This window comes from Mauremys mutica, chromosome 2 (assembly GCF_020497125.1).
Source record: "Mauremys mutica isolate MM-2020 ecotype Southern chromosome 2, ASM2049712v1, whole genome shotgun sequence".
Taxonomy (NCBI): domain Eukaryota; kingdom Metazoa; phylum Chordata; order Testudines; family Geoemydidae; genus Mauremys; species Mauremys mutica.
In genome coordinates, this window is record NC_059073.1 from 280,900,972 (window position 1) to 281,189,329 (window position 288,358).

General features: G+C 45.0%; 2 protein-coding genes across 5 annotated transcripts; one reads left to right on the plus strand and one right to left on the minus strand.

Annotated features, from left to right (window-relative positions):
* Positions 1-3,130: 3,130 nt before the first annotated feature.
* On the minus strand, positions 3,131-10,743 carry C2H9orf152 (chromosome 2 C9orf152 homolog). Its single transcript, XM_045006658.1, has 2 exons — positions 10,271-10,743; positions 3,131-4,443 (listed from the first exon to the last, which is right to left on the minus strand). Exons 1-2 carry the CDS (start codon positions 10,497-10,499, stop codon positions 3,866-3,868), a joined length of 807 nt encoding a protein of 268 aa, XP_044862593.1. The 5' UTR covers positions 10,500-10,743; the 3' UTR covers positions 3,131-3,865.
* A 16,037-nt stretch (positions 10,744-26,780) lies between these two features.
* Positions 26,781-191,127, plus strand: XYLB (xylulokinase). 4 transcript variants are annotated; one of them, XM_045005311.1, is made up of 19 exons: positions 26,781-27,038; positions 33,508-33,590; positions 36,607-36,676; positions 38,069-38,149; positions 39,637-39,723; positions 42,486-42,614; positions 44,475-44,540; positions 46,774-46,846; positions 55,625-55,743; positions 57,012-57,093; positions 58,850-58,890; positions 59,323-59,438; positions 60,271-60,386; positions 63,659-63,732; positions 82,625-82,721; positions 164,579-164,637; positions 171,558-171,645; positions 175,520-175,614; positions 190,054-191,127. In XM_045005311.1, exons 1-19 carry the CDS (start codon positions 26,985-26,987, stop codon positions 190,135-190,137), a joined length of 1,614 nt encoding a protein of 537 aa, XP_044861246.1. In that variant the 5' UTR covers positions 26,781-26,984; the 3' UTR covers positions 190,138-191,127. The 4 variants fall into 4 exon arrangements, with proteins under 4 accessions (XP_044861246.1, XP_044861247.1, XP_044861248.1 ...); XM_045005314.1 differs by lacking the exon at positions 26,781-27,038 and adding an exon at positions 27,297-27,426; XM_045005312.1 differs by lacking the exon at positions 39,637-39,723 and having other exon boundaries at positions 26,795-27,038.
* Positions 191,128-288,358: the final 97,231 nt, after the last annotated feature.

Sequence of the window (288,358 nt, forward strand, 5' to 3'; positions counted from 1 at the left end):
CTGCACTAGGGCACTATGTCATTATAGCTATGACAGTATAGGCTCAGGGTATTTCTATGATACAGCAGCTGTGCTCTGCTGCTGTGGCACCATAGTGCAGATGCTTCCTACATCCTTGGGAGGGTTTTTTCTGGTGGTGGTAATCAATCTCTTCAAGAGGAGCTTGCTAGGTCAACAGAAGAATCCTTCTGTTTCCTAGCCATGTCTACACCGGGATTTAGGTCAAGCTACCTATGGTGCTCAGGGCATGACATTTTTCACAGTCCTGAGTGATGTAGTTAGGTTGATCTAATTTTCAAGTGTGGACCAGGCATCAGAATATCTTCCCCTTTCAGAGAGACCTCAGCTGGTTTGTAGCTACATATGTGCACTGTAGGAAAACCTTAGGCCTTGTCTACACATCAAGTTGTATGCCTTTAGCTATGCTGGTAAAACCTGAGTGTGGACACAGTTATATCAGTATAAAGATATAATGAAAGTATATTGTATCATAGAAATGTAGGCTTGGAAGGGACATTGTGAGGTGATCAAATCCCAGCCCCTGTGCTGAGGCAGGACCAACTATACTTGAACCGTCCCTGGCAGGTGTTTGGCAGTCTGAAGGACAATGTTGTGTTCATAGCAGCCTTTGCAAGACTTGAAGCCCTTCTGGATGGAGCTGATGGCTCCTCCATTCACCGACCAGTCTGTGATCCTAGCCACAAGGCAGCTGGCATACAGTTTGTATATGGTGGAATAGAGAGAGATGGGTCTCCAGTTGCTGAGGTTGTCTCGCTTGCCTTTCTTGTAGAGGAACACCATCATGGACTTCTTCCAGAAGCTGGAAGTATGGCAGAAGTGTTTGCATTTGTTGAAAATGGAAGTTAATACCAGGCAACTGGGGTCTTGTTTTTTCATGAAGCTATAGCAAATACCATCTTTTCCTGGGGCTGCGTATTTGGTCTTTTGTAAATCTGGTCATTACTTCCCACGATGTAAAGTCTTGTTCCAGGTCCCCTGCACAGTCAACCCAGGGTAGAGGATGAAGGCACACTAGACGCATCTTCTGTCGGTGTAGGCTGCATCTATACTCTGGGGTTATGACAGCATACTTATGTGGTTCTGTTCATATGGTGCCATAGTAGTGTAGATACAGGTACAGCAATGGAAGAGGTTTTTCCATCGCTGTAGGACCTCCAGGATCACTGTAAGTCGGTTGGCAAAACTGTATCAGACAGATGTGTGGATTTTTCAACCCTCTGAGAGAAGTAGCTGTGTCAACCTAAGTTTTAAGTGTACACCAGGCCCTAGAAATTAACCCATGATCTCTTCCAACAGCCTGATTCAATAGCTCTAAGGCAGGGGTCGGCAACCGGTGGCTCGCGGCTCGCCAGGGTAAGCACCCTGGCGGGCCGGCCCGGTTTGTTTATCTGCCGCGTCGGCAAGTTCGGCCGATCGCGGCTCCCACTGGCCGCGGTTCGCGGTCCCAGGCCAATGCGGGAGGCAGGAAGCTGCGGCCAGAACATCCCTCGGCTCGCGCCGCTTCCTGCCTCCCGCATTGGCCTGGGACCGCGAACCGCGGCCAGTGGGAGCCGCGATCGGCCGAACTTGCCGACGCGGCAGATAAACAAACCGGGCCGGCCCGCCAGGGTGCTTACCCTGGCGAGCCGCGAGCCACCGGTTGCCGACCCCTGCTCTAAGGTATGAGCCACCAGTTTATCTCAATAGAGTGTTTGCAACTCAAAGAGAATACCTTATTGAGAGGAATACAATTAATATAAAAGCTCTAAGATACATGAACTGTCCATTCAGTTCAAAAGAATATTAAGTACAATATTAAAGTCTCTAGTTGTAATTTGACCCCCCTAAATTGCAAGGAAGTCTACAAAGATTTACATTTAAAAAGAGTAAGTCTTGCTCTACATTTAAAATGTAGGCTGGCATTGCTATGTACTCCTCTCAGAGTGTGCTGTGTCTATATTTTCTGTGCCTTTTAATTATTGCCTAATAAAAATAGATTGTCTTCTATTGATCATTGATTAAAAAATCAAAACATTAAAAAATAATAAATTACTGGAGATTTCCTGGCTTCCATTGTGTGAGGCTGGTTAATTTAGTGCCCAGTCCAACTACCATTGAAGTAATTGGGCATCCCACCTTTGAATTTAATGGAAGCTGGATCAGGCTCTTAAAGCCGAGGGCAAAAACCTCACACAGTTATCAGCGTTTAACATCCGTGTTTACCATCCCTAACTGTAAACTGACTGGAGAACTAGGCCAAAAATCACCCCAAAGCATATTGCGCAGTTAAGATGATCTGTTAAAAGTTTGAAGCAACTAATTCTGCGTAGTGTTCATTAATATTTGTAGACCAGTTTTAATATAAAAGTGGTATAATATTATTACGGTTATTAGGAAACTGTATTTCCTTGAAGTTTGTCTCATAAAGCAGGTGCCCCACTTACTCAGATCTTATTTTAAGACTTGTCTACAGGGGAAGTTGACTAGCAACTGGTATTCCCTTATAGCTATGCCAGTCCCTGTGTGGACACTCTATTCCAGAATCAGTGTGACTTTAGTCTAGAATAATTATGGAATAAAGTCACTTTTATTCCAGAATAGGGTGTTTACATGTGGGATTTATACTGCCATAGCTATAAAAGCTCTAAGATATATGACATTAATATTCTGCTAAATAAGTGCCAATCAATTTCCCTATACAGATAAGTCCTTTAGTAACTTTGGCTGTGTAACAAGTCAAATGGAAAGTTTACATCTCAGGACCAAATCTAATATTGAAGCACATAATAGCCAATTTTGGAAGGTGAAGAATGTTTTTATTACTACCGAATATCAAAGAATGAGAAGTGATACATGGAAAAGATATTCTAGGTTTTCTAGTCCATCCCCTGGTCACTGTAAAATAATTCCCCATAGTGTTCAGTATTTCCTGGGGCTTTGCTCATTCCATCTTGGAATGACCCAAAAAAATGTTTCTCCACCATGACCCTTGGAAGTACATACTGTACATCTGATTTATCTTGTATTTTTATGTTAGCTGGCACCAATTCTTTGATTGAAAACCACATCACAACTTGACTAATTCATCTTACTATGGCGGCAACAACACCACCACAAGGCACAGGTGTGTTTCTAATTCACAGCTGGAAGAAACAATTAACAGCATGTGGGATTTATTATAAGGAAAAGTATTTGGATATTTGCTGTATTTAATGCTATTAAGGACAGCAACAGAAATAGGATCTGATGGTTTTATTCACTGTTTTAGGATACACACAGGAAAATCAATCATAAATAACTTGTGAAAGTAAATGAATAATAAAACCACATGTTAACTAGAATGTATTAATCACCCTTGCTACTGTTGTTCTAAAACCTGCTTCATTTGTTGCTTGTTCAGACAGCTAATCAAATTTTGCAGTACTGAAATCCAATGCTGTTGCTTCATCAGCAATTTTTGTAAATGCTAATCTTTGCTACGGCTTTTTCAAATGATTTGTAATTTCACTATGATAGAATTCTTGTCCCTCAAAAATCAGTAGTTTGGATTTAGAAAAAAAAAGAAATCAATGCAAAATGAGTTAACATTAGTTCCTATATTTGAAGGTACAAAAATGAGTATGGATAATCCTGATGATGCTCTAGGTATAAACATTCTTTATTGACCAATACCCTTTATGACATTGCAACTCATTTAACAGACTTTTGCCTCTATGAACTTCTAAAACACATTGATTGGCCCATGTAAATTCTTACAATATAAAGTACTAACCCTTTAGCTAGTAAATCAAAATTACTTTAAAAATTAGTTCACTGAAATTTTATTTTAAATTTTAACTAAACTTTACACATTACTGAAATTTCTTTATGGTGAGACATATAATCCAAGTCTTCTTGCAGCTTCTGAGATCCTGGGTGTTTTTTTCTGAGGGAATGGATAGTAGCTTAGCTTCCTGGATATGGGTATACATTTTGTGGATGAAATCTGTTGGTGTGTCCAATTTGCTGAAGAGACTGACTTCAAAGAATACTTCTGGCAGATGCCTGAAATGGAATTGCTATTCTCTTCAGTGGGACTGTTTAACATACTTGAATTTCCCAGTTCATTGAGTGATACTGTGGATTGTTCACTTGCAGTTAGTGTTTTTTCATATGGCAGCATGACATTTTCCTTCATACTCAATCTCTCATTGTCAAAGCTAATCTGTTCATTCCTGCAGTGGGCAAGATCACATGGAGCCTTCTGACAATCAGCTTGTAGTAGACGGTGGATTCCCAAGTGTGTACGCCATGGTGAACTGTCTTGTACATTGCCATTGGAAGTTAACTCCAGGGTGACCTTTCTGACAGGAATGTGTTCTTTAAATTCTTTTGGTTTCCTTGTTTTTTTATTAATTAAAACGGCATTGACCATTGATTCCCCAGGAACAGACTGATTCTCACCTGTGAAGATAGATCCGTAGTCACAAAGATGCAAAAGCTCTGTTTGATGATTATGATGTAACTATTCATACAAATTAAAAATACACACTAGTCCATTTGTTGTGGTATGTGCGTTGCTGCCCTCTACCGGATTGAATTGGAACTGCACAACTTTGTCATAGGCTTTATATTACCAACAGTGCATTTATCTACATTAAGAAAAAAATCTATTTTGACCATGAGTTAGCTGACAGGTCATAACTATCACATGGCAAACTTCTAGTGTAGACAAGGCAGTTGTAGTTTTAACATGTCAAGATAAATCGTTTACCCATGCCAGGGGAATTCCCACCTGTCAATTTAGGGCCAAATTCTGGCCACTTTGTGTCATCTGAGTGGCACAAAATGGCTGAAATGGAAAGAATCTGCCATCTTGGTTTTTTTCCCTCTCATCTGTGGATTTCCTTTTTTGCTGTTCCCTGACCCAAAGAAGGGGAGCTGAAAATAAATGTCTTCCACAGTCATCTAATAAAGAAACATTGTTTTAAATCAGGAAGGTGGCAAGAAAGCAGCATTACATATATTGCGGCCTCAAGTTAATGAGACAGAGCCATTTTCTGCCCTGACTTTACTCCTGCACACTATCAAATTTAATGAGATTGCAGAGGGGACAAAGTCAGGGTAGAATCTGACAGCATTTATTTAAAGCAAAATAATGTAGTGTAGCTTCTGAACCAGTTCTCCTCCCATGTCTGTCACTGACTGAGGTGATGGGCCAGTCGTTGAACATCAGTGCCTCAGTTTTCTCATTTATAAAATAGAGAATAATATTTATTAGCTAATCTCATGGAGCGGTGTTGTGAGGATCCATTAATAAATATTTGTAAAGCATTATGTAAGTATTACTGTTAGTAACATACAAGATATAAGAAACAGAATTGCTGCAAAAGCAAAGGCAGTATTAGCATACAGCAATCAAACTGCTAAAAACCAATGGTCTGCTATACATTTAAAATGACTAGAAGTTGATCCCTTAAAAATGTATGGCTCCTACTGACATCTCTACAAGTTCTCATTAAATGTATTTTCAGTTGGTGTATATGTTGTTTAACATAGGAGTTGTGCAGTGTGCTTGTCTTATGTTACTGTAATGATTAGCATTAGGTGTGTCTGCTGAAGTATGGAGTCTGAAGGTTATTAAAATGGAAATTTTGGGGATAGAAGAGTGTAGATTATATTTTGACAGAAAAGCATCCAAACAGTCATTTAAAGTTAATGAGATCACAAGCACTAGATAGTGCAATGAGACCTTTCAGCCTTGGATCTGAAATCAAAGCAGTGGTATTGAAAGAGAATAGGATTGTGTTTTTACAAATATTGTAATTCGTTTTCCTTTGGTGTAACGGTCTTTACAGTGAAATACTCGAAGGTGTGTCAGATACACCTGTTTCACTGGTAATTCTCAAAACAACAACAAAACACTATTTTTTTCAAGATACTTCTCTTAAAAGTTCTTCTCTATGTTCAGAGAGAGGATATAAAGTTTTTTGCTTTGAAGATAGATATGCCATCCCACTTTCCCACATTCAGGATCTGCAGTAATCCATAGAACTCAGTAATGACCTTTTAACAGAACTGTGGAGGTTATGCAGTAAGATATATTAGCAGTTTATTACATACTCTCCAACATTCCACGGTAAGGTCTTTATTTAAATCTTCTTGCACTGAATGGAACTTTTTTTCTATTTAACAAGTGTATATAATGGTTTAATTCCAAGTGTATTTATTGTTTAGGCCTTTTCACTTGCACTTTCATAATAAAGGAACTATGATTGCAGGGTCTTTACATTTTTCAAGGTTTCTGAGTGACACAGGTTAATCAAATTTCACAGGAGCTTTAGAAACTCTCTGAAGAAGCTTTCTATAGGCATATGTTATTGTATGTGACTGTCTCCTATTGTATACTTTGGGTGCCCCCCTAGTCTAATTCCCAGAGTAAGTAATACTTTTTCATTTCCCAGTCTATGATAAATAATGAGTTCATTGGCCTATTTTTCCCCTGAGTGAAGATTTTCAAAGCCTGCCACCTCCTGTTCCTGAATATCAGAAGGAGACTGAAGTGTCATCGTGTGTGTCATGAGAAGGGACAGAAGGAAATCAGATGACTCCCCCACTTACCAACTGAAAATCTGGGAGAACCGATAAATCTAGAAAGTGTTCTAAAAGTCACCAAATCAGGGCTCGGGCAGACAGAGGTGGGAAGTGACCATCCAAAGCCAGGACTCGTCGAAGAATGTCTTGCTGCCAGTCCCCTCCCGATTAAATCAGGACACAAGTTTTGGATGATCACAACTACTTTGTTATCATGGGAGGAGAGGCAGTCTCAAATATAATCATAGAAATAAAATGCTGGAAGAGACCTTGAGAGGTCATCTAGTCCATACCCCATGCTGAGGCAGGACCACGTACACCAAGATAATCCCTGACAGGTGTTTGTCCAACTTGTTCTTAAAAACCTCAAACGATGGGGATTCCACAACCTTCCTTGGTAACCTATTCCACGACTTAATTGCCCTTATAGCTAGAAAGTTTTTCTGAATATCTACCTAAATCTACTTTCCTGCATTGCTTCTTGCCCTCTCTTCAGTGGACATGGAGAACAATTGCTCACAGTCCTCTTTATAACAGCCCTTAACGTATTTGAAGACTATTATCAGGTCTCCCCATAGTCGTCTTTTCCAAAGATTAAACATGCTTAGATTTTTTGGACCTTTCCTCATAGGTCAGGTTTTCTAAACCTTTTATTCTTTTTGTTGCTCTTCTCTGGACTTTCTGCAGTTTGCCCACATCTTTCCTAAAGTGTGTTGCCCAAAACTGGACATAGTAGTCCAGTTGAGACCTCTCCAGCGCTGAGTAGAGTGGACTGTTGGGTCTGTTACAGGAGTGGGTGGATGAGGTTCTGTGGCCTGTGATTTGCAGAGCTTAGGCTAGATGATCACAATGGTCCCTTCTGGCCTTAAGGCCTATGAGACAATTACCTCTCATGTCTTACATACAGGACTCTTGTTAATACACTACAGAATGATATTAACCTTTTTGCAACAGCAATACATCATTGGTTCATATTCAATTTGTGATCCACTATAGCCCCCAGATCCTTTTGAGCAGTCCGACTGCCAAGCCAGTTATTCTCCATTTTGTGGTTCTGCATTTGATTTCTCCTTCCGTTTTAAGTGAAGTACTTCACACTTATCTGTATTGAATTTTATCTTGTTGATTTCAGATCAATTCTCCAATTATTCAAAGTCCTTTTGAATTTTAATCCTGCCCTCCAAAAGGCTAGTAACTTCTCACAACTTGGTGTCATCTGCAAATTTCATAAGCATACTCTCTGCTCCATTATCAAAGTCATTAATGAAAATATTGAATAGTATTGGATCCTGGATAGACCCCTCTGGACCCCTCTAGATATGCCCTCCTGCTTTGACAGAATACCATTAATAACTATTCTCCGAGTGTGGTTTTTCAACCAGTTGTGCACCTACGTGATAGTAATCTCAGCTAGACATTTCCCTAATTTTCTTATGAGCGTGTCGTGGAACAAATTGGCAGGATCCATACAATTTAGGGATTTATTGGTCAACACGAAGACCCTAGGCTGGGATTTTCAAAGTGTCATAAGGGAGTTAAGTGCCCAACTTCCACTGCATCAGAGTGGGAGTTGGGAACCTAAGGGTGAAAATCCCACCCTTAATTGTGAAAAGGTCGACATTTGAAAAAGAATGCAGCCATCTTTCCACACACTGATGGAAATTACTGCTACCTGAGTACTCATAAGTAGTTGGGTATTAATAAGCTCCCCAGTTTGTTAACCTTAAAAACATGGAACCAGATTGTCAGCCCTGCCAAAATCCATGCAGCAAAGGGAATTTAAAGGTGCCTCAAGCAGTAACAGTAACCCTCCTAATGGCCCTATATATATATATATATATATACACATCAAACAAGAAAGCTTAGTGAGGGCGTGTGCCTCTGTACAGTGTCTAGTACCTGATTGGTGCATCTGGAAACTACTGTAACATAAATATTAAATAAAAGTGTAGTACCCTGCTGGACAGTGCTCTTAGACAGAAGAACAGTTACCCAGTGTTACCCTCAGGGATCTCTCAGAGAAAAAGGAACACAGACATCTGTGTAGCCATCCTCTGTAATATAAATGTGCTGCCCTCCCAAAAGTTAATCCATCAACAGTTTCATGTGTCTGAATGATTGTGTTTTGGTGTGCTGGCCAAATTTCAACTCAGATAATTACATTCAATTTATTTGCAGTCTTTCTGGAATTTCATTTGGATACAGTGCATTTCACTTCCTCTCCTAAACTGTTTTGTATTGTTGCTGTGTTCTGTTAAATACTTGAGGTGTTTCACCCCAGATGTAGCTGCATTTCAGTGTTGGATAAACTGGTTCTTCTGTATGTATATACTTTTCCTCTTCATGGGGTTAATTAATATTTATGTTTCAATGCCCTTGAATTAAAGGAGATATAGAACTGCATCTATTACATATTATTATTTAATTACATTATTTACTTTTTCTGCACTTCTACATCCAGCCAGAATCCAGAACTGCCGAAAAATGCGCAGGAAAATGTAAAGTAAGAAATAGGCTAAATTATTTTGACACACACCAAATTTGGTTTGGACACAGGTTTGGGGGTTCTTAGCTTATCAGATTTATTTCACTCACCTCTGAAATAAACACTAAACTCTGTTAAATCACATTAATTTTATTCATGCTGCAACTATTAAACTAAAGAAGTTTAAATGACTTTCTTTACTTTCATGGCTCTTCAGATCAACTTAGAAAGAAAAGAGAAGCAAAGCAATATAATACCTGTAAACAATATTCTAATAAACTTTAAAAAATTTGCTAATATTAGTTATACCAAAATCTGTCTGATGTGGCAGCTAAGTGTCACATGTCATTTGTTTCCCTATGGGCACATATTCAAAATAATATACAGTGAAACCACTTCCACCAGGCACCCCTCTGAAGCTAGCACATTAAAGTTGCGCCCGTTGTTCCCAATATAATTTAGCTCATTTTAAACTAAAGCCTAACTTCTGCTTGACTTTTGCTGCTGCCTTGGTTAGTCTTTTAGGACAGGCTTCATGGAACACGTTAAAACAGGAAGAACAAAAGGTGCAAGACAATATTGTTAGGTTAACCATTTGAAAACATTAAGGAAAGCAGAAATCTGACAAGAGCTATATGCTGCAAACACTATCGTCAATTAATGGTAAGTAATTGGTACCTATGAAAATTAACATTTGCAGTATCAAGAAGTGCATGTAACTTACATAACAATATCTTAAAATACATAAAATCATCTCAAACAAACATTAAAAAGTGTTTCACTGCTTCCTTTTCTAATTTATTTGTTAACTATTAGACCAGAGGTTCTCAAATTGGGGATTGTGAGGTCATTACCTGGTGGGGGTCACGAGCTGTCAGCCTCCACCCCAAATCCCACTTTGCCTCCAGCATTTATAATAGTTTTAAATAAATTAAAAACACTTTTTTAATATATAAGGGGGGGGTGTCACTCAGTGGCTTGCTATGTGGGAGGGGTCACTAGTACAAAAGTTTGAGAACCACTGCATTAGACTACTTTTCAGTGGAATGAACAAAGAAACAAAGACATCAGCCACATGAAAACAGTCCACTTTGTACTTTCCTTGCAAGCTGTGCATAAGCATTCAAAAGTATCTTAAGTTAATGAAGACTTAAAGGAGTTCCCTTGAACCCTCCACATTTCTCAGGTTTGATCTATGAATCTGAAGCATACCTGTTTTAAACACAATAATGTGTGTTTGCAGCTTTTGCTTCTGTTTTATACAGTCATACTGCTCCTCAAGTAAGCTTACGTCCATCTTGGTTGGCTGTGTGTCACCGTCTGAAGCCTGTTGCTCTGGTGTATGAGTCACTAAGAAAATACCACAGATACATTTGTAAGCTTGCACCATCTGTTTCCACAAGGAAGACAAAGTTAAGCAGAAGCAAGAGACATCCTTCATTATGTTTGCAAAGAAGAAAATCAAGTTTGCAACATTTAAAATGTTCCTAAACGAAGCAATAACTTTTTGGTAGGTCTAGCAGCCCCTTGCACTGCCTGGTGCATTCAAAGTTGTAGATTTCAATCAGCTTATTTTCAGATACATTCAGTGTGTACTGAACTTCAGAAAACATTTAACGACAAGATCCGTTCAATTGAATTTAATGTTTACTTAAGGTTGAGCATATGAATCTTTGCCAAAAAACACAGTGAAGTACAAAACACCATTGAACAAAACAGGTGACCAAAGGATTGGATGATATTGGTTTATGTAGTAATCTCAATTTTTAAAGAAACACCATCATGTTGTATCATGAGAGTGGTTCCATTCAGACTTTACATTCAGGATTATTCTATGCAGTTTCCACTTAGCCCTCCCAATCTAATTGTTGCTGCTTTGCCAAATATCTTTAAAAAGTAGGTAAAATTCACCGTGAAGAAACATGTGCACATCAGTCTCCTTTCAGTGTGTGTGCACCTGGACTGTAAACTGTGAACCACCGGGGCTGCATGCCTCAGTAGATAAGGCATAGGCTTGGGAGTCAGGAGTTGGAAATTCTAGAATCTGGTCCTGACACTACCTCATTTAATTTTCCTGCCTTTCAGTTATTCTATGTGTAAAATGGGGGGAAATTTTACCTGCTCTCCTTTGTAAAACATTTTGAGACCTATGGAACTGCCTTCCCAGGGGAGCGGTGGGGGCAAAACACTTAATTGGCTTCAAGACTGAGCTTGATAAGTTTATGGAGGGGATGGTATGATGAGACTGCCTACAGGAGAATGTAGCTGATGTGCGACTGCTAGCAGCAAATATCCGGTAATGGGACACTAGATTGGGAGGGCTGTGAGTTACTACAGAGAATTCTTTTCCAGGTATCTGGCTGGTGGATCTTGCCCACATGCTCAGGGTCTAACTGATTGCCATATTTGGAGTCAGGAAGGAATTTTCCCTTGGGTCAGAAAGAGACACTGGGGTTTTTTCACTTTCCTCTGCAGCACAGGGCCTGGCTCTCTTGCTGGTTTAAACTAGTGTAAATGGTGGATTCTCTGTAACCTGAAGTCTTTAAATCATGATTTGAGGACTTCAGTAAGTCAGCCAGAGGTTGTGGATCTGCTACATGAGTGGGTGGGTGAAGTTCTGTGGCCTGCAATGTGCAGGAGGTCAGACTAGAGTCTAGTCACTAGATGATCATGATGGTCCCTTCTGACCTTAAAGTTTATGAGTCTATCGATGAAATGTGCTAGAAGTGTGAAGTATTAGTAAGGCTTTTGCACAGTTCTCACATGACATTCTTATAAGCAAACTAGGAAAATGTTGTCTAGATTAAATTACTATAAGGTGGGTGCACAATTGATTGAAAGACTATACTGAAAGAGTAATTATCAAAGGTTCACTGTCAAACAGGGAGGACCTATCTAGTGGGGTCCCACATGGGTCCTTCCTTGGGCTGACACTATTCCTAGGGTCCTTCAAAATGACCGTGACACATTAGAGATTTGGTCTGAATTCAACACATGAAATTCAATAAAGATAAGTGCAAAGTACTTCATTCAGGAAGCACAAATACAAAACGAGGAATAATTGGTTAAGTGGTAGTACTGCTGAAAAGGGTGTAGGGTTTATAGTGGATCGCAAATTGAATATGAGCTAGCAATGTGATGCAGTTGCAAAAAAACTAATATTTTACTGTGTATTAACAGGAGTGTTGTACGTAAGACACAGGAGGTAACTGTCCCACTCTACTCAGCACTGGTGAGGCCTCAGCTGGAGTAATGTGTCCAGTACTGGGCAACATGCTTTAGGAAAGATGTGGAGAAATTGCAGAGTCGAGAGAAGAGCAACAAAAATAATAAAAGGTTTAGAAAACCTGACCTATGAGCAGAGGTTAAAAAAACTGGGCATATCTAGTCTTAAGAAAAGATGACTGATTGGGGACACGATAACAGTTCTCAAATATGTCAAGGGCTGTTATAAAGAGGACAGTGATCAATTGTTCTCCATGTCCACTGAAGAGAGGTTAAGAAGCAATGGGCTTAATCTGCAGGAATGTAGATTTAGGTTAGATATTAAGAAAAACTTTCTGACTTAAGCTCTGGGAAAGGCTTCCAAGGGAAGTTGTGGAATACGCATCATTGGAGGTTTTTAAGAATGGGTTGGAGAAACACCTGTCAGGGATGGTCTAGGTTTACTTGGTCCTATCTGAGCACAGGGGTCTGGACTTGATCACTTCTCAAGGTCCCTTCCAGCACTACATTTCTATGATTCTATGTTTTCTGTTCTTATGAGTCTTATAGAAGTTATTTCCTTTGGTATCCCAGCCCTTGCAAAGACCTTCCTGAGCTCATTTACTACTGTAGGTGCGTTCACGGATGACGGTGCACAATGGGATGACTTTGGGATACCATGTGGCTTAGTCTACTATCACCAGTATATAACAGAATCCCAATGCATTCTTCTCAAGGGTCCCAATAAATCCACCCTTACCCATTCGAAGGGTACACCCACCACCGGGAGTGGAATCAGGGGCCTTAGACATCTCTTTGGGTCCTGCCAACTGGCATTCAGGATGCAAGGCATAGAAATTGTGCACTTTTTGGTGGATGCCCAGCCAGAAGAACTTACGGGCCACCCTCTCCAGCATCTTTTCTCTCCCCAAGTGCCTGGCACACAACACCGAATGGGCTAGGTGTAGTAGCCTCTGGCAGAACTTTTTTGGTACCCGCAGTTGGTGCCATTTTTCCTGGGTTTCGGTGTCTCTCATCACTCAGTATAGCCATTCATTGCAGAGCTCGAAGTGGGGCCACTGCTTTGCCTACTGGGTTTCACCCTCTTCCCCCTCCAGGACAGCTACCTGCTCCCAAGCGCAGCTCAGAATCTTTTCCTCCCTTTGTTCCTGCATGAAGTCTTCCTCTAATGGTAGCCAGTCATGGGTTGCTTCCTTGGATGTGCTTGGGCTAGTGGGCTCTTGGGTCAACGTTCCTGGCTGGCCTGAGGGACCCCGCCAGGACCTTTCACCTTGTCCTGTCCCATAAGCCCCCTTGTTTTGGGGTTTGGGTCGACCTCTGCTGGGGGTTCTTTGTTCCACTGCTGCAGGAGTTCTCCAAAGTATCTCCAACCTCGTCCCAATATTATTGGGTAGGGCAGCATTGTCACTAAGCTGACTCAGCAAATCTCAGTGAGGCCCTCTACTTTAAGTTGCAGTTTTGTCATGAGGTAGAGCTGCATATCCCTGTGGATGTGTTAGAGTTAGATAGAGGCCGCTGGCTTGTCAGGGAACTCCACCAGGCTTGTCTGGATGATGGTCTGGCTGCATCCAGAGTCCACCAGGCCCGTCACTGTGATGCCATTGACATGTCCTGGCAGCAGCATATTAGTTGGGCCCGGTTTGGGTGTCTGCCACCCATGCCTACCCATAATTGCGGTTCATAAAGGGCCACTCCTGCCTGAAATGCCCCTCCTGTCCACACTCAGCCTGGAGCTCGCAGCCCCACCCCCTTACCACGCGGCTCTGAGCGGGGCGGAGCTCAGGGGCCCCGCTGGAGCCACGCTGCAGCTGTCCAGGAACGGTCCTGGATGGGCTGAGGCTCCGGGTGAGGGGGGAGCCAGGGGTAAGGGGCCGGGGCCAGAGGGGTTGGCTAAGGGGCAGGGAGTCCCAGGGACAGTCAGGGGACAGGGAGGGGGCAGAGGTTGGGGGGGCGGTCGGGGACAGGGAATGGGGAGGTTGGATTGTGGGCATTCTGGAGGTCTGTCAGGACTCAGCGGGGGGGGGTGGATAGGGGTCAGGGCAGTCAGGGGACAGAGAGCAGGGGTAGGGTCCAGAGGTGGTTGGGGGTGGGGTCTCTGGGGGACGGTGAGGGGACAAGGAGCAGGATGGGTCGGGGATTCTGAGGGGGGGCGGGCAGTCGGGGGGGCAGGAAGTGGGTGGAGGTCGGATGGGGGCAGGGCCAGGCTGTTTGGGAGGCACAGCCTTCCCTACCCTAAAGCTCATTCAGCAGTTTGAGGCTTGCAGAAGAGCCAAGCTGTGAGCTTTTCCATTAGGGCTACCATCCCTTTCACTTCTCAAATGCCAAATTATAGTCTATATTTAATTTCAGTGCCATAGGGAGATTCATGTCAGGGGAGGGTAGCTTCATTTAAAATTAGCCACTGGGGGAGGGATCACAAGAGAAGAGCAATATCCTGCCCAACCCTACCAAGGGAGACCCCCCCCTCCCCTGCATTCCCTGAGGCTTGAGAGAGGTTAATTCAATGGTTCTCAAACTTTTATACTGGTGACCCTTTCACATAGCAAACCTCTGAGTGCGACCCCCCCACCTTATAAATTAAAAACACTTTTTTATATATTTAACACTATTATAAATGTTGGAGGCAAAGCGGGGTTTGAGGTGGAGGCTGACAGCTCCTGACCCCCAGTAAAACCTCGTGACCCCCTGAGGGGTCCTGACCCGTAGTTTGAGAACCCCTGGGTTAATTTAATTTTAGCACCCTGTATCCATTCACATGCTTGTGCTATTTTGAGCATTTCAGTTTTCACAACATAGGCTCATCCCAGATTCTGGAACAAGCTCAAATGCTCAGTTCGTGGAGTATGTACATAGTCTATACTAAAGACAAACCCACAGTAACCGTCTCCAGTTTGTGAGGGACCCCATGGAGCCAGTCTCTAGGAAACAGATAAATGCATGGAGGTTAAGTCCATTAATGGCTATTAGCCAGGATGGGTAAGGAATGGTGTCCCTAGCCTCTGTTTGTCAGAGGCTGGAGATGGATGGTAGGAGAGAGATCACTTGATCATTACCTGTTAGGTTTACTCCCTCTGGGGCACTTGGCATTGGCCATTGTCGGTAGACAGGATACTGGGCTGGATGGACCTTTGGTCTGACCCAGTATGGCTGTTCTTATGTTCTAACCTAAATGAACCCAAAGTTATGGAGACAGATATGAGTCAAGGAAGCCAGCAGAGTATCAGAAACCTGGAAAAAAATCTCTGACTGGATGGGCTCAGGTGTTTGGTTACAAGCTGAGGTGGTTCAAAAGTTTTGGATTTTTTTTAAGCAGAATTTTTTTATTGTTTCTATAAACAATCAAACACAGCAAGCAGCAAATATTTGGCCACACACTTCTGAAACCCCAAACCATATTCAGGTTTTGGCAGACTAATTTCAGCTTTCAATTAAGAAAACCACAACAAATTTTGAAGGAAAGCAGACATTGTCCGTGATTTTTTTCTGCTTTTTAAAAACCCCTAGTTTTCGATCCAGAAAAAGTTTTGATGAAAAATATTTGTCCAACCCTTTTAATGAGCTTTAGTGCCTTTTAGCACTAGCTGATGCTGAGAACCAGTGATACCATGTAAAGAAGTTTTCTCAAAACTGGGTTTGTGCCGAGATGCAGAAGGTTTATTTTTCCCAGGGCTGCCCGTGGGGGGTAGTGCAAGTGGGGCAATTTACGTCGTGCCCCAGAGGGGCCCCCACGAGAATATAGTATTGTATAGCATTGCAATTTTTTTTATGGAAGGGGCCCCCGAAATTGCTTTGCCCCAGGCCCCCTGAATCCTCTGGGCAGCCCTGGGTCAGAGTCTTGCTTCCAGGAGTCCCTGCCCTTGGCATTAGTGAGGATGGACCCTTAGTGAACACATAATTCTCCTTTAGGATCATGGTTTCTGCCAGTGTTGACGGCCAATGGTGCTTTACCCACCCCTTCACCTTGGTTGGGAGACTCTGGGTGAATTGTTCTAGCATGATCATTTCCCCCCATCTGTGTCACATCTGTTTTTCTGGGTCTAACCAGTGCCAACACTGGTTCTTCGATTGTTGGGCCACCACCTGGGGCTGGGTTCCAGGCAGGTACTTTCTTTGCAAAACCTCTGGCAGAACGTCTTGGGGGTTGATATCCAGGTAGTCGAATATGGCTGTTTTTACCTTGGTGAAGTCTAGTGCTTCAGGGGATCCAAGCTCCAATAGGCTGCTTATGCAGGGCCAGTCAAGAATGGGGGTATCAGGGTGGCCCAGTGTTCTGGTGGCCAACATGCTGTGGTGCTCACCCATTCAACGGTGAGCAGGAAGGCTTTGGGGTCGTCTCGGGGGCCCATTTTCGTGAGCCAAATGGGCAGCCCACTTGGGAAGGCGTCTCCTATGGATCTGGGCGCTGTGATGTTGGATGTCCCCTGGGGCTGTAATAGTTTTGCGACCATCTGGATCAGGCGTTCTTGTTGTGCCTGGCCCTGTGCCACCAGCTCCCAAATTAGCTGTTGTTTTTAGGCCACTTGCTGTTGTTGCTGGGCCACAGTCTGTTGCAGTATTTGCCCTTGTTGCTGCTCTTGCTGGGCCACCTGCTGTTGCTGGTTCTCCATCATCCATTCCAGCAGCTCTGAATCCATGGCCTCTTTAGGGTCGTTCAATCGGTTGTCTGATGGTCCTTTTAACAGGACTTGGGCGATGCCTACATTCTCCACCACGTGTCGGGAGAGGTCCAGGTCTAGTCCCAGCAGCACTGCCTGGTGGTCGTTCTCTGTTATGTCACCTAATGGTTAGAGTCAGATGGCCATATCGTCCAATGGCAAGAGTCAATGGCTGCCTCGCCTGGTGGTTAAAGTCAATAGTTGTGTTGTTTAGTGGTTGTATCACACAGTGCTGAGAGTCAATGGCTTCCTTGCCTAGTGGCTAAATGGCTATATAAGCTAATGGTGAGAGTTGATGGCCACTTCACCCAGTGGTGAGAGTCAATGGCCAGGAATAGGAGAACCTGGGCTCTCCCTGCTCCACCAGGTCCTAACCCAGAGCCCAGTGAAACAATAATTCAAAATGTGTGGCCTAGGAGGCATGCGCTCCTACACCTGCTCTCTGGGCCACTTCCTACCCTGGCTTCTGTTCCTCTGTTGGTGTCACTGGTTCGCCTCTGGGTCCCTACTGGAGTCCTCTGTGTACATGTTCCCAAGGGTTGTCCTCTTGCAGTCGCGTCTTGTCAACCTCTGTGACAAAAAGGCTTGGAGCAGCTTGGTGCCTCAGCGGCTTCTCGGCAGGAGCCTGCAACACAAAACTGCTCTCCTGCTCCGTCCAACCAGACTGAGCTGAGCTGCTCCTGTTTGATCTCAGTCTGTACTGTGAGCATGCCCAGCAAGGGTGTCTGGGTGGGGCTTTCTGGACAGAGAGTTGTTTCTTAACCCTTTCTTCACCAGTGTGGGGTTTGTACACCACTTCACATACGTGATGTTGACAATTTGTGTTCCAGCTGTTATCAAGCTTTAATTTTTTGAATCTCAATGTCTACTGTGATTAAATAACTATTGTCTGACCCCCTATTGTCAGTTTCCCCCATAATTTCCCACAGTTGTGAAAATTTAAATTGATAAATATAAAAAATGTTTAAAACCCATAATTTTGCTCAACTGGGAAAATTAAAATAAATAAAAATAGAATAAATGCTTAAAAATAAACATCAATATTATCTCTCAAAAATTATATAAAAAAATCAAAATTCTGCCAAGCCTCATCATTCTCTAGGGATCCTCAGCACACTTGTGACTTGCAGGCCATGCTCCCTGCCTAATCTGCCATACTGTCTATCTTACATTACCAAGAGGATGATAAGACAAAACAGCTGCTGCTCAGGAGCTGTGGATCCTTCCTGTAGGTAAGCTCCCCGCTACTGACACTGGAAGAGAGCATATGATTCATAAGAGTTGTCACGTGGATCCCACCTTTGGTACACTAATTTGGTAATTTACCTCCAAGAATGACTGGTAGATGCTTTGGAGGAAAGTGAGCTCCTCCTCCCATAATGCACTTGGCCAATTTTGCAATGCTGCTCTGCCTTGTGGGAGGAACCGGTGTCCTTCTCCACACCCTCAGGCTCTCTGTTTATACAATGAAGCATGAGATGTGATTGACCGTATAGTTTTAGCTGGCACTAGATACAAACTTTATTAATGGTCATAAAAGTTAGCCAACCCTTTCTAAAATCCAAACACCAGTATTTGACTCTGACCACCTGTGAACGTGTATCGCATAAACAATTGCCTTGTCAGCATCCCTTGAAAGTTAAATTTAGGTTCTACTCTAACAGATGTGCATCTATCTATTAAATAAAAATGCATTTAAAGTATATTATAGTCTATATGAGGCAATAATTTCTGGTAGCAATAACTTTACAGTCTAAATAGAAAAACACAAATAAGGAAGAGAAACAGAGGCATAGTGACTTACTCAAAGTCAGACAGGTCCATAGCTGAACAGGGAATAGAATTCAACTTTCCTGATTTCCAGTCTTGTGTGCTATCCACTGGAACATGCTGCCTCTCTAAAGTAAACTAATGACTAGGGGGTATGATTAAAACTCCAGAGGTAGGAATAGAGATTATTTTTGGAAACACTAATATGCAACTAGAGTGTGATCCATGAAACAAGCTACAGGTCTAACTTAGAGAAGTTAATACAGTAAATTGATTTAATTGCTTTTGATGTTCAGTAAACTGATACAATTAATCCTTTGAAATGGAACACCTGTAGCTTCTGTTCCCACCAAAGTTCAATATGAGCGAGTAACAATAGAAGGATCTGCTTTGTACTCATGCCTTACTTATGTATTAATAGTAAAAAAAAAATTCTGTTTTCTCACTGACATATAGACACTACTGGAATTGCTTATCTTTGGTCAGAAAGGCAGGATACATGCTCCTTTCTGGCATTGTCACCATTTCTGCTTTATAAATCAGCTAGCAGGTAACACTTCTGCGAGGAGAGCAGCTAATACCCTCCTTGTAGGTCTAATTCAGATAATTTCTTTAGACCCACTCCAGATTCCCATCATTGTGTGCTCCCTGAAGCATGCAGGAGGTGGTACTATGGGAGTGATGTGGCTGGGTTTTTTTTTTTTCATCTTAATGCTAGAAACTTACAGGTCTAGGGTTTAGCCCATATATTGCAAGAACCATCTTTTTGTTTTGTGTTTGTACAGCACCTAGCACAGGGATGGGCAAACTTTTTGGTCCAAGGGCCACATCTGGGTATGGAAATTGTATGGCGGGCCATGAATGCTCACAAAATTGGGGGTTGGAGTGCGGGGGTGTGTGTGAGGGCTCCGGCTGCGGGTGCAGGCTCTGGGGTGGAGCTGGGGATGAGGGGTTGAGGGTGCTCCGGGCTGGGACCGAGGGGTTTGGAGGGCAGGAAGGGGATCAGGGCTGGGGCAGGGGTGCAGGCTCTGGGTGGTGTTTACCTCAAGCAGCTCCCAGAAGCAGCGGCTTGTCCCCCCTCCGGCTCCTACACAAAGGCACAGCCAGGCGGCTCTGTGTGCTGCCCTGTCTGCAGGCACCACCCCTGCAGCTCCCATTGGCTGTGGTTCTGGCCAATGAGAGCTGCGGGGGTGGTGCTTGGGGTGGGGGCAGTGTGCGGAGCTCCCTGGCTGCCCCATGCATAGGAGCCGGAGAGGGGACGTGCCGCTGCTTCCGGGAGCCATGTAGAGTAGGGCAAGCCCCTGCCCCTGCCCCCCGGCAGTAGCTCGAGGGCCGGATTAAAATACCTGGAGGGCCGGATATGGCTCCTGGGCCGTAGTTTGCCCACCCCAACCTAGCATAATGGAGTCCTGGTCCAAGGTGCTGTGGTAATATTAATATTATCTATTACTATTTATTATTTGTAACAAGCACAAAAACCATTTCTTTGCACTGCTACACATATCTTTGCACATACTGTAGGTTCTGAGACATTATTGCTTAGTAGAGTATCTGTGTGCAAGCTTGTCTCAATTAACAAACTGTCAAAATGTCTGATCTGAGTGACTATTTGATTATGGATCAAAATCTGAAATGCGATATTCTCTTTAAAGTCTGTTTTACATCACACGGCAGAAGCAATTTTTTATTTCCTGGAGGTAAAAAAAATTGTGGGGTGCTTCAAAATCCAAAGGCAATGGCTTTTGCCAGAGTTAGACATTTACTTTCCTTGACCTTGTTTGCAAAGCCTCTCATCAGCAGGATCTATGTAATTTTATCTTGTAAAAGTAATTTGCTATCTAAAAATCCATTAATGGATTAAATTATTTTTTCTGGAAATCTCTGGGCAATAATTATTGTTGATTTAACAGAAGGGAAAAAACAACAGCATTCCTAATGGTTAATTACAACTGTGTGTGTCACCTGTATCATTATGTTTGTCTACAGATCTGGCACAAAATGATGTTTAGACTCAATGATATGGATGATTGTACAGTGGTGTACATGGTTATTTGCATTGTTTATATGGGTAGTGTTGGAAGTATACCCCACATAGCAGTGGGGTAGCCAGGTTTTAAGTGTAGGGGGAGCACACATAAAAAAGGCGCCCTCCCTTGGCTCCTCCTCTGGCCACGCCCCTGACTCCTCCCGTTCCCCCCCCCAGATTAACCCCGGGGCCGGCTCAGGACTCCTGCGGGCTTCCCGAGGGTGCGAATACCCCCCCGTTCCTGGGAGAGTCTCTCCTGCCCAGCGCACTCTGCAGGTGTCCCCTGCCAGGCTGTGCCGTCCGGCCCCACCCGCGGGGTCCCATCCCCCCCACCCCAGACTCCAGGCTCCTGCACTGCGCCAGGGCCCCCCGTCCAGACAGCACGGCCTGCGCCCCTGCCCTGCGGGCCCGGCCCAGCCCCGGGGAGCCCCTTGCCCGGATCCCCCAGTGCAAGGCACCGGACCCCCGCTGCTCACTTTCCATCCTGCGCCGCCGCCTGTCCCTGGCCTGCTCCCGGCACTCAGTGCACTCCACGTGGGGCTCGCCAGCCAGGCAGCCTTAAAGGCACAGGGGCTCTTTCGCCTCCCCCCACCGCATTAGCAAGGGGCGGGGAGTGCTTGGCCACTGAGCCCTGAGCTGCCGCCGCAGAAGGTGGCTGCGGCGATGTTGGGGCCGCGCTGAGCGTGGGGCACGATGGCCGAGGAACCGGCCCCCTCGCTCCTCCAGCTGTGCTGCCGCCAGCGCTGGCCCGGCAGGCGCCGCTTTTTGAAAACGTGCTGAGGGGAAGCGGCTGCTTCCCCTGAACCCCGCTAGCTACGCTACTGCCACATAGTCTGATTGGGGTGCAGAGACAGGATCCAAATATCTTGCAATTTTTTAATTAGCATTATGACGCAAAATCAAGGTTATTATCATAATTCTCTGCCTTCCTATGATTTTCCTTTTTATACAACCTTGAAAGGTTAAAAACAGACTATTACATCAAAAGATAAACACATGGTAGCGAACTTAAAGGTAAAACACACAAAGAGAAGAAAGAAACAGGATCTCTACTATGGTCTGATTAATTGTACACATTTTGGGTTCCAGAAAATATTGGCACAGTCAATAGTAATTGCTTACTTCCTTTTTCATGAGATATTTGATAAGAGGATGCAGATTTCTGTGGCTTACAAATACATCTTTAACTCTGAGTCCTAGTTAAGGCATGCTCGTTACTAGGGATTTAGCAATGGTTAGAACACAAGGCTGGCCTTCAGGACTCCTGATTCTATTTCAACTGGCCCCACTTGGGGCGTGTGTTTGAGATAATAAAGTTGGATGTCTGTGTATGTTTGTTGTTATGTTTTTAAATGTTTCAAATAAGTAACTTGTTGCCAGCATTCTGTGTGTGACTGGCCACTGCATATAGAATGTAACCACTGAAAATATATATGTAACCACTGAAAATAATATCATAATGTTAAATACTTTAACATGTATCTGCCAGTAGTTTGTTATCTTATAATATGTGTCTTATAAACTGTAAGAACTTATTTTTTGTTCTAAATATATACTTTAGAATAGATTTACTGTATTAGGACATGTGTTAAATAAAAGTTATTTTTGTTTTCAAAGAATTGCTGCCTGTCAGTCCTTTGAGCGGAGGGCTGTATCCATGTCCTCCCAGGGGTAAACATAATTAATCTGTTCTGGGGAGTTTTCCATAGGTTGGAGGGAAACTCCTTTGTAAAATCCTGCCAATTCCTCTAGGGCGGGCCACCCGCTTTCATCTACCAAAACCAGACAAATTACTGATATAGGCAGGCTGTTGTGGGGGGAACCTTGAGTCTGATTTTAGGGGTAACAGGCAGGGCAGCAAACGGAGCAAACAAAGCAAGCTGCCAAATGGCTACTGGAGTGAGCTGCCGGATAGAGGAGCAGCAAGGTGCCCTACATCATTCCCCCAGGGCCGCCCAGAGGGAGGGGGCAAGTGGGGCAATTTGCCCCAGGCCCTGGGCCCAGCAGGGACCCCCACGAGAGTTTTTTGGGGTCCCTGGAGCGGGGTCCTTCACTCGCTCCAGGGGCCCTGGAAAATTCTCGCGGGGCCGGGGCCCCCAGAGCTTCTTCGCTCCCGGTCTTCGCTGGCAGGGGGGTCCTTCCTCTCCGGGGTAGAAGGACCACCCCGCCGCTGAATTACAGCCGAAGCGGGACCCACCGCTGGAGTGCAGCCAGGTTTTCGGCGGTAATTCGGCGGCGGGGAGGGGGGTGTCCTTCCGTTCTGGGACCCGCCGCCGAAGTGCCCCGAAGACCCGCGGTGGGGGCTGCACTTCGGCGGCGGGTCCCGCTTTGGTGGTAATTCGGCGGAGGGGGGTCCCCGCCGTGGGTCTTTGGGGCACTTTGGCGGCGGGTCCCGGAATGGAAGGACCCCCCGCCGCCAACTTACCGCCGAAGCAGGGCCCCCCGCCGCCGAAGACCCCAGGCCCCCGGAATCCTCTGGGTGGCCCTGCATTCCCCCCCCCACCCCCAGTGAACTCACATGACTCTATCTCTGAACTCTTGGTCTTCATTGACCAAGGACAACAATTATGAGTGGGGTGATGTGGAGGGAGAGAGGGCAGGGGTGCCATTTGCGGGGGGCTGGAGTCCCCCCTGAATTTCATACAGGAGAAGTGTGAGCTCCCACGTGCCACCTGGAGCTCTTAAGAGCAAGGCATTAGTGTGAAATGTAAGTTCTGCAGAGGATGTGTGTCCCGGGGGCAGGGAGTCAGTATTTTGTTTACAAACAGAGGCAGGGTGATTAAGATAAGAAAGGGTTGGTGATTAAGTTAAGGATCTGAAAGTCTAGCCTCTAAAACGGGAATTCCTGGGGCAGAGGAATTGTTTTAGAGATAACACAGGGGACTCAGGAAAAAATACAGCCAAGCTCTCAGAGGCAAGGTTACATTCAGAAGAGGGGGAGACTTGGGGGTGTAGGTGAAAAGAAGGGGCCAAAACCAAAGGAAGGGATAGCAGTGGTATAGAAACGTTCCCATTCTCTACCTGCGGTACTTACCAGGCTGTTGTATCTGAGCACCTCACAGGGTCTAACCTATTTTTCTTCACAGCCCCTCTGAAGTAAAGCAGGGCTGTTATCCCCGTTTGTACAGATGGGGCACTGAGACGGACTAAAGGCCAGATTTTCAAAGGTATTTTGGCACCTAGTGGGATTTTCAAAAGTGCCTCAAAGGTTAGGTGCTTTGTAAACCCCACTAGATACCTAAGGCAGCCCCCTCATCCATGGGCGGCAGGTATGTAGAAATTTTGTTGGCGCCCAGAACCCGCCCCTGCCCAAACTCTGGCCCCCCCACCTGCCCAAGGCTCTGGGAGGGAGTTTGGGTGGGGGAGGAAGTCTGGGGTGCAGGTGCTGGGAGTTTGGGGATGGGAGGTGGTGTGGAGGGAGGGGGTTGTGACGGAGCGATACTGGCGGGACCCAACTGAGAGTGCCAAATCAGGACCAATTGCTCAAACAGGGCAGTCACAGCCCTAGGCTGGGGTTTTTCCACCTCTAAGGCAAACCAAACCAGCCAGACAAAGAGGACTTCGGTCTCACCCCACTGGCTAACCACAAGTCACACAAGCAATTTCCTTAAACACTCCAGTTTCCCAGTATCACCACCAGTGCACTCGTCCTGGGGATGAATGGTTATGAAAACCAACACCCCAATAAAAGAAAAAGGTTCCCTCGATCCCAAAGGACCAAGCCCCAGACCCAGGTCAATATACACATCAGATCTTACCCACAAATCACGCTGTTGCCAATCCTTTAGAATCTAAAATCTAAAGGTTTATTTACAAAGGGAAAAAGGTAGAAATGAGAGGTAGAATTGGTTAAATGGAATCAATTACATACAGTAATGGCAAAGTTCTTAGTTCAGGCTTGCAGCAGTGATGGAGTAAGCTGCAGGTTTAAATCAAGTCTCTGGAATACATCCCCGCTGGGATGGGTCTTTCAGTCCCTTGTGTAGAGCTTCAGTTTGTAGCAAAGTCCCTCCAGAGGTCAGAAGCAGGATTGAAGACAAAATGGAGATGATGCATCAGCCTTATATAGACTTTTCCAGGTGTAAGAATCCCTTTGTCCTCACTGTGGAAAATTACAGCAAAAATGGAGTCTGCAGTCACAAGGACAAGTCTCTGCATACTTCGCTGAGTCACAAGGCGTGTCTGCCTTCTCTCCATGGGTCAATTGTGTAGCTGATGGTCCTTAATGGGCCATCAAGCCAGCTATGCAGGGCTAACATCAGCTTGTCTGGGACACTTCCCAGAGGCAGAGCATAATACAAAATACAGACAGTACAGAGCGAATACTTATAACTTCAACTACAAAATGATACACAGACATACAGACAGCATAATCATAACCAGCAACCCAGAACCTGGTCTTAGACACCTTATATGACCCCCTTTACTTAGGATTTGGTGCCACTACAGGGCCTTGGTTGCAACCCATGTTCTATATGGTTCCCATTCATATCAATAACGTCACAGGGGTGCAGGCTCTGGGAGGGAGTTTGGGGGAGGGAGGGGGTGCAGGGGTGGGGCTGAGTTTGGGGTGGGGCTGGGGATGAGGGGTTTGGGGTATGGGAGGGGCTCAGGGTGAGGGTAGGGGTGTAGGAGGTGAGGGCTCTGTCTGGAGCTGGGGATGAGAGGTTTGGGGTGAGAGGGGGCTCAGGGCTATGGCAGAGGGTTGGGGTGTGGGGTGAGGGCTGTGTCGGTGGGGCTTGGGATGAGGGGTTCATGATGCAGGAGGGGGCTCAGGGTTGGGGCAGACGGTTAGGGTGCAGGGGAATGAGGGCTCTGTCTGGGGCTGGGAATGAGGGGTTTGGGTGTGAGAGAGGCTCAGGGTGAGAGTAGGAGTGTGGGGGGTGAGGGCTGTAGCTGGGGCTGGAGATGAGGAGTTTGGGGTGCTGGAGGGGCTCAGGGCTAAGGCAGAGGGTTGGAGTGCAGGGGGGTGAGGGCTCTGGCTGGGGGTATGGGCTCTGGGGTGGGGCAGGGCTGGGGATGAGTTTGGGGTGCAGGCAGGCAGCTCCAGGACAGGGGCCAGAGAGGAGGACGATATGGCAGTTGATATGGGGGGGACTAGGACCCTGCAGCAGCAGTTGCTGCAGGGAGGCAGCATGGAGCTGCATGGAAGAGGCAGGGATGCTCTGCTCCCTCCCGGGCCCAGGAACATGCATGGGGTAGGGGACACTCAGGGAAGGTGCGGGGGGTGATGGCAGGTGGGGCCAGTGGGGAGACCCGTTCCCAAACATTGGTGGAGCTGGGCCTCTGGACTCTGAATATTGCTGGTGTCCAGGCACCACGTGGGTATATAACTCACCGCCCATGCCCCCATCAGTGTCACATGCTGAGGGTGCATTAGTGCAGCCCCTCCCCATGTCACACACTGAGGGAGTCATTAAGGCAAGTCCCCCCCATCAATGTCACATGCTGAGGGGCTGTTAGGGCAGTTCCCCCCATCAGTGTCACACATGCTGAAGGTCCATGAGGGCAGTTCCCGTCCCCACAGTGTCACACACTAAGGGGTCACTGAGGCAGGTTCTCCCCCCCCATCAGTGCCAAATGCTGAGGGGTCATTAGGGCAGGTCCCTCCCCCCCCCCCCGGCAGTGTCACACACTGAGGGGTCATTGAGGCAGGTTCCCCCCCATCAGTGTCACACGCTGAGGGGTCATTGAGGCAGGTTCCCCCCCCCCATCAGTGTCACACGCTGAGGGGTCATTGAGGCAGGTTCCCCCCCGCAGTGTCACACGCTGAGGGGTCATTGAGGCAGGTTCCCCCCCCCGCAGTGTCACACGCTGAGGGGTCATTGAGGCAGGTTCCCCCCCCCGCAGTGTCACACGCTGAGGGGTCATTGAGGAGGGTCCCCCCCCCAGTGCCAAATGTGGAAGGGTCATTGAGGCAGGTTCCCCCTCCCCCCCCCGCGGCAGTGTCACACGCTGAGGGGTCATTGAGGCAGGTTTCCCCCCCCCCCCGCCAAATGCTGAGGGGTTGTTAGGGCAGGTCCCTCCCCCCGATCAGTGTCACAGGCTGAGCGGCCGTTAGGACGGTTCCGCCCCGCGCCTGTTAGGGGCCGGGCTCTGCGTGGGGTGTCCGGGCAGTTCCCCCGCTGAGGGGCTGGGCCGGGCCGAGGGAGGTTGGCTGCCGGTTCGCGCGGCCTCTTCGCCTGGCGACGGGGCAGCCCGCGCGCAGCTAGGGGCCGCCCTCCAGCGCGCAGCCCGCTGCTGCTGCACCATGGCCGCCTCCGCAGCGCCCTGCTACCTGGGATGGGACTTCAGCACCCAGCAGGTACACGGGCGGTTGGCGGCTCCGCTCCCCCGGGGGGAGCAGCCAGGCCCGAGCCCCGGCGGCTGAACAGGGAGGAGCTGCCGCCTGTGCACAACCCACTTCGGTAGTGAGAGGAAGAGGCCGAGCCCAGCCCCCGGTTTCCGCCCCCTTCCCAGCGAGCGCACAGAGTAGCCGCTCGGGAGGCCGCCCGGGCGGGTGGCAGAGCCTGGGGTAGTCCCCAGTCAGCGTAATACCCCCCCCCCCACCGGCCCTCTGCGTGTGGGGAAGGGGGTTAGTCCGGGAGCAACAGTCTGACTAACGTGGTCGCCCACAGGGCTGGGAGGTGGCGAGTGGAAAAAAGCCCCCGCTGCTGTAGTAGTAGTAGGATAAGAGACGTGGGTGGAGGCAGGTGAGGAGGGGGTGGCACAGACCGCGTGCCTGGGCGAAGTGCAGAGTTCATAGCTGAACTGCCGCAAGGTTTGGGCGTGTTTGGAGCCAGGATTTTGATTTGGGGGCTGGGGGTGAGGCAGGCACAAAGTTTGGCTTGGTGTCCACGTTTTTTGCAATGCTGTTGGTAGATGACGTTGGCTCTTGTATCCAATGCTTCCAGGCTAGGTGCCTATGAAACCCGGTGCTTCAGTGGTTTTCTCATCTGTATTTTCCTTGCTTTGTTGTTAGCAATATATTTTTGATAATAAGCAAAATATTGTCACCAATATGTAGTAACAGTAACTAAATAGAAACTGCTGATCTCTGCTGCAAGACAGTAGAAATTCTGACTGGGTTCTTGGCTCACTGGGTTCCTGGAGTTAGAAATCAAAGGTCAATAGTACTAATGTCCAAAATTGGCCCACTGATTTTACATTATCCTGCCCCCCTTCAAACTGAAGAGAGGGAAATAAAGGGAAGACGGTAGAAACTACTAGTTAAATTTCTGTCTGGTCACAGGTGTTTTATGTCTCCTGTGCTTTATTTAATATGTGCAGCAACATGCATACACACTTGAAAGTTGTGCACTTCCTAGCTTCTGTAGGCTGAGGTCATTGCATACACTAGAGGCTCCTTGTATTCCTCCATTCTCTCTGTCCCCCAAACTCTCCGTGTGTCACCTTTCTATGCCCTTCTATTACTCCCACCACTTCCTCCCTCATGACAGAGGTTGTGTCCCCCTCAGGTCCCCCTCCATCATGGTAGTGGTGCCTTGTGTTCCCCCCATTACCTGTTTCTCTTATTTCTGTTAGAATCCAGGCTACAGATAGTTTCCCCATGCAGAAAATTAAGTTTCTGCCTTTGATATGTGGAGGCAGCAGTAGGTGATAGCAGAGAACTTTCTCTTCCTTAGCACTAAGCAGTCTGGGGAGCCTGCATGCCATCCTCAGTGGCAAACCCTCCTCCACAACCAAGCTCCCGTGGATACTTTGGGGGCTGGAGTAAGAGGCCACCAGAGTGAACCCCAAGGATGATGTGCTGGAGGAGGAAATGGAGGAGGAGAAGGATGGGGGACAGGTGACAGAGATCCAATAGCGTGGCAAGCCAGGACTTCTTTTTGACTCCTGAGCAGTCTAGCCACTCTCAGCACTCCAGCTGTGGTGGGTGAGTCTGATGCAGGGGAGGGTACCTCTGGTAAGTACTCATTTTGCTTCAATATTGCATGGACACATATCTTCCTGTACGACTTTTTTAATCAAGCTGGAAGAGGTAGTGAAATAACCAATACAGGTACAGTTGCTATCTGCTTCTCACTCCTCTGTACAGCTAGGCAGAGGGGGCCCTGCAGAACAGTTTGTTTATGCACACCGGGATGTCCCATGAATCCTCCACAAAGATCTCTAGGAAACTTTCCTGGAGGTAATCTGCAATCCTTTGGCAACGGTATCTTGGGAGGGCTGCCTTGTGGAGCTTGGTTGTGGAGGAGGGTTTGGCACTGTGGATGGCATTCAGTTCCTTGTAGAAGTGGCATGTCTGCAGCTTCGCACCAGAACGACTATTTGCCTCCCTTGCCTTCTGGTATGCCTGCTTCAGCTCTTTGGCACTGCTGCATATCCTTATGGTAGCTCTTCTCCTTCATGCATCTGGCATAGATGTCAAATTTCCTATAGTTGGAGCCATAGGCGGCAGGTTTGTATAATTTTTGGTGGGGCCCAAAATGGTGGTGCCCCCCCGCTCCCGCCCTGTAAGCCGATATAAAATGAAGCTACAACGCGTCAGTGCCACAAGATTACAAGGGTCAATTAAAAGTGGAAAGTCAGAAGCAGCACTTGCCTACTTCAATATACAGTATTATATTTTGTTGCATCTGTTGTGATGAAGTGGGAATGTTCTTAATATTTTCTCTGAATACTGTGTGGGTGCCTCAGTTTCCCCTGCAAGATGCCAACTGAAGGTGTTGGGGACAAAGAGATCAGGTGGCCTCCTTGTCCAGAAGAGACACAGAGGCCAGAGGAGGGAGTGTCAGTTTGGAGCTGGCTGGGGAAATTGGGAGAGACCCAGAACTTGGTTCTGGGCTCCCCACCCCCCAAGATGGACCTGACAGAGGGGTTCTGTTTTCTGTACCAACAAGCTCTGTTTAAACTGTGTTCCCGTCATCTAATAAACCTTCTGTTTTACTGTCTGGCTGAGAGTCACATCTGACTGCAGAGTTGGGGTGCAGCAACCTCTGGTTGCCCCAGGACCAGCCTGGGCAGACTCACTTTGGAAAGTGCATGACGTGGAAGGGCATGCTGAATGCTCCGAGGTCAGACCCAGGAAGGTGTAAGCTTCTTGCCCTGGAGACAGTATGCTCCGAGAGAGGAGGCTCCCCCAGAGTCCTGACTGGCTTTGTATGGAGATGTTCCAAAGCATCACAGCATTCCCTTCCACACCGTGCACTTCCCAGAAGTCCGCACAGGCACTGACACTCCCTCCTCCGGCCTTTGTCTCTTTTCCAGGCATTAGGAGGCCACCTGATCTCTCTGTTCTCCAACACCTTCAGTTGGCACCTTGCAGGGGAAACTGATTTGGGAGAAATGAAGTAAAAGCTGCCCAAACCGAGCTTGAGCACTCCTGAATTTTGAGGTGTTCAAATCTGGAAGGCAGGTGCTGGGGGTGGGAGAGGGCTGTGGGCTCCATGGGGGAGCATGGCAGCAACTGTCTGGAGCTGCATGGAGCCAGATACGCTGGTCTGAGTGGCACAGTAAGCGGTTTGGGGGTTGGAGAAGAGGTAGGGAGTTCCGGGGGGCAGTCAAGGGACAAGAAGCAGGGGGAGTTGGATGGGGCAGAGGTTCGAAGGGGCAGTCAGGGGACAGGCAGCAATTGGATAGGCATGGGAGTCTAAGAGGTTTATCAGGGGACAGGTAGGGGGTGCGGTCCTGGGGGGGGAAGTTGGGGGGGTCTCAGGAGGGGGCAGTTGGGGACAAGGAGAAGGGAGGCTTAGATAGGGGCTGAGGTCCCAAGGGGCAGGGGTCTCGGGAGGGGGTAATCGGGGAACAAGGACCAGTGGGGCTTAGATAGGGGGTGGAGGTTCTGGGGGGCAGTTGGGGCAGGGGTCTGGGGAGGGGGCAATCAGCGGACAGAGGCTGGGATTCAAAGGGCTCTGGGCTGCTGGCAGCCGTGGGGATCCCAGAGCCCTTTAAATCCCAGCCCCGGCTGGGAGTCAGAGGACTCTGGGCTGCCTGCAACCGCGGGGAGCCCAGAGCCTTTTAAATCCCAGCCGGGGCCGGGAATCAGAGGGCTCTGGGCTGCCCGCTGCGGTGGGGAGCCCAGAACCCTTTAAATCTCAGCCGCTGCTGGGATTTAAAGGGCTCTGGGGTGCCTGCAACCGCGGGGAGCCCAGAGCCTTTTAAATCCCAGCCGCGGCCGGGAACCAGAGAGCTCTGGGCTGCCCGCCGCGGCGGGGAGCTCAGAGCCTTTTAAATCCCAGCCGCGGCCGGGAATCAGAGGGCTCTGGGCTGCCCGCTGCGGCGGGGAGCCCAGAGCCCTTTAAATCTCAGCCGCGGCTGGGATTTAAAGGGATCAGGGCTGCCTGCAACCGCGGGGAGCCCGCAGCCCTTAAAAACTCAGCCGCGGCAGGGATTTAAAGGGCTCTGGGCTGCCTGCAACCGCGGGGAGCGCAGAGCCTTTTAAATCCCAGCCGCGGCCGGGAATCAGAGGGCTCTGGGCTCCCCGCTGCGGCGGGCAGCCCAGAGCCTTTTAAATCTCAGCTGCGGCTGGGATTTAAAGGGCTCTGGGCTGCCTGCAACCGGGGGGAGCCCAGAGCCCTTTAAATCCCAGCCGCGGCCGGGAATCAGAGGGCTCTGGGCTGTCTGCTGCGGCGGGCAGCCCAGAGCCTTTTAAATCCCAGCCGCCGCCGGGAATCAGAGGGCTCTGGCTGCCTGCTGCGGCGGGCAGCCCAGAGCCTTTTAAATCCCAGCCGCGGCCGGGAATCAGAGGGCTCTGGGCTGCCTGCAACCGCGGGGAGCCCAGAGCCTTTTAAATCCCAGCCGCGGCCGGGAATCAGAGGGCTCTGGGCTCCCCGCCGCGGCGGGCAGCCCAGAGCCTTTTAAATCCCAGCCGCGGCCGGGAATCAGAGGGCTCTGGGCTCCCCGCCGCGGCGGGCAGCCCAGAGCCTTTTAAATCCCAGCCGCGGCCGGGAATCAGAGGGCTCTGGGCTCCCCGCTGTGGCGGGGAGCCCAGAGCCTTTTAAATCTCAGCCGCGGCTGGTATTTACAGGGCTCTGGGCTGCCTGCAACCGCGGGGAGCGCAGAGCCTTTTAAATCTCAGCCGCGGCTGGGATTTAAAGGGCTCTGGGCTGCCTGCAACCGCGGGGGAGCGCAGAGCCTTTTAAATCCCAGCCACGGCTGGGATTTAAAGGGCTCTGGGCTGCCTGCAACCGCGGGGAGCTCAGAGCCTTTTAAATCCCAGCCGCAGCCGGGAATCAGAGGGCTCTGGGCTTCCCGCTGCGGCGGGGAGCCCAGAGCCCTTTAAATCCCAGCCGCCGCCGGGAATCAGAGGGCTCTGGGCTGCCTGCAACCGCGGGGAGCCCAGAGCCTTTTAAATCCCAGCCGCGGCTGGGAATCAGAGGGCTCTGGGCTCCCCGCCGCGGCGGGCAGCCCAGAGCCTTTTAAATCCCAGCCGCGGCCGGGAATCAGAGGGCTCTGGGCTCCCCGCCGCGGCGGGCAGCCCAGAGCCTTTTAAATCCCAGCCGCCGCCGGGAATCAGAGGGCTCTGGGCTCCCCGCCGCGGCGGGCAGCCCAGAGCCTTTTAAATCCCAGCCGCCGCCGGGCATCAGAGGGCTCTGGGCTCCCCGCCGCGGCGGGCAGCCCAGAGCCTTTTAAATCCCAGCCGCCGCCGGGAATCAGAGGGCTCTGGGCTCCCCGCCGCGGCAGGCAGCCCAGAGCCCTCTGATTCTCTGCCGTGGCTGGGATTTAAAAGGCTCTGGGCTGCCGGCAGCGCACAGCAGGGGAGAAACCTAGCTCCAAATATTGCTGGAGCAGAGCCCCTGTCTGTGAATATTCCTGGGGCTAAAGCCTCAGGAGCCCATATAAGTCGGCGCCCATGGTTGGAGCAGAGCTGTAACTGCACAGCCTCCTCTCCCCACAGACCTTGGAGATCCACCACCTCCAGCATACTCCAGGCAGAAGCATGTTTGCTGCATGGAGTCAGCACAGTCCACTGGGCAGTAGCTATGTTAGCTCTCCACCCCGAGTAAACAGGAAGAGCAATTTCAAAACTTCCCAAGGCTTTAAAAGAGGAGGGGTGCATAGCTGTATATCTGGCTGCAGGGCAGCAGAGTTCAAAACAGTGTCCTGAGTGGTCATGGTGGGCATTGTGGGACACCTCCTGGAGGCCACTTAAGTTGACATAAGCAACACAGTGTCTGCACTGACAATGCATCACCCTAACTATGTTAACCTAAGCGCTATGCCTCTTGCTGGGGTGGTTTTATTAGGTCGCCCTAGCCGGGGAGTTGCAGTGGTGGGAGGAGCATTGTAGTGTGTACACCTCCATTGCCTTACATTGACTTAACTTTGTAGTGCAGACAAGGCCTTACATTTTTGTTTTTAAGTGAAATCTGAGATTCTGGAGAGCAAGATAGCACTTCAAAGGAGTGCTGATATGGTGCATGGACGCACACTGGCTGTTTCTGAACCTTGCTGGTATTATACAAATGACAATTGTCCAGAAAAAAAATTCTTCCCATCATTGAGTGGAAAGCTCTTTTTTATGCATGTAGGGCCTAAGCTGTTCACTTCTGCATAATTTAAGCTGTCATTTAAAAAAAGTTTCTCATTTATACAGTTGCTAAGATAAACTTCCAAATGTGAACCAGATATTACTGATGCAGCAGTGCCTTCCTGATTCTTAGGCTATCCAGCTGCAGTGCCTCGCTAGTGCTTATAGTAATTTTGTGTGCCCAACTTGAGACACCTTGAAGGGCTTGGTTTTCAGAAATTGCTGAGAACCCACTCTTTACAAACCATCCTCCTTTTGAAAATGTAGGCCTACATTTTTGTGCACTTTTGATTTCTTTCAGCTTAAAGTTATTGCCATTGATGAGCAGCTGAGAGTCATCTATGAGGATAACATTCATTTTGACAAAGACCTTCCGGAATTTGGGTATGTTTTTGAATTTTATTCAGTTAGTGGAGGGGTTGGCAACCTTTCAGAAGTGGTGTGCCGAGTCTTCATTTATTCACTCTAATTTAAGGTTTTGCGTGCCAGTAATACATTTTAACATTTTTAGAAGCTCTCTTTCTAGAAGTCTATAATATATAACTAAACTATTGTTGTATATCAAGCAAATAAGGTTTTTAAAATGTTTAAGAAGCTTCATTTAAAATTAAATTAAAATGCAGAGCCCCCCCCGGACCAGTGGGCAGGACCTGGGCACTGTGAGTGCCACTGAAAATCAGCTTGTGTGCTGCCTTCGGCACGTGTGCCATAGGTTGCCTACCCTGAGTTAGTGTGATGTTCAGTCCAATGTGGTGTACCTTTGAAGGGCCTTCACTCCAGTTACACCCCATGGATCTACTGAGTGTGGAGGCATGAACAGAATTTCCAGCTTGTCTCAGTGTGTGATATTTGGCAACACTGCAAAGGTGATGTAAACTCTTGTGATGTTTAGTGCTTTTCTTAAAGCCTCAGCTTCTGGAATCCTCTGATTGCAGGAGAATCTCAGCTTTCATTTAAAAAAGAAAGGTTTTAGCTTTCATGGTTGTGGCAAAAAACTTGAAAACATGAAGTGAGTGCATTCTAAAAGACCAGAAACCAAAAAGCAAATACCAAGTACCCCCTAATTTATCATTTTTTAAAAATCTCCTGATTTTTAAGTCAATCTCATGAGTTTTTTGAAAATTGAGAGTTGGAAATATTGCCTTTGTGTTTGGAAAGGGGATGCTATGCCAACACCAAATAAGGTTTGGAAGGGACCTTTGGGAATATGCTGGAGCCAGATCCATTGACCAAAAATGCTCTGAGGGGATGTAGAAGGGCAGTGCGTTTTACTCCAATCTGTGGCCTGGAGTGTATACATTCCATCCTGCAAGTTGCAGATTTTTTGCACAAAACCTGCTTGATCAAATTTTATATGACAAGAAGTGGATTTCACCCATGCTGTGATGTGAAACCATTGATAGTAAACATTAGGAAGTTTAGAAGGTGTTATGACTGACAGACTAAGTTTAATTGGTGCATCAAAAACTCCATGTCCGTTATTTAAGAACGGGATTTAGGTGCTGGATTAGCTGTTTGCATATGCACTTAATCAATTTATATGAGTAAGCTTAATAATCACAAACAACTGCAGTAGGTGTACAGTGTGGCAGACTGACAATATCCTATAATATCGTGAATGAATTCTATTGAATTAAGTTAAACCTTATTGAGTTAATGTTAATAGCTTTGGGGTACATTGTATTAGAATGCAAATTTTTATGTACTATCGTGAGATTGTATGGGACTTCTTTATCAGGAAGACAAGATTAATGCAATATCTGGAGGATATTAGGAACTTCAGAAAGTCTTTTTGGAACAAAACATGTGGATTCCCTAGGAAATTGCTTGGGGAGATGGGAATGCAAATTCACCCTCTGAAGCCAACCTTTTGAAGATATGCCCTGGAGGGAGAGACCCATTGTGTACTAATTACCTGCTTCTGGAAACTCCAGTTCAGAGACCCCTGAACTAAAAGGGAGCTGAACATTGTATGAGTGTGCTTGTTCTCAGCTGAAGCTATGATGAACTTGTAACCAAAAGGACTCTCTTAGGGTGGGTGGGGGTGTTGAAGGACTTATCCTGCCAGAACCCATGTTAGAGTTGGGATGTACTCTGGTAGGCTAATTAGCATGTGTGTAGATAGGTATATCGCCTATTATTATTTATCTACTAGAACTGGAAGGGACCTTGAAAGGTCATTGAGTCCAGCCCCCTGCCTTTACTAGCAGGACCAAGTGCTGATTTTTGCCCCAGATCCTTAAGAGGCCCCTTCAAAGATTGAACTTACAACCTTGGGTTTAGCAGGCCAGTGCTCAAACAACTGAGCTATCCCTTCTCCCAAGTCTTTTATTGTTTTTAATGTTTTCTCTGTAATGCTTTGTACCTTAAGAATAAAGTAGGCCTGCTTAGAAAACGGTGTGTGGCACCTATATCTATAGCAATCACTAAAGAGAAAGCAAGCAGGTTTGTTTAGGCAGAATATTTAGGCTGAGAAATATGCAGTGAAGGCAGGGAACTGTAGGTCAGAAGGGAGAGAGATGGATGTCTCCATCCAAGAGAGGCAACAACTAGGGAGCTGGAAGCCTGAGAGTTGGTGCCTTCACTGAACCACCAAGGGGAGATACAGGTGCAGTTGCCCTGAACTCTGACATAAAGTATCATGCACATGCACATTTTGCACACTAAGGTTTTGTCTACACTACATCATTTACAGTGGTGCAGCTGCACCGATGCAGCTATGCCACTGTAGTGCTTCTGTCAAAATACTCTAAGCTTACAGGAGAGAGCTCTCCCATCGGTTTAATAACTCCTGCTCCACAAGAGGCGGTAGTTATGTCAGTGGGAGAAGCTCTCCCACCAATATAGCACTGTCTACACTGGCACTTAGGTCAGTATAACTTTTGTTGCTCAGGGGTGTGGATTATTCACACCCCTGAGCGATGTAAGATGTATTGAAGTAATTTGTAGTATAGACAAGGGCTCACTTTGGATAGTCTTTGTGTGGGTATTTGGCTTTTAGTGTCAAATTGCCTTGTAGGACACCAGCATGAATATAAAAGACCACGAGTTTACTGCTGCATGAGATCTGTGCAGGTGGACCCTTCCACCTATGCAGAGCCTCAGTGACTTCAGAGTACTGGGCAAATGTAGGAGTCTACCCTCTTAGATCTCACTGCAGGAACAGGGACTTTTTTATTTTTTTTCCCTGTGACTAGTCAAAATATCAAAATGTTAGTTCCAGAGAGCAGGCTGAGTGTTCTAACTTTGTTTTTATCCTTGCTGTGTACTAAATAGTACCGTGTGCTCTTTGATCATAAATGATCATGTGAAAAAACTGCTTGGAGGGGGAAAAATGACCAAATGTGAAAAAAAGACAGGTCCTCCTCCCACCTCAAGAGAAAATATCATCTTTCTGCAGGACTCATTGCGGTGTCCATGTCCACAGTGATAAGCTGACAGTGACTTCACCTGTGTTAATGTGGGTCAAGGTAAGAACATGTTTTAATTTTGGTTGCCTGAGTATATTTGTGTTGTTATATGATTTATCTTCTTAACTCGGGATTATAATTATGAGCAGCAATTAAGATTTCCATTCAAGCTAAGGTGTTTCGTTTGCTTGTTTTCTATTTCTTTTGCATGCAGATCTATCTCTTTGAAATGGAAATTTTCACATCATGAACAAGTGAAGCTGGAGTTCTTAAATTGTTATGCTTTTGTTTCTTCACTCTCCATTGTTTTTATTACTAGATGCATGAAAAATAGTTCTTTCATAACTGATTTTGAACCCATTTCAGCCCAGCTGAACATTGCAGAATATTGCATCTGCTGGATAGAATTTGGCCCATGTTCCTTCTTTTTTTTAATTAGGAAAACATTCGTTGTTTGCTGTCTTTGTTTCATATGGAAAAGGAGCCAGTTTGGCTTTGCTTTGTTTACTTTTTTGTTTGTGCAACATCAGAGTTAATTTCATCCTCTGAGAATAAGATTTATTAGCCAGTTTTTGTTTCCCTCGGCTGGCTGGTTCTGCAGCAGCCGATCATAAAACTTTGTAGTGCAGGCCCTTTATGATAATGGTAGAAAATATTTAGCTTAAAATACTGATGATTTCCTTTTGTATTCTAAAAACATATTCACGATCCAGAGAAAATTACTCATGTAGGTCCAGATTCTGTACCGCGTATTCACATTGAGTAGAATCTTACTATGTAAGTAGTCCTAGTAAGGCATCTTGTCTAGTGAAGTCGTGAGTAAGGGTGGCAAAATCCAGGTCACAGCAATGATTGTGTAAAGGTAGATTAATTTTTGGTCCTAAATTACTTCAGAGTGTCCTTTGAAAAATCTCATGGCAAGAGCAAAAATTTTAGACTTGAGTGTCTAAATCCATATTTAGCCATCTGAATAAATCATCTGAATTTCAGAGGTGCTGAATGACCATAGCTCCCATTGAAATCAGTGGGAGTTGAGGATGCTCAGCATCTTCCAAGATTGGACCTTGCCCCACAAAGAATTCCATAGGTTTTCCAATGTAAGAACAAAATAAATTGTTCCATTTTGCGCCTGTCAACCTCAACAATGTCTCTTTAATATATTGGAACCTGAGGAAGACCAAAAAAAGAGCCAAGATCTAATGATTTATCCTTTGTGATTCAACCTGTTTGAAGAATTTTTTTCTGTAGTTCCCTTTTTTCAAATGGGCTCCTGCTTAATAAAGTAATTTATTCAATTTCTCAACAAATCCCTAGTCATTAGCTAATTTTTCATTATCTATTACTGAACCCTTATCAGTGATGACAGATACTTACAATTTAATTCTGAGGACTGTGAGTATGCATAATTTGGTAGCTCATTACAATCACTCTTGATTCTGTTTGTTCTTGTAGGCTCTGGATATGATCTTGGAGAAGATGAAGTCTTCTGGCTTTAACTTCTCTCATGTGAGAGCTTTTTCTGGGGCTGGACAGGTTAGTTTTTAAAGGGAAAAATCAATCATATTGTATGTCCTCAACAGAGTATTAAGGAATAATGATACTTATTATTTAGTAGTATTACAATAGCATCTAAAAGCCTCAATTAAGATCAAAGTTTCATTGTACCAGACACTGTACAAATACATAATAAGAGACAGATTCTGCCTGAAGAACTTAAAAGCTAATTTAATACAAGATGCAACTGGTATACAACTGGAAGAAGAGAATAGGACAGAGAGGACAAGGATAACAGTATGGTTACATAGACTAGCTGTGTGTTCAACTCGATGGTTTCATGTTTAAATTCTTCACACTTACGGGGCTCTATTAAGGTTTTGCAAACTTGAGCCATGCTTGGAGATGGAGGCAGAGTTTGAGCAGCTATGTCTGCAAGATTATTTCACAGGAACGTAAAGAGAGGGGGGAATGTACGTAGTGAAGAGCTGAACATGCAAAATCTATTCAAGGTGTAGCAAGCATCCCTCTCATCAGAGCTCTTCTTTTGCTGGTTAGTGCACCAGGCATCCTCAGGAATAATAGAAACCAAATGATGGCTGCCTTGTGTGTAAATGTTGCCTCTCGCTTAGGCACTTGTGTAGGGCTTCTCTAATTTAGCCTATATTGCATAATGCCTTTCTTCTGAAGATGTCAAAGCACTTAGACATTCATTCAACAATTAAGCCTCACACCATGCCTGTGAGGTAAGCAAGTCTTAGACCCATTTTGCAGTTGTGTAAAGTGAAGTGCAGAGAGATTAAGGCAGGCATTATCAAAAGTGTCCAATAATTTTTGGTGTCTCCGTTGTCAGTTGCTCAGCTTCAAACTCCTAGGACTGGTTAATCAGAGGTGCTGAACTCTTGCCATTTCATTGACTTCAGTTAAAGATTTGGATGCTCAGAGAATCAGGGGCTGTATGTTTCAAGTTGAATACCCCAAATTAGTGGTGCCTAAGGGACTTGCTCTGGGTTACACAGTGAATTAGAGGCAGACAGAGTACCTTGAATATGATTAAAGAACCCAGGCACTCTGATTCCCACTTCCCTGCTTTAATCAGTAGACAAAGAGTCTAACCCTGTGTGTCGGGCCCAAAATGACAGAAAGTCACTCAGTGGAGCCCTGACTGCACTATATAGATGCCGTTCTATGGTAGAATTCTTGGGTAAGGCAATAGCTGCAACGAGCAATATTATAGTAGTGCCCACTAAATGCTGCTTTAGTTAATAGTCTACATTTTTTGCCAGATAAATTCCCGTATTTGAGGATTTGGTACATACATTGCTAATTCTTGAACTGTAATTAAATGATCTAATTGGCCTGGATGTCTCCAAAAAAGGTAAACTGTTTAATGAATTAATTAATCAATAAATCTGTGTCCCACTTTGGACATGGTTCTCCTCCATTTAATGTTTGAAATCCAGATCGGAATATGTATTTGACATCCTGGGGGCCATCTTTAATTTAAAATTTTTTATCCTCTACAGCAACATGGAAGCGTGTATTGGAAAGAAGGAGCCAGCCAAATTTTAAATAATTTATCACCTGATCCTCCTTTACATCAATTACTAAAGGTAATATGTGCAATGAAGAGCTTTGAAGGGAGAGTGAGCATACACACTCCTTTTTCTGACGCTGAATAGTTGCTTTTTCCTTCCAAAATATTCCCTTTGCCTGTCTTTGTTAGAAGCCACTGCAGTATACATTTTTTTCCCTTTATCCCAGGGAGTTCAGTATTTCATCTTCCCCCGGCATGACAGCATGTGATTTTGTTAAAACATGCAGCACCCAGTGAGCACCACAATGTGCGACAAGGGGTCTGTTTATTGTTTTATAAAGCTTAATATTTTTTAAACATCTTTGCCATTATGGATAATATGTTTAGATCTGATTTCCCAGTCAACTCACAACATTTTATTAGCAAGAAAACTTATGTGAAACAGGATAGACTTATCTCTGAAGGTTCAAACTATGGTCCTAGGAGTTCCTGTGCACAGGGTGACCGCTTGGGGTTGTTTTGTGGTTTGTGGACATAGATTTAAAAAGCCTTCTCCTTTAAAGATATAAGCAAAGTAGAGATCTGTTTGTCTATTGAAGTCCTCTACATTCAAGTTGCATCTTGAAACCAGCCTTTCCCACCTTGAGATCAGAAAGAACTTTTAAACATTTGAAAAAGACATCTGTACAACTGGTCTATTCAAATCTTAAATCTGTATATCCGGATTCCCAAATGAAAATATTGTCTGCAATGAACTTGTGAAGAACTTCTGGGGACTGGGTTAAAATACTGCATAGTGGTGTTCTGAGTGTCACGTGAAGAATTCCCAAAAGACCATACCTAGTCATTGGAGACAACAATGTCAGTACAACCCCAATAAGAACAACAGTAGTTATCCATAGGGATAAATCCTGAAAACTGGAACAAAAGGACTACGCTGTGAGAGAACTGTGCTGAAGTAAAGCAGAGCTCAGGAATGGAATCCTTAGCCCCAGCATCTGCTTCAGGGCCTGGTAACCTGCATAGCTGGCCCATGGCTAGCTACCGCAAGATACATAAAAGAGTGGTAGCTACAGCTTGCTTCTTCTCTCCAACGTGAGGTTTGGCCTGGGGTTTTCACACTGTTTGCAAATCCACTGGCTGTCTCTCCAACATGCTGACTTATATGGATTGTACATGAGTGTAGAGTCTGACAGTGAGGGATCTCCAGTGCAACAATGTGTTATTTCCATGCGCATGTTCTTGGTGTCCTCTAACATGCTCTAAGCCTCTAACTGCCAGATGCTAGTACTGGATGACAGCCTCAGTGGATGGATCATTTGATAATTTCCCTGATCTGTACATTCCCTTTGAAGCATCTGGCATTGGCCACAGGATACTGGGCTAGAATTCTTGGTAGTCCATCGATCCAATGTTGACAAATCTGAGCAAATCATCTATTGTTGGTCTCATGATTTGCCCTCTGATGGCTATACAAGCCAATTCTAGAGGTGCACATTTGGCTGCAGATGGTGCATGGGAAGTTCGCAGTCAGTGGGTTGTGCGATGCTGGTGCTCTGTGACGTCGTTTGCGTGCCTCTTGTAGACACCGGCAGCGGTCTTCCTCAAAGGCGATGCAGGTATTTCTAACTGTTGCACGCCACTGTGTTCTGTCGCTGGCGGCGTCCTCAAGGTCCCTGGGTTTGATATGCTATACTGCAGATTGGCTTTGATGGTGTCCTTGTTACGTTTTCGTGGACGACCTATATGCCGGATGCCCTGGGAGAGCTCACCATACAGAAGCTGGCGGGAGATTCTGTTGGCATCCATGCGGCTGACATGACCGGCCCAACGTAGCTGTGACTTCATGATCATCATTTCGATGCTTGTCATCTGGGCTCTCTTGAGGACCTCGAGATTGGGCCCTTTGTCTTATCAGCGGATCTTCATGATGTTGCGGAGGCAGCACATGTGGAATGCTTCGAGCTGCTTGATGTGACGCCTATATAGTGTCCATGTTTCACACCCATACAAAAGAGATGAAAGAACAGCAGCTCTGTACACAAGCAGTTTTGTTGACACCCGGATGTTGTGGTGGTTTAAAACTTTGACACGCAGGTAGCCAAGTGCCTGGCTTGCTTTGGATATTCGTGCGTTGATCTCATTATCCAGTGATCCATCACTGGATATGACACTACCTAGGTATTTAAAGTTCTCCAATACTTTAAGCTGAGTGCCATCAATGGAGATACTTGGGACAGAAACATTTGATCCAGGTACAGGTTGATGGAGAACTTCTGTCTTTCCGAGGCTGATAGTTAGTCCGAAGAGTTGCGAGGCCTCGTCAAACTTGTTGACAATGTGCTGAAGATCATTTTCAGTGTGAGCCATGAGGGCACAGTCGTCGGCAAAGAGTGCCTCAAGAAGGAGTTTCTGCACTGTCTTAGTCTTTGCATTCAGGCGACAGAGGTCAAAAAGGGAACCATCGTGCCGGTATTTCATATATGTACCTCGATCCAGATCTTTCATTGCATGGTTGAGGACGCATGCAGAGAACAGGTTAAATAAGACAGGAGCGTGAACACATCCTTGTTTCACGCCGTTGGTGATGTTGAAGGGGGCAGATGTGGCTCCATCAGACAATACTTCGCCTGTCATGCTGTCATGAAAAAGGCGTATAATCTGGACAAATCATGAAAAAGGCGTAGAATTACACTTGGTGTAACCCACTAAGTCTGTTCTTATGTTCTATTGTATTTGGGCCTAATACAGGCAGAAATACCTTTTCAGGATTTGGTCATTAGTGTGAAAGTCCCTCCTGGAGTGATAATCTTTATGATGATTTATATTTTTCCCCAGGCTTGTTTTTCTGTCAGTGACAGCCCTGTCTGGATGGATTCGAGTACTACTACTCAGTGCGTATCTCTTGAGAAAGCTGTTGGAGGGGCACAGCACCTAGCTGATATCACTGGTTCACGAGCATGCGAGGTGAGAACTGAAGGAGGAAAGAATGAAAGTTCTTATAGAGTCACTGGTACCTCATTGCGAACTTAGAAAATAATTCTGTCCAAAGCCACTAAGTGTGATATCAGTATGGGGCTGAAACTTATGAAAAGGTAAATTTAGTCTGAATATTGACAAAAACTGTCTGGCAGTGAAATGTATGGGGCTTTGGAATAGCCTCACAAAGGAACGGGTGATGTTCTATTGCTTGGGCGTTGTAAAATTAGACTAGTCAAAGCACTACAAAATCCATTGTATGAAGCAAACTTGCATTGGCAGAAAGAGTGACTGGATGAATTATTACTGTAAGTTACTTCTGTAATTCTGTGGGTCAGATCCTCAGCTGGTGGAGCTATGCTAATTTTCACAAGCTGAGGACTGTCTCTGAGTTTAAATGAGGAAAACGATGCTGGAGCAGATTAATTTCAATTTTTGCTTTCATGCAGATGCCCACAGTAATAAAATATATTTCAGAGTATTTCTAAATTTAATTTTAGTTAAATTAATAAACGTCTCTAAACAAGACATCCAGAGCCCAGCAACACCACTATCCAATCCTACCCAACACCCATCTCTTCATAGGTAAGGGAATAAAAATGGACCTTTCAGGGCTTCATGGAGGCTAACAAACTCAGACTTGTTGTGGACCTGGGGCATAAGTGAGTTCCAAAGGTCCACGACCATAACAGAGAATGCCCCATCACCCCACCCTTTTTATTGCAATGGGGCTTCAGATCAGGCAGCTCCTCCTACCACAGTTGTGACAATATGTCATGGAGTGAGAGGAGTCTTTTAGACCAGTGGTGTACAAACTTTTCCAGTCGTGCCCCCCATTACCATTCACGGAATTTATGTCTCCCCCATTCATCACTTGTAATCCGAAGTAATCCCTTACTTCTGCGCTGCTGCTGGCAGCATCGCTGCCTTCAGAGCTGGGCGGCTGGAGAGTTGTGGCTGCTGGCTGGGGCATTCATGTTGTTTGTGGTGCGGGAGGACTATTCTTTTTTTTATTCCTGGTCCTGTCCCGCCTCCAATACCCACTCTGTTTTTATCCTACTCCTGCTAGTATGGCAGTGGGTCCTCTGGGAACTGCAGGATTCTAGCTTCTTCGCGCCCCCCCAGAGAACCTCTTGCGCGCCCCCCCCAGTTTGCGCACCACTGTTTTAGACAAGTATCATATGTAAATAGCACCTGGTTGTCAGTTTGTTAGTGATGGTAAGTTTATTAAAATATGCTCCTATCCATATGCATAGCTCTTTTTGATTCATTGTTGTGCAGAGTGTATGCTCATTTGAGTTGAAATGAAACTTTAAACAGTGCAAAAATGTTTCTTTTTAACTTATAACAGGCAATGAATTAACTTAAAACAAGTTCAGTATCTTAAGCATTTTTCTTTTATATGATTTAATACATATATGAGAAATAATTATTCCTTAGCCATTAGTTATTTCTGGCTTGAAACACCCTGTCCCCCATTTACCCCACCCATACAGAGTTGTATAAGTTGGGAACCTTTTAAAGCTTTGGAGGCCAATGTTTGCATTTTATTGGGTTCCTCTGTATGTAATCAGTATGATTCATTCCATTGAATTGTCATTTCTGAAACATAAATTATGGATAGTAATGCTTTTTCACAGCCTTTTTCCAAAAGGTGAGCAAAATTCTCATAATGAGACTATGCATTATAGCCTGTTTAGTGCAGATTGCCTGCTGTGCACTGACTTTCATCATGCATCAGGCAAATTAAATATCCAGAGTGCAATGTACTGAACTCATTACACAGAGTTAATGATTATTGACTCCATTTAGTGTTTGTATTCCTAAGCATTTGCATTTCTTTCTCAGCGTTTTACAGGAAACCAGATAGCAAAGATTTACAGCCAGAATCCTGAGGTCTACGCACAAACTGAGGTTGGCTCAACTTCAATCCACTTACTGGAAATCACAGTTGAAAATCTTTTTATTTTTTTTAAGGAAATATAAAAAAGTTTTTGCTAAAAAGAAGTACATTTTGTTTATTGAATTAGTTTTCATAATGCAAAATAACTAATGCTTTTATAAAGTGTGTCTGTTTTTTTTAATTGTCAGTTATTTGGCAGATGAAAATCAAATATCAGATCCTTTTAGAATGATGCATTTAACATTGTGAGTACTTCTGGGTCACAACATTTTGAATTGAAGTTTTTAAAAAGTAGGCCTTAATTTTGCCTGCACAAAATTGTATTTGCACCAGTTTGTGCGGGTATTACCACATTTGCTCACACAAACAAGTGATTATGCACAGTTCATACACCCATAGAACAGCTATTTGCATGCATCAGTGCAATGTTTGCTGATGCAAAACAGATGCCAGGCAGTGTTACCCAGGAAAAACTGGAGATTGAGTTGAGCCCTTTTTAACAAATTGGCCCTTGAAAGTTATTTTGATCTCTAGAATTATAAAATAAATTACAGCAAAGAGTCCTGTGGCACCTTGTAGACTAACAGACGTATTGGAGCATGACCTTTCGTGGGTGAATACCCACTTCGTCGAATGCTTTTACAGATCCAGACTAACACAGCTACCCCTCTGAAAATAAATTACGCATTTCAAACAAAAGTTTCCTTTTTTATTGACATTTCAGAACTCAACAATCACAATATTATTTTAACTGCTCAAGGCTGAAAATCTGATGTTCTGCCTCAAGCAGGGATTGATACTCCATGCTTCAGAGCAAGGTGATAAACCCCTGTAATACATGTAGGCAGTGCTGTACGTGAGGGAAGGTCATACACCCTGAAGCATGAGATCTGTCTGAGACTCCTGATTTGGCATTTATTACTGCACTTGATAAAATTTCCAGGGCTTTTAAAATCCATTACCAATATGGACCAGTTGACTTCCTTCAGCAGTAAGTCTCACAGGTTCACTATATGCTTTATAAAGAAATATTTTCTTTAATATTGTTCTGTCTGTATTTGCATGAATGTCATTGTGACACCCCTTATTCTAGTGTGGGTTGGAGTGGAATGGATGGAAGACAGACTATATATTCTGGTCACAAATTTAAGACCAAATACAGAAGTGAATTAAACTGGGATCTTTGCGATCTGAGCCCTTGATCAGAGTGGGTCTAGAGGCTGAGGACTAGATTGTAACTTTGGCTTCCCAAGTTGTGCTGAAAGGAATGTGGTAGTGCCGTATTACAACTGGAGCTCCCAGGAGGAATTCTGTCTTGGTAAGAAGAATGCTGCTTGAGGATCCTCAGGCAGCACACACTAGCTTGGCAGCTCACTACTTTATAGAGGATGCAGTACGTTCCCTCCACTATGCCAGCCTGTTTTGATGGCTGATTTAGAGAGTTGAGCCAGAACCAACCTTTAACCCAACACTCCTCGTTCTCTTTCAGGCAGTTAGCATCCATTGGGGCACTAGGAAGGGCAGGGCCTGTGTTCCTCAGTCATGTTAGATGCGTCCCTGGGTAGAGCCTCAAAAGAGATAGAGGGTCATGAAAGCCTACCATCCTTATGATTCCATCTACAATCTATCTCTGAGCAGTTATTTTGTGGCATAGTAGCAGGTAGCGTTGCCATGCATAGCTGATGGCTGTCAGAGGGCTAACTGCAGGGGTGGTCTATGTTGCCTGACTTAAGAAGAAGTTGATGGACTCAGGAAGACAAGAGCCCATGTAGGGGTGATGGAAGAGTTTATCAGAAGAGGCAGCAGAAGTTTGTAAGATCTATTCCTTGTTTAACTTTGGTTTCCCTTTGGATTCACTGATGGATGGTGTCGGTATGGTTTCTGTGCTGTCATCCATGCTTTGATTTTTCTGCCTCCCTGTTTTTTTGAATGCAGATTTCATGCATAATGTGCAGTAATTCATGCTAAGGCAGAATACGCTAATGTGTTGTGTATATTTTATTTGTTTCAGAGCTAAAAGCTATTAAAATCTTTTATTATAAGATTCCTTTTTATATGGATGTTTTCTATAAGCCCAGGCAGGAAAATTTTACTGGATAATCCTTGTAGTACTTCTTTTTCTGGCAGACAGTACCCATTGCTGAGATTTTATTAATATTTTGTTTCTTTCATTTTCTCAAACTGCAGTTGCTTTGGCATGAATGTTCATGGGAGTTACTATCTCATGTTATCTTTTTGTTTCAGAGAATCTCTGTGGTTAGTAGCTTTGCAGCATCCCTTTTTCTAAGTGCTTATGCACCCATCGATTATTGTGATGGTAAGTGTTGTGTCTCTTTTGGTGGGGACAGTCTAGCATGGGAGTTCCCTTTGTCTCCCCATCATGAGCAGAAGAGAGGCAAGATGTTTCCCACATGTTCAAATCTTACTGCTCTGATGATGAGCGTATTTGAACTTGTGGCTCTGCTCTGAATTAATTATTCCCATTTTAGTGTTCATCTTAATTCTGTCAGCCCTTTGTCCACACGTGCATACATGCATGTGCATGCACGCGTGCGCGCGCACACACACACACACACACACACACTCTAAAACTCACACTCACTCTCTTTTTCTAACCTCTACTTTCTTACAGAATCCCTCAAAGGTTTTTGCAAAAATGGATTTGTGCACTTTGTTTTTCTGCTTTATGATGTATGAAGGATGTCTGAAATGTCTGTCAAAGTTATAATTTTGCTTTTTGTTGCCTTAGACTTGACATTCCTAATATTTCTATTCTTCCGTCGTTTGGACTGGGTCTCATAACATGTATATGAGCTTTCTCATCTTAATTGGTGGACAAATTTATAACAAAAACATCCTTTCTCTAAAATGTTTATTAGCTGATGTTGTTAAATTGGTGTTAACTAAAGCAAACAAATAAAAGGGTTTTAAATGATCTAAGTAAAAAATCCCTTCCCTTTTCAATTGCTTGATGTCATCACTTTCTTGTGATGACATTGTCTTGGTATTTTTTCAGTCATCAAAGTGAGCCAAGACAGGGTCTTAATTGCTAATTTAAAGAGGAAAAAACCAGCAAAAAATAAATAAATATGAACAAAACAGGCCTTTTGCATCATAACACTGGCAAAAAGGTGACTAGCCCAATTACGTTTTTCTTTGCAGGTTACCTTTAAGTTTCAGTAAGCTTCAGTAATAATTTTTGTAGGTCTGCATCATCTTTCCCAATGGGCCAAATCCTGAAAGATTCTGTGCACCCGTCATTCCCATGATCTTTAGTGCAGGTTATGGATAGTCAGGAAGTGCAACCCATTGACTTTATTGGGAGTTGAGGGTGCTTAGTCCCTCACAAAGCACCTCAGCACTTTGGAGGATCAACCCCGAAATACTGTACTTAAACTGAAGCTGGTCAAAACTCTTTGGGATTTTTTGTGTGTGTGGAAAAAATGACTTTTCAAATGAAAAGAAAATTTTCATTTTGGTTGAAATTTTCCATTTGTTTTTCAATGAAAACTATTTTCAGAGAGAGAAGATAGGTAGGAAAAACAACTTTTTAAGTTTTTGAAATGGAAATATTTTTTGGTTTAGTCAAAAAAACAAAAAAAATTGTGAAAAACTTTGAACAAAATGGGAAATATTTTGTTTCATTTGAATTTTTTCCACAGATAACATATAGCATTCTAACCAGCTCTAACTTACACATATGGTGCCCTTCTAATTTTGTTGCTCCTCTGGACATTTAAGTACCTAGAGTAAATATTCAGTCCTGAGGATATAAAATTTATTAAATTTTTGTGTGAAAAGGATGAGAGAGTGAAGGAAGACATTACAGTGTCAGTCTTTACTAGACTGAAGATCATGTATTTTTTAAGTTACATTTTGTCTTCCATTCCCTTGTCTTCCATTAACATAATGGGAGGTCATTCTAATTCCAGTATTAAAAAATAATTATTATGCTATAGTTATTTTGCTGCTGATTACAAAAGCCTGTTATTTTCTCGTCTTGTACAATTTCCTGCAGTTCACTTGATCTCTTTCCATGGATCCTGTATATTGCATTTGGAAATACATCTCTCAAAATAATCTATTCTTCATTTCTGTAGGTTTAACTTCAGGTCACATAGGCTTTTAAAGACCCTGTCAAGTTACACTAGAGGACTAAACAACTTATGTCTTTAAAGTTGTAGATTACACTAGGAAATGTTACTTACTCCAATTTAAAATGTTTCCTTTTTAAGGCCCAATCTCATAAGGCATGACTCGCTATCCATAAGCAGCAGAACACCCTCGCTTGGTTGATTTAAAAAAAATTAACTACACTGTGGGAAATGAGGAACGATTTCCAAGTATGTTTTGCAGATGTTAAAAGTAAGATACATTTGGGACCTAAAATACTTGAGTGTGTCACCTTGAGGCATTGTTACTTTTTTTTTTTTTATTTTTAAAAACACCTTAAAGAACAGCTACTCAGCTCTTGATATGGAGAGGCTTTTATGTTTTGAAATGTTTTCTAAGTACCTGAGGCACACTGTAGATTAGCATACTTGTTTATGTTCTACCAAAGAAGAACATACTAAATTAAGGCCTTTGTCAAGAGTTGGAGGGATAGCTCAATGGTTTGAGCATTAGCCTGCTAAATCCAGGTTTGTAAACTTAATCCTTGAGGGGGCCATTTAGGGATCTGGGGCAAAAATCTGTCTGGGGATTGGCCCTGCTTTGAGTAGGGGGTTGGACTAGATGACCTCTGAGGTCCCTTCCAACCCTAATAATCTATGATTGATTCCATGAAGAGGAAGCATATTGGCCTAAATTCATCCTGGTGTAGCTCTGTTGGTGCCAATAGTGATATACCAGCTACAAATTTGACTCACGAAGAAGAGAGCTTTGACACAAATACACTAGATGTTATATATATGTTTTACAGTATTGATCACTGGATATTTTTTCACTTTTAGTCCATTAATAAATCCAATTAGGCAATGTCTTTTGGCCCTTTGTAATAGAACTTTGTTTTTTTTCCCCCAGTGTTGAATCATTTAGGCTTTTTTGCATCAGTAATTAACATTTGCTGATCCTGACTGCACTTGGTCATCTTGAACTACCAATTGATGCTTGCAGTAAGATACTGAATCCCTTTCATCCACATATGGATCCTCTTCTCAATCACCATTGAACCATGACCTCCGATATTGAATCCATTTATTGTTGAGTGTGTGTCCATATGAAGTGATAGGTCAAAGATCTGGCTTTGCTTTGTATGGCTTGACTCACCTTGATTTGAACCCTTGGAGTACTGGCAATCTTTAGACTGCAATCTTTAGACTGCCATCTAGATGAATATGTAGGAAGGTATGTGTATTCTACCTGTCTTTTATATGTAAAGATAGATATAAGTAAAATATTAATTTCTTCCTATAGGCTCCAATAGGTTAATAGTTAATTTAAAATATTTTTTACATTTTTTTCAATCAGGTTCTGAATGGGAAGGTAAATTAAATGATCCTTTCACCCTTGAGTAGTATAGAAATATCTGAACATTTATTAGCAATTGGTGGCCCGAGGGAATTGAATTATCATCTTTTCATTGTAGGAGCTCAGAGTGAATTGCAAAGGTTGGTGTTTTGCCCATCTAACTGGCTTTGTGGTGTTGTGAACACTGTGAGAGCATATAATACATATATGAAAGCTATTTGACATTCAATAAATAATGTTATGTCCATACAGAGTGGATTGATTTAAATCAAAACACTTTAAATCACCCACTGTACTTATGATTTAAATCAGCAAGCAGAAAACCTTGTGTTAAATACTCAATTTTAATTGTGTTTTGCATTTATACTTTAGTTATTTACCTAAAGAGAGTGTGATTTTTATTAAAGCATGTTGACTTTTAGTGTGTTAATTTGCAACTATATTTAGCCTTTATAATAAATCTGTTGCTTCTTTTTGCTAACGAGGATACACTATATCTATACAAATTTAACACATTTATTCAGATTCTTAGTTTCTTTTTGTTATTTTAGAAAATGGTGAATGATGCATTTCTTATTTACTAGTTGATTAATTTTTTTATTTGTGATTTGTATCAAGCTTTCATTTGGATGGAAATGCAATTAAATTAAAATGCTCAAAAGCAGCATTTAAATTTTTTATTATTAAATTAAACTACCTTAAATGTGCTGGATGCAAAGTAAAAAATGATGAAAAATTTTATCAGAATATGTTTTATATTCAAAAGTATCTGATTTATTATACAAAGGAAGTATTATCTGTAATGAATTAACTGAACTGATTGTTTCTAGTCACCATGTCCTTCAAGATTTTAGAACCAGTAGATTTAATCCTTTCACACCTAGTTTTTATTTGTTGACTGGAAGGGGAAAACAAACTTTCCTGCTTTTGTCAACTTGCAATTGGTTTCTTAACTTTGAACAAGCTAGTCATTGCACTGAACTAGTTGAATAAATTGATATGAAGAAGATATTCTCTCTGCACCTGCAGAAGAGGCTTCAGCTGTCAAAAGCTGGTTTAGCACTTCAGCAAACTCTGGTTCCACCAGTTCTGTGGTTTGACTTTCTTTGAAACTTGGCAGCAGACCTGTACTGATTAATACTACTTTTTGTATCTAATTTAAATTATTTTAATAGATTATAGTAATTTTAGGCCTTAACCTGGGTTGTCAATTTTCAAATTTAATTTTAAAAAGGTTTACTTTTAAAAAGAAACCTATATATGATTTAAATCAGACATTTGATTTAAATAAATCTCACAATTTGTGTATTTTAAAAATCAATTTTATGCACCCTGTGTCCATAGAACAGGATTAAAGTGGGAGGTTTTAATGCTCTGCCAGTCGCATTTTGCATAGAAAACTGCATACAAACAAATGGTGATAGAGTTTAAAGACTGGAACTGTCATGCCCTTTTACAAAATGGCATAAGAGAAGTCTGATTACATGTGTCTCTAGGTTCAGATAAGGAATTTACCCACAAAATCACCATATGTTTCTTTAAAAACTTTTATTGCTCACTGAATAATTAAACCTTTAGACACTTGGCATTTTACTCTAGGAAGCTAGATGTGTGATAGAGCTTTTCCACAAAACATCCCTCTTTGGCCCTTTTAGGTTTGTCCAGACACTGTGCTATTCCTGCAGAGTCCTTGTGCAAGGACTCCTATTATGCCTAGACCAGGGGTAGACAACCTATGGCACATGTGCCAAAGGTGGCACGCGAGCTGATTTTCAGTAGCACTCACATTGCCCAGTTCCTGGCTACCGGTCCGGGGGGGCTCTGCATTTTAATTTAATTTTAAATGAAGCTTCTTAAACATTTTAAAAAACGTATTTACTTTACATACAACAATAGTTTAGTTATATATTATAGACCTATAGAAAGAGACCTTCTAAAAACGTTAAAATGTATTACTGGCACGCAAAACCTTAAATTAGGGTGAATAAATGAAGACTCAGCACACCACTTGCCGACCCCTGGCCTAAACCGTGTACAGGGGCCTTAAGTGGTGGGAAATGGTCCCTTTAAGACCAATGTGAAAAAGCTGGAATATCCGTGTGTCTGTTTAAATCCTGTTGTTTTTATTGCATTTGGTGGTTGTGGGTGTGATTGACAGCAGGAAAGAGAAATACATCTCTTGTCCATGGGAAGTGTGCTGTGCTGTGTCGAATTCCTGCTGCTGAATCATAGGGCAAATTAACCAGCATATAATTTATTAAGTGTATTTAATTTGCATGAAATGAGGTTGATTGAATTTAATACATTTAATTTCATTTATACATCGTTAATTCAGGTAAGGTGTAATCTAAATTTCCTACTATGTGGCCTGAGTTAGTGTCCCAAAAGTGTATAATACACTCTGTCTATAAAGCTACATTCACTCTTGAAGCCCTGGCACTGTTATGTTTTAACACTGGACCATGTTTTATTTGGTGTAAATATCCCATACATACTCATTGTTGGACCTCTATATACAGGGCCGGTGCACGGATGTTTCGCGCCCTAGGCGAAACTTCCACCTTGCGCCCTCCCCTGTCTTTGAGCCCCCGCTCTGAGCCCCCCACTGTGGCAGCTCCCCCCCTCCGCCCTCAGGCACCCCCCCACCGCAGCAGCTCCCCCCCTGCCCTGAGGCACCCCGCCCGCCCCAGCTCACCCCTGCTCCGCCTCCACCCAGAGCATGCCATCGCTGCTTCTCTTCTCCCGCCTCCCAAGCTTGCGGCACCTAAGCTGATTGGCGCCGCAAGCCTGGGAGGCGGGAGAAGTGAAGCAGCTCACCCCTGCTCCACCTCCTCCCCGAGCACGCCTTGGCTGCTTCACTTCTCCCGCCTCCCAGGCTTGTGTGCCGCCCCCGCCCCCCTTACTTGCTGCGGACGGCCTTCCCAGTGCTTCCCTGCCCCAGCTCCCTCCGCCTAAATGCCGGCGGCGAGCGGTGCGGCCGAAGATCCGGCCGCTGTGGTCGCTGTCGAAGAAAATGCTGCCCCCCGCCTAAATGGTTGCACCGGCCCTGTCTCTATATAACTTTAAGCCACCAAACTGTTTATCTAGCACAAGTCCCACTGTGGCACTTAATCCCTCTGTGAGTGAGTGTGCATGCGCGTGTGTGTGTGAGAGAGAGAGAGTGCTTTTGGAAGAGGAGCTGCAGTGGGGATGGGGTTATTTTTGCACCCTATGAGCACTGTGAAGTGAATGGGGGCTCTTCAGTAGCCTGAAATAGCTTGGAGCAAAAGAGGCTTGTTATAAACAGATAATTAAGGGTTAATGTCTCTTTTACCTGTAAAGGGTTAAGAAGCTCAGTAAACCTGGCTGACACCTGACCAGAGGACCAATAAGGGGACAAAATACTTTCAAATTTTGGTGGAGGGAGTTTTTTGTTTTGTGCTCTTTGTTTTGGGGGTTGTTCGTTCTCGGGACTGAGAGGGACCAGACATCAATCCAGGCTCTCCAAATCTTTCTAAATTAGTCTTATGTTTCAAACTTGTAAGTAGCACAGGCAAGGCGTGTTAGGCTTATGTTTGTTTTCTCAACCTGTAAATGTTCCTTTTTGCTGAGAGGATTTTACCTCTGTTTGCTGTAACTTTGAACCTGAGGCTAGAGGAGGTTTCCTCTGGGCTATATGAATCTAAGTACCCTGTAAGCAATTTCCATCCTGATTTTACAGAGATGATTTTTACCTTTCTTTTTCTTTAATTAAAAGCTTTCTTTTTTAAGAACCTGATTGATTTTTCTTTGTTTTAAGATCCAGGGAATTGGGTCTGGACTCACCAGGAGTTGGTGGGGGAAAGGAGGGGGGAATGGTTAATTTCTCCTTGTTTTAAGATCCAAGGGGTTTGGATCTGTGTTCCCCAGGGAAGGTTTTGGGGGGACAGAAAGTGTGCCAGACACTGATTTCTGGCTGGTGGCAGCGTTACCAGATCTAAGCTAGAAATTAAGCTTAGAAGGGTCCATGCAGGTCCCCACATCTGTACCCTAATGTTCAGAGTGGGGGAGGAAACCTTGACAAGGCTGTTAGGAATTAACCTAGGGTGTGGCATCTAGCTCAGTGCTTGCATATCCAATGGTCTCAAATACTTGTATAGGGGTGCAGAGGGGGCTACCCCATTGTTTAGATTAGGGGCCATGTTGCAGCCTTGTGGTCTGCCAGTTGGTTGAGGGATGGACTACATTTTCTCCTTCCTCCCTCCCCCCCATCCTCCCCTCCCCCAAAAAACCAAGCAACTCCATGGACAGCCTAATCTCACAGTCTCTGTGCCGAGGGTGAGTTTCACTCTCCCTACTTGTGTTGAAGTGTCTAAAGGTCAGTAGCACTGAACAGAATTCTGTTGGTTTCCAATTTCCCAGTCAGTTTGGACAATGACTGAATTTCTGTCGGTGAGATAAACAGGTCCTGGGCTAATTAGATATAAAAGCGTTCTTAGCCCAGGATAACATTATTACTAAGTTAAGAGAATTCACCTGTGGTTATTAAAAGTACAGTGAAATGTCTAATTAAATATATCTTAGAACAGTGCAGGGAATGAGAGTTGATGGTATTCAACATCTCCACAGTTAGTGCTCAGTCGATCATTTAAAAATGTTTGTTCTTCTTAACTAGAGGAGAAGCTGGAGCAGTGTAAATAGAGAGGGGAATGCAATGAGCTATTGAGGTAGCCCGGTCCATTCAGAAGGCCTGATTAATCTAGTGTGCTAACTGCAGGGCTCGGATTTAGAGTCACCTCAACTCTAATCCTGGCTGTGACACTGACTCACTTATGTGGCTTTGGCCAATCATTAGGACCAAATTTTAAAATGTGTCCAGTAATGCACACACTGAACCTGATTTTTAGAGGTGCTGATCACTCACATCTCTCGTTGACTTCAGCTGGACTTGAAGGTATTAAAAAAGTCTGAAAATCATGTCTTAAATGTATAAAACTGGAGACTCAAAACTTGTATCACCCAAAATTAGAGGTTACTTTTTAAAATTTGGGCCATGACCTCTCTGGATCAATTTCCCCATTTGTAAAGAAGGGTGATAATACAAATATAACTTCACAGGCGTCTTAGGAGGATTAGTTACAGCCAGATGATGGCCTAAAACCACAGCCCAACTAGGGTGCAGTGCAAAGGTGCATACCACCATAGTAGGAATTCCTGCAATATTGTGCCTCAGGCACAATTCCCTCGACTGCGGAGGGAATGCAGTTGCTGCATCATCCTTTGATTGGGTGCAGCATATGCTTAATTTTCTGCTGGGGAATGTTGAGGGATTGCAAGGTCTATGTCCATACCCCCCACTTATTTTGGGAGTCTAGCATCACTGGTTGGAGTGCAAGGACTTTGACTATATCCAGTTCCTATGCAGTGGGAAAGATTCCTTGCCCCCTCCCTGTTTCCAAAATGAAAGCTACCACGGAGCTGTGAGTCAGTAACTGTACAGCATCCCTGTGCTCTGCTGAGCTGAGACCATTCCATTTCAGTATTAAATGTCCACTTTTCTGCCTTTAGGCAGGTGAAATTCTCTAATGCAGTATCTTTTGTTTTCTTTTCATAATCTACTTTATGTTCCAAGATCTACATTTCTTGTTTGAATACTGTTGTCTCATAGGTTCTGGAATGAATTTACTGCAGATTTGTGATAAAATATGGTCCACCGCCTGCCTCAATGCTTGTGCGCCTGGATTAGAAGAAAAGCTGGGACCTGTTGTGCCATCCAGCTCAATATTGGTATGTGCAAGTGTAGGATAACTGCTGATGAACATGTCATTGGAAGATTTTGGGGCTATGCTCTGTGTGTAACAGCTGCGGCCCCTCGTGGTGTATGTTTGCACAGAGATGCTCTGCTCTAGGGGTAGTCACCAGAGCTGTTCTGGCTGACTGCTATGTCCAGGAGTGCTGTGGAAGTGCATTCCAGAGCAGCAGTGCTGACATCTTTGAAAGGATGCACAAGCTCTACTTTTGTGGCTGCTAGCTGTCACTTCTTTCATCACTAGATTCCTCTGGTCTTTGCATGCTGGGGATACAAAGACTAAGATTGCAGTGACCCTGTTGGCAGTGCTCAAATGACAGAAATCTCTTTTCTCTCCTTGCACACCCACAAATACTTATTTGACTTTAGAAGAATGAACGATATTTACTGTATTCCTTTTGTCATCAGTCAGTAACACTGAAGAAATAGAGCCTGACATTCAAGCTTCTCAAGTTCAGTACTGTATGGTAGTTATAAAGTTTGTAGGGCTCATGCAATAACTTCAATCAATTATCAGGTTTATTAAAAGCCCCTCAGTTCACCTAGCATATCTTTGTTATATTGCCAAAATGAATCAGGTTGAATACCTTTTGAAATAGATCAATTTGGTCTGATCAGCACCACAAAAAGAGAGATGTGCATGTATGGGAGTGGGGATAGCAGGCACCCAGCCACTATATAAGCACTAGTGAACATGGTTGACCCATCTGGGAGTGTGCTGTGATTCCAGTGCCAAGTGTTGGTCTTCTGATATTGGCAGTGAAAACTGGAGCAATGTTTTAGAAGTCATTGTAAGTGTCCTCTTACTTTTAAGAATAGTCTCCTCTTGCTACTATTTGTTATTGGTGAGATGTAAAAGAATGGAATCCTCGACTCTTGAAATAAAAGGTAATCGATGATGAGCATTCATATCACATTTGATGTAGTGATGCATACTAGCTGTGTATGTGTTTTTGATTGCATATCAATCTGTATTCCTATCTATTTTTGAATATTTATATATATATGTATGTGGGTGTGGAACTTAAGTGTATGTATATTTTGTAAATAACTGGAGAGAGATCTGAAGTCAGAATGCTGCTGTTGTCTTCACCAAGCACTGCACTGCAAAACAAATGTAAATAATTATTGCAGCTACTGTAGAAATACTATAGAATCTTCTAGATATCTGTGTTATAGATGTATTTTGACACTCGGGGTTTAATTTGCACTTTTCAGCTTTCTTCATGTTTTGTTTACTCCCTAGGGCTCAATTTCTCCATATTATATTCAGCGCTACGGGTTTAGTTCAGACTGTAAAGTAGTAGCATTTACCGGGGACAATCCAGGTGAGATAGTAAACAAATATGCTTCCATAATTCTGTGTTTGTGTATTATCATATTCGCTAAATAAATCTCATTAATTCTTAGGTGATCTATATATGGTGAAAGAATATCACACATAGGCACCTTTTTCCAATAGCCTTTGTCACTGATTCTTCTGAGGTACATAGTTTGTATGAGATATATACTGCATATGGACTCCAAATGCATCTCATAATCACAGTGTACCTAAATTGCACCTTAAAAATTTAGGTTTTGGTTTGTCCACACCTGAGAAACTTCCTTTGCCAATGAACGCTTCCATTTTAGCTTGAGAAAAATCTATTGTTTAAAGAGCTTGCATTTTCTCCTCCAAGCCTGAAGGTGGAAACCGAGATCAGAGAGTCCCTCTAACTACTAGAACTTTTTTTCAATCAGTCTGTTAGTCCTGAGTATGAAGAAGATAAAACCTAGTTCAAATAAACATATATTTAAATTAAGATAAACCAATTCCCAAACCTTTAAAAAGAAATCACCTGTTAAAACCTGAAAAAAGGTTTAAAAGTAAAATTCTATAAACAGAAATTTTAAAACCTGAAAAAAGGTTTAAAAGTAAAATTCTATAAACAAACCCTTAAAAAGTAGTGCACGGTTTCACATTAATAGTCCATAACACTAGTACTTGCATTAATGATACTGCAGTGCTTTAGATGGTTATTTGTGCAGAATAAATACCATAGTTTTTTAAAAAGGAATAACACAGTGAAGGAAGACAAACTTTGTCAATACAAGATACAGTGTAAGCTTTACTTGAAAGAGACAGTGGGTGGTCAGGCATCAGAGTGCTTGAAAGTTTGTTTCTATTCTTTTAATCTCCCAATCTCATTAATCTTGTGGGTGCAGAAATTTTAATGATGCCGTTTACTAAAATTCTAATTAAGAGGTAATTGCAGGGGCTTCAAAATTCCCTGGTGTCCAGGATGTGCTAAATTTAGGGATGTTTGTGGAAGTTCTGAAAACTCCTATGGACTAGAGTGTGGAAGCGCCATATCTTGAGATTTTTAAATGATTATTCATCTGTATAACAGTAGTGCTTACATGTCTGAACCAAGATAGAGGCTTCATTATGCTAGGCACTGTACATATGTATAGTAAAAGACAGAGTTATAGTCAAAATGGACAAGTCAGGCAAAAGGGACTGTCATTGGCCCCACTTTATAGATGTGGAACAGAGGGAGATTAAGTGACTTGCCCAGAGTAACACAGGAAGTCTGTTGCAGAGCCAGGAATTGAACCAAGACTGCCTGAATCCCATATGGGTACTTCAGCTACAAGACTATACTTCTCTAAGGTTCAAATCCAGCAAAGGATTTAGGCATGTGGATAGTCCCACTGATGTCAGTAGGACACCTTGTCTGTTTAAGTACTTTACCAAAACAGGGCCTAAGATATTTAAAATTTGAGAGAACAAAACACTAGAAAATATACCTTAGAGAACAATCCCACACTGGGGAAAAGTGGGAGTGCGTGGACTAACAGGTGACATGATAGAATTTTTAATCTCCAACTCCTTTGATTCTAGGATGCCCTATAATGACTAACTTCAGTATTTAGGGTGAACGTCTCCAAAGTGAACAAGGCTTAGTCACCACTTAAGTCCACTTTGAGTTTATGCTTGGGCCTTGCGCTGGCTTTCAGTACAGAATAGAATGTCATCTCTAGTGCAGCATAATTACCTTGCATGCCTAGTTATTAATTGAACTATCTTACGTATGTTTTCAGCATCGCTTGCAGGAATGAAACTTGAAGAAGGGGACATTGCGGTAAGTCAATACACATTCATGAAAAATGTTCACATCACTGTGGTAAAATTAGAGCTACTACAGAGTGTAAAATAGTAACCTGGACAATAACCTTAGGTCCTCAACTAAACCAAAATAGAGAATCTGTTGATTTTCTATGTACTGGAGTCAGACTGATTCTCATTTCAGTTCTTCCTGGAGCTGGATGTAGGATTTTAAGCAAACTCGTGGAATATTTTTAAGATAATGTCCCAAATTTCTAAATTGCTGGATCTCTTTCTATCTCTGGAACATATTTCATTAGGGTGACAACCTGAATCAGTGCTTGCTATAATAAGAATCCAATTCACTTAATGTGTGATTTAAAAACAATTAGCAGTAATAATAAATGGGTTTAATTTAATTTCTATATTGCCTTCCATGTGATAACACTGCAATTATTTTCTTCTCCAGATTAGTCTTGGCACAAGCGACACATTGTTTCTTTGGATTAAAGAACCAACGCCTGCATTAGAAGGTCATATTTTCTGCAATCCTGTTGACTCTCAAGCCTATATGGCACTTTTATGGTAACATCCTTTTATATTATTTTTCTCTTACATTTGGAGTCAACAAGATATTTTTCTTGTTTCCTTTGCAAAATGATAATGAATAAAAATTTCAATATTATGTACAGTATATGACAACATTTGCATCAACATTATGACATCCCCATTATTTAATTTGGAGATCAGGAGCTGCAAAATTGTGAGGAATAAGCTCTGGTGTCAATAGTAGGGATGCGGTTCATTTTTGTATAATTTGAGGCTAGTGAGCATATCTAAAGTTGATTAAACTCTAAGGCAGTGTATTAAATTTAGAGGAATAGAAATCACATGAATGGTAATGGTTTGGGGGCTAGATCCTTGACCCAAAATACGTAACCTTTGCACTAGTAGTACAAAAGGGATTTAAAGGTACCTTAAAGAGGCATCTGGAGATTCCTCTTTCATAGAGGGGAAGAACTACTGTTGTTCTGAGACATGCTGGGTGTGTAGCTGGAACACATCATCCTATGATATTCAGCTGATGGAATGGTCTCTAGGATAGCCCTGTGGCTGCTCTAATTTGCCCAAGGAGATAGTTTGTCCCATAGGCAGCACCAGGGTCAAAGTAGGAGAGAAGGTTTGGAGCCACCTTTGTCTCTCCCACCTCAGTTGCACCGACTTATAGTACTCTGGACTGAGACTTTCAAAGCAGTTTAAGGAATTTAGATATATGTTCCATTAACGTTAGTGAAAGTTGTGTGTATAAATCCTCTAGTGTGTCAAAATCCTCTTTAATAATCTGGGGTGTGTGTGTCCAAATGACTTGGAAAATGCAGTTTTTTAATATATAGTTTGTATTGTTGTTTGTTTTTAGTTTTAAGAATGGCTCTCTAATAAGAGAGAGGATCAGGGATGACTGTGCTTCAGGCTCCTGGGACGAATTCTCCAAAGCCCTAAAATGTACTGTTGTTGGAAACGATGGAAACCTAGGTATGAACCTTAACAAAGTTGTGAACTCTAGAGTTTGCTTGGATGCGATCATTATTTCACAGGTAGTAGAAGTGAAAACTTGGGTGATAATAAAGACCAAAAAAGTCCCAAAATGTACCTAGATATATTATACTTTGTTGGAAGACCAGTTCTCATTTTGGCCTTCATCTTGAGTGGCCACTACCAGCATCTTATTCTGGAAGCTGTCTTGGCAACTGAAAATGGGATAGTACTGTTTCATTACCACACACACAGGACACATTTTGATCTAGAGAATAAGTTAAGCACTTAGTGTACTTTGTGTACATTGTATTTTGTGTCAAACTGTTTCATTACCACACAAGCAGAGGAGACACTTTGATAAAGAAAAGATGAGAGATTTCAATCAGCACTAAGTAGCAGTTGCCCATAATGATTTAAAAGAAATAAAAAATAGAATGAACTATTATGTCATGACAGTAGTAGTCATGAAATGGTGTAAAATAATGAAAATATAAAGATGAAAAAACCCTAAAATAAAATGAAATTTTGAAATTCCAAAATGAAAACCTTTCAGAATTCCCTTTAGCAGGAAATTCTGAAAATATTTCTTTTCATCCAGATTCAGCATGAAAACAAATTTTGAAATGTTGAAATTTCCCACAAAATAGAAATTCCATGTTTCAACCAGCTCTACTAGAGTGTGTCTTTATGTTGTTTAAAACTAGAGCTGTAATAACGAGGAAGATGGAGGGCAATAAAATGTCTAGGGAATGAAAAAGGCTTTCATAAAAATTTTCACTGTTCGCCAAGGGTCATATCTAAAGTTGATTAAACTCAATGGGTGTCCGAGCAGTGAAATAACTAATAACCATAGTATGATGTTGTGACCGGGGTTCTAGTGGGGGCCAGCTATAATCACTCAATTAAGGTGAATTGCAAAGAATGGGGCAGACAATCCCCATAAAGCTAGTGGATATTCCATATTTAGATTTACCAAGCCAGCATAAAACAGATTCTCTATTACCTTACTGGTTACTCAGAAGTTCAAACAACACAGTTCCCTTAAAGTGATCAAGCCTCAGGCCCCCATCCAGGCATCCACATCAAAGATGATGAAAATTTCTGTAAATCTTATCTCATATAAAAGAAAAGATTCTACCAATCCCAAAGTATCGGACACATTACCTACCAGGTTATTGAATATTCAATTTTACCCAAATACATGCTACAGCCAATTCTTATTAACCAAACTAAAGTTTATTAAAAAACAAAAGAGAGAGAGAGAATGATTAAAAGATCAATATAGATACAGACATGAGTTCAATTCATTTAGATGAAGATTCATAGCAGAGATGGTGAGTTTTGTAGTTGCAAAGTGTTCTTTTAGAAATAGTTAATTGATATTTGGACATTGGACTATAATGTTAGTGAGGGCATATTGGCATAACCGGGACCTCAGTCTTGCAATTCAAACTTCCCCTGATGAAGCCTAAGCAGATCTGAGATAACAGAATCAGGACCAAAGGATCTTTTATCCAATTTCATGTCCTTTTTGACAAGTTGGAGTTCAAAAGGTAATTAGGATGACTTTGAAGGAGGTCCATCACCGGTACTTAGCTATATAATTAACATAAGGCAATTTGTTTGTTCCTCCACCATTCACAGATTATTTGCTATACAGCTTAAAGAGAGATAGCCCATGTTTACAATTCATTTAAATGCTAGGATGTTCTCTGAATTATCAGAATACAGCATAGACAGGGACTGTTGATTACATTGTCAACCCTACTCATACATATGTAAATACACAAAAACAAAAACATTATCTCCCCACATGTCTTTTGAGGGTTATTTATTTTGCCGGATGTTTAACCCTTTCTAGCCATGTGTCACAGACATTTTTAATATTGAAATGTTACCTTGTAAGCAAATCAGAGCAAGTGAACAAAGCACTAGTATCAATGTTACCTGATAGTAATGCCTAGTCTACACCTAAAATATTTGGCAGGAGTGTGAAAAAAACCATACCTGTAACCAACGTACCTATGCCGGCCAAAGCCCTCATGTAGCTTATTGCAGCTTGCACTTATTTTGGCAAAAAAAGTTTTTTTGCGGGTATAGTTTAATTTGTTTGGGGAAATCACATAAGTTATACTGGCAACAGAACTCTTTTGCTTGTATAAACTGTGTCTGTGCTTGGAGGGTGTGCTGGTATGGCTATATGGATATAGCTCTACTGGCAAACCCTTTCTAGGGTAGACAAGACATCAGACCTTTTCCCAGTGTGAGTCAGTGTTTCAGTACTCAGTGTTGTATTTAAGTGAATTAAAACTATTTTCCATTATGCAGAAAATCAAAATAATAGTTGAAATAGTTTGTCTATTTATACTTGGTAAAAGATTTATATTTGAGGATATTTTTTTCTCACTCCTGAACTTTTCTGTCCCACATATAAGTGTACTGAGTAGCTCCTAGTGAAGTTGATGAAAGCTGTGTTTGTATGCATTCTAATAAATAAGACAGGGCCTTGTTCCAGTCAGCTGACCATCTAAGATACTCCTTGGACTGTCTCAGCTCTTCTTTCCCCATCCTCATCTTCTTTTCCTTATCTCATTCATTGACAAGGGGCAACAGACCTTTCTCTCAAATTGCTCCTCGCTATCTAGAAAACCCTCTCTGCCTCTCATCCCTGATCTATAACTTCTATTGCTGTCTAATAAAGCCATCAAATCTGACACCAAGAGCTTTCCAGTTTGCCTGTGCTCCTTCTCCTAGCTTCCTATCACTTGTTCCTTTTGTCTCTCCCTTTCCCACTTGCCCTGTATCTACTGATGCTACCTCTAAGATTTACTGTAACCTACACACACTATTTGTATACGTATGTATTTGGTTGGTAATTTCTGTTTATATAGTGAGGCTGAGTTGCTGGGTTGGTCTTTTTTTATTATATGGTTTGTGTTTCTATTGAAGTATTCAAGGTGCCTGGAGTCAGAGATGCTTTTAAAAAACACATTCTTATAAATCAATGAAAATAGAATAAATTAAATAAATGCGTGGACTGGAATTGGTCAGGAAACATTCTGTGATTTTATTTTGTGTATGAAAATTGCTATACAAAATTTAAATTTATTGTGTCATAAATCAAATTACTTTGTCTTGCTTCACTCTGTTACCATTCTGTACTCTTATGGGCATTATATATACTTGTTATTTTTCTATCCATTTGCTGAAACTAATACTTTTTTGTGCCAGAAGAAAACATGACTATCTTTAATTTGCTTTGATTTAAGGTTTCTATTTTGATGTGATAGAGATTACTCCTGAAGCTGTTGGGATTCACAGATTCAACAGAGACAACAACAAGGTAGTAATAACCTATTTAACACATTGTAGTAAATCGTGTTGTGTTCATGACTTAAAGGAGGCTCATCCCATCAAGGCCTGAGAACCTCTTCTGCATCTGTGGTTGTTCCTTCTGGATTTCATATACTGATGTGATCCTTAGAGTGATTTTCTGAAGGCATTTTCTGGCCTGTGTCCCAGGCTTAGAGGTATCCACAGTACTGACTCTGAACCCAGCTAGCTCATTATAATGCCTATTTATTGTGCTCCTGGGTTAGGAGACTTGATGTGCTCTGAAAAGTGCAGTGCAAACCAAATAGTGCTAGATTAACATAGGCTGTTGCCATAACTGAGACTAAAGGCTTGATTTTGTACACTGGCATCCATTTTCTGTGGGCACAAATAAATCACTTGTCTAGGGCAGTATCTACACTACGGGGACTGTTGTGGAACAACTATGGTGCTGTAACTATGCCGGCATAACCTTGTAGTGCAGACACAGTCAACGGAAAAAAAATTTCTGTCACTGTAAGAACACCACATCCCTGAGCAAAGTTAGCTAGGCTGACAGGAGCTATCTGCTGTTGAGATAGCTACGACTACACTGGGGATTAGATTTTCACAACCCTAAGTGCCATAGCTATGTCGACCTAAATTTTAGGTGTAGACCAGGCCAAAATCCCTGATTTGCATACACAGACAGAAGTGCACACATCTTAGTGGCACAAACTATGGGCACAAATAATTGCTTGGTTAAGGATGAACTGAAATTTTGGCCTTTAAAAAGTTACTTTCTTTTGGCCAGCTCCCCCTAAATAGACAAAGTAAAGAACTTTCCCCGCCTCTCTGTCTCGATCCAAATGATCTGAGAGCCATGTGGTGGGCTGTAATGAAACACTGGACCAAATCAAATTGGAATGAAAGTAGAATACATTTTTTTGGGCAATGGATGTTAACTGGCTTATCAGGTCTATCAGTAAAGATGCTAATGAGACTCTAACAATATAACCGGAAATTGTGATTAATCATTGTTGAGTGAATAGAAGTTGGTACAGTCTGTCTCTATAACCTCACCAATCTCTTAAACTCTTACTGATTAAGTGGTTCTCTCTTACTCTTATCCAAATCATAGGCAGTTATTATATTGCATGGGAAAATGCTACAGTTGATAAATAATTATTTGTAAAATGTAGCTTGCCTCAGGTTTGTATCTGGCTGTTTGCTTATTTTAGTTACCTTTCTCATATTGTATATAACTAAAAGAGGAAAAAGAAATTCTTTGAGTGGCCTTTACACATTCCCGTTCTTGGGATATGTTGCCATTGCAGCTCTGATAATAGAATGTTTCATAGCAGGTCTTGTTGGAGTGCTCTCATGTCGTCTTCTGCCCTTCCCCCTTCCCCACCCACTGTTTCTGAATATTCTGAAGGTGAGGCTATAACAGGAGGTATGGTACACTGGCCACCTCAATTCCTTCCATGTGCAGTTGCTGATGGATTGGAACCTTCCAGATCGGACTTGGATCCACTTCTTTAATCAAATAGTGCCATAGTTAGTTAAGAGTACAGTATTTTATTTTATAAAAGTATTTTATTTATTAATATGTTGAGACTCTCTTTAGGTTCTGTGCCTCAGTGCAGTCTCATGGATTCTGTGGTGGATCCAAAGGGAAATCTGACAGGTTTTAAGTGAAATCCTTTTTTCCTGCTGTTTTCCTTGCCTCCAGCACCCGTATGAGGTGTCTAGCATTCTTAGGAGAAGGACGCATTCTTTCTTAGTGCAAAGTATATAGCACATCTACTTCAAGAGCCCATAAGGAGCAGCAAAACTGGCTACCAGTTCTTCTGTTTCAGGAGGACCTAGTGGCCAGACCCTCCGGTGCTAATCAGTTTGGTTCTGTGAGTAAAGTTAGGTGTGCATCCTTTGAGAACTAAGAATCAGCAGCCTGAAGTTCTGCAAAATGAATTATCCTCCAGTGCAGGGAAAAGAGTAAAACTCTTGATATTGAGAGATCCTAAGTTATCACCAAGAGTAGCAGAATGGTACAGGTGTTGGCCTCTGTTAGCAGAACCAGCCCTGTCAAAAGAACCCAGACTCTCCTGGTTTGGGGCAGAATGGTATTGCATGATGCTGCCTCCATTTTTATGTCCAAGCACCATCTGGAATCCCTTTCAGGTTCTTTGGGATTAATTCCAATGTCATTCTCAAATCCTAAAATGAAGTCTAAATTGGAGGCTCCTGGTATATCCTATAAGGGAGGTCATATGAGTGTTACCAATCCAAAAATCATCTCCAGTGCTGAGGAGCCACCTGTGCCAAAGTTAACAATTATAGCCCAATACATGGCTCAGATCCTCAAATAGCCTCAGATCTAGAAGACACTACAAATTACAAGATAAAAGGGAAGCAATAAAGGCACCTGCTCTGCTTTCCCCTATGGGGAAAAGACAAGTGGTTATGGAGCATATCCGGATCTTCCCTGAACTATCTTTTCCCTCTCCTACATCTCCTACAGGCTTGTTGGGAAAATCTTCTTCCCCTTTTTTAGTTTTTAAGTTTGCATAGACCTCTAGTGTCACTGTCTCCAACTACCTCAGATCTGAGGTTGGATGCACCAGTGTGGTGTCAGATAGACAGGTTACTTTCCACTTGGTTCTGTTTTGCTTACAAAACATATATTCTCAATGACCAATACTCACACAGAACACACTCACATCCAGGTGGGTTCCATGATACAGAAGCTGATTCTGAGTACTGCCAAGACTGGCAGTGTCCTCCTTGAGCTGGATGGTCCTATTGACCATCTCCTAGGTATTATGAGGAAGCTGAACATATGTAATCATAAAGGGAGTCATCCCCTCTGAGACCTGTGAGTGGCCCCAAATCTGTCTACATCAGCATGTATAGACAGCAATCTCCAGTGGTGGTCCCAGATACTCTTTCAGAAGAACAACCAACGTAGAGGCCCAGGACACCGATTTAGAGACTGGAGACCAAATCTCTCCAGGTGATAATGTAGGAATAGCATAGCATCTTCACTATCTGAAGATACAATATAGTTCCATGGCTTGGTCTTTAGAAGGGCTTCCAGTTTGAATATACCATTAGTCCTTATAAAAGAGATCTCTCATCTAATTTTTTTATAACTTGGGGGCTCCTTTTAATTCAAAGATCACTCTACCAGTATTGGAAGTACTTTTGAAGCCACCTAAAATAATTTGATTTAATCCAGCTATGAGTCTGGTCATGTTGAAAAGAGCAGCTGCTCTATGAAGGGTTCTTGGCTGTTTCACACTCACCTTGCTCCCAGCTCACTGGTGGTGGCTGCAGCTGTTCAACAAGCAAAAAAGATGGCCCGGTGCATTCTGCTCTGTCTGATAGGGAAGGTGGAAAATTAGACACTTTAGGGAGGAAGATCATCTTCTCATCAACTTTTTGTGTCAGAGTCTTAAACTACCAAGCTCTGATGTGTCAATATCAGTTCTGTCATTGGGAAAGGATGGCTGTTTTTGCTAAGGACCTTCCTCAATAGAAAAGAAAGTTAGTGAAGCTGTTAATTACAGAGACACATTTTGTTGCCAAACAGTCATTAAGAGCTGCATATGATATGTTTCAGGGGCAGTGGCATCTGCCATTACCATAAAGAGACCTATATAGTTCAGGTCTTCTCGTCTACCACCTGAAACTAGTGCATGTGTAGATGATCTCATGATGCCCTAGATCAATGGCCAGATCTCTTGGTGTCTATCAACCCCCAACAAGAAGGTTTAGAGTTCCTGTCTTCACATATGGCTTCTGTTATGCAGGAGGTCAGACTAGATGATCATAGTGGTCCCTTCTGGCCTTAGAATCTGTACCACAGACAGAAGTATCCTTCTTCACTTTTCTTCTTATATTTTACCCAGAGGTACCCTTATCAACAACAGCAGCCTGTTCCTCAGCAACAACAAAGGAGAAAGGAACCACAAGCTTTGTCCCCAGAGAAGGCAGACAGCCTCATCCTCTTCTGCATCATGCCTTAGATCTCAGGTTTGACAGAGGGAGCGAGAGCTACAATCCAATTTCCAATCAACCTCTGATTCTTCCTCTGGAGATAGATATTCCCACTATTTCCATCAATAGAGTGCCATCTCCATGAAAAATGGATCCCAGAGTGCCAAAATGCTATTTGATGCAATTTGACTCCTTCCATCCCTATTAAGGGACTCCTCTCATGAGAACCTAGTAAGAACAGATGTTCTCTCCCTTCTAGAAGAAGGAGCCATCAGGGAGTTGCTGAGAGACTTTAGAGGTGGAGGGGTTTTATTTAAGGTACTTCCAGATCCCAAAATATGATCGCAGACCGAAGCCCATCTTTGACTTCAGAAAATTTAATTCTTCCATCTGGAAGTTCAGATTCCATATGATGGACCTATGCTTTCACAATTCCCTCTTTACCCACCCAAGATTGGTTCAGAACTCTGTCTCAAAGATGCATACTTCCATACATATGTATCACAGACCTTCGCATCTCAAATATTTCCGTTTCATGGTTGGGGAAACAAACCTATCAGAACAAGGTTCTTCCATTTGGCTTTTCTTCCACTGCACAGTCAGAGCAATACAGTTAAGGTGACAGGTATTCACATATATCCCTATTTGGACAATTGGCTAATAAAGGCTTTATCTCAAGAGTTCTTGACCATAAATATGGACCACATGTGTAGCCTTTTAAAGAAGCTGGGACTCAGAATAAATTGGAAAAAAAATCACATTCTTCCCGCACAGAAGATCCCTTTCTTTGGGGCAATCATAGATTCCTAATCTGGAAGAGCCTTCCTCCCAGAAGCAAGATTCCTAGAGGCTGTCTGTTTTATGTGAACAAATGGTGAGGAGCTTGTTCCTCCCAGCTGTGTAAGAAAACTATAACACTATGGGACTGATGTGTCCTTCACAACATTTACTCAATAGCATTACACTTAGCAGGAAAAGACAACAACCTAGCAGATCAACTGAGCAAAAACAGGGAGGAGTTACACAAATAGTCTCTGAAAATGTTATTGCCTGAAGAAAATATTTGTTCCATGGGATCACAATGAGATACATCTGGTCTCAAGGGCAGACAATGCCAAATGCCTGAGAATCTGCTCGACACCAGGAGTAGTTATCTTGTCTGTATCAGATGCATTCCTTTTCAGTTGGGGAACAGGTCTCTTCTACACCTTTCCCTCATTCTACTCAAGAGGCTAGTACAGAAGAGGAGGCAAGATATCATGAGGATAATTCTGATTTCCAGACTTCCTTCACCTCTTCAGAGGAGTGTACTGATCTCTTCCTGTGACCACAGATCTGATATCTCAGCAGGATGGCCAAATCTTGTTTCCAGACCCCCCAGTCCATACACTTGATGGCATGGTGTGACAGAATACACCTTTGTATTCACACCCTGCACGCTATTGTAATGATCTTTGTACAAAGTATCACTTGTAAGGTATCATTTGAAAACTCATAATTTGTTGGTCAGTATTGTCCTGGTAAAATATGTGTGGCAACACTGTATGTGAAGTTACAAGATTCCCTTGTATGATGTTATTAACACATGTTCCAAACCTCACAGCCGAGCCCAGGCAGAAGTTTAGGTCTGTCCTAAACAAAAGAAGGAATGTATGCTTGCCTTAATTTGCATTTAAACAGTAAATAGAGTCATCAAGCAGGGAGGGAAAACAAAGGAAGTTCAAATTGGTGAAAAAAAGCAGCGGGGAGTATCTTTTCACAGAGGCCTGCTCTATACTACAGGGTTAGGTTGACGTAAGCTGCCTTGTGTTGAGCTAGCTGTGGAAGAGTCTTCATTTAAATTTGGCTCCTGACAACATAAGAGCCTCTCTACTCTGAGGGATAGCTCAGTGGTTTGAGCATTGGCCTGCTAAAACCCAGGGTTGTGAGTTCAATCCTTGAGGGGGCCACTTAGGGATCTGGGGCAAAAATTGGTCCTGCTAGTGAAGGCAGGGGGCTGGACTCGATGACCTTTCAAGGTCCCTTCCAGTTCTAGGAGATTGGTATATCTCCAATTATTACCTTTTTATTTAGTACCACCACCTCCATGAGTGGCATAGAGTCACAGTTGGTGTAATTAGGTCGACGAAGTGTCAGTGTAGACACTGTGTTGCTTATATTGACTGTTACTGGCTTTCAGGAGCTGTCTCACAATGCCCCACACTGACAATACAAGTGCTCCTAGTGAAGATGTACACTGCCAACACAAGGAGCCAAGAGTGCACACACACAAGCAATTGAATAATTGTGATGTCTGTATGCCGATGTAGTTAGGTCAATATAATTTAGTAGTGTAGACATGGTCATACACTCTTTTTCTTCTGGGTCTCAACTAGAAATGTTTTTCAAGAGGGGGACTGAAACTATAAAAAAGAGGGACAAACACCCCAAGGCACCCCTCGCTCTCCATGCCCATGGCATTCTCCACACCTGAAAAGACAAAAGAAAGCAGCAGTTGGACTTGGGGAGAGGGGTCCTGATCTGATGAGTTTGGTCAGTAATCTGCTGGAGCATGTGGTGAGAGAGTTTTTCTTGCAACTAAGGTAGTTTCTTAAGTAGATACTAGTACGTGTTTTATCTTTATTTTTCTTGTAATCATTTCTTTTATGCCTCATAGATCATAGGACTGGAAGGGACCTCAGGAGGTCAAGTCCAGTTCCCTGCACTCATGGCAGGACTAAGTATTATCTAGACCATTCCTGACAGTTGTTTGTCTAACCTGCTCTCAAAAATCTCCAGTGATGGAGATTTCACAACCTCTCTAGGCAATTTATTCCAGTGCTGAACCACCCTGACAGGAAGTTTTTCCTAATGTTCAACCTAAACCTCCCTTGCTGCAATTTAAGCCCATTGCTGCTTGTCCTATCCTCAGAGGTTAAGAAGAACAATTTTTCTCCCTCCTCCTTGTAACAACCTTTTATGTACTTGAAAGCTGTTATCATGTCCTGTTATCATGTCTTCTCTTCTCCAGACTAAACAAACCCAATGTTTTTCAATCTTCCCTCATAGGTCATGTTTTCTAGACCTTTAATCATGTTTGTTGCTCTTCTCTGGACTTTCTCCAATTTGACCACATCTTTCCTGAAATGCAGCACCAAGAACTAGACACAGTACTCCAGTTGAGGCCTAATCAGCGCGGAGTAGAGTGGAAGAATTACTTCTCATGTCTTACTCACAATAGTCCTGCTAATACATTATTTATACTCACTTAAAATCTATCTCTTTGTAGTTCATAAACTTGTTTTACTCTTTTATCTAACCCAGTATATTTAAATCGAAGTGTCTGTGACTATTAAGATAATAAGCTGGCATATTATTCCCTTAAAGGAATAATGGATTTAATATATTTGTACTGTCCATGAGAAGGCTGGACAGTACAGGACCTATATTTCTGGGGGAAGATCTGGGACTGAGGGGGTGTTGTGGTCATCCTGCAATATAACCAAGGCTGGTGAGGGGCCAGGGTGTAACTGGCAGGTTGCAATTACACACAGACACTCAGGGTGTGGCTTGCATGCTGGAAGGCTGTTCGTGAGCAGCCCAAATGGGAGCCACTACCAGCAAGGCATTGTAAGGCACCGAAGTTTACAGGGCAGGGTTGACACAGCCCCCACTGGTCTGAATTGTGCCCCAATATGTCACACATGGACTATAGGATTCTAACTGATTGAGATGTCTTGCTCATCAGAAGTGCAGCATTATCTGCTGGAGAATTGCTAATATAGTTCATGGATATCTCATTTGGGACTCCCTGAGGAGGCCTAAACAACTGTGCAGGGCTTACCATTTGATGCAAAGGATCTCTTTAATTAAAAAAAATGGATAAAACATTGCACTCCTTGAAAGACTCTCAATCTATACTTAGTTCTTAGTTCCCAGATTTTAGGAGGAAGCATTCTAATCTTCAGTTTTATTCTAGATGGACATCTGAGCCGATCACTTCTTTGTATTTTTATCATCAGAAACAGTAGGATCAGATGAGAAAGAGGTTGAGGTTCCAAAGAGAGAGCCCACTGTTGCATCGCAGAAGAGCACAGGAACAGAGTTCAGCATTCAATGTGATCCCAAGCAGAGAGAGAGAGCGTGTGTGTGTATGCATATGCGTTTATTCATTCCCAGCATGCTCTTATATACAACATGATAAGCAATCACAATTGCTAATTAATTAATTAAACCCACACAGCCACAGCTGTAACCCATAGGGTAATTATCATCCTACACACCTGTCTGACTTATTATCCTATTTACAATTAGCTGGCCAATGAGAATGAGCCCAAGGCCAGCCCTTCACACACAGTTCCCAACCCAGAAGCCTAAACAATCTCAGCATCTCACATTCTATTCCCACATCTCCCCCCTTTATTCACAATCAAAAAAAGAGGGAAAAGGAAAACAAGATAAAAACATTCGCCAAACATTTCCAACTTATAACAACATAACACCACAATCACAAGCCAAAATTAAAACTTTATAAAGCCAACCCATATAACCATGCAATCCTTAACATATAACCCCAATAACACCAAACAAAAACAAGGTGCAAACTCTACAGGATTCCCCCCTTCCCAATAGAAACATCCCTCAGATGTCAGGTGATCAGACTGACACTGAGGGAGGGGGGGTCCTAGAGAAAATACATAACCACATAAAAATCTTAACAACACAACAACAATTCTGGCCAGAAAACATCACAAAACAAAAACACAAAACATAACTCTTAATAATAATTGCATGGTACACTAAATGCTATGCAACCAACACAAAATTTCTTACAAGCACAGCAAAATTATCTCAAACACATAAATCAGTCACGGAGAATCAAAACAGGAGAAAATCCTGGCATAGCTAACAAGCAGTTCTCCTCCAGGGACTCGGGTTCCGCGGCATCCGGGCACATCTCGTGTGGCTCGTCTGACTCTGCCTGTTGTCACGCTCGAGGACGCAGCCAAGGCCGGACCCGCTTCGTCGATATCCAACCACCGAAAAACTCTCTAGCTCCGCTAGCCTGTACTTTGATCTCTCCAGCAACAAAATAACAAAATTTCAAATCCTTCCTGATTGTGCAGACTGTTGTATTCTGCTGAGACTCAATTAAAGGCAACTCCGCTATCACAGTAACATTCTCTCTGTCGGACGTGATAACACAGTGCACACATTGACACTGCACTCTATTAACCGGCAACACAAAAAACATTCCGGGCGTTGGGCGGCAGAGCTCAGAAAGGGCCGCCTGCACTCCTGCCTCAACCGCAAGAGTTTAGATTTTCAAACAGCAAAGCAACCAGTGCAGCCGCCACCGCCACCGCGGCTCCTCCTCCTCCTCGCCTCCCCCTCACGGGGGAGCAACTCGGACATGAGGGGCCGAGGCCGGGTCTCCTCCGCCGCCTGCCCTGCTCCGCGATGCATATCACCGTTCTTTCTTCCGCTAATACAGCGGTTCCCATGATAGCTGCTCACCTCTAAGTTCGGGTGTGCCTCCCTTTTCAGACGCCCTGCAGCTTGCCGCTCAACACTGAGCTCAGGTGCGCCCCTCTTTTCGGACGTCCTGCGGCTCCCAGCCGCTCGACACTGAACTCATGTGCGTCCTTCTTTTTCGGACGCCCTGCGGCCGCTGCTCAACACTGAGCTCAGGTGCGCCCTTCTTTTCGGACGCCCTGCGGCTCCCAGCCGCTCGACACTGAGACTCAGGTGCGCCTCCTTTTTTCAGGCCACCGATACTATTGCCCGCAGCTTCTCCACCATTTGTTGCATCGCAGAAGAGCACAAGAACAGAGTTCAGCATTCAATGTGATCCCAAGCAGAGAGAGAGAGCGTGTGTGTGTATGCATATGTGTTTATTCATTCCCAGCATGCTCTTATATACAACATGATAAGCAATCACAATTGCTAATTAATTAATTAAACCTACACAGCCACAGCTGTAACCCATAGGGTAATTATCATCCTACACACCTGTCTGACTTATTATCCTATTTACAATTAGCTGGCCAATGAGAATGAGCCCAAGGCCAGCCCTTCACACACAGTTCCCAACCCAGAAGCCTAAACAATCTCAGCATCTCACATTCTATTCCCACAGCCCACCCTCACTATTTGGAAGCCAACTCTCTTAGTTTCAGAAACAGCAATTTTGATGTTTCAGTTGAGGATACCAGACTAGAATTTGCAGAGTTACACCTTCCTCCCTCCTTTTTGTTCCCACCTTTTTTCCCCTAAGGAAGCCTAAACTGCAGTTACATCAGCATTAGGTCATCCAAGAGGGGTATATCCTCCAACTTCATTCCACACCTTCCTGTGGCACCCCATGCTCCATGTCCCTATTCAGGGACCAATCTCATGTGAGTCAAATGTGGCAAGAAATATTCTCTGCTGGAGTTGAGCTCAATAGGGCCAGTGCTGTTAGCTTTCAACAGAAAAGGATTTTATTCCGCTTATTCCAAAAAAGAAAGAGGGTTGGTGGCCCATACTAGAACTGAGACTTCTTAATGCTTATGTAGTGTGCACCAGCTTTTCCATGGTGACTCTTGCATCTATCATACCCCTTCTAGATTCCATGGACTGGTGCAGTACCCTCAACCTGCAAGACACATACTTTCATATGCTGTTATATCCATTGCACAGGAAGTTTCTTCACTTTGTGATATCACTCAGTCACTATCAGTTCAGAGTCCTTCCATTTGGCCTTTTAGCTATACCCTGAGTATTCACAAAATACTTGTCAGTAGTAGCAACAGCTTAGGGTTAGGGTTAGGGACCTGGTGCCGAGCGTCTCCTCAGGCATCATGCCTCGCCCCCCCGGCACTGACATTGCAGTCGGCACTGGCTGAGAAAACCAAGTTGGCACCGACCATGCTGACTAAATCAACGCCACATCTGACAGCACCAACGAGAGTGCCCCCATCGGCGCTGACGGCACTGACATCAGAACTGCCACAGAAATTATTGCAACAGAGAGACTTGGCTATGTCATCAGCACCGCACTACTCCGTACTGAGTGCTCTCCCTTAAGTTATAGAAGAGATCCCCATACTTCTCATGGCGCGGTACATTTGTCCAGTGATGACGATGATGATGTGCAGGAACCATGCACTTTCTCACTGCATCACTCATCACCAAAAGACCGACGACTAACCTGGAGCCAGATGGGTCCTAAATATCCTTATTACCAGCTGGCCCAACCATGGTAATGGACCACCATAGCTGTATACACAGATGGCCTTCCCAATGCAATGGGCACATTGGGTACTCTGGGCAACTTACCAGGGCCCCCAGTCCAGGCCACCCACGGCTCAGAGGTGAGCTGAGGTCTAGTCCCACATCTCCCACCCCGCAACCAACAGAGGCTCAGGATGTTGGGGACAACACAGAAACAGCCACTGATCAGGAAGCGACATCTCCTGCTCACAATTCTTCCTCCTCCCTGGATGAGGCAATCATGCCAATGCCACATACCTCGGTGGATGACTTCAAAACAGTCCCAGGAACTGTTTAAGTGGGTTGCCCAAAGCCAGGACATCCCAATGGAGGAAGTGCAGACAAATCAACACAAGCTGGTACAAATCTTACAACCTTCATTCACTTCCAAAATTGCTCTGCCCATCAATGATGCGATTTTAGAACCAGCAGAGACAGTCGGGCAGACACCAGCCTCAATTCTGCCAACATGCAAAAGGGCAGCTAGAAAGTATTATGTCCCCAGCAAAGGGATGAACTTCCTCTTCTCACATCCGCCTCCCAACTCCTCGATGGTCGACGCTGCTAACCGTGGCAAACAACTACAGTTTCAATCGACCCCACATGATAACGCAGGAGGCTTGACCTCTTTGGATGAAAAATTTACTCCTCAATGACATTACAATTCTGAGTCGCCAACTATTTGGCCTTGCTGGCCAGATACGATTATGATAATTATGGGAAACTCAGCTCATTCACAGCGGAGCTCCCTGAGGAGAAACAATCACAATTCCAGGCCATTGTAAATGAGGGTCAACTCTTAGCTAAAACAGCCCTCCAAGCATCTTTGGACATTGTGGACATGGCAGCCAGAACCATGGCTACGGCCGTAGTCATACGCCGGGCATCCTGGTTGCAATCCTCTGGCATACCTAAAGAACTCCAAAACAAGGTCAAGGACCTACCTTTTGACTGAGAGAAGCTCTTTTTGAACAAGACAGACACGGTGCTCCACTCAGTGAAGGATTCCCAAGCCACCCTTCACACTTTGGGGATCTACACTCCACCTGCGAAGAGATGATACCAACCTTATCAGACAAACAGGGATTCCTCTTCCAACTGACAGCAACAACAGTGACAATACGAGAACTAAAGACATCACCAATGGTCGCAGAGACAAAGAACACCTCAAGCTCAACCGTTGACTTCTCAATCGGCTCTGCCCAAGTCACAATTCTGAAGTTTTGGTCGAGGGTCTGGACGAGCTCCCTCACCAGGCAGTGCTTTCACCTGATCCGTCCCCATGCTTTGGACACCGCCTTCACCCATTCTGCCACATCTGGATGTCAATAACAACGGACCAACGGGTGTTAGAGATCGTACCCCTTTATCTCCCGATCCCCTACATGGCCCCCCTCCCCATCCCTCTTCAGGGACCCTTCTCACAAACACCTGTTATGACAATAAGTCGATCATCTTCTACTACTAGGTGCCATGGAATGAATACCTTCATAATATACGGGGAAGGGGTTCTACTCCCATTACTTCTTGACCCAGAAGAAGAAGGGAGGATGGAGACCTATCTTAGGGGGGAGGGATAGCTCAGTGGTTTGAGCATTGGCCTGCTAAACCCAGGGTTGTGAGTTCAGTCCTTGAGGGGGCCACTTAGGGATCTAGGGCAAAATCAGTACTTGGTCCTGCTAGTGAAGGCAGGGGGCTGGACTCAATGACCTTTTGGGGTCCCTTCCAGTTCTGTGAGATAGGTACATCTCCATATATGTATATTTTTTTGAATCTCAGGAAACTCAACAAGTTCGTATGCAGTAAAAAGTTCAAAATGGTGACCCTGGGCACGATACTTCCAGCACTGCAAAAGGGGGACTAGTTTTCAGCATGCGACCTCCAAGATGCTTATTTTCATATTACTGTGCACCCCACTGACAGGAAATTCCTGCATTTCACAGTAGGACATGAACACTTCCAGTACAGAGCACTACCTTTCGGCCTATCCACTACACCAAGAGTTTTCTTCAAACCCTAGTGTAGTAGCGGCACATCTACGCAAACAGGGAATAATAATTTTCCCTTACCTGGATTATTGCCTTCTCAAAGACCCAACTCAACAAAAAGCACTGGACTCAGTCCAGACAATGATCACACAATTCAGGGATCCAGGGCTACAGATAAATGAATGAAAATCCACTCTAATCCCTATCCAACAACTGGATTTAATTAGGGCACATCTCAATGCCATAGAAACCAAGGCATCCCTGCCCCTGAACAGATTCACAACTCTGACCAACCTTATCTCAGAGCTAAGAGTAAGCCCCCAAATACTGGCTCGTCCTGTCCTGTAACGGCTAGGACACATGGCAGCCACAACATTCATGGTATGACACACAGGACTACATATGCACTAACTACAGGGCTAGCTGAGCTCGGTATACATACCCAGCAAGCACAGCTTGCACAAACGACTTACAGTACCACCCTATGTCCTGAACTCTCTACACTGGTGGATAAGACCAGAAAATGTATGCAAGGGCATCCCGTTCCAACAGGAACCCCCATCAGTAATAATCATGACAGACGCCTCACTGGGGTGCCCCTATGCACCTGCGCATGGTTCAAGCAAATTGTCTCTTGCAGAGACTCAGTTACACATCAGTCTACTAGAACTACGCACGGTCCACAATGCCTGCAGACACTTCCTACTGCACATAAAGAACTAATCTATTCGCATCATGACCGACAACATTGTCTGCATGTTTTACATCAATCAACAAGGGGGCGCTCAATCTCACTCACTGTGCACCGAAGCCATGAAACCGCGGAACTGGTACATACACCACAACATAAACATTTCGACCTCCTACCTTGCTGGCTGTCAGAATGTGATGGTGGACATGCTAAGCGGGTACTTCTCTCGAGACCACAAATGGGAAACGAATGGGAGAGTCTTGCTCTCCATTTTCCGGCAGTGGGGCACTCCTCTCATCGACATGTTTGCATCCCCAATGAACATCAAATGTGCAATGTTCTGCTGAAGAGTGGGTGTGGGATCCTTGTCACTGGGGGACGCCTTTCTCATCACGAGATGCACAACTCATGTACGCTTTCCTACCAATTCCAATGATATCACACATGATACACAAGATACAAACAGACAAGGCCAAGGTTATCCTCATAGTCCTGACATGGCCCAGACAAGCATGGTACCCTTACCTGACGTGCATGGCGATATGTGCCCCTTGAACTCTCCCTCATTGTCCAGACCAGCTGTCTCAGAACAACGGTCACACTCTTCACCTGCATCCGGAGAAACTCCACCTACAAGCGTGGCTTCTACATGATTCCATGAACTAGCCTGCTTGGAACAAGTTAAACATGTTACTAAATAGCAGAAAAGTGACCAAAAGATAATACTTACCTTCAAAAATGGGGGAGATTCTCCTCCTGGTGTCAAGAAAAACACGTGATGGCCTCCACAGCACCACTGCCATTAGTGTTGGAATATCTATTGGAGCAGAAACGATCAGGTTTAGCAACGAACTCGATCAAAGTCCATCTTGGGGCCATTACTGCATTCCATCTTGAGATTGACAGGAACTTGATCTTTGTGCACCCAATTACTTAACACTTCCTCATGGGTCTCCAGAACATTTACTCAGAAGTTTGCGAACCTGGGACCTCAATCTGGTGTTGAAATGCCTCACCAGACCACCATTTGAACCCTTAGCCACCTGTTCCCTGCTGCATTTATCCATGAAAGTGTCCTTTCTGGTCGCCATTACTTCTCCCAGAGGAGTGAATGAGATCATGGCACTCATGGCCGAACCTCCTTACATAATATTCTTCATGCTACCGGTCACGCTATGTCTGCACCCAAAATTCCTATAGAAAGTAATATCAGCCTTCCATATGAACCAACCAGTCCATTTTCCCACATTCTATCTCAGGCCTCACGGCACTCCAATGGAGGTTTTGCATACATTGGACGTTAGGCGGGCGTTAATGTTTTACCTGGAAAGGACCAAACAGTTCTGAAAATCTCCTAGACTTTTTGTTTCTATTATCATGCATTCAAAAGGCTGCGCAATATCCACTCAGTGATTGTCTGACTGGATCTCCATATGCATTCAACAGTGCTGTCATATTCGGAACATGGATCCTCCTACGCACCTCAGAGTGCATTCCACATGATCTGTTTCTACCTCGATTGCGTTCCTCAACAATTTTCCAATAATAGAGATTTGTAGGGCAGCCACTTGGGCCTCTGTCCACACATTCGCTGAGCTCTGTGCACTCACTCAAGACTCCAGAGCTGACACCATAGTTGGCCTAACCGTACTTACCTCTACGACTCGAACTCGAAGGCCCTCCTGCCTTCTGAGGAGCACTGCTCTACAGTCACCTGAAGTGGAGCATCCACAGGGACAGCACTCGAAGAAAAAGAGAAGGTTACTCACGTTGTGCAGTAACTGAGGTTCTTCAAGATGTGTGTCCCTGTGGGTGCTCCACTATCCATCCTTCTCCTCTCACTTTGGAGATTGCTGCTAGGACTCTATGGTAGAGAAGGAACTGGAGGGCTTGGGTTGTGCGCGCGCTAGATGCGGTGCCAACAGCACCACAGGAAACCTGCTGTGCACGCGTGACCCACGCGGACACTACTACCATAAATCTCTGATCGATGGCACCAGCACCTGAAGTGGGGCACCCACAAGGACACACATCTAGAAGAACCTCAGTTTCTGCACAAACTGAGTAACCTCCTCTTCCTGGCCTACTCAGACATCCTTCAGTATGCAAATTCATTCCCAGCTAAATACATGAGCGTTCTGACCAGTCATTCTTCAGTTACATACAGGGCAACGCCCGCACATTCTTAGTTCCAGCCTTGTCTCCCACAAATGTGAGTCTTTTACTGTCCAGCAATCTACAGAACAATGCAAGCTCGTAGAAAGTCCATCATTTCATCAAAGAAAAATGATAATGAACCAGCCTTGTTATCCGAAATGGTGTTTCCCACACACAGTAATCAAAACACATTGGTTAAGATAAAACAAAAGATAAGTTTACTAACTACAGACAGATAGAATTTAAGTGATTACAAGTGATGATGCAAAAAATTCAAGATTGGTTACAAAAGAAAATAAAAGGGTAAAACACAAGCTAGAACCTAACTTAACAAGCCAAATGAACTTAAAAACAAAAGGTTTTGTCTCACCATACGCTGCAGTAAATTTCACTGGGTGGGTCTCCTTTCAGCCTGGGACCCCTCCCCCCAGTTCAGTTCTTTGAGAGTCGTTCATGACATGAGCAGGGATGAAGGAGGAGAGAGATGAAGTGGAGGCCAGTGTGTTTCATTCTTATACCACTCCCCACTCTTTGAGTTTTATCCCCAGCTGGGTGGAAGTGAAGGTTGAACTGTCATTGAGAGGAAATGTAGATTTCTTGTTCACACCTTCCCATTACTGGAGAATGACTGCTTAAGTAAGTGATAGCTCTTTAACACCTGGCTGGGTGTTAGTCTGTTCTTTGTTCTGAAAAACTGGTTTAGGCCTTCTTTTCTTAAACTTTGAGCATGTTACAGCAAGGCTGTACATAATAGAATCTTCTAACTTCACATACAGTGCTGATAACACATATTGTACCAAGACAATAATGTTCAGCAGATCATGAGTTTTCAAATGATACTTCACAAGGCATACTTTGTACAAAATTTATCATAGTCTTGTAAAAGTGGTGAACGTAATAGTATAGACCATCTCTCATGCTTTATCCAGATTAAACATCTCTCCATCTGATGGCATGGAGAGTCTCTGGTTAATGTCAACAGGTATGAAGTGTTCAGCAGAGACGCAGAGAATCCTTTCAGAAAGCAGAAAACCCTCAACTAGAAAATCATATACGGTGGAAGTGTTTTTCCATAGGGATGAGGGCAAGACAATGTGACACTCTTCAATCATCCATTCCAGTAATTCTGGACTATCTGGTTTATCTTTCAGCTTCATTATAATTTACTTGGCAGTGATTTTGGGCCTGTCATCTGCCCTGTTCAGATCTCTTCCATAAGAATCTATTGCAGATGTTTCTGCCAGTAAGAAAGATATAACTTCATGGGATTTGAACCTAATTCTTACCTCTCTAGTGGAACCTCCATTTGAGCCTCTGTCCTCTTGTTCCCTTCATCATTTATCTATTAAAGCTGTATGTTTGGTGGCTATTCTTCTGCGTAAAGAGTAAGTGAAATTCAGGCACTTATGTCACCCCCACACCCATCATGGTTTTACATGCAGACATAGTGACTGAGCCCTCACTCTACATTTATTCCAACAGCGGATTCAGACTTTCATGTTAGTTGATATATTCAGTTTACCTGTATTTTTTCCAACATGTCACTCATCTTCCAGTGAATCTAAACTTCGTACATTGGACGTTAAGAGGAGGCTGCTGTATTATAAGACCATTCAGAAGATCTCTTAGACTATTCATCACATGTGGCAGTACATCTAGAGGTAGACCAGCCTGATCTCTGCTCAAAGCCTGTTTAAATGGATTGTGGACAGTATTAGAATATCATATGATATTAAAAAAATGACTATTTCTAGTTCATGTTACCGTTCAATCCATGAGAGCCTAGGCTATGTTGGTGGCATGTTTCAGTAGAAAACTAATTGTGGAACTCTCTAGAGCAGTCACATGGTTCTCAATGCATATATTTACCAGTCATTACTCTCTGGTGTCAGCATCAGGAGCTAATGCACAAGTTGGGAAAGCAGTTCTGCAATTTTTATTCAGATGAGTTCCTAGCTCCCACCGCTTGGAACCAAATTGTTAGCTAAACACCATGACCGAGATCCTCACACACAGAGACTCAAAGACAAAAAACACAATTACTTACTTATAGTAACTGTCATTCTTTGAGATGTTCTCTGCATGTGGATCCCATGACTCGCCATTCTCCCCACAACTCCCTCCATCCCTGCCACTCAGAGACTCTTAATCTGTATTCTGGGTGGTGAAGGAAATTACGGTAGAATCTATCCTTTATACCCTGGGGACGGAGTCCAAGGGTGTGAAAAACGCATATGTGATCCATAGTGGACAGAACTGATAAAACCGCCAAACTCCTGTGCAGAGGGCACATACACACTATGAGTGAGATCCACATTGACAGAACATCTCAAAGAACAATGGTTACTGTAAGGTAAATAACCATTTTTTACAAGGGAGTAATCTCTCTTTACCACAGTGAATGAATCAGTGAAAAGGATTAGTTTTTGTTTCCTTTTTTTGTAGACAAAAGGACAAATTTAAACTCTTCTGTGTATGACATTACTTAGTAATCTGATTTCTCTAATGTACCCCAGAGAAGATAACGTACTTGAGGCAAATTTCATAAGCAACTGTTGGTGTTGAAGAATAAATGTAGAAGAATTTACAACTGACATTAGAAACACTCCCCATCATGCACTGATTTCAGGATTGAAGGATTTGCCAAGGTTATGGGCTATATTTTGTCTGTCATGAGCTTCTAGAAGTGCTATGTATGTGATTGAAGAATAGGAGCAGAGTTCTGGGTGCAGGCGTCAGGGTGAAGACAAGGATAATTAACTATACATCTGTTTTTTAAAAAAACCAGACCTCAACCTTGTGTTTTTTACTACATAAGATGCATGTTAATTTAATGTATTCCTCTGATACAGGTTCCAGACTTTCCAAAGGAGGTAGAGATACGAGCATTGATCGAAGGACAGTTCATGGCCAAGAGGATTCATGCTGAAAAGCTGGGATATAAAATCAGTAAGTGTGATTAGAAACAAACAAACAAACAAAAAAACAGCAGAGGCAATGGAATCTCAGACCAAGCACTAAAAAAGTGGTTCTGACTGTAATGCAGATGGTAAGGTTGTTATCTTGCCTGACAGGTATTGAAACTGATGTGAGTTTTGACTTAGGCTCTTGTTAAATGCCATTCTTGACTATGCAAAAAGGAGCCTGATTCTAATAGATGCTGATTTAATTGGGGGGTGATGAGAGTCTCTCAGAATCAGGCTGTAGATTATTTCTTGAGGTATCCTGGATATTTCAATGTATTAGGCTTCACTAATAACTTTTAAACTAGAATTTTTGTTAAATGAGAGGAAGGATGGTCTTGTGTCTAAGATACTGGACTTGAGATTAATACATCTGTGTTCAGTTCCTGGTTTTGTCATAAGAATTCCTGTGTGACTTTGAGCAAGTTACTTAGTCTATCCGTGCCTCGGTTCCCCATCTGCAAACTGGAGATAATGATATTTCCTTTCTTTCACCCTTTGTCAGTTTTGTCTATTTAAACTGTAAACTCCTTGGGACAGGAACATTCTCTTACTTTGTTTGTACAGCATTTAGCACAATGAAGCACCAATCGTGGCAAGTATTGTAATGTAAATAGTAAATGGTAAATTTTAGGAAAAGGTAAATACATTAAAAAATCATAGGCTTAAGTTTTTGCCTGTTGTTTTCTGCCATGTTTGTCTTGGAGACGCATGCCTCTTTCAACAGTACTTTATTAATTTAAAACTAAATAATTAAAGTCCACCCCTCAGTTATCCCTTGGTATCAAGTACAGTTGAGAACAGAGTGGCTCAGGATGGCCTGTATTTTTGCTTGGCAGGGTACAGTTAAAGATTTATATAAAAATAAAGGCCACATTTGAGATAGGTGAAGAAGGTAGTGTTAGATCCACATTTAAAAGGGGGACACTGCAGTAGGTGATGGGGATGGGGAGGCATGTCTGATGCCACCAGCTTCAATATTAACATAACAGACTCTCTCCCTAAATTAAGGTGTAAACATAAGTCATCATCACCCCTGTCAGGCAAAAATGGGCCTGTACCATTCTCTAATGGTCAATAGACTTTGGGCTATTTTACACATGTTGGGGAAACATGATGTACCAAGAACACCTGCCTCCAAGCCCTTCCCACCAGATCTGACATTCAAATCTAAGAACTTTTCACAAAAACATCTCGGCTATCTTCCATTGTTTTATTCGGTGCAGTTGTAGCTGTGTTGGTCCCAGGATATTATAGAGACAAGGTGGGTGAGGTAATATCTTTTATTGGACCAACTTCTGTTGGTTGTCTTGTCTCTCTCTCATCAACAGAAGTTGGTCCAATAAAAGATATTACCTCACCCACTTTGTTTCAGTTGATATCAGCTGTTATGAATTTAGATCTGCCCCACCCTTGCCCTTGAACCTTGGATTGCAATCACAGTCCTCCTGCTGAGGCAGACTGGATTGGCCCCTGGTCAGACCCTACAAATGTTGCTCTTCAATTAACTAGAGGGGTAGCTGCTGAGCTACAGAAAGCATCCCCTTTGGCAACACTGAATTGAAAAGCTGGATCTGGGAAAAAAAACCTGGGTCTCCTGCACTGCAGTACTGCTCCTCCATTAGTCTGGCCTTTTTTTGATGATTTAACATCCCATAACTTCTTCTGTTTTAAAGCAGTACTTTAGCTTATTACAACATAACTCCCTCCAGATGAATATACTCCAACATACATGTTATACTGTGTTATCACTTGTGTTGAGGCAGCACCCATATGCCTCAGTCAGGGATCAGGACTCCATTATGCTAGGCACTGTGTCTGTGTCAACCCAAACATTCCAAAATTATAAATCAGGTCCCCAAAAGTAATGAGATTGGGTTAAAAATAATATATATATATATGCTTTTTGTTTATATACCTGTAGGGTCCACTTGGGGCATGTTTTCAAGCTGTTCTCCACAGCCCTGAGGACTAAAACCTTTTTCGAAAAATGAAAGCTGAGATTTTTATGTTAGCATGTGACTCTAGGAACTGGGGCTTCAAGAAAAACATCAAATATCATGAGACTTATGAAAAAATCACAAAATTTAACAATACTGCTTTGTAAATACAATAAAAAAGTTGCTGTGTAGTGGAGACAACACACCTGCTTATTTGTGGAAACATTAAAATACATTGTATTTTAATTGTCCATGTATACCTCATTCTTGAGATGACTATTTATAATATCTGAGTGTGACACTGTCCCTTGAATTGTATCTTCCCAACAGATGCTATGGAACATTTTGATTGTTTTGTTGCATCAAGATAAACTTTCATCTATGTAATAACTAAAAGATGAGTTTAAAAAGAACTGCTTGCCCTTATTGCTAATTTTACGCATTTCCTGCTTTTTCCCTCAGTGCTGTTATTTATTTAAATGTGATGCTCTATTTCTGTAGTGATGGCATTCTCTCAACTTTTTTTTTTGTAAAACAGTTCTGAAATGGGAAAACATACAGTGTGTTTTATGGTACAGATATGATCATAGTACTATAAATATGTTTAGTTCCCCTGCACACAAGATACTCTTTATCTTGTTTGTTTTGGTAGCTGTCAGTTTTTATTCTTGTAGTGATTCTTGATGAGGTATGTTTATCTTTTGGAAGAGGTATATAACTAGAGTCACTTGTGTTCCTTAAATATAGCATCCGATAGCACATTTAGGGCTTGTGTACATGGGGGATTTGCCCAGATTCCAGGAATTGAGTTGATTTACATCCACTGCTGTAGTTGCATAAGTGCAAACTGCAGCTTTCCTTAATCTACACTTTTGCACAGGTGCAGCTACAATGATAATTCCTGCTAATTCCCAGAATTGGGACAAATCCCTCAATTTAAACAAGGCCTTAGGAGGAGATAGGGTTGACATGATCTACCACAATATACACCTCTATATGGTGTTTTGAAATGTATAGGGACCAATTCTCGGTGGTACAAATGAACCAGAAATCTGGCTTAGCTGGCTACCTGAGAATTTCTCCATCAAGCCCCAGAATATGGGAGTCACAAAGAGTATGTAAAACCATTTTTGTATTCCGACCTTCCCTGCCCCTCAGATCCTGTCTCAGGTGCAGCTTGGTTGGACCCAAGAATCTGGGCCGTAATCTTAAATGTAATAGAAGATGGATAAGCCAGAAAGGATAAACCCGAAAACCTTGGAGTTTGAAGGAAACTTGTTTAAGGATATTTCCTGTCTGCTAGAGTTCATGGATGAGTAACATAAACAATATAAACATTGGATAATCTATTATAACTTAATTTCATTTTATGAATTAATTTAGCAACTTTATAGGAAAACTGAAAATCTCTTTTCTTTCTAGAAACTGGTTCTGTAGTAGAAAAAACATAGTGACACTGAGAAATCATAGTTTGTTTATTTAGTTGTGTTTCCAGTTGCACCTATCTAAAACTCTAGGTGCATTTCATACTTAAAAAAAAAAATCTTTGGCAAAAGTCTAATTGCAACAATCTTAAAACAACCTTGTACTTGCCATGTGTATATGTTCATGTGTGCACATGTACAGATTTCTGTATACAATTTGTTTATTTACCAGGAGAGGGCGGTAGATTCCATCTCATGAATTTTTTTTTAACTGAAACCAAGATACATATTTTTTGTCTCAACCCTGTTTTTAAAACTGATAAAGTCACCAGATGATACTTGTGAGAAAAGTTAGACCTTGTATAAATCATGATTTAAAGGCTTTAATGTGTTTGTCATTGTGTTACAGTTGTTTCAATTGTTTTCAATCAGATTTCAAGGGAAATGATTGAGCAACACCCTATATCCTGTTATGATTATTTACTTGATGGGTCGGTAGAGTCTTGCCAACCCGGAACAAACAAATGAAGCTTGCCCTGCTCCTGTTCTTTATATCCTCTAATTCAGTGATCTGCAGAGATAAGGAGAAGGCTTTGTGTTCCTTTTTTTTTCTCTGGGTTTTGACTGTACTAGAAATAGGGTGACCAGACAGCAAATGTGAAAAATCGGGACAGGGGGTTGGGGGCCCGTATAAGGAGCCCGTATAAGAAAAAGACCCAAAAATCGGGACGTCTGGTCACTCTAACTAGAAAAGTCTTCTGTTTTGTCACTTCTCTATTTTTCTGGCCATACCCTCTGAAATTTAATTTCTGCTCAACAATTAGGAGTTCGGAGATCAGATCCTAGACTTGTCTGATGTATAGATTGTGGACCTGTTGTGATAAAGCCCTGCACCTCTTATATGTCCTCTGAAACCAAAACCATGGCACCTTTTATAGTGAAAATTATGTGTATGTAGCCTCCTGACACAGATAATCACAGCTGCTTTAAAAGTGTCAGTAGGTTCAAACTGATCAGGCAATCTGTACTGTACTTGATTACCCTCTTAGAAGGTTATCCTGTTCCCATGGAAGTCAATTATAAAACTTACATTAATATCAATAGAAGCAGGATAAGACTTTTACTTTGGCTGGGGATCTTACATGTTAGGGAGCCCCAATCAAGGTTTTTATCCTGGTTTGGGGGAATCCAGTGTTAGTGACAGTGTCACTAGCTACAAAATAAGTAATCTAGGGAGTGAACCCTATGCCTGCCCCCAGCTGAGTCAAGTATATTTTGGACATTGAAGGAAAACTGTACATGTGGCGGGGAGGGTTGGAGAGTTACTGTGAAGTTGACAGACCCAATCAGTATAATAACTTATGTGTATTTAGAAGTGCCCATCAGTGACTATATAATGGTGTAGCTTTCTGACATTGCGCTAGTGTGATTATTAGTTTAGGTTTTTAGGAGTCTGATTTTCACCATCTGTCATCCAAAGAGTAATGGAGATGGATATAATGTTCTGAGCTTTATATGCTAAAACTTTTATGTTAAAACCCTTTATCTGTATTTATTATATATTACATTGTCCCCTGAATGTGGAAATCCATTGCTTATGTTACCCTACTAACTGTGTGAACAGTACACTTGCATGCTTAAATATTGATGGCTGTGGTAGCAGGCATGCCCACTCTTTTGCTAAGAACATGGTAGGTTTTGTTTTCTAAAGTGCCATGTGTTAATAGTATTTCAAGTGTGTGAAAGTACATTTCTTCTAATTGAGTTAAGATGTTAGCCACATCTTTATAAAAACTGCAATCCCAAAATACTAGTTATAAAAAAAAAATGAGAGTGCGCCAGTCTAGGCTTTTTCTAGGGCAGGGGTCGGCAATCTTTCAGAAGTGGTGTGCCGAGTCTTCGTTTATTGACTGTAATTTAAGGTTTTGCGTGCCAGTACAGGTGTGTCGTATCTTACGCTGGGTTACGTTCCACAGTCAGTGCGTAAAGTGAAAATCGCGTATAGTCAAAATTACATTGAGTGTAATGGCGGGCGGAAATGCCCGCACTACAGGTACACTATTAAAATTATTATTATTATTATTTTTTTGCCGACCACGTAAAGCTGAAATCGCGCATGTTAAATGCGCGTAAGATGCGACAGACCTGTAATACATTTTAACCTTTTTAGAAGGGCTCTTTCTGTGTCTATCATATATAACTAAGCTATTATTGTATGTAATTTAAGAAGCTTCATTTAAAATTAAATTAAAATGCAGAGCCCCCCTGGACTGGTGGCCAGGACCCAGCTAGTGTGAGTGCCACTGACAATCAGCTTGTGTGCTGCCTTCGGCACATGCCACTAGTCCTAGAGGCATTCATCTCACAATCTTTCCCTCAGCCCATAAAACAGAATTCTTGCTAATGGTTCACATGACATGTTTCAGAGTGGTAGCCGTGTTAGTCTGTATCAGCAAAAACGAGGAATCCTTGTGGCATCTTAGAAACTAAAAAATGTATTTGGGCATAAGCTTTCGTGGGCTAAAACCCACTTCAGTGTGAGTTATTGGTAAAACTTTCAGTGACTTCTGTGTTTACCTATAGTTACCATCATTTGTTTTGCTTATAGTAACCAGTATCTAACTTCTACTTGATAAATTATTACAAGCTTTTGGGAAACCTTAATGCCTAAAGGTACTATATTGAAAGCTTATTCTATCAACTTCTTTACATTCATTTCTAAAGAATCTCGCTACTTGAACTGTAATTACGTTACATCTTCCTTCCTAGCTGAAAAAAGGAGCCTTATGAAGGAGCTATTTTGTAGCTGCATACAGATTAAATTGACGTTTTTGCCCTGAAGGATTTAAATTTCTTAAAGAAAATCAATACTAAAATGTTGTGTTGGCTGCTTGCTTGTTTCTTGCTGTTTCTCAGAGTTCTGATGTTGTTTCAGCAGCTTGAGTGCGGGAGGCTCCTGTGTCTGAGGCCTGCTGCTTCATGAAGCAAATGAAAACAGCTTAAAATAATGCAGTGCTCTTAACAGCAACAAAAACCTTTATTTGACTACCACATGTGCAGTGCAAGCTTCCTACAATGCCCCTTGCCAATACACCTCAACCTTTCTCTGTGGGGAGAGGATTATTAGCTCTAGAGGTGAGAGAGGTTAGTTTTACCTTCATATTAATTAAAGGCATGATCCTGTTCCCCCTGAAGTCAATGTCAAAACTCCACAGGGTCCCAGATCCTTAGCCTTTCTGATGAAATTGCCCACAAGAGTCCCAGTTGTGATGTGGGGATCAGCTTTTCAGCATTCCTCATCTTATATCACAAGCACAGATAGCAATGCCTTCTAGTCATGATTGACCAAGGCTTGGATTTGAACCAGTGACCTGGACGTGAAAGGTTTGTTAGCTGAGCCATCTAGTCCACCCAAAGAGCTGCTTTTTCATCTGGCAGAGGGAAGTAACAGAATCAGTTTAATTTTTTTTAAAGCACTTACAGATAAAATGCCTCCAAAGGAAGTGACCTAATGTGTTATAAGGAAGCAGCCTACGTGCACTAGAATTTTTTGCATGCATTGTCTTGATTGGAATTTTGTTGTTGTTATTCTCTTGTTATCATCAGAAAGGAAACACAGCTAAGACAGAAAACCTGAACACTTAAAGCGATTGGAAATTGCATTATCTGCCTTTCTTTTGACAATAGATAAGATGCAGTCATTGTCTGAACAATTGCTTTAATGTTTAGTCAGCATAATGCCAAGTATTTAAATGATGTGATTCTTGTGCCCAGATGATTTTTTATTCTGTTTCGGTGGAGATACTATTCACATAGCCTCCTAAAAAATGGTCAGGCTATCAGTGTATTATGTCTGCTAGGAAGCTGCATGGAATCAGAGAAATTAAAAATGTTAAAAATTTATTAGGTTATCTAATGCATCCTCTATCAGTTAGGGACTGTTTCCTCCAGTATATTTTCTAGTGCTTTTTCCAGTCAAGTTTTAACTGACTCTGGTGAGGTGGCTCCTATTCCTTGTTTTGCAAAGCTATTCCACAGCATAAAATATTTCACTGTTAGGAAGCTTTCCCTGATATCCCTGTATTTTCTTGTCTGGTTTAAATCCATTATTTCTAGTTAAACCTCCTCATATCACTGTAAATACCTCCCCTTTTTTGGTGCTTGTAGCATTCATAAAATACTACAGTTATTATAGTTGTTACTTGGCTAAGCTGTACATATTTTCTACTTTAAACTTTCCTCCTATGTCCCTCCATTTTTCTATTTTGGTTGTTCATAATGTGAAGGAAAAGATTGGACTCCAGTCAGCTCCCCAAGAGATTCTCCTGTTCTTCTAATTGTCACAAACAGGTCAGAGTTAATTCTCCATTTACTTGTCTCAGGTGTCCTGGCTTTTCTTATACACTTGTCATTATATGTCACTTTTCATTTATGGATCTCAAAGTGCTTTACAACTGCATCAGCCCAGGTTTGGCCCAATAGAATGTCTTTCTATAATGACAGGGAATCATACCGCTCCCTCCATGTGCTGTATTTCCTTACGTATAAACTGGAATTTAGATGAATTTGTGGTTTTGTTCCCTGAGATTGGGATGCAGTTTATAGAATCGTAGAATTGTGGGGCTGGAAGGGACCTTGAGAGGTCATCTAGTCCAGCCACCTGTGCTGATGTAGGACCAAGTAAACCTAGACCATCCATGACAGGCGTTAGTCTAACCTGTTCTTAATAACCTCCAGTGATGGGGATTACACAACCTTTTCTGAGAACCTGTTCTAATACTTAACTGTTACACTTAGAAAGTTTTTCCTAATATCTAACCTAAATCTCCCTTGCTGCAGATTAATCTCATTACTACTTGTCCTACTTTCAGTGGACATGGAGAACAACTGATCACATCCTCTTTGTAACAACCCTTAACATATATAAAAGACTATTATCAGGTATCTCCCTGCCCCCGTCTTTTTTCTCAAGACTAACTTTGCCCAGTTCTTTTTAACCTTTCCTCGTAGATCAAGTTTTCTAAGCCTTTTGTTGTTTTTGTGGCTTTCCTATGGATTCCATTGACTTTGTCCACATCTGTCTTAAAGTGTGTTGTCCAGAACTAGACATAGTACTCCAGCTGAGGCCTCCCCAATGCCATGTATAATAGGACAATTATCTCCCATGTCTTACATTCGATACTCATGTAAATCCACCACAGAATGATATTAGCCATTTTCACAACTGCATCACACTGTTGATTCATATTTAACTTGTGATCCACCATAACCCCCAGATCCTTTTCACCAATACCCCTGCCTAGCCAGTTATTCCTCATTTCCTAGTTGTGAATTTAATTTTTAGTTTCTAAGTGTAAGTATTTGCATTTGTTAATAGGGTCCACTCATGGCAAGTGGCGTCTCCTTGTGGCTCCTGTAGGGATCAGCTGTCACCAGGTCTGGTACCCTCTTCTGTCCTCTTGCTCTCTGGGACTCAGCACACTCCATCTTCGTGTCTTGGCCCTTCATCCAGGTCACGATAGTCCTCCCCTTACAGGGGTACCAAATTCCTATTGGATAACTGTCCTAGGCAGTCTTCTGCTCCATTGGCTGGTCTGTGCCACCTCCCCAATGGCTGATAGGGGTACCTGTGCCCACATACTACTCTGGGTTCCAGCTCAGGGACCCAAAAAGAGGTGTAAAAGAATATCTAATTCTAGGAAACTTGGGAGCCCCTACTGAACTTCATACATCTGGTCCTGTCCAAGCAGTTAGTGCATCCATGTAAAAAATTTGGCATCCATGTAAAAAACATTGTGCTTAATAAAATCATTTCAAGAAATTTTGAAGGCTGCAGTTAAGTTGAAGAAGAGAAGAGTGTGTGTGTGTGCGTGCACACATACACACAAGGGGAATATTTCTAATTATTTTATAGTTGGGATAAATCAGTTTTTAGAGGATACATATGGTGCAAATAAACTGATAAATTCATTTGTCAATCTTTAGCTGAGTATGTCACTACATCATGCTTTAGCTCTTCTTCCCATTCTATCTCGATATAGGCTCATCAACTGTGTTGGTTCTTGTAAAATGAAAACTATATTTGGAAGGTGCCTTATTATGTTGGATCAGCTTCTAAATAGAGCCTAGCTGTACAAATCAACTAGCTTTTCCACAAGATATAACTATATATAGTTTTACTTATTTACTTTACAGACACTCCCCGACTTACAGAAGCGTTCCGTTCCGGAACACCTTGTGTAACTCAAATTTTGCGCAAGTCAGAAATGTATACCTGACCATTACGCAAAAAAACCCAAACCAAAAAACCACCTCCTATTTCTAGCTTATGGAATTTTTTCCATAAGTGCGGATTTACGTAAGTCAGGTTTGCGTAACCCGGGGGGCGTCAGTATTGCATTCAGGATAAACTAAAAGAGGAACAATTGCATGGGGATCATAGTGTATTGAAGTCTATCAGAAAACCTGTGTTTCTTACACATGGATATTTGGTGGTGTCTTTCTTTTTATAAATTAATATTAAACATAATTAAAGATTCTAAATAATTAGAACCTGAATCCACAACAGAGCAAGGATCAAGAGCTTTTTTTTTTTTTAAAGCTTAGTATAGATCTGTTGTTGACCAGTGTAGATCCAAATCCTTTAACCAGTCTGGATCTAGCTAGACAGCCACCCATGGATGAGAGCCTGGATTCAGATTTGGCAGTCAAGCATGGTTGTCAAGAAGGGATCAGGTTGCCTAAGATCTAGCAAATGTGAGGATCTGACACCTTCGATTGTTGTCAGTCACTTTTCTAGTGGTTCTGTTACCTCTGTTAGATTGGGTTCATTTTCATGTTTTGTGACTACAGGAATCCATGTTGGTTCCAAAATAGTTTTGTACCCACATGAGCTATAGGTCCATTTTCCCGCTCTTTAATCTTTCCTGGAGTTGTAAACAACTTCCAGTCAGAACTGGTTTTCCTAAGGGGTTTCCCAGGCAAGTGTATAAAAGGCTGACCTGAACATGGCCTCAGGGCTGGCCATCTGAGTGGCATCCAGGGATGGTCACAGGTCTTACCCGCAGACATCTATCCATCCTAATGATAGAAGGGTTAGGGATTTTCATCCAACAGCTTCCTCACCTGTAAAGGGAAGAGAGAGAAGGAGAAGAAACAACACTTAACTTTGTCATCATCCGTTGCTCTTCTCCTGTTCTGCCTCCCATGGTCCCAAAAGAACATCAAGGGACTCCTTGGAGCTCCTCTCCAAAGGCTTGCCATTAGCCAGAGGATCGAGGTCCCAAGCACCTGCCATCGCTTTGATCTGTGAAGAAGGTTTTTATATCTGTTTTATAGGGTTGAGTTTGGGGGTAATCACTGTATTGCGCAATTTTGCTGTTTATTCCCCTTCTTATTTGTCCCACTCTTTGTTATAAACCCTTCAATACACTTTATTTGATTTTTACCTTTACTGATTGACTCCTCATTATTTAGGGTGGGAGGGATCCTCTTTGCAGGAGAAGGGATCCTTCCAGATGACAGACGCTGGACAGGGAGGCCGAACCTAGGGAGACAGAAAGCATAAGGGTCTCTTGTCTTGTTACACATACACGCCTCCTTTATCTTTCAGTCCTTTCCCTTTAACACCACTGATCTGATCTGCCCAGGTAGTGGAATCTGGTACTGCAGTTCCAACACCATAATCTTTGCAGAACTGCTTGCCTTATTGATTCTGTGCTCAGTATAGTAGTGTGAGCAAGGAGGGCCAGTGTGGAGGTCCTTACAACACTTGAAATGGGAAATGCATTACAAGTTTCTGATCAGATCAGATCTGGATGGTGGATAGTATTTTTATGTTGTGCTTCCTGTTTGGCATTTTCATACATTCAGTGCCCTGCTAGTCTGAGAGAGTTTCCCCCTTTCCATTACTCCATCTATGAGACCCTTGCCCTTTATGTGGGGAGAGAAGGACAGTCCACTCTTAGACTCTTCTACTGTCAGAAGTCTTAGAATCCAATTTACTTGGTTCTGGAACTGTCATTTCCCCTGGTTCTGGGTAGGTACTGTTGTAGGTTTCTGTAAGAACTAAGTTGTGTAAGACTGTGGTTCCCAAACTTTTTAGTTCTACGGCTCCCTTACAAATATTTTAAAACTTGGTGGCTCCCCACAACCAAGTACCATTTTTTTTAATGATTCAAGACACTAGATTCAGTTCAGGACACTAGACTCAAGTTGGACACTTGAATTCTTTGTTTGTTAGATTTGAAAACTTGGTCCTTCGCGTATAATTACTTGACAGTTCTCAAGATTTTCTTAAGCAGAGATACTCAGAGTTGGAACGGGAGTCAACTATTTCTGGGAACAGGTTTTGAAACCAGAGACTTATGTTCATGGAGATTCATGTTCAACTCCAGGAAAATGTTAGTCAAAATGGGAATACAATACAGATACATGAATTTAGTAGTAGGTCTTTAATAGCAGTTTGAACTTTTTCACTTTGTTGTTTTAAGAAGTCTGATAACATTGGAAATATCTTGGTAACTCCCCTTTCAGTGTGGCATCTCCAAAGACAAGGCTACTTCATGAATTCCCTGATTTTTTTCTTTCATATCTAGTATATTTGTATTCCTACCTAGAAGTGTTAGGTTCAGTACATTCAATTTGTTGGGTTTCTAAATGTCTCAGTAGTTTCCCTGGCCTCATACTTTAATTTACTAACACTTGCAAACAAAGGACACAATGTGGGCTGTGGACTTTCCCTAGTAATACCAAAACAGGAAAATCTAGACAAAATGTAATTATCATATAGTCTAATTTTCTTCCTTTTCTGTTTGACTTTATTAAAACAATCATTTTCAGCCTAACATTTTCTACATGTAGGCTTAGCACTTCATAAAAATCATTCAATTATAAAGATAAGATGCATCTGTCTCTCCCTCAGTCCTCTGCTCCTGTCTGCTGGTACTGCTGCTGCTACCAGTATTGGGAACTTCTCTCTGCCCTGTACTCCAGGAAGCTTTCAGCTGTGAGATTTCCTGCTGAATGCCTCCCCGAGCAGGAAGTCTCTCTGGTGGAGGCCCCCTGCTGGAGCGGGGGGCACCGAGAGGCACCCATCCCTGGCAGCAGCAACAGAATAATATAAGACACAGGTGATTTTAAAGAATTGTTTAATAGTCTCTTAATTAGAAAAAAAGGGCATATTGATTAAATATTTTTGTCAGATACTTGAGGCTCCTTCATGAACCTTTGTGGCTCCCCCAGGGAGCCATGGTTCACAGGCTGTAAAGCACTGCTCTAACAGAAATTCAGCTGCTCAGGACCAAATTTATGAGAATATATATGAAGATTTGACAGGCCAAGAACTGATGCTTGGATTAGAAGCTCCCTTACAATGTAAGGCTACTGTATCCACCTCAGTTCTATTGATTCTGAGATCTCACTGATCTGAAGATTTCTCTGCTGTGCAACCTCTGTAAGAGAAACAGATTATGGTGTTACAGGATACATCTGATACTTCAGAAAGGACTGCCTATTGACTTCAGACCCTCTTTGTAGCCTGCAAATACAAAGGCAAAAAAAGAGTTGCATGGAATCCTTTTCCTTCATCTTCGGGAAATTAAAAGGTACATTGCTAAGGTTCTGCAGAGAAGATACAGAGTCCTGTATGTCCTATTTAGAGTTAGAGCTGTATGAGGGGCTGTGATAACTACTCTGATATTTCCTAAATATGCTGATGGATTCCTCTCGTGGGAGGAAATTTTATTATAACATTACTGGGCTCCTGGCTACCTATATCCAATTATAACTAGCTTTTGGTTCTAAGCCAGGAAGGAGACTTTTCAGGTCCAGTTCCACCTGTACCATGGAGTACACTGTAAAAGAATGCTAAACTGTATTACACTGTTCAGCCACTAGTTGCCAATGTGTGTAACCATACCTTATTTGAGCATACAACAGATATATCTGGTAGTCATTGAAGGATATAATGAAAGACACATCTGGTGTATCTCTTTGAGAAGGAAGCTCTGTAGCCCATCCATATCTGGTACAGAAGCCTGGCCTGCTAACAGCAGCTCTGCAACCTACCGTGTACATGACATATACAGTGTCTAAGATTGTGTAGTGTGTATCTTCATAAAGCTCATAGGCTCCAATTTAAGCATTGGTCATATTATTCTCTGTACTATATCACTGTGAAGATGCCATTTTCTTTTAGCTTATGGTTACTGAGATACAAGCCTAATGACTATCCCCTTTAAGTTGCATTCTTACAGAACAGGTGGTCCTTCCTACAGCTCCATCCTAACTGTCTAAGATGCTTGGGCTTTCTAGTAGTAGTTGGAAAAAGGTGGAATATCTGTCTGTCCCTGAGTCTCACTTACATTCAGGGAGGCAGGTATCATACTTTGCATATGAAGAGAACGTTCATATTTATATGGGGCCCAAACTTATCTACAAGTTCCCAAAACCCTTGGAGAGACGGAGCTGACAATGGAGGAGTCAGTCCATCATGTAAAATGCACTGTACATGTAAAATGCACTGTTTCACAATTATTACCACCTGACAGGACTTCAGCCTCCTGGAATTGTTGGTCCTTATCCATGACAAGAGCAGCATCCATGGCATACCCTCATGCCATCTTCATCACAGCATGTTGCATATCTGATACTGAAGCTCCATGCAAGCATTTGCAAAAAAATTACCCTCATTAATACCTTTTTAATTTTGGAGTGCAAGAAGTTGAATCGCCTCTATTCACTCTGATGTGGCTTCCAGAGTTGATGTTTCTTTTGGCAGTTCTGCTGTCCATGTTTACTGAGAACCCTTCAGCCCATCTTTCTGGGGATTGTACTGCTCACTAAACTTGCACAAGTGGAAATATGCAGAGCCTGCTTGAAGAAGAAATGAAGGTTACTTTTCTGTAACATGAGTTCTTTGTGATAAGCCTCTGCATATTCATGCTCCCTGCCCACCTTCCCCACTTCCTTAAAGTTCTTAAAGCAGGTTAGGAATGTCCAAATTAGTGGAAAGAACTAAGGGGCTGTTGGGGCCACCCCCACTTTATACCTTCTGAATCCTCTCAGATCTGGGGAAGGGAAGGTTGAGTGGATCTGATGGACATTATTTTCCAAAAGATTCTGGAAGCTCGTCCCCCAGGTGGGAATTTGCAAAGGCTTATCTCAAAGAACTCCAGTTACATGTAAGTAATCTTCTTTTCTCAGAAAGTGGGTTTTTGTTTTGTTTTTCTCTTTTAGACCTCTTTGATTCATAATTAAGGATTTTGAAGTTCCTTCAGCTACAAGTTCTAATGCAAACTCAAACACACTATAAATTACAAACTTCTGCCAAACTATTACTCACAAGAGTAATTATTATTACAAGAGTTTTCCCACTGATTTGACCACTTTCTCATCTGAATGCCAGTGTGTAGGTATGACTGGAAATCCCAGGGGAGCCAGCTGAGGTAACTCAATTAGGGTGAATGGGACAGGCAATCCCCAAAGCTGGTGGATATTCCAGTACTTACCAAGTCAGCACAAAGCAGCTTCTATTATGCCTCACTGATTACTCAGAAGTCAACAACACAGTTCCCTTAAAGTAACCCAGCCTCAGGCCTCCACCTAGACACCCAAGTCAGGTCTGATGAGGATTTCTGAAAATCTTATTCATCGTATACAAAAGGGTTCTACCAATCCCAAAGAATTGGACACATTATCTCCCAGGTTAATGAATATTCCAGACCTTTCCCAAATATACGCTTACAGCCAATTCTTATAAACTAAACTAAAATTTATTAAAAAAGAAAGAGAGAATTGGTTAAAAGAACAGTATACATATAGGCATGAGTCAACCTTGAGATTCCGTTTCATAGCAGAGATGGAGAGCATTGTAGATACAAAGAGTTCGTTCAGAAATAATCCATAGGTTATAGTCCAATATTTATATTCAAGGCAGTCCAGTTAGAACTGGGATCTCAGTCCTTATGGCTTAGGCTTCCCCTGCATGAAACCTCAAGCAGATCTGAGATGACAGGATCAGGACCCAAGGGTCTTTTATACAACTCCAGGCCTTCTTTGACAGGTCAGAGTCCTTAGCAGAACAATATGCAATCAGGGCGACTTTGAAGTAGGTCTATTTCCCAAGCATCACCGCTACTGAGCTACATGAATTAACATAAGGCAATTGCCTGTTTTTCCACCATTCGCCGATGATTTGCTATACATTTCAAAGAGAGATGAATACAGCGATATCCTATGTTTACAGTTCATTTAAATGTTAAGATGTTATTTTGATCTCTGAATTAACAGACTGTAGCATAGACAAGGACTGTTTGATTACATTGTTGACCTCTACCTGTATATACACAAAAACACCAATATTATCTCCCCATATGTTTTTAAGGGTTGAATTTAAGTCATTTATCCTGCAGGATGCTTAACCCTTTCTGGTCATGCGTCACAGTAGGAATGTGTCCTTAATTTCCAAACCCTTGAGTGCTCTTGAAAAATTTACTAGACATCTTCTCCTCAGGGAACTTTATTCACTTCATATAAATGGACTAGAAAATACGATGCACTAAACTGAGATGTGGAGTAAGTGGGTTTAACTCTACTGAGGCAATAGAGTTGTGCCTATTTATACTAGTTCTGAAATTTGGCCCTCACTGGATTGTCAACTAACAGGAGTGGAAACAAGGTCAGAATTGAGGTAGTTTGCAGAACCTTAACTCCAAATATTGTGGCTTTCAAACATTTTAATAGTGTTTTGATAATACTATTCTAAATTAATATATACATATTTACAACCTTAACTTAATTAAGTTCTTTTTATGGGAACATATGTTAATTATCAATCTACCACTACAGTTTGAGATATAGGAAGATATGTCTTGCTTGTTACAGTTTGTGCAATTTGAGTTTCCGATACTTAAGAGCAGTGCCAAGAATGCCTAGGAAACGTGAACTAATGGATAGGGTATCCCTAGCTAGCTCACATTCTTGAATGTGTCTGAATAAGAGCAATTATCTCAATTGAATGCAGTGTTTTAAAAAACAGCTTCATCCATTTTACTGCCACTCTTTGCACTTTTTCCTAAAAAACTCTAATGCATATTAATTAATTGCCCGAAATAATGCCAATAGATCTAACAAGGTTTGTCTAAAGCTTGGCTGCACAGCGAAAACTTCATGTTTGTTTCAGTGGGGAGAGGATAAAAAAGCATTTATTGAAAATATTAAGAAGTCTAATATTAATTTAGATGGACTGTAAAAAAGTCTTTAATGGCTTTTTAAAATTGTTTTATTTTTGCCCTAGATTTTAATTTGAATTAAGTCGTTACTATTGTTCAATTAGTTAAACTCTAACTTAAGAAATGCAAATGAAGTGAACCCAAAATCCAATGTGGATATTGTTTTTATTGATATTCTGTAGGTTAGTGAGGTGGAACAAATTCCAATTATATCTGATCTGTTATTTGCAGTACAAGTTCCTGACTCCTCATTAAATGTAATACATTAGCGTAAATGCTTTGCTCAGTGAGAGAATTAGAGAAAGTACCACTACTAGAAGTCTCTTGCCTCTTCTGTTTTTTAGTCATAATAAAAGTTTGGATTATTAGCACTATGTAATTATGCAGCCTTTGAGACTTTAGGTTTGGAAATTTACCTAGCTGGGATCATCAAAGGAAGATAAATTTGAACTGTAAGGGGAACAATCACAGGAGACTTTGTGAGGTAAGGAGAATTGCCAGAGGCAACTCCATTATGTATATCAGTTTACCTGAATAGATGTCCAATGTGGTCCGTTATGCCAACTTTAAATACTAGTTGGTAATAAAAAGAAATGCCAGTTTGAAGTGATATAAATCTATAGTTGATCAAAACTATAAATAAAGCCTGCACTCTAGTATCAGAAGTGGATTTTTTTACCAAATTGATAGTAATGCCTTAGTTTATATTTTTAAGACTCAGGCCTGGTCTACACTAGGACTTTAATTCGAATTTAGCAGCGTTAATTCGAACTAACCGCTCAACCGTCCACACCAGGAAGCCATTTAATTCGAACTAGAGGGCTCTTTAGTTTGAATTCGGTACTCCACCCCGACAGGTGGAGTAACGCTAAATTCGACATGGCTAGCTCGAATTAGGCTAGGTGTGGATGCAAATCGAACTTAGTAGCTCTGGGAGCTATCCCACAGTGCACCACTCTGTTGACGCTCTGGACAGCAGTCGGAGCTTGGATTCTCTGACCAGCCACACAGGAAATGACCCGGGAAAATTTGAATTCCTTTTCCTGTCTGGGCACTTTGAATCTGACGTCCTGGCTGGACATCGGGGCGAGCTCCGCAGCACCTGCAACGATGCAGAGCTCTCCAGCAGAGGAGTCCGGCCAATCCAAGAATAGAAAGAGGTCCCCAGCATGGACAGACCGGGAAGTCCTGGATCTGATCGGTGTGTGGGGCGAGGAGTCTGTGCTGTCGGAGCTGCGCTCCAGCAAGCGGAATGCAAAGACCTTCGAGAAGGTCTCCAAAGCAATGATAGAGAAAGGATACAGCCGGGATGCAATGCAGTGCCGCGTGAAAATCAAGGACCTGAGACAAGGCTACCAAAAAGTCAGAGCGGCAAACGGACGCTCCGGAGCCCTTCCCCAGACATGCCGCTTCTACGAGGCACTGCATGCCATTCTAGGTGGGTCTGCCACCACTGCCCCACCAGTGACCGTGGACTCAGTGGATGGCATAGTGAACCTGGACAGTTCCTCCTCGATGTTCGCTGATGGGGAAGATGAGGAAGGGTCTGTGGAGGACGGCGCAGGCGACAGCGAACACAATACCGCTTTCCCTGACAGCCAGGATCTCTTCATCACCCTCACAGAGATCCCCTACCAACCCTCCCCGGCCGTTAACCCGGACTCTGAATCAGGGGAAGGATCAGGCGGTAAGTGCTATAAACATGTAAACATTTATTTTTTATAAAACAGGTATAAAAAAATAGAAATACTATATATAAAATTTTCAGTGAAAAACTATATGAAAAGTAGGTCCACACATATAGGGATTGAACAATAATCCTCCAGGGACAATTCAAGAAAGGTCTCATTTAGGTCCTCGAAAAGCCTCCGCAGGAGGTTCCTGGGGAGAGGTGCCTTGTTGGGTGCTCCGTGCAAGCACACTCTTCCGCGCCAGGACATCCTTATGTAGATGGGAATCATCGCCTCCACAAGCATGGCCGCATATGGTCCTGGTCTCTGCAGGGCTTCCCTTAGCATCCGCTCTTTGTGACTCCGAGGGACCCGCCTCAGGGTGATCTCGTTCATGAAATGCTGCATCTAATTAGGGCAATTAGTGTATTGTTACTGTTGTGAATGGTTGACTTTTACTTTGCATAACAATGACCCTCGCTTAACAGCCACGTGTTGTAGGCCACATAGGAAAAGCATACATTGATCTTTCCCGTGCACTGGCGGGAGTGGCTGGAAAAGGGTCAGAGTATATGATTTCCAGATTGCCTTTAGCGGGAGGGCACAGCTATCCATTAACTGATAAGCAGAATGTACTGTAAGGCTTACCAGGACTGTCTGCTAGACGGATTCAGCTGTCTCTCCCCACTTGTCCGCTCTCCTGTGCAATGCCGCAGCCAATGAGAGCGTATTCCGAAATCTCGAACTTGTCCTGAGATCTCGTGAGACTTGTTGCCCTGTATGGTCTTGTTCAGAGAAACTGACTAGACTGTGTTCACTGTTCGCAAACATGTATCTGTTCAAGGAAATCAGTTACTTTTCCCATCACACAGCTTCGGCTCTTTCCCGGACTGCCCCGGCATCCCCCTCGCAGAGGCTGGTGCAGATTAGACGGCGAAAGAAAAAGACTAGGGACGAGATGTTCGCGGAACTGATGGCCTGCTCCAGAGCCGAGGCGGCAGAGCAGAGACAGTGGAGGGAGACCCTATGTCAACAGCATCGCACACACATCAAACGGGAGGACAGGTGGCGGCAGGAAGACCAGCAGGCGACTCAAACGCTGCTTGGGCTAATGAGGGAGCAAACGGACACGCTCCGGCGCCTTGTTGATGTTCTGCAGGACCGCAGGCAGGAGGACAGAGCCCCCCTGCAGTGTATCTGCAACCGCCCTCCCCCGCCAAGAAGTCCTGCCCCCCCCCCACCCAAAAGTACAAGACGGAGGGGCGGTAGGGGCCGTGAGAACTGTCACTGCACCACTGCATAGCGCTAATGTACCACACACCTCTCACGCTATAAATTTGTAGAAGTGCTTCCCTTACAGGCTCACCCAGTCCCAAATCCAAGTTTCATCCCCCCACTGTGTATTAGATTATTAAAAGCTGTTTGCTGTTATTCACTGTTTCGGTCACGTCTTTTGTGTCAGAGGATTTTTTTTGTGTATGGGGGGGGAGGGGATTTATAATTGCATGGTATAGCCTACATTACCAGGGTACAGACTTGGGGCCATGATCAACTGCAGGGCACACACACACTGCAGTCAGTAGGCACCAGGGTCACTCTGTGTGGTGTATGCTGCCCCGGGTCATTCTGTGATGTGTATGCTTGTCCAGGGTCCTAGCGCCTGCCACCCCCTTAATGTTAAGGCACGCTGCCCTTACCATGCACTTCCACCGTAGCAACGAGCCTCTCCGCTGCCCTGAGCCCCAACAAGAGCCCTCATCCACGGACAGATACTCACCCTTCCCCCACACCCCTCACCCCTTCCTACGCCCAAACCCGCAGCCCACTGCCGTCATCCAAACCCCTATCCAAAGAAGGCACCACTCGCCCCTTCCTGCAAACCCACCCCTTCCTGCAATCCCTCCCCTTCATGCACAACCACTTGCAACCGTCCCCCACCCCAGAGACCTATGTAGGAGCAGGAGGATGTCATTCCTCTATGGAACAAGCGGTCTGTACATCAGTGCACACCGTGCCCAGCACAGTATGCGTCCATGTTTCAACACCTGAACAGAAATGCAAAGTAAAACAAAGATTTATTAATAATGAGTGTAACAATTAATTTGCTTTAAAACGTGCTTTGGAAGTGGGGGAAACTTGGAGAACGGGGTATGTAACCGCAGATCGAAATCGACACATACAGACACAGGCCCAGGGTCAGTTTCTCTTGAAAGCAAGTGGAGAGTCATAGGTTACCCTGCTCTCTGAGGAAACTTGCTTTCAAAGCCTCCCGGATACACAGCGCTTCCCCTGGGATATTCTCTCGGCACGGGTGTCTGGCTGAGCGTAAACTGCAGCCAGGCGATTTGCCTCAACCTCCCATCCGGACAAAAAGGTCTCGCCCTTGCTCTCACAGAGATTGTGTAGCACACAGCAAGCAGCAATAACTACGGGGATATTCTTTTCGCTGATGTCCGAGCGAGTGAGTAAGCTCCGCCATCTCCCCTTGAGACGTCCGAAAGCACACTCCACCACCATTCTGCACTTGCTCAGCCGGTAGTTGAAGAGTTCCTTCTCTCTGTCCAAGGCGCCTGTATAGGGCTTCATGAGCCAGGGCATTAGCGGGTAGGCTGGGTCCCCGAGGATCACTATAGGCATCTGCACATCCCCAACCGTTATTTTGTGGTCCGGGAAGAAAGTACCTGCCTGGAGGCGTTTAAACAGACCAGAGTTCCTGAACACACGCGCGTCATGAACCTTGCCCGCCCACCCAACGAAGATGTTGGTAAAACGTCCCCTATGGTCTACCAGTGCTTGCAGCACCATTGAAAAGTAGCCCTTTCGGTTAATGTACTTGCTGGCCTGGTGGGCTGGTGCCAGGATAGGGATGTGAGTCCCATCTATAGCCCCACCGCAGTTTGGGAATCCCATCGCGGCGAAGCCATCTATGATGTCCTGGACGTTTCCGAGAGTCACTACCTTTGAGAGAAGTTGCTCAACGATTGCGTGGGCTACTTCAATCACAGCAACCCCCACGGTAGATTTGCCCACGCCAAAGTGGTTCGCTACTGACCGGTAGCTGTCTGGCGTTGCAAGTTTCCAGAGGGCTATGGCCACTCGCTTCTGCACACTCAGGGCTGTTCGCATCCGGGTGTCCTGGCGCTTCAGGGCAGGGGACAGCAAGTCACAGAGTTCAAGGAAAGTGCCCTTACGCATCCTGAAGTTTCGCAGCCACTGTGATTCATCCCAGACCTGCAGCACTATGCGGTCCCACCAGTCCGTGCTTGTTTCCCGGGCCCAGAATCGCCGTTCCACACCATGAACTTGACCCATTGCCACCATGATCTCCACGGCGCGGCGTACCCTGCTTTGAGAGAGGTCTGCGCCACTCTGTGAATTCCTGTCCTCACCGCGCTGCTGGAGCCTCCTCGCGCGATTTCTCAGCAGCTGACTGTGGAAGAGGTGGACGATAAGGTGCGAGGAGTTGACAACGGCCATAAGTGCAGCGATGATCGCAGCGGGCTCCATGCTCACAGTGCTGTGGCGTCCGCGCTGTAACCGACCAGAGAAGGGCGCAAACAGAGTTCCCGCCGGAGCTTTCAGGGAGGGAGGGCGTGATTGACGGTTCAATGACAACAGTTACCCAAAAGCACCCTCGACACATTTTTCCCCCAGGAGGCATTGGGAGCTCTACCCAGCATTCCAATGGGCAGCGGGGACTGCGGGAACTGTGGGATAGCTTCCCACAGTGCACCGCTTCCAAAGTCGACGCCAGCCCCGTTACTGTGGACTCAGAAATTCGAATTAGTGTATTTACTGTGGATACACAAATTCGACTTCATAAGGTCGAATCCACAAATTCGACTTAAGTAGATTCGAAATAGTCTTGTAGTGTAGACAAGGCCTCAGTCCTGTGAGGTGCTGAGCACCTCCTGCAGTGTGCCAGGTGTTCTAAACTCTGTCTGAAATAAATAGGGGTTGAAAGCACAACAACTCAGAGGATCTGGGCCTTAAGAAGAACATAATAAATGTGCCAATCATGGGTGATACCATTTTGTACCTTGAACAGAATGGTTAGGGGACTCATTTGTACAGAAGTCCCTGTTTCTTTCGGAAGCTAATGTATTTTCTTAAAATACTACCAGAATGTGATAGAAAACAGTTAGGACCAAACAGCTATTAGTTACACAGGGAATAGTCTGTTTATTTTAATGGAGAGGAACAGTGTAACTAAGAGAAGAATGTGGCTCATAGTCTGTGAAAATGGGGACAGAGTAGGTATCCAGATTCCAGAATCTTACAGATAACCCACATGTCACTCAGTCTGTTAGTATTTATATCCACTTTTCATAATATCACTTTGGGGCAAATCTTATGTACTGTACTCAGATAAAATTCCCATTGAAATCAGATCCAGTTGCCTGAGAACATTTTGAGAGAGGTGTGCAGGATTTGGCCTTATGTTGTTAGGATTCATTGATAGCTCTCAACCCGTCTAAGTGTGTGTTTGACAGAGTGCTGGGGAACAGCAGCTGATCCAGCACTCTGATCACTGCAACTTCAATTAGTTGCCTCATGTACACCTGAATATGAGAACTGTGCCAGACGGATAGATTGAGGATATGCTGGAGAGAGTTAAAAGCTAATTACCTCATTAACTCAGAAGGTACAAAGGCACAAGAAGGAAGTGCAAAGGGGGAAGCGAAAAGGTGAAAAGCTATAGGCCAGTAGAGCCAAGGTAGGGGACCCTTCATCCTGTTTTGGCCAGGACAGTCCCCTTTTTAAGCCTTGTCCTGGATGTCCCAATTTTGGGGGCAAATCTGGGCATTTGTCCCATTTGCTCTTGCAGTTGGCAAATGCCCAGTTTTGCTAAAAAAGTGGGGCGTGCCCCCCGAGGTGGGCACAGAGGAACACTGGGTGGGGGAAGTGGTGGTGCTAGGCGGTGGGGCTCAGGCAGTCAGTCCCTGGGCAGCTTGGGTGAGTGGTGATGCCAGGTGAATTGGTCCAGCCCTGTATTGGGGGTAGAGGGCTCGGGTCAGCCCTGCATGGGGTAGGAGGGGCTCGGGTGAGCGGTGATGCCAGGTAGTTTGAGTGGACCCCATGTGGCGGGAAGGAGAGGCAGGGTCGGGCAAGTCCCATGTGGTGTCGCATTTTCTCTTTGAGAAATATGATAACTCTAAGCCAAGGCCACAGGAAGTCTCCCCTCTGCCTGGCTTGGGAGCTTCAGAGCCCCAGCATACTGCTAAAGCTGCTGCACAATCTGTAAAGGCGGTGGGAATGAAAAATGTAAATAAATCACAGCGTGTTTTCCCTGAAGAAGGTCTCCAAATAGTTTGTCTGGAAAGAGGCAGGAGCAGAGCACATCCCTGCCACAGTGTGACAAAGGGACAGATAAAGAGCACAATGAAAAACAGAAGAAGAATCTTGAAATGATGTGGGATCAATTGCTTTAATGTGAACAAACTAGTGTACAACCCCAATTTCACGATTCAGCACTTCAAGTGTCAAAAATTTTCAGTAATAAACAGTGAGATGACATCAATATTATGTGTGAGGGAGGTAAATTTGGGACTGAAGTGAAAGATGCTTGAAAAGTAAATTTACATCTCAGATCTTGATTAACATAGAAATAAGCTTGAGGGCAGGCTAGCAATAAGCTTCAGGGCAGGCTTGGGATAAATATTCCCTTATTACCATGTTTGAAATTGTTTTGCTGCATTTCTTGAAGCATAAGAAGGGCTTTTTCAGATCTTTTGAAGACACACATCCTCTACAAACCCACACACACTGAGAATTGCTCCCTCTTAGGGTTCCTCACATTTGAAGATCATAAAATTAAGTCAATTTTCTAAGATAGGGAACATGCAGTAATCTACTTTCCTTGCCATATGTAGAAAGTAGTGAGTCTCTTGCCCACCATCACGTTCCAGAATACCTTATCCATCAGACATAAGAACATAAGAATGGCCATACTGGGGCAGACCAAAGGTCTATCAAGCCCAGTATCCTGTCCTCTGAAAGTGGCCAATGGCAAATGCCCCAAAGGGAATGAACAAACAGGTTATCATCAAGTGATCCATGCCCTGTCACCCAATCCCAGCTTCTCGCAAACAGAGGCTAGGGACACCGTTCCTGCCCATCCTGGCTAATTGCCATTGATGGACCTATCTTCCATGAATCTATCTAGCTCCCTTTTGAACCCCATTATAGTATTGGCCTTCACAACACCCTCTGGCAAGGAGTTCCAGAGATTCACAGCGGTACCTATTCATTTAATTTGGTGGCCCCTTGTTCTTATATTATGAGAAGGAGTAAACAACACTTCCTTATTTACTTTCTCTATACCACTTATGATTTTATAGACCTCTATCATATCCCCCCTTAATCATCTCTTTTCCAACCTGAAAAGACCCAGTCTTATTAATCTGTCCTCACATGGAAGCCGTTCTATACCCCTAATCATTTTTGTTGCCCTTTTCTGAACCTTTTCCAATTCCAATATATCTTTTTTGAGATGGGGCAATCACATCTGCATGCAGTATTCAAGGTGTGGGCATAGCATGGATTTATATAGAGGCAATATGATATTTTCTATCCCTTTCTTGATGATTTCCAACATTTTGTTTGCTTTTTTGACTGCTGCTGCATATTGAGTGGATGATTTCAGAGAACTATCCATAATGACACCAAGATCTCTTTCTTGAGTGGTAACAGATAATTTAGACTCAATCCTAACTATACATATACAATGATGATGTTTTCCAATGTGCATTACTTTGCATTTATCAACATTAAATTTCGTCTGTCATTTTGTTGCCCAGTCACCCAGTTTTGTGAGATCCTTTTGTAGCTCTTCACAGTCTGCTTGGGACTAAACTATCCTGAGTAGTTTTGTATCATCTGCAAATTTTGCCACCTCACTGTTTACCCCCTTTTCCAGATCATTTATGAATACGTTAAATAGGACTGGGCCAAGGATAGATTCCTGGGGGACACCACTGTTTACCTCTCTCCATTCCGAAAGCTGACCAGTTATTCCTACCCTTTGTTTCCTATCTTAACCAGTTACCAATCCATGAGAGAATCTTTCCTCTTATCCCATGACTGCTTATTTTGCTTAAGAGCCTTTGGTGAGGGACCTTGTCAAAGGCTTTCTGAAAATCTAAATACACTATATCCACTGGATCTCCTTTGTCAGCGTGCTTGTTGACCTCTCAAAGAATTCTAGTAGATTGGTGAGGCATGATTTCCCTTTACAAAAACCATGTTGACTATTTCCCAACAAATTATGTTCATCTATGTGTCTGACAATTTTGTTCTTTACGATAGTTTCAACCAGTTTGCCTGGTACTGAAGTGAGGCTTACTGGCCTGTAATTGCTGGGATCACATCTGGAGCCCTTTTTAAAAATTGGAGTCACATTAGCTATCCTCCAAGTCATCTGGTACAGAAGCTGATTTAAATGATAGGTTACAAACTATAGTTAGTAGTCCTGAAATTTCACATTTGAGTTCCTTCGAAACTATTGGGTGAATACCATCAGGTTCTGGAGACATATTACTGTTTAGTTTATCAATTTGTTCCAAAACCACCTCCAATGACACCTCAATTTGGGACAGTTCCTCAGATCTGCCACCCAAAAAGAATGGCTCAGGTTTGGGAATCTCCCTCACATCCTCAACTGTGAAGACCGATGCAAAGAATTAATTTAGTTTCTCAGCAATGGCCTTATTGTCTTTGAGTGCTCCTTTAGCATCTCGATTGTCCAGTGGCCCAACTGGTTGTTTAGCAGGCTTTCTGCTTCTGATGTATTTTAAAAAAATGTTGCTATTACTTTTGGAGTCTTTGGATAGCTGTTCTTCAAATTCTTTTTTTGGTCTTTCTAATGATATTTTTACACTTCATTTGCCAGAGTTTATGCTCTTTTCTATTTTCCTTATTAGGATTTATCTTCCACTTTTTAAAGGATGCCTTTTTGCCTCTCACTGTTTCTTTTACTTTGTTGTTTAACCACAGTGGCTCTTTTTTTGTTCTCTTACTATGTTTTTTAAATTGGGGTATACATTTAAGTTGAGCCTCTATTATGGTGTCTGTCATGGGGTGGGACTCACCCCTTCAGCACCTCCTGCTGGTTGTGCAGGGAATTAGCATCTCCAGCTCCGGAGTGCCCTCTGCAGGCGGGTATCCCGCTTGCCTCTGAGCCCGAGTCCCTCCTGGACCCCGGTGCCCTTTTCAGGCTGGGGTGCTGCCCCCTGGCAATACTCCCACAAATCTGGGTTTCCTCTCCCTAGGGAACCCCCACCCTCTATCCCCACTTTACCTCAGACTATGGCTACTGCCAGTCTCGATCTTGCCCCTGTTCACTGGGGCAGACTACAGGGTAAATTCCACTCGTCACCAGTGCCTCTGCCTACCCTTGGGCTGCCCCTCTGCAACCCCAGTACCATTTCCAGCCTTTAACAAGGCCTGCAGCCTGGGGGGTTTCCAGGCTGGAGCTCCCCCAGATCCTCTAGCCTTTCCCCAGCCCTGCTCCACTTTAGGTACTCTGTTCAGCTCTCCAGCAGCCAGGCCCTTCTTCCTCAAGAGCCAGAGGGAGAGTCCTCTCGGCTCCTGGCTTCACTAGCTTTTATAGGCCCAGCTGCAGCGGCTTCCCCAGTCAGTGAGCCTTTATCTCGCAGCCCCAGCCCTCTCCCAGGGCTGGCTTCAAGCCCTTTCAGGGCAGGAGTGGGTGACCACCCTGCTACAGTGTCTTAAAAAAAGTTTCCATGCAGCTTGCAGGGATTTTACTTTTGGTACTGTACTATTTAATTTCTGTTTCAATAACCTCCTCATTTTGGTGTAGTTCCCCTTTCTGAAATTAAATGCTACAGTGTTGGACCGCTGTGGAGTTTTCCCCGCCACAGGGATGTTAAATTTAATTATATTATAGTCACTATTACCAAGTGGTCCAGCTATATTCACCTCTTGGACCTGATCCTGTGCTCCACTTAGGACTAAATCAAGAATTGCCTCCCTCTCCTCTTGTGGGTTCCAGGACTAGCTGCTCCAAGAAGCAGTCATTTAAGGTGTCAAGAAACTTTATCTCAGCATCCCTTCCTGTACCCAGTCAATATGGGGATATTGAAATCCCCCATTATTATTATTATTGAGTTTTTTATTTTAATAGCCTCTCTAATCTCCCTGAACATTTCAGAGTCACTAACACCATCCTGGTCAGGTGGTCTGTAATATATCACTACTGCTATATTCTTATTTTTCAAGCATGGAATTGCTATCCATGAAGATTCTGTAGTACAATTTAGTTCATTTAAGATTTTTACTTAAGATATTTTACTTAAGATATTTTTACAATATCTATGTTCCTTAGCCCCTTGCTTACCTTTTGTAATGCTTCCCAGTGCATCCCAGGTATGAAAAACCCATGGGCATTTCTAGGTCTCAGTTCAGTTGCTGTACCACTGTGGTCTTGAAAGCAAATAAAAAAGAAATGCATGTTTATGGAAGAATATCTTTAACTACTCAATAAATAGTTTGGAATTTTTCAAGGAAAACAAGTGGAATTCAAACATAACTTTTAAAATGGGGTTACCTTTGACATAGCTATAATAAAAACGTTTTAAAAAAGGCTGAGGATAGGGGGAGAAACTTATGTTTGATGTTGTGGAGTATGTGTGCCTAATGCAATACATTGAAGAAGGGCTTGGCTACACTTACAAGTTGCAGCGCTGGTGGAGGCTTTCCAGCGCTGCAATTACACCCCGTCCACACTTGCAGGGCACGACCAGCGCTGCAACTCCCTGGTTGCAGCGCTGGCTGGAAACCCATCCGGGTTGGGGTATAAGGAGTGCAGCGCTGGTGATCCAGCGCTGCTCTTCAGGTGTGGACACTCACCAGCGCTGTAATTGTCCTCCAGGGAATAAGGAGTTATCCCAGAATTCCTGTTCAGCCACTCTGCTCATCAGTTTGCACTCTACTGCTCTTGCCTCAGGTGACCCGCCCTTTAAATGCCCCGGGAAATTTAAAAATCTCCTTCCTGTTTGCTGCAGCCAGGTGTGTGTGGAGTGCAATCAGTTAATCTTTACAGGTGACCATGCCTCCACGCGGCAAACGAGCCCCAGCATGGAGCACTGGCGAATTGCAGGACCTCATTAGTGTTTGGGGGGAGGAAGCTGTGCAGTCCCAGCTGCGCTCCAGCCGTAGGAATTACGATATCTTTGAGCAGGTATCAAGGTCCATGCTGGATAGGGGCCATGATCGGGACGCACTACAATGCAGGGTTAAAGTTAAAGAGCTGCGGAGTGCCTATTACAAAGCCCGCGAGGGCAATCGCCGATCCGGAGCTGCCCCCACGACCTGCCGTTTTTACAGGGAGATGGACGCGATACTTGGGGGTGACCCCACTGCCAATCCCAGGACCACGATGGACACTTCTGAGCAGGGTGGGGGACAGGAGGAGGAGGAGGAGGAGGCGGGGGGGGGAGGAAAACACGAGTGAAGCTACTGGGATGGGGGAAGACACCCCAGAGTCCCTGGAGGCATGCAGCCAGGAGCTCTTCTCAAGCCAGGAGGAAAGTACCCAATCGCAGCAGCCAGCAGTTGCAGAAGGACAAGCAGAGCAGCGGGTTACCGGTAAGCGGCTTTTATTTTCTGGGTGGAAATGTTTCTGGAGAGGAAGGGGGGTTAAGGCTGCATGCATGCCAGCCTAGATGTGGAATAGCCCATTGATGTGGTCTATCACGTTGCGGTAATCGGCTGCAGTAATCTCCTCAAAAGTTTCAGCCAGAGCGTGGGCAATATGCCTGCGCAGGTTTATAGGGAGAGCCACTGTGGTCCTTGTCCCAGTCAGGCTAACGCGTCCGCGCCACTGTGCCGCGAGGGGTGGGGGGACCATTGCTGAACACAGGCAAGCTGCATAGGGTCCAGGGCGGAATCCACATTGGTGTAGAAGAGCCTCCCGCGCTTCCCTAGTGACCCGCAGCAGGGAGATATCTTCCAGGATTAACTCCTGTGAAAAATGTTGGGAGACTCTTTAGTGAAGATAGTGATAGAGATAGGGAGATAGTGAAGATCACCCCTGCAGCTGCATCTTCACTCAACCCCTCTATCACTGCAGCTGTTCGGTGCACTTCCCCGAAGCAACCAGCACCCCTCTATCGCTCAAGCCCCACTTCTCCCTCTATGCAGCACCCCTCACTCACCATTTCGTGTCTTCTGTTGTGTTATGTGTGTGGTAAAAGAATGCTAAAGTGAGGACTAAGAACTCCTTCAGTGTGTGGGAATTACTGTCTGGAGATAGTGAAAACAATGCTACCCTGTTAAATGTTGTCATTTCTGCCTTTCTAAAGTGACCTTGACTGCTGGACTGACCAGATGTACCACAGCACAGAAACTGCAGAATTTGAGGAAAAATCCCCGAAAAAGCAAGGAGGACATGCTGAAAACTGTTATTGCTCACTCTGCTAGAGAGAGTAAAAACTTGCAGGAGTGGAGAGAAAAGGAAAGCAGGATCCGCAAGAGAAATGCAGTGGCCAAGAGGAAAAGCACAGAGCAGCTGCTAAGCATCCTGTCGCGCCAAGCGGACTCTATCGAGTCACTCGTTGCCATGCAAGCAGAGCACTACCGTGCTACTCCCCCACCCCCCCCGTCCCAAAGCTTTTTGCCTTGTGCACCAATGTCAGTTCAAACCCCCCTTCCCCAGCATCCAGGTTCTTACCACCACCAGCTGCCTCCAACACCTGTACGTTCACCAACCAGCCCTGATAACTACAACCCTTACCCTCTGCACTCAACCCCCATCACCATGCAGTTTATGCACCCTGAAGTGCAGGATTCATTGCACAGCACTCCAGACAGGACGTATGCAAACTTGTGACTGTGCAGTTCACCAACCCACACCCCTGCCCTCTTGTGTTCATGAAATGTTGTGTGTGTCTGTCTGTCTGTCAAGGAAGTTTTTTTCTTTTCAATAAAACAATTCTTGGCTTTGAAAACAGTCTTTATTATAGCAGATAGTGAAAGATACCTTAGCCCAGTAAAGAAACAGGCACTGCAAACCATTTTAGGGATAATAGAATAACAGTGTAAACAGTGCACTTCACTCCCATGCAAGGCAGCAAACATTACTGTTGGCTTTCAGCCTCAAATTCTTCCCTCAAGGCATCCCTAATCCTTGAAGCCCTGTGCTGGGCCTCTCTATTAGCCCTGCTCTCTGGCTGTGCATATTCAGCCTCCAGGACTTGAACCTCGGTGGTCCATGCCTGACTGAATGTTTCACCCTTCCCTTCACAAATATTATGGAGGGTACAGCAAGCGGATATAACCGCGGGGATGCTGCTTTCCCCCAAGTCTAGCTTCCCATACAAGGATCTCCAGCGCGCTTTTAAACGGCCAAAAGCACACTCCACAGTCATTCGGCACCGGCTCAGCCTGTAGTTGAACCGGTCCTTGCTCCTGTCAAGCTTCCCTGTATAGGGTTTCGTGAGCCAAGGCAGTAACGGGTAAGCGGGGTCTCCAAGGATCACAATGGGCATTTCGACGTCCCCTACTGTGATCTTCCTGTCTGGGAAAAAAGCTCTCAATCTTGTGTCCTTGCGCCGCAGAGTGGGGGCGAGCTCAGCACACAGTCCCATGAAAGTGGCTTTTCTCATACGAAAGTTCTGTAGCCACTGCTCGTCATCCCAGACTTCCATGACGATGTGATCCCACCAGTCAGTGCTTGTTTCCCGAGCCCAAAAGCGGCGTTCAACAGTGCTGAGCATTTCCGTGAATGCCACAAGCACTGTAGTGTCACACGCGGCAGGCAAATCCATATCGATATCATTGTCGGACTCCTCACTGTCACTTTGGAGCTGAAGGAATAGCTCGACTGCCAAACGTGTTGTGCTGGCGACACTCATCAGCACAGTCCTCAGCAGCTCGGGCTCCATTTCCCACAGAAATCGCGATTCACACACAGAGAGTAAAACAGAAAGACACTCACAATGGCGCCAAACGTTGCCGGAAAGACAGAATGCTGGGATGTGAAGCGATGCACCACGGGGCGTTGGCACAGGAAGCGGAATGACCCACACACTTCCTTCCCCTTCCCACAATACTCAGCGCCAAAATGGGACGAGGTGCTATGTGGGATAGCTGCCCACAATGCACCTCTCAATACAGCGCTGGAAAGTGCTGCAAGTGTGGCCACACTGCAGCGCTGGTAGCTGTCAGTGTGGCCACACTCCAGCGCTGGCCCTACACAGCTGCCTGACCGGCGCTGTAACTCCCAGCGCTGCAACTTGTAAGTGTAGCCAAGCCCCAAGTTGTTTCAGTTTGCTGAAATAAAAACATTACCCTTAAAGCTTCTGAGGCCATTGGTGCCTTGGAGAACTGGTCTTTAAAGTAAAACTTATTTTATCTTGGGAGATATTTAACTTACATATCCAGTTTAATAAAAAATAAATTTATGAATTTCTCTCATGTCCTTTCACACCAGATCAGTCTCTACTCCCCCCCTCTCTCTCTGTCATTCTTTTTTAATTTTAAAAACGGGCTTGCTTTATTGCTTAATATAGCATTGCCATTTGATTCAACCAGTGGTGGGAGTGGTTTTTGTGCTTCTTCAAGAGCTCACAGAAGGTTAGAAAAGTAACAAAAGTAAGACAAAGCACATTTATTGCAGGATCGATGGCAACAGAAACTGAAATACTCTGCTTATCTGGAGAAGAGGTATTGCATAGGCAACAGCAGTGAAAGCTGCTTTACCAATATGTCTCAATCCTGACCTTGACGAACCTCCTGTAGAAATGAGCGTGGTTCATTCTCTCTGCCAGTTTAGACCCCATTTCAGCAAAGCTTTTAAGAACATGCTTAACTTTAAGGACATGAGTAGTCCCATTGACTCACTAATGTCAGTGGGATTATTCATATACACCTCTACCTTGATATAACGCTGTCCTTGGGAGCCAAAAAATCTTACTGCGTTATAGGTGAAACCATGTTATATTGAACTTGCTTTGATCCACCAGAGTGCACAGCCCCCCCGGAGCACTGCTTTACTGCGTTATATCCAAATTTGTGTTATATCGGGTGGGGTTATATCGAGGTAGCGGTATACTTCAAGTTATTAAGAACTTTGCTGAATTTGCAATCTTAGTTATTGGCCTTTCTGCTGAGAGTCAGCAAAAATGCTGAGCTGGTAACATAGACACTGTCCACCAATTTTTTTCAGACACCTCACTGGACAGCTATTATTGGATACTAACAATTTTTGGTCACTACTGTCCTGAGCCAAGTTCTTCATACCAATGATCTATTAGTGTATTGCCAAAATTGGGGCTCCATTGTGCCTAGGGTGTGTGGGTGTGTGTGGGTGTGGTCGGTCGGTCGGACGGACGGAGAAGGTCTCTGCCCTGAAGAGCTTACAATATAAATAGCCATGATAGACAAAGGAGGAAGCGGGGAGAGTGAAAACATCTAGAGGTGATAGGCTCTGTATCCCATTACTAAATTCTGTTCCAGCCCATTAGTCCTCATTTTTACTTGCTTAATTCTTTTCACAATCATCTGGTGTCCCCTTGTGATGAGTAGCTTGTGTTGATGAACTGAATGGCAATTTATTGTAAGCTACATGGGGAAAATTACATTTTATGAGCTTTTTATGTCACTTACAGGAGAAAAAAACAGCAACCTAGCCTTAAGCAGATATGTCATTTCCACATCATGCTCTTAGTGAGTGCATGCAGTATTTCTTCAACCTGCAATTTGAAGGTCTTGAAACCTTTTCTCCAATCTTTTCTCTCTTAAAGTGTAACTTTACAGAAGCCTACTTTTATGTTCTCCTCTTGAATATTAACCTATTTCTGTCAGTTGGTGGCTACAAGCCAATCTGAACCCTCAGATGCCATCCCACGTTATTTTGCCTTGTTTGGACAGCTAGACCTAATTACATTAGATAGTCTATCCAGAGTTTTACAGATTAATTTATAGCATGATGCACACACTCAGTGATGGAGATGTAACTAAGGGAGAGAGGGATGATGTGACCTTGTCACTCAAATGGATCTGGAGACATACTTCTCTTTTCCCAGCTGGCTCTGGAGTTGTGCAGAAAGTCAGTAATATGTTTAATTACTTTTGACAAATGAAGAATGCTTTAGTTTTTTAGCTGTATTGCATTATGCCTTTTCATGATAGCAGAAGTGTAGAGTAGTGGCCTGGCCAGCAGCCCTTTGATTAGGATGCTGTGTTATGAGGTCTTGGGTTTCAGGTACAGCTCTCAAATGCAGGGATGCAACTCACATTGATGGATGGTGAGTGAAGGCAGGATTAAGGCCCTTATTCAGAAAAGCACTTAAGCATAAGCTTAGGTCTTACTGAAGTCAATGAGAGTTAAGGACGTGCTTAAGTGCTCTTCTGGAAAGAGTTGTTTTCTCAGCAGTCAAGCAGGTAACTTGCATGCCAAAAAACAACAATGATGCAATTAGTAGATAGTAAAAGTAAAGATTTAATTTGAGACAGCATTTGCACATGAAAAAGGTACAATGTTTTTGTAACATTAGAGTCATGATAATTATAATTAAAGTTGCCAAGACAGTTTCCATTGTCAAATCATAACTTCTCAGAATAGTTGTACTCAGGGATGAAAATTTCCATACTTGAAACCAAATTTGGTGTAAGTGGGTATAATGTCACTGGCTTTATCCATTGCGTGAGGTCCAGAATTGGCCCTTGTTCACTGTGTGAATTAATTTTTTTCTTTACTTGCTCTGGAATAGGAAAGAAGGGGGGAAATTCTGGCCAACATTATTTGAGGGGTGTAACTCAGAAATTATTGAACTTTGAGGGTGAGATTTTCAAGAGTGTTCGGTATTGGCTGAACATTGCTACCACTAAAGTCAATAGTAAAAGTCCCTTTGACTTTAGTGGTAGCAATGTTAGGCTGATGCTGAACATTTCTTAAAATCCCGCCCTGAAACTTCAGAGGTGGTATGAAATAGGTTTTATTGTGAAGTCAGAGATTTGCTAGGATAGAAAAAACTTGGGTTTACAATAAAATTATGACATGGGAAAATGTAGGTGGATCATGAGCCAAGCAATTTCCATTTAACTTGTAGCTGCTGACTTGGGCCTGATTTTGTGAGGTGCTGAGCACCTCTTGCAGGTGCTGACAACTCTGTTCTCCCTATGACTTAATTAGAAATTGAGGGCTCTTGGCACCCTGTAGGATCAGGGACCTAAAGGTAGATTCAATGCATGTGCATGGGATGGTAGTTTAGTTGTATAGTACAGTTCAGTACAGATTACAGGAATGTACAAGATGACGCAGGAGAAGAGTGTAAACTAAGAAGCTTAACAACTTCAGAGCAAGGGGTAGTGAAGCTTTGTAACTGTAGCAAGCTGTTCGCTTAGATCTAGACTAAGGAGCTTAAGGAGCTTATAGTTCCACAAGCCCATTAGCTCCAGAGCAAGGAAACTTACAAGCTGTGCAATAGCTACACTTCAAAGAACTTACAAGCATCATTGAGGAAACCTGCAGAGCTTGTAAGGTGTGCACATCAAATAACTCTGGATTTCTCTCTCTCTAGCATTTGAATGTTTCCTCCTCTTGTTCCCCTGTGAAATAATAAGGGCTATTAAATATGATGCCCACACCCTCCCCTAGTATTAGTGTAACATTCAGTGTCAGACACTCAAAAGTCAGGAGGTTCCAAAAGTTAACTTGACCATATTGCACATATGTATTTTATTCCTCTTTTTCCTTGTTGAACATATAGTTGTTTCTGATATTAATCTATATCATAATACATGTAAGATGTGCAATTTAGCTGTGTTAATGTTTTGGGAGAAATTATAAAAGGTTGAAAAGTCTTTTGTGGTTATAGTGAGGGATAGATAGAGAATTGATCTCAACCAGTTTGCTGTAAATAAAATACCTTTGGGTCCTGTCGGTTGAGCTAAAGGCCTTAGGGCTAGATTGTCATGTCCCTTACTTGCCTACAGAGGGAGTAAGAGGGAATAATACCCATTTACTTCTCTGTGCAGATAGTTACTCTGGCCAGGGTTGGGAGAGCAGGAGCTACTTACTAGATACTCTTCTTGCAAGGAAGTGGTTATAGAAGGGCTGAGTGTGGCATAGCTATACCCTTTCTTGCTTGCTGGCTCTGGGAAGTAAGCTGCCCGAGGGGAAGAGGCGAAGTAAATTACTCCGCCACTGTAAGATAAGAGCAGGGGAGGGACTGAGTCACAATTAGGTCTCCTGGGGCAGCGCTGCTACATGCAACCTCTTACTCAAGGCTGGTTGTAAAATTGCAGTTTCATAGGGCCCAGCCCAGTGCCCATTGAAGTCAATGAGAGTCTTTCCATTGACTTCAACTGGAGTTGAATTAGTATTAGTGAACAAACAGCTGGCTATATTTGTATAATAAAGGAAAAATATGTTATCCAACTTTTCCCCATGACCCTCTTGTCAAATAGCATGAGACAAACTTTCCTTTGTATCCCCCAATGATCTCATCTCCTTTTTTGACCCAAGAACCTAGTCAGAGATTAGATTAATCTCAAAGGTTAAGAGTTCATTGTCATATCAGGGTCAGACGGTATCAGCATTTCCACAAAGTACTGAATTTAATCCAGTGGGTAGCTGCTTGTTGTTAGGGATTCCACTATCATATCTACAATCAGCATGGTGGCCACTTGAGTACAGTGTTTTTGTGACCCTCTGTGTGTGACTGTCCACTTCGTAACTGTTTGGGGTGGATGTTTTATTGGCGTTTTTTATATTGTGTATTCTGATTCAATTATTTATGTGACTGTACAGAACCCAGGTGCCTGGAGATGGGAGAAAGGGGTGGGGGAAATCTTTATACTGTATAGACTGGTTCAGCAAACAGGGATGTGATCTTTTAAGATTTTTTGTCATTGTTTAAACACACTTGCCCTTTCTGAGCTGGGTTAGATTGTAATTATTTTAGGAATCTGCTATTTCATGGTATATGTAACGAGCTTTATTGTGCATGTGTTTTTTCACTGAAAAAAATATGGTTGTGAGTTTTTTGTTCAGTTTTCCCAGGCAGGCTCTTCCTGTGGTTCAGGATGTTAGCAAATCCTACCCTCCACTCCTCCTCCTCACCCAACGATTCAGTTTCAGGGGAAATTCAGCCTGGTTGAAAACAAAGGTAGTAGTACACATTTTTCTTCAGTTGTTAATTGTTCTTGTATCTCTCCTTATCTTACACCCTAAACGCTTTCTGGAAGAACACTTTTGTTTGCAGATTTTAGCCTGTTGACCTGACTACTTGTAGCTTTTAAAGAGCTCACAGCACTTTTGGCAAGAGTCAGGGAGTTAACACTGGTGACCTGGAGCAACTCTAGTTGGGGTAATTACTTTCTCTACCTAAAATCCCCCAATACTTTCAATTGGACATAGTCTTAATCTTCATATCCTGTCCTAATGTGTGTTGCTCTGTTGTATTGCATGCCAGAGGAGACTGATTTCACTTTCAGACTTCTGTTATCATCTTTTGCCTTTACATGGCCACAACTTAAAAAAAAATCACTTGTGGGGCTGACACTTTCAACCCAGAAGTGATATTGTTTTTGTAGATGGGTCAGACTCACCCCTGCGGCGCCTCCTGCTGGTGACTCCAGGAATTAGCTCTTTTCCAGCGCTGGAGTGCCCTCTGCAGGCTGGTGATCCGCCTGTCCTCAGGCCCCCGTGTCCTTCCCTGGACCCAGTGCCCTTTTACATGGGGTGCTGCCCCTGGCAGTAACCCCTTTCTCTCTGGGTCTCCCCTCCTTGGGGAACCCCCACCCTCTATCCCCACCTTGCCTCAGTATTGGCTACTGCCAGTCATTGTCTAGCCCCACACTCTGGGGCAGACTGCAGTATCAGCCTACTCATCACAGGCAAAGGGGTTTGGACCTGCTGCCTTGGCCTACTCCTGGGCTGCCCTCTGCAACCCCCAGTACCCGTTAGTCCTTCACTAGGCCGCAGCCTGGGACTTTCTAGGCTGGAGCTCCCCAGCCTTTTCCCAGCCCTGCTTCACTCAGGTATCTGGTCTAGCTCCCTGCAGCCAGGCCCTTCTTCCTCTAGAAGCAGAGAGAGACTGTCTTTTGCTTTTAGCTTCCCTGGCCTTCTTATAAGGCCCTTGGCTCAGTTTGGGGTGTGGCCCCAGCTGCAGCCACTTCCCCAATCAGCCCAGCCTAGAGCAGCAGCTCTCAAGCCCTGCCAGGCTGCTTTTAAACCCCTTCAGGGAAGGAGCAGAGGTTCACCCTGCTACAGTTTTCTTTATAGTGGGAGGAAAATCCCAGTAGCTATTTCTGTGTTATGGGGAGATTGGAAAAAAAGTCATTTTTTCAGATGAAAAGAAATGCACAGGCTTCATTTTGATTTCACAATGGTTTTATTCCAGTGTAAATGCACTAACTTCTGAATCACACCAGTGAGGTAGGATGGTCTTATGATAATACATTGTCCTGGGACTCTGGAGATTTGGTTTCTGTTCCTGATTCTAATACAGGCTTCCTGGATGAACATTTATCTCTATTGTGCCTCAATTCCTCATCTGTGAAATAGGGACAATAATAGTTCTGTATCTCATAAGAGTGTTCAGAATAAATTCATTGTTTGGGGCCATAAAGAGACCTATAAACACACACCACCAATGTGAGAGAGATCAGATTCAGATCTATTTGGGGGTTCCCCCCACCACACACACACCATACTCAAAATGGCTGAACAAATAACTCAATTTATCATGTGGTTAATATTCTGATGAGGGGTCTCCTAGCTAAGGATCCTATATCCCTCTTCCACAGGGGCCTGACCAAACCCGTTGAAGTCATAAGAACATAAGAACATAAGAAAGGCCGTACCGGGTCAGACCAAAGGTCCATCTAGCCCAGTATCTGTCTACCGACAGTGGCCAATGCCAGGTGCCCCTGAGGGAGTGAACCTAACAGGCAATGATCAAGTGATCTCTCTCCTGCCATCCATCTCCATCCTCTGACGAACAGAGGCTAGGGACACCATTCTTACCCATCCTGGCTAATAGCCATTTATGGACTTAGCCACCATGAATTTATCCAGTCCCCTTTTAAACATTGTTATAGTCCTAGCCTTCACAACCTCCTCAGGTAAGGAGTTCCACAAGTTGACTGTGCGCTGCGTGAAGAAGAATTTCCTTTTATTTGTTTTAAACCTGCTGCCTATTAATTTCATTTGGTGACCCCTAGTTCTTGTATTATGGGAATAAGTAAATAACTTTTCCTTATCCACTTTCTCAACATCACTCATGATTTTATATACCTCTATCATGTCCCCCCTTAGTCTTCTCTTTTCCAAGCTGAAGAGTCCTAGCCTCTTTAATCTTTCCTCATATGGGACCGTCTCTAAACCCCTAATCATTTTAGTTGCTCTTTTCTGAACCTTTTCTAGTGCTAGAATATCTTTTTTGAGGTGAGGAGACCACATCTGTACACAGTATTCGAGATGTGGGCGTACCATGGATTTATATAAGGGCAATAATATATCCTCAGTCTTATTCTCTATCCCCTTTTTAATGATTCCTAACATCCTGTTTGCTTTTTTGACCGCCTCTGCACACTGCGTGGACATCTTCAGAGAACTATCCACGATAACTCCAAGATCTTTTTCCTGACTCGTTGTAGCTAAATTAGCCCCCATCATGTTGTATGTATAGTTGGGGTTATTTTTTCCAATGTGCATTACTTTACATTTATCCACATTAAATTTCATTTGCCATTTTGTTGCCCAATCACTTAGTTTTGTGAGATCTTTTTGAAGTTCTTCACAATCTGCTTTGGTCTTAACTATCTTGAGTAGTTTAGTATCATCTGCAAACTTTGCCACCTCACTGTTTACCCCTTTCTCCAGATCATTTATGAATAAATTGAATAGGATTGGTCCTAGGACTGACCCTTGGGGAACACCACTAGTTACCCCTCTCCATTCTGAGAATTTACCATTAATTCCTACCCTTTGTTCCCTGTCCATTAACCAGTTCTCAATCCATGAAAGGACCTTCCCTTTTATCCCATGACAGCTTAATTTACGTAAGAGCCTTTGGTGAGGGACCTTGTCAAAGGCTTTCTGGAAATCTAAGTACACTATGTCCACCGGATCCCCCTTGTCCACATGTTTGTTGACCCCTTCAAAGAACTCTAATAGATTAGTAAGACACGATTTCCCTTTACAGAAACCATGTTGACTATTGCTCAAGAGTTTATGTTTTTCTATGTGTCTGACAATTTTATTCTTTACTATTGTTTCAACTAATTTGCCCGGTACCGACGTTAGACTTACCGGTCTGTAATTGCCGGGATCACCCTAGAGCCCTTTTTAAATATTGGCGTTACATTAGCTAACTTCCAGTCATTGGGTACCAAAGCCGATTTAAAGGACAGGTTACAAACCTTAGTTAATAGTTCCGCAACTTCACATTTGAGTTCTTTCAGAACTCTTGGGTGAATGCCATCTGGTCCCGGTGACTTGTTAATGTTGAGTTTATCAATTAATTCCAAAACCTCCTCTAGTGATACTTCAATCTGTGACAGTTCCTCAGATTTGTCACCTACAAAAGCCAGCTCAGGTTTGGGAATCTCCCTAACATCCTCAGCCGTGAAGACTGAAGCAAAGAATCCATTTAGTTTCTCCGCAATGACTTTATCATCTTTAAGCGCTCCTTTTGTATTTTCATCGTCAAGGGGCCCCACTGGTTGTTTAGCAGGCTTCCTGCTTCTGATGTACTTAAAAAACATTTTATTACCTTTGGAGTTTTTGGCTAGCCGTTCTTCAAACTCCTCTTTGGCTTTTCTTATTACACTCTTGCACTTAAGTTGGCAGTGTTTGTGCTCCTTTCTATTTGCCTCACTAGGATTTGACTTCCACTTTTTAAAGGAAGTCTTTTTATCTCTCACTGCTTCTTTTACATGGTTGTTAAGCCACGGTGGCTCTTTTTTAGTTCTTTTACTGTTTTTCTTAATTTGGGGTATACATTGAAGTTGGGCCTCTATTATGGTGTCTTTAAAAAGGGCCCACGCGACTTGCAGGGATTTCACTTTAGTCACTGTACCTTTTAACTTTTGTCTAACTAACCCCCTCATTTTTGTATAGTTCCCCCTTTTGAAATTAAAGGCCACAGTGTTGGGCAGTTGAGATGTTCTTCCCACCACAGGGATGTTGAATGCTATTGTATTATGGTCACTATTTCCAAGCGGTCCTGCTATAGTTACCTCTTGGACCAGCTCCTGCGCTCCACTCAGGATTAAATCTAGAGTCGCCTCTCCCCTTGTGGGTTCCCGTACCAGCTGCTCCATGAAGCAGTCATTTAAAGTATCGAGAAATTTTATCTCTGCATTTCTTCCTGAAGTGAAATGTTCCCAGTCAATATGGGGATAATTGAAATCCCCCACTATTATTGGGTTCTTAATTTTGATAGCCTCTCTAATTTCCCTTAGCATTTCATCATCACTATTACTGTCCTGGTCAGGTGGTCGATAATAGATCCCTACTGTTATATTTTTACTAGAGCATGAAATTTCTATCCATAGAGACTCTATGGAACCTGTGGATTCGCTTAAGATTTTTACTTCATTTGAATCTACACTTTCTTTAACATATAGTGCCACTCCTCCCCCTGCACGGCCTGTTCTGTCCTTCCGATATATTTTGTACCCCGGTGGAAAGACTTGCAATCATCTCTCCTACAAAACCCTTTCTGCAGTTGGGGTTAGAACTCCATGGGCTGGGAAGGGGAAGTGTCAGGGAGATGGCATCATTTCTCTCCCTTCAAGTCCATTGGGGTACTCAAGAGTATGATCATGCTGACCTCAGCTTTATTTAAATTGCTTCCTTGATGTATATTCAACCATTCCCAGATGGGTTTGGAGAGCTGCCAGCAGGGAGACCATGGAAGCATGGATCTCAAGGAAACCAGGTTGCCACTGGTGAAGACCTGACAAGGGAACAGTGTGGAAGTCCCACTTCATTATAGCCCTCCAAGGCTATCTTAATGAAGCTCAGGGCATAAGCTATTAGTACGTCCTTTTATCTCCTATGCTTTGCCCACTCTGGAGGAGCAAGAGAGATCCACGTGATCCTCTTCACCTGTTCTGTTCTTCCTCTTCAGGGCCACCAGGATGGAGGCTTTACTTTCCACAGGCAGCATTTTGGGGGCAGCCCTCATCTCCAGTTTCTTCTCTTCTTCCCGGTTTCGTTGTCACTATTCCAGCTATAGCACCACCAAGACATCTCCTGAACACTACTTCCTCAGCACAGCCTCCTGGAGTGACTCCAGTGCACTGTGCAGAGCTCTCAGTTAAAGATTTTTTTTTTTTTACAGATTGCCAAAACTGTTATGAAACTCACTATCCTTTTCAGATAGGTCTAACTCATATCCCCACTTTTATAGGTCCAGATGTTTGGTTAATGCCTATCCAATAAAGTTGCATCCTCAGACCCTGCTCGCCTGATTAGCTGGCTTTCTGTTAAGTACATGAAGTAAGGGAGGGAGATGAATTCCAAGCCTTAATCTGCACCATTAAATTATAAAACCAAAGATGCTAGTTTTTTCTGTTTAACGGTTTGTCCAGTTTGCACTTATATCTAATTAGTCTTACTGTCAGCGTCCCTGGCTAGCTCCTTGGGTTGTATGAGGAAACATTTGTGACAAAGCTCCAAGCCTGTATTGGTGGGTCCCGCGCTTCCTGGCGGATACAGTAGCCTCAGAAGCTCACTAAGGTCCTCAAGATGACCTCCCTCTCCCGGTATGTGGCAGAGGTTACTACTTATTGAGCTATTTTCATCACAGGCCGGTATGGGAGGTGGGAAGGTGGAATACCCACAGTCTTTGTTGCTCTGTAGGTACTGTTTGGTCTCCTGCCCGGACCAAAGTCTGTTTCCCCTTTCAAAGGGATCTCTGTAGACCATGTGGGGAGAAGGGGGAAACCCAGGTCTGGCCTCTACTCCGGGTTCCAGCCCAGGGACCCTAATGGTAGCAGCTGTTATCGGCTTCCCTCCTTCACTGATGCTGCTTTGATTCCCTGGGCCACTTCCCTGTGCTCCCCTTTTCCAAGCTTTACCCTTGCCTCAGGGTTCAGTACTGCTTCCTCTCCTCCAGCTCCTTTCACCTGGGCTCCTCTCCAGAGAACTGGCAAGGAGAGCTTTTAAAGCAGCATAAGTGGGACCTTAATTGGTTCCAGCTGTCTCCATTAGCCTATCAGCCTTAACTGACTCTTTCTCAGTTAATTGAGGTCAGGTACCAGTATTAGCCTAACGACCTTAAATTGGTGTCAGGTGTCTTGATTGGCCTGGAGTAGCCCTTGTTTGGCTATCCAGGGAACAGGGACCTGCTCATTCTGAGGCTGATCTACCTGCCTTCCACTACCCTCTTATAGAGGTCCTTCAGCAGTGGGCGGGCTTTGCCCACCCACTTCCTGGATACCAACAGGACTCCCCTCTTATATCCTTCTGGCCTGAGTCCGTCACACTTTCTAACATCATCTCTCCCAGTACCAGTACCTTTGTTTTCCCTTTTGCGTGTGTGTCTTCATACTTTAGATGGCTTTACAGTATTTTTTAGTGGATTTTTGTAAATTTGCAGAGCTGCAATCAATTTACTTATGAAAAATTAACCAGCCCATGCCTTTGAAAAGTCATTGCATCCTTTATTACCTTCAAATATGATAAGTTAAAGAAAATGATTAGCAAAGGTGTCACTCATTGGACTTACTGTGAAGAAGTGAACCATGTTAAAGCTGTGAAATCAGTCCAGCTCTACAGGGACTAGAGCCAGCTGCACCAATTTTACTACTTTTTCCCTTGCAGATTCAAGAATGATTGCAATAGAGTTTGACAGTTTATTTACAGATTTGCTGTGACTGACAGGTTGCCAGAGGGGAAATAGTTTTTGGTGTAACTAAGACTAAATATCTGACATGTACAAGACTTCAGTTACCTTTCAGGAGACTCATCAACAGTCATATTCTTGAGGAATTGGATGTATTCTTTCACTTAAACTGGACTTAAACATATAGGGTCCAATCTGCCTTTTGCACTGGTATAAAGGTGCAGGGCACAGTGGATGTAAAATGCTACTGTTCTGATTTGGTAGCATTTTGTATTCACTTTGCATTGCTGTAAATGATGACAGAAAGTGCCTGGCAATGGTAAATCAGGCCCAGAGGGTCTGATTCTGATCTTACACCAGTGTAAGACAGAAAGTAACTCCATTGACATCCATGGAGTTGCACCAGTGTGAGTGAAATCAGAATCATTCCCACAACTTGCTTTTACATATAAGCTTGAAGTTTTTTTTTGCATTTTTATCTGGAATTCATGAGACCAAATCCTGCTTCCCCTACTCTTGTGAGCTATCCCGGGGTCTCCAAGGGACCAAGGCAAGTGGGACTTGCCTTTTCTCATGATTGTCTGGGCCAGATTCTGATCTCTTGTTTCAGTGTAAATCTAAAGTAACCATTAACTTGAGTGTATTTGCCCTGGTAAACAGAGATCAGAATGTGCCCAAAATGCAATTCCATGCAAACCAATCATCATGCTATGAAATTAAAAACCTTCAGTAGAGAAATCTCTCTTTCTAGCCACATCCTGTATTATGTATAGTATATTTATTTCTCTTTTAGTATCATACTCTGTATTCCCAGAAATAGTATTAAACATTGTCTCAGAAAAGTATTCTCTGTTCATTAATACTTTAAAAGGCACAGAAGGTTTCAGATATTGAAAAGGTTAATTATACTACAAATAAAATACTTGAATAAATCGTAAGTTTTATAGGTAACAAGGTGGGCATGAAGGTGGAAAGATTTGTCTACCACAAAGAAAAAGCACTTTTTCAGGTTGCTAAATGTGCTACCAACTAGCCAAATGCAATCTGAGTATTCATAAGCAAGGGATGCTGGTGGATTTGCAGGTGACAGAAAGTGTACATCTTAGTGCTTGGTCTCTATCTGTACTTAAGCCAGTCTTACTGTTTGTTTGCCTAGTATCAGAGTTGGATAGGCTGTTTATTTCTTCCCATTTTTTTTGTCTTGAGTGATCATCTACTCTCCAGTGGATTCATTCCAGCACAATTTTGATATAATCAAGTTATCAGTCCAGGAAAAGGGCATAGAACAAAATTTATGGAGAAGCCGAGAATGGGAAAACTGAACAATTTTAAAATCATGACTTCATAGTAAAATAAACACTTATTTTCCCCTCCACCAATATTGGTGTATCAGGCATGAGTCACACAGAGTCCTGGATATAGTGTGTGAATTATTGTGCTAAAAATTTAAGGAATACTGAGCCAGATTAACCCTGGTTGTCAGTTGTTGCAGGGAGCTTGAAACTGCGCCTCCTTACGCCAGCCTGGCCTCTTGCAATGATAAAGGGAATCATATCAATTCAGCTGCCATCCCCCAGGGCAATATTTAAAATATTTTTTAAATATTGCCCTGGGGGATGGCAGCTGAATTGCCTCTTGGGGCTCCACAGGAAACCTGCCAGCAAAGATGTAACAAAATTTGGTATCTTTCATGATGCTCCATAGCAAGCAAAATTTATAATTTAAATGTATTTATAATGAGGAAAATACATTCTGCATTGTTGAGGGATCAACATACAGAATAATACAGACATGGACGTGCAAATCAGAATTCAGTCACCTTGACTTTTGAAGATCAAAGTGGCTTTTGAAATACAATAATGAATTTGGAATCAGGAAAATTGCCTACGGATGAGCTAGCTGAGAGGATGTTAGCAGAGAGAAGGGACAATAATCATTGTGTGGAAAACAGATTGTATTCCCCCAAATAGTACTTAGTGGAAATGCTGATATAGCCTCACCCTGATATGACAATGAACTCTTAACCTTTGAGATTAATCCAATCCCTGACAAGGTTCTGGGGTCAAAGAAGGAGGTGAGGTCATTGGGGGACACAAAGAAAATTGTTTCTCATGTTATTTTACCAAGAGGATCATGGGGGAAAGTTGGTTAACGTATTTTCCCTTTTATCATATGAGAAGTTGAAATGTAGGTATGGTCTGAAAATAGTTTTGTTTTGCTACAGTTCTCCCTATTTTTATCATCTTGTTTTTTAAATAAAAAACAATATGAATCAGACAGTTTAGATAATTTCTTGCAGTCTACCCCAGAGACCAAAAATCCCCTAATCTCTAATAAGAGGTGGTGAAGGGTTTGTGGAACTCTACACTCAGTTGGAGGTTTTGGACGGAAGGGCACTGACAAAGGTGTCCTGTCCTGTCAGCTGTTTCATAACAGGCTGTGGTCAGGTGAACACAAAGGACACAAAGAACCACAGAGAAGACATGAATTGGAGGGGGCGCTAGTGAGAGGATCCAACAAGGATGCACTGAATAAGGCAGATCCTTTGGCTACCAAGGCCATGACTTGCCATTTACAGAGCTGTGCTAAGCTCCTGTTGCAACCCCAATAGAGAAGAAGTTACATGCTGCTGTGTACCGGTATGCCATGTCTCCACCACTGCAGTAGCTAGCATAAACTGTAAGTGCCTCTAACCCACAGTGGGAGAATTTACATACAGAACTGAAGCATATAGATCAGTGGTTCTCAACAAGGGGTATATGTACCTCTGGGGTATGCAGAGGTCTTCCAGAGGGTACATCAACTCATCTGGATATTTGTCTAGTTTGACAACAGGCTCCATAAAAAGCACTAGCGAAGTCAGTACAAACTAAAATTTCATACAGACAAAATGAAAAGTAAGCAATTTTTCAGTAGTATTGTGCTGACACTTTTGCATTTTTATGTCTGATTTTGTAAGCAAGTAGTTTTTAAGTGAGGTGAAACCTGGAGGTATGCAAGACAAATCCGACTCCTGAAAGGGATACAGTAGTCTGGAAAGGTTGAGAACCACTCATATAGATAACCACAAGGTTTTTTTTGCAGTTATTTATTTTCTTATAGCTCTTACTGTAGTAATAATAAACAGTTTGTGCTTACATCTGAAAATTGTAACTGAGCATCACAATAGTACGGTGAAGCAGGTAAGCATAGAATTATAGAAATGTAGGACTGGATGGACCTTGATAGCTCATCTAGTCCAGTCCTCTGCAGTGAGGCAGGACTAAGTATTATCATTGTTGTTCCCTATAAATATGGAAACTGTGGCACAGAAGGGTTAAGTGACTTCCCAGGGCCACACAAGTCAATGGCAAATCCATGAGTAGAATCCAAGAGTGCTGTACCCATACTTTCCTGACGTAACTATTAGATCACACTATATTTTAAATGTACCAAATAGAAAGTAGATAAAATGTGCTTTTTGTTGGACTTCATGTACTTCCAAAATGCTTTGCAGAATAATGAGTTATACATTGGAAGGGAAGACTGTGGACAAATATAGTAGCCACAACACATCTAGCAATCACATGCACACAGCCTGGTCATGAAGACCTGTGTCTAAGAAGGGGAATGTTGGCTAATATACTGTAATTATTCCCTATTCCTTGTGATAGAAATGCCATGAGATCTTAACTTCCATCTTCTCTGCCATCAGAGGTGGGCAAAAGGGGCCTCAGTGTAATGCCTCATCCAGACTACAGCATTCCTGTAGCACCATTCCTGTCTTCTTCAGAGTACTTCATTGCAATTATTCTGAACCCAAGTGATAAACTTTGAGATAAACAACAGGACTGTGAACTGGAGTTACAAATGCTGAGCTTGTGATTCAATGCCTAAAGACAAGAGCATTATTGCACAGAAAAGGTCATTTTTCTAACCCAAGGACAGTTGTATCCTGCCTTCTGCCTTTAAAAACAAATCCGCATTTGTTGCATTTAATCCTTGAATTATTCATCAAGATCAGACACTTTCTTGTTCAGTTCACTTAGTCATTTTCCTCTTGCTTATTCTCAGCAGTTTTGATGAAAATATAACACGGTGCCTGCTTACAAGAGACATTCAGTTTAATAGATGTCTTGATTGGAAAGACATTTCTTTTAGTCCAAGCTAAAATCAGATGCTCATTGTTTGAGTGGACTTTATGTGTGTTATGAGAAGTAGCTAAAATTCAATGTTGCAAGGTCTCTATACTAATCTCTTTTAAAAATTATTTTCCATCAGTTCAGAGCCTTCATTTGGGATAGCCCAGAGTTACCCAAGGGTGAAATCCTGAATTCCTATCTCAGTGAGTCCTTACTCATGCAAAGCTTCCATTGAAGTCAGGGTGTTTTGCCTGCATTGGGATTTGACCCCATTAAATGAAGTACAGTTCCCTGTTGTCCTTTCTTAAACATCTTTCTTCATTAAGTCACAATACTGCAGATGCTCTAGAGGTGGCCCGTTGTTGGTCAGATTATTTTATGACACTGGCTAGTTGCTGAGTGCTATACAAAATAATTCACCTGAAGTGGCACATCTGTTTCACCTTATATTGAAGTAAATGGAGCTGCATGAATGGGTAAGGTGATCAGGATATGGTCCTGTGTGTTCTTTCCACCATGAACTGTATTTTTCCTTTTACTGCTTTCCCCCATAATTTACCTTGTATGCATATCTTAGTGTTTCATACCACAGTGCCTGAGTCATTTTTTTTGAATAATTAAGCAGGTACATGCCCTTGGAAAATCATTGTGTCTTTTATTACTGCTAAATGTGTTAACTGTGAGGAATTAGAAAAGATCTGCATTTTTGTTCACTTATACACAATTAGATATACTGCAAAGTAGAAAACCTGGAATATAACATGCTGTGTACTCTGGGGTGCACCAGACCCAAGAAAAAGGGGAAGGCATGTTAAAGGGGCAGAAACAGGACAGGGAAAGCATTTCCTACTCCTCCTCCTGCTGCATGAGAGGGCAAGTAAGCAGTTTCCTTTTTTGTAAAGATGTTAACCGTGGATTGGTGGAGTCAGTGGCTTATCAGCAACCTTCCAAAGACACCAAATGCGGGGAGCAGGCCAGTTGACTGAAGATGTTGGCTTCTCCAGAAAAACATAAAATTCTTCTTTGAGTGATTGCACATATCCATTCCACTGTAGGTTTGTGCGTGCATTGTACACAGTTGTTGGTTTTTCCCCTCAGGAATACTCATTGGGGCAGCGTAAGTGCCCTCTGGTGTCTTGTGCCACTGCATGCAGGTATAAAGGGCCATGCTATCCCTGCTCCCCCACCAAGTTCCTTCCTACTGCCAGTGCCGGTTGTTGGAACTGTGATCTTTGTATTTGCAACTCTTTCCTCCCTTCATGTGTATATAGTACCTGTCATGTTAGTTTAGTGTAGAGTAGTGTATTTTGTACATAGTTACTGACTAGTGTAAGTTTAGTTTTATTCTTAGTGAATCTTGGTCTCCAGTGCCTGGTTGGGCACAGGTCCAGTACTGGACTCGTGCCACATTCTCTCAGCTTCAAGGCCTTGTGGCAAACCAATGCCAGTGAGTGATCCTCATCCCATGTGCCTTAAATGTCTGAGGGAAGCATGTGTAGGTGACATATGTCACAGTTGTAGAGGGTTCAATTGTTGTTCCAAAAAGGAGAGGGCTAGCAGGCTCAAATACTTACTCATGGAGTTTGCTTGTCACCCTCCATTAGCACCTTCACACTTGGAACGGGTACTGAGCATGTCTGAGTTTGTCAGGAGTGCTCTGCCCATTCTAGCTGACTATAGGCAGACCCTCCTTTCCATACTGAAGAAGAGACTTCATAAGTCCTTGATGCCTTCAAAATCTGCAGGTAAGGCACTGAGTGGAGGCAAAGACACTGAGGGGCAGTCAAAGAAGAGAGACCCCCCTGTACAGCCTGCATGCAAAGAGGGATTAATGACTTTGGAGCTCAGGAAGGACCTGTTGAGACCAATCCCAGGACTGGAGCAGCTCATTGTACCTCAGGGTCAGGAGCCTTTGATGGTGCCATCTACACCTGAAGCATTCAAGATGGCTTGGGAACTATTGATCTTCTTGGTACTGGTTTCACCTGCAGTGCAAGATTCCTGCCCTGTACCAGGATCGGATGTGTTAGATCCTTCCTGCCAGCTCAATCCCCAGTGCACTGTTCAGTACTGCTGGCTGATACTGTTGCTGCATCTTGGTGGCTTCCATCAAGGGGAAAGCCTGTGATGGTCTAACCAGTGCCTCCATCACTAGACTCGCAGTCGGTCTCCCCAGTACCAATGGGGTCATTTCCCCCTGGTCAGAGAAAGCAGACTCATCTTCCTCGTTAGACTCTGAGGTTGGATCCTATGCTTCCAGACTTGAGCAGCCCCAGTAGGATTCCTACCCACTATGGTTTAGATCTCAACCCAAGGACCAATAGCTGGCATATAGTTGGGTCCCACCTCTGTATCAATGTTTCTTACCTTCCCCACCCCATGCTATCAGACATCCCCGCTCCCTTCCAGCCTTCCCATATTGAGTAGGTATTGGGAACATGTTCACCAGGCTCACCACTCCCCCTCTCCTGGGACTGGTACTGCGCAAGGGGAGTTATTTACTAGGGACTCTCCTGTGCAGGAGTTGGACAAGGGACCTCCTCAGCAGCCACTAGCCTCTTCGTGATCAGATGAGGCGGTAATCACCCTTGCAAGATGACTTTAAGGCCTATCAAGACTTACTAAGAAGGGTGGCTACAGCTCTGGATATCCAGCCAGAGGAGGTGCAAGGAAAGTCTCACAGATTGGTGGACATTTTGATCTCTAAGGGGGCTTTCTAGGATCGCTCTCTCTATTAATGAGGCTATCCTAGATCCCATTAAGAGTTTATGGCAGACTCCATTCTCCCTTCCTCTCACCGCTAAAAGGGTGGAAAGGAGATAATACATCCCTTCCCAAGGATATGAACATTTTTACAATCACCTGCCTCTGGGTTCCCTGATGGTGTTTGCTGCAAATGAAAAGGAGACATCAGGCATCAGCTTTGAAAGGGAAAGAAATAAGGAAGCTGGACCTCTTCAGCTGGAAGATGTATTCCACAGGAGGTTTACAACTGAGGCTCTGCTAGGTTGGTACAATTTTAGCCTGTAGGATAATGTCCTACAGTTTAAGGACATTAAACTGTCCTTAGCTTCTGGATGAAGCTAAGGAGGAGTTCGCTGCTCTGATGGATGAAGGCAAATTACCGTAATTGCCAGATCAGCTTTACAAGTAAGCCTAGATGTGGCAGACTCTGAGGCTTAAGCTATGACTTCTATGGTTACTATGCGGCATTCATCTTGGCTGAAGTCATTGGGTCTTCCCCTGGAGGTGCAATAAACCATACAAGACCGCCTATTCAAAGGCCCCTCACTCTTCTCTTAAAAGATGGACAAGAGGATTCATAGCCTTAAGGAGTCAAGGGCAATTCATTGGAAATTTATGCACTGGTGACAAAGAGAAAACCACCTGCAGCAGTCCCAGTGGTTCCACCCTTTCATGCCTCGTAATGTTGAGAAAGAGGGTGTAGCCGTCCCTCCCTACTGGCAGACTGCAAGTAACAGTCTTATGCGGGGGAGAGCTCCAGTCCCCTGGGCAGGATCAAGCACAACAGTTTTTAGCCCCAGCAGCCAGTAATAGTCTATCAGGGAGCCCTGGCCCTGTGGGCAGGGCAGAGCCGCAAACAGTCTTTAGCCCACAGCCACCCGGTTGGGGCAGACAGCTACAAACAGTCTGTAGAGGGGCTCTAGACAGGGCAGGAAACAGTTAGGGGGCTTGTAGGGATGAGCACCAAAGCAGTCTTCCCCTATGGAGGGGAGGCTGCCACCCCAGGGGTAGGGTAGTAGGGGGACATGGACCCACCCGACTCCACCACATCCCAGCCCGGGCCCTAACAGTGGGAGTGCGATCTGCCACTGGGTCAGTGGGGATTCCAGCTGCAATACATTGACTCACACTCCTGCAGCAGAACCGGATTCGAGTCTAGTCCCCCTGGGTTACTTCCTACCACAGTCTGAGTGTAAGATACTGTGGTCCAAAGATCCCCTGTCTCCTCGGGGTATTTGGCCATCGGTAGCTCCAGCAGCTCCCCAAAGTCCTCATTTCCTCCCCTGACAGCAAGTCATTGGTCCACTCTGGGGCTGGGCAAGGCTTTTTCAGAGGTGTCTGCTCCATAGAAGAGATGTCCGCACTCTCCTGTGGCTCAGCAGCAACTGAACTCCAGGGCTCTCCTTTTCTACTTCCTGTCCCGCCCTGGTACTTCTGGTGAGGTGGGCAGAGCAGGTTTGACTCCCCGCACCCAGGGAAGTGTAGTGGTCCCTCACACTCTGGTTCAGAGGGAGGCCATTCAGCCTTACTACAGAAGGGTAGAAGTTTTAAGAGATGGCCTCCACTTCCCCTGTCCTTTAGAGCTGCTGGTTCATCTTGGAGATTGGATCTTCAAAGCAAACATTTTGACTTGTTGGTTGAGAGCAGCCTACCACGTCCCAGAATACCATCTTCCCCTTCCCCTGTTTTTGCCAACCGCCTATTCCACTTCCTAAATGCTTGGTCCTACATCATCACAGACCAGTGGGTTCTAAGCATGTTGGAACTGGGATACACCCTTCACTTTCTGTTCCCCTTCTCCTTCCCCCTCCCCATCCCTCATCAGGGACCACTTTCATCAGAACAGGCTTCTACAGGAGGTCTAGCCTCTCCTTTAATGTGGCAATTTATAAGAGTCACAGAAAATTTCTTAGAATCGTGGTCAATGAATCCCACTACCAATTCACAGTGCTGCCTTTTGTCCTCTCAGCAGTCCCTCATATGTTCACGAAATGCATGGTGGTAGTAGCAGCATTCCTGGGAAGGTTGGGAATCCATGTGTTCCTTACTTGGGTGACTGATTAGTGAAAGGCTGATCCAGGTCTCAGGTACTCTCCAGCATAGCTTCTATCCAGTCAGCCTTTCATGCATTAGGGCTCCTAATAAATACAGAGAAATATATCCTGATTCTGGTTCAAAGAATGGAACTGATTGAGGTGGTCCTTGACTGTATACAGGCCAAGGCGTTCCTGCTGCAGCAGCGCTTCTAAGCAATGCGACTTATTGCACTAGATCTAAAGATACATCCTCTCACTACGTTTAGAAGCTGCCTAAAACTTCTAGGGCAAATGGCGGCATGCACTGATGTGGTCCAACATGACAGACTGCACTTCAGAGAGCTACAGGGTTGGCTCACCTCAGTGTATTCTGTGGCCTGCATCAAATGGACAGGGTGGTTCAGGTACCTGCTTGAGTCTTGTATTCCCTGGACTGGTGGATGGACCCATCAGATGTTTGCATAGGAGTCCCTTTTGCTCCTCCTCACCAGACACTCCCCTTAGTTACGGATGCATTGAATCTAAGTTGGGAAACTTTTAGGTCCCCTTCAGACTCAGGGGCTTTCATCTTGCCAAGATCTAAATTTGCATCATGTAAATATAAGGAATTTGTGGGCTACCTTTTTGACTTGGATGTCATTCTGCATATTGCATTGCGGAATTCATTAGTGCTCAAAGACAACACAACAACCATGTTTTCTAAACAAACATGGGGAAGCCTAGTAAATGAAGTTATGCCAAGAGGCAATTTTGCTTTGGAACTTCTGCGTAGCCAGGTCCATCAACCTGAAAGTGGCTTCCCTTCTAGCCTGGGATCTCTTGACAGATGCTTTCTTTCTGATCTGGTTAAGAGGCCTGATGAATGCCTTCCCTCCAGTTCTTCTCCTGTCCAAAGTGAAGCAAGATTGTGTTCACATTGTGCTAATAGTCCCAGTAAAGCCCCATCAACATTGGTATTCAACTTTACTAGCCCTATCAGTCAGACCTTCTCTGTCACTCCTGAGAGATGTGGACGTGATCTCTCTGGACAATGGCTGTCTCTTCCATCCCAACTTACAGGTCCTCCACCTGACAGTGCGGATGCTTCTTGGCTGACATACTTGGAATGAGATTGCTCTAAAGAAATACAAGAAATTCTCCTAAACAGTAGGAAGCCTTCAAATAGGTCTACTTACCTTGCTAGATGGAAGAGATTCTCAATTTGATCTATGGGCTGGGTGGATGCCTCTTTGCAAGCTTTGATTCCCCATATCTTGGTCTATCTTCTGTTACTGAAACAACAAGGACTAGACCTTAGTTCCATCAGAGTCCACCTGGTAGCTATCTCAGCTTTCCACCCTCCAGTGGATAACTGATTGACCTTTTCAAACCCGGTGTCCATCAGATTTCTAAAGGGTTTGGACAGGTTATACCCACAGATACACAGCCCGATTTCAAAGTGGAGCTTGAATTTAGTTCTAGCAATGTTGATGGTTTCCCCCTGTTTGCTACTAGTGACTTGTTCCCTACTACACCTATATATGAGAGCGGCTTTCTTGGTTGCTCTTACCTCGACTAGGAGAGCAGGAGAAATGTGAGCGTTAGTGTCAGAACCTTCCTATACAATATTTTTCAAGTACCAGGTTTTCCTGTGACGTCATCCAAAGCTTCTGACTAAGGTGGTTTCTGATTTTCACATTAATCAAGACATTTACTTACCAGAGTTAGCTAGATAGCTTTCTTTCATAATAAGTCACATTTCTTCTTCGAGTGATTGCTCCTATGCATTCCAGTTAGGTGTGCGCGCCGTGCGTGCACGGCTCTTCGGAACATTTTTACCCTAGCAACTCCGGCGGGCCGGCTGGGCGCCCCCTGGAGTGGCACCGCTATAGCGCTGGATATATACCCCAGCCGGCCCGTCCGCTCCTCAGTTCCTTCTTCCCGCCCGTGACGGCCGTTGGAACAGTGGAGTGCTCCTTTGACCTCCACATCCCTAGCTTCTCTCGGTTTCTCGTTTTGTATTTAGTATATATAGTCAGTTAAAATAGTTAGTAAAGTTAGTGATTAGGTAGATTATGGGGAATTAGGGGGGTTTAGCCCCTCTTTTCCCGACCGGTGCGGGCTTATGCCCAAGACACCGGGGTTTAAGCCCTGTGTGGCTTGCCAGCGGCACATGCCGATTGGGGACCCTCACGACTCCTGCCTGCATTGCTTAGGAGAGGCCCATCGCGCAGATAAGTGCCCAATTTGTAGATCGTTCAAACCTAGAATGAAAAAGGAGCGGGACATTAGATTGAAGCAGCTCCTAATGGAGTCGGCGCTTACCCCTGCGGTGCCGACACCATCAGCTCCGCAATCGTCTTCGGCACGGAGCGCCCCAGCGGTTCCCGACCGGTCCGGCACCGAGACTCTTAAAAAGAAGCAGCCGGCACCGAGGCCTCGGCACCATTCCTTCTCGCCATCGGGGAAATGAAAGCCGCAGCAGAAGTCTATCAAGGCACCTGCGTCGGGACCGCTTGTCCAGCCAGCGTCGGCTCCCTCGGCACCGACCTCGACAGCGCATAGACCATGCGCGGTACCGTCGACTCCGGCACCGACAGGGCCGTTGAGTCCGGTACCTCCGTGCTCCCCGGTGCAAACCGTGGTCGAGCTGCCTCTCCCGTCTACACCCGAGACTTTCTCGACGGCGAGGGAGCTCATAGAGGCACCGAGCCTCCGGCCCCTGGCATCGCTGGTGCGGGCTGTGCAGTCAGTGGGCAAACCGGCCATCATGAGGCCGCCTTCCCCTGACAGACGGGATAGAAGGCATTCCAGGTCACGCTCCCGGTCCTGATCCCGGAGACGGTCACCTTCACGCCGATCCAGATCCCGGCACCGGTCACCATCCCGGTACCGCTCTCCTTCTTGGCGCCGGTCGCAGTCCCGGTACCGCTCCACATCGCGGTACCGGTCGCACTCCTGGAGATGATCCCGGTCCCGGTCTCCCGACCGTCGGTACCGAAGGAGGTCCAGATCCCGGCACCGCTCCCGTTACCGATCATCACGGAGCCGCTCCCGTCGACGTCGGTCGAGATCGCGGTCGACCTCCCGGTACCCACGTGGTCGATGGTCCCGCTCTCGCTCCAGGCACCGTGACGACCGGCACCGATCCCCGGCACCGTCCATGGGCAGACCGGCGGCATTGACGGCGCAGTCCCTGAGCGCCTCTGCCCCCCCATGGCCTTCCCGCCAACCTTCGGTCGCCTCCCACGAGGGCAGCGGTGGGGATCTCCGGGCCGACCCCCAAGGGCAGGACCACGGTCCACAGCAATGGGGCTTCTGGACCCCCTGGGCCTATCACGAGGCTCAAGGCGTCCCCTCCCTCCAGCGACCCAGGGCCTCCGACCACAGGGTGCTGGATGCCACGGTCAGCAGGCCCCCTCCATCACCGCTGGTTGAGGCTCCACCGCCACCTGTAGTGGCAGAGCATCCCGTGGATGTGGAGGCTTCGCACCCCATGGACGAACCACAGCTACAAGCCATGGGCCAGGGCCAATCCTCGTCTTCCTTGCCGGATGAGGCGGTGGCGGGGTCATCAACATCGGACCCCCCTCCGATTGACTTGCGGGCCCACCAGGACCTCCTTCGACGGGTGGCACAAGCCATTGACATCCCGGTCGCAGAGGTCACTGAAGACGAGGATCCGGTGACCAGGGTGCTTGGAGCTGAGGCCCCGCTGCGAGTGGCCCTGCCCTTTATTCGCATCATCCAAAAGAATGCCACTACGATCTGGCAGTCACCTGCATCCATCCCTCCCACCGCTCGAGGGGTGGAGCGAAAGTACTCCGTCCCCCCCAGAGGGTACGAGTGCCTTTATACGCACCCGACTCCGGACTCACTCGTAGTGCAGTCTGTGAATGACCGGGAGAGGAATGGGCAACCCGCTCCGGCGCCAAAGTCCAAGGACGCGCGGAGGATGGACCTGTTGGGCCGGAAGGTTTATTCGGCTGGTCGCCTCCAGCTACGGATTGCCAATCAGCTGGCTCTCCTTGGCCGCTACACCTACGACACCTTCGTGTCCCTGTCTAAGTTTACAGAGCTGATACCAGCACCCTCCAGGCCGGAATTCTCAGCCCTGCTTAAGGAGGGCAAGAAAGCCTCCCGGTCCTCCCTCCAGGCCTCACTGGACTCCGCAGATTCCGGAGCCAGAACTTTAGCATCGGGAGTGACCATGAGAAGAATCTCCTGGCTGCAGTCTTCCACCTTGCCGCCAGAGATCCAGTACACCCTACAGGACCTGCCCTTCGATACCAAGGACCTCTTCTCGGAGAAGACAGACTCCAGAATACAGACCCTTAAAGATGGCTGTGTCGCCATCCGTACTGTGGGCATGCACACGCCAGCTACCCAGCGGAGGTCCTTCAGGCAACAGCCGTACCGGCCATTTAATCAGGCCAGGTCGCGGCCTGATAATGGGCGCAGAGGCAGACTGAACCGCCGTAGACCATCGGGCAACCGGCATACCCAGTCCCAGGCGCCCTCCAAAGCCCCTCAAGGGCCGAAGCAGGCATTTTGATGGGACGCCCGAGGACGGCCCATCAGTCTCTTCACCGGATCCTTCCCCGTTATTTTGCAACCGTCTTTCCCACTTCCTCCCGGCGTGGTCCCAGATTACAACGGACATCTGGGTGCTACGCACGGTAGAGTCTGGTTACCGCCTTCAGTTTGTTTCGCCCCCTCCCTCCCACCCACCCTCCCCGTCCCTCTTCAGGGACCCCTCTCACGAGCAATTCCTCTCACAAGAGGTCGAGACTCTGCTGAGTTTGGGTGCCATAGAGGAGGTGCCGAGCGACATGCGAGGCCGGGGATTCTATTCCCGATATTTCCTAATCCCCAAAGCGAAAGGAGGTCTACGACCTATACTAGACCTCCGAGAGCTCAACAGATACCTGCTCAAGCTCAAGTTTCGCATGGTAACCCTGGGGACTATCATTCCCTCCCTGGATCCGGGAGACTGGTTTGCCGCCCTCGACATGAAGGACGCGTATTTCCATATCGCGATTTACCCTCCCCATCGACGCTACCTGCGTTTCGTCATCAACAGCACGCACTACCAGTTTACGGTGCTACCCTTCGGCCTCTCCACCGTGCCGAGAGTCTTCACTAAGTGCATGGCAGTGGTTGCCGCAGCCCTCCGCCGTCGTCGTATACATGTCTACCCGTATCTCGATGACTGGCTGGTCCGCGGCCCATCCCGCCAACTGGTGACAAGTCAAGTGTCCACGATCCTAGCCCTGTTTCAGTGCCTGGGCCTTCTGATAAACGCAGAGAAGTCCACTTTAGCTCCATCACAGAGGGTGGAGTTCATCAGAGCGGTCCTGGACTCCAATTTGGCCAGGGCCTGCCTCCCTCGACCTTGGCACCAGACGATGGTCTCCTTCATCCGGGACCTACAATCCTTTCCCACAACAACGGTTCGGTCCTGCCTCCGCCTCCTGGGCCACATGGCGTCATGCACGTTCGTAACCACGTACGCGAGGCTGCGCCTTTGCCCGTTTCAAAGTTGGCTTGCGTCGGTGTACCGTCCGCACCGCGACCCCCTGGACGTGGTAGTCACTGTGACAAACCCAGCCCTCGCTTCGCTCAGCTGGTGGCTGTACCCAGAGGTAGTGTGTGCAGGAGTCCCGTTCCGCCCTCCTCGCCCGTCCGTCACCCTGACCACGGATGCCTCGGCGTTGGGATGGGGGGCACACCTGGGCGACCTACACACCCAGGGTCTCTGGTCGCCCCGAGAGCTCTCCCTACATATCAATGTCAGGGAGCTGCGGGCGATCCGCCTCGCATGTCAAGCTTTCCACGCCCATCTTCAAGGGTGCTGTGTGGCGGTGTTTACGGACAACACGACGGCGATGTTTTATGTCAACAAGCAGGGCAGGGCACGCTCCTCCCTGCTTTGCACGGAAGCGATACTCCTGTGGGACTTCTGCGTGACCCACTCGATTCACCTGGTAGCGTCCTTTCTTCCAGGAGTGCAGAACATGCTGGCCGACTGTCTCAGCAGGTCGTTCCTCTCCCACGAGTGGTCCCTTCGTCCAGATGTGGTGCACACAATTTTCCGAAAGTGGGGGTTTCCCCAGATAGACCTGTTTGCCTCCAAAGAGAACAGGAAGTGCCACCAGTTCTGTTCTTACCAGGGTCGCTCCCGAGGCTCCCTGTCGGACGCATTCCTCTGCTCCTGGACAGATCATCTCCTATATGCCTTCCCTCCGTTCCCACTCGTACATCGGGTGCTACTCAAACTTCGGAGGGACAGGGCCCGCCTCATACTCGTCGCTCCGGCCTGGTCGAGACAGCACTGGTACACTCTGCTGCTCGAGCTCTCCGTACGGGATCCCATTCCCCTCCCGTTGTGGCCGGACCTGATCACGCAGGACTTCGGCAGGCTCCGCCACCCGGACCTACAGTCCCTCCATCTTACAGCTTGGTACCTGAATGGTTAACCCACGCGGAGCGTGGCTGCTCGGCTGTGGTGCAGCAAGTCCTCATGGAAAGCAGGAAGCCTTCCACTCGCTCAACCTATCTCGCGAAATGGAAGCGGTTCGCACTCTGGTGCGATCAGAGAGGCCTTAATCCTTCCCTGGTCCCTATTTCTACGATCCTGGACTACCTCTGGTCCCTTAAGGAGCAAGGACTCGCGGTCTCCTCCTTGAAAGTACACCTAGCCGCCGTGTCCGCCTTTCGACTGGCCGTAGGAGAACGGTCCATCTTTTCCAACCAGATGGTCTCACGCTTCCTTAAGGGTCTGGACCGCTTGTACCCGCCGATACGGCGTCCTACCCTGTCCTGGGATTTGAACCTAGTTCTAGCCCAGCTTATGGGAGCCCCCTTCGAGCCCTTGGCCACGTGCTCCCTGCTATATCTCTCATGGAAAACGGCTTTTCTCGTCGCTATAACCTCAGCGAGACGCGTTTCCGAGCTTCGTGCCCTAACGGTTGGTCCACCGTATACCGTCTTCCATAGAGACAAGGTGCAGCTTCGACCACACCCGGCTTTCCTCCCTAAGGTGGTGTTGGCCTTCCACTTAAACCAGGACATTTTCCTCCCGGTCTTTTTCCCGAAGCCGCACGCCTCAAGTCGTGAACAACAGCTTCACACCCTGGACGTCCGCAGGGCCCTCGCCTTCTACATCGAGCGGACGAAACCCTTCTGACGTTCGCCCCAACTATTCGTGGCGGTTGCTGATCGCATGAAAGGCAAGCCGGTCTCCTCTCAAAGGATTTCCTCCTGGGTGACTGCATGTATCCGGACATGCTACGAGCTTGCTCGAGTGCCAGCTAGCCACCTCACCGCTCACTCTACGAGAGCACAAGCCTCGTCTGCCGCCTTCCTGGCCCATGTCCCCATCCAGGACATCTGTAGAGCGGCCACTTGGTCTTCCGTCCACACCTTCGCTTCCCACTACGCGTTGGTGCAACAATCTAGAGACGATGCAGCCTTCGGCTCAGCAGTCTTACACTCTGCCACGTCTCACTCCGACCCCACCGCCTAGGTAAGGCTTGGGAATCACCTAACTGGAATGCATAGGAGCAATCACTCGAAGAAGAAAAGACAGTTACTCACCGTTGTAACTGTTGTTCTTCGAGATGTGTTGCTCCTATCCATTCCAGACCCGCCCTCCTTCCCCACTGTCGGAGTAGCCGGCAAGAAGGAACTGAGGAGTGGACGGGCCGGCTGGGGTATATATCCAGCGCTATAGCCGCGCCACTCCAGGGGGTGCCCAGCTGGCCCGCCGGAGTTGCTAGGGTAAAAATGTTCCGAAGAGCCGTGCACGCGCGGCGCGCACACCTAACTGGAATGGATAGGAGCAACACATCTCGAAGAACAACAGTTATAACGGTGAGTAACCGTCTTTTCTGTCTAAATGTAACAAAATACACTAATACATCTTCTCTTCTTTAATAGCATATAACAGGGTGTCAGGTCTTCTTAGCTGACTTATCCTGTTAGCATGAGTTGGAACACTGTAGGAAGATGCTGGCCTACACTTTGTGGCAGAGGTAGCTTGTTAACTCAGTCCTGGATATAAGGAGATGAAATCCTCTCTTTGGGAAGAAACAAAGAGGTCTGTGCAGGGAAACAGTAGGAACAATCAGGGTTTGTGTTAAAAGCTCAGACTGGTGTTTATACTTTTGTTGCAGTTTATGTGGATTTTACTCAGAGAAGGTTTGGAGTTCTACCTCTTTCTGTGCATTTTTCAGCTGTTTCAGCAGTTCTCTTTTCTTTTGGCATTTGGAATAGCCTGTGAATTGTCCAGCTGTGTTAATCTTTTACTGTGCCAGGTACAGTGAAGCTAAATACATTAAGTTCTGGGCATCTCAACATGAGAATGATGTAGCAAAAATGGAAGGAATTCATAGCAGAGTAGCAAAAATGATGAAGGCTCTGAAGAGATTACAAGAACAAATATCTAGAACATGGGTTAATAGTGACTAATATTGGAAAGGTGTAATTACCAAGGATTGATAGGAATTATTTAGCATTGTAGAAGGATTTATAACAAGGAGCGAGCGTACCTCTCAGCCTTCAAACACGCTAATGCATATGACACACGTCATCAAAATGTATGACAGATGACTGAAATGTACAACACCTTTTTTTTGATGCACTTTGTGCCATAAAATCTAAATTATGGGTTTTTAAGAATAGAACCTGATTTGTAAAGTTTTGTTTTGTGTTTTTTACTGTGTGAATCAAATACATCAGCTCTGCAACCTGTAAAAGGTTAATTAGAGTGGAATGAGGTAGGGGCAGCTTGTTATAGATTGCAAAATTTGTTTCAACCAGGAAGAGTGCAGATTTCTTGTCTTTTTTTTAAAATTTTTTTTATGGAAATCTTTAAAACTAACATGGCTTCACATGAAGGTCTGTTGATAAACTTAGTGTGAATCTCCAATATTCCTTTGATAGGACAACTGGATGGGCTCAAAAGGAGGCTGAAACAGTTTTAAATACAACATAAAGGATTTGATTGGACTCAGTGAATGAATGGCAGGGTTCCAAAGAACCCTGGGGCAGGGATAGCTCAGTGGTTTGAGCATTGGCCTCCTAAACCCAGGGTTGTGAGTTCAATCCTTCAGGGGGCCATTTAGGGAACTGGGGTAAAAATCTGTCTGGGGATTGGTCCTGCTTTGAGCAGGGGGTTGGACTAGATGACCTCCTGAGGTCCCTTCCAATTTTGTGGGTTCTTTTGTTTATTGCCATCAATTACCAGTGCCTCATGGCGGGCTTAGTCTTACTAGAGTCGAGCCCTTTTGTGACTGTTCTATAAATGCTACAATATGGACCCAAGATATACAAAGTCAGCTTCACTGTCTCCCTTTTCCCCATAAACCCTTGTTTAATTCTGTGTGGTTGAATTTGGTGACATTTATTGCACATTAAAACAAGCAATTTATAACCCTAGTTAAAGCCAAGGTTATTTCAGGCTTGTTCCATGTATGCTTTTCCACTTAGTTCTGTCTAATGTACCTGAATCCACACCTGAAATAAACCCTTGTTGTTATGTCAGTCCTGAGCTTCTGTTGAAAAGAGATTGCTAATTGGAGTGGTTTCATAACATGGAAAGATGTTATTAGAGACTATGTCAATATAAGACAACTTAGATCCAGGATCATTAAAACTGAAAAGCTGTTGTATTATATCTGTACCAGAGGTGCACACAGAGGAAGGTGTCTTTAAGCCACAGTTATTCATGTCTGGCTGTGCACCAATTTGGTCCCCTGTCTTAACTTAGTATAATTTATGGCAGTTCATTAGAATGCTCTGACTGCCAGTGACTCCAAGGTGCCATTATGGTATTTCAGAGGTCACTGAGGTTCAGTCATGCCCACTTTCCTTCTCCCCCAATATAGCTGCAGAGACAGATGGTGATATAACAGCCACCAAGACAGTTCTGTGCCACCAGAGATCCCTCTATATCTGTCTGTGGATAACTATGCAGCATTTAAGGCCACTCTGCAAAAGTGGAAGGGACCAAAGTGGCCTTAACTCTGGGAAGATTTTGGCCCATGGAATTGAGACTTGGAAGGAGGTCACAACAAAGTTGCAATCCTGCTGCTGCTGCAGCTTCTTCTGTTTCTGTTGGGTCAACTTGATCTTGTTAAGCTTTCAGTTAGTCCCTTCTCTTGTTTACAATCAAAACTTTTGGCCCAATCTTCCTCTTGTATTTGCAGATTAAAATACATAGTCCATCAGGATCCCCAAATAAACTATTAAATCTATGGAAACAGCAACCTTTATCACAGGATTACATTGTTAACTACACTACAGTGTATCCCGCATAGCTCTGGTATATCATTTAAAGGCAGTTTGCCTGAGTAGTATAAAATATGCATGATGGGTGAACACAGATGAGTTGTGTTAATGTATTCTAATTTACTTGCTAAAAATGTTTTTAAATCTTAATAGGCTTACACAGAATTTTCTGATGATCAGATGCCATGTCAATGAGCATGGCAGAAAAACACAGATAGGTAGATAGCAAGGATAGACCATTGGGAATTACAGTGTTCTTTATCAACACTGCATTCTTTTTCTGAAATCTTTTCATGGTAGATGTCAGGGCTCGGTCTTAATGGATTAATTTCTTAAGAATCTTTAGACTGTCTACTTAAGCTTAATAAAGAAAAATATAAAGCAATTCACCTATCAGTTTTCTTTTGTTTTGCTAGTTAATTATGCATTATGAAAACATACTAATTATATTTACAATAAATTAATAGTGTGTATGTGTGTTTGTGACATTCTCTGTCTCCTTTTTAAATATGCCATAAATCTTAGATTGTGATTCTGTTTTTCTTCAGGCTATTAGGTTTCTACAGACTGTATTTCATTCCTTAGCACCTACTGTTGCTTGGCAACAGCATCCAATTTACAAGAGCCCAGCCCAGTGAGTGGCTAGCTACCTAAAACTTTCCTGTTAAGATACACTGAGAGCCAGAACAGTTTAATTCTGATGTAGAGCAATTCTTTAAAAAAAAAAAATCATTCTACCTATTAGTTTGTCTATGATTATTTTTCAGTTAAATTAAAAACATCATACCCATCAACGGGTCTTAATTTTACCTGTAATGGGATGGAGGAAGTTCCTGGGGACCACAAGAGACCCTTGTTAAAAATTCACTTTCAAAGAGAAGGGGTGTGTGTGTGCGTGTGTGTGTGTGTGTGTGTGGAACAGTAGTGTCTCGTGGGTCCAACCGAGATCGGAACTCTCCTATACTAGGTGCTGTATGTACACATAGAGGCACAGAGAAGTGAAGTGACTTGCCCATGGTCACATAGCAGGTTAGTGAAGAGTTGAACACTGTGCTATGCTATCAATATATTCCCTACATTCATAGAATCACAGGGTTGGAAGGGACCTCAGGAGGTCATCTAGTCCAACCCCCTGCTCAAAGCAGGACCAAACCCAACTAAATCATCCCAGCCAGGGCTTTGTCAAGCCTGACCTTAAAAACCTCTAAGGAAAGAGATTCCACCACCTCCCTAGGTAACCCATTCCAGTGCTTCACAACCCTCCTAGTGAAAAAAGTTTTTCTTAATATTCAACCTAAACTTCCCCCACTGCAACTTGAGACCATTACTCCTTGTTCTGTCATCTGCCACCACTGAGAACAGTCTAGATCCATCCTCTTTGCAACCCCCTTTCAGGTAGTTGAAAGCAGCTATCAAATCCCCTCTCATTCTTCTCTTCTGCAGACTAAACAATCCCAGTTCCCTCAGCCTCTCCTCATAAATCATGTGCTCCAGCCCCCTAATTATTTTTGTTGCTCTCTGCTGGACTGTTTCCAATTTTTCCACATCCTTCTTGTAGTGTGGGGCCCAAAACTTGACACAGTACTCCAGATGAGGCCTCACCAAAGTTGAACAGAGGGGAATGATCACGTCCCTTGATCTGCTGGCAATGCCCCTACTTATGCAGCCCAAAATGCCATTAGACTTCTTGGCAACCAGGGCACACTGTTGACTCATATCCAGCTTCTCGTCCACTGTAACCCCTTGTAAGGGAGTGGACTCACCCCTATGGTGCCTCCTGCTGGTTGTCCATGGGAATTAGCTCTTCCAGCGTCCGGGAGCACCCCCTGCAGGCTGGTGATCCGCCTCACTGCTGGCCTCCGTGTCCCTCCCAGGACCCCGGTGCCCCTTTCTCTGGGTTGCTGCCCCCCTGGCAGTACCCCCACACTCTGGGTCTCTCCACCTTGCCTCAATGTAAGGATACTGCCAGTCACCATCTAGCCCCACTCCCTGGGGCAGACTGCAGTATACACCACTCACCACAGGCAAGGTTGGGTTGGACCTGCTGCTTCTCTCTATAGCTGGGCTGCCCCTCTGCAGCCCCGGAACTGGTCTTAGGCCCTCAGCTAGGCCCACAGTCTGGGGCTTTCCTAGGCCAGAGCTCCCCAGCTCCTCTAGCCTTCACCCAGCCCTGCTCCACTCCCAGTACCCTGCTGAGCTCCCTAGCAGCCAGGCCCTTCTCTCTCTATAAGCAGAGAGAGAGAGTCCTGAGCTTCTGGCTGCCCTGGCCTTCTTATAAGGCCCGGTTAGTCTGTTTGGGGCGTGGCCCCAGCTGCAGCCACTTCCCCCAGCCAGCCAGGGCTTTGCTCCCTGCCCCAGCCCCAGCCCTCTCCTGGGCTTTTCCAACCCCTTCAGGGCTGGAGTGGGTGCTCACCCTGCTACACCCCAGGTCCTTTTCTGCAGAACTGCTGCCCTAGCCATTCGGTCCCTAGTCTGTAGCAGTGCATGGGATTCTTCCGTCTTAAGTGCAGGACTCATAGATTCATAGTTTCTAGGACTGGAAGGGACCTCGAGAAGTCATCGAGACCAGTCCCCTGCCCTCATGGCAGGACCAAATACTGTCTAGACCATCCTGGATAGACATTTATCTAACCTACTCTTAAATATCTCCAGAGATGGGGAATCCACAACCTCCCTAGGCAGTTTATTCCAGTGTTTAACCACCCTGAAATAATTGTTCAGTCATGTTCAGCAGAAAAAAAACTGTGGCACTCAGGTAACCGTAACTGATTCTATTTCTTGCTATCAGTGGAGTCATAGAATCTCAGGGTTGGAAGGGACCTCAGGAGGTCATCTAGTCCAACCCCCTGCTCAAAGCAGGACCAAACCCAACTAAATCATCCCAGCCAGGGCTTTGTCAAGCCTGACCTTAAAAACCTTTAAGGAAGGAGATTCCACCACCTCCCTAGGTAACCCATTCCAGTTCTTCACCACCCTACTAGTGAAAAAGTTATTCCCTAATATCCAACCTAAACCTCCCCCTCTGCAACTTGAGACCATTACTCCTTGTTCTGTCATCTTCTACCACTGAGAACAGTCTAGATCCATCCTCTTTGGAACCCCCTTTCAGGTAGTTGAAAGCAGCTATCAAATCCCCCCTCATTCTTCTCTTCTGCAGGCTAAACAATCCCAGTTCCCTCAGCCTCTCCTCATAAGTCATGTGTTCCAGCCCCCTAATCATTTTTGTTGCCCTCCGCTGGACTCTCTCCAATTTATCCACATCCTTCTTGTAGTGTGGGGCCCAAAACTTGACACAGTGCTCCAGATGAGGCCTCACCAGTGCTGAATAGAGGGGAATGATCACTTCCCTCGATCTGCTGGAAATGCCCCTACTTATACAACCCAAAATGCCATTAGCCTTCTTGGCAACAAGGGCACACTGTTGACTCATATTCAGCTTTTCGTCCACCGTAACCCCTAGGTCCTTTTCTGCAGAACTGCTGCCCAGCCATTCGGTCCCTAGTCTGTAGCAGTGCATGGGATTCTTCCGTCCTAAGTGCAGGACTCTGCACTTGTCCTTGTTGAACCTCATCATATTTCTTTTGGCCCAATCCTCTAATTTGTCTAGGTCCCTCTGTATCCTAGCCCTACCCTCCAGCGTATCAACCACTCCTCCCAGTTTAGTGTCATCTGCAAACTTGCTAAGGGTGCAGTCCACACCATCCTCCAGATCGTTAATGAAGATATTGAATAAAACCGGCCCCAGCACCGACCCTTGGGGCACCCCACTTGATACCGGCTGCCAACTAGACATGGAACCATTGATCACTACCCGTTGAGCCTGACCATCTAGCCAGTTTTCTATCCACCTTACCGTCCATTCATCCAGCCCATACTTCTTTAACTTGCTGGCAAGAATACTGTGGGAGACTATATCAAAAGCTTTGCTAAAGTCCAGAAATAGCACATCCACTGCTTTCCCCTCATTCACAGAGCCGGTTATCTCATCATAGAAGGCAGTTAGGTTAGTCAGGCATGACTTGCCCTTGGTGAATCCATGCTGACTGTTCCTGATCATTTTCCCCTCCTTTAAGTGGTTCAGAATTGATTCCTTGAGGACCTGTTCCATGATTTTTCCAGGGACTGAGGTGAGACTGACTGGCCTGTAGTTCCCTGGATCTTCCTTCTTCCCTTTTTTAAAGATGGGCACTACATTAGCCTTTTTCCAGTCATCCGGGACCTTCCCCGATCGCCATGATTTTTCAAAGATAATGGCCAATGGCTCTGCAATCTCATCGGCCAACTCCTTTAGCACCCTCGGATGCAGCGCATCCGGCCCCATGGACTTGTGCTCGTCCAGCTTTTCTAAATAGTCCCGAACTACTTCTTTCCCCACAGAGAGCTGGTCACCTCCTCCCCATACCGTGCTGCAGAGTGCAGCTGTCTGGGAGCTGACCTTGTCTGTGAAGACAGAGGCAAAAAAAGCATTGAGTACACTAGCTTTCTCCACATCCTCTGTCACTAGGTTCCCTCCCTCATTCAGCAAGGGGCCCACACTTTCCTTGACTTTCTTCTTGTTGCTAACATATCTGAAGAAACCCTTCTTGTTAGTCCTAACATCTCCGGCTAGCTGCAACTCCAAGTGTGATTTGGCTTTCTTAATTTCACTCCTGCATGTCTGAGCAATACTTTTATACTCCTCCCTGGTTATTTGTCCAATCTTCCACTTCTTGTAAGCTGTTTTTTTGTGTTTAAGACGAGCAAGGATTTCACTGTTGAGCCAAGCTGGTCGCTTGCCATATTTACTTTTCTTCCTACACATCGGGATGGTTTGTTCCTGCAACCTCAATAAGGTTTCTTTAAAATACAGCCAGCTTCCCTCGACTCCTTTCCCCGTCATGTTATTCTCCCAGGGGACCTTGCCCATCAGTTCCCTGAGGGAGTCGAAGTCTGCTTTTCTGAAGTCCAGGGTCTCTGTTCTACTGCTCTCCTTTCTTCCTTGTGTCAGGATCCTGAACTCGACCATCTCATGGTCACTGCCTCCCAGGTTCCCATCCACTATTGCTTCCTCTACTATTTCTTCCCTGTTTGTGAGCAACAGGTCAAGAAGAGCTTTTCCCCTAGTTGGTTCCTCCAGCACTTGCACCAGGAAATTGTCCCCTACACTTTCCAGAAACTTCCTGGATTGCCTGTGCACTGCTGTATTGCTCTCCCAGCAGATATCGGGGTGATTAAAGTCACCCATGAGAACCAGGGCCTGTGATCTAGCAACTTCCGTTAGTTGCTGGAAGAAAGCCTCGTCCACCTCATCCCCCTGGACCGGTGGTCTGTAGCAGACTCCCACCACGACATCACCCTTGTTGTTCATACTTCTAAATTTAATCCAGAGACTCTCAGGTTTTTCTGCAGTTTCATACTGGAGCTCTGAGCAGTCATACTGCTCTCTTACATACAACACAACTCCCCCACCTTTTCTGCCCTGCCTGTCCTTCCTGAACAGTTTATATCCATCCATGACAGTACTCCAATCATGTGAGTTATCCCACCAAGTCTCAGTTATTCAAATTACATCATAATTCCTTGACTGTGCCAGGACTTCTAGTTCTCCCTGCTTGTTCCCCAGGCTTGCATTTGTGTATAGGCACTTAAGATAACTCGCTGATTGTCCCGCTTTCTCGGTCTGAGACAGGAGTCCTCCCCTCTTGCAGTTTCCTGCTTGTGCTTCCTCCCGGAATCCCACTTCCCCACTTACCTCAGGGCTTTGGTCTCCTTCCCCCGGTGAACCTAGTTTAAAGCCCTCCTCACTAGGTTAGCCAGCCTGCTTGCAAAGATGCTCTTCCCTCTCTTCGTGAGGTGGAGCCCGTCTCTGCCTAGCAATCCTTCTTCTTGGAAGACCATCCCATGGTCAAAGAATCCAAACCCTTCTCTCCGACACCATCTGCGTAGCCATTCGTTGATTTCCACGATTCAACGGTCTCTACCCTGGCCTTTTCCTGCCACAGGGAGGATAGACGAGAACACCACTTGCGCCTCAAACTCCTTTATCCTTCTTCCCAAAGCCACGTAGTCTGCAGTGATGCGCTCAAGGTCATTCTTGGCAGTATCATTGGTGCCCACGTGGAGAAGCAGGAAGGGGTATTGATCCGAGGACTTGATGAGTCTCGGCAGTCTCTCCGTCACATCGTGAATCCTAGCGCCTGGCAAGCAGCACACCTCTCGGTTTTCCTGGTCAGGGCGGCAGATAGATGACTCAGTCCCCCTGAGGAGAGAGTCCCTGACCCACCACCACCCTCCTCCTCCTCCTCTTGGGAGTGGTGGTCGTGGAACCCCCATCCCTAGGACGGTGCATCTCATGCCTTCCAATCAGTGGTCTCCTTCTGCTCTGTTCCCTCAGGTGTATCATCCACTCCACTCTCTGCACTAGTACCTGTGGAGAGAACATGAAAACGGTTGCTCACCTGTATCTGTGTTTCTGGTACATGGATGTTTCTGGTACTCTTTCCCCTTCTGGAAGTCACATGCCGCCACTTATCTTCGCTGGCCTTCTGTCCCCGCTGCATAGCCTGCTCTGAATCTTCAGAACATTGTGCCCGCTGAAGCTGATCCTGACGTCTATCCAGGAAATCCTCATTTTCTTTTATGGAACGCAGGGTTGTTATTCGTTTCTCCAGACCTTGAATCTTCTCTTCCAAGATGGAGATCGGCTTGCACTTTGTACAGACGAAGTCGCTTCTATCCTGTGGAAGGAAGACAAACATGGCGCATCCTGTGCAGATCACAACGGCGGATTGCTCAGCATCCATGGTCTCTTCCTTCTAAGAGCTCTCTCCAGGCGAACTCCCAGGCAAACTCCTTCTGTTTTCCTCTCTGCTGTTCGCTGCCCAGCTGGTTCGCAGCTGACTGCCTTTTTATAACAGTCAGGCCCAGCTGGAACAAAGCACTCCCAAATCAAACTGGTCAAACAAGCAATCAAACAATCAAGCACACAGTCAAACTGCCAAACTGCCCCCGCAACAGACACTCAGATACTCACCAGCGCAGTCCCCCTACTGCAGCACTTAGCGTACCTCTGCTCAGAGGGATCCCAGGCAAACTCCTTCTGTTTGCCTCTCTGCTGTTCGCTGCTCAGCTGGTTCGCAGCTGACTGCCTTTTTATAACAGTCAGGCCCAGCTGGAACAAAGCACTCCCAAATCAAATTGGTCAAACAAGCAATCAAACAATCAAGCACACAGTCAAATTGCCAAACTGCCCCCCCAACAGACACTCAGATACTCACCAGCGCACTTGTCCTTGTTGAACCTCATCAGATTTCTTTTGGCCCAATCCTCTAATTTGTCTAGGTCTCTCTGTATCCTATCCTATCCCTACCCTCCAGCGTATCTACCACTCCTCCCAGTTTAGTGTCATCTGCAAACTTGCTGAGGGTGCAGTCCACGCCATCCTCCAGATCATTAATGAAGATATTGAACAAAACCAGCCCCAGAACTGACCCTTGGGGCACTCCACTTGATACCGGCTGCCAACTAGACATGGAACCATTGATCACTACCTGTTGAGCCCGATGATCTAGCCAGCTTTCTATCCACCTTATAGTCCATTCATCCAGCCCATACTTCTTTAACTTGCTGACAAGAATACTGTGGGAGACCGTATCAAAAACTTTGCTAAAGTCAAGGAATAACACATCCACTGCTTTCCCCTCATCCACAGAGCCAGTTATCTCATCACAGAAGGCAATTAGGTTAGCCAGGCATGACTTGCCCTTGGTGAATCCATGCTGATTGTTCCTGATCACTTTCCTCTCCTCTAAGTGCTTCAGAATTGATTCCTTGGGGACCTGTTCCATGATTTTTCCAGGGACTGAGGTGAGGCTGACTGGCCTGTAGTTCCCCGGATCCTCCTCCTTCCCTTTTTTAAAGATGGGCACTACATTAGCTTTTTTCCAGTCATCCGGGCCCTCCCTCGATCACCATGAGTTTTCAAAGATAATGGCCAATGGCTCTGCAATCACATTGTCCAAAAGCAGAGAATGAATGTTTCCAGCTTAATATGTTTGCTTGCCCAGTGGTGCTGCCTCCATCTTTGGTGCTTCATATGGAACTTTTTTGTTTAAATAGGAAAACAAATGAATGGATTCCCTTTTTTACTTAGCTTTGCTTTCTGCAAGCAACTGTTTCTCTTTCAGTCAGTGGCAGTTTGCCTTGGTGAGCTCATCAGGGTTAGGCCCAGGAGGTTATCTTTTTTATATTCTTTCAGATTGCTTACCTCAGAAATATTGAATTAGGAAATTGAGGTTTACAGATAACTATGTAAAATAATTGAGTCCTGTAACATTCTAAGCTTCCCATACTAAAGCCTTGTATTTTGCATCTTGTCCACACATTGGACTGAATCCTGACCACCTCGATCAAATAAAAGTCTGATCACCTGGATCACACCCTTTTTTGTCTTTTCTTTAGGCCTTGGTATATTGATAAGTGTGCCTGTCACAACAACCAAAGACTAGAAATGGGAGAAACACAGAGGCTTTGGTTTGCAGATGTTTGTGCAAATTTGATATAGACTCAAGTAATGAAGTTTAGATTCCAAATTGGATCCCAATTTGAACTTTTCCCAAAGTTTGCAATTGTTCCTGGATTTGTTGTTCCAGTTTCACCTGTAGTGGAGAACCACAATGTTTTGCACTGGAATTAGATCTGAATCTAAATTTCCCTGATGTATGTTCTCTACCTTCACCCTCTAGATCTGGTGTTCAAGCTCAGGCCATTTCCATTGTGAATCTTTTCATTTAGTTTTATGGTTTTAGGAAACTCTGAAGCTGGGTCTGTTTTTTCCCATTTCCTTATGGAATGCCTTCTCCAGGTAGCACAAGCCCTGCAGATTAGCTGTTGTAGAACCTCATAGTTTTGTACTGTAGCCATTAGAGGACAGAAACAGGAGACCTGGGTTCTATTCATGATTCTTCCACTGACTTATTGTGTGACATTGGGCAAAGTCCTTTAACTTCTCTATGCTTCACTTTTCCCAATTTTCCTATCTTCATGCAATGCCTTGAAATTCCTGTAGGAAGATGCTATATGTATGGTGCCAGTATTAATTTTATTTCTCTTGTGAGTTTCACCGGGCTGAATATGCCTCTATATGGGAAAAATAAAATAGATTTTTTTAAAATAATGCAATGTTAAATGTTATAATGTTTTTTTAAAGAAGCAAGTCAGCAGTTTCAAAAACAATAATTGTATATTGGCATGTAGGCAACAAGACTTCTAGAATATTTTGTGTCCCTTGTGTGTGTATATATAAGAATTATAATGATCTGTTCTCAGATTGAAGCATGCATTTCTCATTTTGACAGAATATCTTCATGAAGTCAGGGCTACACTCCAATGCTATTAATGAGAAATTTGTAGTTCCATGTCAATTTGATCATTGACTTCTTAACTGGAAGTACAGTGCATGATCAACTCCCATAGATTTCAATAGGACATGCACAGATTGGGGCATGACACTGTTTATGGCGAAGACATATGTCTACTAGAAACAGGTAGCACACCACCAACTCTAACCACTAATGATTCGTGGTCTGGAAAACATGCTTTACAGTGACAAAAGGAGCTCAATCTATTTAGCTTATCAAAAAGAAGGCTAAGAAGCAAATTAGTCATGGTCTAGATGTATCTATGCAGGGAGAAGATACTTGGTATTAGAATGCTAATTAATCTAGCAGAGACAAAGCGATGGCAAGATCCAGTGGCTGGAAGTTGAAGTCACAACACTCAAACTGGAAAGAAGATGCAATTCTTTAACAGCAAGTGTAATTAACCACTAGCACAGATTATCAAAGTATCTGGTAAGTTCTCCATCACTTTGTGTATTTAAATCAACACTAAATCTCTTGCTAAAATGTATACTGTAGTTCATCCTCAAATTGTTGGGCTAAATGTAGAAATCACTGGATGAAATTCTGAAACTTTTGTTGTTCAGGAAGTTGGACTAGAATGCTAGAAGGTACTAATATTCCTTTCTGGCCAGCTGAGATCCATATTTTTTATCTTTAGCATTGGAATGCAGCCCTGGCTTCATCAAAATATTCTGTCAAATTTGTGCCTCAAACAGAGAAAGATCACAGAGAATGGAAAATTTCTTACTGATAATTTCCTTTCTGCTAGTGGCATCATCCACAATTCTGGACATCTGGGTTGCTCTCCTCCCTCTGCAGCTCACAGAGATGAATCTGTGTTCTGGCACTGTATAGTGGGGCCGTGCCCCCTCTGCTCCTGCTTGCTGCTAGATGAATTATTCCCATGCTGTAAAATTTGCATAACATCACTATTAACAAATATTTCAGAGATGACAAAATAACTCCAATAACTCCTCACTTAAAGTCGTCCTGGTTAACATTGTTTTGTTGTTACTTTGCTGATCAATTAGAGAACGTGCTTGTTTAAAGTTGTGCAATGCTCCCTTATTACGTTGTTTGGCAGCTGCCTGCTTTGTCCACTGCTTGCAGGAAGAGCAGCCCATTGGAGCTACCTGTGGGGGCTTGGAACCAGGGTGGACCAGCAGCCCCCCCGTCAACTTCCCCTATCAGCTCCCCGCTCCCCTAAGTTCCCTGTGCAGCAGCCGCCCAGCAGGCTATCAATTGACAGACTGTTCAGCTGTCCCTCCCCCCCAATGCTGTGTGCTGCTCCTGTCCTCTGCCTTGGAGCTGCTCCCAGGAGCCTCCTGCTTGCTGTGCAAGGGTGGGAAAAGGAGTGCTAATGTTAGGGTGTCCCCCTCCCCTCGCTCCTGCCCCCTGCTTCTATATCCCATCTCCACAGAGCAGGGGGGGACACGACAGGGCTCAGGACGGAGGGAGCTTACTGGCAGCAACTGCTGTCTCAACTTGCTGATCTACTTAAAAAAGCAGTGTACTTAAGATTGGGGTCAGCGTACTTAAAGGGGCAATGCATGTCTCTCTCTCTCTCACGCAGAGTGTGTGTCTCTGTCTGTCTCTCTACCATGCTGTCTCCCCTCCCTCCATTCGTGTTGCCTTGTAGAGTATGAGGCTACATTAACAACAATGTGTTAACCCTTGAGGGCTCAGCCGAGTGCTAGTTCATCATTTAGCAGTAAGGCATTCCCTGGGAAATATCCCACCCTCTTCCACCCTCTGATTCCACCACCTCAACCAAGCTTCACAATCATCATTGCTGTGTACAGTATTAAATTGTTTGTTAAACGTATACAGTGTATATATGTGTGTGTATAAAATAAAATATAGTCTTTTGTCTGGCAAAAAAAAATATTCCCTGGAACCTAACCCTCCGTTTACATTAATTCTTACAGGGAAATTGGATTCACTTAACATCGTTTCGCTTAAAGTAGCATTTTTCAGGAACATAACTACAATGTTAAGCGAGGAGTTACTGTATGTACATTATACCAAGAAAGATGGTCATATGGTAACAATTCCACTTAATATCAGTGCTTTGGCTCAGGAGCCATCCAGGATAGGTATAATTGTGGGAGATGCTGCTAGCAGAAAGGAAATTATCAGTAAGAAATTTCCCATTGTATAGCTCAGCGTCTACCACAATTCTAGATGTGTGGGAAGTAGCAAACAGTGGACAGATATAGGAAAGGTTATAAAAAAAAAATTTGGTAGGAAAGAAGTAACCCTCTTTTTGTGAGCTTGCTCAAAGGTCTGTTATTTCTGGGCCACCTCCAGCAGCACCTTCCTGCCAAAGGAGAAGATAGAAGATCCACCTTGTAGTGCTTAATGAAGAGGTTAACTGTAGACCAAGTGACCGCTTTGCAAATTTTTGAAGTAGATACACTTGTTCATTCCTCCCATGTTTTCTCCAGAGTAGTGTGGTTACCATTTTGAAATAAAAAGAAATAACATTTTAAAATGGCTTTTGACATAGCTTTTCAATTTTCACTTTTTAGTATTGCAGGGATGACAGAATTCTATCCATTTGTCTTTAAACCAGGGTTTAGAATCATTTTGGGCCGATCATTTGTACTAGTTTACCAGATCCAGAACTTGGCTATTCCAGTTAACGCCATCCATGCCCTATTCAGCTAGAGCTAAACTGCAGTGAAACCTGTTTTGCAGCAGTATTTTCTCTTTATTGTGAGTTAAAGCATTCACAATTGAATGGAATGTATGAAGCTGTGCTATACCACAGTCTGGCAGAAATGCTTGTGACTAAGGATCTGACTCTGTAAGCTGCTGAGTACCTTCTGGAGGGGCACAAAGGGGCACTTGGTGCCTTGCGTGTGATCAAGCTTTAATGTACATGACAAGGGGAAGCCTTGAACTATTCACTAAAGAGCATGAGATTAATTTTGCCAACTATGTAATAATAAGAAAGACTAACATGATTTTTGGAGGTGGTGTATGTGGATTTATAAGTAGGAACAATTCTCAAGGGTTTGTTTTGTAAATCAGACAAAATAATAGGAATATAAACTCATGGTTTTTGTTTTTGTTTTCTTTAAATTGCAGATTTTGGGGTTTAATCAGGGAAATAAAGGATGGATTGATTTTTGCCTTTACTTGTAAATCATAAATTGCAGTTATTTGCAATCACATTTGTTGCTGGAATGAGGTGATATTGCACCTTGAATGCTTGTTTCATCATGCTAGTTTATTTAGGGGCCCAGCCATGAATGAGAAGAAAGTTCCAACTCCATAAAACTTTTTAGAATGTGTAGCTACTGCTGAGCTACTTGGTCCAAAGAAAGGAAACTGTCTTCTCCAGAGTTTCAAATGACACTGTGGGTGTGGAATTTGGGGTGCAAACTGAATCTAAGCCTAACTGAAATTTATATTCAGAAATTGAAATTGGTTTTAAACTTAAAAATGTTAGATCAGATTCTGCCCTCTGACTTCATTAAGATCTCATGAGCATAATTTAGGACAGATTTGGACACATTATTATGCCACGATTAAAATAGGACCTGATATCCAAAAACTACTGAAGTCAACAGGAATATTTCCATAGACTTCCATGGTCTTTGAATTAGGCCCACAGTACATATTTGTAATAGTTAATTCAATGATCTGCTCACTGTGACAGATATAATGAACACAGGCCTATCTTGATACTATTGGATTTAATATTATGAATGTTATCTGAATGTTTGAACCAGATTTGAAAGCATGAGCACTTCAAAAACCATTGTATTCAAATGGGCCAGAAAATGTGAGCCTTTAGAATATTCACAGCCTTCTGTATCAATACATGTTGTATGTATTTATATGTATCTGGCTCACTGGTGGATTTCCCGTGGAATCTGGAATCACTAGAAGATAATTAATGCAAAATCCCAAAGCTGGTTATGCAGATACCCAGCCTTTTGGGGAAGAAAGGGCTGTGACTGGGTTTACCTGTTTTCAGGAAGCTGGGAGACAAAGCAAGAGTTCTGTTTTAAAAGGCTGAATTTATCCTGACCGAGAAGCCTTCTATTTGTTTCAATAAAAGGACCTGCCCTTTGGTCCCAAATCTGCTGGAGGGCTAGAAGGACTTCAGCCTGCCAGACTCCCCTGTGTGGAAAATGGGTCACTTCTGGCACATTTAGTATGTGTTTTGACATTTATTTTGTTCTATATTTTTTTCTCGGTATGCTTTTGTCCTTAAATAATTGTACTCTGCTTTGAAAAAGCGGTTTGGGTTACTTTAGTCATTGGTCATAGCCCTTGGACACAAAGCAAAGTGTAGAGGCTAGATGCTTAGTCAGACCTGCTTGGAGAGAATCACAGTGAGTGTAAAGTATCAGGAGGTAGCCGTGTTAGTCTGTATCCACAAAAACAACAAGGAGTCTGGTGGTACCTTAAAGACTAACAGTGAGTGTAAGGGGACTGTGGCCTAAAACCCCAGTCTGCAGAGAGAAGGGACATAGGTCCCTGCCCTTTGAGATGACAGCTAGAGGTTTGAGATCTGCGAGGGCATTCCTTAGGCAGAGTAGGATTCTATTCAAAGTAGATAGATTCAGACAGAACTTGTATAGGAAAGTGTGTGTCACTTCTACCTATTGCACCAGTAAACTGATGTTATCTTTGCTTCTTTCTTCCTTTTTTCTACAGGCATTACTGTTTTAACCAATATTAAAACAAAGCCAATACGTTTCTTACAGCAGATAAGATATGTGTAGCAGATGTGTCCCTTTCTTTTCATAGATCTTACATTACACCTAGCAGTGCTAGCACATACATAGTAGGAGAAAACATTGTGTATCAAAAAGCTACAATTCTGCACATCAGTGTTGTTTGTGTACTGTAGATGGGGCTTTAATTAAAAAGATGTTTAAACCAATTCCATGAACTGTCAAAAGATTTAATCCATGAATTATGTTTGTTACAGTTGTTAGGTTATTTCAGCAGCACTGAATTTAAGTACCTTTTGTGCACTGCCATAAAGGATGGATGGGCAGCCCTTGAGAAGTTCAACCAGTCAGCTGAAAACAGTTGATAATGATGGATGAGTGATGTCTTTGTGCCTCTTTGTACATAAATGATTGGGTGGTTGTTTATTTATAACATGTACCCAATTACATGTATATCATTCACTAAAATACACAGTTTGTACAAATTAAAAAAAGAACAATCCTTAAAATGAATACCAACCCAGACACCCCACCTTTAGAAGAGAGACTGAGAGAAGAGATGAACCATAACCTAAAAGTTATCAAACTCAGGCTTTTTCAGACCCATTCTCTTGAACCCCCCAACTCCACAATGAGCATAACTTGCTGAAACCCAAGAAGGGTAGTCTTTGCCTCTGCACTGTCCATATACAGATCTGCCTCCACAAAAGCAGCCAAGCAGATTTTACTTTGATCCATCTTGCTGTGATATAGATAGACAAGTAGATCAGACTTTGTTGGAGATACCTAGAATTTACCAGGCTGTCAACTACTAGAAACATTCTGATGAGTGCCACATGCTCTCTAAACGTCACTCCATACATAACATTGGTTTAGAGTCTATAGATCAACTATAGACCAAGGAGACCTGAGAGAACTCTTTGAAATAGAGAAGTCCAAGGAAGGTTTGAAAGCTAGAAGCCTCTGTTCGCAAAGCTCCCTGGTCACTTGTGCACTGCTTTATAAAGCCCTGGCCTGTGTGAATGCCCCACCCACTGATTAAGGCTCAGCCAATTACCAAAGGCTTCTAGCTTTCAAACCTTCCTTTGAAGCTCACAGCCTCCAACTGCCAGCCACAGCACACGGTCCTTCAAACAAACAAACAGACTGACAAACACAAGCTCAGTACACAGCAAGTAACCCCCAAACACAAATGGTGGTATGAGCACGGTTTGGACCATCAAATATGAGTGAGACGGCATGGAGGAACTTGTCAAAATTGCCGCGGACCTGGCTTGACTGTTCTAGGAGAGGAAAGGTGCAGTCTAGAGCTTCGCCAGTCAATAAACTGATAACAAGCCCCACTTTGGCCTGATTAGTGGGTTACATCTCAGTGCACATCAGGAAAAACAGATGGCATTGGTTGAGAAACCTGCAGAACTTCTGGTAGTTCCCATCCAACTTCCCTGGCAGCAGGGCCTTCAGGCCTTGTTCTAAAGGTACTGCATCTGGCCGCACTGGGAGTACTGGGGTTGTCGAGATCTGTGAGCAGAGAGGATTTTCTCCAATTGGAGCTGGACACGTTGGCTCTGGAGGCACTGAATTAACTCCAACATCTCAGTAGCAGATGTGACAGAGGTTTTCATCTCAGTTGCTTGACCAAGCATGAAAAGGGCAATCTGCTGAAATGGTCAGAGTTGCCAGGTGAGGCAGAAGCAGATGAAAGCTGGAATAGGGTCTGGCTGGCATGGGAACAGGCATGGGCTGGAGCAGGAGCAAAGGTAGTCTGTTGAAACTACTGGCAGGGGGAATGTTCCTGGCCAGTTAGTGATGAGCAGACTGGAGAAACCGTTTCTCTTAGGAGCCTATATACCTGCCTTGGGATCAAAAGAATGGAACCTCACCTGTGGATTGGCTGAACCCTGCGGGTAATTGATGACTCATTGCATTTGAACAGGCTCAGTCTCAAAGGTAACTCAGTGATGAGTCATGATGGCCACGAGACCCTGAGCCAACACAGAAGAATTGTCTTCTGTATGGACACTGAAGTCACTTAATACAAATCTGGAGAATGCACAAAACAAGCAAGTTGTAGCCCAATGTTTACCTTGGCTAATTAAAATATACAGCAACATATTCCTATATTATTACAGTGATCCAAAGCTGGATGCTTGCATAACAAAAGCATATAAAAGGACAAAGGGCTGGAGTGTGCATGGGTAGAAGTAGTTGAAAGAAGCAATTTACCCAAGAAGTGGTTGTAATTTTCATTTGGACTCCTACTATTTGCCCTTATCACCTTTATGTTCTACATTGTTCATCCCTGACCTTGGTATAGTGGCACCGTGTGATGCATTCCCCATGTGGCTGGAGGCAGAAGCCAGTCTCATTCTTTGAATTGGTAACTGTTGTGCGGCAAAGTGAGGTAAATGTATTTCTGTTTTTCACTTCTGTCTGTTTTGCAGGATGACTTTCAAATGCGGTGCTTTCATCTTGGATGTGATGCCTTTTTGAGAATATCATGCCCACAACAAGGTGTAGCAAAAGAGAAATTCAACTAATAGGCAAACCATAAAGAGTTCAAATTTGTTTCCAGGCACAGTGGTTTATTGGTTATTTTTCACTTGTTTCTGCATTACATTGTTTTGATAATCTTGGCAGGGATCTGTCACTCTATGTAGGTATAATTGAAACTTGTTTCCCCTGAGGAATCACTCTGCCATTTGGTTGATTTGTTTACTGACATTGACAGAGATCTTAATGGTTTTAAAACACAATTTGTGCATCACTGAATATGCACCAAAAAGGAAAATAAGATTAATGTATTGGTAAAGTGAGGTTCTCTTTGCAATGCTTTGGCGGTGTCATAAAGTCTCTACCTGAGCAAGTCACTGTAGGTTCAGAAATTGTATGAGAACCCTATGTAATCTACATCTTCACTTTGTTGTAGTTTTTTATGGTCAGGGATTTGACTACAGATTCTCTAAAAGGTAGAATATAAATAGTTGTTTGTAGCCTCCAGAGCTGTTTGACCACCTTTTCCATTGTGTTTTGTCTTCAGCTCAAGCCAAATTGAGGCTGATATAATAATATAGATGTAATCAGTGAAATATCTCTTTGGGAGGGGTCTTCAGCATTATAGCATTTAACAGTACCAAACACTATAGTAGTTACTATTGATTATTACAAAACATCTACTTCCATAAATTCATGCTGCGCATTACAAACATGGGCCCTACTTCAGCAATGGTATTTAAATATTTGCCTAGCTTCAAGCATATGAATAGTCTTTTTGAAGTCAATGGGACTACTCACAGCATCTGGGCAGGAAATGGTTTTCCTATCCATTGAAAATTTTTAAGGTTTCAAAAATGTTCCCATTCTGCATTGGGATGAAACTAAGACCTTCTGAAATTGTATGTGAAAAGCCATAGAGCATGCCCAGAATAGCCCCATGGGCAGGGCACTCACCTGGAATTGAGTCCCTTCTCTGCCTGTTGAGGGCAAGGGACTTAAATCTGGGTCTCCCACATTCCAGGTGAGTGTCCTGACCATCAGGCTGTCTGAGGTGGGCTAGTCTCTTGTTCTCATTTTGACCAGAAATCCCATCCTAAACCTGAGAGAGCTTTCCAACGATACTTTTGTTGAAACTGACAAAAAAAGTTTTGGTTTAGAGAAATTAGCATTTTTCAATGAAAAACTATTTAATTGTGAAATTTGCAACCACCTCTACTACTAATATGCTTAAGTACTTTGCTGAATTGGGGTTATGGACATAAAGACAGATTCTGTGCTCTGACAAGCATAAAAACAAATGACAAGACTCAGGACAGTGAGTGAATTATTAATGAAGAGAAGGAGGCATTTCTTGAAACGTTGATTCAAAGATGAATAGGATGCTATTTTTAATATCCCAAAAGGTATGGGCTCAGTTCTTCAAGAGATTGTCCACACAGATTCTGCTCTTGGTGCACATGAGCATAAGATTGGATTATTTTCAACAGCCGTGTCTGTTGGGGGCTATGCCTGTGCTTTCAGTGTCCTCTTGCTCTGCATAGCAATGCACATAAAGAACAGGGCAGCCATAATCTTCACTCAGTTCCTTCTTCTCTCCCATGGCTGCAAGGTAGAGCCCTGTAGCTCTTAACCACATTCCACAGCAAGTGAAATGAGACTTCACATGTTGGATGTTGTGAGACCATTATCCTTTTACTTGAATAGGACCAGTCCATTCAGGTGTACACCTGGACTCTTCTCTACATTTGCTGAAAGGGGTACGGGGCAGCCTGTGTCTTCACAGAGACGAAGTGGGTCTTTGACTGTGTCATGAGTTGCTCTGGTTTGGCTAAGAAAGAGCCACCTGGACAGATTAGAATTCATTCCACCGGAGTTCAGGTGACTGGCCTCCACAGCCTGCTTGGGTAGCATCCCCACAGCCGAGATATGTAGATCAGCAATGTGAAGTTTTATCCAGACCTTTAGTACCCATTATTCTTTGGTACAAGCTTTCAGTATAGTTGCTAGTTCAGTTAGGTATCCTACAGTCACTCTTGAAATGGGCCTCTGCTCACCAGCCTCCTAGCACTAGGTTACAGCTTGGTAGTCACCAAGAGTAGAAACTGTGTGGACAATCACTCGAAGAAGAAAGAACAATTATTTACCTTGCAGTAACTGTGATTCTTCCTGATGGGTTGTCCACACAGATTCTGAATCCTACCTTTCATCCCCACTGATCAGTGTCCTGCTGGTGAGGGATTCTTATTAGCAAAGGACCTGAGTCCTGCCCTTTATGCTCTCATCTATGGGAAGTGAGAGGGAACTCAGTGCAGGCATGGCCTGCACGGGAACTGCTGTGTTGCATACATGGGGCACGTGTGCACCAAAAGTGAAATATGTGTGGAGAGTCACAGTTATTGCAAGGTAAGTAACCATTCTTTCCTGTTTTGGGTGAAGGTTCAGAAAGACTATTTTATCAGAATGTGTTAGTACCTCCCTAATTATTATTCTTTGAAACACGTTCTTATCATTCAGGCAGATGGAGTTTGCCACGATTTCGCTGATTAGTGATTATGAACATCACAAAGAGATGTGTTTTGAGAATTTTGCTGATTTTGTAAGTTGTCAGTTTGCACATACATAACTGAGATCCAAACTGAGGCTGACCTCAGATCAAAACTATAGCATAATAGCATCTTTCCTTTGTTACTGTATCCCTCTTCAGTAGAGCTTACTGATTTTGATACCACAATGATATTAGAGTTACATTATTTATATTGTCTTTTTTATCCATGGATTGTAACATGCTTTATAACAGTGGCTAAGCAGCGCTATCCTCAGTTTTACTGCTGGCAAAATTGAGGACGAGGAAGGTTATGGATTTGTCCAGAGTCACACAGTAAGCCACTGGTAAAGTCAGTGATAGAAACCATGTCATCTTATTCCCACTTGCGTGATCTAATTGCTAAATTAAATAGCATATATCTTGATGATACTTATTTTACTGACCTTTCTATTGCCTTGTAGTGCCAAGAACAAGGATTTTGGCCACTGGTGGAGCATCATATAATAAAGAAATCTTACAGGTAAGTGTAGACTGCTGAGTTTGTTAAGAAAATTACATTGCACTGGATATTAACAGCTTTGGCAGTAGAGTTTTATATTGGTGTACTGAGTCTGCCGCCTCTATAGCTGCACATAAGATTGAGAGTATTTGAGATTTTAAGAGTTATTTTTCAAATTTTGAGATATTGCGTGGAGCGTATTAACAAAATTATAATAATTTCTCCCCATGTTTTACAGGTTAATCCAATGCTAATTTCAAATTGAGTTCTCTGAAGAGTATTTACAATTGACTAGTTTTGTGAAAGTATCTGAAATGCTGATGACCTCCAAGTCTCATAACTTAAGTCACATAATTTCAGCAACCAAACCAAAGAGTTGTTAGTAAGAGTGCATTTAAGGTGAGATTTTAAAAAATGTTCAATATTGGACCATTAATTTCAATGAGTTAGGCCAATGCTGAACACCTTTGAAAATCTCAGCCATAATGTCTATGGGCGTGCTGAAGGCTGAAGTCCTCTATTCATCCACAGGACACATACAGCATAGGCAGTATCAGTACAATCTAGTGCATACTGCCTCACCAATGCACCTCAGTCCCATTGTGAAGGGACCACCTCTAGGTGATGAGAAAGTAGTTTAGTCTCCCTGGCCCATTTAGTCATCAACCTCTCTCCTGAGATTGATAAGTGCTAGTTGTGGTAGTAGTATTTGTGACAAGGACAGTTGTCCAGTAGGAACTGGACTGATCTTGCTCATTTATTTCACACCTACCACAGAACAGCTTTGAGACTACAAAGGTCTTTGTGACAAAATGACTCACCAGCCAATGTGCCGCTTTGTGGCTTGGTGCGGCAGCGTTAGGGTTTTCCTCGCTGTCATCTCGGTGACACACCATTGGGGACTGCTGGGTGTCACCTTTGTTTTGTGACTCAGCTCTCTGGCCAGCCCATGGTTTACTCTCACCACTTTCGAGGTAAGTGAGAGTCCTGTCTAAATATAGTCTGGCGGCCTTGTGCCAGGGCTCCAGCCTGACTAGGCCCACTAGATCTTATGGCCCTTGTCTGGGGCTTTCACCAGTCCTTTCGCTGGTGGCCTATAGGACAACCAAGTCCATCCTTCTGTCCTGGGTTTCAGCCTAGGGCCCCTGTAGCAGGCTATTAAGATCTGCTTCTTCAGAACTCCTGCTTCTTCTCTGGGCTTCTACCTACTGCAGTCTGCCTCTAGGCCTTCTTCCCCAACCACTTTCAGGCCTCAGAGGAAAGGTAACAAAGGAAAAGCACAACACAGAAATAGTCCAAACGTGTCCCTGGCCTCCCTCTTTTCAGTGTCCTCAGAGCTATTGCACAGTGTTTTCAGGAAGCCTCTGCTAGCTTCATCCTCCCTTCCTGGGAGCCAGTGAAGAGAGGTCTGTCCATCTCCCAGGGCTGGGACCTTCTGAACTGGGCTCCTGCAAGATTAGCATGCCTCCCAGGGGTGGCGAGGCAAGGCTGTCTGAGCCCAAAGTTGTTGTATAGGCAGTTTTCCCTGATGTGGGGTTTGTACACCCCATCACAGTCTTGGTCATTATGGAATTGATCCAGATTTGAGCTCATGACTTAGAAGTGAAAGACTCCATATTTCCCGAGTCATCCAGAATCCCTTTTCTCAGTTTTGTATGACAATAGGGTTTAAAGTGGATTGGGACAAGAGAAAAAAATTGACACATGTTGCTTGTTGCTGTTATTTCTCTTTGTCTGTTATATCTGCTCTGGTTATTCTAGTCAATAACTTGACATAAGGAAGATTAAAAACTATGGGCCAGATTGATCCGTGCTCGTGTAATTCCACTAAGGCAACACCAGGGTTGAACTTGGGCCAGTACATTTAGTGGGAGTGAAACCTTAGTTTCTAAAGCTATATATACACACAAGAGCCATTTGTAGAGCCTCCTCACTGTTATATCTAGGCAAGGAGCTAGATGTTTTTCACAATACATTTGTACACAGTGAAACAAACTTAGAAAGGGGGAAATAAAGTTACAGAACTTGCAGTTTAAGTATAATAAAACTGCTATTAAAACTTGTTAGAAGTGTCTTAAAATAATATGATCAATATAGTGCCATTCCTTTAATTTAATCACTGGTTAATTAGATCCTTAAAAATTTAATCAAAACCTCAGGAAACAGTGTGTTTTCAAGTTATTGTTATCGCTTTTGGATAATTCATTCTGGGGCTATAGAAAGCTGTCACTTAATAACCTGTATTCACAATCCCTCATTTTGTACATACCAAAGGTAACACTCAGGAATATCTGTTAAGACATAAGAATGACCATACTGGGTCAGACAAGGTGTTCATTTATCCAAGTATCCTGTCTTCTGGCAGTGGCCAATGCCAGATGCTCCAAAGAGAATGAACAGAACTGGGCAATCATCAAGTGATCCATCCCTTGTCATCCAGTCCCACCATCTGGAAGTTAGAGGCCTACGGACAGAGCATGGGATTGCATCCCTGACCATCTTGGCTAATAGCCATTGATGGACCTATCCTCCATGAATTTATCTAATTCTTTTTTGAATTTAGTTACAATTTTGGGCTTCACAACATCCCCTGGCAATGAGTTCCACGTAGGGTGACTAGACAGCAAGTGTGAAAAATCGGGATGGGGTGGGGGTAACAGGCACCTATATAAGAAAAAGCCCCAAATATTGACCCCAAATAGGGACATCTGGTCACCTTCCACGGGTTGACTGTTTGTTTGTTTAAGCGTGCTGCCTATTACTTTCATTGGGTGACCCCTGGTTCTTGTGTTATGTGAAGGAATAAATAACATTTCCTTATTCACTTTCTGCACTCCATTCATGGTTTTATAGACCTTTATCATATCCCCCCTTTGTTGTCTCTTTTACAAACTGAACAGTCCCAGTTTTATAATCTCTCTTCATATGGAAGTTGTTCTATATGCCTAATTATTTCTGTGGCCCTTTTCTGTAACTTTTTTTGCAACTGTTACTCATATTTAGCTTGTGATCCATTATGACCCTTAGATCACTTTCTGCCGTACTCCTTCCTAGGCAGTCATTTCCCATTATTTATGTGTGCAACTGATTGTTCCTTCGTAAGTGGAGTGCTTTGCATTTGCCCTTATTGAGGGACCCCATTCATTATGCCCTTCTAGCATGACTGTGAACCACAGATAACTACTCTCTGAGAACAATTTTACAACCAGTTATGCACCCACCTTATAGTAGCTTCATCTAGATTGCATTTCCGTAGTTTGTTTATGAGAAGGTCATGTGAGACAGTATCAAAAGCCTTACTAAAATCAAGATTCACCACATCTGCCACTTCCCCCCATCCACACAATTTGTTACCCTGTCAAAGAAAGCTATCTGGTTGGTATGACACAATTTGTTCTTGACAAATCCATGCTGACTGTTACTTATCACTTTGTTATCTTCTAGATGTTTGCAAATTGATTTCTTAATTATTTGTTCCATTATCTTTCCAGGTACAGAAGTTAAGCTGATTGGTCTGTAATTCCCTGGGTTGTCCTTATTTCCCTTTTTATAGATTGTCACTATATTTGTCCTTTTCCAGTCTGCTGGAATCTCTCCTGACTTCCATGACTTTTCAAAGATAATCGTGAATGGCTCAGATATCTCCTCAGTCCGCTCCTTGAGTATTCTAGGATGCATTTCATCAGGCGCTGGTGACTTGAAGACATCTAACTTGTCTAAGTAATTTTTAACTTGTTCTTTCCCTATTTTAGCCTCTGATCTACCTCATTTTCACTGGTATTCACTATGTTAGACGTCCAATAACCACCAATCTTCTTGGTGAAAACTGAAATAAAGAAGTCATTAAGCACCTCCTCCATTTCCACATTTTCTGTTATTGTTTTTCCCTCCTCACTAAGTAACAGGCCTACCTTGTCCTTGGTCTTCCTCTTGCTTCTAATGTATTTGTAGAATTTTTTCTTGTTACCTTTTATATCTCTATCTAGTTTGATCTGGGGCAAAAATCTGTCTGGGGATTGGTCCTGCTTTGAGCAGGGAGTTGGACTAGATGACCTCCTGAGGTCCCTTCCAACCCTTATATTCTATGATTCTATGATCTTGTTTTGTGCCTTGACCTTTCTAATTTTGTCCCTGCATACTTGTGTTATTTGTTTATATTCATCCTTTGTAATTTGTCCTAGTTTCCACTTTTTGTAAGACTCTTTTTTATTTTTTTAGATCATTGGAGCTCTCCGGGTTAAGCCAGGGTGGTCTCTTTCCATACTTCCTATCTTTCCTACACAGTGGGATAGTTTACTCTTCTGCCCTTAATAATGTCTCTTCGAAAAACTGCCAACTGTCTTCAGTTGTTTTTCCCTTTAGATTTGCTAGCTCTTCGCAGTCTGCTTTGGACTTAAACGATCTTGAGTAATTTAGTATCATCTGCAAAATTTACCTTCTCGCTGTCTATCCCTTTTTTGCAGATCATTTATGAATATGTTTACCAGCAGTGGTCCCAGTATAGATCCCTGGGGGACACTGCTATTTATCTTTCTCCATTCTGAAAATGGACCATTTATTCCTACCCATTGTTTCCTGTCTTTTAACCAGTTACTGATCTTTGAGAGGCCCTTTTGTCTTATCCTATGACTGCTTACTTTACATAAGAGCCATTGGTGAGAGACCTTGTCAAAGGCTTTTTTTAAAGTCCAAGTACACTATATCCACTAGATTACTCTTGTCCACATGTTTTGACCCCCTTGAAGAATTCTAATAGATTGGTGGGGCATGATTTCCCTTTATAGATGCTGTGTTGACTCTTCCCTGACAAATCATGTTCATCTATGTGTCTAATAATTCTGGTAATTACTATAGTTTCAACCAATTTGCCTAGTACCGAAGTTAGACTTCCTAGCCTGTAGTTGCCAAGATCATCTCTGGAACCTTTTTTAAAAATTGGTGTCACATTAGCTGTCCTCCAGTCATCTGGTACAGAAGCTGATTTAAGTGATAGGTTACACACCACAGTTAGTAGTTCTGAAATTTCATTGTTGAGTTCCATCAGAACTCTTGGGTGAATACCATCTGGTGACTTAAGCCTGCCTAATTATACTTTGACACTTGATTTGCCAGAGTTTATGCTTTAGAATATAGTCCTTAATGTCTACACTAGGGAGTTTTTCCTTTTACATCTTTGACTCTTGATGAATGACTGCATGAAACGTGGTGAAATATTTGTTCTTTATTTTTTACATTGAAAAGTTCTATCTGTTACTTTTGAAGTCACTCACGAGGAAGAAATCACACATTCTAAATGATTTGTTATATATATGAATTTATGAATAAGCTTAAATTCAATCACCAAGCCATGGAATGGATGTCTTGATCAATTTTCCATTTGTCCCCTAAAATAGAGTTTCATGTAATGCTTGATATAGATGAATACTTAGAAATGCTTACTTTACAATGCTACCTGAAGGGACCACAGCACTGGCTTGGTTTAGATTAAAAGTAAAACGAGTTTATTAACAACAGAAGATAGATTACGATTAAGTGAGTTCAAGTAAGGGATAGAGTTAGATATGGGTACAAGCAAATAAAAGTGAAAAACACTTTCTAGTGGCTAAGGCTTAACACAAGCTACAGCCTTTATTCTAGGTAGTTTCCTTACCAGTCTACCTTCCAGCAAGATGTCTGACCACCATTCAGGTCAGGATCTTCCACAAAGTCCAAAGTGCTTGGTTCCTTTATCTCGTTAGATGGAAGATAATTTGGGGCTTTTTGCCCTTCTCTTTTATAGTGCAGTGAACCTTTACAATGGATTCTTCTGAAGGTTATCCTAAAGCAAAGTCCAGTCAAGCTATAAGGAAGGCTACGTAGGGTCTTGTGGGGAAGGAAGCTTCATGCTGGTTTCCTCTGCTGGTGTTTGCTAAAATGCCAATTAATCTATTTTTTGCAATTCCTCCCTGCACCGTGATGCTGAGTGATTATCTCCTCCCCTTGTTGCCTTGATAGTTTTGTTTATCTTTTATGTAAATTGCATTTCCATTGTCTCTTAATGCACTTTGGAAGTACCTTCAAGGTGGCAAAACCACATTACTTTGTCTAGAGTGGGGTAATTTCAGCCCTGCCCAGCAGACACACATTAAGAACATAATTCACAATATGTGTGTAATTTTGAATTTGTCATCTGTGCATACACCACGCAATAATATTAATGATCAGTATGTTATTAGCTTACTATTGATGTCTTACATTATACCTATTTAAATACAGGTTATAACATTAGTGAGTTGGTGTACACTGAACTGGTCTGGCCAGCTGAAACTCACTATGGGATACCACTTAGCCCCCTGTCCTCTTGCACTGGGATACTGTTAGGGTCACACAACTCCTATACCACCCTCCCTGTGACTCCAACACAAGGGCTGTGTTGGGGAGAGAGAGGAGTAGTAGCTGGAATGCTCTGGGCCACCAGACTGCTCTAACCTTGGTCATGTCTGAGCAGAGAATTGGGGAGTTACAGTCGACTCCCTCACTTCTCCTCTCCTTCCTTCTACTTTGCTGAGCATAAACTTGGTGAAGCAGAGAATCTGGCCCTGCATTTCTTGGTTCAGGAGTGAACATATCTGCCCCTTAAAAGTCTTGGGGGATGACTCTGAGAACTTGCTGGAGATATAATGACCACATACTGAACCTTTGTAATAAAGAAATGACAACATTGTAAGAAATGTATCTTTATTTCCCGGCCCCAGTCACCTGACCTGGGTCAGGTTTGCCAAAGGTTAGTACTGTGTCACATGAAAAGAGTCAGTACACATTGACCCCAGAGGTAACTGTTACCTGCACAAACATTTGGCTATCATGTGCAGGAACCATTTGCTTGCCTCAGCAATTATAAGGAATTATTTACTGCCCTGTGTTTCACAGTCATATATAACAAATGCTTTTATACTTCCCAGGTCCTGTCTGATGTGTTTAGCGCACCAGTGTATACTATTGACACCGCCAACTCTGCTTGTTTAGGATGTGCGTACAGAGCAATTCATGGTAAGGCTGTAGAGAAAAGTCCACTGAGCAACCTGAACATTTAATTTTCATGCACCCAATACCCATGGTTAAAGTTCCTGAAAAAAAGTGAGGGGTATATAAAGCATAGGACCAGATCCATAGCCCAGTGACATCAAAGGGAGTATTTCCATTGACATCAGTGGATTTTGGATCATGCCCAGTAAGAATAAAAGTGAATTTTTAGGGTTTCACTCACTCTCACTTCTTGCAGCAGAATTTAGGCTTGGGCTCCCAGTGGCAGATCATCTGCCTAGAGGGGAATGTAGGATACAGCAGCACAAACTGCAGCAACCTCCTCTCAGACAGGAGTGGGACCTGGACAGATGGCAGGTACATCTCTGAAAGTGGATGAGGTTTGCTGGGAAGGATGTGCAGCCTTGATGCGCTGATCCTCCACCAACAGATACCCAGTTGTTAATTAAAGCTCCCCTCTCCTGACTGAACCCACAAAGGAAGGGGAAAGGAGTTGGAGAAAGCCAGCCTAGTAATAAATACTGCCCAAACGGGTGACATTAAAATAAATCTTCTGTGTAAATCTTGGCATTTTTAAATGACAAACCATCTATCAGCATATACAAGCTGTGCTGTGCTCCACATTCAAGCTGTGTACGCTTCATGTTGTGAATGCATAAATCTCTTGTTCAGTCATTTCATTTACTGCAGTACATCACCAGTTGTAATGCAACAGCCAAAGTCCTAAAAGTAAAGGTGTCAATTAATTTGTGTATTGATTCAAAAACTTGTATGTTAATGACAGGTTCTCAGAGGTTTAATGATGTTGAATCCCATCGTTTCCTGGCTGTTTTACTGTTAAACAAGTTCAAAGCTGTGGGCCAAGTCCTTACTCAGGCAAAATTCCCATAGGCCTCAATTAGACATTTTAGCAATGGACAGCCTGTGTCCAGGGTCATGCAGGGTCATTACATTGAAACAGAAGCATGGTGAAGACAGTACAGATCATCACAAAAGCATCCAGGTTTCATTTTCAGAAGCAAATTCTGCCTTCAGCTACATGGTACGCCCACATTGACTGCACTCACAGGTCTGAAGACAAAGCAGAAACTCTGTGCAGCAGAGAACCGGAGTCAGTCATTTTAACACACAAAATATGCTTCCACCACTTTGTTTCCAAAGAAGATGCAATGGTGCCATCAACAAAGCATTTAGGAGAGTGGAAATAGCAGCACCAGACTATCAGTAGGAGTGAAGCATGCTGAGGACATTTTTACACTTTAGGGACCAAATCCCCAAATCCTTCCTCTGTTTTACTCAGAATGTGTCCTATACTTCAAAATTATCCTGAACTTTTCCATTACATGCTGGATTCTCTGCCCTTGACTACAGCTTGAGGTGCACAGCTTCCAGTCAGATTTATGCAGCTATTTCATATGGCCAGAAGATGGGGATTCCCTCTGTCAGTATAGTATTTGAAAGTGTTGCTCAGGTATGCTGCTGCCCAACACCGTCTCCCTCCCCCCCAAGGCATGTTGTGTGTTTTTTCAGTGGCATTTTTTATTGATGCCGTTCAGCTGGCTCACTCCTCTGGCTGAGCAGAGGAATTGTGTAAAAATGAAGACTTGCTAATATAAATGAAATATTGATGACAAGGGCCCCTTAACAACATTATAATTTATATCTACAAATACAGTATTCCATGGTTAGCCTAGGTTGTTTGGCAGTGTAATCAGTTGGTCGGGGCTCGACCCTCCAGCGGGCAGGAGGGGAGCCACACCGACTCACTTCTTATCTCCTGTAAGTCTGCTTGAGTGACAGGGAATAATGTTAGAAGGCCCAGGCCCTCTGGAGCAGGGGCTGGGCAACAGCAGTACAAGTAAGCCCAGGCCCTCTGGAGCAGGGGCTGGGCAACAGCAGTACAAGTAAGCCCAGGCCCTCTGAAGCAGGGGCTGGGCAACAGTAGTACAAAATAGACCCAGGCCCTCTGGAGCAGGGGCTGGGCAACAGTAGTACAAAATAGGCCCAGGCCCTCTGGAGCAGGGGCTGGGCAACAGTAGTACCAGTCAGTACAAAAGAGGCCCAGGCCCTCTGGAGCAGGGGCTGGGCAACAGCAGTACAAGTGAGCCCAGGCCCTCTGGAGCAGGGGCTGGGCAACAGCAGTACAAGTAAGCCCAGGCCCTCTGGAGCAGGGGCTGGGCAACAGCAGTACAAGTCAGTACAAAAGAGGCCCAGGCCCTCTGGAGCAGGGGCTGGGCAACAGCAGTACCAAGTAGGCCCAGGCCCTCTGGAGCAGGGGCTGGGCAACAGCAGTACAAAGTAGGCCCAGGCCCTCTGGAGCAGGGGCTGGGCAACAGCAATACAAAGTAGGCCCAGGCCCTCTGGAGCAGGGGCTGGGCAACAGCAGTACAAGTCAGTACAAAAGAGGCCCAGGCCCTCTGGAGCAGGGGCTGGGCAACAGCAATACAAAGTAGGCCCAGGCCCTCTGGAGCAGGGGCTGGGCAACAGCAGTACAAGTCAGTACAAAAGAGGCCCAGGCCCTCTGGAGCAGGGGCTGGGCAACAACAAACACAGGGCTCAGACCTTCAGGCAGGGCTGAGTAGCAGTTCAAGTTCAGGGACTCAGGTCCTCAGGAGCTGAGCAAACAACCGGTAAGTCCAGACCTTTGGGTCGGGGTGCTGGTGTGAGGGGGAAGACTGCCACCCGTGTGGGGTGGCAGGGGGGACACAGGCCCACCCACTTCACTGTGTCCCAGCCTGGGGCCCTAGCAGCGGCGTGGATCCGCTGCAGTCAGTGGGGATCCTGGCCGCAACACACTGACATCGGCACTTCAGTGCCTGCAGCCTGACAGGGGTCGGCTACCCCCGGGCTACACTCCATTTCCCCCTCAGGGCCTACCTCGTCGGTCGCACTGGGTTCGGGCCAGTCCATCTGCATCGGCTCCTCTGGACCCGGGCTTGGCGGCAGGTCCGGCAGCTCCTCCGGGAAGTCGGGCCAGGGCTGCTCGGGCGGCTCCTCCGGGTAACAGCAGGGCCTGGGGGGCTCCTTGTCGTAGCGGGCGCTAGGCAATCCTGGGGGCTCCTCCCAGTACCAGCTCCGGGGACTCCTCGTCGTAGTGAGCGCGGGGAAGCTCCGGCCAGGCAGGGTAGTTGCCTCGGGCCGAGGAGGGTTCCCAGCCGGGAGCTCCCGCCGGCACGTCTGCTCTCGACGGTGGCTGGCCTCTGACTGAGCTTTGGTGCGCTCCTTTTCTACTTCCTGTCCTGCCCCTTGACTTCCAGGGGGCGGGGACTGGTGGCGGTAGCTCCACCCACTGAGGGGTTGGCAAGGGAGCTCCCTCTGCCGGGCAGGAGGGGAGCCACACCGACTCACTACAGGCAGGAATAACAAAGAATACCTGAAATGCTGTAGCTTACTCTGCAAGGGAGAATGCTGTAGTAGTGGGATTCCCTGTGACTGTTCAGCTGCCTCATATATCATCATAGTTTAATGAATATTTGTAGTACACATTTTCTTGATACAGTTTTCACATCTCATCCCTATCTTTCTAGCTGTGCTTTTTATTTTGGTTACACTTTGTCCTTGATCCTTTCCTTCTGCATATTTTCACTGCTGCTTACTCTATTATTGGTGTCCATAAATGATTACTGATATTGTTGAAACTGCATCTCTGCTGCTATCCCACCATAAGGTACAAATTGAATGACTGACCAAAAACTCAATCTCAGAGTCCCCACTTTCCAGATTAGTGCATTGGAATGTAAGACCTTTGCCATTTATCCTTCACTTTTGAATGCTGACCCAGCGAGGGAGGATCAATATAATGTATTAATCTGCCAGTGAGTCGAGGCACATCCCTCATCTTGTTTTTGAGAATTGATCAGTATTGTGATTCTCTCTGCAGGGCTTGTGGCAGAAACAAGTGTGTCCTGGGTAGAGGTAGTGAAATTAGCACCAGAGCCTAGATTAGTTGTTACACCAACTGCTGGGGCAGACCAGGTGAGTAGCTTTGGAATTTCATCATTTTCAATTTCATTTCATTTTATTTTCTGTATGTTTTAAAAATGGTGGTGGTGATTATTTTTTTGCCAATAAAATGGATGTACTTGTAACTTGGGAGGCACTAGGATTGATTTGGGGAGATCTCTGTTTCTGTAATGATACAATATCTGAGTGATCACTATATTCAGACCCATAAAAGAGTAAATTTCCCCAATCAGATACATGCAGAGAGGAAAAACTGTCACCTTTCAAGGATAGAAAGTGTTATAACTTGGGTTTAATGCCAGTGCTGGTCATTTGGGTTCTGACTGGTAATATTGACAAAATAGTCTTTACTTCAAACAAAGTGCTACCTGGAAAAATGTGAATGAAGTTATTTTCTCTGTTTGGAAAACATCAGAAAAATCCGTGCCTGCCTGATTTTTAATATTGATCAGCAATCATTTATGAAAGGCACACACATCTTTACTGATAACTTCCAGTCGGAACAGCCAAAGGGTCCTAATTAGAAATAATGCTTACTAGAACCAGTTTTCACTACACACACATTCTCTAAAGTTCTACAATTCCCTCAAAACAAGAAACTTGTGTTTTGTGGGGTCACATGGCTAAGCAACCAGTTAGGCAACAGAGCCACATAGTTCATGTAAACCAAGGAAAGAACTTGTCTTGGGACGTCTAATTTTCCATTGAAGGCAATTTGTTCCCATCTGGAGTTCCATAAAACTGGAGCTCTATTGCAGCTTTTTACATATAACTTCATATCATGTAATAAATGAACAGTATAATGCAGCAAGAATCCTGTACAATAGTAACTTAGTTGTAGCTGTCTAGGATCTAAATACCTTCTATCTCCACTAACTTCAACTATGTGCAGATTTCTTCTGCATTAATTTAGTCTGTTGGCGTGTTGCATAAGAAGTTGTATTGACCATGTCACTGTGCCTCGGTGGGTCACAACTGAGAGTGCCATATTCAGGACAAGCTGTTGAGAAATAGGGCAGACTCACACCAAACTGGTGGTTATTCTATCATTAGATTATACCAAGCCATTAACAAAAGTAAACTTCTGTCTCACCACACTGGCTACAAAGAAGTCAGAAATGCAGTCTCCTTAGGCATTCCAGCCCTTATCTCACCTCCCAGACACTGGACGCTATGAGGAGTGTTATTGAAAACCAGTTTAATCACATATAAGGTCCTTCTAATCTCAAGAGATCAGCCACTTAGTGAGGTCAATATATAACTCAAATCTTACCCAATAATCATCATGCTGCTGCCAGTCCTCTAGTAACTAAAATCTAAAGGTTTATTAATTAAAAAAAAGAAGAGTTAAAATGGTGAATAGATCATATACATACAATAGTGGCAATATTCTTATATCTGGTTTGTAGCAGTGATATTACAGACTGCTGGCTTGTAAAGTTTCTCAGGTAACTTCCAAAGTATTGGAAGGTCCTCAGTCCACAGTTCAATATGCTCCTTTTAGTTGTGAATGCACAGTCCAGAGAATCAGAGCAGGAAAGAGGCAAAATGGGTCTTTTATACCCTTGGCCATGGGCCTGGAAATTTTCTATTTCAAACAAAGCTCATAGCCCAGTTTGTAGAAAATTACTGGCACAAGATGGAGTCCAGGTTCACATGAGCATATCTCATGTCCTTACATGGCTTCCTGATTCACAGGTGGTAGCTGAGGGTACGTCCAGACTACCCGCCATATCGGCAGGTAGCGATTGATTTATCGGGGATCGATATATCGCGTCTCGTCAAGACGCGATATATCGATCCCCGAACGCGCTCCCCGTCGACTCTGGAACTCCACCGGAGCGAGCGGCAGTAGCGGAGTCGGCGGGGGAGCCGCGGCCGTCGATCCTTTGCTGTGAGGACGGAAGGTGAGTCAGAATAAGATGTGTCAACTTCAGCTATGGTATTCCCGTAGCTGAAGTTGTGTATCTTACATCAACACCCCCCCAGTGTAGACCAGGCCTGAGGCTGAGGCATCTGTGGGAAGAAATATCTTGGTGGAATGAGTTTTTTCTGTGCCTCATTGTGAGAGTTAAGTGTCTTTAATGGGCCATCAACGCAAAGCTGTTTGGCTTCATTTTAGATTTTACCTGGTGCGTTTTAGCCAGGAATACAGCATATATGTATGATGCCAGTACATAGTCCATATTTATAACTTCAGATAAAAAAAGGATACATACATATAATTGGATAATCATACTTAGCAAATCATAGCTTTTCCATTGACACTTTAGATGACATACTTTGTACAAGATTTGTTGCAGTGGCAATATCAAGGATATGAATGGTCATACTTCAGTCATACAGCATCACACACCATAACTGCAGACATCAAGGCTTTAAAGCTTTTATTTAAACTCTTGGAAACTACCAAAATTACTAGCTTCCAACTAAAAGGGTATTGGAGCACCAGACATCAGCAACAGTAATAATGGAAATGATTATGCTACATAGTGGCATAGTACGTACCAGCATATTATTTAATTATTAACAGAACTGGAAAATCTTAGTGATCAAACAAGTCCTGATCAGAAATATTAAGCCAGTCAATTTAAAATCAGATGATCTGATCTCATTTGCTCAACTTTGTGATACCTGTTTTCCCCTTGTTTTAAAAGATATATAATGATAAAGAGCTGTGTTCTGGTTTTTATAATCAGAGCTGCCCCTCCAGGAGATATAGGAGGGGTGAAGAAACACTCCTCCCCAGTAGCAGTCCACAGTGACATCTGACTCAGCCACAATGTCTCTGGAAGGAGTGAGGGACACGATACCAGTGGGAGATGCGACACCCTTTGAAAGTGTATAATGTGTGCTCCTTGTGCAAAGTTTGTCTCTGCTGACTTCTGTGGATAGGTGAACCACAGGTTCACTTCTTTTGGGCTGTCTAGTGCTCTTCTAGGTGCTGCTTGCAAAGCTGTGCAAGGGAGAGTGGGATCCTGGGTTCCATGCAAGGGTAGGCACCGCCTAGCTCAAAGTATCAATAGTGAATTCTTTTCTCTTTTTTACATTTTACTGGCATACAGTGTCCTGACAACCAAAAGAATAATTGTCTCTGTCTCAGTACTTTTCTCCTCCTGTTAGACTTGGTTATCATTGCACATCGTTTTATTGGTCTTAAATAATATTGAGGCAGTGAATTATTGCTCCAGTTGATACTGAGTTATTAAAGAGATGGTAGCAGCTAAACAACAAACTGAGGAATGACCATTTCTGCACCCCTATTTAGCATGCCAGCTGCATTCTATTAAAAGAAGTTTCTTTCAATTGTAAATTCCACTCAAATTTTTTATCTCCTGTTCTATAATTTTACAATTGATAGTAGATTCCTTGGCTTGTTTCATGGCTGTGAAACCACAGAAAGCCAGAGGGCCTGTCAGTAATACAGTGGGTTAGCATGAACAGTGCAGTGAAAATTCATAATGTGATGAGTCAGTTTGGTTCTGTTTTTTACAGGGCTGCATCTCCCTGTTCATACAATTTCATTCTGTTGAGTTTACTGGCTTTCACTTAAATGACAGTTCTTTTTATAAACTTCAAAGTCATTCTGAGGTTAAGCTCTGTCTTGCTGAGGAGTTCTTGTAGAGCAGCTTTGCTAACCAATGTGAGTTGCCCATATCGTTTTTGGACTGCTAGAGCCAGATCTTGGCAGTGTAGGGAAAGCTGGTCATAGCTCAGGAATCTAGTCTGGTTTCCTTCTTTTGCCAGTAGAAGTTGGAAACAACAAGGTCCAGATCACTGGAGGGAGAAAAGCCTGCTTCTGTCTGCGGTAAAACATTACAGCTTGCTGTATTTGAATCCTGAATGTGAAGGTCTATAAGCACAATAAAATTTCAAGAATCAAAAGTACAATTTTTATCCTAATGTGTTCTTTATTATTGTAGGGTCAGATTTGGCCCAGCGCCCCATGTGGATGTGAAGGATGTGGGGAGGGTGCATGGAGCCACTTTTCTTTTGTGCATCCCATGCAGGGGCTGAGGACCATCACCAGTCCTTGCACTCACTTGAGCAGAAGGGCTGTGTGGTGCTAGCATTGCCAGCTGTCCCAAAGAGGGGGAGGGGCAGGGATGAGCATGGGCCCTCAACTTGCCTATCCCTCAGCAATGGCTTGCAGCCATACTGGGAGTAATAGCTGTGCCCCCCTTCACACTGGGGAACATGATGTGTTCCATTGTTCCTGTTGGGGCAAGGAACTGGGATTGTGCAGGAAGGGCACAATAGAGCTCCGGACACTGAAGTTTCCCCAGTTGCAGCCTGACAGAACCACTAGGCATGATAGAAATAACTGGGAGACCTTATAACAATATGTATATGCTAACTGTCAGTAAGAATCCATTATTACAACATTAAAATGCAGCTCAATTTTAGAAGTCTATTAAAAATGGAGATGCTTGGCTTATTGGCTAATTAAGCAAAAAGGCATGAGAAAGAATATGATTATCTGGAGATAATCACATCTCGTGTTTTTACAAGTCATGTACCTATGCAATGGTATAAGATTTGGTTTAATGCTGTTATGTAGAATTTTGTGTAGGGAAGGTGCAGGGCAGTCCACTTCATTTAAGTGCATAGGTTTTAATTACATCATCTATTTAATTCATAAATTTTGCATTGATATAGTCAGCATTGGCTAATATAATACATGCTAGGTGTGTGACAAGGGGGCTGTTTGTATTGTGACTTTATTAATGTTAGTAGTATTATATTACAGTAGTACCCAGGGACTGGGGCAGGGCTCCACTGCACAAACAATTGATAAGAGGACAGTTCCTGCTCTAGAGAGTTCACAATCTAGGTTTGTAACAGGATGCAACAGACGGATGGGAACGGAGGACAAGATAATACTGATTTGAGCATTTCTTGCATGGAAGGTAGTAGTCTCAGTCTAGGTTATATTGTATTTTGTTTTAATAATTTGTTATCTTTTGTTTTCTTATTTACGTGCTGAGTCCTGGTAAAGTGTGAGATTGGTCAGTAATATAGTAATGACAGTTACATTATAGGCAAGTACAAGCTTCATATTATAATACACATAATTACTTTTTAAAAATATCACTCTTTGATATGTTACTTTCTGAGGGTATTACAAAGAGGGAATTTATGTTCCTGAGCTTTTGTGCATCACTGAGTGTTCTTTATTCCCTGTGGACATCAATTATAAAAATTAATCCATATAATTGCCTCTGGAAAAATACTCCTGAAATCACTTAGGAAGAGTTATCCAAGGTAATGTCAATGGGAACCAGCTACTAGAAACTTTAGAGTAATCTTCTGTATATACAACCATATGTATATACTAGGGCAGATCCTCAGCTGGCTTCAGTGAATTTAAATGATCTGCACCAGTTCTTCTTTGAGTAGATGCAGCTGTGTATTTCATTTAGGTGTGTGCACACCCAGCACACTGGAGCTGGAGAATTTTGCCTAGCAGTACCCTCAGGAGGCAGAGCTTGCACCTCGGGCTCATAGCTCCTCTCCGGGCTGTAGGAGGAACGTTACCCCCAACCCCCTCAGTTCCTTCTTACTGCTTGTGACTGGAGTCAGAGCTCTGTGTGGTTCCTAACCTCACAATCTCTCTCCATCTCTTTAATGACTTTTTCTAGATGTATATAGGTAGTTAGTACCTTTAGTATTAATGTTAGTTAAGATTTAGCATTAGGTAGCTTTAGTTAAGTTTAAACATTGTCTGTAGCATGTGGGAGTGATCCCCAACAACGGCCTCACATGCAGTGCTTGTTGTGCCGAGGCCCATGTAAAAGAGCGGTGTTTGATTTGTAAATCATTCACAAAATGGACTCAGGTGGCTAGGGAATTTTTGCCTAAAGTGGCACCTGTTCTAACAGGCCATGTGGCCTGCTTTGGCACTGAAGCCTATGTCAGAATGGAGGTCGCCGTGGGTTCTGAGAGTGCTGCTGTTTTGTGCACTGGAGTTGGAGATGGAGAAGCCATTCTCTGTTGAGTGCTCGAAAGAAAAGGTCACATAAGACCAATCAAGACACTCCAGGCCTTGTGGACTTTGGTTCCAGCCTTGGGGCACTGGGTTGAGTCCAGTAACAACAAGGGTGATGCTGGCACCGGCTGTATCATATCAGTGGTGCATGAGGTGGCAACTGACCTCCTTTGCCCATCCTAACCTCTTGCTTGGTCCAGGATTTTGCCAGAGCTATGTCGTTTATAGCCCTGTTGGCTGGGTGGGCTGCTGAACCTTTGGGTATGTCAGCACCATGTCCTGATGGTTCCCTTCCACAGTCTGTGGAAGTGAGGCTAGTGCCGGGTGTGGCGCAAGGATTGACTTAGCGCAAGGACTCCTTGGCACTGGGAAACTCCTCAGAACCACTGCACTCAGTGCCACTGATATTGCTGTGGCAGCACTCACTGCCCTCTGCACTATCAGCTATGTCAGTACCGCTGGTGACTTCAGGGTCAACACCGCCCCGGCACTGGAAACAATGGAGGCATGCTCAGTGATGGTGCTACTGTTTCCACCATTTGGTACTAGTCACTCGCTCATTCTGGATGAGGGATGAGTCAGACCAGTTACTAGCACCCTTGGGGCTAGCTCCACCCTTCTCCTCGAAAACCCAAGACTCACTGGTATCAAGGTTGGGATGTTCCTCTTCCTGCAGTCCATTGCCTGGCCCATATCGGGGCTGTTCATGGAGCACCATGGGTACCAGGATCAGCACTCCTCTTGTGGTCAGGATGAGGGACCCTGTCCTGGTGCCTACTGGCCACCAATGCCTTATCTTTATCCCCAGTGGCCTCTATGGGATCTGTGGGAAGCTTCTCGGTCATGGAGGTTGCAATCCTTGTCTTGCTCTAAGGTGAGATCACTGGGCAGGTTGGTGGTAGGGACCATCAATCCACTGCAGGTCCAGTCACCAGTGAGCCTTCCTCTTGCACAACCTCCAAAATTGTCCCATCCAGGTCCATCATCAGCCAGCAGTGGGATTTGGCCCAGACACAATTAACCATCTCTTCTTCATCCCCGTATAATTTGGTGGTGCCCGGCTCTTCCTCTCCTTCAGTGCCTGACCACTTTAAGGGCTACCAGGACCTTTTGCAGTACAGGGCTGCTTCTCTGGGCTATTCAGGCAGCGTTCTTGCAGGAGAATACCAGTATGTTGTTGGATATCTTGCAGCTTTGATATCACCTATTGCGAAGCGTATGAAGAAACACTGCTTTATCCTGGATCAAGGATTTGAGGGCTTTTACTCCCATCTGGCCCCAGATTCCCTAGTCATAACTATGGTGAATGATAGAGCCTGGCTGGTTAGCTATAAGTCCACTCCTAAGGACAAGGACTCTAAAAGGATGGACTTAATAGGTAAGGCTGCGAATCTGTCACGGAGGTTGCGGAAGTCACATATTCTGTGACTTTGTGCAACCTCTGTGACTTCCACAGCTGCAGTGGCCAGTGTGGCTGACCCAAGGGCTGGCTGAGCAGCTGGCCCCAGGGCCAGCTCCCTAGGTGGCCCTTGGGCCAGCCGCACCGGCCACTGCTCAGGTGGCCCCAGGCAGCTGGCCCCAGGGACTGCCTGAGCAGCAGTCCCTGGGGCAGCCCTGGGGACCCCCGGAGCAGCAGCAAGTGGCCGGCCTTGGTGGCTGTCAGAGCAGGGGCCAACCATTAGCCCCTGGGGCTCCCCAGAGCAGTGGTGCCCCGGGGCCCCCAGAGCAGTGGCACCCTAGGAAAATGATTTAATCAGGGGTATTTATAGTAAAAGTCATAGACAGGTCACGGGCCGTTAATTTTTGTTTATTTCCCGTGACCGGTCCATGACATTTACTAAAAATACCAGTGACTAAATCTTAGCCTTATTAATGGGTAGAAAGATCTATACCTCCTCTTTCCTGCAAATGCAGATTGCTAACCAGCAGGCATTGTTGTCTAAACATGACTTTGTGAATTGGATGACTGTCTGACTTGCAGACCAGTTGCCTGAAACCTCCATGGAGGAATTTTGGGTCTTGGTTGCTGAAGGCTGCTTGGTAGCTAAGACATCATTGCAGTCTGCAATGGACATTACAGGCACTTAAGCCAGAGAGATGGCCTCAGATGTGACTATTAGAAGGGTGTCCTGGCTGCAGAATTTGGGCATTGCTCCCAATGTGTCAGGGGCTCAGTGGTTCACATACTTACCAACAGTACCACCGAGATGTATTATGTGAACAGGCATGGGGGAGCACAGTCCAGGGTTCTCTGCCAAAAGGCAATCACGTTCTGCATTGAGGAGAATATCATTCCACTAGCCGATCACTTGCCCAGGGTCCAGAATCATCTCACGGACCATCTTAGTAGGAATTTTCCCCTGAGTCACAAGTGGTCCCTGAAGACAAGATATCCTGTGTATCATCTTTGCAGCTTGGGACAGTCCAACAGTTGTCTTATTTGCTACAAGAGACAATAGGAAATGCTGTCTATTCTGCGCTGAGGGGGCCTGAGTTCAGGCTCCCTGACTGATGCCTTCCATCTCAGCTGGCAGTCAGCTCTTCTGTATGCTTTTCCTCTGATCCCGATCATTCCACAGGTCATCTTCAAGCTAAAAGTGTATCAGGCCAAGCTCATCCTCATTGCCCCGGCATGGCTGAGTTAGTGGTGATTCTCCAACCTTCTTGCGCTGTCAATTTGGCCTCCCATAGCCCTTCCTCTCCATCCTGATCTACTCACACAGAACGATGGACACACCTGGCATCCTGAACTCAGCTCCCTGCATCTCACTGCATGGCTGCTTTCTGGTTGAAAGAGAAGGAAGAATGTTGTTCGGTGGCTGTTCAGCAGGTTCTACTCAATAATAGAAAGCCCTCTACCAGAATGACCGATTGGATGAAATGGAAGCAGTTCTTGCTGTGCTTATTGACCTGTGGAGTTCAACCGATGCTGATTTCTATCCAGGACATCTTGGCGTATTTGCTGCATCTTCAGTCAGGCCTTGCACTTAGCTCTTTGAAGGTCCATTGGCGGCAATCTCAGTGTTTCATCCCTCCATTCATGGAAGATCAGTATTTTCCAGTGCCTTGATTGCAAGATTCTTAAAAGGGCTTCTTTGCCTCCATCCTCTGGACTGAGAGCTGGTTCCTTTGTGGGACATGAACATGATCCTGACAGTCAGAATGAGACCTCCATTTGAGCCTCTGGCATCTTGTACCTTTCACTTTTGTAATAGAAAACTGTGTTCCTGGTGGCAATAACATCCACAAGGAGAGTCTGTGAGTTGCAGGTTTTGATGGCAGACCCTCCTTATCCATAATCTCCAAAGACAAAGTGATTTTATGACTGCACCCAATTTTTTTGTCTATAGTGGTTTCTCAGTTTTCATTTGAACCATTTACTTGTGTTCTTTCCTAAATCACATTAATCTCTGGAGGAGCAGCGTCTCCATATTTTAGATGTGAGACATTGTGTAACCTTCTACCTGGACAGGACTAAACCGTTTCCTGCGTTGCCTTGTCTGTTTGTGTCATATGCAGATGTATGAAGGGATAAGTAGTCTGTTCTCTGGATGGATACCATCCTGTATCAAGACTGCATATGAAATAGCTTCAACCATGCCTCCTTGGAGGGTGCGAACTCATTCTATGAGAGTGCAAGCTTAGTCAATAAGGTTCCTCAGTGACATCTCAATATTGGGCATTTGCAGGGCTGCCACCTGGTTGTTAATACATATGTTTATGAACCATGATGCCATTACTGCATCTTCCAGAGCGAATGCAAACGTTGGTAGTGCAGTCCTGCAATCTTTTGTTTATATAGACTCCAAGCCTCACCTCCTGGGGTGGATACTGCTTGTGAGTCACCTAAGTGGAATACATGGCTGCGTCTACTTGAAGAAGTAGAAATGGTTACTTATTGTCACTGTGGTTCTTCAAGATGCAGCTGTGTATTCCACAACTCACCCTCCGTCCCCTCTGCATTGAAGTCTCATTTCCAGGTGTTCCGTGTGAAGGAACTGTGAGGGGTGTTGAGGTGGCGCTGCCTTGTATAGATGGAGAGGGGCTGTCAAGGTGTCCCCCCCACTCTGAACTTTAGGGTATAGATGTGGGGACCTGCATGAATAACGTCTAAGCTTATTTTTACCAGCTTAGGCAAAACAGTCGCTGCCACCACCAAATGTTTAAAAAAAAAGTTTGAGGGAGAGCCATTTGGGAACTCTGCCTTCCCCCAAATATTTCTCCAGTCCTTATCCCCCCTTTCCTGGCAGGATTTGACTAATTTTCCTCTCCCAAGTCTCTATACCCTTTTTCCTGGGTAGACTCAAGAAAATTCCCTCCACCAAATCCTGGTGAGCCCAGATCCAAAATCCTTGGATCTTAAAACAAGCAAAAATCAATTAGATTCTTAAAAGAAGACTTTGAATTAAAGAAAAAGAGTGAAAGGAATACCTCTGTGAGATTAGAAAGCAAAATGATCTCATAGAGAACTGATTCAAAACACAGAGGATTTCCCTCTGGGCAAAACCTTAAAGTACACAGAAACCCAATTTGATTCTCCCTCTATGTTTGCAAAAGAAATGACAAAGAGAAAAATAAAGAACTCTACCACATTCTTATCTAAATACTCACTAATTTAAACAAGGGTTAGATTGTTGTTTTCTGGATCTCTGACTCTACTTTTTTCTCTCCTCCCTCTTTGAAAGTATCTTATCTTTTTATTGGTCCTTCTGGTCAGGTGTCAGCTAGGTTATGTGAGCTTTTTAACCCTTTAGAGGTAAAAGAGGCATTAACCCTTAACTGTCTGTTTATGACAGGGGCTATGAGAACAAAGTGCCTTTTCCGCCTCCAGTGAGTACTGCTAGGCAAAATTCTCTGGCTCTGGTGCACTGGGCACACACACACCTAAATGGAATACATGTCTGCATCACATCTCAAAGAACCACAGTTACAAAAAGTAACTGTTTCTTACACCGTCTGAAGTTCTGACTCACTGTGTGTGTGTTTGTATATAAAATACCAGTCACTACAGCCTGCAGTAATAGAGGGACATGCTGTGCTACTAGCATTTAAACAGAACTCCCAATGAAGTAAAAAAAAAAAGGGGGGTAAGGAGGACATATATAGTTCATAGACTTCGTGCTGGGCCTCTGCACAGGGGGTGAATTTCGCCCAAGTTGTACAGAAATAAAGTAGGAGGGATGGTCTTGATTTTTCCCACATGCCTGCAGTATATATTACAGTACTCATTCACACTGATGGCTGGGAGACCCGCTGCAGATGCCTGAATTTTGCAAATTAGCAAGTTAAGTGTTCAAGGCCAATAAAATAGTCAAGGACACTGTATCGGTTAATGTGGCTGTTCATTTATTTTGACACTTTTTAATTTAGAGTGATGTATTCACAATAATACTTCATATTGTGCTAGTAAATGTGCAGTAGTATATATTGTAAAAATAATGTCATGTAAGTAATATGAGAACACTAACTTGGAAATACAGCACTCTTAGCAATATAGCGCTCTGCTATTAAATCTTTGCTGAAGAGTCTGGGAAAGCATCCAGGGTTTATCAAGTTTACAGGTTAGCAAAGCAAGAATTAGTGAGGCTTGACTATAGATGTTTCAGTAAATAAAGGATCTATTTTTGTCTGACATTGATGCTCCTAATACAACCCAGGAGTGTTTGCTTGATATTTTGTTTACTCCTCTATATATATTTAAGAAAAATAGGAGCAATAGCTTTTTTCGGGATGTGTAATGGTAATTCCGGTATTGCACAGGTACTGAGAGCACTTTGACTCACAACACACATAAGGCATTCATGTAGTTAGTTAAAATCATATGCTCTGTGATGTGCTATGAGGGATGTTCAGAAAGTTTCTAGGCTGGCAAAGAGAGAGTCATAATTTACATTAATTTGTTTATTTTTCAGTATAGTCCCCTGTGACATCAGTGCACTTGGTCCATAGACATCTGCAGTTTGGCTGTGCTTTTCTAATAGAAGTCCTTGTCCTGCATGTCCAGAAACTTCTCAATTTCTGTGATCACCTCATTATCATCATTGCAACTCTTTCCCCAAAGGTCTTCCATCAACTTAGGGAACAGGCAGAAATCTGAGGGAGCCAAATATATTGACTAGGCTGGATGGGGAAGCAGCTGAAAGCCACATTTGGCTGCTTTGGTCACTACAGTCTGGGATGTGTGCGGTGATGCACTGTCCTGGAGAAGCAAAAAGTTTCCTGGAAACATCATCACACTCTCTTCTGATCAGCGCTGAACATTCTGGGCACCGATCTTACTGAAACCTTTCTCATACCCAAGTCTTCACGGTGGCTGGCATGCACTAACCCACTGCAGCTGCCCAATGTCTCAACTGTGTGCCTGACTGTTGATCTTCTGCCATTCATCATCATCCTGTGGACTACATCAACTTTTTCTGGTGTTCTGGCCTATCTAGGGCATCCTGACCTTGGCTCATCCTCAGTGCTGATTCTCTCTTGCTTAAATTCAGCAATTCATCAGCCCAGCTTTTTTACTGTGGCATATGGGCATCATTCCCCAGTGTTGCAACCATGTCCTCTTATGGAGGTACTTGATCACCTATGTGATTTCATTCTTCTCCATTTTTCAAATCTTTGGTGCTTACTCACTTCAACACATCCTTGTAAAAGTTCTGCATGGGGAAAAATGGCTGCTAACAAAGAAACACAAAATATCAGTACTTTGCTCTGTGAAATATATTGGGCCCTACTGTATAATTAAATAGGTCAGGCTAGACACTTTCTGAATGACTCTCATCATAATAGTACTCTGCAGTTTCATGTCCTTTTTGTCCATAGATCTCTTTATCTCCATTTTACAGACAGGAGAAATTGAGGCACAAAGATTAAACAAGTTGCCCAAGGTCATACAGTCAGTCAGCAGTAGAGGTAGGAGTATAACTTAAGTCTCCTGTCTCCTAGTCTGATGCTCTATCACTGGAAGAGAGTGTTTAAAAATATGTTAAAAAACTTATTAGCTACTATGTTTTAAAACACCTATTTTCCTGTACTTGACAGGGCTTCAGTGAAGTGTACAATGTATATTCTCACATACCATAGATATAATGTATACTTACCTTGTATATTCCTTATAGACTTCCACCTGATATTTTTAATTTAGTATAGAAATTTGCTTTAACTGCTGTTAACAGCTTATTAGTGATGGGTAGAATTAATCAAAGCATACTCCTCTGTTGCTGAATTAGTCCAACAATTCAATTTTTAGTCAACAATTCTTGACTAAATTCCAAGAACAAAGAGAGAATCTCAATTTGAAAAAATTATTCAGGGAGAAGGGGACTCAGAAATTGAAGATTTTGAAATGAATGGAAACACAAGGTCAAAACACCATCGCTTTTTTTCCTCGGGTGATAAAATCCTACAAAAACTGTAAATGTGTTCTCTTGTGAGAAGATGTGATCGTGTTGGGAGATTTGATTTTATTCCAGTTGAGTGTGTATTAAACACTAATGCCATGAAGTACTGTACTTTTAACTGATTAAATGACAGTTCTGCTTTTATATACACCTCTACCCCGATATAACGCGACCTGATATAACATGAATTTGGATATAACACGGTAAAGCAGTGCTCCAGGGGGGGAGGAGGGCAGGGCTGCGCACTCCGGCGGATCAAAGCAAGTTCAATATAATGCGGTTTCACCTATAACGCGGTAAGATTTTTTGGCTCCTGAGGACAGCGTTATATCAGGGTAGAGGTGTACTCTCACAAAGCCTGTACTCATGAAGAACTCAGGGTGAAGACATTTAGAGTTTTGTCTGAGTAAGGATTGCAGGCTGGAGTCCTTATTTGGGAAACAGTGAAATTCACTTAAACACTGGGTCTTACTTATTGGTTATTACGGATAAGGGTTTCCAGTTATTGGGCCTGATTTATTATGGCTTTATGGCCCCTTAGTGCCAACAGGCAGGCATAACACCGCCCTGCCGGTGAATAGCATCAGCACAGGGAGCATCTAGGCCAGAGAGGTTGAGGATGATGCAGATATTATTAATACTGAGGGAGATGAGGAAGGCCGGGACAAGAGTTTTGGCTGCGTGGCTAGGAAGACCAGGTTGGGTTTTAGAAATGTTACAGAGAAGGATGTGTGAAATTGTGAGTAAACAGTGATTTTAATAGAGATGACTGCTTACTTCCCCTTGAATAATGAGTTATGCTCATCACAAGAACACTGAACTAACATGTACACATCTTATCACACCACTACAATAGAAACTGTCTGAGATTGTCATAAAATTAGAGCTGTAAAAGAACTGTTAGTAAGGGCTATTAAAAACAGAACGAAGAATAGCAGTGCATGTTCTTGAGGAAATTTCTAAAAGACTCCTAACACTTTGGTTGGGTCTGGTGGTGGTTTGAAATGCAAAAAGTTCTAAAATCCACATTTTAAACATACACTTGTAACTTTCTCTTCCTTTTAGATCTACCAGCCCCTTCTGAAAAGATATGCAGAGCTTGAACAAAAGGTTCTCTACAGTCCAATCTCATCTCATCGGGCTAAATAGCAAGAAAAAATAAAATCTAACACTAGCCCAAGGAATTGACTGCCAGGGTGAAGATCAGAAGAAAGATGTCAGAATTTACTGCAGTTGTTTAAGGCATTCTTTGTATTTTGTGCCGAAAACAAGGTCTAATACATATTAAAAAATTTTTTTTAAAGTGTTACTGGAAAAGTTGCTGAAAGATTGAAATCTTACTTAAATCACTCAAGTGTTTTTTGTGTCCACAGCATCATTTTTTTCTCAGATCCTTTTCAGCTTTGTAATTGGTATTTTGTAATAGCTGGGTAACAATAGTCAGGTTAATTCTATCTTTCTGTTTACCCATGTCTTTCTCTCTGTCTACATGTCTGTCTCTATCTATATGTCTACCATATCTGTCTATCTGTATCGTATCTATTTTATCTGTCATATCCATTTATCTGTCACAACTATCTTTCAATATGTCTCTAATCTGTCTACGTTTTTATACCATGTTATACCATGTTTATTATGGTGCTGCCTTACAGAAATTTCATAAAGTCCACAAAAATCTAAGCACCATTGATTTTGGATTCTCTCTCCTCTTTCCTTAACATATAGGTATTTTATGAAGCTGCTAGATTAATCTAAAACAGAAGGTGGTGTATGAATATCCAGGGAATTATGTTCCTCTGAAAGCAGGTATTAATAATCAAGACAGTACTTTTTAATTTTCCCCTCTTCATTCCCAGTGATGTTCTGTTTCCATTTGTGGAAATGCCTTAGTGAGTATTATCTGCTATTACAAAGTACTGTGTTGGCTGCATTGGATCAAATCCTGCCATAACTTATGTCTGTGCAAGCACACTGAAGGGTTGCCTGGGTGTGACTAAGAGGGCAGTTTGGCCCAGTGTCTGAAATGTGAACTTAATGCTTTTACAGTTTATCTGTAAAGTAACAGCTGTGGCCTCTGAAAGACAGGAGACTTGGCTAAATGTGCTACAGACAATAAAATAAATAAAGGTTCTTCTTCGAGTGATTGCTCCTATGCATTCCAGTTAGGTGTGTGCGCCGCGTGTGCACGGCTCTTCGGAAGATTTTTACCCTAGCAACACTCGGTGGGTCGGCTGGGCGCCCCCTGGAGTGGCGCCGCTATGGCGCAGGATATATACCCCTGCCGACCCATCCGCCCCTCAGTTCCTTCTTCCCGCCCGTGACGGCCGTTGGAACAGTGGAGCGCGGCTTAGCTGACCTCCACTTCCCTAGCTACTCGTAGTTTCTCTCATTTAGTATATAGTTCAGATGTTTATAGTTGTAGTTAACTTTATTTGTTTGTAGTAAAGTATTTATTTTCAGGGGTTCGGGGTTTATCCCCTTCCCCTCACCCGGTGCCGGGTCCGATGCCCGGTCCACAGGGTTCTACACTGCTCGGCCGGCCACAAGCCGATGCCGACAAGAGATCCTCTCCTAAGTGCCTCGAGGAATCTCAACTAGCAGATAAGTGCCGCATTTGTGAGGCCTTTAATCCGAGAACAAAGGGGAGCGGGACTTTCGTCTCAAGCAGCTCCTGAGGGAGGCAGCTCTTGCTCCTCCGCTCTCAGCGCCGAGTGCTGGTTAGTCTTCAAGGAGCGCTCCCTCGGCACCGGATCGCCGGTACCGCCAAGGCCTCCCGGCACTGGCCCTCGCTGGCTCCGACGTCCACTCGGCATGGTTCCCTCTCCTGGAGGATGAAGAGGCACGATATACTTGCTGCATCCGAGCCACCTGCTCCGCAGCCGAGCGCTATGCTCAGTCGGAGCGCCCGGCACCGATGTCGGCCGCGGCACTGACAATATCCGCACCATTAACTCTGGCCAGGCAAGAGCCGTCGAGTCCGGTGCTGGAAGACTCCCCGGTACGAACCGTGGTAGAGCTCGCTGTGAAGCTGCGTCCGAACCGCCTACTCTGCAACCGAGCGCTATGCTCAGTCGGATCACCCGGCACCGATGTCTGCCGCGGCACCGACTATATCCGCACCATTAACTCCGGCCAGGCAAGAGCCGTCGAGTCCGGTGCTGGAAAGCTCCCCGGTACGGACCGTGGTCGAGCTCGCTATGACACTGCGTCCGAGCCGCCTGCTCCGCAGCCGAGCGCTATGCTCAGTCGGATCGCTCGGCACCGATGTCTGCCGCGGCACCGACAGTATCCACACCGTTAACTCCGGACAGGCAAGAGCCGTCGAGTCCGGTGCTGGAAAGCTCCCCGGTACAAACCGTGGTCGAGCTCGCTTTTAAGCTGCGTCCGAGCCGCCTGCTCCGCAGCCTGAGCGCTCTACTACGTCGTACTGCCCGGCACCGGTACCTGCTGCGGCACCGACAGTATCAGCACCGTAGACTCTGGACACGCAAGAGCCGTCGAGTCCAGCACCTGAACGCTCCCCGGTGCGAGCTGTGGTCGAGCGCACTATTCCCTCCACGCTGGAAACATTTCCACAGCGAGGGAGTTGATGGCAAGGGCAGAGCCTGCGCTGCTTTAACCCCCGACACCGCCGGTGTGGGTTATATTGTCTATCGGCGAGCCTGTCTTGCTCACGCCACCCTGCGTTGGTACCGCAGAGCGGCACCGTTCCCGATTGCGGTCCCACAGACGTTCTCGGTCCCGTCACCGATCGAGGTCCTGAAGCCGCTCGCAGTCTCGGCACCGTTCTCTATTTCGGTGCCTTTGGTACTCGCGGCACCGGTCGGCATCCCGTTCACTGGCCCGGTACACTCGGAACCGATCCCGCTCCCGGCACCGCCCCAGGCACCGAGACTCCCGTAGCCATTCCTGAACATCGAGCCTCGCGCTCTCGGTTGACCGCCCGGCACAGATCCGGTGGCAGGTCCCGTTCTCGGTACCGGTATGTCTCCCGGTACCAATCCCCGGGGCCGCGTCGAGCGACGTCAGTTAGAGAAGGAGACTCTACCAAAGGCTCTTCAGCTCCTTCAGGGCCATCCAGCCACGCATCAGTGTTGCCACGTGCGGACACTTCATATGCGCAGTACTCTGTTTTCCGATGTGCCCTCCACAGTCTTCCAGGAGACCTATCAGTGGTCCTTCTAGTCACCTTGGGCGTACTACCACGCCAGAGGCATACCGGTGCTCCCATCTCGCTCCGTTCCGGCGGAGCTCTGGGTGCCAGAGGTGACAATTAGCCGTCCCCCTCCGACCGGTACGGAGCAAGCCCCGGTTCAGCCACCGGGCTCCCAGATCCCACCGGGTCAGGAGGTCTTCCAGGAGCGCGAGCCCACACAGGACCCGCTTGTCCCTGGCCTTTCTTCTACCTCCTCCCCAGATGAGGAGGGGGCAGAAACATACTGCTCGGGCCCTCCTCTGATCGGAACGCAAGTGCATGGTATCATCCAGGGGGTACGAGTACCTATAGGTGCATCTACCCCCCCCTGCTCCCTTGTCGTCCAGTCCCGCAAGGGGATGGAACGCCATGGCCAGCAGGCACCAGCCTCTAAAGCCAAGGAGGCTAGCCGAAGGGTCTTACTGGGCCGTAAGATGTACTCGGCGGGAGCCCTGCAACTTTGTGTAGCAAACTATCAAGCCCTGCTTAGCCGCTACTATGGGTGGCGGTGGGCAAATTTACAGAGTCGGTTCTTCAGAACTCCCGTCAAGAGTTCGATGCCCTCCTGGAACAAAGGAAGTCGCTAGCGAGAGCTTCCCTCCAGGCCTCGTTGGATGCAGCTGACTCCGCTGCCACGACTCTGGCCTCGGGTGTTGCCACGAGGCGCTTTTCATGGCTCCAGTTATCGAGCCTTCCCTCGCAGCTGCTGCACACTATACAGAACTTGCCCTTCAATGGCAAAGGCCTGTTCTCTGGGGCGGGGGGAAACAAAACTGGCCCTAGGCTGCAAAGCCTAAAGGGCAACAGGGTCACTTTCCGCTCTCTCTCGGCATGCACACGCCGGTGCTTCAGTGCCGACCCTTCCGTCCCCAGCCTGACCGCTCTTACCCTGCGCCTAGACAAAGCCAGGACTTTGCCAGCAGGCGTCGCTTACGCGGTCGTAGGCGTCAATCAGGACCCCAAAGGAGCCAAAATTAGGGTCCGTCTAATTGCCAATGGGGCAAAAGCCTACCCATCCTCGTCCCTCTTAGGGACTCCTCTCATGAGCGATTCCTCTTGTAAGAGATGCGGACGCTCCTCTTCATCGGAGCTATACAGGAGGTACCTAAGGACGAAACCTAATCCCCTAGGCGAAGGGAGGTCTCAGACCTATCCTAGATCTGCGGGACTCAACAAGTTCACGATGCAGATAAGTTCCGCATGGTACCCATGGGGACCGTCATCCCATCCTTGGATCCCGGAGACTGGTATGCCGCCCTCGATATGAAGGGCGCATATTTTCACATCGCCATTTCTCCTCCACAGAGAAAGTACCCCCGGTTTCGGGCCTACTGTCGTTTCCAGAGGGACCACCGAGCCCAAGTTACCAGTCATGTGGGCATCGACACGGACCTATTCCTGTGTCTAGGCCTGATGATCAATAGAAAAATCCACTCTGATTCCCACACAGGGAATAGAATTCATTGGGGCCATCCTGGACTCCAGTCTCGCCAGAGCCTGCTTACCTCCGCCTCGGTTGCAGGCGATGGTAACATTTGTACAAGGTCTACGGACCTTCCCGACAACTTTGGCTCGCACTTGCCTAGGTTCCTGAGTCACATGGCTGTCTCCACGTTTGTTTCCAAACATGCCAGGCTTCGCTTCCGTCCACTTCAATCGTGGCTCACCTTGGTGTACCACCCGGGCAGAGATAGCATTCTCATGGTCGTCTCGTTCCCCCTGAGCATCCTAGGCTCCCTCGACCGGGAGTCAGCGCCCTCCCTGGTGTATCCAGGGATGCTGTTCCATTCACTCCTCAGGGTCCCTCATGACAGACACCCCATCTCTCGGCTGGGTGCTCACCTGGGTCAGTTTCACACTCACGGCCTTCGGTCGGCTCAAGAGCTGGCCTTCCACATCAATGTCCGAAAGCTGAGAGCAGTCTGCCTTGTATACCACGCATTTCAGCTGGCGGATCGCCTCAGCAGATCCTTCCTGTCTCACAAGTGGTCGTTTCCTCTGGACATTTCCATTCCGTTTTTCGGAAGTGGGACTTTCCCTGCATAGCCCTCTTCGCTCTCGCGAGAACGAAAAGAGAGAGAAGTTCTTTTCATTCCAAGGCCTCTCCCCGGGCTCGATCTTGGAGGTGTTTTCTGATGCCGTGGATGAGCCATCGGCTGTACGCTTTCCACCGTTCCCGCTGGTTCACAAGGTCCTGCCAAAACTCCGCAGGGACAGAGCGCACCTGATCATGATCGCTCCAGCGTAACCCAGGCAGCACTGGTACACCAGGTTGCTACCCCTGTCGGTAGCCAACCCTATTTCCCTGCCTCTTTGCCCAGACCCCATAACGCGGGATCACGGCGAGCTTCACCACCCAGACTTGTAATCCCTGCACCTCACAGCATAGTTGCTGCGTGGCTAAACCGATCCCAGTTGCATTGTTCTGCCTCGGTTCTACAGGATTCTCCTGGGTGGTAGGAAATCTTCCACTCGGTTAACGTATCTGGCAGAGTGGAAGCGTTTCTCCTGCTGCTGCGAAACGCACAATGTTTCTCCTGCCAAGGTCCCGATCCAGTCCGTCTTGGACTACCTCTGGTCTCTCAAACAGCAGCACCTGGCGCGGTCCTCATTAAGGGCACTCTTGGCAGCCATCTCTCCCTTCCACCCAGTGGAGAGTGGCCGCTCCGTATTCTTACACCTTGTGGTTTCTAGGTTCCTCAAGGGCTTGGAGCGTTATACCCCCCCAGTTGGCCCCCGCCAAAACCTGGGTCTTCGACCTGGTTCTAACCAGTTTTATGATTGCCCATTCGAGCCACTGACGACATACTTGCTGACATACCTGTCCTGGAAGACAGTTTTTCCTTGTGGCCTTTCCATAGGCCAGACGAGTCTCCGAGCTTCAGGCGCTCACGATGGACCCACGGTATACTGTGTCTCTCAAGGACAAGGGCAGTTGTGACCACGTCCGGCCTTCCTCCCTAAAGGTGGTGTCAGCCTCTCATATCATCCAGGATATCTTCCTTCCGGTCTTCTTTCTGAAGCCTCACTTATAGCAAGGAGAGCAACAATTGCCCTCCCTAGACGTCCATAGGGCATCCGCAATCTATGTTGAGTGGGCAAAGCCCTTTCGTAACGCCCCAAATCTTCGTCGTGCTGGTGTGCCGGACGAGGGGCATGCCTGTCTCCTCCTAGAGGATTTCGTCTTCAATGACATCGTGCATCCGCACCTCCTGGGGTTTGGCCCATGTTCCATAGAGCCACCTTTCTTCACATTCCACCAGGGCTCAGGCTTCTCTGCTGCCTTCCTGGCTCACGTACCCTTTCAGGGGATGTGTAGTGCAACTACCTGGCCCTCGGTCCACACCTTTGCCTCATTGGCCCAAGAGTCCAGAGATGATGCAGCCTTTGGCTCAGCAGTTTTGCATCCTGCAACATCTAACTCCGACCCCACCGCCTACGTAAGGCTTGGGAATCACCTAACTGCAATGCATAGGAGCAATCACTCGAAGAAGAAAAGACGGTTACTCACCGTTGTAACTGTTGTTCTTCGAGATGTGTTGCTCCTATCCATTCCAGACCCGCCCTCCTTCCCCACTGTCGGAGTAGCCGGCAAGAAGGAACTGAGGGGCGGATGGGTCGGCAGGGGTATATATCCTGCGCCATAGCGGCGCCACTCCAGGGGGCGCCCAGCCGACCCACCGAGTGTTGCTAGGGTAAAAATCTTCTGAAGAGCCGTGCACGCGCGGCGCGCACACCTAACTGGAATGGATAGGAGCAACACATCTCGAAGAACAACAGTTACAACGGTGAGTAACCGTCTTATCTGTTGGAAATGAGCCTTCTTGTAGAAAGTGCCTATATGTGCTTACAGTGTGTTACATCCGGGGATGTCCAAACTATGTCTAGCTGAGTGCTATATAGTCTGCTTATTAAAGATCTGAAAGCCAGATCTAATTTACAGAAAATGGGGCAAATTGGAGCTTCTCATATCTTTGATATGGGGATTCATCCTATGGGTAGGGAATACAGGTCTTGATCGGAATCATTTCACCTTTCTGTACCTCATCATACCTATCTTTAAAATGGGCCTAATTCCAGTAGATATTTATAAAAGCTGATTAATGTTTGTAGAAGCTCTTTGAGATCCTTGGAGGAAGTACATTCTTATTAGGCGCTATTACTGGAAGTCCATTTGTATCCAATTGGAGCATCATGTAATGGTACCTGCAGACTCTTGGGACAGCACCTATGTATCTGTTAGGATTCCCTTTGAGACCTTTACCACTCAGCTTATCATAAGAACCCAAGAACTTCTATACTGGGTCAGACCAAGGGTCCATCTAGCCCAGTATCTTGTCTTCCAAAAGTGACCAATGCCACATACTTCAGAGGGAATGAACAGAACTGGGCAATCATCAAGTGATCTATCCCCTGTCATCCACTCCCAACTTCTGGCAGTCATAAGCTAGGGACACTCATAGTATAGGGTTGCATCGCTGACCATCTTGTCTAATAGTCATTGATGGACCTATCCTCCAGAACACCTTGTCCAGTTCGGGGAGAACACTTCATCCAGTTCCCTGGGGTCCAAAAAACTCAGTTTGACTCCAGCTTGTCACTCAGGTTCCTTATTAGGCATGCAACAGCTCTTTGCCCATGCCGACTAGGCCCAGACACAGGGGGTTTAGGTACCGGGTGATACCACAATTCCAATTCATGTCCCGCACCATACAGTTTATATACATCTTGCCTAGCTACTAATCTCTGTACTTCTTGCATGTAAAAACCAATTGCTTTGCAGATTGCGTACAGACCAATTGCTTTGGAGATTGTGTAAGGCAAGCTTATCAGTTCAGAGTGTTTCTGCCTATTTAGTTTACTATAAACATACCCACAATAATTAGTTTAGTTAATTTCTGCCTCCTTATTGTATATAAACATTGTCACAACAGTTAATTGTTTCAGCAGTTACTTGTTCAGACTTTGTGTTAGGGAGTGCTCCCCACATTAGCCCTGCAAGACCTGAACTGGGCCAGCTGGACCCAGTCAGCTAAATTTGGCTGCAAATGGGGGGGGTGGGAGGGGAGCTTTAGGCTGATGAACCTAATTAGAGAGAGAAGCTCATCTGTGAGGGACAGGTGAAAAAAAGACTGGAGAAATTGGAAGTGGGGGTGGGGCAGAGGGTAGGGAGAAGTTTGCAGTCATTCCATGGAAGGGGGGTGTTGCGGAGATGAGTAAAGAGACTGGCAAACCCAGAGGAGTGGTGAGAGCTAGGAGATATGGAGGTGGCTCAGGGAAAAGCAGCAAGTCATGAAGGGGATTCTGTGGTTCCAGGAGCAAGAGAGGGGCTGCAGAGGAGAAACAGAGTGTAACCCACTGGAAGGAATGTCAGCCTGCCTGAGCTAATCTCCAGAACTGCCAGGAGGAGGCGCTTCCAGCGGTGAATGGACTCCATGACAGGCTTGTTCAGCAGTTACTTGTTCAGGCATGTTTTATCTTAACTTGGGCCTCCCTGTGTCAGCTAAGCCTGCTGTGTAGTATAGAGCAGGGTAGGTGCAGGCTGCCTTGTAGTTCCCTAGGCTGAACTTGACCTGTGAGGTACATTTATCACCTCTGTACTGTGTTGTGTTTGACAGTAGAGTTTCCAAGTGGAACCTTTGCTAAAGCGGAGGGAGAGTTCCCCCTGCTCACTGGCTTTGGGGATTATTGTTTCCTTTGTGCCCACTGCTCACCGTTATGAGTGTTTGAGCAGGAGTTGGAGGGATTGCTCAAGACTCCTAGTCAGAGAGTGAGGATCAACAGTGCAGCTCAACCTCTACCCTACCCTCCCAGTTCCTATCTCCCACATACTTGATTCAACCAGCATTTCCCATTTTGATGACACCCATGAAAATTTCTGGGTCACATTGCTCCAGCACTGCCTTATCTGAACTATGACACTTCCACCTCCAATATTTTTATATCAAACCCAATAAACTTAGCTGAGAGAATCTTCTCAAATAGGAAGATCTACTGGTTTGTGTTTATCAGAGAAAAGCACAAGTCAGAGCATTGGATCTGAACCTCTGTATCCTTTTGAGGTCATGTGTTTGTACAGTGCAAAGCAACTGTAATATATACATATTACAAACAAACAACTATTAAAAGAGCATTAAGGTTGCAAAATCAAGCACTCCAGAGTTGGGAAATGCCCGAACTCAGGCTCCCTGTGCAACCTTCATTCATCCCCTTTGTGCATATGTGTTATAAACAGTCTGCAGTTACATCATCACATACTATTTTTTCCACAGGATCCCTGCCTCATTCAGTGCATGGGAGGGACTTGGTCTGGGGATGAATTAAGGTTGTATAGGGAAGAAACTGTAATCTGTAGGACCTCTGCTGCTTTTGTTGCAGAAGTGTAGGGAATGAGACAGGAGACTGAAGGAAGAGAAAGGTTAAGGCAGTTGAATTGAATTCTCTCCCTGCCTATGCCACTGTGTCCCTTTATGATGCTAGGCATGCCACTTAAACCAGGCTCCATTATGTGACATTATATTGACACCCTGTGGGCCATCAGAGTTGGAATCTTTAGCTCCACTGCACAGACCTCTGTTCTTGAACTAATGGAGTAGCTGTTAACAGCAGTAGGTTGTCATCCTCTATGTGGACCAGCACTAGAGGGGAATGAGACACTTGTCTGGTATATTAACTGACATTTGCTGGTAGCAAAGGAAGGGTAGGACTCAGGAATTTTGTGTTCCATTCCAGGCTGTGGTGGGGTTTGTGCTCTTGTGTGTAGATTCTTCTAAAGGGTAATAATTGGAGATATACCAATCTCCTAGAACTGGAAGGGACCTTGAAAGGTCATTGAGTCCAGCCCCCTGCCTTCACTAGCAGGACCAATTTTTGCCCCAGATCCCTAAGTGGCCTCCTCAAGGATTGAACTCAGAACCCTGGGTTTAGCAGGCCAGTGCTCAAACCACTGAGCTATCCCTCCCTCCCCCAAGCGTGATCCCTTCGGCCCAGTCCTGTGTCTTTCCCACTCTGCCCCTCCCAGTCCTATTTTCTTCACCTAGTTCAGTCTCCACTCTTCAGGCTTCTCCTTCCAGTCACGGCAAGTCCTAGTCTCATCCCTCAGGGCTCCCTGTCTCCCCACCCTGTCTCTTTGCACTGCCAGTCCCAGCTCCTCATCTGATCTCTTTCTTTCCCTTCCCCACCCTGGCCTCCAGTCATCTTCCCCTCACTCCCTAGCCCCACTGGCTCTCAGTCCCAATTGCCCTCTCCGGTCTCCTCATGCAATCAGTCCCCACCTCCTGGCTCTTTACCTAGCCTGTGCTAGTTCTCCTCCTCATGACCCAGCTCCTCATTAGATTGATGTCCCCTCCCACCCTCATCTTCCCCACATCCCACTGTTTCTCAGTCACAATCTCCTTACCCAGCCAGTCCCTGTCCCCTCATCCAATCTTAATCTCTCCCCCAGCTACTGGCCCATTGGGGGCCCTAAGCAAAAATACCCCCCCTCAAACACAATAATAATTAATAGGGGGCCCCCTTAAAAGCAATTACTTAGTCTGCTTATGCCTAGTGCCGGCTCTGACTGGCTTCCAATCCCCCCTGTTTCCCTCCCTCACTATGTCCCAGTCTCCTTGCCCAGACCGTCACATCGTCCTCTGTCTCCTAGGCCCAATCTTCTTACCGTCTCAGTTCCAGTCTCCACCCCTGGCTCCCAGACCCAGTCTCCTTGTCCAGGCAGTCTCAGTATCTCCCCTCCCCAAAGACTCCTTGTCCTAATCTACTCCCCTACCCCTTGCAAGTCCAACTCTTCATTTGACTCAGTCAGCTTCCTCCACACTGCCTGGGCCCAGCAGGGTTATCACTGAAAGTATTCTAGAGAGTGTCTCTGCACTGTGTTCAGGTGCCTGGACCTGGGTCCAGCATGGCCCACAGAGGCCCAGAGATGCAACTGCAGTGAAAGTCCTGTTCAATCCCAGACTGGAGCATGCCCAGTGTGGACAGAATATTCTGGGAATGTAGCTGCTAGAATATAAGATGTTTCTACTGAGCATGTGCAACTGTAATTTTTCAAAGGCTTATAACTTGGCCAAATTTGGATGGGTTTTTATTGCTACTTGTGGGGCAAGAGAGACATCCCCAACACAAAGGCCCATCCCCTTTCCAAATTTAAAGTCCCTGCTCCAAAGCATGGGGGCATTAGCACACTTCAAAGAAAAGGTGAGAAGAATTTTTTAATGGGGAAAAACATTTTTCCCTAGCCTTTTCCTTGGAAATGGCCAAACCATCTTGGTGACATTTTCCAAAAACGTGTGGCCTGAAAGTGATGGGGTGCCTGCTCTAAGGGGTTCCATAGAGCCCTAGGGAGGCTGTGCAGGAGACAGCCAATCAGAGAAGGGCTGAAGGGAGCAGTCAATCAGGCCCATATAAAAAGGGAACTGCAGGGCAGAGGAGGGCAGTTCTCTGCTGGGAGCCCAGGGAGGAAGGACTATGTTGCTGGAGGGCTAAGAGAACTGCCAGCACCCTGGACAGAGCAGTGCTGCGAGCAGGGACTGGGGAGCCAGAGACAATCCTGGCTGGCTGCTGGGGTTTGCAGGCTGAGGCCCTAAGGCAAGGGTAAAGAGGATGCTGGGGCCACAAGGAAATGGCCAGACAATTCGCTGCAGTTGGCACTAAGGGAAGTGGCTGAATTGTGGACTGCAGGTCCCCCACAAAGGGGGAGCACAGTGTTTGGCCTGGCCAGAGGGCTGTGTTGCTGAAGAGGACGCTGTGGTCCTTGGAGAGATGTGGGTCCTAGAGCAGGAGTGACGGCGGCGAGGCACCACCTGAAGCAGGTGCCCCAACACACAGGGCTAATCCCCAAGACAGCCAGCAGGAGGCACCAGAATGGTGAGTGAACCCTGTTACACTGAGGCAGACACCGGCATGGAAAATTTCAGCCCGAGTGGTTAAAGTTTAGCAAGGTTAGCAGCAACTGAAAACAGGATGTTATAAGTAAGGCCCTGTGCAAATCATGATTTCACACACTGCACAGGAGTTGTGAAATTAGTCCAATACTGTGATGTTTGCAATAGTGGGGAGGTGGAAGTAGGAATGTCTGCTTCTGCTTCCTCACTGTTGGGGAAAAAAATCACAGTATTGGGCTAATTCTACTGCTTTTGGGGGTGAGGACGTCTCACCTCATGGCACCAACCCTCTGGCCCAGGCTGCTGCCACTGCGGCTTCCTGTCCAGCCAACTGGCAGGGAGAGGGGGGCAGTGCTAACAATGTGCTGTAGTTAGGAGGCCCAGCCCCCCCACAGCAGGCCCAGAGGAGACATCGCAGGAACTGAGATGAGGATCTGTGGCTTGGAGCATGAGCATGTGTGAGAGGGGCCCTGCCCTGGTGGGGGAATTGGGGTGTGTGTGTGAAGGGATTAGGGTAGGGGGATGGAGCCCAGCAAACCCCAATTTTCCTGCAGGGCCATCGGGGAGCCACTGTGGGGCAGTCCAGGCCTTGGCTCCTAATTGCTGCGTGTTGTCAGCAGCAACCCCCTCTCCTCACAGGAAGCAGCAGCAGCCTGGCTGACAGTGAGATGCATCCCTCTTGTCTCCTTGCCCCGCCCTCTCCCTGGGACAGGACCGGCCTGCTACATACCTAGTCCCCTGTGAGATACGAGCAGCCAACTAACCCCCCACAAGCAGCCATGGCCTCAGCAGGGAGGCGTGAGCTGAGATGCCTGGTTTCACCTCCCAGCTATTGGAAAAAAATTGAGTAATTGGGCGGGGGTGGGGTCTTTGTGGCTGTGTCTATCCTGTGAAATTCCAATGCCTGGGCTCTGGCTGTGATGTGGTTTTGTTTTTTGTTTAGTTTTTTAAAACACCCTGAGATTTATATAGGGCCTAACTTAAAAAGGGAAGTGTCAGGCAAGTTTAATAAAAGGTGGTGTTACCAATCGCACCTATAATTAAATAATTGTGATCCAGATCCTTGCAGTGGACCAAACAGTTAAATTGAACACATTGTACTTTGGACCCAGAACTGGAACCCTTCCAAACATTGTGCTTCAAAGCCATTTCTAATATCTAAGGCCATATGTGATTCAGGAAAGCACTTATGCACATGCTTAAATCCATCTATCATAGGGCATGCCTGCCTGTAGTGCCCTCTGCTGAGCTGGTGTGGTGCTGCAGGCACTCCCTGCCTCTGTTTCCCTTTTCTCAGGGCCCTTTAAGAACTCCACTCTGTCCAAACCGATGCAAGACATAATATCTTTGCTGGGGCTCTACTCTATTAAATTCAAAATACACTTGAACTAACTCTCCCTCTGGTTCAGAGGTTGCACATCCCTCATCCTTGGGGCCTATGGGTCTCAATCCTGGGAGCTGCTCTCCCTTGGGAGAGCTTCTCTCTACATGAGCACCCCCAGAAAGTGAGCCCTGGAAGCCTTTTAGGCCCTGGTGCTCGTTATCCAATTAACTGCCCAGATGGCTCCTTAAAGTAGCTCTTCACAAGTGTCATTGGCTTGGACTCCCCTTAGAAGGTCCAGCAACCCCATGACACTATCCATATTATGACATTTCTTTAGCATGTATTTATCTTTGAGCATGTATTTACATCCCATTTTGTTCAGCACATGCCTAAATGAATTCAGGATGTTTTCCTGACTTGGGCCCCATATTAGCTAAATTTCAATACAAGAATATTACTAGAAGATGACACAAGCGACTGACTTTCGTGTAAAGAGCAGCTTCCATGAAATGTCCACTGTGCATTATAATGGAATGTTTGTTCTATTCATTTGAATGGGCTGCTGCTGAGTGAGGACTCTACTATCATTTTTGTGTTTAAATACTTTATCTGTGAAACTGAACACTGCCATTTTTGTTCATGATTGGACCAGTTAGAACTGTTCTTGATATTAACAAGCTCAGGATTACATGTTCATGTTTCTAAAAGAGGTTTTTTTTTTAGCAATTGCTTTAAAAAGTGGCATCATAAATACACGTTTATCTTTGTGCATTGCTTCCTCTCTTTTTATGTGCTCATTAGTCTGTGTCCCCAAGTACAATGCTATAACATGTACCACTTATCATAGCAAAAGCCCTCCACCTTTAACAGCCATTTTGTTATCCAACAGAACGGCAGAAGAATTAAAACTATTAATTGCACATGAGAGGAAGCAATGCCTTGTGGTTAAAACACAGAACTTAGAATCAGGAATCCTTGGTTTTGTCCCCAGCTTTACCTCAGACATGCTGTGTCACATGGGGGAAGTCACTCAACTACCTTGTGCCTCCTTTTCTGTGTGTGTGGGGAATACTTGCTTTATCTCACGCTGATATTGTGAGGTTCAATTCATTTACGAGATGGTGCTTTGAGGTTCTGTCATGGAAAGAGCGGTGGAACTGCAAAGTATTAGTATGTTTGGAATTCAGAAGTGTATGTAGAACATTTCTTATATGTTAATAACTCAAAGTCGGTAATGAAAGGGAACATTTTGTGCATTATCCCTTTGGGTGAGTGAGAAACCTGGCATTTGATGTATGTCACCTGGGATAAAAAGCCTGGTTGTACCAATCCTGGCTCCAACATGCGTGTGTATGTCTGCCATTCTGTGTTTGTTTCAAATTGTCATTTTCCCTGAGGGGACTGTTGCATTGTCAGGGTGCTGCAGGAGGCCTTACGCAACCCTGAGAAAAGAGAGGAACATGTAAGGCTATGAAGGCCTGCAGGTTGAGCACCACTGAATTATAGTATTGCTGTGATGATGGGTTTATTAGGGGTGACCTCTAAGGGTTGGTGTCTGGTGTATACGAATTTATAGACAAGCTCTTTTTTTCCAACTCACCAAAGTCACAACTATTCACTGACTAGTGTCAGATAGAATAAGACTCAGTAAATCAAGAAAGTCCTTTAAAGAAATGCTGTTGTAAGACTCAGTCCGCCCTTTTGTTTTCTCTTTCCCAGGCATACAGGCTAGTCTGGCAAGGACTCGCAGGTCTCATATGTACACGTCCCTTCCCAAAAACCCAGGGATGCAGGAATGTGGGACCCTTTTCTCCAAATGTAATGTGTCTTGCATTTGAATTTCCAACCAGATTTCCTATTTCACATTGTTCAGGCTCCTTGTTTATCACAGTGGATTTGTCCAGATTAGGAAAGAGGTCAGCGTTAGTTAACACACTAGCTAATCCCAGCTGACCCACAATCTTTCCCTTAGTTTAGCTGCAGGTTGACACCTTTTACCTGGATTTAGTCAGTTGAGGTTGACCCTAGGCTCCCTCGCTACAGTAACTTTGACTAGCTTAAATAGAGGCAAAATGTTAATCTTCATCTAAACTGAGAAACGTTCAGGGTTAGCTATTATATTGACTAACCCCAATCAATCCACAACCTTTTTATTAATCTAGACAAACCCAATGAGACTGCACGGAAGACTGATCCCAGCCATCGGAACAGCAGTGAAGCTTGCTAGCTGTGGGGAACTGGTTTGCTGCTGTTTGACTTGCATTACTTCTCATTCCCATGCCAAAGACATTCTAGGTCGGAGCCTGATGGGTCATGGAGTACAAGGAAAGATCCAGGCTGCAGCCATGCCCTTTAATGGAGTGGCCCCTAACTGTAGTCTCAATCCACCTGCGAAAGGTGCGACTCTCCAATAAACTGATCAGATGAAAAAAGCACTTTGTGTTAGAAGTGGAAAAGAACAAGAAAAGATGTTTGGTTTTTCTGAAAGGATCAGTTTCAAAGCAGTAGAGCTCTGACTGAATGAATAACACACTGAAAACATCTACTTTCTGTCCATGGTTTAAGAAGTAGTTGACCCAAATACCGCCTTTTTTGATCCCTGTGGAATCCTTTTTACATTTCATTTTTAGTTGTGACAAATTCAACAGTAACACAATGCAGGATATGCGTCTAAAGCAGCAGAAAAGCCAAAAGAGCACTTCACGCACGTGCTTTGCCTTATTTCCATTTGTGCTCCAGATGGCTGGGGAATGGAAGCAATGTATAACATTTTAAAGATTCAAAATACAAATAAAGAAGCAAGTCAGTAAAGTCTCAGAATAATGATACTATATAAACAAAGAGACCCATAGACAATGGGCCTGATTTTGCACAGCCTGGCCCCTAGCATAGTGATTTACACCTGTGTAAAGTGGGGAAGCTAGCTAGGGACTGTAAATACATGTAAACAACACTACAGCCTGTGGCCTGCTGGAAGGATACAATAAAACATGGTGGTGGTGAAGGAGACCTGGAGTGGTTGTGGTCTGTGATTAAAGCCTGAGAGAATTCTCAAGGGACCAATCTGTGACAAGGAGCATAGGAAGTTTGGCCTAAGTGAACAGGGAGTGAGGGTCAGAAGACTGCAGCTCCATTTCCTGCTCTGCCACAGATTTCCTGTGACCTTAGGCAAGTCTCTTAACCTACCTTGTGTCTCAGGTCCCCGTCTGTAAAATGAGGTAAGACCTACTGCCATCTTGGGATCATAGAATCTCAGGGTTGGAAGGGACCTCAGGAGGTCATCTAGTCCAACCCCCTGCTCAAAGCAGGACCAAACGCAACTAAATCATCCCAGCCAGGGCTTTGTCAAGCCTGACCTTAAAAACCTCTAAGGAAGGAGATTCCACCACGTCCCTAGGTAACTCATTCCAGTTCTTCACCACCCTACTAGTGAAAAAGTTTTTCCTAATATCCAACCTAAACCTCCCCCTCTGCAACTTGAGACCATTACTCCTTGTTCTGTCATCTTCTACCACTGAGAACAGTCTAGATCCATCCTCTTTGGAACCCCCTTTCAGGTAGTTGAAAGCAGCTATCAAATCCCCCCTCATTCTTCTCTTCTGCAGACTAAACAATCCCAGTTCCCTCAGCCTCTCCTCATAAGTCATGTGCTCCAGCCCCCTAATCATTTTTGTTGCCCTCCGCTGGACTCTCTCCAATTTATCCACATCCTTCTTGTAGTGTGGGGCCCAAAACTGGACACAGTACTCCAAATGAGGCCTCACCAGTGCTGAGTACAGGGGAATGATCACATCCCTTGATCTGCTGGAAATGCCCCTACTTATACAACCCAAAATGCCATTAGCCTTCTTGGCAACAAGGGCACACTGTTGACTCATATTCAGCTTTTCGTCCACCGTAACCCTTAGGTCCTTTTCTGCAGAACTGCTGCCCAGCCATTCGGTCCCTAGTCTGTAGCAGTGCATGGGATTCTTCCGTCCTAAGTGCAGGACTCTGCACTTGTCCTTGTTGAACCTCATCATATTTCTTTTGGCCCAATCCTCTAATTTGTCTAGGTCCCTCTGTATCCTAGCCCTACCCTCCAGCGTATCAACCACTCCTCCCAGTTTAGTGTCATCTGCAAACTTGCTAAGGGTGCAGTCCACACCATCCTCCAGATCGTTAATGAAGATATTGAATAAAACCGGCCCCAGCACCGACCCTTGGGGCACTCCATTTGATACCGGCTGCCAACTAGACATGGAACCATTGATCCATGACCCGTTGAGCCCGACCATCTAGCCAGTTTTCTATCCACCTTACCGTCCATTCATCCAGCCCATACTTCTTTAACTTGCTGGCAAGAATACTGTGGGAGACTGTATCAAAAGCTTTGCTAAAGTCCAGAAATAGTACATCCACTGCTTTCCCCTCATCCACAGAGCCGGTTATCTCGTCATAGAAGGCAATTAGGTTAGTCAGGCATGACTTGCCGTTGGTGAATCCATGCTGACTGTTCCTGATCACTTTCCCCTCCTTTAAGTGGTTCAGGATTGATTCCTTGAGGACCTGTTCCATGATTTTTCCAGGGACTGAGGTGAGACTGACTGGTCTGTAGTTCCCTGGATCTTCCTTCTTCCCTTTTTTAAAGATGGGCACTACATTAGCTTTTTTCCAGTCATCCGGGACCTTCCCCGATCGCCATGATTTTTCAAAGATAATGGCCAATGGCTCTGCAATCTCATCGGCCAACTCCTTTAGCACCCTCGGATGCAGCGCATCCGGCCCCATGGACTTGTGCTCGTCCAGCTTTCCTAAATAGCCCCGAACTACTTCTTTCTCCACAGAGAGCTGGTCACCTCCTCCCCATACCGTGCTGCAGAGTGCAGCTGTCTGGAAGCTGACCTTGTCTGTGAAGACAAGAGGCAAAAAAAGCATTGAGTACACTAGCTTTCTCCACATCCTCTGTCACTAGGTTCCCTTCCTCATTCAGCAAGGGGCCCACACTTTCCTTGACTTTCTTCCTGTTGCTAACATACCTAAAGAAACCCTTCTTGTTACTCCTAACATCTCCGGCTAGCTGCAACTCCAAGTGTGATTTGGCCTTCTTGATTTCACACCTGCATGCCTGAACAATACTTTTATACTCCTCCCTGGTTATTTGTCCAATCTTCCACTTCTTGTAAGCTGTTCTTTTGTGTTTAAGACGAGCAAGGATTTCACTGTTAAGCCAAGCTGGTCGCCTGCCATATTTACTTTTCTTCCTACAGATCGGGATGGTTTGTTCCTGCAACCACAATAAGGTTTCTTTGAAATACAGCCAGCTTTCCTCGACTCCTTTCCCCGTCATGTTATTCTCCCAGGGGACCTTGCCCATCAGTTCCCTGAGGGAGTCGAAGTCTGCTTTTCTGAAGTCCAGGGTCTCTGTTCTACTGCTTTCCCTTTTTCCTTGTGTCAGGATCCTGAACTCGACCATCTCATGGTCACTGCCTCCCAGGTTCCCATCCACTATTGCTTCCTCTACTATTTCTTCCCTGTTTGTGAGCAGCAGGTCAAGAAGAGCTTTTCCCCTAGTTGGTTCCTCCAGCACTTGCACCAGGAAATTGTCCCCTACACTTTCCAGAAACTTCCTAGATTGTCTGTGCACTGCTGTATTGCTCTCCCAGCAGATATCGGGGTGATTAAAGTCACCCATGAGAACCAGGGCCTGTGATCTAGCAACTTCTGTTAGTTGCTGGAAGAAAGCCTCGTCCACCTCATCCCCCTGGTCTGGTGGTCTGTAGCAGACTCCCACCACGACATTACCCTTGTTGTTCATACTTCTAAATTTAATCCAGAGACACTCAGGTTTTTCTGCAGTTTCATACTGGAGCTCTGAGCAGTCATACTGCTCTCTTACGTACAACGCAACTCCCCCACCTTTTCTGCCCTGCCTGTCCTTCCTGAACAGTTTCTATCCATCCATGACAGTACTCCAATCATGTGAGTTATCCCACCAAGTCTCTGTTGGGATGTTGTTGGGATGGGGGGGGTTGTGAGGATACAATCCTTTAATGATTGTGAGGTACTCAGATACTCTGGTTATGAGAACCATGTAAGTACTGAGAGAGAGAACTGAACCTACAGCTCATGAGTCTACTGCTCTTGTGGTTAAGGCTTTCTTCTTGTGATGAGCTGTATGTGGTTCTAGAGACTGTGGCCAAGTACCTTTGGTTTGCAGCATGATTTTTACAACAAGGTTATAACATGGTTCTTAGAAATCCTCATCCACACTAGTCAAACAAACTGTGTTAGAGACAAACTAGCAGCACCATTGTTTATAGACACTGTTTTGTCCAGTTTCTTACTATACTGTGTAAAGGACCAAAGTTTCTTATCAGACCCTCCCGGACTCCCTTCTTGATTATATTATTTTGGGAAAGGATCTAGTCCGACACAGTGTGATCAGTGGAAAGTTTTCAATAGTCTCTGCAAGGTTATGCAATACAAACATCTGTGCATCAGACCTTCTGGTCCCGTCGTCTGCAACCAAGATTAATTTACCCCACAGCAATTTTTCTTCACTAGGACCCTACAAAAGGAAGTGAAGTTTAATTAGCATTTTGGAGTGGGCAGCCGTGAAGTTAATGATATTCAATAAAGAAAAATTGTTTTAACCTTATTTGCACTTTTCAATTTACTTATTAGAGGCCATCTGTTAAATTTTAAGCAAGTGCACTGGGGAGCTAAACTCTCAGATTGCCAAATAAGGTCTTAACTGGATAGGCAGTAGGAAAAAAACATGATGCCTGCACAAGGAAAAATATTAACTGGTCATTTAAGGCAACAAGAAGCAAATGGTAATGCCACAGGACCATTCTTCTATTGTTTATCTGGGGCTTGATCTTGCAAGGTGTTGAGCCGTCCTGTGATGTGTCACTTGCCCTCAGCGTCCACTGACTTTAAGAGGAGCCGAGAGCACTCAGCATCTTGCAGGACTGAGCCTGTAGCACTCATGAGTGGGGTTCCTAGGCTCTATAATACACAGAAATATCAATGATGATGAGAATAACAGGTGTGCTTTGCAGTCAAATATAAAGACAAAGGTCAACATCTTCAAACCTGGGTGCCAGAAGTTAACTATTCAGCCCCTGTCCTGCCAACACGTATCCGAGTAATCCCATTGGACTCAGTAGTGCTTCCCAGACATAAAGCCACTCAGGTGCAGAAGTGTGTGAAGGATCAGAACCTTTGGCATCCAAAGCTCTGATCCTGCAAACACCTATTTGCTTACAGACACACACATGCTCATATGGTCCATTCCCGTTGCAGTCAGCTGCACTCAGGTTAAGTGCACATGTGTAAGGGGTTGCAGGAGTGCGGCCCAATTAGTGTCCTGTCCTTACCTTTCACAGGTGCTGAGCCCCAACAGCTCCCACTGACTTGGTTGATCCTGCCAGTAGCATATGCTTGTCTCGAAGATCAATCCGTGCATGTCTAAGTACACACGGCCGGTACAGTGAAACTGTGAATGGCTCATTAAATCAGTTATGGTTCCTTTGGTCGCTCCAAAATTGGGGGAGGTTTAGCTTGGATATTTGGAAAAAACTTTTTCACTAGGAGGGTGGTAAAGCACTGGAATGGGTTACGGGGGGGGTGTGTGGAATCTCCATCCTTAGAGGTTTTTAAGGCCTGGCTTGACAAAGCCCAGGCTGGGATGATTTAGTTGGGAATTGGTCCTGCTTTGAGCAGGGGGTTGGATTAGATGACCTCCTGAGGTTCCTTCCAACCCTGATATTCTATGACTTCAAATTAGTGCTGCAGGTTTTCCTGCTCTAGATGCTATGGGCTATTGTAGCATAAATGACCAAGCCAAAAGATAAAATACTTGAAGCAGAACTACAAAACACTGAAAATAGAAAAAAAAAACAACAAACCAGCCATCTGTACACAATGTCTCTTGTAAGCACTGAAGCAGAGGGCAATAAGAAAGCTCTTATAAGACTTTTTGTGTCATTATGGGCTTAAAATGCCATTTTGCATTCAGGTTTGGGGGGGAGGGAGAAATACTTGAGGTGACTTTTGTTTTAAGATTATTTTGAATTTATAACTCAGCTGGCTAAAATGTCTTTCATCAAAGTACAAAAGTTTCTTGCTGTAATTAATGGCAAGTGATACCTAGTGCAATAAAACCCCATCATTTCAGTGTTCTTATAAGACTATTTATGACTGGATATTGAAACTGATAATGATTCTGCCATTTGGCCTCATAATTTATTATTCCCAGGAGAGACTAGCATTATTAAGGATTCACCATCCATTTTACAGAAAGAGTGCTGAATTCAGCTTTTTGTGTGAGTTAATGACAGTGTTTGGTGCTATCTGAAAAATACACATGATGAGGAGCGCAGACTTCATGGAGGGGCTAGCAGAGAGAGGGTTAATCAATGCTCTCTCCTGGGAAAGGAAAGACCAGGGCCACATGCCCTAAGTAGAGGCACCATCAGTGTTGCAGGACAGGGTGGCCTGTGGTAAATCAAGTCACGCCAGAATGGTACGAGAGGGCAGTACCCTGAGTGTAGGGGTTGGCTGGCATTAAGAACCCTTTGGAAAGCAAGGATAATACTTCCTGGAAGTCCAGGCCACATTCTGACTCACTGAAGTAAGTAAATCTTTCCACTGACTTCAGCGGGTTTTGGATCAGGCCCTGTATACTCATTTCAGCTTTTGGGTGCAAAAAGCCTTTTTTACAAATGATCTCAGTTAGAGAGCAGGTTGAAGGATATCTTGTGAACTTAGGGCTAGATTCTGATCTCTCACCACTGCAGACCTGTAGTATCTCCACTAAAGTCAGTGGAGTCACACTAGAATAAAACATTTTGAGGTCAGAATTGGGACCAATATTTAATCTCCTGACTATCAGTAGTTCTGACTTTTGACTGGGCTCTGAGAAAGGCCAGGTACCTCAGTCAGTCAGACCCCTAGATACACAGGTAAGGATCCCCAAGGCCTACAGTTCATTGGCATGTACCCATGTATTATCCATTTGCTGTAGAATAAGCAATTGCAGGTAAAAAACTGCTTTTCCATCCATAGTCCTAGCAACAGACTAATGAGATTCCTGCTGCTTTGCAGACATGTTGGAGTAAATCCTTCTTTGAGTTACACCCATATGACCGTGTGGAAGCTGAGACACAGAATTTGGCCCATTTTCTTTCCTTTTAAAGAGCTGAGTGATATTCTTCCCTCCCCCCTCCACCCCCATTTATTATAATCACCATGTCAAAAGGGAACTTGCTCATTTATTGGAGGTTATCTGTGTCAAGGGAAGTTATATTTCCATCACTACCTAGGGGCCCATCAGCAGATGAAGACTGAGAGCAGTGACTCAGAATGACTTTGAAGCAACACCCAGCAGCTCTGAAGATGAGAACATAACTTCAGCTGACGTTTAAAATAATCCAATGCACAAATAAAACCGTTCCACTAAATTATACATCTTTTTCCTGTTGGCTGTTTTGAACGGAAGGGGGCACGGTTGGGGGAGGAATGCTTTTTTGCACATCTGTTGTTTTTTTCCTTTCTGGTCACTGAGTGACAGACCCACTGATGTACCATAGTCGCTCAATTATGCTGTTGCAGTTTTCTTATACTGAAAAGAGCTACGACATTCAAAATGATTGAGGGCCTCTATTCAGCAAAACAGTTAAGCTGGTGGTTCTCATTAAATGGGATTTAAGCATAGGCTTAAAGTTAAGCCTGTGCTTAATTGCTTTGCTGAAGAGAGATGGGCTTAAGCATATGTTTAAAATTAAGCATGGGCTTCTGTGCTTTTCTGGATCAGAGCCTGAATTCATTGGTGATTAGATAACAAATTAGTAAAAGCACATCCTAAATATAAATTTTTTTAAAACTTTGCCTGTTACCAATAAAATTTTAAAATAAATGATTTAATTTTAAAGTTTACTTTTTATTACTTTTATGCTACCAGGGCCAGAGTTACACCTCACGTGCTCCTAGGCCCAGCATCTTCAGCGCTCCCCCTGCCTACAGCTGACCTTCATGTTGCACACAGTTTTAGAGAGGTATGGTGCCGGTGCCCCTAGAACGCCAGTGCCGCTAGAACACTGGTGCTGTTAGGCATGTGCCTACTTTGCCTGATTGGAAATCTGGCCCTGGCTGATGTTTGGTTGCTTTTTATTTTTTCCTGCTGAAAAGCTTGGGCAATGAGCAACAGAAGAGTTTCAGCTCTGGGGTTCTGGACAGTTTGGGGTGATAATTTTAGCTGCACATTTGTTATAGAGAAAAATTAAGAAGGAGTGGAGGGAGAATAGGAAAGGGCTTCAGGGACTCTGTTCTGAGTTTGTACAGAGCCTAGCACAAGGGGGTCCAGGTCCTTAACTTAGGTGCCAATAATGTGCGCAGACCCCTTTTTCAGCAGTATCCTGACAAGAGCTGCTTATGTGATGATCTGGATGGTAAATAAAAGATTACTGCAATTATGTGCTCACTCAGAAAAACTCCAATTTTGCACCCACAAGGAAAGCTGGAAGCTGCATGCAGAAAACCCTGTCTGCAATTCAGGTGTTTAGATATTCACTCCCCAAAGGGCATGAGCCATTTCCCCTAACTGGCATAGCTGGGGTGTTTATTTGTAAACACAGTATTCAAGGCACAAATTGATTGGCCATTTCCAAAAATGTTAGCCCAAGAAATTCAGTGTATCCGTTTTCTGTATTTGAAAGTATAAATTGCATGTCATATTGAACTTCAAGTCTCTAGGATTCGCGAGCTATTTTTGTGAAGAGTAATCTGTCACTTCGATGGTCTCATCCTAGTCCCTCGTGGACATGTATATACATCACGAAATGACCACACAATTTACTACGACAAGCAGTCTCTTTTTAAAGGTCACAAATGGGTTCCATTGGCTGATCTGTGCGGGGAAGGGGAAGCTTGCATAGCACCTGCTTACATCATCGTGGGTCTAGCTAGTCCTCTGTGCTCCTCTCTTTCATCAGCACTGACTTGAGGCAACAAGTGAATCTGTGTAATTAAGTGCCTCTCATTTCATACACCTGGAAAATGTCATGGCCTCTTGTATTTATTTAAGGATGGTGAACTTACTTGCTAGATGGGTTTTATAAAGAGAATGAAGTTCTAACCAGAACTGGAAAATGGACATGAGTAGTGGTTTACATTACTGACACCTTTTCTTTTCACCGAAAGTTTCTGTCAGATGAAGAAAGCTGCAGCAACACCTTCAGAAGGAAGCTAATTGGGGACACCAGAAGGGATGAGGAGATAAATTGAAAGTAGATTCCCTAAAGAAGTCACACACAATGACCTTTTATTTTAGACTAAGATGACAAGAAAGAACACAATTGAAATCATCATGAAAGAGCACAGCATGTCTTTGTGTGACAGTCTGCTTTTAACTGAACACAAAATGGCTGCCTCACTCTGCAAACAGCAGAGTCCTCAGGGATTTAAAGATTCGGGAAACAAAGGAATAACCATTAGAGGGGAGATTTTCAAAAGCAAATGACAGCTAGATGCCTAATTCCCTTAGGTGTCTAACTCCCATTGGTGGCTTTGTTAACTTCCCCTGTATTGGTAAAAACATGGCTTCCAATGGGAATTTTTATTCTTTGCTTTCTTGTGCTAGAGCCTGTTCTTTGTTGTTCCTTATAAAGGCTAGAGGCACATACCATGTGAACACCTTAACTGCACTAGAGCAGCAAGTAAGAGGCTGGGAGAAGGGGCTAGTCATTAGAGCAGGGGACTGGTAGTCAGGTCTCCAAGATTTTATTTCTGCCTCTACCACAGTCTGACCTTGAGTAAGTCTCTGTGCCTCAGTTTACCCCTATTTGAAACAGGGACATAATCTTCCTTCCTTAGCCCACAGCCATGTTGTGAGGCTCGGAGGGAAAGGCACACTCGGAGTGCAGGTGTTCTGATTTCCTTTTGTTCAGTGCGGCACAGTGCTTCCTTGCTCTCAATGATAATGTGAACTGTCATCCTGAGAAATCCATGGGAGCCTATTTACCATTCTCTGAGCGGAGCTGCACCGATGACACAGCATACATTATCCCAAAGTTCAGTGGAGTTCGATGAAAGTGATTAAGAAGGAAAAAAAAGTTGTTTTTCTTTTAACAGATTGAGAGCCAAGTAATAAAAGGAGAGAGATTCTTTTACAGCTGTGATTCTGATTTCTCTGAAGGGCAGTGTTCATCCAGCTCTGATGAGAAAGGCACGGTAGTAAATTTCCCACAGGGGCTTGGGCAATACCAGCAGAGAATTTTGGCCCCGTGTTGTTTTTTTCTCCTCCTACTGCTGCTGGGACCCCTGTCATTTGCTATATGCAGTGTATTTGCCAGGGAGCAAGATCCCTGAAAGAGGGGAACACAAATACTGAAGGGGATGTGACCCTCTGTTCTCAGACCAAGAGTCCAACACAATACTGGGCTCTGAATGATTTACTTTTGAAAATAAAATGTTGTATATTAAAATTGTCAAAGAGAACCCAGTCTCCATCTCACCCAGACCAGTTTTAAAGCTAGAGCTTTAAATTTCTATTTTTAGATGGAGGAAAAAGTAAGGAGAGGAGGTTTTGGAATTAATTGATAAACTCAACATTAACAAGTTACTGGGACCAGATGGCATTCACCCAAGAGTTCTGAAAGAACTCAAATGTGAAGTTGTGGAACTATTAACAAAGGTTTGTAACCTGTTGTAGGGAGCCAGGGTGGCTTCCCTCCAAGCCTGAGGGTAAAGAGCCACTCTCTCAACCTGAGTGGGCGGGGCCAGGCCAAGCTTGCTCCACCCCCCGGAAGGGGAGGGGTGGAACAGGAAGTACAAAGGGCGGGGCCCTTAGCTCAGTCAGGGCAGCACCAGGGAGGGAGGCAGATGCAGATGCAGACTGCATGCTGCTCCCTTTGGACCTTGCTGCCACCCCAGGGGAGGCCCTGGACCAAGGGAAACCTGAGCTGGAGGAAGGACTGGGCCTACCAGGACTGCCTGCCGCCGAGTACCCCGAGGAACTGGAAGAGCCTGCGCCGGGGGGAGAGCTTGAGCTGCCAGCAGCGGTCTACCCGGATGAACTGGAGGGACCAGGGGGACGCGTAATCGGGTAGGAAGTAGCCCAGGGACTGAATGACATGGCGGTGAGTCTATGTTGCGGACAGACCCCCGCTAACCCAGTGGCGGGACCCTCGTCTCGCCCCCGCCAGGGCCCTGGGCTGGAACGCAGTGGTATAGGGTGGGCCTGCGTTCCCCTACCCGGCCAGTCAGCCGCAGGAACCGGGTCCCGACAGCGCTATAGACCCTCGCCGGCGCTCTCCTGCCTGAGGGGCGCGCCCCAGGCTCTCGCCGGCGCTCTCCTGCCTGAGGGGCGCGCCCCAGGCTCTCGCCGGCGCTCTCCTGCCTGAGGGGCGCGCCCCAGGCTCTCGCCGGCGCTCCCCCTGCCACTGGTTCTCCCGAGACCAGGGTGGGGCTCAAGCCGACCAGGGAAAGAGTAGCTCACCATCGCCCCTAGTGGCGGTAAGCTAGGCGACGCAGTTTACACCTGTCCTTTAAATCAGCTTCGGTACCCAATGACTGGAAGTTAGCTAATGTAACGCCAATATTTTAAAAGGGCTCTAGAGGTGATCCCGGCAATTACAGACCGGTAAGTCTAACGTTGGTACCGGGCAAATTAGTCGAAACAATAGTTAAGAATAAAATTGTCAGACACATAGAAAAACATAAACTGTTGAGCAATAGTCAACATGGTTTCTGTAAAGGGAAATTGTGTCTTACTAATCTATTAGAGTTCTTTGAAGGGGTCAACAAACATGTGGACAAGGGGGATCCAGTGGACATAATGTACTTAGATTTCCAGAAAGCCTTTGACAAGGTCCCTCACCAAAGGCTCTTACGTAAATTAAGCTGTCTTGGGATAAAAGGGAAGGTCGTTTCATGGATTGAGAACTGGTTAAAAGACAGGGAACAAAGGGTAGGAATTAATGGTAAATTCTCAGAATGGAGAGGGGTAACTAGTGGTGTTCCCCAAGGGTCAGTCCTCGGACCAATCCTATTCAATTTATTCATAAATGATCTGGAGAAAGGGGTAAACATTGAGGTGGCAAAGTTTGCAGATGATACTAAACTACTCAAAATAGTTAAGACCAAAGCAGATTGTGAAGAACTTCAAAAAGATCTCACAAAACTAAGTGATTGGGCAACAAAATGGCAAATGAAATTTAATGTGGATAAATGTAAAGTAATGCACATTGGAAAAAATAACCCCAACTATACATACAATATGATGGGGGCTAATTTAGCTACAACGAGTCAGGAAAAAGATCGTGGAGTCATCGTGGATAGTTCTCTGAAGATGTCCACGCAGTGTGCAGAGGCGGTCAAAAAAGCAAACAGGATGTTAGGAATCATTAAAAAGGGGATAGAGAATAAGACTGAGAATATATTATTGCCCTTATATAAATCCATGGTACGCCCACATCTTGAATACTGTGTACAGATGTGGTCTCCTCACCTCAAAAAAGATATTCTAGCACTAGAAAAGGTTCAGAAAAGGGCAACTAAAATGATTAGGGGTTTGGAGAGGGTCCCATATGAGGAAAGATTAAAGAGGCTAGGACTTTTCAGCTTGGAAAAGAGGAGACTAAGGGGGGATAGGATAGAGGTATATAAAATCATGAGTGATGTTGGGAAAGCTGATAAGGAAAAGTTATTTACTTATTCCCATAATACAAGAACTAGGGGTCACCAAATGAAATTAATAGTCAGCAGGTTTAAAACAAATAAAAGGAAGTTCTTCTTCACGCAGCACACAGTCAACTTGTGGAACTCCTTACCTGAGGAGGTTGTGAAGGCTAGGACTATAACAGTGTTTAAAAGAGAACTGGATAAATTCATGGTGGCGAAGTCCATAAATGGCTATTAGCTAGGATGAGTAAAGAATGGTGTCCCTAGCCTCTGTTTGTCAGAGGATGGAGATGGATGGCAGGAGAGAGATCACTTGATCATTACCTGTTAGGTTCACTCCCTCTGGGGCACCTGGCATTGGCCACTGTCGGTAGACAGATACTGGGCTAGATGGACCTTTGGTCTGACCCGGTACAGCTGTTCTTATGTTCTTATGTTATGTTCTTAAGGAGATAGAGACTAAATTGACTAAATTTTCACTCTTTTTCTCCTTCCTCCAGCTCCCCGTCTGTCAAACAGAGATGCCGATGCTGCTTTTCTCCAGCCTTTTGTTGGTCTTCTGCATTTACATTATAAGCTCTTCAGAGCAGGGACTTCACTGTTCGTACACAGCCTCTTATAGCGAGGCCTCAACTTTGTGGGGGCATGAAGGCCCTGCTAGAATTCAAATATTAATAAAGGGTGCCTATGTAACCTGCTGATGAGTGTGTTATAGAAACCCTCTGGGCCTCATCTATGGAGGCTACGAGTCCGAAGGCAGCTTGGCTCTTTAACTCAAGCTGTAGCTTTTAACTCTGGAAGTCCCCAGTTCAGTCCCCAGTGTGCCCACCAAGATGGTGGCCATCGTGCATTCTAACTCGGCTAATAACGTCAGATTACTTGCTGTCAGAGCAGACAGCAATATCACCAAAGCTCAATATTGAAACTAGCCTCAGCCCTGCCATTGCTCACCTTGCACCGGCACCTAACCACCTCTGGTTTCTTTTTTCCTCAATATAAACGTCACTGCATGCGACAGAGAATAACCTGCTGCTTCTAGGCAGCAGCACCAGGAGCGTTGGCATTTGTTTAGTCTTCACTGTGTATGATCCCCAAAGTTACTGTGCTTTTTTCAAGGTGCTCATGGTCCCTCCATGCCTCCCTGTGTGTCTGCTGAACTCTGGGCCTGGCATGTGGTATGATCTCATGATAAAAACATCTGACAAGCTCAGGATGACTTGTTGCTGCTCACACTAATGGATCTGATGTGTTGATAGAGGAGGTGGGGGTTAAAGTGGGTTAAAGGGAGATAGAACCTGGGGGCATGTAAAGCCTACCAGCTTGTAGCTGTATAGTAACATATAATCAGATGAGATACAATGAAGGGGACAGGACAGAGGGATGCTTCCCAGCTTGTGCCACTAGAGGGTGCCCAATTGCTTTGTTCCAAGGATTCTTTTCTTCCCTTCAGCACGCAGCACCTGCTGTTCTCCTTTCTCTGCAGGGCTCACATCCGTGTTTGTAGGGATCTGCTCTGTACATCTTGATCATTCATTCTGCTCTCCTCTGAATAGTTCATTATGTGTGCTGCATTACTGTTTAATCACCCTCTGCTAATTGGTCTTCGGCAGGGCAGTGAATGCCCAGAAGTCCATGACACATCTCCCCTAAGAACTCCTCCTTGCAGCAGAGATGTGCTTTGTTTTCTTAGCCAAAGCAGAAATCAGTAGGAAAATTCTACGTCTAGGAAAGTGCCCCTCCAGCCCAGACTTTGCGCTCGGAGAAGCGTTGATGGACTTCAAATAGAGCGGCCGCCTGGTCGGAAGTAGGGATGGGCTGGTGATGTGAGGGGCCTTGGCGTGTGTGTGGTGGAAGGGGAAGAAATGCTGGAGGATGCTGTGAGTTACTGAGATAACTGCACCGCCCTCTGGGATCAGGCCCCTAGCAGTCATCTGGCTTTTGGGGGAATTGTATGATTCTCCCACTCCGACTGGGCCCTTGCTGAAGTCCCCCGTGTATCAGTTTTGATTAACTCAGCAGGGCTGACTTTAATCCAGCACCTGCAAGTCTGTTCCCTCTTGGAGCAATGGCAGTGGTACCCAGTAACCAAACAGCCCTTTTAAAGCAAAGTATTATTTGTTAGAAGAAAACAGGTCTTAAAACAATAAACCAGTCTGTACGCATGTCTGGCTTCCTAGGTGTCTAGACATCTTCTCCATGGTGAGCCTGGGAGCGCTAACCTTCATAGAGCCCTCCTCCCTCCATGAGACCTCTAGGGTCTGGCTGGCGGAGTCTGTTCCCTCAGCTCCCAAACCAGTTCTCTTCCCCTGCTTTAGGGATAGTCCCCTTTAAAAGCCGCTTGGTCCTTTTGATCACCCTGCTTCCCCAAGAATAAGTCACTTTTAACTGTTTTGAGCCCTGTGATTGGTTAGTTCTTCGAGTAGATGCAGTTGGGTATTCCACTTAGGTGTGCATGTGCCCAGTGCACTGGAGCCGAAGCAATTTGACTAGCAGTACCCGTAGAGTGGCAGCATTCAGGCCTCGTGGTCGTAGCCCCTCCCCTGGCTATATGAGGTGGCACTGCCCCAACCTTCACCCCGAACACATGGAAATGAGACTTCAGTGCAGAGGGGACGGAGGGTGGGTCGTGGAATACTCGTCTCAGTCACGTCTCAAAGAACCACAGTTATAGTAAATCACTGTTTCTTTTTCTTTGCGTAGATGCAGCTGTGTATTCCACTTAGGTGACTCATAGGCAGGACCCACCCCAGGAAGCGGGGCTCTCAGTCTACCTAAACAAGGACTGCAGGACCATTCTACCGAAGTTTGCATCCACCCTGGAAGGTGTGGTTATGGTGTCATGGTTTGTGAACGTACATGTCAATGACCACGTAGCAGCCCTGCAAATGTCTAGTATGGAAACGTCACTAAAGAATGCTGTGGCCATAGCTTGCGCTCTCGTAGAATGAGCTCGTCCTCTCTGACAAGGTGTAGCAGAAGCTGCTTCGTATGCAGTCTTGATGCAGGATGTTATCCAGTTGGCGATCGGCTGCGAAGAGACCACTTAACCTTTCCTGTGATCCGCATATGACACAAACAAATGAGGAGAAGCACAAAATGATTTAGTCCTGCCCAGATTAAAAGGCTGGACATTGCCTGACATCGAATGTATGGAGATGCTGTTTCTCCAGAGATGAATGTGGCTTGAGAAAGCACACAGGTAAATATACCGCCTGGTTCAAATGAACCTGAGAAACCTCTTTAGACAAAAATTTTGAATGCAGTCATAAAATCACGCTGTCTTTGGAGAACGGTGTTTAAGGAGGCTCTGCCATCGGAGCTTGCAACGCACTCACTCTCCTTGTGCATGTTATCGCTACGAGGAAGGCAGTTTTTTGTGACACAAAAGCAGAAAGGGACAAGATGCCAAGGGCTTGAACAGAGGTCCCATTAAGGCTTCTAGGACTGAGTTAAGGTCTCACAGAGAAACCAGCTCTTTGACCATAGGGTGCAGATGAGGGAGCCTTTCTAAGAATCTTGCTACCATGGCATTGGAGAAAACTGATCTTCCCTGAATGGGTGGTTGTAATGTTGATATCGCTGCCAGATGCACTTTTGATGAACTAAACACAAGCCCCAACGATTGCAGGTACAGCAGGTAGTGCAAAATGTCCTGGTTAGAGACCAGCGTTGGTTGGATTCTGGGGGCTGATGACCACACCGAAAATTGCTTGTATTTTGCTGAATAGAGGACCTGAAGGTTGATGACTGCTAGCCTAGTGGGGGAAGGAGACCTTACAATGTGTGAGGGAGCTTGGAGATGAGGGAATATAGGAGAGGGGATCATTTAACTAGTGAATAAAGATCTAAAAAATCAAAACCAACCCCCCCCTTCCCCAAGCAGGGATTTTACCCCACAGAGGGAGAAGTGCCAGAGACTCCATGCAGCTCACTAGGGACTATGCTATTGATTTTATGGGGAAGGTACTCAGATACTATGATGACACACAGCAGTATAAAATGCTAAGACAAAGAGAGAGATCTACATGATGGTAAAACAAATACTAACTGACTCCAAGAGCAATAGCAGGGTTAAAACGTCCTTGATGGGGGGGGGAAATATTGCTTGAAGCTTTGCTTCAGGCTATAGCGACTATATTCTACAGGTGCAGGAACTATTTTTATGTTTGGCCAATATGTTACTGTTACTGTCCTTGCACCAGACCTTAGTGTGTATATTATCTCTCTCCCCTTGCAAGGTAAATTCTAGATAGCGTAGGAGCAATGCTAAGCACAGTCAAAAATGTAAATAGAACTTTGATAAAGCCCCATATGCTGCTCCATTGGAAGTCAATGAATTTACACTATAGATACATTTGGCCCAGTGTTTTCAAGTTATTTGCCTACCTGGGTAACTAAATGGGCATTTTCCTTGGCCAACGTGACAAACCAATGGGAAGAGACCCTTATCCTCCTATTCCATCCTGTCTATTAATTCATAGATTCCAAGGTCAGAGGGGACCATTGTGATCATCTAGTCTTATCTCCTGTATAACACAGGCCAGAGAACTTCCCCAAAATAATTCCTAATGTAGATCTTTTACAACAACATCCAATCTTGATTTTAAAAATTCCAGTGATGAAGAATCCAGCATGACCCTTGGTACATTGTTACAATGATTGGTTACTCTGTGTTAAAAATTTACAGCTTATTTCCAGTCTGAATTTGTCTAGTTTCAACCCCCAGCCCATGGATCATGTCATACCTTTCTCTGCTAGATTGAAGAGCCCATTGTCAAACATTTGTTACCCATGCAGGTACTTATAGACTGTAATTAAGTCAGGCTTTAACCTTCCCTTTGTTAGGCTAAATAGACTCAGTCTATTATTATAAGGTGTGTCTTCTAATTGTTAATCATTCTCATGGCTCTTCTTTGAACCCTCTCCATTTTTTCGACATCCTTCTTGAATTGCAGACCCCAGAACTGGACACAGTATTCCAATTGCAGTCACGCCAGTGCCAAATACAAGGGTAAAATATCCTCTCTGCTCCTACTTGAGATTATGCTGTTTATGCATCCAAGTTTCACATTAGCTCTTTTGGCCACAGCATCGCATTGGGAGCTCATGTTCAGCTGATTATCCCCTGTGACCCCAAATCTTTTTCAGAGTCACTGCTTCCCAGGGTAGAGTTCTCCCATCCCATAGAAATGGCTACATTCTTTGTTCCTAAGTGTAAACATTTACATTTAGCCATATTCAAACACACGTTTGCTTGAACCCAGCTTACCAAGCAATCCAGTTTGCTCTCTATCAGTGACCTGTCCTCTTCATTATTTACCAGTCCTCCAATTTTTGTGTCATCTGCAAACTTTATCAGTGATGATTTTATGTTTTCCATCCAAGTCATTAATAAAAAAGCATAGGGTCAAGAACTGATCTTTGCGGGACCCCGTTAAAAACACACCCACCCTGCTGTGGTTGAGCTCCTGGCCGTGGCCCCAGCTGCAGCTCCGTTCCTGGCCCCAGCGGGCTGTGGACAGATTACGTTCCGGAAGGCAGGGACGTAGCCATGTGTGCACCTTGTTGGGATGTGGCCCACCCACTTAGCATCCAGGCCCACCCAAATCTGAGCCGGGGTATAGTGCTGCCAGAGCGGCCCAGAGCATCCCTCGGGCACCTGAAATGCAGGATGGAGCTATGTGCCCTTCAGAAAGCTACACTCCGGCAGCTCTGCCTTGCCATTTTATGAGCCTCCCCATCCGCGTGCCCGGCTTGGCAGGTGAAGCCTTGTGTCTGGGGGCATGAGGGCTAGAAAGAGGGTGTGGCATTGGGGGAGAAGCTGCGCTAGCAGGTGCTGAGGGGCTGCCCAATGGCCAGCAGCCGCTCTCCTCACAGCTCATCGCCTGAACAGCTCGAGGAGGTCTCTTTGCAGTGCATCCTCTCCTGGGAGCACTTTGCTAGACAACTCAGTACAGCGTCTGGGCTAGTAGCACGCACGGGCAAGGCCCTGTTCATGTCCCTGCAGTGCAGCTGGAGCCGACCCCACACAGGGGCCATATGGCCTGCAGGAGACTCAAGCCCCTGGCTGAAGAGCAGCAGCCATGCCCCGCAACAAAGCAATGGCTCCCTCTCTTCCCCTACCGCAGAGTCATGGCGCAGCCGAGGGGATCAGCACTCCCGGCCCCAGCCAGGCTGCACAGCCCGCGTGGATAGCACAATCTGTCATTGCCCATCCACTCGAAAGCCAGGGCCCACCCAAATTTCCATTCCTAGCTACGCTGCTGCTGGAAGGCATGAGAAACAGGCTGGCAAAAGGGGGCAATCCCCGGGACCGAAGGTTTCCAGCCATGGAGAACAAAGTAGAGTGCGGTTTAAATCCAAGCACTCCTCTGCCGTGGTACTGCAGAAGCTGGCACCGTTTACTCCGGCAACCACGCAGGTACCATCAAATTCAGAGCCAGAAGGGGCATCCTCTTCCTCCTTCCCAGACAAGGAAGTATCAGGGGGGCATGTCTCCCCCCTCAGATGAATATAAGGGTCAGCACGAATTGTTAAAGAGGGTAGCCTTCAATCTGGGAGTTCAGATGGAGATAGTAAAAGAGACCTCCCACAGCCTGGTAGACATTCTATCTACTGCAGGTCCTTACAGAGAGGCCTGGCCTCTCAATGAGGCCATTATGGACCCAGTTAAGAGTCTGTGGTAGACCCCCCATTTCCTTTCCCTCCACTTCAAAAAGGGCTGGATGAAAATACTATGTATCTGCCCAAGGTTATGCGTTCCTCTACACCAACCCCCCGGCGTCTCATGTAGTGTTTGCTGCACATGAGAGAGAAAGGCAAGAACAACAGGGCACAGACCTGAAATCAGAGCACTCAGAAAAGCAACACCTGTTTGGTAGGAAAGTTTATTCTATTGCGGGGTTACAACTCAGGATTGCAAACCAGCAGGTGCTACTAGGCAGGTATGGTTTCAGTTTATGGGACTCCATGCAAAAATTCAGACTTGTTGCCACAAGAGGCTAGGCAGGAGTTCTCCTCACTATGGGACAAGGGAAAATTGGTGGCGAGGGCCTCTTTACGGACTGCTGTGGGTGCGGCTGACTCTGCTGCCAGGTCCCTGGGTGTTGCAGCGATTATGGGTAGGAGTTCCTGGTTACAGTCCTCGAGGCAGCCGCAGGAGCTCCAACAGACTGTTCAGGACCTGCCCTTTGAGGGATCCTTGCTCTTTTCAGAGCAGAGGGATGCAAAACTCCATGGCCTAAAGCAGCGGTTCCCAAACTTGTTCCGTTGCTTGTGCAGGGGACGTGCTGGCTGCCGCTTCCAGCAGCTCCCATTGGCCTGGAGCAGTGAACCGTGGCCACTGGGAGCCGTGATCGGCCGAACCTGCAGATGCGGCAGGTAAACAAACCGGCCTGGCCCTCCGGGGCTTTCCCTGCACAAGTTTGGGAACCACTGGCCTAAAGGACTCAAGGGTGACACTAAAGTCCCTTGGATTGCACACCACAGCCCTTTCCAGGAAACACTACAGGCTGCAACAACTCCTCCGGTACTCTGCCCTGACTACCAGTCAGCACCTGCGACCACTCCCTGCTACCTACAGATGAATGCCTGCCCCACCCAGACATCCAGGGGGTTCTCAACAGGCATTTTGGTGGCTGTACCAGTTCCCATGATGCCAGACCCTGTTCTTCCTTTATTTGCAAACCGCCTTTCCCATTTCCTCAGTGCTTGGTCTTGTATCACCACAGACCATTGGATGTTGAGCACTGTAGAAGTGGGAGACACCCTTCAGTTCATTTCTACCCCTCCTTTCCATCCACCCTCCCTCCCTCCCCTTCCCTCTTCAGGGACCCCTCATGTAAAACTTCTGCACCAGGATGTTCAATCTCTCCTTCAGCTGGGAACCATAGAAGAGGTTCTGCGGACATTAAGGGGAAAGGGTTTCCACTCCCATTATTTCCTAATTCTGAAGGCCAAGAGAGGTCTCAGGCCTATTTTAGACCTCCGCCAACTCAACAACTATCTCAAAAAGATAAAGTTCTGCATGGTCACCCTGGCATCCATTATTCCCACTCTGGACCCCGGAGACTGGTACGCTGCCCTTGACTTAAGAGATGCTTACTTCCATGTATCAATATACCAAGGGCACAGAAGGTGCCTCAGATTTGTAGTGAATCATTCATGCTATTAATTCACAGTGCTCCTGTTAGGCCTGTCTGCAGCTCCTCAGATGTTCACAGAATGTCTGGGGTCATAGTGGCAGCATTCCTAAGGACATTGGGGTCTACCCTTATCTGGATGACTGGCTAATCAATGGCTGGACCAGAGCTCAGGTGGTGACCAGCATTTGACTTGAGGCCCTAGGCCTTCTAATCAACACAGACAAGTCTACCCTGTGTCCAGTACACCGGTGCTAGCAGGCGCATGGCAGCAGAAGGCGCTTGAACCACGCTGACCGATACTACTGAGGGAAAAATTCCTGGTGATTGTGCGTGGGGCATGTGCACACCAAGAATGGGATGGACACGTTCAATACATGAAGACTGACAGTTACGAAAGGTTAGTAACCATTTTATGCAGGAGAAGAAGTAAGCCCCTCCACAGCTCATCTCCAAGGTATGTATGCTGGTTCCTGGAGCCATAGGCGCCAAGTTTCTAATCTGCTAGGGGGTGCTCCGCCCAGCTCCATCCAGGCCCTTCCCCCAATGCCGCACCCCTGCCCTGCTTCTTCCCTTCCCCTACCACACCTGCCAGGCCTCTTCCTGCCAAGTTCTGCCCCCTCCCCCAAGCGTGCTGCACCCTCCCTCCTCCCCTCTCCCTCCCTCCCAGTGCCTCCCAAGGCCACAAAACAGCTGTTCGCGGCGGGCGGGAGGTGCGGGAAGGGAGAGGGGAGATGCTGATCAGCACTGGGGGGAGAGGGAGGTGCTGATAGGGGGCTGCTGGTGGGTGCTAAGCACCCACCATTTTTGGAGCATCCCTGGAGTCAGCGCCTATGCCTAGAGCACTCCTTGAAGGTGGGGAGTATGAGTAAGTGTGAGGGAGAGCTAGAAGAAGAACCCAGTATGGTTGGTTCTAAATCCTTTAATTTTAACTTGATACACACCCTTGGAGTCAAATCTTCCTAGTCAGCAAGACGAAGGGGAACCAGAGAAGTGGATTTTTTCTCCCAAAGGCTGCCAAAAATGTCCATCTTCATCTTCTTAAAACAGCCATTCACTGTCTAACCCAGTAGAGCCCTGATGTGGTTATGGCCTGTAAGCGCTACTGCAATACTGGTAATATGTGATGATAATTAGTTAACGCTCCTCTTTTCAGTTCAGTCTAATGGGGCAGGATTCTGTTACCCTCATTCATTCTGAGTAGACCTGTGATAGGGCCTTCATGGCTGGGCAGCCCCATGGCTAGATCGTTGGTTGGGGGCGGGGCTGAAGTGGGACCTGACCTCTCCTTTTCCCTCAGGTCCGGGCCCAGGGTCCTGTCGCTCACCCCTAAACAGGGGAGATGGACCCTTCTCCCAGCCATGAGGAGGGGTTCAGGACCTGTTTTCTTGGGCTGCTCCCTATGCCAGTCCCTTTCGTTTGGGGCATGGCCCCACTAGCCCAGTTGGGGCTTGTCTGCAGGTTCCCCTTGGCAGGGGGAGACTTACTTGCCTCCAGTGGCTGCCTTGGCAGGCAGGTTACTGGTCTGTGTCTGCAGGCAGGCATACAGAGAGCTCCTGCCTCTTCGCCAGTCAGCCCCTGACTGAGCCAGGCTCCTTTCTTTTCTACCCCCTCCAGGCCTGGCATTGGCTGCAGGTATAACTGGGCGGTGCTAGCTGAGCCCATAGGCTTTTCTTTAACCCCTGCTGTGCCCAGCTGCAGTCTCTCTGCTCCTTCACAAAACCCCACGGCTCCAGCAGTCTGATTCATTTCAGTGGGGCGACTTGGGAAGGAAGGAATGACTAAGGGTAACAGAATCCAGGTCAGAAAGAGTTTAACATCATTTTCTAGCAGGGAAGGGAAAATTCAGGGCCTGATTCTCCTCTCTCTTCCACTGGTGTAAACCAGGAGTCAGTGGAGTTACACCAGGGTCAGAAAGATGCAAGTGAGAGGAGAGTTGGGGCCAATGGACTAGTCAAGGGGCAATGGAAACTATTTCCCCTTTCTGTACAAAGATCCCTGGGCCTGGAACGTGCGCCGGCGGCTCAGCTCTCTCCTCAAGCGCTCTTTGCACCTCTGGTTTATTTTAGTTTGCTTTGGGCAAGCTGCCAATCCCACTGGTGGGGCCATGAGACTGAATGTCAAGATCGTTTCCTCCCGCCCCCACCCCCACAAAGGAAATCTCACCAGCTGAAACAAATGCTACTTTTCTTTTTCATCCCGTGTCTCAGCGCTAATCCTAGAGACGTTTGGACACTTGACAAATTGAGGTTTAAACCTGGGAGAGGGGAGAGGGGTTTTTATTATTACTGGTGTTTCATAAAAACATTTCCTTTGTTACTGAATGGTGATGGCTTCCGAGGTTAAAATGGTAAGGCACACAAATGCCCAGGGGCTACCGGTGACTCTCTCTTCACATCTCTTTCTGCAAAGCACAAACTGATGTGCGACCAAGATCTTGAAATAAGTTATTCTTATTGTGACTCTTGTTTATAACCCCAGATTCATTGTTTGCAATTTCATTCAGTGGGATCCAATCAATAGCTGACAATAAAATATTATTTCAAGTGATGTAGGCATTCCATGAGGCTTTGATTGATTGCTTTAATTTCTGCCTTCCTCGGTGTTTTTACTAAGCCCTGTCTTGATTTCTTTCACTCTGCCTATTTCTCTTCAGCGCCAGTTGTTAAATAAAGTGACATATTTATTATGTCAGATTTATTTGACAGATTACAGGGTGACATATTTTATATGAATGTTTATTGTGTGTGGGTGTATATATATGTGTGTGTGTGTGTGTGTGTGTTTGTGTATATATATAAGGTGGTGTGACTTAATTTTGCTGAGATGAGTTTGGGCACATCCCTGAGTGTATCAGCCTGACCATCCATATGAGTGTTGATTAGGACATTTCTACCACTCCATACCATTGTGTGCTCCCTGTAAAACGCATCTTGTACAGAAAATCTATTTTGAAATGGTTCTCAGAACAATTTCTTGTATTCTTCCACCTATCAAGCCTGGTGATTAGTTATTATGAATCCAATTGCTGGAGGCTCATACAGAGAGAAATTAAAACTGAGGGTCAAGATCTTCAGCTGATGTAAATCAGCATATTTGAAGTTATACCTGTTGAGGTTTTGGCCCAATACACCTTCAAAAGTGTGATCTCAAGGAGCTTTTCTCCATGGAGATGTGTCATGGCTGTAAAGTCGGCTACCTTAGGAGCATCTAGGACGACTGAACTCATTGGAAACATGGGCATCTGCTTTCAAATGGCATAAATCTTCTCATTTCCAGTTCTGCTTCGGTGGAAGATATTGGACCTTAAAACCTACCACTGGTGCAGGAATGAACATTGCCTGTCTCACGCCTCATGCAGCGTATTTGGGGGCTGGGAATTCTACAGCTGTTGTAAAGAGGGCAGGTTGTAGCGATCTACAATTGACTTTTTTTGTGGCAGGTTAATTTTTTTTAAAATGACAGTTGTTTGGAGTCGCTCAGTGGGCTGGGGTGTTCGATTCAGGGTTTGGCTGTGCTGCAGTCATGGGTAGGGTTGCCAACTTTCTAATCGCACAAAACTGAACGCCCCGCCCCTGCCCCGAGGCTTTGCGCCTGCTCACTCCATCCCCCTCCCTCTGTCGCTTGCTCTCCCCCACCCTCACTCACTTTCACTGGGGAGGTGCAGAGGGTTGGGGTACAGGAGGGGGCTCAGGCTCCAGCTGGGGGTGCAGACTCTGGGGTGGGACCTAGGCTGAGGGGTTTTGGGTGCAGGAGGAGGCTCAGGGCTGAGACAGGGGGTTGAGCTGCAGGAGGGGGTGTGAGGTGCAGGTTCCAGCTGGGCAGTGCTTACCTCAGGTGGCTCCTGCAAGCAGCTGGCATGTCCGGCTCCTAGGTGGAGGGGCCAGGAGGTTCTGTGTGCTGCCCACTTCCACAGGTGACATCCCCACAGCCCACATTGGCTGCGGTTAGTGGGCAGTGGGAGCTGTGGAGCCAGTGCTCAGGGCTGGGGCAGCGAGCGGAGCCCCCGTGGCCGCCCCTGCGCCTTGGAGCCAGACATGCCGGCTGCTTCTGGGAGCTGTACAGAGCCAGGGCAGGCAGGGAGCCTGCCTTAACCCTGCTGTGCTGCCAACCGGACTTTTAGCGGCCTGGTCAGGAGTGCTGACCCAAGCCACCAGGGTCCTTTTTGACTGGGCGTTCCGGTTGAAAACTGGATGCCTGGCAACCCTACTAATGGTAACAGTGTGGTAACAGCTGAAGTGGGCTCTAGCCCATGAAAGCTTATGCCCAAATACATTTGTTAGTCTCTAAGGTGGCACAAGGACTCCTCGTTGTTTTAGCTGAAGTAGGCGTACTCGAGCTAGCTGCAATCTAGCTCAGTCCCAGAGCAGTGAAGTTGTGGCAGCGCTCCCTTCAGCGCAGGCTGTACAAGCCTGCCCAGAGCCCTGGGTAATTTACCTGAGTGGCTAGCTCATGCTTAAATGCATGCTCCTGTGGCTTCACCGCTCTGAGCCCCGCTCCATTAAAGCTCCATTAAAGCTAGCTCAGGATGTCTACTCAAGCTGCCATCATGCCCCATGACTGCAGAAAAGACATACCCTTTGTCCCTCAGCAGGGAAGGGGCTAATGCCTGCTAGACTGCGAAGCGTACTGAAAATGGATAACCTTCCTGTATATTTCTGAATCTGTCCAAAATGTTTGCAGGAGTGGGGTTGAAGCTCAGCTGCCTCCCTTTCTACAGACACAGCTCATTGTCTCCAAAGATAGGTGGTTGTTTTTTATCTCATAAATCCTATTATCCAGAATATGATTAGCATGCTGGTTTGAGTTATAAATCACCTTCATTTAAAATGCACCGTTGCTACAAGTTGAGATTTGGAAGTACAATCATTCAAATGCTGCTTGCGATATTTTCACTCTAGTAACCTTGGTGATGCTGCAAACACCTTTCCTATTTGCTGCACGCATTTTTGGAGTCACGATCGTAAAGCACAGACTGGGAGGGGATGAGTTTTGTGCCTCTTTTGGGGGTCATTTCTGTGGAAAAATTCAGCCGTAGGAGGAAGCAGAACCCTTGGCAGAGAGTCATTCTCTGTTATTCTCTTTCTGTTTTATGTTGTTTTACTGCGGATGTTTCCAGCCCTACAGTATTTAACCCCCAAAATATAAATCAAAATCATACAACATAAATATTTATCAGCAAAAGAAAAACACTGCACAGGAGACACACTCAGGAAGTGAAAAGCCAAATATCGCACATAGAGACAAAACAGTGTGTTACATTGTCATTCCACGCTATGATCTGGTGCATGGAAGTCACAAAAGCCAGTGGCCTCAACTCCATTTCAGCTTGGTGCGGAAAAATAAGTACACTAACGTCTTTTCCATTCCCTTCTTTGTGTTACCACCATCCCTGTCTGAGCTCACATCACTCTCCTAACAGACACATGTTGCTTGTGGCTAGTGGAAGACAACACAAAATTCCAAGGCCTGCTGTTGGCAGAGATCATCGGTGTGTCACTCAGACAAGGCACACACCCAGCAGCCCTTGAACACACCGTGGTTCAATCTATGCTTCCTGGAAACAGTCTCACCGGCTTCTGCCCAGTCTCCAAGTTCTCCTTCCTGAATATGATCACTGGCAGGAGGCAGCACCTCCCCTACTACAACATGCTCATAAGAACGTAAGAACGACCATACTGGGTCAGACCAAAGGTCCATGTAGCCCAGTATCTGTCTTCCGACAGTGGCCAATGCCAGGTGCCCCAGAGGGAATGAACAGAACAGGTAACCATCAAGTGATCCATCCCTTGTCACCCATTCCCAGCTTCTGGCAAACAGAGGCTAGGGACACCATCCCTGTCCATTCTGGCTAATAGCCATTGATGGACCTATCCTCCATGAACTTATCTAGTTCTTGTTTGAACCCTGTTATAGTCTTGGCCTTCACAACATCCTCTGGCAAGGAGTTCCACAGATTGACTGTGTGTTGTGTGAAAAAATACTTCCTTTTTGTTTGTTTTAAACTGCTGCCTATTAATTTCATTTGGTGACCCCTAGTTCCTGTGTTATGGGAAGGAGTAAATAATACTTCTATATTTACTTTCTCCACACCAGTCCTGATTTTATAGACCTCTATCATATCCCCCCTTAGTCATCTCTTTTCCAAGCTGAAACATCCCAGTCTTATTAATCTTTCCACATATGGAAGCCATTCCATACCCCTAATCTTTTTGTTGCCCTTTTCTGAACCTTTTCCAATTCCAATATATCTTTTTTGAGATGGGGCGACCACATCTGCACACAGTATTAAAGATGTGGGCATACCATGGATTTATATAGTGGCAATATGATATTTTCTGTCTTATCTATTCCTTTCTTAATGATTCCCAACATTCTGTTCACTTTTTTGACTGCTGCTGCACATTGAGTGGATATTTTCAGAGAACTACCCACAATGACTCCAGGATCTCTTTCTTGAATGATAACAGGTAATTTAGACCCCATCATTTTATATGTATAGTTGGGATTATGTTTTCCAGTGTGCATTACTTTGCATTTATCAACATTGAATTTCAGCTGCCATTTTGTTGCCCAGTCACCCAGTTTTGTGAGATCCTTTTGTAGCTCTTCACAGTCTGCTTGGGACTTAACTATCTTGAGTAGTTTTGTATCTGTTGTGTATTTGGTTGTCATGGGTTTTGTTACTATGGCAACTGAGTTAGACTATTATTTCAGGCTGAGTGAGCTCTCTGTGTCTGTAAATAAAATTGCTCTCTTGATAACACTGGCGACGAGGGTGGGATCCTGGTGCTGCTCCAGTAACAGAAGGAAGTAGAAGTCAAGGTAAAGACCAAACAAAGAAAAAAAGCTGCTTGTTTGCACTGACTGTGAAAGTGAAACTAAAAATCATGGCTACTCTGACCAGGCACCTGGAGCCTTTTGATGAGAATACAGAGCAGTGGCATGTGTATACTGAGCGTTTTGAGCTTTTTGGTATTGCAAATGACATTACAGAAGCGAAGAAGGTGCCAATATTCTTAACTGTTGTAGGGGCTAAAACCTACTCTCTGCTACGCAGCTTACTACACCCTGTTAAGCCTGAGACTAAATCTTACAGTGACATTGTGGAAATCCTGGGGTCTTATTTCTCCCCAAAACCACTGGTAATTGCTGAAAGATATAGGTTCCACAAAAGAGACCAAAAGGAAGATGAAACAGTTGTACAATTTGTAGCCATTTTAAAAAAAGCTAGCAGAACACTGTGAATTTAAAGAGAGGTTAAATGATGCCCTGCGTGACAGGTTAGTGTGTGGCCTCTGCAGTGAAGCTATACGGAAGCGCCTACTGACAGAGGCTCAGCTTACATTACAGAAGGCTGTTGATATTGCTGTCTCCATGGAACTGGCTACAAGGGAGGCACAATACATCGGTGCACCCCTAGGGTGCAAAAAGTGTCACAAGAACCGACCCACAAAACTGTGCAGAGTCAAGAATGTTACCGCTGTGGTAAGCCAGGACACCAGGCATCAGAATGCTGGTGTAAGGACCTGGTGTGTCGACACTGTGGCAAAAAGGGACACATTGAGTGTGCCTGTAAACAAAAGAAAAAGAGGCCTGTGGTCTGGCCGACAAAAAGAGGAACCTTGCATACCCTAGAGCAGACCCAGGATGATCAAGGTGACACCGCCTCACAAGAGGAAGTGCCACTGCATGTTTTGTCTTTGGCAGCGGGCTCACATGAATACTGGGTAACCCCCTTATTGGAGGGCAAACCTATATGCATGGAACTAGACACCGGTGCAGCTGTCTCGCTGGTTCCTGAGACTGTGTATAAGGAAAAGCTACAGCATCTTCCGCTTAAGGCAACAAAAACTGTTCTGAAGACGTATACAGGTGAAGCTGTGCCCATGTTGGGCACTATTGATGTTAAGGTGGAGCTCAATGGACGGGCGGCTAAATTGCCACTGTTTGTGGTGAGAGGTAACTACCCAGCCTTAATGGGTAGGTCTTGGCTTGGGAAGATTCAGCTGAACTGGGCAGAAGTGCACCGGATGACTAAAGAAGAAACCAGTCTAACCCCTATACTAAGGAAACATGCTGCTGTTTTTGGAGATGATTTGGGAAGTATGAAGGGAATCACTGTGACATTGAACATTAAACCTGGCAGTCCACCAAAATATCTGAAAGCCCGAACTGTGCCATATGCCATCAGGCCAAAAGTTGAAGCAGACCTGGAGCGCCTGGTCACCAATGGAGTCCTAATACCAGTTACCCATAGCTCATGGGCCACTCCTATCGTTCCAATAGTGAAGAAAGATGGCTCTCTCCGGATTTGCGGTGATTTTAAAGTCACTGTCAACCCAGTGTTGTGTGCAGAGCAATACCCGCTTCCCCGCATCGATGACTTCTTCGCAGGCCTGGCTGGGGGACAAAAGTTCAGTAAGATTGATCTGAGTCAAGCATATTTACAGATGCACGTCGATGAAAAGTCCCAAGAGCTGTTGACTATTGTGACTCATAAGGGGCTTTATCGATACTGTCGCCTACCCTTCGGAATCACATCGGCTCCCGCCCTGTTCCAGAGGGCTATGGACCAGATCTTGTGTGGCTTGTCAGGAGTTCAGTGCTATCTGGATGATATCCTGGTCACTGGAAGAAATGAAGAGGATCACTTAAAGAATTTAGAGGCTACCCTACAAAGACTGGAAGAGTATGGCCTACGAGTTCGCAAAGACAAGTGTGAATTCTTCAAGCCCTCTGTTGAATATTTGGGACACATCATCGATTCTGCAGGTCTTCATAAGGCCCCTGCAAAAGTTAAAGCTATTGTGGAGGCTCCCCTACCTCGAAATGTAAGCCAGCTGCGCTCATTTCTAGGACTACTGAACTATTATGGAAAGTTCATCTCACAGTTAGCCACACTGCTAAAACCACTTCATGAGCTCCTTGGGCAGAACAAGGCCTGGAAGTGGACTGAAGCCTGTGATGTTGCATTTAACAAAGCTAAGGATGCATTGTTAAATTCTGAAGTTCTAACGCACTTTGATCCATCCTTACCCCTGCAATTGGCCTGCGATGCTTCCCCTTATGGAGTGGGAGCGGTCGTGTCACACATTATGCCTTCGGGAGAAGAAAGACCTATTGCTTTTGCTTCACGCACTCTAAGCAAAGCAGGAACTAACTATGCCCAAATCGAACGTGAGGCATTAGGAATTGTTTTTGGAATTAGGAAGTTTCATCAGTACCTGTTTGGGCGAAAGTTTACTCTTCTTACAGACCATCGACCTCTGACATCAATTTTTGGACCCTACACAGGCATTCCCCCATTAGCTGCTAGTCGTATGCAACGTTGGGCATTGATACTTTCTGCACACACATATGAAATCAAATATCGGAAATCCACTCTGCACGGCAATGCAGATGGCCTCTCAAGGTTGCCTTTACCGGTCAAACATCAAGATAGTGCCCAAAAGGAAATCTTCTACTTTGAACAGGTAGAGAATACACCCATCACTGCTACTCAGATAAAGAAGGCAACTCGCGTTGACCCAGTATTATCCCAAGTTATGGACCTGGTGATGCATGGAAAATCTCGACAAACCTCTCCGGTCTCACCCGACCTTGTTCCCTACATGTCCAGGCGGACGGAGTTATCGGTCCAATCTGGTTGTTTGTTGTGGGGGAGGCGTGTCATTATTCCACCACCCCTGAGATCACAGATGTTAGAACAGCTACATTCCGGTCACTGTGGAATAGTGCGCATGAAGGAAATTGCACGAAGCTATTTTTGGTGGCCTAGATTGGACAGTGCTATTGAAGAGAAGGCAAAAGCTTGTATGTCATGTCAGGGTGTAAGAAATGCACCCCAGTTGGCACCCCTACACCCATGGGACTGGCCTGAAAACCCGTGGCAATGTATTCACGTTGACTTTGCTGGCTCCCTTGAAGGAAGCATGTTCTTGGTGGCAGTAGATGCCCATTCTAAATGGCCAGAAGTCTCTATAATGCAGTCCACTACTGCAGAGAGTACTATTCAAAAACTACAAGGACTCTTTAGTCGTTTTGGTCTGCCAGAACAACTTGTGAGCGACAACGGACCGCAGTTCGTCTCTCAGGAGTTTCAAAATTTTATGAAGGCAAATGGGATACACCACATCACGTCAGCACCATATCATCCGTCCACCAACGGATTAGCTGAAAGATTTGTGCAGACAATGAAAAACGCTTTGAAATCAGCAAAGGGACAACACTCCATTCAAAAGCGTCTGGATACCTTCTTACTTTCCTATAGAAACACACCTCATGCTACGACCCAGGCTTCCCCAGCCTTTCTAATGATGGGACGACAGCTGCGCACTTGCTTTGATCTGCTGAAACCACCTGAACCCAGACAAACTGTGCAACATCAGCAGCAATATCAAGTCATCAGATGGGCACCCAGAGCAAAAGACCGAACCTTTAGCCCAGGACAGCCAGTTTTGGCTCGGAATTATACTTCTAGAGCTAAATGGGTCCCGGCCACAGTCATCACTCAAACAGGACCTGTTTCCTATACAGTCCGGACTGCAGAGAATCTTACCTGGCGGCGACATGTAGATCAGCTGTTGCCAGGTCATGCCAGTCTTCAGGACGCATCTGCAGTTGAGGGGTCTGACTTCACCCCTCCTGGTGAGACACCGAATCATGAGTCACCTGTTCCTGACTGTTCTCCTCCATTACCGCCGGCAGCTGAGATACCCCTTTGCCCAGCACGAGCTGATACCACCTCCTCACCTATTCGTGCTGCGGACCCTGAGCCCCTAGTACTTTCGGGTGCAACAACACCAGAAGTTCGCCGTAATCCACCTAGAGACAGAAGGCCTCCTCATCGGCTGGATCTTTAGTTAGGGCGAACCCACGGTTATGGGGCAAAATAATCCCCAGGGTTTAGCCGGGAATGGAGGCAGTCTACCCTCCTTCTCTAGTTTAGTGTGTGTTTTATTTTGGGGATGTTCTTATTAGGGGGGGAGGAATATGTTGTGTATTTGGTTGTCATGGGTTTTGTTACTATGGCAACTGAGTTAGACTATTAAGGGATAGCTCAGCCGGTTTCAACCGGCTGAGTGAGCTCTCTGTGTCTGTAAATATGGTAAAATGGAGGTTTTAGTTAGCTGTCTGCTCTCTGGCCTCAAGTGATTGCTTCCTACACCGGCTGCCCCAAGGATATAACAGTATCATCTGCAAATTTTGCCAACTCACTGTTTACCTCTTTTTCCAGATCATTTATGAGTATGTTGAATAGGACTGGTCCCAGTACAGACCCCTGGGGGACACCACTATTTACCTCTCTCTGTTCTGAAAAATAACCATTTATTCCTACCCTTTGTTTCCTATCTTTTATCCAGTTACCAGTTCATGAGAGGACCTTCCCTCTTATCCTATGACAGCTTACTTTGCTTAAGAGCCTTTGGTGAGGGACCTTGTCAAAGGCTTTCTGAAAATCTATGTACACTATATCCACTGGATTCCCCTTATCCAAATCCTTGTTGACCCCCTCAAAGAATTCTAGTAGATTGGTGAGGCATGATTTCTCTTTAAAAAAGCCATATTGACTTTTCCCCAACAAATTATGTTCATCTATATCTTGTAATTGCCGGAATCACATCTGGAGCCCTTTTTAAAAATTGGTTTTACATTAGCTATGCGCCAGTCATTTGGTACAGAAACTGATTTAAATGATAGGTTACAAACTACTGTTAGTAGTTCTGCAGTTTCACATTTTGAGTTCCTTCAGAACTCTTGGGTGAATACCGTCTGGTCCTGGTGACTATTATAGTTTATCAATTATTTAGTTTATCAATTTGTTCCTAAACCTCCTCCAATGACACCTCAATCTGGGACAGTTCCTCAGATTTGTCACCTAAAAAGAATGTCTGGGAATCTTCCTCATATCCTCAGCCATGAAGACCGATGTAAATTCATTTAGTTTCTCTGCAATGGCCTTATCATCCTTGAATGCTCCTTTAGCATCTCTATCATCCAGTGGCCCCACTGGTTGTTTAGCAGTGCTTCTGCTTCTGATGTAGTTAAAAAATTTTTGCTATTACTTGTTGAGTCTTTGGCTAGCTGTTCTTCAAATTCTTTTTGGCTTTCCTAATTATAGTTTTACACTTCATTTGCCAGAGTTTATGCTCCTTTCTATTTTCCTCACTAGGATTTAACTTCCACTTTTTAAAGGATGCCTTTTTGTCTCTCACTGCCTCTTTTACTTTGTTGTTTAGCCACTGTGGTACTTTTTTGGTTCTCTTACTATGTTTTTTAATTTGGGGTATACATTTAAGTTTACCCTCTATTATGGTGTCTTTATAAAGTTTCCATGCAGCTTGCAGGGATTTCACTTCTGGCGCTGTACCTTTTAATTTCTGTGTAAGTAACTAATTTTTATGTGGTCCCCCTTTCTGAAATTAAATGCTGCAGTGTTGGGCTGCTGTGTTTTCCCTGCTACAGGGATGTTAAATTTAATTATATTATGGTCACTATTACCAAGCAGTCCAGCTATATTAATCTCTTGGACCAGATCCTGTGCTCCACTTAGGACTAAATCAAGAATTGCCTCCCTCTCCTCTTGTGGGTTCCAGGACTAGCTGCTCCAAGAAGCAGTCATTTAAGGTGTCAAGAAACTATCTCTGCATCCCATCCCTCAGTGACGTGTACCCAGTCAATATGGGGATAGTTGAAATCCCCCATTATTATTGAGATTTTTAGTTTATAGCCTCTCTAATCTCCCTAAGCATTTCACTGTCACTATTGCTGTCCTGGTCAGTAATATAGCCCTACTACTATATTCTTATTATTCAAGCATGGAATTACTATCCATAGAGATTCTATGGTACAGTTTGGATCATTTAAGACTTTTACTTCATTTGATTCTACGCCTTCTTTCACATATAGTGCCACTCCCCTACAAGGATGACCTGTTCTGTCCTTCCAATATATTTTGTATCCTGGTATTACTGTGCCCCATTGATTATCCTCATTCCACCAAGTTTCTGTGATGCCTGTTATATCAATATCCTCATTTAATACGAGGAACTCTAGTTCACCCATCTTATTATTTAGACTTCTAGCATTTGTATATAAGCACTTCAAAAACTTGTCACTTTTTAGCTGTCTGCCATTACATGATGTAACTGAATGGGACTCTTTTTCATTTGACTGTTTCTCATCTGGTCCTACCTATTTTTTATCATGTTCCATCCTCTCCTCTTTACTAGGACATAGAGAATCTCCATTAATAGATCCTCCCCTAAGGGATGTTTCTGTCCGAACCACATGTTCCTCCGCACATGTTGGTTTTCCCCCAGCCCTTAGTTTAAAAACTGCTCCAGGACCTTTTTAATTTTAAATGCCAGCAGTCTGGTTCCATTTTGGTTTAGGTGGAGCCCATCCTTCCTGTATTGGTTCCCCCTTTCCCAAAAGTTTCCTCAGTTCCTAATAAATCTAACCCCCTCCTCATCCACACATTGAGATCTTGCAGTTCTGCCTAACTGGCCCTGCGTGTGGAACTGGAAGCATTTCAGAGAATGCTACCATGGAGGTCCTGGACTTCAATTTCTTACCTAGCAGCCTAAATTTGGCCTCCAGGACCTCTCTCTTATCCTTCCCTATATCACTGGTACCTACATGTACCAAAACCACCAGCTCCTCCCCAGCACTACACATACATCTCTCTAGATGTCTCGAGAGATCTGCAACTTTCTCACCAGGCAGGCAAGTCACCATATGGTTCTCCTGGTCATCGCAAACCCAGCTATCTATGTTTCTAATGACTGAATCCCCTATAACTATGACCTGTCTCTTCCTAATAACTAGACCTCCCCACTCCCCGGAGAGGTATCCTCAGTACGAGAGGATACCAGAACATCATCTGGAAGGAGGGTCCCAATTATGGGATTGTTTCTCTCTGCTCCAGTTGGATGTTCTCCTTCCCTGAGACTTTCATCCTCCTCAACAGCGTAGAGGCTGTCAGACTGGGAGTGGGTCCATTCTACTGTGTCCCGGAAAGTCTCATCTATGTACCTCTGTCTCCTGTAGTTCCTCCAGTTCAGCCACTCTGGTCTCCAAAGCCCATACACGGTCTCTGAGGGCCAGAAGCTCCTTGTACAGAATGCACAGATACGACACCTGCCCATAGGGCAGGTAATCATACATGCTGCATTGTGTGCAATAAACTGGATAGCCCCCACTCTGTTGCTGGGCTTCTGCCTGCATTTTTACTCCTGCATCTTGTTCCTTTGTTGATGTTTTGTTTTATCAGGGGGAGTTTGGGGCTTTAAGTTTGAAGAATGTTAAGTGTATCTAGCCCCCCCACCCACACACACACACTCTCCCTCTAAACTCCCTCACTCCTGTTTACTAGCTCTTCCAATCTGCTCCAGCCATGATGGAGGATGTCCATGCCAGTGCTGCTTTGATCTGTCAAAGCAGTGGATTACAGGTTGCTGCTGCTTCATTTGTGGGACCGAATGTGACAGGCTGCAGTTTAATGCTGGATGCATTAAACTGATTTCACTACCTCCTAGCCGACTGATTGCAGAGGATGGTGCTGGACCAGCTATTCAAAACAGATGTTTAATTAATCCAGGTAAGACAAATTACCCTAATGGACAAAGAAAACCTCCCTAGATATCGGCAGTATTTACCCTCTGATTGTCACGGTGGCCTGAAACTATGCCAGACTCTTTGCTACACATGGATTTTCAAGCAGAAGCAGCTACCAGAATGCCTTCTTCCACCTTCATCTGGCCAAGAGTCTACTCTTCTTGCTGTCAGATGTGGGCCTAGGGCTGCTCCTTGAAGTTGGAACTTTGCTGCCTTGAGACTGATTATTGCAATTTGCTCTACTTTGGCCTAACCCGTATTTTTGGAGGATTAGAACAGTGATGGTGCACAAGGCTGCATCCTAAACTGCAGCTTTCTTTTTCCACCCCAGCTGCCAGAGGTAGCCTACAACTCTGCCGCCTCTCCCAAAGAGCTCAGCTGGAGGGGAAGGGGATGTGCATCCGAGGTTACAGCCTCATGTGACATCCCTCTTGAGGTCTTCTAAAATCTTGTCAAAGTCCTCCAGCAAACCAAGGGGGGAGTGGGGAGCTGATATTTCTGATATTCAAAATAAGCAGATGAAAGAGAAGATGGTGATGAGGCTTGAAGACACCCCCCTCCAAAAATGTGTATATATACAATTTGCTTTTGATGGACATACAGATGATGGAGTAAATCACATACAACTACTTTGTACTCAGATGGATTTCAGCCTTGAATTTATTTACAAAAGAATGTGAGTTAAAACTAAATCTCACCACATCCAGTTCACAGGATCATCTCCTCTTTGGGTCTGCCTACACCAAAGTAAAAATCACCCTCTAATGTAGATGGCGTGAAGTATTTTAAGCAGACCTGCATAAATGGGGACAAAAGGTGCTATTAGTAAAAGTTCAGTTTGGTGAAATCCCCGATTAGTCCCCAGGAGACAGATCAAGGGCCAGATTCTCATCTGGTGTAAATTGGCACATCTCTATTGAAGTCAGTGAAGCTATGCTGATTTAGATCAGTTGAGAATTTGGGTCTAATTGTCTAACATTTTGTTAACCATAGAAAGTGACTACGGACCAAAGACTCCTGAGTTCAAATTGTGGTCCCTCTGAGTCCATCTTACCTTTTCTCTGCCTCCGTTTCCCAATAACACGGGGATAATAGTATTAGTGCTTCTACTACATGAAACGTTGCAAGGATTAGTTGATGGATGTGAAGTGGGGAAGAAGGAACATAGGAACAGTTCGGTTTCACAGTGCTAACTGTCTGCTGTAACCCAAGTTCAAGGAAACACCTAGATACTTCGGATGTGCACTACGACTTTGTTGTGCACCCTCTTTACCTAGAGATTTTCTTAACAAAATATCTAGCCTAGGAACTCTTTTGGCTTGGTTAGTCAAGATGAACACTAAAGCACTATCAGTGACCAGGAGGGTAGATCGTATATCATGCTTCCTGCCATGCACGAGGGCTCTTTGTATTATTGTATTGTTTCGCTTAGCCTTGGCCATTGTTCAGGTTCTATAGCAGAGTCAAATGTTAATCAGTCCTTTGTAACGCAAGGTTTTTATGGTACGATTTAGGGTTTTTTTCTTTTCTTGCAAAAATGAAAGAACCTGCACGATACTTTACATCAGCACTTCAGGGCTTTCCCACACATACTGGGAGCTCCTCTTTGTTCAGCCTGTTTTCAGAGGAATTAATACCATCGCTTCTTCCGTCCTGTATATCTGGGGGTATTTTTGCTTTGGCTAGTTGATTTGTATGTGACCTGCAATGTATGTCCTCTGCAGTGTTTGGCTTTTTGTGTGTGTATGTTTAGGCTGAGATTTTCCAAAGTGGTTATTGACTTTGGATGCCCAACGTAAGACACCATGAGAGGAGCTGATTTCAGAGAGTGAGTGCATAGCATTTTCTGAAAGATGGGCCTTGAAGTTGTATGAGCCCTCATGAATGGAGGCACCCAAACCAATTGGCACTTCTGAAAGTCCTGGCCATGATGTTCCTGGATTGAGTGCCCTGGAGAATGCAGCACTTTCCTTATCCAGAGGGTTGGTACAGCATGAGAAGCCGGGGAGCGAGCTTCCTGTCATTGCCTTGCTGACAGGAGCGAAAGTGGGCTTGGAATGCTGAGAACACAGTTCAGTGTCCATGGATCTTGTTCAGTCCTGGGACCCTTTGCAGGGATTGCTGGGAAAGGTGCCCGTGAAAGGAGACATGGCTCTTCTGGGTCTTAGTGCCCATGCTTGCTATTATGCACCTGTCTGGCTTTACACACCTCGCTCTCCTTTTTTCTAGAGATGGGCTTGAGCCCAAAAGTTGAGATCTTGAACCACACTTTCCCTAAACCTGGGTGTGCTGGAGCTTGCTGGTTTGTGTGTGGTGGGGGTGGGAGGAGATGGATGAGGTCGAGGGCTTGAGTTCATCCCATGTGTAGCTATGTTTGGATCTGGAGTCTGAACTATACTATTCTCTAGCTAAACCAGGATGTTTGCCTCCAGGTGTTTTATCCAGACTCATCCCTATGTTATTTAAATTTATTTTAAATTCCTCTCTCTTCAAAAGCTAGAGCTCCCCAATAGCACACCAGGCAACGTCCCGCTGACAGCAGGATTCTAGCTAAGTCTTAGTAGAATAGACTGGGGCAAAGGAAACCAGGTGGGTTGCCTAATTTTTTGTTGTTTATGTGCATTTATGAGCTGCCCATCACTGTGGTATCTTGGCTCCACAGAATTCAAGACCCTGTGACTGAGGAATCATTAGTGGGATATTCATATCATGAAAGCAACCCAAATCATGACATTTTTCAGGAAAATAGGGTGGAGGGGAGGCTTCTGCACACTCTTTGAAAAGTAACCAGGGTGCTGCTTAGCTGGTCTGCATGTTGCATTAGCCCTCAAGGTGGGTGTAATTGTTGTGGGATTTCTTAGTTCTTTGTATCTTTCACAGAAAGTTTAGTTTGTTTGCTCAGTTGTTTTGTTTGATTGTCTGGTAACAGCTGGTAAAGGTGCCGAAGGTACCTGTCAGTGAGTAACTACTGGTGTACAGTTAATTAGTTGAGCTGATCAGAGATGTTTAATTGTTGTCGGAAAATAAACATACAGTAGCCCAGATCAGTGTCTGGCTGATCAGAGTAAGGCTTCTGAGAGAAGTCAGCCAAAGTCAATTCACCGGACCATGGGACTGCCCCAAAGCTTACAGTGTTGTAGCGGTATTGGTCCCAGGATACTGGAGAGACGAGGTGGGAGACCTCACCCACCTTGTCTCTCCAAACATTTACGAACATTGAAGGAATAAAAGGTACAGGGCCACACTGGTGGACTTGCACCCACTCATGCCAGCACTGAGTTTAGCTCCAGAGCATTTACGCTACCCAGGGATTAACTGGGAACCCTCCCTTCACCGTCGCTTCTTGTCCCTTTATTGAGACGGATCTAAAATGGAACATTGGTTCCAAAACCAGGACCCTGAATTCTGGGAAGTTCATTTTTGAACTCCACTGTCAGGGCCCATCTCCATTATTATAGCATTTCCCTGAGTCTTTTCCCCCCACCCCATCCCATTTGTACCCCTGATATACTCATGGCATGCTTTGGTAGGTGGTATGTTTTGTCATCTACGTCAGTTTAAGAATACAGGATACAAGGCACTCTGGATCAGTCTTCTGCCCAGCCCACTGAGTCTGGAATCCTACATCTGACACAGAGGCTAAGCCCTGATACTTTAGAGGAAAATGAAAACACCAGCTAAAGAGCCTGGTTATGGTGTATGTAGCCATGTAACTGAAATGAGAGGCAATTCTGTTTCCTTCTGACTGCACCTTTACATGTGAGAGGGGCTTCCTGCCTGCTGTGAGGCAGCTGACATTTTGTTACAGTTCCGATGAAGAAGGTTGCAGATTGAGTCCCCGTTTCTCCCCTCTTTATTTCCCTTAACTTGAAATGAGCAGCATCTAGAGTGACAAATTTGTCTTTTGTTTTTCTTGCATGGTCAGACAGAAGGTTGTGCTTTGTCACTGGTGCATTTGTAACAAACCTTGGTAACAAAAGATGCACAGCTACACCCAGTGCTAGATAGACAATGAGCACAGAACCAGCATCACTCTCTTGGCATGGCATTTGTACCATCTGACGTGACCTGTTGCCAAGGCACTTGGTTTGCTTTGGTTTTTTATAACTGTTAAAAGTGACTGAAGGGCTGGCTGTGCAACCCTGCTGGAGACTGATGCCTTCTATTTATCTGAAGAACAGACATGAGATGGACTACAGTTGGGCAAACGCTCCCACATGCTGACCTGACAATGTGTCTCAGCCCTGGCTTGGTGGGACGACTTCTGAGGTGAGAGAGTAGTTCTGTGTATCTGAGTATTGCTCATTTCTCACATGACCCTGGTCCCGGTTACCCTGACAGCACATGTTAAATTGTAACCATAACCTTCTCAAACAACAATAACATCCCTTCACAAAGCCCTTTAAAAACCATTAGTTAACTAGTCCTCACCCCCACTTTTGGGAGGCTGCAAACTGACTGCTAGCCCTCCCCATTTGACAGATGGGGAAATCAAGGCAGAGAGGTCACAAGATGTGGCCAAGATCCATAAGCATCAGAGCCATGAGTTTCAGGGTCCCAGTCTTCTGCTCTAACCACTAGGACATTCCACTCCTTATTGGTAGCTGTAAAGAAACACCCAGTGCCATACGAAATGCACAAGTAGAATAAGGCACACAGCAGACAAAGCATATATATATATAAGGCCCTAATCTGGCCTGCATTTAAGTCCTCTTAAAGACCTGCTTCTTTCCTGCTGCTTACAGTGAAATCAGTTGCCCTGTGTAAATGTTTCCTATTTGTTTCTGCCCTTCCTTTAACCGGTGTCTACTTGTCTGCCTTCCCTAAGAGTATGTGGTCCTTGGGATGCAGAGACACATCTATTTCCCACCCCACCCCTTCCCTTTTATCACACCAAGATCAGAATGGAGATAGGAACAGTGACACATGAGCCACAGCGTCGCACTATGCTGACTGATGAGCTCACTGGGCTTTGACACAGCCATTTCCCCCCTCCCCCCCACCATCAGCATTAAACTAGAGACAATCAACAGATGTTTCAAATGTGCCATAGTAATGACCTCTTTCATATTCCACTTTAGTTGAGGTCCGCAATTCCCTTCTCAGCTACTCATTTGCATAAAATGTTATTCATGCTCTATAACCGTCAAGGGACTCTCTAACCCAGCAGAAGTGGATATTCATCAACTTCCCTTTGCTAATGAATTGGTATGACACCACAAAGGCGTGTAAGTCTTGCTTTACCAGTGGTGGGGCCTGGAGAAGCAAGTTACTTCATGTCTCTGGAGGAGCCTTTGGAGAATCCTCTGGTAAAGTGGATCCCTGAATGGATTGGTTACCTGGGTGAGGAGGGTTTTATTCTTGGGGTGTATGACTTTACTCTAAGGGTTGAAGAATCCTGACTTGTAGATCAGTGAAATCTGGAATGTCAATGCACAGAGGACCCAGCATAGTAGGCTGAGCTCAGGGTATGTTGCATTGCACAGGGAGGAGAAAAACAGATTTTTCAAAAGTGGCATCTGATTTTGGATGACAAATTTTCAAGTGGCCTCTATTTTTGGGCACCCAACTGGATCCGTAGGGACTGATTACCAGCCGTCTACCTATAACTCCAAGTCAGGGGGAACACAGAGAGCTCAGCATCTCTGAACATGCTGTCACTCTAAAGCTGAGGAGCAAGCAGGACTGTAGGACAGAACCTTCACAAGTGGAAACTGGGAAGATAACAATACTATAAGCATTTATACATCTCTCTGTGGATCGTCAAGTACCATATAGCCACTACATTTCTGGTTCTAGAGAGCCAGGGGCTCGATGCACAGTCTGTCATGTACAGCTTGTACGTGCTAAGTTGCAGCACAGCTACTAGAATATTAGACATGGACTAGCTACAGAGCATCCTTCCCAGAGAGATACACCAGATGTATTCACTGTAAGATCCTTTAATGTGCTGCCAGATATAGCTTAAATAAGGTAGGTTACACACATTGCCACCTAATTGCTGAACAGTATAATGAAGTTTAGTATTGCATTACATCTCCCCTTTTAAGTTTTTTTACATTCCTACCATTTACAAAATTTACACTATTATGCTATATTTGAAGTTCAGTACATATCAGTCTGTTAAGTGTGTTTGAATCATACTGATTTCCTAATTACAGAGCCCACATATGTAACAGCTTGGGTATCCGGCTGTCCATTAGTTGCAACACATGGCTGTGGCCAGTCTGCAATCATTGGGTCTTCTTCTTGATCTGCATCTGCCACCTATAGAATTTGCTCTGTTGATTTTTCTTTCTGAGGAACAAACTGTAGATGTCGACTGTTTCTGTTAAACTCTCCATTGTCAGTCTCAGTCATATATGATCTGGGCACTGAATTCTTTTTCTTTATGACACCTGAAGTTGTCCATCCTATTTCTCCATTCAGTTTGACACAAACACGGTCAGCAGGTTCTCAACCTGGCAGTTCTCTAACTCAGTGATGTCTGCAGGGGCGGCTCTAGCAATTTTGCCACCCCAAGCACGGCGGCACGCCGCGGGGGGCACTCTGGCGGTTGCCGGTCCCGCGGCTCTGGTGGACCTCCTGCAGACGTGCCTGCGGAGGGTCTGCTGGTCCCACGGCTCCGGTGGAGCATCCGCAGGCACGCCTGCGGGAGGTCCACCGGAGCCGCCTGCTGCCCTCCTGGCGACAGGCAGAGCGCCCCACTCGGCATGCCACCCCAAGCACGCGCTTGGCGCGCTGGGGTCTGGAGCTGGCCCTGGATGTCTGTTATACAAGTGTTGTAAGCTTTTTTTTTTGGCCTTTTATCTGATTTGGCTACTCTGTTCACATCTGGCCACTTTGGAGATAGATTCTTTTCCAAAGTCAGAACAGTAGTTCTGAGTTGTCTTCCCATCAGGAATTGTGCTGGACTATATCCAGAAGTTGCTGGTGGTGTCGATTTGTAACTCAGAAGAGCGAGGAATGGATCTTCCTGTGGTAGGATTTTCTTGGTTGTCTGTACAGCTCTCTCAGCCTCTCCATTTGCTTATGGGTAAAGTGGGCTGCTAGGAATATGATCAAAATCATATTTTGTTCTGAATGACTTAAATTCTGCTGCAGTGAACTGTGATCCTTTGTCAGTCACTATTTGTTCTGGACTACCAAAGTGAGCAAAAGTGTACTTCAGTTTCTCGATAACTCTGTGACATCTTGTTATGTCTTTCGAGTACATTATTTCTATATACCTGGAAAATGGTCCACTATGACCAGGTAATGATGTCCTTTGAATTTGCAACTAGACTCTTCCAAGGTCTGTCTGGTAGAGATGTTGTTATTCTGTATGGTTCAGCATTGTCTCATAAGGTTATTTGTACTGGATCTTCTTTCAAAAGTCCAATATCATTAAATCCTCTGAGTTTTCCCTCCTTTCTCACTAGGCTCATCATGGTTGCCTTGCTATAGCTAAGAAGGTTAGCAGTCTTTGATCCTTTGATCACATGCCTGCTGAATGCATAACTTTTGTCTTTGTACATCGTTTTCTGTGGTGAACTGGCCCACATAGTTCTGAGTACCTACAAGGCTAGTCAGAGCTATGTCAGTTGACTTCAGCTCTGGGAGGAGTTGAAGGTGATTGTAAGACCTTTCTGAGATGACTGTGACATCTGCTCCTGAGTCAATTTTAAAGTCAATAGTCCTTTCATGAATATTCAGTTTTGCTCTCCAGGGAGACTCGGTGTCATCACATGTGATAGATCCCAGAAACTATAGCTCTTGATTGTCTGAAATATTAGTCAACTCCCTGACTGTTTTTTGCCACCCCAAGCATGGCAGTCAGGGAGCCTTTGGCAGCATTTCTGCGGGAGGTCCGCCGATCACACAGATTTGGCGGCGGCTCTGCGGGTGATCTGCCAGTCCCACGCCTTTGGCGTACCCACCACCGAATTACCGCTGAAGCCATGGCACTGGCGGATGTCCCGCAGAACTGCTGCCTAAGGCTCCCTGACTACCGCCCTCACAATGACTGGCACCCCCAAGCCTCCCCCCCGCCTTGCCGCCCCAGGCACACACTTGCTGTGCTGGTGCCTGGAGCCACCCCTGAGTAGACTCATCACTCTGGTCTAGGTGCCACATTGAAGGGGATAGAAGGCCATATCAAGCAGGCATGGGTTACCCATGGTGCCATTGTGCATGGAAGTGGAGGGTGCATTTGTTTGTAGTGGTGTGTTCCAGGGGTAGACTCCTGCATGTTCTGTATGGCAGCAGTGGTAGTAAAATCTTAAACAGGGTAATACCAGCTGCTGCTGCTGCTTCCCCTTTGAGCATGGTGTGCATTTAGGGTGACCAGATAGCAAGTGAGAAAAGTCAGGATGGGGGTGGGGAGTAATAGGTGCCTATATAAGAAAAAGCCCCGAATATAAGGACTGTCCCTATTAAATAGGAACATCTGGTCACCTTGTATGCATCAGAACACGAGGGAGGGTGAAAGCTTAGTGCTAGAATGTCCTCCTGCTACTGTGATATTAAACTGCACCAATTCACATTAACATAAAGCTCTTAACTCAGCCTTCAGTGCAGCTTGCAGATCGCCTCTGTGTTCCTAATGCCTGTTCCTTCACATTCCCAAATAGAGCTCACTGTGGTGGGAACTTGGGTTTTAAATCCCTTTATAGCACCTTTCTGAATGGGAAAACTAGATACATTTGAAACTCAGAATATTGCAGCCTGGCTTGTGACTGTTCTTTAGGTGAAGGACAAAGTGACTGGCTGTGCCAGCCTCGTGCCCGCTTCTTTTCAGTGTCTGAAGAGACTCTGCTTCGTGTGTCCCCAAGTGATGGAAAGGCTGGGATGGAAAGTAATTACTGGACAAAGCTGACGAGTTGTAAATAATGTAAGACAATGTACTTGGCTGGGAGGGGGGTCTGCTACTTTGGGTATTGATTAGGAATGAATGTATAACCTTTAAGAATGCAGTACAGAAGCTTGGGGTGATTATGAAGCACTAGATTACTGCTGTCTGTGTGATGAGTTACCTCTGGAGACCAGCAGGGCTGTGGCGGCTGATTACATATGCATTTGGAGAAACCTGGATTTTCCATTTTTTCACACAAATCTCATAAATCAAAACTGACTTCAGCTTGGATTTATGAAAACTGTTTGACTGTCTGTTGTCCTCATTACATCTGTTGCTTACCCAAGTTGGGAACTCGCCAAGGCCGGAGACATACCGTAAGAATTATTCCACCCTCAGCACGTTAATTGTTGCGGTGTCAAGTGCTAGAGTTATTCATCCTATTCCTTCTGTTTCTCTTTCTTTCCCTCTCCTTGAGAAGCGAGAGGTGACATGTTTTATTCTTACTCCTTTGCGTCGCCTGTCTCGCGTGTGGAACTTGGGGCAGTTTGTCGCGTGGTAGCTGAGCCTGTGCTGAAGTTTGGTTGTGGAGGCATTTCTGTCACTGTTAGTGAGATTTGTGGTGTTTGTCCAATCCAGTTCTGTGCCATGCAAATAAGCCTAAATGATGCATTGGAGCTCTGCCTGTTTCAGAACGTTCTTCGGCTGGGGGGGGGAAATGTCAACCTTCTCCTCTCCCCTGCATTTGATGGAATTCAATTAAATTTAAACTATTAACAGAGAAAGCCTAAAAATTCTATTAAAGTGACAGTTTAATAAATCTTCTGAGGTTTAATCTTTCATCTCTGGACTTGAGGGGAGGGGAAGGATGAATTATGACAGCGTTAAGTTTTCCCAGAGCAGTCCCTGTGTGTTAAATTGGCTGTAACTCTCCAAGTGTTAGTGTTCCAGAACATCTCTCTGTTTGTAAAGCAATCTGACCTAATGGGAGTGGGTTTGAAGCATTTAATGTGGGAGACGCACCATTCAGTTTTGGATCTGGATTTGGAATACACCAACGGCTGGGGAGTATGGATTTGGGGTCTTGTTTTGGATCATTACATAGGAAACCATACAATCTGTGCCTGGATCTGGGTAGGGTTCCAAATCATTCCCCTCCCCCTGCCCTCCCTCTTCAACAGAGGAGGTTTGGATACTGAGTTGTGCTTTGGATCCATCACTATTTAATAGGACTGAACAGTTTAGCTCTTGTGTTATTTTTTTGTCTTCCTCTTCCTCTCCATTCACCCGTCTCCATTAATATTGCTGTAGGTAACATCTAGAGCCTCAACCAAGTCCAGGGGTTTCTGGGGCCACGCGGTGCTAGGTGCTGTACAAATATCCTAAATGACAGTCCCTGCTTGCGCGCTCTCTCTCTCTCTCTCTCTCTCTCCCCCCAAAAGTCTTATGTGTCCATTCGCAGGGCTTGTATACATGGAGAATTCGTATGGGGCAAGCTGGAGCGTAAATCTACAGTGCTTTAGCCTGCCATGCACTAGCTGGCCATGCGGACCCCGCTGCTGTACATTAAATGTTCTGTAATGTGTTTTGACTTACTGCTATTTGAAACGTTTGTAAAATAGCAGTAGGTCAAAGCACACTAGAGAACTTTCAATGTGCAAAAGCAGGGTCCGCATGGCCAGCTAGCGCATGGTATGCTGGAGCACGGTATGCTGGAGCACTGTAGATGTACACTCCAGCTTGCTGTGACCTAACGCTGTATAGACATGGCCTCGGTCAGTGGCCAGCTCTGCACCTCCTCTGATTGCTTTTACTGAAGCCTGATTTGCAGCTGGAGTGTATTTGTCGCTGGAATTTTTGTATGATCCTTTTTTTGTTGTCCTCATGCTTGAAATAAGGGGTTGTATAGTGGAGTATGACCTTACAATATATCGGTCTCTCCTCATCTCTGCATTGTGTCTTACAGTCTTATATGGGATTGTCTCTGTGAGTTAGGGAAAGCATCATGCTGTACGTGAGTGGCACAGATCTGAGTGTCTAGCGACAGGTCACCCCTAACAAATCAAAGCTCTGTCTAAAACGAGGGGCTGTTTATACAGCGGAAGGAGAATTTAAAATGCCGGTCAAATTGCTGGGGACATTGAAAATACTGAACCAAATGAGTTTGTTTCACCACTTTTGTACTTCACCAGCTTCTTATTTCCTCGGGGCTGAAGATGGACCAGGCTGCAGATTTAGTCTCTAAGGCCGCCATCCCACCCTGACCACTGTTTTGCATGGGGTTTTGCATGGACACTAGTGCCAAGAGAGGCTGATGCATGTCATATCAGGGCACCAGTCTGGATCTAGACTTCCCCAAAGCCTAGCAGAGTTGGTTCATTCAGGGATTCAGCGTGGGCCTGTATCTGTCTGGCCCTTGGCAATGGGAATGACCAAAGACAGTTACCCTGTGAGTGTGCATGTGTGTGTGTCTATTAATGTACGGAGCTGCAGGTTGAGAACCACAGTGCCCTCCCTCCCACAGACCCCTATGCCCAGTGCCTCCCGCCCAGAGACCCCTCCACAGAATGGGGCAGGAGTGGAGCCCTGAGCAGGGGTGCCGGGCGGCAGCAGGACCCTGGACCTGGTCATGTGGGGCTGGGTGGCAGGGCAGCCAGGCAGCAGCCCGGACCCTGACCCCGTGGGGCCAGCTGGCAGCCCTGATGCCAACCCCAGATCTCAACCATGTGGGGCTGGCCAGCAGCCCTGGACCCCTGCCATGTGGGGCTGGCCAGGGACCCCGACCCCACCATGCTGGGCCAGGCGGCGGCGAGCCTGGACCCTGCCGTAAGGCCTTTAGCACACAGCTGGGCCCAGCTGTGTGCTAATTGGGCTGCAGGCAACCCACAGGTTGAGAACCGCTGGTATAGAGTACCTGATTGGCAGACTTTGCCTTTCCTATACGGATTCAAGTTAAGCATATAATGAATGGAGCTTTGCTGCTGAGCTATCCCTTAAACTAGGATAGCTAGTACTGTACGTTCGGGATCGCTGGCGTCAAACCAGGTGGCTTTATTGAATTGGAATTAGTTTATAATTTCCTAAACCGAGATGCCATTTTGTTGTACTAGAGCCACAGACATAGGGGGAAAACAAATCAGCCGACAGTTTGTACTTCCTGGGCAATACTGATAAGAGAAGACTACTACATCTTGTCCATGGCATGGACTGACACTGGTATCGGGCAATGGAGGAAGGATGGTCTTGCAGGTCAAGGCCCTGTACTGGGACTCAGGAGGTCTGGCTTCAAGTCTTGGCTTGGCCACAGACTTCCTGTGTCATCTTAGGCAAGTTGCTTTGGCTTGGAGACTAGGGTCACTTTACTGTAGTGTTAAGGGGTTTAGTGTAAATCAGAATCTCTCCTTGTCTCTATTCATTATCTATAAAAGGAGGAAATAACACTTCCCTCTCTGTTTTGATTGTAAGCTGCTCAGGACAGGGGCTGTCTGTACTTTGTGTCTGTACAGTGCCTAGCACAATGGGGTCCTGATATAAATTGGATATTGCAATAATAATAATAAGTGTAAGGCTGATTTGCAGAGGCTTTCGGGGGCATTTCAACAGTGCTGGGAGATATTTGCATCTGGAAAATGCTGCCATAAGTGATAGTGGCTTTTATACAGGCATGAATCCCCCTCAGCAATTCTGCTGAACAGTAAGACTACTAATGAGGTAGCCAAGTCAGCTGTTTCCAGAGCTGTCTTCATCATTCTTGCGTGTGAAATTGTACATAACATGGTATTTAAATGTACAGTATATTGCAAATTAATAATTACCATTCTTTCCTCCTTGTAGCAACAGCAATGTATTATTTTCAAATTGTCCTAAAGGCTTAAGCTCAGATAAGTTGAATGGCCCCACTCCAGTAATCACTATGGAATGGAGAAAGCTATTGCCAGGTGAGAAGGAGCGAGAACAGTTTCACTTACTCACAGAGAGAAAGGGGTGAAAAATGAAATAGGTTCATGTGCTTTGGTCAGCCTGGCGACTAATGGTTAATCGAAGGCTGCCTGAGAGTGTGAAGGGTGTGCTGCTTTTGTTTGGGTGAATAAACCATGCATGTTCATGGCATATTAATTAATAATAAATGAACATGCATGAATTATTCATGCTCATAAAAGCAAATTTGCCCAGAAGGCATAACACAAGATAGGTTTTAAGATTTTTTTTTTTATGGGGGAAGGATTAGTATAGGACATAACTGATCAGTGGTAATTTGAATCCAAACACAGTGCGACTACCACAGCCGTGGTCTGGCCAATGCATCTTAGCATACTGAATAGGCGCTTCTGTTTCTACTTATGCTATTTTAGAGACGAGGTGGGTGAGGTAATATTTTTTATTGGGCCTACTTCTATTGGTGAGAGAGACGAAACCATGGAGTTACAACAACTATACTGGTTTAGTCATTCATTTGTCTCCTTGGTAGCCGATCAAGACTTACTTGCTTTGAATCCTATTTGACTCCACTTTCTCCCTCTGAGAAGTGATGGGCCAAAATTATCCCTTAGTGGAACTCCACTGCTGTTATAACAGGGATGGATTTACCCCTGGGTGGTCATTTGACTGGTGGATTTGTTCTCCCAGCATGCTGTGCAGATGTCTCATACACCATTCAAGATGTAAGGTCAGATTCAAGGCCGAGAGCCAGTGTAGGGAATGCTGCCCTTGTGTTTTTTAACTCTATATTATGCTGAACTGCCTAGCAAGGATTGTTTGGTATGTCACATTCAGATGACCCTGAATAAATGCTTTCTCTTGTTATGGTCAAGAATAACACAAAGCGGGCTCTGTGCATCCATGGCATGCAGCCATGCCATCTCAGGCTGTGATCTTTACACAGTTTGTGAGAGTTGATATATGGGATCTGGTTAGTGCTTGGATGGGACTTTTCCAAGTGCTACAAGAAGTACATCTAAGGCACTTATCACTGTGGTGTTTGTGACAGTGGCCACTGGAGTTAGTGAATATTGATCCCCTAGGATAGGGGGATTAGCTTTTGTACCAGTGCCAGGAAATAAAGCTGATTTTCTTACCAGTGCTCTACTCCACCTTTGTGTTACGCTTGTATTACTGTATTAGTTGATCAGTTGGTGGAGCGCATCCTTGGTGATGGTACCAAATCAATTTCCCTGTGTGCCATTAGGGGGTGTTGTGCTGCTGTAATGTGTCATCCTGTGGGTGCGCTGAACGTGGGAAGTAATTGGAGATACTAAGCCATCTCTCATGGTAGCAGGGGTGTTAATCCTGGCCAGATTCTGGTGGAGGTCATTCTGCCTACCTGTGTCGCTCCTTCCCCTCCCATCCTTAACTGTTACTTAGTGTTGCTGTGAGTGCTGTTAATTAGATGCCATATTGGTTGCACCCTAGAGTTGGCTGCCTAGCAGTGGTGAGTGAGGCTTTATTTTTCCTTCTCTGTTTATATGTGTTTAGTAACCTACATAAAGGTGTAGCCAATGTTCCTCCCAGAGCAATCGTGTGTGTGTGTGTGTGTGCGCGCGCGCGCGCGCCTCCATCCAGACACACAATTTCTCTGGGCTGCTCATGTTACCAGAGCTACCGGCCAACTCTCTCTTTGCACACCTGATCCCTGAGAGCCAAATTAAAGCTGCCCCCTGAGTAGTGAACTGTGGGGAAGGACTCTCTGCACTTTTTCTCCCTTCTAGTGCACCTCACGTGGACAGCCATGATTGAGACCAAAGTTTGCATTCTTTGGATGAAAGGTACTAGATAAATGTACCTATAATGTACAATTATATGCTGGAAAACCATTCCCAGAGTAGTTATCAATGGTTCACAGTTGAGCTGGAAGGACATATCAAGCAGGGTCCAGCAGGAATCTGTCCTGGCTCCAGTTCTGTTCAATATCTTCATAAATGATTTGGATAATGGCATAGAAAGTACACTTATAAAATTTGTGGAGAATACCAAGCTGCGGGGGGGGGGGGGGTTGAAAGCACTTTGGAAGACAGAAATAGAACTCAAAATGGACAAACTGGAAAAATGGTCTGAATTAAATAGGATGAAATTCAATAAGGACAAATGCAAAGTACTACACTCAGAAAGGAATAACCAATACACAAATACAAAATGAGAAATGACTTCCTAGGAAGGAGTACTGCAGAAAAGGATCTGGGGAGTCATAGTGGATCACAAACCAAATATGGGTCGACAATGTAATACTGTGGCAAAAAAAAAAAATCATCATTCTGGTATGTATTAGTAGGAGTATGTAAGCAAGACATGAGATGTAATTCTTCCACTCTACTCAGCATTTGTAAGGCATCAGCTGGAGTACTGTGTCCAGTTCTGGGCATCACACTTCAGGAAAGATGTGGACAAATTGGAGAAAGCTTAGAGAAGAGGGGGGAGGGATAGCTCAGTGGTTTGAGCATAGGCCTGCTAAACCCAGGGTTGTGAGTTCAATCCTTAAGGGGGCCATTTAGGGAAATGGGGTAAAAAAATCTGTCTGAGGATTGGTCCTGCTTTGAGCAGCAGGTTGGACTAGATGACCTTCTGAGGTCCCTTCCAACCCTCATCTTCTATGATTCTAAGAGCAACACAAATTATTAAATGTCTAGAAAACATGACCTATGAGGAAAGGTTGAAAAAACTGGTTTTGTTTAGTTTGGAGAAAAGAAGACCGAGGAGAGACATGATAACAGTGTTCAAGTACATAAAAGGTTGTTATAATGAGAAGGGAGATAAATTGTTCTCCTTAACCACGGAGGACATGACAAGAAGCAATGGGCTTAAATTGCAGCAAAGGAGATTTAGGTCAGACATTAGGAAAAACTTCTTAAATGTCAAGGTAGTTCAGCATTGGAACAAATTACCTAGGGAGGTTCTAGAATCTGTCATTGGTGGGTTTTAAAAACAGCTTCAAGAAACACCTGTCAGGGATGGACTAGACTAGATGGACTGGACTAGACGACCTATCGAGGTCCCTTTCAGTCCTACATTTCTACGAATTGTTGGGGAGCTTCTCGTGGCTCATCTCAGGCCCCAGCCAGCTCTCACAAAAGTCAGTGAAAATGTTCCCATTAACATCCGTGAGAGTTGGACCCATGAAACCTGAGGCTGACTGGAACACTGCTGAAGGGGGTCTCAACCGATGCTCAATGACTAGTCAGATAGTAGGATGCAGCGTGGCATGAGAGAAATGTGATCAACATTTCAGAAAAGATTTAGCATCTCCCAATGGGAAAACATCAGTGAACATTACAAATAAAGGTCAGATCTTCAGCAGGTGAAAATCAGTGCAGCTCCATTGATTTCAATAACTCCCATTGACTGTGACAATTTACAACACCCGAGGATCTGGCTCAAAACAGTTACAAGACTCAAATTCCTTTTTCCCTCCCCAGAAAACTCCACCAACTTACTCATCTAATAAACATCTTGACTGTAGTCTGTGCTGTATTTTCCCCAGCAAGGCTGCTCCCTTAGGTAAGCTGCTTCCTCCTGTCTTCATATCACACCATTATTACTTTTTTAGTTTTTGCCTTTGTAGCAATCTCTCACTGTTGATATGTTCCTTCGCCTTGCAGTGTTATCCCTTGTTTTCTGATTCCAGAACAAACACATTTTACAGCTTCAGCCTCTACTTCCATGGCACCACAGATGAATTTTCAGAGAAAAAAGTGTTTCATGTATTATAACTTAAACCAGAGGTGGATTTAATGTATTGGGAACTAAGCCATCAGTCTCCTTTTTTCATGTGGCAGAGGAGTGCAGACATATGGGGGCGATTTGAGTAATTTATATGTTAAAATGTAATAATCTCTACAACCTTTTATCCATCCAAACGCTCTTTCTTTGATCTTTTTATTTTCTAGAAACACCTTGTTCTTTTTTTACCCTTCCATACCTTTAAAATAAAAAAAGCCACTTATAATTCCCCTAGGATTTCCCTAAAAGAAAGAGGAGCAATGCCTGATTTCCACAAAGCCAGCTGATTGGCCCCATCAGTTGAATAACCCCAAATTAACTGCTAGAATATTTGCTGCTTAGGGTGGGGTACTTTGAGGACTGGATTTTACTTAAATACCTGAAATCTGAAACCCTCTTGGTCTTGCAGGATTTAGAAGAAGTCAGCAGTTTTCCTAGTAAACGTTGTTCACTCGATTACAAAGCTCTCTATTTGAGTCAGCCGATAGGTTTTTTTTTGTTGGTATCTATAGAAATCTTTACCTGGAGTCAAAAGATTTAGTGATTTATTCCTCCCTGCTCCTCTCCCAGCCACACACAAGCTCAGTGGGAGTGAGACACCATTTAACAAAATGTACCTTGGCCTTCTGCTTGCCCATCCGCATGAATGCATTACAAACCCTGCCTGTTGGGATTCTGTCCTTGGTGTGTGACAAAAATTGGAGTTTAATTGCAGTAATTTAGTGGGCTGGATTATTGTGGTGAGGGGTACATTATCGCTCTAAGGATAGGGGTGGGGGGAGAAATAGCATTTTGTTAAAAGAAATTGTCTGGTTCATGTGGCACATGGAACATTTCAGAGATGAAAAAACATCCAAAGATGTCTCTTTCTTTTTAGAAAGTTCCATTGCTTCAGCTAGTGATTAGCAGGCCAGTTTCAGGATATCTCATGAGGAGAAAGAAGAGCAGGAGTGTTCAGTTTTCACTTCGTAGTGGGGCAAAGGGTAGACAGCACTGTGTTGTCTAGGTTCTACCTCTCTCTATAAATATACGTTTCTGAGAAGAATCTTATTCACCCAAATGAAAGAATGGATTGAAGATCTAGCAGCAGAACTAATGTTCATGGCCAGCTAGGAGATCTACCATCTTGGGTGACTGAGCAAACACTGCAGTGGTCCCTGGGGGATGGAAATTCTCTCCTTCCTGGGGAAAAAATACCAGGTACTAAAAGGCTCTTTAAATTAGCAGAGAAAAACATAACAAGAAGCAATGGCTGGAAGTTAAAACCAGACAAATTCAAATTAGAAATAAGGCTCAATTTTTTTCACAGTGAGGGTGATCAAGCATTGGAACAAACCACCGAGGGAAGTGGTGGATTCTCCATCTCTTGAATATTCAGATGAAGACTGGGTGCCTTTCTGGAAGAAATTATTTAGCCAAGCACAAGTTAGTGGATTCAAAACAGGGAAAAACAAAATAAATTAGGGCTATTTAACACTGGGGGAGGGGAAGGAGGCAGAGCAAGAGCCAGAGTCTTGGACCCCTCACAGAGAATGCTCTGCCAGCCCCTCTCTCCATTATGATGAGAGGGATTCAGCTCGTGCTCCCCACTGACCGCAGCTGTGGCAGTATGGCGTGAGGAGAGAGACAATCCCTCAGGGACGCCGGTCCCAGGCTATTTAGGGCTTTATAAGTCAAAATCAACACCTACCAATGGGCAGCCAACGCAGATCCTGGCGCACTGGAGTCATGTGATCAGTAAGGGGGCGATTGCTTTCCTTCTGCTCCAGCTTTAGTCGCTGCATTTTAAGATGTGGTCCCATGTGAAGAGCCATCATCACCACCTCAGTCTTGTCTGGGATGAGCTTCAGCCACTTCGCTCTCATCCATGCCCCAATATCAACCAGACCCTGGGTAAGGCTTGGAACCTTATCAGCCAAATCAGACACACAGCTGGGTGTCATCAGTGGAAACACCGAACCTCTTGGCTCCTTATTAACCCTCATAAGGGCCCACATAGATGTTGCCCTGAGGGGATGACACTATGGCAACCTGCGGCACCCCACCCTGGGGAGCTCTTTGGGAAGAGGAGCCCAGTCCCACTACTACCCATTAAGATCTCTGATTGAAAAGAACAAAGCCACTGAACAGTAGCCCCAGCCCCACTCCTACCAGGGTCCCTGAGGCAATAGTTACTAATAATTGGAGTCTGCTACAGCTGCAAGCTAATAGAATTACTCCTTTATCCCAACCTCAGGAGACTCAAACTTTCAGCTCCTCAGGTGCCACTTCAAACCCTGCTGCTGGACCTAGCAGAATGGGTTAAACCGTGAACTCCACAGCACTGTGGCCTGCGTAAGGACAGACGTTAGGAGTTGGCTAAATAATTTCAATCGCAAAGTATAAACTTCCCTTCTCTCCCACCCACAAATCAGAGAAAGTAACAGCAGCTACTGCAACAGCGGAACAGACCTACCATGACACAAAATACGCAAAGGCAAACAAAGGCTCGTCTTGAAACCAAGGGGAGTTTGTCTTATTTTGAGGCTAATAGCAATGACAATAGAAAATATCTCTGACAAGGAGCATTTTCAGCTCTTTATGAAGGTCCTGATTCAGCAAGGCACTGAAGCTTGTCAGTGATTCTAATGACTCCTGTGGGACTTCGCATGTGCTTAAGGAGCTTGTTGAATCGGGGCCTATAAGCATGGTGAGCTAAATGAGAGCTGATTCTACGGCAACGGCTTTCATATATTTTAAGGTCAAAAGGGATCATTGGATCCTTCAGTCTGACCTTCTGTATTGCACGAGCTGTAGAATTTCACCTTCCCCCGATGTGAAGTAACCCTAATTTGGTGACTTCTGGGCATGCTGGAAGGGCTCCCCATCTATAAAACAGGGGTGAATGACACTTATTCCTTGCTACCACCATTTGTTGGTCTCTATTTAGACTGTAAGTCCTTTAGGTGAGTGACTGTCTTTGACTGTGTGTCTGTACAGCACCTAGCACAATGGGCCCTGATCTCAGGGCCTGTGGGTGCTAGCGTAATACACAATAATAACTCCTACGGGGGTGTAAGTACTTGATTCATTTTTTCAGTTTCATACACACCCATATCTGTTACTATCTATCATTGTTCAATATAATAAGTACAAGGTGGGTCTGAGCATATGCTGTCCAATAGGAATAGGTTTCTGTGGGCTGATATCATCAGACAGCACTTTTGCCTCCTGATTGATTGAAGGGCTCCATTTCCACATTAACTTGCAATAAAGTGCTTTCCTGTGCTGACAGGCATTTGTCATGTAAGCCTGTTTATAACTTAATTTACAATAAGATAATGATGATATCTAATATTTATGGAGCGGTCAGTGTGAGTAAATTTTTTGGTAATTTTGTTTTGCTTTCTTCCTCCACCCCACTCTTGAGCCAAATTATCTCCGTGTTCCCTGCAGACCTCACTGCTAATTCCTTTGTTTGCAGTGACAGTTAGTGGAGAAAGAAAGCTGATTAACTGCAGGCTTCCATAGCACTGAGCCTGGCCAAGAAACTAACGGCGGTTGCATGGTGCATTCCTGCCTTTTATTGTAATTTGGATCTGGGGAAGTGTGTGTGTGTGTGTTTACATGAATTAGGAAATGCAAACTTTACTGTACTGCCATTAAAAGCAGTCCTTTGCTTGTAGAACTATTCGGGGTAGCATAATCCACCGCACATTGGTCAGATCTTCCATTGATGGTAGTCTGTTCAGCATGCAGGTGAAAAGGTTTTATTATTGCTGGTAATTTTGGGGGGTGAGTTCAGTCAAGAAACCAAGTTCGTTCTGGTGCCATCTGATGCTCATTAATATTAGTGGTGAATATTTTTACCAGATTATTAATCTCACTGTTATCTTGTATTCCCCACCCAGCTGTTTGTCATCCTCACCTGTTATCAAGTCTTCAAACTGGAAATAAGGTGTAAATTTTTAAGAGGGAGAGTAATTAACCATTGGAACAATTTATCAATGGTTGTGGTGAATTCTCTCTCACTGACTATTTTAAAACCAAGATGGGATGTTTTTGTAAAATCTCAGCTCTAGGAATTATTTTGAAGAAGTTCTATGGCCTGTGTAATATAGGACAGATGTCAGCCTAGATGATCACAATGGTTCCATCCGGCCTTGGAATCTATGAACCTCTCATCTTAGACTGTAAACTCTTTGGCACAGAGACCATCTCTTTGTTATCTGCTTGTACAGTGCCTAGCACTATGGAGGCTTGGGCCTTTAGACACTACCTAAATACTACTACTAATAATTAGTGCTGGCCAGATCTTAATTCCTCTTCTGTGGGTAATTCAGAAATGAAAAAAAAATCCTACAAAAATGGAATTAAAAAAAGTGCAATTTCCCATGCAATGGGAATTCCGAAATTTTGTTTAAAAGAAGTCAAAATAAAAAAGTTGTTTTGAGTTTTAAAAAATGTTTCCAAGGCTCCCCGAGCTGCTCAGAGCCCTGGCAGCTGACCAGGTGAGGAGCTGGGCAGATCAGGGAACCTGAGGCCATGGGAGCTGTAAAGCTTCTGGGCTGCTGAGCAGCTGGGAGTCTAGGAGCTCCAGCTCTGGGGCAGTGCACTTGGCAGGCTGCTCCAGACCTGGGAGGACTGAAAGCACAGGCTCCCCAGCATGGCAGGCTGCCCCGGAGTGGGGAAGCAATGGAGCTGGGAACAATATTCTGATGGGAAATCAAAATTTCCTGGACAAATTGAAATTTTCCCATGGAAAATGGCAATTATGCAGAAAGAGGATTTTTCATTGGAAAATCATTCGGATAGAAAATTCCTGACCAGCTTCACTAACAATACTCTGGTTCTGAATCTTTATGTTATGAAAAATGCTGTGACCAGGTGGGCCATGGGAGAATTTGGTTACTGTATCTGAGGGTTACAGAAAGCTTCTTACTCCCCCAGCAGTTTAGAGACGTTGCATCGATGAAGGATGCTTGATTTCTATTCAAGAGGCACGAGCCCATCATGCAAAATTCAGATCCAGAGCCACACCTCTGCCAAGTTTAGGTTAGTTCAGAGTCTGCTGCTCTGCCTCTGGATCCATGGGCTGGGGAGAGGAGAAGGTTTAACACTGGAGCTGCAGCAAAGAGTCCTGTGGCACCTTATAGACCACGGCTTTGGCTACACTTACACTTCAAAGCGCTGCCGCGGCAGCGCTTTGAAGCGCTAAGTGTAGTCAAAGCGCCAGCGCTGGGAGAGAGCTCTCCCAGCGCTGTCCCTACTCCACCTCCCTGTGGGGAATAACGTACAGTGCTGGGAGCCGCGCTCCCAGCGCTGGGGCTTTGACTACACTGGCGCTTTGCAGCGCCGCAATTTGCAGTGCTGGAGAGGGTGTGTTTTCACACCCTGCTGCAGCGCTGCAAATTTGTAAGTGTAGCGAAGCCCCAACAGACGTATTGGAGCACAAGCTTTCGTGGGTGAATACCCACTTTGTCGGATGTATGTAGTGGAAATTTCCAGAGGCAGGTGTAAATATGCAAGCAAGAATCAGGCTAGAGATAACGAGGTTAGTTCAATCAGGGAGGATGAGGCCCTCTTCTAGCAGTTGAGGTGTGAACACCAAGGGAAGAGAGACTGCTTTTCTAGTTGGCAAGCCATTCACAGTCTTTGTTTAATCCTGAGCTGATGGTGTCAAATTTGCAGATGAACTGGAGCTCAGCAGTTTCTCTCTGGAGTCTGGTCCTGAAGTTTTTTTGCTGCAGGATGTTCTCCTACAGGTTTTTGTATATTGCCATTCCTAATATCTGATTTGTGTCCATTTATCCTTTTATGTAGGGACTGTCCAGTTTGGCCGATGTACATAGCAGAGGTCACCTGCACGTCCACCAATGTAATATACGCCATCATATGCCAGCAATGGCAATATACAAAAACCTGTAGGAGAACACTTCAATCTCCCTGGACACACAATAGCAGATTTAACGGTAGCCATCCTGCAGCAAAAATACTCCCTAATTGAACTAACCTCGTTATCTCTAGCCTGATTCTTGCTTGCATATTTATACCTGCCTCTGGAAATTTCCACTACATGCATCTGATGAAGTGGGTATTCACCCACGAAAGCTCATGCTCCAATACGTCTGTTAGTCTATAAGGTGTCACAGGATTCTTTGCTGCTTTTATAGATCCAGACTAACACGGCTACCCCTCTGATACCTAACACTGGAGTTGTTTCTGGCCTGTCTCAAGCTTTAGCTCTGTTGACACTGGAAAATGAATGTTTACATAGACACAGGTACTGGGGAAATGAGGCTGAGTAGCTGCTCTCCACCTCTTAGCATGTCAGCATAACCAACCTTGTGACTGATGAGCCTGCAGACTGTGGATTTGACCCGGACTGTCTTGGGCATTGCTAAGGTACCTTTCCCCTTGGAGACTAGGTGCTTGGATACTGCTTGTATTGAAGAACCTCAGCAAGAATCAATTTTGATAAAAGCCTTTATGTAAGAATAACTCAACACAGAGACATCCCAGTCATATGGGAAGCCTAATTTCCAAATACGGGCACCTTCTTAGTAGGACACCCAGACTCTGCATTTGGATATTCAGCTCAGCATTTAGGTGCTTCAGTGGCAGATTTGTGCATATATGAGTGAAATTCACCCCTGTGCAGAGGGCTTGCATGAGGCTTATGCATCACTTAAATCCCACTTCATCCTTAAATGGTGCATAAAGCTCTGGTGGCCCTCTCTGGATTGCACCTCTAAGTTACTTCGACTGAAAGCTCTGTGGGGCAGGGACTGTATTGCTCTGTGTTTGTACAGTGCCTAGCACTATGGAGTCTGGTCCTGGTTGGTCCCCATGCACTACCGTAATAAACCTGATTAATAATAGTGAGTGGTGTTGTGAGCATGCCTAGGCAGTATTTGGCTGCCCTGCTTAGGGATCCATGTTGGAAACTGGGCCTGAGATGTTCCATTGGGCATCCCTTGTAAGGTTGACAAGGGACAGCTATTTTGTAAATCTACTGTAAACCATAAAGAAATGACATAAGAAGGGAAAGATGTTGGAGTGCAGCTAACAGGAGAGGGGACAAATTATAAGTGCAATTTGCTCCATTCAAGATTTCATAGGCTATTACTTTTACAATGCGATTAGCTCTGTAATCTAGATGCCAATAGAAGGCTATGGTGATAGATAATCAGAGGCAGGACCACCGCTCTGAGTGTTTGGAAAAAGTTGTAGGTTTTTGGCCACATTTCATGTGACAGCCTTGCTTGCGCTTCAGCTTCTGTTTTGGTACATGCACATAAACCAGCAACGGTGGTTCACTTCACCAGCTTCACCAGCACCTTGCTCGCGTTTCCTTCCACAACTTCAGGAATCCATTACATATTGATGTCTTTGCTCACTGTGCAGCTCATTTGGGGGATGAAATACAGTGGTATCTGTCAGTGGTGGGGAGCGCTAGAGTGGTAAATGAAGGGTTGGGGGAGGGTGGATGCTGCAGGAGCCTTTGTCAGTAGTAAATGTATTCTCCTTTGATGCCAATCCTCTTGGAATAGTTAATGCTGACAAGGAAGCAGCAAAAAGGCTTTTCATGTGAATGCTGACTTTTTCAAAAAAGGGATCCTGGGAGCCATTTAAGTATATTTCCATGGCTGAATCCTTCATGCAAGTTACATTTGTTTTAATGGAAACTGCTGGCCATTTTTACCCTTCAACAGTGGGGGAAATTGCTCACTTTCTTTAATAAAGGACCTAATTCTGAACTGGTTTTCCCTAGCTGTACTCTGCTGCAAGCTCCCTGCTAACATCAGTAGGCATGCTCCTGATTTACACCAGTTCAAGTGAGATCGGAAGTAGGCCTGAAGTCTTTGCAAAAAGTGTTTTGTTTGATTCCCCGCCCGTGGCTGCGTCGCATTGTGAAGGACTGTCAGTCACAGGGCCCACAGTGAAGCAACCACAAGTCAAAGCGCTTCTTCATCACAGTGTTTGGAGCAGTGCAGTAATTCTGGGGATAGTCTTCCTAGCAGAAACAAACATAAACCCCACCAGGGGTACAGGCTGTCTGCACGGGCTTTGTATTTTTCTGGCCAGGAATCTGGAGCCAGATATCCAGATTTGTTTATGCATTTGCAAATGTTTTAAGGCAGGGGAACATCCTCAGTTTATGCAAATAAAAAGCAAGGGCCTGATTTTCAGGCACATTTACTGACTTATGTAGCTGAATATGCTCATTCAAATCCTCAGTTTATATGCATGAATAGTTGTGGCATATGGAAATATAGCCACATGAGCACTATGTGTTCGTGTGTGCAAACATACCATGGTACATATGCAAAATAGATGTGTATTTACATGCATGCAAATGATCTACTGTTGTGATGGGGTGTCCACCCCACACAGGATTAGAAGCAGGGGTGGCTCCAGGCACCAGCGCACCAAGCGCGTGCCTAGGGCGGCAAGCCGTGGGGGGTGGGCTGCCGATCGCCATGAGGGTGGCATTCAGGCCACCTTAGGCGGCATGCCTGCGGGAAATCCGCCGGTCCCGCGACTTCGGCGGCAATTCGGTGGCAGGTATGCCGAAGGCACGGGATCGGCAGACCTCCCGCAGGCATGCTGCCGAATCCATGTTACCAGAGGACCTCCCACAGGAAAGCCGCCGAATGCAGCCTGCCTGCTGTGCTTGGGGTGGCAAAATACATAGAGCCGCCCCTGATTAGAAGGGGGTTAAGAAGGCCCATTAACTCCCCAGGCTGCACCTGGAAGAGAGGCCAGGGAGCGGGAACTAATTGATTGCATGCAGGCTCACCTGTGCAGGAACAGGGGAGCATATGAAGCCAGCAAGCTGGCTCGAGTTTGGCTGTGGCTGGCCCAAGGAAGAGAAGTAGGCTGCAGCTGTTCCCTCACTGGGCGGTGTTGAGGGGCTGGCAAACCCAGAGAGAGGGGAAGCTAGACAACTAGGAAGAAGCCCATGGAAACAGCAGGAAGGGGCAGGGCTGGATTTCTAATTAGGCACAGTAAACACATGCCTTGGGGCACCAGCACTCTAGGGGTGCAAAGTTTCCCAAGTATATGATTTTTTTTCTAGCCCAACTGGGCTATTTTTAACTGTCAGTTGCTGGGATTTTTTAGCGGTTGTGAGCTGTGGTATTTTGGGCTATTTTGCTGCCCTGCTGCTGCTGGCTGCCCTGCTCTGGAGTTCTTGGGAGGGAGCCTCCCCATCTGCCCTGCCCCCTGCTGAGATGCCCCACATGTCACTTGTCTCACACTGTGCCCCCTCCCCTTTGACATTTGCAGCATGCACAGAATTGGGGTACGTCTACACTACCCGCCGGATTGGCGGGTAGTGATCTATCTATTGGGGATTGATTTATTGCGTGTAGTGTAGACGTGATAAATCGATCCCTCATCACTCTCCTGTCGACTGCTTAACTCCAGCTCGGCGAGAGGCAGAAGCAAAGTCGACGAGGGAGGCAGCAGCCGTCGATCCCGCGCCGTGAGGATGCGAAGTGAGTGATTCTAAATTGATCTAAGATACGTCGACTTCAGCTACGCTATTCTCGTAGCTGAAGCTGCGTATCTTAGATCGATCCCCACCCCTAGTGTAGACCAGGCCTTCTTCTTTGAGTGAGGCAGAATTTTTTTTCCTGCAACAGAGGCCGCTGTGATGCCAGAACAGCCTGAGCTGGCTGAAGCTGACTGGTCTGGCAGGTGGCAGCAAACAGCCTGCAGGCGGGTGTATTTTTTCCTCAAGTGAAAAGTCCCAGCAGCCTTCTTGGAGCCAGGTTAGAGGCACAGCGGGCCACACAGGGCTGCTGGGGGGGGTCACAGGGCCGCATGGGGATGCGGGAGTGGGGCTCCAGGCAGGGCTGTATGGGGGGGCACTGAAGATGCTGTGTCCAGGGGTGTGTAAGGTATAAATCCAGCCCTGGCAAGGGGTAGAGACTGGCTGGAACCCAGTGTAGAGGTGCACCTGAGTTCCCCTACCAGCCAACTCGCGGGTCTGGAAGGACTAGAAGGGGAGGACCTTAGTGACCCGGCCATAGGTTCAAGCCATGAAGAGGAGACTGCAGTCCCCAGAGTGAGAGGGGCCATATGGCGAGACAGCACGCGGGAGGACAATGCCGGAGGGGGAGCACAATGCCTGGCAGAGCTAATTCTCAGGATGGCCAGCAGGAGGTGCTGATAGAAGTGAGTGAGCCCCAGGACAACTCTAGTGCCAGTTATCATGATTTTATAGTCATTCTCATGACATTTGGTGTTTTTTCTATAAAGCCCGAGCTCCTGGAGTCATGTGATTAAGTGACTGCCTCTGCTTTCATGTGGGGGGGGAGTATGTTTTTATTCCTTATGGTTACAAAGAGAAATTTGAATCCTAAATGTTCAAAACCAGAAGTCAAATAAACAGAACCCAAAATTATTTTTAAAATCTCATGATTGCAAAGCCCATCTTGTGATTTTTGAGGCCTGACTGTGATTTTTTTGAATGCTTTGGGATGACAATACTAAGCACCTACCATCAGATTAAAAAACAAGGCCTTACATGTTTAGGGCTAAAATAAATCTAAATGAGATGAAACTGAAGTCAGACTGGTTGCCTCGTACTGGTGTCTTTCACTCCCACGTGTGAGGTGTAGATGTAATTTCTTGTTATTGTCTTTTGCTCCACTGGCTCACCAGGGAGAAAGTGATGGAGGGACAATATGCTCAGAGCTGTTGGGAGGAAGTTCCTTGTGTTATTGTGCCTCCACGACCAATGAAGCTGTATTCTTGATGTAACTTGATACTGTTGCCACTTCCTACTTCTTGTCAGAGTTCTCAAATTCTGCTACTTACAAGGAGGGTTTTTTCATAAAAGGCGAGTTGCGTACAAGCTAATGTGCTCCATGTATTCTCCATAACAATGACACTCTGCTGTTCCTCAATGTATAGGATTTTGCTGTGTGTGCTATTCTCCTTCTCCATAATTTAAAAACTCACTATGTGAGTGTGACACCCTGTACCCCATATGCACCACTTGTAGGATCTATTTTGTACAAAGTGTGTCTTGTGAGGCATCATTTGAAAACTCATAATCTGTTGAACATCATTATCCTCTTAAAATGATTGATGACAATCTGTGTAAAGCTATGACATTTTACTCTATATTTGTTACTGAAATATGTTGCAATTGTGGGGAATGCCCACAGGCTAGCTCGTCAGAGACAACAAAGAATGGACCACAGGTGTTAGAATACTATTAATTGCTGAAGAAGGGAAGAGAGTAAACAAAAACTTTTACGTCACCCCCAGACAGCTCAGACTTCACATACACAGAAGGGGTAAACAAGAAATTTACATTTAACCTAAAGGACAGTTTGGAACTCACGTACACCACAGACTAATTGTCTGCACCCCAGTGGGTTGCAGGGGGTAATCCTTAGAGACAAGGAGCATATAAAATAAGGGATACAGGCCTACACATTACCTCTCCTCCCATCTGTACTCATGGCAGCAAGATTACTTGAAAGACTATAGGAGCATGAGTGAACTGTGGGGAGTGGTCCTAGCTGATAGAACGAGTGGGGGCAGGTGTTTGGTTTTGTGTGATTAGGAAGTTGGCAACCCTACCAACAGATCACCATTTAAGTGTAACTCCCTTGGGGATTAGAGCACACGGCCTGTTTAAAACCTGGTCCTAAGGAAAAGGAAGCGCTGGTTGTTCCAGAGCAGAGGGGAGAGCGGGGTGTGTCTGTAGCTTGGAACAAGGACCTACACTGAGCAGGCCTTAATGTAGTGAAGCAGCCAAGAACCAGTCTCAAGCCCGGGAAGGACAGAGCAACCGACTGAGGATGTCTCAGGACAGGAGCTGGGAAGGGCAACATGAGGACAAACAGGAGCCATACCCAGTATCACTGTTGGCCGGAGCTGTAGGGGCCGTGAGTACTGGGGCTTGTGACTTTGCATTGGGAATAAGGGAGGCTGTAGCTAGCTAAGTGGGGAGGTTGTTACTCTGTGTGGGTTTGCAGGGAGTGGCAGAAGAGGGCACCAGAGCAGTTTGTTGGGGGAAGTTTGCTGGCGCTGAAGATGACCAGAACACTTAAGACTCGTTGCTGGACTGAAACTCTGCCCAGGATTCCTGAACTCTGAGGCTAGACACAGTGCTCAGCATCTGCCTTTTCATATTGTGGTACCACTGGCCTGTGGAGCTTGGTGTGGGCTGTAACCCTATTTTACTGCTCCCCACATCTTCTCCCCCTGCTGTTTTCCTCCATTTATCCCTCTCTGAATGAACATTTCCCTTTCCTATAGTCATTGCGCTATTTCAGTGTGTGGGTGTTTTTACTCCAGGGGTTTGGGACAGGTGCCCCTGGGGTGGAAGGAAGTTTCCCTGCTGCGTTTCTGTGCGCGCTGTTTCTTGGACAGAGATGCCTGCAGTGCAGACTCCGTCTTGGCCATGAGGACGCTATAGTTACATAGCCCGGTAGCAACAGCAGCACAGAGGCTGCTTAGTAGGTTCCACAGCCGTGCCCGGTTTGCTTCCTGTCCAGCCCTTGCTCCAGCCTTTGCCTGTGGAGCGCCAGCCCTAGTCCCCTCCTACCTCTGACCTCCCAGCTCCAACAATTGGCTCGTCTCCTGACCACAACTCCGGCTCAGCCCTTGGGTTCCGTTCTGGCTCCTGATTCCAGCCATTGGCTTCTCTCCTGACCACACTTCCCGTTCTGCCATACGGTTCTGCGCTGACCATGAGGTCATACCACCTACACCTTGGTGTGTGACAAAAGGTTCATTTATTTCCTAGTATCAGAGGGGTAGCTGTGTTAGTGTGAATCAAGTATCAGAGGGGTAGCTGTAGGAATGGCAATATACAAAAACCTGTAGGAGAACACTTCAACCTCCCTAGCCATCCTGCAGCAAAAAAGCTTCAGAACCAGACTCCAAAGAGAAACTGCTGAGCTTCAGTTCATCTGCAAATTTGACACCATCAGCTCAGGATTAACAAAGACTGTGAATGGCTAGCCAACTACAGAACCAGTTTCTCCTCCCTTGGTTTTCACACCTCAACTGCTAGAAGAGGGCCTCATCCTCCCTGATTGAACTAACCTCGTTATCTCTAGCCTGATTCTTGCCTGCATATTTATACCTGCCTCTGGAAATTTCCACCACATGCGTCTGACCAAGTGGGTATTCACCCATGAAAGCTCATGGTCCAATACGTCTGTTAGTCTATAAAGTGCCACAGGACTCTCTATTTATTTCCTAGTCTGTTTCACTGCCTCGGATGTATAGTAACTATTCCTTGGCTATTTAGGAAGCTCATTGATGTCACATGCTGCACAACATGGCCACTCTGAACTTTTTGGTAACAGCAGGGCTAGAACTAGGATCCACTTGCTGAAAAAGCCGGCCTCTACCTCTTCAGTGTAAGGAGAATCCCCATTAGCTGTTAGCACTGCAGGACCTAGGATGTACAGTTAGGCAGTTCTGATTTTTATCCAGTAGAGGACAGTAGTGCTCACACACACGTGTGCATACACACATGCGCACAAATCAGTTTTTATTAGTATATATTTAGAATGCAAATAATCATTAAGACACTAACCAAAAGAGGGTTAGAAGAGCCGTATGTGTGTTGTATGCATCTGGTTTGAAATTGCTAAACTCTCAGGAATAGAAGTTTTTAAGGCCCAGCTTGACAAAGCCCTGGCTGGGATGATTTAGTTGGAGTTGGTCCTGCTTTGAGCAGGAGGCTGGACTGAAGTCTCTTCCAACCCTAATCTTCTATGATTCTATGAACTGCAAATTCAAATCGTAGAAGTCAGTTTACCATTATGCTTCCATTGTGGCGAAATTGAGCAGGTCCTATCTGACTTGCATAAAACAGTAAAGATATCATAGTACTTCTGATAAGGGAAATGGCTTTCTCGTTTGTATATTTGCCAGAATTCCTCTGCTCACACTTTTATGCTGCAAGTTGGTTTATTAGCACCTTCCCCTATAGGGGTAGTTGCATTTCATTTGTGCTCTGCCTATAGTTTGCAAAGTGTTTTGGGATCCTTTTGGAGGAAATATTCTGTGGAGATCCGGGAGGTTTTTACTGCCTTGATGTGTAAGTTGATATTGCTGGATTTGGTCCTAGCATTCTCAGTCTGGCGTAAACATTTTCCTAGGCCTTCGCCCACCGCTGCTGGAAACCATCTCACTATCCTGTCAAGCCAGATGTTTAGCAACCAGATTTTCCTAGTAGGAAATTAGTCACCATCAGGTAGCAGGTGGCATTTTCTCCTCTTGCTCTACAGTATAAGCCATAGGGGGATAGAGTATAATCAGCTTCTCATGTCCTCAATTATTTCCAATGGACGGCGGTATGGAAGCTACCAGAAAAGCCTATTACTTGAGAGAAAAGAGGAAATGAGAGTACGAAAAATAAGTATCTGTAATGGATCCAGGCCAGTGGCAGAACATCAACATAACTGCAGCTAAAAGAGACCCTGACTGCTATAAATATGGCCTGGATCAGGTCTCAAACACCGAGGGGTATATAGTCTCCTGAGAGAGAGTGTGTGTGTGTGTGCGTGCATGCCTGCCTGCCTGCCTTCTATTAATGAGCTATATACATGCCTGGAGAGGCGAACATAGCCCTAAGTGTGCAATGTAGGCAACACAGCCACCTCTCCCAGCTGCCATAGCAGAGAAGCCTTTTCTCTGATGGGATTCTGTGCACAGGTTGGGGGGAGGGTGAGGATGGGTATTTTTTACTCTGTTTGTTTTATGTTTCAGTAAAGAGCAGTGAACATGTGAAACTATGCAGAGCCTGAGTCCCCACTGCCTTGTGCCTGGCTGGCAGCTTCTTTTACAGGGGGCTACCCTTCCAATCTGGCAGCCTTTTACTCCTTTGCACAGGAGTAAACGATGATGCAGATGCAAAGCAATGGAGAATAAGGCTCTGGGTGCTCAGCAGCATTATGGGGGTGGCAGGGAGAAGGGGGAGAGATGCTCTCCAGCCACAGAGCGGGCTCATTGGACAGGGTCTGAGAAGTATGCCAGTTCCCATCCACCCATTTAGCAATAGGATTAGTGCTTCTTGCAGATTTCCTTACCATACAACAGCAGCTTGATAACTGTAACTAGCTTTTGGTTCCACTTTACCCTTCTTATTAGCTGGCAGTGCTGTGTGTGAAAAGCAGCATCGCATTTGCTGCATACAGCTTCAAAGGAGAACAAAGCAAAAATAGAAAAGGGCCCTCTACAATGTCACCCATTCTAAGTTATCCCTAATACTCTGGTTTCTTGATTACCAGTTAGACTTTGGGGAGAAAAGTCCAGTGTGCATTTAAAGGTAATTCCATGTAACTGACCCCGCACTGCATTGTGCGTGAGAGAAAGAGAGAGAGAAGATCTAGTGCGGGTGAGAACTGCACAACAACCGAAAGGAAGGATGGGCCAGTGATTAGGACCAAATTGCTAAGGGCAGCATCCTCATCAGGAGCATGTCCGAGTAGGCGGCGGAGGCCACGGAAGGTTTCACAAGGTAACCAAATAAAATAAAGGCAGCAGAGTCCGAGGGCCAGTGGCACCCAGCAGATAGCAACGCTCGTTAAGCCTTTTCCGCATGAGCATGGCTCGCAGGCCACGTGTTCTACAACAACAAATACCAGGCCAGCTCCCCGGCTGCTACAAATGGCAGCACCCTTTGACCCCAGCTGGGGATCTGTCCCAGTGTGAATGGCTAACTGTAGGAACACACGTGCACATTTCCTTGTTAAACAGGAAATAAACCAGATGGGGGTGGGGCTTGAGGGGGGAGGGGCTGGGGTTAGAAGGCAAGAACATTCTGTTTTATTCTTTCCCCTTCCCACCTTTCTTTATGGGGTTAATTTTTTTTCCTCCAGGGGTTTACAAATATTCGCTGAAATGCGCAGGCCAGCTGCCTGCCCGCGGCAGCAGGAAAGCAGGCAGACAAAGCAGATGGGCCCAGCAGGGGTGAGGCAGCACTGTCTTCAATGGGCCGTAGGCATCACTAAAGAGTAAACAGCTCTTCAAAGGGAACCGAGAGCTAACCCCCCAAACCCCACCCTCTCTGAGGTACTCAATCACAGTGCATTAACAAGAGCTCCTGGACAGCGAGGGTAGAGTGAACAATGAGAGGCTGGCGGGCGAGTGGGAAAAGCAATGCCTCCTCCAGCTACTATTTCTTCTAAAAGGGTGTAAAAGTGGCTTGTGGCTAAGTATGTTGTCAGCAAGCTGTATCCTTTGGCACCGCTCATCTCCTTTTGGAAAAATTGTCCTTTCTTTTCCACCATGACAGAAAATTAATACCATCCACACAGCGCGAGAAGTACATTAGAGATACCAGTAATGGGCCTGAGCAGTGCCACAAGAAATTAACCAAGGCGATTCCAAGTTAAAGGTTAAATAATATCCCTAACCTGCCTCCCTCCCCATCAGCCTTTATACCTAGATCTTGCAACACCTGACAGGGAGTAAGCTGGCCTATGGATGTGCAGCGTATTTAGAAATGCAGGCAGGGAGCAATATAGTTTCTGGGCCAGATTCTCCTTCTTTAACACTAGTAGAGCTCTATTGACTTTAATGGCGTTACTCCTGATTTACACTGGGGTAGGTGAGTGGAGAATCCGACTCTTTGGCTCACATTTCAGAACTCAGCATTATCATGTTAACATAAAGGGCCTGATTCTCCTCTCACTTACCCTAGCGTTGCTCCATTGATTTCAGTGGAATTGCTTCTGATTTAAATGAGTGAGAGATGAAGAGCTTTGCTCTTTCATCTAGGTATTGCATTGCGGCCAAGTCGGTTTATAAAACTTTTGAGAGCAGAAAATATCTACAGATCCTCTTCCCTCTCCCCTTCTAAACATCTGAATTTCTCTCCTTTGGCCCCTGCTGCAAAATTGATTGGCCTCATCAGGCCGTGTCTGACACATGAACCATGGAAAATCTTTTCTTCTTTCCAATCCCTGCACTTATTTGGGAGCCTGGCAGTCTGTTAGCAGCATGGGTGGGTGGCCTCCAGCAATGGAGTTTGCCGCCTTCTGGAGCTGCTTTGCTTTCATGCTTTGACGTCCGGTCCCTTTGACGTTGTGTGAATTAATTTTCTTTTTGTAGCTTTGTTTCCTTGGTGCTTTTCTAAAAACAACGGCAACATCACTAGTAATGTGCCCCTTACATGCTTTGTTTCAGAGTACATGGTTTGGTGTCCCAGGCTGCTTTTGAAATGGCTGCTTTTAGATACAGCTGAGTTTCATGCCTGAGAACCAATTGCACATTCCCATCACTCCCTGCATGGAGTGTTAAGAGGAGTACAGCACATACGCATGTTACAGCTCCAAGGCACCAAACGTACAGTAAAGCTCCTTAAGAAAAAAGCTAGTTCTAGGGCATGCAGAATAGCTGGTTGTATATACTGTAGCTCTGTATTTTAGCCATGGTTAATGATGCTTTAGGAAGCACACTAAGAGGGTTCAGTGCTTAGCACACTTGGGCTACTATAGAAGTAACAATGGGCCCATGCACTCCTTGGCTGGATATTCGGGAAACATAGCAAATTTAAATGTCATTTTCTCTTTATCCTTCTCTCTCAGGGGTGAGAGGTTTGTCACCCCATGAAAGAAGCTGGTGATTCAGCCCCCGTACACTGGGAAATGGATGAAACACCCACCACACTGCTGCCCAAAGACCAGCTGAGCAATGATCAGATGACAGGTAACAATGTCCGATCATTGCTATCCAACTGGGCTCTAATCAGTCTGGTGACCTAAGTCAAAATGCTCTGTCCTAGAACTGATGCCTTGAACCAGTGACCATCCCGTTCCCACTCTACAGCTGCCACATTTCTATGCAGTCTTCTTCGTAGTGTTGTGTAAACCTTGAACCTCTTTTTAGACCAGAAATCCCCAGACATCCGTAGTGAGTCCAAGCCAAAACCCACTGAAGTCAATGGCAGGCTTTCCATTGATTCCGGGAGGCCCAAGGAGAGTGTCCCTACAGCTTTAAAAATATCATCAGAGCTTCCTTGATTTGTCTTTTTAAGCAAGACAAAAAAAAAATCTTCAAATCAAATAACAATACAGTGACTTGCATTGTGCGGTTCTGACTTCGCATATTGACAGCATCGCATATTCCTGTTAGGAATTTAAGCTCCCTTCTCTTTTAAACCTCGGAAGGTTAAACACTTGAATGAAAAATGATTCCCCCCTTTAGATACCTATACGTGATGCCTGAACTCCAAATAAAGTAACTCAACTCCAGTTAAGGCTTTTACAGTTTATTCGAGTCACTTGTTTTCTCTCTGGTCTCTTCTTTACTTTTCTGATCATTCACCCCTACGAACAGCTGGTGCTGCTAATGTTCTGCCTCCAGCCATGGAGCGTGCTGTTGCTCCTATATAAGATGGACCTTTCCCCCGCTACTCCCTCTTAAAACTGAATCTTGAACTTAATTACTGATACCAGCACCAGAGCCCGCAAGCAGGAGCCCTGCTGCAGGGCAGTTGCAAAGCAATATTGTAGTGTATGCGTAGCCCTATGCTACATGCAGCTTCCTGCACTGGCAGAGCCTTGACACAGACTTGTACTGGACCTATCAGTTATAGGCAGATTTCCTGGATCTGTGATAAATATTCAGCAGCCCTCCAACTCCCCTAGGGCAACGCTTCATGCTGAGAGGCCATGGTCATGGACAACAAATGCCGGGTGTTCCAGGAATGCCCTCATGCTTTCAGTTCATTGTACTGCGTTCTGTATGTGGTACCACTCCCTCTCAGCTGGTCTGCAAGAGTTTAACCCTCAGGAGTCTGGCAAAGAAATGCTCCTACTCTTAGAAAGGTTCTTCAGCAGCCAAAGTCAGGTCACATTTTTCAAATGCCTCCACTAATTCTGGGTGCCTCGTTGTTGGGGTGTCTGGTTTTAGGTACCTCAGGCCTCATCCTCCTTTCACTTACACCTATGTATCTCCATTCTGATAGCCTGATTCGTCTCTCATTGACACTGGTGTCAATCAGGGCAACTCCAATGAAGTTGATGGAGCCATATCAGTCAGTGATGGTGGAACACTTTTAATAGTGGAGGAGCTGAAAGCCAGCCCCCTTGCCCTTGGCCATGCCCTCGCGCCCAGCTGGGGCCAGGAACAGGGCTGTGTCTCTAGGAGGAGGGCACCCGGACAGGGGTAAGAGGGTAAGGGGGACAAGGCTGGGGCTGGCAGCCAGGACCCTGGGCACGGGACCAGGAGCAGAGCTCCAAATAAAACTTGGGGGTGCTGCAGCCCCCCCTGCACCCCTAGTTTCCTCCCCTATGATATCAGTGTAAACCTGGGTTAAGGGAGAGGAGGAATGGGCCTTCAGCAGCTCTCACGGACCTCAATAGGAGTTATGGGTTCTCAGCACCTCTAAAAATCAGGCTCTCAGAGGCAAAAGTCATCCTAGTGCCGAGATAAGAACACCATACTGGGTCAGACCAATGGTCCATCTAGCCCAGTATCCTGTCTTCTGACAGTGGCCAATGCCAGGTGCCCCAGAGGGAATGAACAGGTAATCATCAAGTGATCCATTTCCTGTTGCCCATTCCCAAGTGGCTTGTGCTTCCTTGGTTCCTGGGTGGGGGAGCTGCGTTAGCCTCCAGAACAGGTTAGGGCAGCCCCAAAGCCATCCTAATTTGCCATAGTCCTTATGGGGCTTGCACCAGTGGGGAATCACTGGGAAACAAGACTTTGCCCATCTGCCACTCACCCCAAATGCACCCTGCGCTGGGGGCTTCTGCTGAGGTGATGCAGAGCTGGCTCCATGGAAGGTGGAAATGCCCCCTGTGACGGTGCTATTCACTGGGGTGAAAGGTGGGGGAGACTTATGTTTGCCATATATGCACTGATTTACAATGATGAATTTGCTGCTATGGCCAATATTTTCAGAAGTAACCAGTGATTGTGGCCCCTCTGTTTTTTGGGAGCCCAATTTGAGAGATTAAAGGGGGCTGATTTCCATAGGGCAGGAGCTCAGCATTTTCTGAAAATCAGGCCCCTGTAGGATGTCTCAACTGGGCACCCAAAATCAGGTGCTAATTTTTGCAATGGGGGACCTCAGCCTTAGTGTCATTACAAAATGGGTGTAATGATACTCTGCCACCTGGCAGGAGTGTTATGAGACTTGCTTCATTAATAATTGGAAAGTGCTTTGAAGTCCTTGGCTGAAGGGACATATATGCAATGAATCCAACGTATGGTTATTATTTCCAAGAGTTGTTTGCCAGCAAATTTCAGGGATTTGAGTTACCAGATGGCAAATAAACTCACTACAATGCATTGACCTCTGGGTTGCTGTCTTATTTGTTAAAGGCATTACTATTCCCCCAGGAACAGTGCTTGCTATGTTTTATGCTGTAAGGATGTAGTTCCTTTCATGTTTATCTTTCATTTGAACATTGTCAGGGGCAGTCCCTCACACTTATGCAATTCATTGTATTCTAGCCATGAGAAAGTTACAAACAGCAGCGGAAACTTTTTCTTTCCAGTGCAGGTAGTAAAATATTTGAACAGGGGGAAAAATGGACCCACTAAACCGCTTCCAGCATTTAGAAGATAAATCAAAGACTAGAGAGGAAGCATGGCTGTGTGGTTAATGCACAGGGTTGGGAGTCAGGAGATGTGGTTTCCATTACTTGCTCTTCCACTGCTCTTCCCATATGACTTTGGACAAGTCACTTGACCTCCATCTGCAGCAGTGGTAGGATATTGTAAAATGCTTTGAGATTTCTGGTTCGAAGGCAAAGCAGTGGATGTTTTATTTGTATTTCGGTAGCACATAAAAGCAAATAGGAGGATCAGGGCCCATTGTGCTAGGTTATATATATATATATATATATATATATATATATATATATATATAATATATATATATATATATATATATATATATATACACACACACACATTCTCTCTCTCTCTCTCTCTCTGAAAAGATGGTCCATGCCCCAGAGAGCACAAAGAAGTATAGGAATTGCCAGTTGCTGGTACCAGACGCTTCAGAGCATAGGCAGATCTGAGAGAACCTGCCTCACATTAGGCCTGATACATATATACATACACATACCTTCTGTACCCTATCCCTTCTGTTCCCCTCCCCCTCTCCTTCCCCTTGCCTTATTCCATCCCCTTCCTGCCTCACCGTGTTTGTACAGAAAACAGGATGGTTCTCAGAATACACAGAAGGGGACGTGACCAGCACTAGGACCCAGGAGGTGGCATCCAGCTGTAGTCATTTAGCTGGAACAGCACCCTCCCTCACCCAGTCAGCTCTGCACTCACAGAAATGGGAGGGAGCAGTGGAATATGCCATTAGCACCCTCACACTTTGCCTCTGTTTGGGGATCAATGCCCCCTGTCCCCCCAAACTATGCCCATGGATGTCCACAACCCCCCTCCCCTACCCAGAGTGATTTGCCTCTCTGCCAGCTGCTCCAGGTGCTGGAAATCATGTGCCCACATTATTGGGGAGGGGTATGTGCTCGCTCTTGCAGCTTCTCTTTGCTCCCTGTCATTTTTTGCAGGAAAGCAAAGAAATCTGCAGGGGACATGAATTCTGTGCATATGCAGTGTTACAGAATTCCCCCAGAAGTAAACCCACATAGCCCACAAACTCAAGTTTTCTTCATCTGATCATCTTTATGTCAGGTGGTATTCTAGTTATGCTATAAATCTGGGTGATTACCTTCTTGTTATTCATGAGTGAGGTATAACTAATGCACAGCAATCACGTGATGCATTTCAATTTGAAGACAGAAAGCCTCTTAATGTACTGTTTCCTTAACGTCCATGTCTTATCTGTATACAGCAAGATGCTGAAGACAAGAGATTACAGCAATTTAACTTTACACTTCATAGTAATACTTTTACTTCTCCAAATGTAGCTGAATGTTGCTAGAGCAATAGTCACAAGTCCAATTCTAGGTCAGATATCTAAGGGTACGTCCATACTACCCACCCGCGTCAGCGGGTAGCGATCAACTTCTCGGAGTTCGATATATCGCGTCTCATCTAGACGCGATATATCGAACTCCGAACGCGCTCCCGTCGACTCCGGAACTCCACCACCGCGAACGGCGGTGGCGGAGTCGACGGTGGAGCCGCGGACTTCGATCCTGCGCCTTGAGGACGGGTAAGTACTTCGAACTAAGGTACTTCGAGTTCAGCTACGCTATTCGCGTAGCTGAACTTGCGTACCTTAGTTCGAACCGCCCCCCCTAATGTAGACCAGGCCTATGTGATGTTTAGTGTCTCTTGTAGTCATGCTATCCAGGCTCTTGAAGTAGTCATTGCACTTCAATGCCTCCTCAGATTTGGGTAGGAATATCTTTGCCTTTTCAACAGATTTAGATGTTATCATTGTCTTTGTCTTTTCATATGATACCTTGAAACCTAACTTCTCTGCTTCCACCTTTCTAGTAATTTTTGCACCTCTTCTTGTGATGATCCAATCAGGTCAATTTCATTGGTGGAGCACCAATAACTAAATTTTCATCCACCAATGGGTACACCACCCTCTAGGTTGCCAACAATAGCTCTTAAGCTTTCTTCAAGATAACAGCTGAAGAGGGTAGGTGATAGCAAGCGGCCCTTTTTGACATCTGCCCTCAAGTCAAACCAACTACTTCATTCACCTTCCTTTGTGCTCTTAGCTTCCTTCCTTGGTCACACAACTTGATGATCTTCTCTGCAATCAAGGTTTCTTCTTTAGGATCTGTTTCTGCAGGAGTTCATTGGTGATCTCTGTAATGGAGCAGGAGATGTTGTCCTATATCTGATCTATGCTTGCTGTACAGAGGTCTGCAGCTTTTGTTCAATTGCCTTCTTGAATTTCACTTGTGTTTCACAGGCTTTAAGAGTGTGGACCTTATAATGGACTCTGAAGGTACTTGCAGGTCATTTCTTGCTTTGCAGTTTGAAGGTTATGTTGGCTATAACTAAGTTTTGATTGGTTCCTATGTTGACCTTCTTGAAGGATCAACTCCTCATCACTCAGAACACCACCTGTTTGACTTCATCATGATCTCAATATGGTTCTTAGTCCGCAAGTCCATTTAGCTGCAAGGCTCCCTTTCATGTCAATGCAGCACAGGTCTGATTTCAGACCAGGGTCATTAGCTATCTGCTTGGGTGGTGGCAAAGATCTCTTTGCCAAGGAAGCCAGTCTTAAGATCCACAGATTCAAGTTTGACAACCTTTCTAGTCCATCTAAGTATTTTACTTTTCAGACGACAGCTCCCTCAGGCCAGTAACAGTTCAATGTTATCTGTATTATAGTATCCCAAGCAGGTTAGAGACCACATTAGGCTACATGCTGTAGAAATCCAGTAAGAAACAGTTCCTGCTCCCAAACAACTTATGGTCAACTAGGCAAAAGGGTGTAAGAAAGAGTGTTGTTATGCCCATGTCTCATGAGAGATAAGTGACTTACCCCCAAGATATCATAGAGAGAGGCTGTGATCAATAGGTATCCTAGAAAAAGGCAACAGAACTCCTAGGCCAGTGCCTTGACCACAGGTCTAGCATTTACCTCTGAGTTCCGATGAGTAGCGTCAAGTCTAAAGCGGGAAAGAAACCACAAATTCCTTCTAGCCATATGGTGAAAAAGGCACTAACTTTCAATTTTTCAAGACAGTATATAGTCTTGTAAGACTGCAGCAAGATTCAATGAGGAATTTGACATTTATATGGAGATCAAGACTATCCAGAGTTGTCATAATTAATGATAAAATTAGGAAGAGATAACAGACTTCATGCTTTACGTCTTAAGCCAGTCTCTAGCTATTTATCAGGACTGGGACATGGACAGGCAGGCCTACTGGTTGGAGCAGCTGGCAATCATGCCTGGTGGTCAGAGCTGGAGTCAGAGACCAGGAACACCACCGAGGGTCAGAGCTGGAACCAGGAGTCAAAGCCAAGGGTTAGGGACCCAGAAGGAGCAGGACTGGAGTAAGTCTGGGAACAAAGCAGGCACCAGAGCAATTGCAGCTGCAGGCATTAAATGTTGAGCAGCTGGCCACCTGCTGGTACTGCTAGGCTTAAGAGCACAGCCGCTGGCTCCCTTCAGCCAATCAGGCGATTCTGTTGTAGTTGATCTGGGCTCATTAGTCTGCCTGAACGCTGAATGAGCTAGTCCCCAGGCTCAGGTGCAGGCCCTCTTGATGCTATTACAGAACAGGATGAGGACTAGTGAAATCAGAGTTCCTTCTCCTAGGCAGGCTGTTTATTAAGGCTGACGATCCACACCTTGCCTGAGCAATCTGGTTTCTTTTAAAGGCAGCAGACATTCCCCTTTCGCACCCCCACTTTTAGTAGAAATACCTCCATTGCACGAAGGCAAATGATGGGGAATTTGGCTGTCTGAGGCAGTTGCTTTCATCAGCCATTTTATAGGAGTTGGTAGCTTGTCCCTAACCGCGCCCCAGCTATAACGCTTTTAGGAGGCAACAGCCCTTTTAGAAGACAAGCTTGGCAGGAACATGTTCTGGTGATTTAGGAACACGTTCTACTGATGGTGGTATCTCAAGAGGTTAAGAGATTTCCTATAGTCCAGATAATGACTCCACTGTTCAGATGCTTCCCTTAAACTCCTTGAGCATAACTGGTGGTGGGTGAGGGGGAGCCAAAGCTGGCAATGATTAGCTTTTAATTTGGCCTTTAATTTGAATCAATTGAAATATCGGAATGACGGCGGTCTATGTGCTTGTGGTAGGAGATGTGAGTGTCTGACAAAGAGTGACCTGATTTTTTTTTCCTCTAGGAAAGCAAGAGGCCTTTCATCATGCCTAATATTAGGCAGGAAGAGGGAAGGAGGAGCATAAATTTCACCTCTGTGGGTGATGGCTTGAAAATGGTGGTCCCTAATGCTAGGAAAGATTGGCTGGAGTCAGGCTAGCAATACCTGTTGCATGCTGCCAAATTCATTATGGCTGAAATTCCCATGAGGCCTAGGCACCACTCCATTCCGAGTGAAGCCTTCAGAATAGTAGTACCTAGGTCTTGGACTGGCCCTCTGCCGAAGGCAAGGTTTTGCCCTGCTGGTGAAAGCAGATGCAATTCAGCTGGCTGCAAAGACATCATATCTACCTACACCAGCAGGGAATGGGTCCCATTAAATGGCAGTGATGAGTACGTTACAGGTTACGGCAAAAGGACAAGGGTAACTGCTGGTTTGCAAATGGTGGTGTGTACTGGTAAATTTGAAAAGATAGATTAGAGTAAAGCTAGAAAGTTAGAAACTGGTCCATGTCCTGTGCCCAGATTCAGATTCTGAATGGTGGGCATATTGAAGATTCCCCTTCTGTTATCCCCAGTGAAGCTGTCTAGTTCTGGAAAGCAACAGTAGTTTTGCTTTCACTAAAGATCCTGTCTTCTTTGGTGTGATTAAACCCCGTGAGTATTTCCTTGTAGCTCAAGAAATACAAACTGTATTTCCGTGTCTGTTTTGTTGTATTTTCAATCCCTGAATTATGCCCCTAAATCATTGTTGTGGCACCAAAGTGCTGAGGCCCCAAAGCTCCCATTGTTGCTAATAGGAATTTTGGGTTCCCAGCAGCTCTGAAACCTAGGTCATATAATCAGGTGCTTAATATGAGTTTAGTTGTCTAACTTTAGGTGCCCGAGTTTGAAATTTTGGCCTTAGTTTGTGAGGTCTTTGGAGCAGAGCCCTTATTGTCATACAGGCTGTTGGATGCCACAGAGGCAGACCCCATGTAACTACAGACCCTGTTCTATCCTACTTGGTAAAGTGCCAGGAACACTTGGTGCTAAATAAATATTAATAATCACAAAATATCACAAATACAAGGGAATTGTCAGTAATCCCCCCCCCCCAAATAATGCACCCTTCTCAAGAAGGGCTACCAGAAATTATTACTCTCTTTTGCATTTACTGTATGATTTCTTGCTAACTCCTTTTGATCAAACTTCTGTTCCTTACAAACTAAGATCCCGAACCTGCCAGGAGAATCATATTGTCAAGCCTCATCGACTTCACTGGGGTTCTGTGAGAGAACAGGAATCCACCTGTGTGGTTCTCTCTGCTGGATCCCTACCCTGATCCTGCAGTTGGATCCATATGGGTGGACCCTGTGCACAGGCACAATCTACCTGCATAGATCCAATTGCAGACTCAGGACCTATAAAACCCTCTCATTTTTTTTCAGGTTGACCCAATCATGCTTTTTGTTCCAATGGATCTTGTCAATGTTGACACATTCTGACATGAGCAAGGCTTGCAACACTGCTGCCAGCAAATGCAATCCCAGAGAGGAGCTTTCGTGATAATATAATGTCTTTCCAACTCCTTTCTTGTCACTTCTTTTCCAGCCCAACAACATCGGTTTCAGGAACTGACCTCATTTTTTGCTATTTTTGAGCTAGAACCTTGGAGCACAGGGGATGTATGCACACAACACCTGTTGTTATAAAACCTTAACAGGTTTTGTGAGTACATCTCCCATGAAATCTTCCAGAAACCTGCCCGGAATATCTAAATCAATATACTGTGTCAAGAACCATTGAGGTTTCTCAGTTGCTTGGTGGTCTCAGCAGACTGGTTTTAAAAGGAACAAAATAAGGTTCTGATTCTCGCTGTAGCACTGTCATACAGAGTGAGGGCAAGGAAGTACTGGAAATCAGTAGACCAGGCTCCTTGTGCCTTCCAGTTTAATTTCTTCTCTCTATTTAAATGAATGCTACTTTGTAAGGGAACGCAGAAATACCGAGACAGACCAATGGTCCACATAGCCTCTTGTCCTGTCTCCAGCAGTGGTCAGGATTAGCTGCTTCAGAGGCGAGTGCAAGAAACTCTGTAGTGACAGTTACAGGATAATTTGCCCCCAGGGAAAGTTTCTTTTAGATTCAGTGATGATTTGGGGGTCTGCCTGTACAGTTCATGAAAGCTATGTCTATGCTACAGCTGTGTTGGCATATTCCCCTAGTCTAGATGCAATGTACCCCAAGAGAAGGAATTTTTCTGCCAGTGTAGGAACACCACCTCCCTGGACGACATTAGCCCCACCCACAGAAAGCCTTTTCTGTTGCTATAGCTGCGACTACAATGCGGGAGGTTTTGTCAGCTGAGTTATGTTGGTTGGGGAGCGGGGAGTGTTTGACTAACAAGAGCTATGGTAGCATAAGTTTTAAATGTAGATCAGGCCAAATTCGTTGTGCAGTTATGAACTCTCTGTATGTGACTTTACCAAGCTGCAAATTCCATTATGAAGCCTTTTGTCTCCTCTGGTGTCCTTTAACTTCCATGTTGAACAGTAATCCCCACAGGAGCAGTGGCGAAGGCCTAACAACAGGGGGGTCACTAAATGTGGGTGGTCCTTTATTCAAGATGGAAGCACCCTAGATAAAAGGCTGGCCCCTGCCAGGAGAGCTGGTTTACCAAGGGAGAGGTTGCCTAGCAACTAAGTCACCTGGTAGGGCTCTGGTCACCTGGGAGTCACCTGATAGAGGGGCTGGAAGGTTATGAAAGGGCAGCAGCTGCTGTATTTGCTCTCTCTGACTATTTTTCACCGGCGTAAGATGAAGGAAGCTGTTGCAGGAGCCAGATAAGGCAAGAGGCAAGACACCCTGACTACAGATGGTCCCCCAAAGACTCTCAAGAGAAGGGGAAGCTAGAGAGAGGCAGTGTGTGTAGGGTTTATTATTTTTGTATAGCTCTGTGTATTTCTGGTGTGACTAAGCTAAGAGCAACAGCGGGGCAGTGTTCTGTGTAAAGTGTCTGTCTGTAATATTCTACATGCTGCCAAGATTGTTAAACTGTAACCCAGAAGGCTCACAGCTTTGATGGGATGCTGAGAGAGGGAGTGTTTAAGATATGGGGACAGTCTGAGGAGTCAGCACTGGATCCAGGGGCTGGGCAGCTGGACCACATGGTCACAGCTCTCAGGCGGGAGCGCCAGGCAGAGGGTCTGTGCTCTGAGGTAGTGCCTCCAGACCCCAAGGCTGGGACAGTGCTGTGCTCTGTTCAGGTTCTTAAAACACCTGGGGATTTAGAGGCTGGATTCCCATAACAGCAATCTGTGGCCAGGGGAGCCTGACTGGATCTAATTTCCCTGTAGAGTCTAGCTTGTGCCCTGAAGCATGAAGGTTTATATCCCTTCCAAAACTCTTGATTTTGTTTTTAATCCTTACTAGTGTAACTCTGGATATTCTTGTTATCTGTATAAACACCCGATCCTTTTTTTGAATCCTTGGCTTCAGTAATATATATCGTGGCAATGAGTTCCACATGTTAACTGTGATTGTATGAAATCCCTGGATGTCAGAGAGTCTAAGTGAAATGACTTTGGTAACCTGAGTTTCCCTGCTGATGATCTAGGCATTTTCCATATCTAATAGTTTGGATAAATTAAGACCCATCAGGAACCCTTGTCTCACACTAGAGCCCTGTACGGTATTATTTTTTATTCCTGATCCCATCCCATCCCACAGTTCCTACTCCCACATGCTTCTGCATTGTTTCTTTAATTTGTATCTGCTCCTGCTATTGTGGCTGCGGGAACTGCGGGATCCTTCCCACTGCAGGGCTCTAAAATTGTCCCAGCAATGGCCGAACATGCTGCTCTCAGCAGATGTCTCCCCACCCACCCACTCCCTGGACCTCCATGCAATGGGATGGGAACTCCCGACTCTCCCAGTTCACCCATGCAGAGGGATTGGAGTCCTCATGTACCGCTACAAGGGATCAGCAACCCCTGAGTCTCCCCTTCCCCATGCAAAGAGCTTAGAAATCTCTAATCCACCATGCAAATGGCTGGAGAGTTCCTGCATCGTCCTGCAAAGGGGATGGGATGCTCCCACGCCCTGCCATCCCCAGGCACAGGCAGAAAGAGTTCCCATCGCCACCCTTACTTCTGCATTGCTGCTGGCGGCAGCGCTGCCTACAAAGCTGGGCAGCTGGAAAGCGGCAGCTGCTGACTGGGGCATTTGTGTTGTTTGTGCTGTGGGATGACTATTTTTTTTATTCCACTCTCGCCCCGCAATACCCACTCCCACCCGCTCCCGCATTGTTTCTTGAATTGTTATCCTGCTCCTGCTATTATGGCAGCAGGTCCTGCAGAACCCGTGGGATCCCAGTCCTGCTGTAGGGCTCCACCACAAACTCAAGTTAAAGAATATTTTGGTTTTTTTAGATTTAAGAAATGTTGTTGGTTTGATTTTTTTTTCTTTGTGTTACTTCTATTTGTGTGGCAGCCTTCCCCATCTCTTGGTTTGGCCAGAAGTCAAAGTACTGAGATATGGTTTTCTTTATTCAAACATGTAGAGGAAGTGGTCAAAACCTTTTAGTAGTAGTAGAATTTTATTATTATTATTTTATTTAATATAATTTTTACTTAAGATACTGTTTGCCCGTCACTCCTGACTTTTGTAACTCTATTTCTTATCCCATTTTGAGTTACTGTTCATTCCATTTTCCAGATTTTGAGATCTCATTTTTGTGCCAACGAGACCAGTGAGTTTGATTTGAAACTTGATTGTGCTGAGTCATGTACTGTTCTGGTACCATCTGTGTGCAGCCCATATGAAGCCAAAGGCGGTGGTGGTGCTCTGCACTGCAATGCCATGAGCATGCATTCAGTTCTTACCACCAGTTTCTCACTCCGCAGAGGCTGGCAGGAACTGTGAATGCTATGGAAGCAATGTACCCATTCAGAGCTGGTATAATGAGTTGCACCACTCCTTGGAGCTGTTCACTTGACTTGCGTTCAGATGGTAGAAAGAAAGTATCCTGTTTCTAGTGACTTCCATGACTGATTATATGCACAGTGATATAAAGACAGTGTCAGAAGAATTACAGAGTATCATTGATTGGCTCTAAAAGGGAGTCTCCAAATCAGAAAGGATGGTAGTTGGCAACAATAGGGCACAGTAAGATTCTTGGGGTTCCAACAGATATGTAGAGAATACAGCATGAAAGAAATATGTAAACTGGGAGTGTCCCCTTCCAAATTTGCCCTGAGCAAGTCACTGCTTTTGTTGGTCATCTTATAGCCAGGACACTGGCACATGGTCTGTTCAGCTTTATCACCATTGTATCAGAGCACAGTGAACACCTCACTCATTTTATCCTCATGACCCTGTACAAGGGGGGAGAAAGAGGAGCATTACCCCAGTTTTAGAGCTGGGGCACTGATACACATGGTGGATTAAGTGACTTGCCTAAAGTCACACAGGATGTCTGTGGATGAATCAGGAACTGAACTCAGGTCGCCTGAGTCCTAGGCTAGGTCCCTATCTGGTAGGCCATCCTTCCTCCCTTATGGGCCTCCCTCCCTGGTTTGGAGTTTGTACAGTATGTGCTTCTGTGCCTAGATTCCCCTTCTCAGCCCTATTGGTATGTCTCAAAATCCCAGTGGAGGACCTAGCAATGCATGATGGAACTGGTTTCAAAATGCCAAGCCACCATTTTTGGTGCAATTGCTCCCAGGTGGGGTGTTCATGAGCTCTAGTGCCGGGAAGCCAGGGAAGTGGCTAGTTTACAAAGATTTACACAGGAGGTGGGGGGAATATTTTCAGGTTCTGTGTTCTTGGATGGAATGTTGGGTTATTTCAGTTTAATGCTTTCCTAATTTGGTATATTTAGCATGGCAGAAGCTGGTGTTAATCTATCTGTTTTCTAACAGCAGTCCATATTGTGCATTTAAAATAAACTTCTCAGTGTCTCCCCTTCTTTTTCTGTCTCTAGGAACAATGGAGAAGATCCAATATAATTTCTGCCTCCTGAGTTCCACTGCTTGAAGAAGCAGATGGCACTTTACTGAGGGACTGGTTTTGCTGTTTTTGTGTGTGGAATAAAACTGGTTTGTATTTTTGGGTTTCCAGAAGGAAATGGCTGTGGAGTGGCTTTCCTGTTGCAGATCAATTTCAGTCTTGGCTTTGGTCACCACTGTAACGACTTTCATGGCCAGGAGTTATTTCTTGTGGTCATTTCCAAGAGAATGCATGTTCAGAACAGAATTATAGTAGGTAACTTAATTTTAATAGGAACTGCATGCA

Coding starts and splice junctions, on each gene's coding strand:
- XYLB (XM_045005311.1), top strand. CDS start 26,985: ATGGCCGCCTCCGCAGCGCCCTGCTACCTGGGATGGGACTTCAGCACC. Junction 57,094..58,849: donor ATTTACCGGGGACAATCCAG/GTGAGATAGTAA, acceptor GTATGTTTTCAG/CATCGCTTGCAGGAATGAAA. Junction 59,439..60,270: donor GCCTATATGGCACTTTTATG/GTAACATCCTTT, acceptor GTTTGTTTTTAG/TTTTAAGAATGGCTCTCTAA.
- C2H9orf152 (XM_045006658.1), bottom strand. CDS start 10,499: ATGAAGGATGTCTCTTGCTTCTGCTTAACTTTGTCTTCCTTGTGGAAA. Junction 4,444..10,270: donor CATTATTGTGTTTAAAACAG/GTATGCTTCAGA, acceptor CTATCTTCACAG/GTGAGAATCAGTCTGTTCCT.